Here is a 243793-nt window from a genome sequence, read left to right on the forward strand (position 1 = left end):
CTTACTAGCGGGAAGGTAAACGCCGTTTCCGTGTGCAGCTCTGGCTCGCCAGAGCAGCAATGTCACGCTGGCCACGTGACCCGGAAGTGTCTCCGGACAGCGCTGGCCCCTGGCCTCTTAAGTGAGATGGGCGCACAACCCCAGAGTCTGTCAAGACTGGCCCGTACGGGCAGGGTTACCTTTACCTTTACTCCTTTTTAAACCCTTGGTTTGCTTGATTTCTAATTACCTCTGTCATTTTTGCTAATTCCAAATATCCACACAATTTGATTTGTCATTCTTCCTTCGTTGGTGTCTTATCCCCATTTTTAGCAATCAGCATTCTTGCTGCTGCTGTAGCATATAGGAACACCCTCCTTTTACTCTTTGAGATATCAATTCTCAGAATACCCAGAAGAAAGGTTTCTGGCTTCTTCACAAATATTTGTCTAAGCATATATTTTTTAAATTCCTCATAGACAACGTCCCATAATTTTTTAATTTTATCACAACCTCACCACATATGGTACATTGTTCCTTCCATTCGCTTACACCTCCAGCATACATTTGAGTTTGTTCTATATGTTTTGGCCAATTTGCTGGGAGTCATGTACCACTATACAGCATTTTCATTAAAAAATCCTTTATTGTGTAGCAAGCTGCGAATTTTAAGTCTTTTTGCCATAATTTTCCCCAATCGTCCATCTGGATGGAATAACCAAAGTCCTTTGACCATTTGATCATCAGCTACAAGTTCTCAAGTTCTCTGGAAAGAGAGACTTGACTGCTAAACCATTCTGGGAAGTGTGGCTTCCAGAGGGTAGAAAGGTTGAGCATCTGCCAGGGCTCCAGAGTCAGGAGGGTCCACCACCCTCACATTGCTACCATTTCCACTTTGCATAGATGATCCAAGAAGACCAGCTGCAGCTTAAGAGAATTCTCAGTTTGCTTGCCCTACATCTTCCAAGTTAGGGAGGCCCATTGAGGATTTAATGTCCACTGGAGCAGGACTTGCCCTAACATCTAACTTTCTCATACTCCCATACCCTCCATAATTTCTCCTATGGAAATAAGGACGTCCTATTTAATAATAAAAGGGATGCGGGTGGCGCTGTGGGTTAAATCACAGAGCCTAGGACTTGCCGTTCAGAAGTTTGGCGGTTCGAATCCCTGTGACGGGGTGAGTTCCCGTTGCTCGGTCCCTGCTCCTGCCAACCTAGCAGTTCGAAAGCACGTCAAAGTGCAAGTAGATACATAGGTACCGCTCCGGCGGGAAGGTAAACGGCGTTTCTGTGTGCTGCTCTGGTTTGCCAGAAGCGGCTTAGACATGCTGGCCACATGACCCGGAAGCTGTACGCTGGCTCCCTTGGCCAGTAAAGCGAGATGAGCGCCGCAACCCCAGAGTCGGCCACGACTGGACATAAGGGTCAGGGGTCCCTTTACCTTTACCTATTTAATTATTATTATTATTATTATTATTATTATTATTATTATTATTATTTTATTACTTATACCCTATCCATTTGCCCAAGCCACTCTGGGCAGCTTCCAACATATATAAAAATACAATAAAACATTAAACATTTTTTTTAAACCCCCTTTACGGAGCTACAAATTTCACCCCGCGCCAGGATGGTACCCGGGGAGCCCACGCCCCCCTCCGTACGCCACTGCTACAGATGTCTTCTAAAGGTTGGAGAGTTACTCATCTTGGCTCAAGGCTTGCATAACTCCAAACCCTTCAACATTTCTCCAATGAAAATAGGGGCGTCCTAAGGAAAAGTGGGACATTCCGGGAACAAATCAGAAACCAGGATGGGTTCTGAAATCCGGGATTGTCCCTGGGAAATAGGGACACTTGGAGGGTCTGCACTACCCTTAACACTTTTCTCTAGGCCTACTACTCCAATATCGGCAGTGAGCAGAAAAGTTCCTGAAGCGATGAGGAAGGAATTGTTAGGTTTCTGTTATGCCACTGTGCAGTGCTTGGAGTCACAAGGCTCTGTTTACATTCCAGACTGTGGGAAGTCTCACGGGAGACGGATGTTGATGTTACTGGTTTCCTGTTTCTTTGTTCCAGTTGTTCACTGACTCTCACAGACAGCAGATGTATATTATTTTCTGTCCTGCGTAGTTAGAAATAAAACAGCAATGTAGCACACATTTCCGTCTCCTTCTGCAGCTTGTATACTCTGTGTAATGGGAACGTGCTTGAAGCCTCATTAAAGGCTTAGGTGGTTAATCACCGTCGGAGCAGAGCTTGATGGATTCTGAAGATACGACGGAGGAGGAGAACCATTTCAGCTCGGTTGTACGGAAGCTCCGACAGGAATATGAGGAGATGCATTTGCCTGTGTGCTCTTTGTGACAGTAAATTAGACACACCCCACTTTATAAGTGACAACTAGCCTGTTCTGACTAGCTAGGCCCTAACACTTCAAGAGTGCTTCCTTACTTTCTTGTTACTTCCAATAACCAACTCTCTAGTCACCAAATATCCCAGGTTCATTATGCTTATACTCAGTGCCGGATTTACGTATAAGCTAAACAAGCTATAGCTTAGGGCCCCCAAAAAAATTAAAGGAAAAAACAACCTGGATGTACATTTCCAAAATATAAGATAAAAAACAAATAAAAGAAAACCTACATACAGTAACAGTGTTTTGTGTTGTGTAGGCTCCTATGATATACACATTTTGTTATGTGCAAATGGCTTTAGACACCTATTAGGTCCATAAATTACCATATAGCATATATTCAACACAAAAAAGTGACAATTTGTTGTTGGCAAAGGACAGCTGGACATATAAAGGGCTCCATTACCTTCAGTAACCTAAATCCAGCCCTGCTTATACTCCAATACAAAAGCCTAGCAACACACACCTTTTTACAGCAGTATTATCAGCACAGCAAATTGCTGTAAAATCTGTATCTTTCCAAAAGCACATTAGCCTTAAAAATCACTCAGGTTGTTTTTTTAAAAAATCCCCCTGCTGGAGCGACACGGGATGCGAGAGCTCTTCCCACTTCTGCTGTACGTAATTGCTGTATGCAGCTATGCAATTCACTCGAAAACAGGTCACTCTTTGCAATAAGAATAACCAAGACGACCTGTGATTATTGGAATGGACATAATGCATTTTCTCACCACTCTCTACCCATAGCTCAACTCCACTCCACTTGAAAGAGCTGATGGGAAAGAGTGTATAATAGCTTTCATTCGGCTTCAGCCTTGACGTAGTCTTTCCAGAAATTAAAAATTGCTATTGTTCTCACATCCGCTATAGTAAGCTCAGACCAAGATACCTGGAATAAAAAAGCTACGCTGTACAATCAAGCATTTCATTTATATTTTTCATATTTTCTGAAGTGTTTTGCTTATGCAAAATAAATAAATATGCAGTCACTCTGCCTAGGTAGTAGTACGTAACATTATTTCCACCAGATACAATCCAGTTCAAGTTAAAATGTGGTTGATTTCAATGGGAGCACTGAGAACATGCCCTGCTCCCTCTTCCGCTGAAATCATTGAAGCCCAAAACTCATTAAATCTCGCTGGATCATTTCATTTCATTTCACTTTTACTTTGTATACTGTCTTTCTCTATTAGTATACACAAGGCAATTAATAATAATAATAATAATAATAATAATAATAATAATAATAATAATAATAATTTTTATTAAGTTTCTTACAGACATAACACATATCACAACAAAAGAAAAACAGGAAAAAACAAGAAAAAGAAAAAAGACAAGATCACAAATATAAACAAAAAAGAGAGTAAAAACAAGGTACCAGTAAATACCTAAACAACCTAAACACCTAAACAACACAAATTAATTAATTATTTAGACTTCTAACCTCATAAACATAGTTTTTGGGCATCCTCTGAGCCCTCCCATCTGAATTTTCTTGTAATTAAAATGTAGCAGTTTTCTGATATCATTTTTTAAAAACACAATATTCCAATAAATAAAATAAAATTTCTTAACTTTCCTTAAAGTTCTAAATCTTATTTATTTAATTAACTCTTAAATTAACCCTAGGCCTATTTTGGTACTTTCAAGTAATTTCTATTTTTTAATATCACAGTATTTATTCAAATGGTCCTTAAATTTCTTCCACTCTTCTTGGTATTCCTCTTCTTTTTGGTCGCGGATTCTTCCAGTAAGGTCAGCCAGCTCCATATATTCTATCACTTTCATCTGCCATTCTTCCACAGTTGGTAGTTCTTCCACAAGGTGATTTATAGCAACAAAATATGCAACGTTATGATAATCTGATCCAATTCAAAAAATCATAGCGAAACATAACTTTAGAATGGAATGACTTACATCAAACAAAGTAGTATTCAATAAAATTAACTCTCAGAACACGAGCAAATAATTAAACAGAAATTCACTCTCAACAATTACAATATATAATAACTAAACTATGATCAATAAATATAGCTGCAAGTGACAATGCATAAAATACCGCAATACATACAAGACCATGAAAAAGAATCAAATTGAAAAACAAAGAGACACAACTTATAAAATTATGGATCATGCCCTCTTTTGAACTAACAACACAGGTCTCTATCCACTAACCTAGTGCATAGAAAGCATTTGCTCAACATTTGTACAAGATGTTCTCTCTTGGATCTTCGTGTGTTGCTTCTGTTTCAAGCCTGCATGATCTGAGAGAGTTTTGTCTGTGCTGAGTTCAACCACACAGTTCCCAATCAGGTCCTTGCTGCAAAAAAGTGAACTGGCTCCTCACCTTTGCACTGCCAAGGATTTGTCGCCTTTCTTTGTGCATGTGCTTCCTTCGCGGGGCCAGGTATAAAAAGGGCACCTACTGTGTTGACAACTGCAAGAAAACCCGGCTCTCTCAATCTCCAATCAACATGAAATATTTAAGAACATCATTAAATCTCATCAGCTCTTTCTGACAGCTCTTTCCACCTGACCTCGGAGCAGATGCGGTGTAATCAAATAAAAGAGGCAACAAGAGATAATAATTTAGAGGCAATTAGGGAGTTTAGACGTGGGAAATAATATGAAGGAGGAAACAGTGTGATTGGACTCGAAACTCAGGATGATGTTGTTGTTGTTTAGTTGTTTAGTCGTGTCCGACTCTTCGTGACCCCATGGACCAGAGCACGCCAGGCACTCCTGTCTTCCACTGCCTCCCGCAGTTTGGCCAAACTCATGCTGGTAGCTTCGAGAACACTGTCCAACCATCTCGTCCTCTGTTGTCCCCTTCTCCTTGTGCCCTCCATCTTTCCCAACATCAGGGTCTTTTCCAGGGAGTCTTCTCTTCTCATGAGGTGGCCAAAGTATTGGAGTCTCAGCTTCAGGATTTGTCCTTCCAGTGAGCATTCAGGGCTGATTTCCTTAAGAATGGAGAGGTTTGATCTTCTTGCAGTCCATGGGACTCTCAAGAGTCTCCTCCAGCACCATAATTCAAAAAAGAAACTCAGGATAATAGCAAATAATTCCCAGCACAGCAGTATTAGCTGAAGGGTTTCAGGTATTTGGGGCTGGTTTTGGTGGGGTGAGATCTGTAAGCAGCATCCAAAATTAGCCAAGCACAAGGCACATTTTCAACTAGCATGGGTCCAAGATGCTAGTGTTGTTTCTAAACCTGGGGTGATCCAGCCTGTGTGAGTAATGGCCTCTCACAGCAAGTCTTCCATAGGTTATCTAGATCCACAGGGTCTCTAAAGGGCCGTGGGAACCGGAAGAATGATACATGGCAAACCTGACGTCTATCACATGGCAGTTGTGTCGCTGTTGTTGCAGTGGTATAACAAGGGTTACTAGGGCCCGGGGCCGTATGGAGGAGTATAAATGCACATTCAACTGTCCAATGGCATCCACATCACCTAGGACGTTGCAGCTGTAGAGATAAGAAAAGAAGAGTAATTCTGTTGTCTGGAGAGGTCAATTCCTGGTTTGTATGGAGACGCTGTTTTCAACAGAGCCCAGCAATGCAGACATGCAGCTATACAGTGGTGCCTCAGGTTACGTACTTAATTTGTTCCAGAGGTGCGTTCCTAACCTGAAACTGTTCTTAACCTGAAACACCACTTTAGCTAATGGGGCCTCCTGCTGCTGCCGTGCCGTCGGAGCACAATATCTGTTCTCATCCTGAAGCAAAGTTCTGAAGCCGAGATAATATTTCTGGGTTAGCGGAGTCTGTAACCTGAAGCGTATGTAACCTGAAGCGCATGTAACCCGAGGTACCGCTGTATTGAGGCAGCACCAGGTGTTTAAATTTTGCGCCCCTAATAATTTTGAGCCTGGGGCAACAGCCCCAGTGGCCCCTCCATGTTATACCACTGCATACAGGAGACAACCCTAGATACACGGGAAAAGTGAGGCAGACACATGTATGAGCTTTCAGGAAACTGTGGTGTTATAGTCATATGATAAGGAATGTTCATCCTAGTTTTAGAATATCTTGCCCAGTTGTCTGGAAGAGAATCTCTCTTCCAGAAAAAAAGCTGTCAAAACAGTTGCTCCCTCCAGCTGCACATTCCACTAAGGAAAAGACTTATTTGAACGTGGCATGAAATTCAATAGAGCTCTGTGAAGCATTGTTGGAAGGCCTGCACTAAGGGAAACATGGGATGCAGGGGTGCTAAATATGGCATTTCTAATAAAGTGATTTTTTTAAATCCACATTAGCTTAATTGTAGCACAAATATCCATGCCATCCAAACCTTAGGTCGTGTCCTTTTATTTCCAATATCCTCTCATTTCTCAATGGCAGCCACTCCTTCATCCACATTAAACAACAAGCTGCAAAATACAAATTTAGATTTGGTACACTCAATCCTCCTCTTCCCTTTGCATCTTTTAATAAGTTTAACACATGTTTTTCTCCCTTGCAATAAAAAACCGGGATAAATCTTTTGCCATTGTTTGAACTGTAAGTCGTTAGCTATAACAGGCATTGTTTGGAACAAAAACATCATTCTGGGCAATATATTCATCTTTATCACAGATATTCTACCCAGGGCTGAAGTTCTGCCATTTATTAGAGAGATGAAAATGTGGGTAAGAGTCATTTAATGAAAGCATTAAATCAGCCTGGTTTATTTTTATGCTGACAATTCCACTTATACCAGGATTTACTTTGCAGCCAAACAGGTGCTTTCAAATCTAAAGTTAGCACAATGACCTTTTCCACACAGTAATAAGCTCTTCTCCCTAACTAGCCAATTGCAATCAAACACTGGCAATTGTATCGCCTTTCCCATGGGATGTGAGCTCTATCATTCCCAAAACCTCTTGCTTGAAATTTGCATTTTCCATTAACAGTTGGCAGCTTGAAGACAATAATAGTCTCCAACTTCAGCTGCTACAAAAGAATACAGTAGCTGCAACTTAAGGATAGAATTTTCTCAGGGAGGGGGCTCAGCAAAACAAGATAATAACACGCACATCTACAAGTAATAATGCAGGAACAATTCACAAGTTTATGATTGCAATTAACCAAGCTATGGTTTCCATTTTCTGCCAGCTTCCATGGTGCAGGAAGATGTTCAGATGCTCTGCCCAAGTGAAATCAACATCTTTTATCTCAAGATTTCAGTCGCTATAATTACTTTTGGGCAGCGCTAGAACCCAAATATCTACTTTGGACAGCAACACTTAAACTCAGAACTAGAGAGTATAAAGGTAAAGGGACCCCTGACCATTAGGTCCAGTCGTGACTGACTCTGGGGTTGTGGCGCTCATCTCGCTTTATTGGCCAAGGGAGCCGGCGTCCAGCTTCCGGGTCAAGTGGCCAGCATGACTAAGCTGCTTCTGGCGAACCAGAGCAGCGCACAGAAACGCCGTTGACCTTCCCGCTGGAGCGGTAGCTATTTATCTACTTGCACTTTGACGTGCTTTCGAACTGCTAGGTTGGCAGGAGCAGGGACCAAGCAACAGGAGGTCACCCTGTCGCGGGGATTCAAATCGCCGACCTTCTGATCGGCAAGACTCAGCATATGAAAGCACCAATTTGAGATTTCCCCTTCACTTAAGCCACTTCATTGTCTGCCTCTTACACTTTGAGCACCCCATCACACAGGAAAATGAGGTTGTGTACACACACCTGTTTACTCTGCACCCAGTGTGTTCCCACCACTGGTTTGGCGGGAGAAGGTAAAGGACACCTGGACAGTTAAGTCCAGTCAAAGGGGACTATGGGGTTGCTGTGCTCATCTTGCTTTCAGGCAGAGGGAGCTGGTGTTTGTCCACAGACAGCTTTCCTGGTCATGTGGCCAATAGGACTAAACCGCTTCTGGTGCAAGAGAACACTGTGAGGGAAACCAGAGCGCACAGAAACGCCGTTTACATTCCTGCTACAGAGGTACTTATTTATCTACTTGCACAGGTGTGCTTTCGACCTGCTAGGTTGGCAGTTCTGTCGCGGTGTCCCATTGCATCAGAAGCGGTTTAGTCATACTGGCCACATGACCCGGAAAGCTGTATGTGGACAAACACAGGCTCCCTCAGCCTGAAAGTGAGATGAGCACCACAACCCCATAGTCACCTTTGACTGGACTTAACTCTCCAGGGGCCCTTTACCTCCTTTTTTAACCATTTTTTTGGGGGAGTGGAGAGCATACCACACAACATTAACCGCAACCAACATCTACTCTGTTGTGTGTTTTTAAAAAATGAAATACATTGGAGGGAGGGATCTTCCCAACCAGCTTTGATTCAAACCGGGGTAAAGAAGAGCTACCTAGCTATAGTATAAACCCTACCATCAGGCATCGTGAGGTGGCTGGTCCTGGATGTCAATATGAACAGGCAATATGCTGTAGTGATAAAAATAAATGCAGTAGTATTTTTACTTTTGGGGAGAGGCACTTGTGAGGTTTTCTAGCCTTGGGTCCTGTGGACTCTGACAGGCGTGAGTGGGTGGCTGTCATTTGCTGTTTTACCCCAAGCCGGCTTGCCCTGGGGTGGGGATGGAGGTGCAGTTTTTGACAGTAGCCATGTGTCTGCTGAACCCCATGCTGAGTTCTAGCACCTGTTGTGTGCGTGGTTTGCCGCAGAAAATTCAGCCTGGCCAGGAAACAGACGGAAACCCCCATCCAATTTAATTTCTCTGCTATTTGCTTTTCTCCGTTCTTTTACGCCACCCTGCCATGTGTACTTATCACAGAGAGAAGGTTGAACTTTATTTAGCATGTCTATTCTCCTCTTGAAAAGGTTACTCTACTTTTTATTTTCACTGTGTGTCATGTGCCATGCAGGTGGAAGGACGGGCAAGCCTGCCAGAGAGGTTCTTTGCCACAGTACAGTCATACCTTGGAAGTCGAATGGAATCGGTTCTGGAAGTCTGTTTGACTTCCAAAATGTTCAAAAGCAAATCGTGGTTTTCTGATCGGCTGCAGGAAGTTCCTGCAGCTAATCAGAAGCTGCGGAAGCCCCGTCAGACGTTCAGGTTCCAAAAGAACATTCACAAACCGGAACAATCACTTCCGGGTTTGCGGTGTTCGGGAGCCAAAACATGTCCGAGTTCCAGGGCATTCGGGATCCAAGATATGACTGTATTGCCTCCCCTACATTCTCGGCTCCAACCCAATCTAGATACATATATCTAAACCAAACCCATATTGAGTGCAGCTACCCCACTGCACTGGGTCATAGCTGTCAACTTTCAGATTTGAAAATAAGGGATCAGCAGCCTTGAAATTAAGGGATCAGCAGTCTCACCTGGCCTGGGGACAGTCTATGGGATCTCTAACAATCTGGGATAGCAGCGGGAAACAGCGCTGGAATAAGGGAATTTCCCGCAAAAAAAAATGGGGAGGTTGACAGCTATGCACTAATTATGGCTGGTCGACACGAGTGTATTTTATTTGATCCAGCCATTAAGCCAGAGGTTCAGTAAGTCAGCTATCAACGCGCTGCATTGCGTAATGTCAGTTTGATGCACAGGAAGATCGCAGCCTTCTGAGATGATCTGGCTGGCATGCATCAAGGGCCAGGAGGAAAGAACAGAAAGAGAGATGGGGCAGGAAATGGTCTGTGGGGCAGTCTCAATGGGGAAAAGGCCCCTACACCAGCCAACATTGCACCACTGCTCAGAATGGAAGAGAGGGCAGGTGTCCAATCCTGGCATCCAATGAAATTTGGGCATGTTTGGCAGGGGTGTTTAGTGTAGCAAAATCAGAACCAGGCAGAGGGCCTTCTCGGTAGTGGTGCCCTCCATGCAGAACACCCTCCCTTCAGAGGTCAAGGAAATAAACAACTATCTGACTTTCAGAAGGTATCTGAAGGCAGCCCTGTATCGGGAAGTTTTTAATGGTTGGTGTTTTAGTATGTTCTGATATATACTGTGGCTGGGGAAACCTAGCCAGATGGGCGGGGTATAAATAATAAAACTTGTTGTTGTTGTTGTTCAAACAGTAACAGAGCAAAAGGAGCAAACAGTATTTTATGCATTGTGGATTTTTGAGGGCATATTTACTGAGATCTTTCATAGATGCCATAGGAAATGGTGGCAGGTGCACTGACACCACCAGGTCCCTGGCTGGTGACCCAGTTTCAGCTGAATAAAGTCTCGGTTCTTTAACTGTCCCATTTACCAATACGAACAAAGGGATGAGAAAGGAGGCAGGATTATACCATGTCGCAAAATTCTTTTGTGAAGGAATGTGAGGATTTTTGATGGGGCAAGGGCAAAAGGGAAAGCTAAGAAGCAGAATGATATAAATAAAATAAATAATAATAATGATAATACCTAGCAGGTAGAGCTGTGGTCTAAACCACTGAGCCTCTTGGGCATGCCAATCAGAAGGTCGGCGGTTCGAATCCCCGCGACGGGGTGAGCTCCTGTTGCTTGGTCCCAGTTCCTGCCAACCTAGCAGTTCGAAAGCACGTCAAGTGCAAGTAGATAAATAGGTACCACTCCAGCTGGAAGGTAAACGGCATTTCCGTGTGCTGCTCTGGTTTTGCCAGAAGCGGCTTAGTCATGCTGGCCATATGACCCGGAAAAACTGTCTGCAGACAACTGTCTGCCTGTAAAGCGAGATTAGCACCACAACCCCAGAGTCGTCTGCGACTGGACTTAACTGTCAGGGGTCCCTTTATCTTTACCTTGCCTATCTGACTGGGTTGCCCCAGCCACTCTGGGCAGCTACCAACATATATAAAAACATAATAAAACATTAAAGATCGAAAAGCCTTTTAGTGACTGTTGCCACTAGAATCCAGAAAGGACAAAGCAGATGTAGAAAATCCAACACCAGGATTCTCCCAAAGCCACTCGTACACTTGATATTCTTATTTGTGAGAATTCATATACAGATGCCTCAGGAGACCAGCTGACCTTTTGATCTGCACACTTAGTTACTGAAGATTAGGAAGCCAAAGCTCAAAGCTTAAGAAGCAGAGCGTGTCATGTTTGGAGAGATTTTCCTTTTCCTCCCTCTCCTATGTACGCAGCATTTTCCTATAAACCATTCTTATTATGTGCACTACCATCATCCATGCTCACTCTCAAATCCTTGCCTCTCAAATCCTGCTACCCAGAGTACCACTACGGTCATTCTGCGTCACCTTTCAGAATCCGGAAGTTGCTTGACCTTTTTTCTGTTTACAGACAGATCGCGGATTCTGCACTCCCTGCCCCTGGTGAGGACCAGGGGCAGGAAGCTCACTAGAAATGCCGTTCAAATGTATTAAGGCTAGCAAAGGCAGTTTGTCAGCTATGCATCCTGGTTGGTACAGTTGACTATAAAGACAAAAATGCATGTATCAAAACGCGAATGACAGAGCTCAGCAGTACGACTCAAACTATCAATGAGCACACTCAAAAAAACACACAAAAAAAACACACTGAAGCCACTGTGTTTTGTGATAAAAACAAGTATTGAAACCTGTTAAAGCCTAAATATTCTTTTTTCAGTTTGTGTTCATTTTATTTTTTTCTATTATTTTTGTTAAATTTTCTGTTTTACATTTTAGAATATTCATTTAAACAACCTTAAAATATCAATGACCTCTTTCCATGGTTCATTTTGCATAACATAAACCCCTGCATATTTTACATAAACTTAACCATTCAGTATTCCATTATAACATACATCAAGTCTTATTTACATTGTTGAATTTATCTTAATGCTGCCAATGTTTTCAAGTTTGCACAATTTCCCCTCATATATTCAATAAACATTTTCCAATCTTCTTTAAGCGTATTTTTTTTTTGTTCTCTTATTCTATGTGTTAGGTCCGCAAGCTGCGCATATTCCATCAGTTTAAGTTGCCATTCTTCTTTAGTTGGGACTTCACTCGTTTTCCATTTTTGCGCTAACATAGCACGGGCCGCAGTAGTGGCATACATAAAAGGTAAAGGTAAATGGAACCCTGACCATTACGTCCAGTCGTGACCGACTCGGGGGTTGCGCGCTCATCTCGCTCTAAAGGCCGAGGGAGCCGGCGTTTGTCCACAGACAGCTTCTGGGTCATGTGGCCAGCATGACTAAGCCGCTTCTGGCGAACCAGAGCAGCACACGGAAACGCCGTTTATCTTCCCGCCGGAGCAGTACCTATTTATCTACTTGCACTTTGACATGCTTTTGAACTGCTAGGTTGGCAGGAGCTGGGACCGAGCAACAGGAGCTCACCCCGTCGCAGGGATTCGGACCACCGACCTTCTGATTGGCAAGTCCTAGGCTCTGTGGTTTAACCCACAGCGCCACCCGCATCCCAGTGGCATACATAAAATAACCTTTTTTGACACCCGGGAATTTCCGTCTGAATTATCCCCAACAAAAAGGACTCTGATTTTTCTGGGAAAGTACTTTAAAATATTTTTTTCAATTCATTATGAATTATTTCCCAATACTCTTTTACCCTTTTACAGGTCCACCACATTTGATAGAACGTACCCTGAGCCTATAAATATTCTTCTTTGGTTGAAATCTCTTCCTCTTTCTGTTTCTGTGCATGTAAGATTCTGGCTTCAAGTTGTTGCATACATAAAAAAAATAGTCAGCTTCTCCGGAACCTCCAGCCCAATTTTTTGTTGTTGTTTAGTCGCGTCCGACTCTTCGTGACCCCATGGACCAGAGTACGCCAGGCACTCCTGTCAACAACTGTTGTGTCCAAATTTTCACTTCCTGAACTATGGCAACCCTATTATATATCATTTCCCAGAAGCCCTTGGCCTTTTTACAGGACCATCACATATGAAAAAAGTGACCCTTCCATCTGTTTTCATTTCCAACACATATTTGATACAGTCTTAAGACATTTTGGCTAATTGATATGGTGTAAAGACCACCTATGCGTCATTTTCATATAGTTTCCTTTCAAAGTATAACAGGCAGTAAATTTCATATCCACTTTCCATAACTTCATTCATGCAAGCATATCACTGTTATGCCCACAGTATAATCTTAACCAAATCATCTTTCATTTCCCATTCTAATAATTTATACATTTTAGAAACCAGTTTTTCCTTTACTCTCCAACAATGTCATTTCAAAGTCTGATCTTTATAGGACAGAGAACCTCAAGCCCTTCTCTGATTACCCTTTTAAGAGTGTTGGATCGACTGAAATACTCTTTCTGAACTCATCTGTAGTATTAGACCAGGGCCACAGGGGAGAAAACTGAAATTCTTTCCTATAGGAGTCTCATCCCTTGTCTGAAATTAGAATAGTACCACCACAATAGGCGTACAGGGTTACCTAGACCCTGTGACATTTTTGGAGTGGTATGGGAGGAGTCCACATTGCAAAAATTAGCCTTTGGGGCCTCTAGACAGCCATTTTGTGTTATGCCATGCCCTCCAGGGTAGCCAATGTCTGACTGATACCCACAGCGCTATCAAACTTCCACATTTGTCTCCAGATCTATGCCACTTCATAACCCAGAATCTTGGCATTCCATCCAGAAGCTTTTATCGGAAGCTACAGAAGTACAAGGCATATTCCATTGTCAGCTTACCTGTTCAGTAGGTCTTCTGGATGAAGCAGTTGTGAAGAATAGGGAAGAGGTAGCCTGGAGCCATCTGCTTTGAGGCTGACAAGCGTTCGGTGCAAAAATCTTAGCTCCTATTGTTAGACCATTCTCACAATTTTGAAAAAAAGGAAACTTCATATAAAGGGGGGGGGGGCAGGAAAAACCCAAACTATTTTTTGGGAACTAAGAAGATCCATTTTCATCTCCCTGTACCAGCTGACATCCATTCCTTTCGTAACATGTGATGCAACTTTTGCAGAGCTAAAAGGCAAAAAAGCACATAGTCCTGGCCTCATATTAATAAGTGAGAAAAGTTTTTTTATTAGCATGGAAATTAAATAAAACCAGTGCTTTTTAAAAGTATGTCTAATTCACTTGGCTTTGGATAGCCATGAAGAGCTTACCCTGTGAGCAACGGAGATACTACTCAAAACTTTCAGGCATCTTAAATATTTAGTATCCATTGTCTTCAGTCTAAAACACCTACAACAGGTAGCATGTGATACAAAAGCCCTCTCTCCCTCATACCCTGGATTGATGTGGTCCATGGATGATGGACCATCAATAGTCTGGTGGTCAATAAGGCAGCTTCCTAAGTTACTATCATAAACAGTGAAGGCCGCATTGAACTGCTAGATATAAGCAGAATCCCATTGTTAAAATGTTTGGTAACAAACAGGAAGACGCAGGCTTTCACAACCGTAAAAAAGAAAGAAGTTTGCTTTTGAAACCTGCAGTAGACAGCGCCTGCATGTTTGCAAAGGATCCAGCTGCTGCTATGGGACTGGCAGAAAGTTGCCAAGATCACCCGGTCCAAAGAACAGGTGAAACAAAATAAGGTGTTCTGGAAGTCTTAGAGAGCAACTGTTACCTAGCCTTCGGGAATACAGTGGTACCTCGGGTTTTGAACATAATCTGTTCCGGAAGACTGTTTAAGTTCCGAAACGTTCGAAAACCGAGGCACAAAGGGCAGTCTGCAAATTTAATAGAGAAAATTGAGAAAAACAACATATACACTCAGCGGAAGCTGTTAAGACTTCTGAGGCGTGTTCAAAAACAGAAGCATTTACTTCCGGGTTTATGGCGTTCAAAACCGAAACGTTTGTCAACGGAGACATTCGAAAACCAAGGTACCACTGTACTGCCTTCAAAAAAGGATGCTAGGCCTTGACGCAGAACTGTCAGCCAGCAAATGGGGAGGGAAATCAACAGGCTAAACAGTCTTTTCCGTTCAGAATATGGTGGCAGGAATGATCCAGTATTTATTTTCTATTACGTTTATTACAACACATGAAAAAAGGTTAACAGGACACGCTGTGGACTAGATAAAAACATTTATCTGGTTACTATCGTAGAGCTCCTTGGATCTCCCTAGCCCGTTGCTGCCAGTTCCAACTTTCTAGGTACTCCTCATCTCTCAAAAGGAGCTGGGGAATGAACAACCAAAGGATGGAGGGGATGCAACACTCGGTCCATACCAAGCTCTCCACTGGCCATCTGGGAAAGGATCCCATCCACCTAAATGAAAAGAAAAGGGAAATGGGCAAAAGGTTGCCATTCACAAATGGAACAAATAATACTCTCATTCTGGCTCAAGAAAATCACCATTTTATAGTTCAGATTGGGGGGAAATTAATACAGTGGTACCTCTAGTTGTGAACGGGAACAAAAATACAAAATACAGGGAACAAAAATACTGAATACAAAATACAGGGAACAAAATACGGGAACAAAAATACAAAATACAAAACGATCGGCAAATGCAACCATAAAATATTTTAGCACCTTATGGTTGCAAGTTAAAATTTCTGTAGATTGCATTTTAACACAGAGGTCTTCTGCTGTTGTTGATCAAGGCTGGCAAATTATTTTGTGTGTATAAATCTTTTGCTGAGAGTGGTATACCCAGGCACATCTTTGTTGTTGATGATGCGTATTTGTCTCTTGATTTTCCTCCCAGGAACTCAAGGCCACGGACACTGTCTTCCTCTTCCCCCTTTTATCTTCCCCCAAAGCCTGTGTCTTTTCCTAAGCACCCTCCGCACAGATCACCTTTTTACCACCTTTCCCGCACCTTGGCCTCTCATCCTGCTGCTGCACAACTGCATTTGTCAGATGGATGCCAGCACTGCGGCCGGGGACTCACCCGCTGGGCATAGGCCTGGTCCTCTTGGGGCTGGTACAGCTTTTTTATCTCAAAGGTCCTGCAGAGCCAGGGGAGGGTGGAAGAGAGATGTTAAGCACTAGGTAAGTGGCAGGATGTCACCTCACTGATCTATCCTAAGCTAACTCCCCTCTACTTAACAACAACCATTTCCAAACAAAAAAGGGGTGTGTGTGGAGAAGAGACCGACCATTCTGCACACAAGGTCTCAACTGTCTTGTGAACGGAATAATAATTTAATTTAATAATAATTATAATATTCATTATTTAAACTCTGCCCATCTGGCTGGGCCTCCCCAGCCACTCTGGACGGCTCCCAACAGGATATTAAAAACACAAAAGAAATCAAACATAAAAAACTTCCCTAAACAGGGCTGCCTTCAGATGTCTTCTAAAAGGCAGACAGTTGTTTAGTTCCTTGGCATCTGATGGGAGGGTGTTCCATAGGGCAGGCGCCACTGTCGAGAAGGCCCTCTGCCTGGTTCCCTGTAATCTCACTTCTCACAGAGAGGGAGCCGCCAGAAGGCCCTCGGAGCTGGACCTCAGTGTCCAGGCAGAACGATGGAGGTGGAGATGGTCCTTCAGGTACACTAAGGCGTTATCTGATCACTATTCATTTTATCTGCAGGACGTGTGTGAAAATCCAAGCTTCTCCTGGACAACGCACAGTTCTCAAGTACCAGCCTTTCTCAAACTTCACATAGTTCATGCATCGCCCACTGTCCCATCCATCCCCCAAAACCAAAACCAGAGGCACTTGATCGCTTTACTGAAAGAGTCAGGCTCCGTCATATTTCCCCTACATGCATATAGTCTGGAAAAGGCAGCTCTGTGGATTCTCTATTTACCTCCTTCTGTCTTTAGAGACGTCTCCACCTGCAAGGAATGATGACTGAGACATACTCCCCCGAAGAACGGTCTGACCCTGGGACAAAGTAGCCCGGTTCCTTTTCATTTGTATTTGCAGGCATGTGGGACATCTCTTTGGCTTCTCCCTGTTCCTGTGATGGTGAAACAGGAACGGGTTAAAGGTGGAATGAGGAAGGGGATCCACAGGAAGGAGAGGAGTCAGCGATACCACGCTCCTTACGGGGTCCTTGCTGCAGGATCACATTCATCCACTGCTTTACCAGCTGCACTGGCTCCTGGTGGAGTACAGGGTCAGGTTTAAGGTGCTGGTTTTGACCTTTAAAGCCCTTTGTGGCCTAGGACCCTCGTACCTATGGGACTGCCTCTCCTGCTATGCCCTACGGAGGACCTTAAGGTCCACAAATGACAACACTTTGGAGGTCCCAAGTCACAAGGTGGTTAGATTGGTCCAGGGCTTTTTCAGTACTGGCCCCGACTTTGTGGAATGCTCTGTCACAAGAGATTAGGGCCCTGCAGGACTTATCATCTTTCTGCAGGGCCTGCAAGACAGAGCTGTTCCACCTGGCCTTTGGTTTGGACTCAGTCTGACCCTTATGTTTCCCTCCCCTTATGCTTTTGATCTATGGGCTACTTTTAAAATGAGGCTGCGTTTTAAATTGCATTTTAACCTGTATTTTAAATTGGTTTTTTTTTCCCTATTATGTTTTTATTGTATTTTTACTGGTGTTAGCCACCCTGAGCCCGGCCGTGGCCGGGGAAAGCAGGATATAAATAAAATTTATTATGATTATTACCTGAGCACACAGCTCTCACAGATGTAGTTGTCGGAGAAGCCATCAGGGACAGGGCTCGTGAGCGGGGTCAGGTGAAAGGGGACAATGTTCTCCCCATCCTGGACGCACACAGAACCTCCGCGGAGCAACAGAGGAGCCCAGCTGGACACAGGATGGTACAGCACCATGCCGTGAACCACACACCAACCATGGATAACATCTAAAAAAAGGAAAAGTAGGGCTGCCTTAACCTTGCCGATCTTGGCAGGCCTGCCTTCACCGATATTCTTCAAACCCCATTCTGCACAGCCTCAGAGTCCTCCCACCAGTCTGTTTTTATTTTCAAGAATTAAGTAGAGCCCCTTCCTTAAAATAAAACTAATCACCTGCTTTCTCTGCAGAGGGCTCAGTTTTTACATCCTTGGCCAGGTCCAGAGGAGGGACTGTCAGAGGGGTCTGGAAGGGGGGGTGTTAGTGTTAGTGACAGTTCAGCTTCACCCCTTCACTCTCAACTTTATGCTTTCCCTCATCCCCTAAAACCATGACTACCCCATGACTAAAGTAGGAAATTCCCCCTTTTTCTTTGCGCTATTTTGGATACTTTATATATGGTTACCAGATTTTTTTCAATGAATCCGGGGACACTTTTTTTTTTTTTTTTAAGCTGAGTAGCAACAGGGAGTCAGTAATGGGGATGGTTAGGCAAAGGATCCTGGGCCCAAGGACACATGCATATTGTGTAAAGGTGAGAAGCCCTTCTTTCACACCCTGTGAAACATATATGCACAGAGTTTTTAAAATACTGGGCAACGGCCACCCACCTGCAACTCCCGAGTCTCCCCCGATCAGTCAAAACAAAGGGGGCAGGAGATCTGTACTGCTGGACGTCCCCAGTTCCCCTTCAGCAGTGGCAGCGGCGGCGGCAGTCAGCAGCCTGGAGCCAGCCTAGTAGCGCAGTTGGCTCTGGCTGGCGTCAGGAGCTGCTTGCTGCCGTGGCGCCCGCCAGTTTGCCTCCGGGAAGTCTCCATATCTTGTGCGCAACACATCATATGGCGACTTCTGGCGAGGAAAAATGGCGGGTGCCATTGGCAGCGAGCAGCTCCTGAAGCCAGCCAGAGCCAACTGTGCTACTAGGCTGGCTCTGGGCTGCCGCTGCCACGTTTCCTGGGGACAGATTTGCAAATCCAGGGACTGTCCCTGGGAACCAGGGATGTCTGGTAACCCTACTTTTATCAGTCCCTTTCTACTCTCTTCAGCTTTGTTCCACCTCAGAGGTAGGGAACCTTTGGCTTATGGGCCAATCTGGCCTGCCAGGGGTTCAATTTGGCTTGCAAGGCCATTTCCCCCAAGCCACACCCATCTGTCAGTCAGCTGATGTACGGCAGTTGATGGGCAGGTTCAATTCTGCACATGCGGTCAAAACGAGGCCTGCAATGGCACTCGTTCCGAGGTTAACTCCGCAGACGAGCCTACGGTTCCTTACAATGCACCTTGAAAACCCCACAGAAGGCGTTTTGACAAGCAGGATAACCCACCTGTCAATCATGTAACCCTTCTCTGCATTGCTCCTAGAGGTTTAGGTTGCTGCACACTGCCTTGACCTGATGTTTTGCAAGGGGGTGGTTTATAAATACTTTTCCAGATAAAATAAACAAATAAAGTCACAATGACGTCAGGTGCTTGACTGGTGGGATGTCTCAGCCACCAGTCAAATTTGGCCTGTAGGGAGGAGGAATCAGATAAAGATCTTGCCCTAAGAGCCAAGAAGGTTCCTCAACCCATGTTCTACCTCCACTGTTTGTCTCTGGACACCAGTTTCTTGGAACTGCAGCTTGGGAGAGTGCTGTTGGGCTCAGATCTTGCTTTTGAGTTTCCAATTGACATCTGGTTGGCCATTGAGAACAGAGTGCTGGACAAAATGGGCCTTGAGCTTGATCCAGCAGGGTTCTTCTTATGTTCCATTGCCCTAATTTTCTTATCCCACCCAGAAACCAGGATCTTATTCCTAACATAGACTTGCATTTCCCCACTCCATCCGTGGCTGATCTATGCAGCATATGGATATCTGAGGCCCCACCATCTTTGACCTGGAGCTACTTACCTCAGGATCGTGGAGAGTCACGTCAGTCTTACTTGTTTCTTCCGCTCTCGGCTCAGGGTCTCTGTGAAAGGCTTTCAGCCTTTCCACAAGTTCTGCGTTCTGGGTAGCGGGGTGGGGTCGGGGACGGGTGGAGAAAAGGAAATAAGTATGTATTTAACCCTAGATCTGGGCCAGTCCTGGTTTGAGACATTCCTGGGCAAAGTGGAAGGCTTGCCTGGCAAGAGAGACTGGAAGCTGTTAGCTCCCCACAATGCCACAAATTGGAGGGCGTTGTGGAAAATAAATATGGCAGCTACTGTAGTTGCACCTACTGAGGACACTGAGCTGGGAAAAGAGCATACTGTATGTCAGTGTTGGGCTGTGACAGGGCATTCGGCTCCCAACCCAACCAGGTAAATGATGCCAGTCTATTTATCAGGAATGTTTGGGTTAAGGACTATTTTAAAATATATTATTAACAGCTGCAAAGCACAGGTGATTTTCTAAGTGCTGCACATAAGCTAAAATATAAGACAGACCCTGACCACAGGTTCATAATTTAACAGACAGAATACCAAAGGAAATAAGGAATACGTAAGAGGAAAGCAACCTTTGGAGTAGCTGCTCACTGTTATTATTAATTTACTACTCATCTTCCTCACACACATCTGAAGCTGTTGTACAAGACACAATAAAAACAACTAAAAGGCAGCAGAAATATTTAAGAAAATAATGTAATGGAGATATATAGCCAAAACCCATTCATCCAGCTGGGAAAGCATGTTGGAAATCAAAATGTCTTTAATTATTAGAAGCTAGATATTACCACAAAATGTATTCTGCCTTAGGCTGAGAGAATGGCTGCTGCTGCTTGTGAATAGACAGGGCTTCCTGGACTGAGAAAAGATGATTTCCTTCATTACTGTTCACAATGAGGATATAACTAAACAGAAATTTGGAAATGTGCAGCCTCTGTTCCCACTTAACTTCCAACAGCGGGATGAGGACAGGGCAGGAAGTCCAGTATGAACTGTGGCGGCGTCCCCTCACCTTCCCTGTAGCACGAAGGCCAAACTTCTTACACCATTGTTGCAATTCCGTCCTTTTCAAGGTGCTGTAATCCAAGGAAGGAGAACCACACAAAGAGTCCCCCTTGATCCTCATTTCTGGAGGAGTCTTGGATGCCAATTTGACAACTCTGCGGCTCTTTCGAGACATCCTAAGCCAAGAGAAAGATAGAGAAAGAGAGAGCGAAATAGAGGGAAATAGCATTGCGAGCTTCCATCTCTCATTCATGGTGCTGGAGGAGACTCTTGAGAGTCCCATGGACTGCAAGAAGATCAAACCTCTCCATTCTTAAGGAAATCAGCCCTGAGTGCTGACTGGAAGGACAGATCCTGAAGCTGAGGCTCCAATACTTTGGCCACCTCATGAGAAGAGAAGACTCCCTGGAAAAGACCCTGATGTTGGGTAAGATGGAGGGCACAAGGAGAAGGGGACAACAGAGGACGAGATGGTTGGACAGTGTTCTCAAAGCTACAAACATGAGTCTGACCAAACTGCGGGAGGCAGTGGAAGACAGGAGTGCTTGGCGTGCTCTGGTCCATGGGGTCACGAAGAGTCGGACACGACTAAATGACTAAACAACAACAACAAATCTCTCATCCAAGGTGGTCAGCATAAGGCAGCCTTTCTCAAGCTCAAGTCCTCAGATGTTGTTGGACTACCCAACATCCCTAGTTGCAGAACCAGTGGTCAGGGGCATAGCCAGGAGTTTTGCTTTGGGGGGGGCAGAGCCGAGCTATCTGCAATGTGACTGGTCAGTTAGTTAAGTATTTTTATTTACTGGATCTGTCCCCCCTTCCCCTCTGGCTAGGCCTGTGGTTCTCAACGTTGGGCACACGCCCCACAGGGGGGCAATTTGATTTGGGGGGGGGCAATTTGAGAATGAGTTATTAACAGTGAGTGGCCTTTTAGGCTTCCTCCACGTGAACAGGAGCTCCCGTTTTGAATAATAAGAATTATATGTCACAAGGGTATTAGGATTTTAGAGATGCTTAGGTGGGACATGGCCAAAAAAAAAATGTTGGGAACCACCCATGTTAGCAGTCTGGGATGATGGGAACTGTAGTCTAACGATGCGGGTGGCGCTGTGGGTTAAACCACAGAGCCTAGGACTTGCCGATCAAAAGGTCGGCGGTTCGAATCCCCGCGATGGGGTGAGCTCCCGTTGGTCGGCCCCTGCTCCTGCCAACCTAGCAATTCGAAAGCACGTCAAGTGCAAGTAGATAAATAGGTACCACTTCGGCAGGAAGGTAAACAGCGTTTCCGTGTGCTGCTCTGGTTCGCCAGAAGCGGTTTAGTCATGCTGGCCACATGACCCGGAAGCTGTACGGCTCCCTTGGCCAATAAAGCGAGATGAGCACCGCAACCCCAGAGTTGTTTGCGACTGGACCTGCCTTGCCCCACCCTCTGGCCCTGGGTCTCCTCATAAGGAAGCTGTGCCTGGAGGAAGAACTGTAAGGGGAGAGACTCCATCAGGCAAGGCCTCCTTCCAGCTGCCTTGCTCTACCCTCTACTTCTCAATGTGTATTGTATTGTTTTATGTACTGTGGCTTGCCGTTGTTTAATTGATTATAGTTTAGATATTATTGTAACTGTTGAGTGAATTTCTGTTTAACTTTTATATGTTGATATTATTATTTTATACTATTCTAATGATTGTTGAATATTACTTTTTGGATGGAGGTTGCCTATTTTAAAGTTATGTTTTATTATCACATTTTTGTATTGCTTTAGATTGTTATCAGATGTACATTTTTTGTTTCTTCAGCTTGTAAACCGCCTTGAGTATTGTAAGATAGAAAGGCGGTATACAAATTAAAAATGATGATGATGATGATGATGATGGTCAGGGGTCCCTTTACCTTTAGGTGGGACATGGCCAAAAAAATGGGAATTGTAGTCTAACAACATCTGGGGACCCAAATTTGAGAAAAGTTGGTACCATGGGCACAACCAGGATTTTGTTGTGGGGAGGCGGGCAGAATCTCATATTTGTATTGATTTGTATTGATAGGAAGAAAGGGCAACTGCCCCCTCTTGGCTACTACGCCCTTGGCTGGTATGAGGCGCCGCTGAACTACAATTCTCACTATCTCTGATCAGGGGAAATGCGAGCCCCACAACACACCAAGGAGGAAGAGCACGTATCCTTCCGCCCCACCAGTCAACTCACCTGGCGCGCGGCGCCGCCTCTCCCTGCGAAACGCTCCGCAGCGGCCGGAACCTCCTTTTTCAAGCAGCGCGCGCTGCCCCGCCCCGCCCGTCAGCTGGCTCCCCGCTTGACCACGCCCCCTCGCCGCCGGGTTGCCCGCGCGCCTGCGCACTCGCGAGGAGGGCCAAAGATGGCGGCGCCCTGCCGGTCCGAGGCGTGAGGGACACACACATACACGCGAGCCGCCCCTTGGCTGGAACTCGGGCCCCGAGCCTTCTTTTCTCTTGGGTAAACAAGCACGGGAGGTGGGCGGGGGGGGGTTGTTTCACGGGCACGTCTCTAGGCGGCTTGCAATAGACTTCACCAAGAAATTTATTATTATTATTATTATTATTATTATTATTATTATTAGGGGCGCTTTTAAAGTTGCAGTAACTTCCCCCCCCGACCTTCGTCTGAAACTGGGCTGCGGTAAGGAGGGGGAGGGAAGCGGGGGGTGACAGGATCGTGTGCCCCGTTGTGGTACTGGAAACAAAATTCCTTGCTTGGGATATGCGCTCAAGAGGGGCCCTTTTTTCTTTAAATATATGTATTCCCGCCCCCACTTGCTAAGCTGCTATTTGGAGCTTGAGGGAATTGCTGCTAAACCACCTGAATTACATCTAGCTTATCTACTCCAGGACATTGACTCTTATAGAACATTACAGGTTGCTAGATTCCTGATTTCAGTTCTTTCATATAAAAGACTTCATGGAATGTTGCATGACTATTAAAAATCCAGTAAACTCTATGCACCATCCTTATCTTCAAGGCCATAACACGGTACATCTAGAGATTGTAAGTAATGTGAAGGAGATTATGCGTTGAAATATTTTAGTTGATATTTTAGATTGTAAAATGCTATTTTATCTAATCTTGAGGGAGGGTCGCGGGTGTTTAAAACAAAACGAAGCAGATTCCTCAAAGGTGGAAACCTGCTGTGCATGGGATCATTTTCTCTTCTTTTTTTAAAAAATGTGATTTTTCATTAATAACACTCCAATGTGGGCCACATTATTACAATATCAAATCATAATACAATTTATAAAGGCACTTATACATTCCGAATTAAGCAAATTGTGTTCCTGTATTCTCGTCCTCCGGAGATAATCATTCTTAAGTCCTGCATGTAATTTCATATATGATCCAAATATAGCAATTCTGATCTTAATCCTTTCTTCTCAGCCACTGGTGTATTGGGATCCTTTGCTCTTCACGTGTGGGGCAGATCCTCTGCAATATAATAATTTATAATAATTTATTATTTATACCCCGCCCACCTGGCTGGGTTTCCCCAGTCACTCTGGGCGGCTCCCAACAGAATATTAAAAACATGCTAAAGCATAAAGCATTAAAAATGTCCCTAAACTGATAAGAGTTTTCCTCCTTGGACCTAAATCTTTCATTTGAGCCTAGGCTTAGCTCATAGAACCTATGTTTCAGTGTTGGAGTTCATCAGCTATCCCTGGAGTCAGTGAATAATAATAATAAGAATTTTGTTATTTATACCCCATCCATCTTGGCTGCGTTTCCCCAGCCACTCTGGGTGGCTTCCAGCACATATAAAAACGTAATAAAACAACAAATGTTAAAAACTTCCCTAAACAGGGCTGCCTTCAGGTGTCTTCTAAAAGTTGAGTAGTTATTTATCTGTTTGACATCTGATGGGAGGGCATTCCACAAGGCGATGCCACCACTGAGAAGGCCCTCTGCCTGGTTCCCTGTAACCTCACTTCTTGCAGGGAGGGAATTGCCAGAAGACCCTCGGAGCTGGACCTCAGTGTCCAGGCTGTACAATGGGGGTGGAGATGCTCCTTCAGTTATACTGACCTGAGGCCGTTTAGGGCTTGAAAGGTCAGCACCAACACTTTGAATTATGCTCGGAAACGTACTGGGAGCCAATGTAGGTCTTTCAGGACTGGTGTTATAGGGACCCGGCAGCCACTTCCAATCACCAGTCTAGCTGCCGCATTCTGGAGTAATAATGACTTTAATTCAAGAGAGTCCAGTAGCACAGCGAAGATAATGACACACAGTGGTGCATCTTTGGTTTTTATGGGCTTCACTAGATAGCTAAATTGTAACCCAAAGCTGGTAGCTAAAAATATACATAGGCAAAGAGGGGGGAGATCATAAACAGGCCAAAAGGCATCTAAATCCCAGAATCATAGAATTGGAAGGGATCCCAGGGGTTATCTGGTCCAGTCCCCTGCAGTTCAGGAATCTCAACTACTTCTAATTTTGCTTTTAAATTGTATGCCGCCTTTCTATATTACTATACGCAAGGTGGTTTACAGCGACAAAATAAACAACAAAGAACACACTCCCTATTATAATAATCTGATCCTATACAGAAAATCATAATAAAACATAAGTTTAAAGTGGAGCATGTAAAATAAATATTCAATAACCTATTAGAAAATAATACTACACAATAAAATTCTCAAAATATCAGCAAATAATGAAACAGAAATTCACTCTTAACAATTACAGTAAATAATTACTAAACAATAACTGCAAGTCACAATGCCTAAAATACAGTGGTGCCCCGCAAGACGAACGCCTCGCAAGATGAAAAACCCGCTAAACGAAAGGGTTTTCCGTTTTGGAGGCGCTTCGCAAAACGAATTTCCCTATGGGGTTGCTTCGCAAGACGAAAAAAATCTTGCATCCCCCCCGCAGTTTTTTTCGCTTTTTTCGCCCTTTTCTTAAGCCACTTATCAGCTGTTCCGCTGATAAGCCGCTTAACAGCTGATCGCTGGAAGCCGCTTGACAGCTGTAGCGCTAATCCGCTAAGCTGTCAATGGGCTTGCTTCGCAAGACGAAAAAACTGCTAGACGAAGAGAATCGCGGAACGAATTCTTTTCGTCTAGCGAGGCACCACTGTACCGCAATACATTCAAAACCATTTAAAAGGATCAAATTGAGAAACAAAGACACACAACTTATAATAAAATTATTATTATTTTTTAATCCCTGAACTCCTCCCTTCCCAGCTGCTGCTTCTGTTCTTAAAGTCATGGCCTGAGAGAGGCCGATGGCTCAGCTAGACTTGATTGAGGCTTGGGGCGGCAAGGCTCTTTCTTTGCACTTCCTCGCTGAGGAAGCTGACTTCTGCTGAATTATTTTTGAGTATTTCTGTAGGTTTTCCTTTGCTGGGACTTTTCCAAACAACTTCCAGACAGGAGCACTCTGCTTAAAAACCTCTAAGGAAGGAGAGCTCACAACCTTCCGAGGAAGTCTGTTCCATTGTCAAACAGCTCTTTGCTGTTCGAAAGTTCTTCCTGATGTTTAGTCAGAATCTTCTTTCTTGTAACTTGAATCCATTGGTTGGGGTCCTACCTTCCAGAGCAGGAGAAAATAAGCTTGCTCCATCTTCCATGTGACATTCCTTTAGATATTTGAAGATGGCTGTCATATCTCCTCTTAGTCTCCTGTTATGCAGGCTCCTCTTATCCAGGATTTCACCTGTATTGCTTCATTTTAAAGAATAAAGACACATCAGTTTTCTTTTCAGAGAGGTTTCCCATAATAAAATAGAAATAACACTGGCTACTATGCTGTCATACAGCAGCAAACAATATCACGGTTCCGAACAATAAGACTCAAAATTAATTTTCCTGCCTCTGCAATCTTAGAAAAGTTTTCATGTGCCTCTTAAAAGCACAGAGGAATGCAACCTCATCAGTCTATTGAGCCTACTGTTGTCTTTAAATGCGATTGTTTTCATTCCTAGAAGCCTTAAGAAAGGAAAACACTATTTTGTTAAAATAGAGAACAAGGCTGCTGGTTACCACAATTAAGTTAAGATCATTCCATTTTTTCACAGGGCTTTCAACAAAAGCTGCAAAATGTGGTTCATTTACCAGAGATGTCTCATGTGTCCCAAACACTGGAGAAGACAATTAGATGGATCATTCAACCCAGTTAAGTGGGAGAAAAAGCTAATTCCAAGATTCATTCGGTCCATATTCAGCGAAACCGGGAAGTGGGAAACAAGCTATAAAGTGGAGACTAGGAGGGAAGTTGAAAGCTGGTGGCATTCCAGAATAAAGGAACAGTTCAACCAAACTTCAGAAATAGATGTAAGGATTAAGGCGAAATTGAACATGCGCTCTTGAATTCCTTTTGTCCCCCTGTATTAGGTGCTCTTAGGAAAGTTAATGGCTGTATACTGCGGCACAGCTAAATGGATTTAGGATTTCGCCCATTGCATTAAATATAATAGCATATTACCTGCTTCTCAATGGAGGCGTCTTTCTAGAATATTGAATTAAATTATGAGAACTTGTAATTTAATAAACAAAGACTACTGCTCATAAGAAAGGCGACATCCTTTTTCTTGTTATTTTCTGATTTGCTGGTCAAAAGTGCAGTCCTATTTTTAAGATTTCTTTAAAAATTGGGGGTTAAAGACAAAAGCGTGATTTGTAAAAAAAAAAAATATGTAAAAAAAATATTAAATGTAGTTTAAAATTAAACTCCCCCCACCCCCCAAGTTCTATCTTGCAGACTTCATTTTTGCTTATCATTTTGTCTAGAAATCAAGGCCAAAGTTTTATGTCCTGTCAATGTTTCCATATCCTTCTGGGAAGCTGCATATGGGCCATGTCCGAGTCTACACCATAAGCGACACGATAGCACGGTTTCAGAAAATGAGAGGATTTCAGGTAACTATTGACATTTGTTTGGATAATATTTCAGGTGCTTGGAAATGAGTGGCCTGTTGCTTCTGAGGACAGTCAAAACACACTTAGGAACAGGCCGAGCCTGAAACCTTTATTTAATGACAGCTAATCACAAAGCACAAATTGGGAGGACCTTAACCAGATTATAACGGAATTAGGGGCTGTGTTATAAGTAATTATTCAGCATATCCCTCGCTTCAGATTGCTTGTGTTGTTCTCTGCCTCTCTACTCCACTCCGGCCCTTTCTGCTAAAAGTGGCATACTTGTCCTAATATACATCAACCTGGGCATATAACAAATACTTCTTCATCTTAGGTAATGCCTGATTAAAAACCTGTACAGTTTGCAAACTTGCCGTATTTTACAACTAAGTGGCACAAGAGGGAGAGCAGACAAACCAGGAGAGGCTGGCTTTGCACCATCCCGGTCCCTGCGTGGTCTGCTCTCCCAGGCAGCAAGAGTGTGTGTGTGCACTGCAATAGTTGCTTGACCTGTGTATCATCTGGCTGCAGGTAACAGTGTTGTTATAATTTGTAGTGGGTGTGTGTGTATGTACTAACTGAGTGAATGCAGCTGGGGTTGGGGTGTGGTCCAGGGCCTGCCTTACTATAACAGCAGCCCTGCTGCAGGCAGCAACATCAGCCACTTTGGGGAGATGCAGGGGCAAAGGTGCTTCAGTCAGGCTGGCTATAGAACTGTAGGCTAGGTGCTGCGTGAGACAGTCCTGTGACTCTCAACCGGGGTGAGAGCCTGGCTGATGGAAAACTTGGTTTGCTGGAATACCCCCTGAGTGTGAGAGGTAGGGGGAAGAAATCTTGACTTCTTTGGGAGCATTGAACTGGAACATGAGGTTTGGACTATTGCTTCCTGCAAAGAGAGGAGCAAAGGAGCTGGGTGCAGTAGCACACAGGACATTGTAGTTTATGCAAGACAGGAGCCATAGCTTAGCACAGGGGTCAGCAACCTTTTTCAGCAGGGGGCCAGTCCACTGTCCCTCCGACCTTGTGGGGGGCTCAACTATATTTTTTGGGGGGGAATGAATGAATTCCTATGCCCTATAAATAACCCAGAGATGCATTTTAAATAAAAGCACACATTCTACTCATGTAAAAACCCCAGGCAGGCCCCACAAATAACCCAGAGATGCATTTTAAATAAAAGGACACATTTTACTCATGTAAAAACACGCTGATTCCCGGACCGTCCGAGGGCCGGATTTAGAAGGTGATTGGGCCGGATCTGGCCCCTGGGCCTTAGTTTGCCTACCCATGGCTTAGCATGTGCAAATGTGCCCTTTGTCTATAACAGGAATAGCCCACGTGGCTCCCTCTGGATATGGCTGCACCATCTCTGACCATTGACCACGCTGCCTAGGGCTGATATGAGTTTGAATCCAACAATATCTGGGGATCGCCACTTTGGTTATCCCTGATTCACGCTGGCATTAATTTAGCTAAAGGTTGTAGCCCTAATACAAATTCAGTAGAATATCTTACTTGCAGATCTGTGTTACTGGATGGCGATGCCAGTTCCAGTAGTGAGGAACAGTGATTCAGAAACTGAGGAACTGGTGGGAGCATTCCATATGTTGCCTTCTACCTTTGTATTCCTCTTCCCCTTTGCTGCTTACAAATTAGGAAAAGAACAGTCTCTGTAATTTTGCCCACAATATTTTATTACTTGAAATTGAAGCATTGACACCCTCGGTTCCAGCAACATCCCTGGTCTTATTTGCACTCCCATCTCTTTGAATGCTGGCCTGTCGCAAGTTCAGCAAAGTGCATTTTTATAACACCTTTTAAATCTATTCACAATCTAGAGCTAAAAGACAATGCACTTGGAAATGATGTCTCTCCACCCCCAAATGTATCTTGAAGGCTACATTAGTCTCCATGGTAACAGATAAATACATCTGCTTCTGAGATTAATCTATGGATAATTGAGAGTAGGCTTGAAATGGTTTTTTCCCTAATGTATTTTGTTTCAATACAGTTAGCTCTACAGTAACAGCTAAATACATCTGCTGCAGAGACTAAGGAATGGGCAGTAGTCCTCCTTACACAACGGTCGACAGGATGTATATTTATATAAGATACATAAGTGGCCACAAATTTGGGCTTAGTGTTCTAGGCAGCCATTTTTGTACCTTGTATTTCCATTATCCCTTTCCCAAGTCTTTCTGGCATCTGCAGAGAATTCAGAAGAGGGAGGGGTATATTTTATGCCTTTGTCCTGGAACTTTACAGGGTGTGCTTCACTCCATCTATTAACATGAATATTTATTAAGATGCTAAATGAAAGCTAGGCACCTCTCAGTATACAAGCATTGGCTAAGAATAACCAAATCTGGCATGCAAACTACTGTTGGCACCTACTTGATGTGCAGTGGAGAAAAGCTTATTTGTGAGGCTTACATTGCACTTTGAAATGTTGCTCATTAAACACTCTTCCTCAGTCTCTTGCGTTGTTTCCCTGGAAGTGTGAGATTGACGCATTAGCAGAAAGAAGGCCTACTAGAACAATAACTAATAACTGTATACAGTGCTTAATATAGCAAGATCACACTGCAAATTTGCTAAGATGGGGGTTAAATACAATAGCTAAAGTCTGTTCAGGTTTTTCTTCCCTCGCAAATACAGGCAAAGTACTGTATAAACATTCCATTAAATTTAAATTTAAATTTGGTGGTTTTTTTTAGCATTATCAGTGTAGGCTTGGGCCTCACAGCCTAGTGAACTTTTCAAAGACCTGGAGATGTGATTGCCTACCCTTGATAAATAGTAATTAATTCCTGCTGGTAATTGCTCTAAAAGTTTAATTCTAGTTATCTAATGTGCTGTTGCGCTCTTAAAGCATTCATTGTTGTAACAGCAAAGTCTTCAACAGTAAAGTCTGTAACAGCACCAATGTCACATCATAATAGAAGTGTTAATAAAGGCACTTTGCACTGCTGGATATATTACTTTGATAAATATATCTTTTAATTTCATATAAAACACATATCTATTTTAAGTTATGCTTTGTACCTATTTTAAATCATAGTCGTGATGTGCTCTACCTCTGCTCTTTCCAGCTTAATCAGATCTAATTTAAGTCCAACTCCAACCTATTATTATTAGTTAAATTTGTATACAGTACTACCTTTTTTGGGAGAGGTGTTATGCATGCAGAGTACATGAAGGGCAAGCTTGATTCTTACTAGATAATATTTTTTTAAAGTATCCTGTACATTGTGCTTAAAGCTAAATTGTTTGTGACAGGCACAGTCTGGATGATTCAATGAAACAGCAAAGATGCTGAATTTTGGGAAATGCTTCATTATTTTGAGCCCTGGAGGTGTTGCTAAATCCACTCTGGAAAGTGACAAAGGGTGACATTTCTTATTTTTGTTACAGGTGATAAATCCAATGGGATGGGATGCATTTGGATTACCTGCCGAGAATGCGGCAATTGATCATGGCTTGCATCCAGCAGACTGGACACAAAGGTGCTTGTTTTTCTTGCTGCTTTATGCATGTGTCATTTCTGAAGCAGAATATTGCTGCTCTTGCTCCTTTCCATGTTCTTTTAGCCTCTGCTCTACAGAAAATGCCCCAGGTTAGAGAGATAGGCACCTAGCAATGTCTCTGTCATTAGAATTTGTCTATAACTGTGCCTGGTACCAATACCTAAGATTGTGCATACATTCTCTAGCTCATCAGGTATTAAGCCAAGGATGATACAACTGTGTGAATGCATGAGGAGCATCAGTTACACACTACATATGCAGGAATTTGCAGCTCACTCTTCCCATATTGGACCAGAAATAAGATTTTTTTCTTAAAATTGTGTCACTCATATTAATATTAAAAAAATGATTTGGTTTTAGTTAATCTGTAATCGAAATGGGGTTCAGTAAGGAGCAATCTTGCAAAGGATTTTTATAAAGTGAATGGGGGATGAAACTCTGAGGCCATTTAAGTTGACCCAAAACAAAAAAAATTCCTTCCAGTAGCACCTTAAAGACCAACTAAGTTAGTTCTTGGTATGAGCTTTCGTGTGCATGCACACTTCTTCAGATACCTGAATACTGAAGATACCTGTGTCTGAAGAAGTGTGCATGCACACGAAAGCTCATACCAAGAACTAACTTAGTTGGTCTTTAAGGTGCTACTGGAAGGAATTTTTTTTGTTTTGACTATGGCAGACCAACACGGCTACCTATCTGTAACTGGAACTAAGTTGACCCAGTGCAAGTTGGAGGAGCCTTTTCTTGGGAGCAGTTGTTTCTGAAATATTCTTTTCTGTTTAAATATGGATTTTATTTTGTCTTTCAGTAATATTCGGCACATGCGAAAGCAGCTTGAAGCGTTAGGCTTGTATTTTAGTTGGGATCGGGTAAGCTTTTTTATTTTAAGATGTATACTTCATGAAACTTGCCGTATTTTTTGCTCTATAGGGCGCACCTGACCATAGGCCGCACCTAGTTTTCAGAGGGGGAAATCAAGGAAAAAAATATGATTCCCCCCGCCCCCCAGCTCTGGGAGCAGCGGACAGGCTGCACGCAGCCTGTGCACTTCTCCCAGACCTTCCCCCCTTCAGGTGGGGGAATTCCCCCATCTCCTGCAAAAGCCCACAGGAGCCACACACCCTTTAAAGAGCGTGCGGCTCCTGCGGGCTTTTCGACCGAACTTGTGGGGCTGGCAGTAGGGGGAAGCGCTGCTTTCCCCCACCACCAGCCTCAAAGACCAGACTCTCCTGGCTTCAGCGAAAGCAATGCAAACCCTCCGGAGCGCAGGCTTCGGAAGCTTTGCGTTGCTATCGCTGAAGCCAGGGAGCCTGCATTCGCTCCATAGGACGCACCAACATTTCCCCTAAGTTTTTGGCGGGGGGAAAGTGCGTCCTATAGAGCGAAAAATACGGTAATTGTCTGTGCATTATTGAAGTGTGTGTTATAAGTGTTTCATATCATTAACGTGCATGAATTTGAAGTCAGTTTTAAGAAAGTTCTTCTCTCGGATGTGTTTACTTACTATTGTTGTTTAAACCTATTAGTTTCTTGTCTTCAGGTAACTTACATCGATAAAAATGTACATAATTGCATTATACCATAGACGAGGGCAGGAATTGTGTAACACATTAATATTCCGTACAACATTTTAAAACACACACACAAAGCAACCCCCACATAATAATGGTGGAAAATATTGGCAGCACGCTAACAATAAACAGAACAATACACCCACCCACTCACCAGTGGACAAAAATAGAAACTCAGTGCTGACATCCCCTCGCTAGCCGAGGAGTTATGACATGCTTTATGACTTATGATGTGATTATTTGTTGCACGAAGCACCATCAGTGTGCATGACCCTCTGTAGGGCCCAAATGGACAGGTCCCTGATGCAAGGAGCTTACAGTCTCAACACAGGAGAAGCAGTGGAGGAAGGCGAGAGAGGTGGGGGCAGGGCTAAAATAAAGAGGCAATATGCAGCTGTTTGTTGCTTGTACTGGGGTTGAGTTGCAGAAGGGAATGAGAACTAGGGGGCTGAACCGTAGGGTTAGGAGAAAACGTGGGCATGAGTGATAATGATGACAATATGATTTCTTAACCTACACCAGGGGTCAGCAAACTTTTTCAGCAGAGGGCCGGTCCACTGTCCCTCAGACCTTGTGGGGGGCCGACTATATTTTGAAAAGAAAAGGGGGAAAAAGAATGAATTCCTGTGTCCCACAAATAACCCAGAGATGCATTTTGAATAAAAGCACACGTTCTACTCATGTAAAAACACCAGGCAGCCCCCACAAATAACCCAGAGATGCATTTTAAATAAAAGGACATACAGTGGTACCTCGGGTTACATATGCTTCAGGTTACATATGCTTCAGGTTACAGACTCTGCTAACCCAGAAATAATACCTCAGGTTAAGAACTTTGCTTAAGGATGAGAACAGAAATCGTGTTCCGGCAGCGCGGCAGCAGGAGGCCCCATTAGCTAAAATGGTGCTTCAGGTTAAGAACAGTTTTAGGTTAAGAACGGACCTCCGGAACGAATTAAGTACTTAATCTGAGGTACCACTGTACAGTATTCTACTCATGTAAAAACACGCTGATTCCTGGACCGTCTGCAGGCCGGATTTAGAAGGTGATTGGGCCGGATCCGGCCCCCAGGCCTTAGTTTGCTACACACTGTGTGTTGCACAGTACATGGTATTAAGAAAGGGGGAGCCCTGCCGTCAGGCTTGCAGTCTAAATAAGCGCATGAGGCAAAAGGCAGAGTATAAAAAATGGCCAGAGAATCACTTGGTAGCTGATCCTCTGTGTCACTGGTGAGAAGCTTGACTCATTTCCTCTTCCCTGAACCTAGAAATCTGTGCTGTTACGCTTTGCTCACAAGTGATATCAAGACTCTATCAGAATTGCACTTTAGTAGGCAGTGGTGGCTGGTTCCCCTTGATTCTGGTAGAGCAGAAGGGCACGGAGGCCAACAGTAGTTGGAGCCAGAGTCAATGGAAGGCAGAGCCAACTATTTCCTACCTGCTGAGCTCTGTGATAGTAATACTGAGACTAAGGAAGCTGACAGCCAGTGCTGTATGTACCATATTTTTTGCCCTATAGGGCGCACTGGCCCATAGGGCGCACCTAGGTTTTTTGGGGGGAAATAATAAAAAAAATTATTTCCCCCCCCCCCCCAGCTGCAGGGCTGGGGTGGGGGAAGCCCGAGCTTCCCCCGACCCCAGCCCCCAGAAGCCTTGCGGGCTCGCAAGGCTTGTGGACATCTGCTCGAAGCCTGGGGCGTGCTCCGGAGCGTGCCCCGTGCTTCGGGCTGCAGGCTGCTGCCTGCAAGCCTTGCGGGTCCGCGGGAGTTCCCGCCGGGCTCGCAAGGCTTGTGGATAGCTTCCTGAAGCCTGGAGAGTGAGAGGGGTCGGTGCGCACCAACTCCTCTGGCTCTCCAGGCTTCAGCGAAAGCCTGCATTTGCCCCATAGGACGCACACACATTTCCCCTTCATTTTTGGAGGGGGGAAAAGTGTGTCCTATAGGGCGAAAAATACGGTAAGTAACTGAATGTAAGTAAAGACAGCAGGCAGTTGGAAGCTGTCTAATGACAGGCTGAGGTTGGTGGGCAAGTGCCGCATTCACACCTAATGAAACAGGCTCCTCTGTTAGTGAATGAACCACTTAGAATCATCAAATTGGAGGGAGACGTCTAGACCTTCTTGTCCAATCACCAGCTTGATGCAGGAAATCCAGAGTTGGCGCATTCTCCCAGCAGGTGGCTCACCATTGTCTGGTTCCATTGTCACACTGCTCTTACCTTCAAGAATGTCGAACCAAAGTGTACTCTCTTGTCACTTAAGCCCATTAAGCTTGAGAGGATGTGTCTGTTCTGCCTGCCGTAGCCCTATACATCAAGCCCAGTAATATAAATATGCTGTAAAGGCTTTACTGACTCTGCCAAGAAACTTACATTGCCCCCTGCTCTCAAATTGTGAAGCAACAGTGTATGGGTTTAGGCACACTTAAAACTCTGACAGATTGTGGCCATGGATTCCCCTATCTACTTAAAATGGCTTCCTTGATTTAGTGGGTGACTGCTCTGTATTCATTAGAGTGCACATGGAATATTGAATCAGGTGGTCATCTTTTGAATGAACCACTTATTGTTCTGAGGAACCAATACTGAAATTGCTCTTATTCTGTTTACAGGAAATAACCACTTGTTTGCCGGAGTACTATAAGTGGACACAGTATCTTTTTATTAAGCTTTATGAAGCGGGGTTAGCCTATGAAAATGAAGTAAGTTGAACTGTGTCTTTTTATATTATGGATATGCCTTTAAAAGTCTTGGTTGATTATTGCTTGTATGTTGACTTTCTGACATACAGCTGTAGAAAACGGTGTGTGTGTGTGTGTGTGTGTGTGTGTGTGTGAGAGAGAGAGAGAGAGAGAGAGAGAGAGAGAGTGTGCCTGTGGTGTTCTATGTTGCATAAGATGATGATTATTTCTATAAATTTTTCTACCCCCACTCTTCTGAATTACTATTTCCAAAGCAGCTAATGATGCAATCAATCAAATAAATAAAACACAAACAAAATAATAAGAATAAGAATTAATAATAATCAAATAAAAATAGCACAACAGTAAAATCAAGAATTGAATTTGCCACAGAAAACCAATTTAACCAGAATTTTGAAGGCTAGTGTGTCCAGTAGGCAGGGGCACTGCAATCAATAAAGCTTTCTTCCTGGTTTCTGGTGCCTCAGCTTTGAAGGAAGATGAGCATTTGGAGGAGGGCATTGGCAGACATATAGTGGGAATAGATGGTCCTTCAAGTTCCTGGGTCCCCAAGCCTTTAAATGTGAGCATCTGCAATTTGAATCAGCTTGGAAACAGCCAACCAGCCAGTGAACTTGTTTGAAAGCTAATGAGAGATGATCTGACTAGCCAGTCCTTGAACTAACAGAAACTTTCGAGCCATCTTCAGAGGCAGCCTCATGTATAATGCATTTCAGTAGTCAAACCCAGAGATTAATGGGAAGCCAGCTTGCTGTGCCTGGTTTATTTCTGTGTCGGTAATAGTAACCTATATTAATGTGACTCTTGTGGGCTTTATGGGATAATTTTTTCCCCTGTAGGAGACTTTCTAATTTGGCAAATGAATCCCTTCACTCCATGGTCCCAAAGGAGGTCCTACATTCAAAAAGCAATATTCTTCCATTGCTGAAATCATTGGGGGACTTTTTTGTTGTTGTTAATATAAAGCTATGTTAGTTTTGGAAGCGAAGATATGCCAGATACATGCGGGAAAGAATTGGGTATATTATTTTTTCCACGGCAGGACATGCACATGTAGTCATTCCTGTTATAGGAGTCTGTGGAAGTGACGCTTTGCAACAGGTCAGTCTCATAAGCCCTTGAGCAGTAGTGGGTGCAGAAGCCAAAGGCAGGATTTTTTCAGTCTGCCTAGGAATCTAATTGCGAGGCAACCAAAAAGACTTGTCTTTATCGGATGGCTTCTTTTTATATACACACATCTGTAAAGAGAAGAGTCTGTGAAGGAATGAGTTTTAGAAGCGAGTGTAAAGGATGATGTGGTGAAGCAGAGACTGACTTAATTTGAGTGCGGGATCAGTCGTGCAAGCTCTTTTCAAAGGCAGAGTTCAACTCCGCAGCGTTCAAAAGAGTAGAACAGAAGTAACTTCTTCTGAGAGTATGCGGATTGCGTTTGCTGTCCTCCATTGCAGACTGCCTGCTAGCAAACTCTGTGACTGATCAAATCATACTATGCAATTCGTGACAGATTATTCCACTGTGTAAAAAAAAAGTAATGTTTTAGCCCCACAATGTTTTGCTGGCAAGTTGTCCAGTTCCTAATTTGTCCAATTCCTTTATTTTTTAAGAACAGTAAGATACCTCTTGTCTCAGGATATAACGTATTTTTCCCTCTAAAGACACACCAGACCACAAGACACACCTAGTTTTTGGAGGAGGAAAACAAGAAAAAAATTACTCTGAATCTCAGATGCCAGAACAGCAAGAGGGATCACTACGCAGTGAAAGCAGCAATCCCTCTTGCTGTTCTGGCTTCTGGGATAGCAGCGCAGCCTGCATTCGCTTCATAAGATGCACACACATTTTCCCTTACTTTTTAGGAGGGAAAAAGTGAGTCTTATAGAGCAAAAAATACGGTAATTATAATACCACAGTATTCTGTGTATATGTACATCTGCTGGCACCCTCTGGAACAGCGTAACAGTATGGTTTGCCATGGTGGGGAGAGAATGTCAGTGAGCCACACAAACAAGGCTATGGATCCAAACCAATGCTCTGTTCAATACTGAACAGAGTGGGCTTTTAATAATACGTGTAACCTTTCATTTCCCTTGGAAGGCAAAGGTTAAGATGCTGCTGCTACAGGAGAAATGAAAGGTGCTTCTGTTCTTCTATGATACATTCCCATTCATTTGGAGTTGGTTTAATTTATATTGTTATATTATCCTGCCAGCCATCAGATAATGCACAGAAGGCTGTGCATTGTACAGCAGCACCATGATACCTTCTGCACAGTGGTAATGTGAACAGTGAGGTCATTTGTGTAGGAATAGCTTCCAATATGGCTCTCCCCATTTATCTATTATCAGATATAGCAATAGAAATGCCCTTGAACCACCATGACTTTCTACATGACTTACCTTCTCTTCTTAAAAATGGTTTATTAATTTTATTTCATAAAATTTATATATTTTCTGAATGTAGAAAACCTCAAAGCAGTTTAAAACATGCTGCTATGCAGACTTACCTTCTCTTCTTAAAAATGGTTTATTAATTTTATTTCATAAAATTTATATATTTTCTGAATGTAGAAAACCTCAAAGCAGTTTAAAACATGCTGCTATGCAGTATGTTTGTATACAATAAGCCTGCAACTTATGCTCTGGGGATCGCGCCCAAAGTCAAATTGCGTATAGTGAAAACACATTTGGTGCAGTGGCAGGTGGGATTTCCAAACCTTTCCCCCCTAGATGCTTGCCAACTTTCTACACATTTTTTATTTAATTTATGTTTTTGCCAAGTGTGTAAAAGCTGAATGTGCACGAGTTAAATGTGTGTAAGTTGCAAGCTTACTGTATCTTCATCCAGTGAATAGAAACCAAGACATTTAAAAGAGCATCGGATGCCAAAGGCCTGGTTAAAGAGGAACGTTTCCGCCTGGAGTCTAAAAGTGTGTAATGATACCCAAATGATATGTGTACCCAACAACCCGCTAATAACTCTGCATTTTACTGACATGCTTATTAATGCCAGAATTCCCTCTCAATTTGATTCCTGGCATCTTTTTAGGCAATGGTTAATTGGGACCCTGTGGATCAGACTGTTCTTGCTAATGAACAGGTGGATGAAAATGGCTGTTCGTGGCGTTCGGGAGCAAAAGTGGAAAAGAAATACCTCAAACAGTGGTTCATTAAAACATCTGCCTATGCAAAGGTGTGAGTATAAATTATTTTGCAGAGGAGTATTTTTCAAAGTATTTTTCCAGATCTGTAACAGGCTTGTAGGTTTCGGTGGTGTGTAAGATCATTTTCTCTTCCTGCTGTCGATAAGTGTCTGTCATTATAACTATGGTGCCATTATAACTGCGCTGCTACAAAAATGGATAGAGTTACATCATTATAATCTAACTACAGCACCATTTAGTTTTGGCCTGTTCACCTTTAAAGAACATCTTGTGATGTAAATGTGTTCAGCTAGCAGGTCACGCTAACATAACTTTTAGTATAATCCAACGTTCCCCGCCCCCCCCCTCCAGGTTTGTTCTATTTGGACAAAAACATCTTTCTGAGCGTGAAAAAGAGAAACTGAATATGTGTGATACATGAACCTTTTTAGAACTATTTTTCTTGGCAATATTCCCCCCCCCCCCACTGTGACAAATTGGGAAGATGACTTGTAAAACTGCAAATACAAAATTTAAAATATTTTTGGAGTAAGAATTTCCGAGTGAGTACCATAAGCTCTGTCAACATTTCACAACTTTACTTCCTTCTACAGCCTCTCCAGTGCTTTCTACGGCGATTTTAACAGGATATATGGGTGGTTTAGTCACTGTAAGAGCCGTGGGCCTTTTCTCTGGAACAGCTAGCCTAAGAGACGGCTACAAATCAAAAGTCCCCAGTTTCCAACTCGATTCTGCCATGAACTCACTAGGGAGCCTTAAGGAAACCTTTTCCTGACTTATATTACAGGGTTGTTGTAAAGATTTCAGTGAGATAATGCACGTGAAACTCTTTGAACACTTGAAAATGCTATACAAATCTTGTTAATGGCACGAGACTGCATGAAGTTCAAGGAAATCCTTTAGTACGTTGCTTACAGCCTTTGGTGCTTGCATCGTTTTTATATGTTACCGAGAAATCAGCTCAGTTATTTGTGTATATGTATCTGCTCTGTGTCGCCATAATCTTCTCTTTACTGGTTATTTTATTTTTGCTACCTTTTGCTAAAGCCACATAAGTTATGCCCAAGTAGTTAGGCTAACTATGTGCAATTTTTACTGGATTTGGGTGTTTTTTAATTTTAATTTTCAGGCTTTTTTTTAAAAAAGAGTCTAATATTAATTATGTATTTTAAGACCGTAATTATTTTGTTTCCATAGTTACAAGAATAATGTATGCAGAATCCTTGAAAAGGCTCGTAATTCGGGTTTCTGCTTGGTTATACAGTATTTGTGTTGAAAATACTCCCATTTTGTCGTGAAATCTAAGAGTGGCTTATTTTGTTGCAAACTCTATGGGACAATTTCTTTTATAGTCACACACGCACACACACGGAAAGAGAGAGGGGGTTAATGTGCATATTTCTGTCTAGCCCTCTGTTGTTTAAAGTTGAGGGACACATCCTTCATTATTTCTCACTGCTAGTGGTTCACTTACCAGAAAGTTGCAATCAAGGATTTGAGTGGCTCTGAATTTGAATGAGCAAGTGCTCTCTTCTCTGTTTGTCAGGTGTGGAGAACGTGTTTCACTTGAGAGCTGTATTCTGGGGGGGGGGGTTGGGGGGTGCATGCTAGTGGTGGGCAGGGCCAGAGCCCAAAATCGGTGGATCACCCCATTTTATTTCTCACTCTCTGCCACCATATTTTTCCTCCTTCCCCTTGTCCCCTGCATCATGAAATTAGGCAAGGTATAGGCCATTAATTCAGCCAAATAGGGCCTCAGTAAGAGAAAGGCATGGGACGCAGGTGGCACTGTGAGTTAAACCACAGAGCCTAGGATCAGAAGGTCAGCGGTTTGAATCCCTGCGACGGGGTGAGCTCCTGTTGCTCGGTCCCTGCTCCTGCCAACCTAGCAGTTCCAAACACCTCAAAGTGCAAGTAGATAAATAGGTACCGCTCCAGCGGGAAGGCAAACGGTGTTTCCATGCACTGCTCTGGTTTGCCAGAAGTGGCTTAGTCATGCTGGCCTCATGACCCGGAAGCTGTACGCCGGTTCCCTCGGCCAATAAATCAAGATGAGCGCCGCAACCCCAGAGTCGTCCGCGACTAGACCTAACGGTCAGGGGTCCCTTTACCTTTTAAGAGAAAGGCATATTGTACACATTGAGTACCATTGCCCACTGGAGCCTAGTGCGGGTAGTTTTCTTTCACATAATTTTCATTCATGCCGCTTCTGATTCACTTTAGCGCTGTTGGGGTTAGCAATAAGGAAACCTAAGCACCTACCAGGCTTGGAAAGTACAGTAGATGGTTGAGTTGAAAATCTGCAGCAACTTTGCTCTGTTAATGAGGATCAATATGTGAATGAATGTCCAAGTCTGGGAGACTAATGGAAAAGATCTAATTCCCGAAGAGCTCTTTGGCATGGTGATTTTATAGTACACTAAATGATATAAAAGGTAAAGGTACCCCTGCCCGTTCGGGCCAGTCTTGCCAGACTCTAGGGTTGTGCGCTCATCTCACTCTATAGGCCGGGAGCCAGCGCTGTCCGGGTGACGTGGCCAGCATGACAAGCTGCATCTGGTGAGCCAGCGCAGCACACGGAACGCCGTTTACCTTCCCGCTGGTAAGCGGTCCCTATTTATCTACTTGCACCCGGAGGTGCTTTCAAACTGCTAGGTTGGCAGGCGCTGGGACCGAACGACGGGAGCGCACCCCGCCGCGGGGATTTGAACCGCCGACCATACGATCGGCAAGTCCTAGGCGCTGAGGTTTTACCCACAGCGTCACCCGCGTCCCTTACTAAATGATATAGACATAGGCAAAACTCGGTCCTCCAGATGTTTTGGGACTACAACTCCCATCATCCCTTGCTAACAGGACCAGTGGTCAGGGATGATGGGAATTGTAGTCTCAGGTGTAGCCAAGGTGTGTCCTTGGTAAGGAGAGGCCTTAATCCTAAGTGCTGGTACAGGCAAGACACTAAGGAGAAAAAATGACTAGAGAGGAACAAGGTGACTGTGAGTTCCTCTCCAGGAGCCCCTCTAGGAGTGAGGAATTGGTGCTGCAGTCTTGCTAAGTCAAAGATTGGTGAAATAAGTAGGGCTTATTTCACAGTAAACTTGGGTTTACTATTTAAATTCAGCTTTTCGTCAATTAACTGTCTCCATGATATGGTAGCCCCATCTTGTGGAATGAAACTTATAGTTCACCTCTTCTCTCGCAGTTAAAATCAGACTCATAGCTCTTTCATAGACCATCTGCTACAGGTTGTAGGTCAGGCTGCAGACTGTGATAGAAAAGGTGATAGAAAATAATTTTCTAGGCTATCAGATAGCTTCACTTCATTATTGTCTTACAAAGAAATATTGTATGGCGTTTGGAGTGGTCATTTTTCTGATGTTCGCCTTGTATTAGTTTTTCAATTGACATAAATTGATTTAATGTGATTACTGTTAAGCTTTAAGGCTGTATATATAATGCTATGATAGTGTTCTTGTTTTCAGAACAGGGTTTTAAACTATGATAAAACTTTTTTTCAACCTGGTGCTTAAGGAAAGGGGATCTTTGGTATTCATCTCTCTGATAAATGATACATTTTTCTCTTCCATAGACTTCTACTGCTCATATTGTTTACGTGGGTTCTCATAATGCAAAGATCCTGAATAGAATTTGAGCTATTCACTTCTGGACACAAATCTTTTCTCTTTGCAACATCTCAGATCTGTTTTCAATCTAGGTCATCCTTTTTGCTAGATTTGCCCAGCTCTATAATTCCCTCATCTCTCTGTCTCTTAGCAACTGGTGCTGTTGACTGTCACTTCCAAACAATATCAAAATTTCCTCTTGTGTTTCTGGATTCTCTTTAATGGATGCTCATCTTCATAAATTTAATCATGGCCTGTTCTACTGCTGCCTCTTTTTTGTAACGCTCAGTTGTAAATGCAATTCTCGTTTCTCCACTGTTAATGTAAATATGCTTGTCATATCTGAAAAGTTGGCAAAAAAAATCCCCAACTTTTAAATTGTTTTGTACATGAAGATTTAAAGGCTTTTGCTTTATTTTTCTGTTATGAGTTACTGTTTCCTTTTCCTGAATTGCTTAACATATTTGCATTAGAATCTGTAAGATTGTTGCTTTTATTGTTGGATACATTTGTCGCCATACTATCTACTTTGGCCCCAGAATGCTCATTTCCAGAGCTTTTTTAAAATTCTAATAAGAGGCATCATCTCAGTGCTATGTTGCTAAACGCAAGCTCATTTTTTGACCTGCATTTTGTTAACCTCAACTCAATTGCCTTCTTCACTAGTGCTGCTTCCTTGCTATCCTTCCTTGAGATAGGAGTATTGGTTTGCTATCTAGTTCCGGCCATTCTAAATTTGGGGTATTTTTTCCTGTGGCCCAGTTCAGAGAAAACGATCCCAGTCTAGTGAATCATGAACTATCAGTCCAGTAACCATCCAGTAATGTTCCTATACACTCCTCCTTCACTCCTTAACTCATTGATGTCTTAAGCCACAGTTTTCTGTGACTTCTGAACTGTGGTTTAAGGTCTCCCTCAAAACCAGGATTCTGGTTTAATTGTCTGACTCATAAGGGATCCATGAAACCCAAATTTCCTGGCTTGTATGTCCTGGGAAACTGTGGTTTAAGAAACCAGGCAAACTTTCCCAGAGCTTGGGCACATGAGGACAGGAGACAGTGGAAATGGCAAGGAAGTAGTATATGGACACACTGATTGTTACCAGGCCAAGAAACATGCTTTTTTGGGGGACCAGGACCATTAATGTGGCAAATACATTTTCATTGTGTATAATGTCTATTTTGAAAAAGGACAACCATGTTATTTCTAAATTCTGTCTGATTATAGTTTGGCACTGCAGCAGCTAGTCATGAAATCTGTTCCCAGAGCAATATAAACTCATCTCTTTCCTTATTTATTTATTTTTTAAAATCTGCATGTTTTAAGCCAACTTGTGAACCCATTATTATTTTGAAGCACCATTTTAAAACATGGCTTGTCTTTTTAATGAATGGGTCACTCCTAGCCTCAGAGTAGTCTGTGCAGTGTTCTGACTTCCTGACTCACCTTTTCACATAAAATCTTGGTGTTGGCTGTGGCTTCTGCTTTTACATACCCCTGCCCGATGGTGTGGATTGCTCTGACATTCATTTCTGAGACATTCATTTCTGAGAACAAATTATGACTTGCTGTTTCCTTTGCTCTCTTGGTAGATTATGTGAGTGCTTCTTACCGTTGATTTGCTCTTAATGTCTGCTAAATTCCATTGTAACCTTTAGCTACGTCCTTATTTCTCCGTCAGACTCATTTCCTTATATTGAATCTCTGCTCCTGTCATTTAGCTAGAATTTTATTTAGTGATTTGTGTGGGCTTACTAAGCTCTCACAAAGTACAATTTCTGCTTCTTTTCTTTCCACAAGATTGGATTGCGTGCCCACTCCATTAAATTTACCCCCAGCGGTCAACCAGGTGCAGACTGACTTTAGTGGCCAGTTTGGTGCTAGCATTAAAGAGCAGCCAATTGTCTATTTTTGAGGGGGGGTTTTCATTTTAAATGCTATAGGGCAATGACAGCCTTACAGTTGTTATAGTGGTCATGGGTAATGGGAATTGGTGTCCTCCCAATCTTGAGGGGCTACATGGAGGCCGCCTCTGCTGTAAAGGGATCCCCCAGGCACCAAAAAGTATTGGACCATATATTTTGCTCTTCCTTTGCTTCTTTCATCATGTGTTTAATGTTGAATAGTGTCAGGACATTATTCAAATTCCTTGTGCCTTTGTGCACACCATACATTTAAAGCACAGGCACCTGTTCCCCCAAGGAATCATGGGAATTGCAGTTCACACCACAGAGCAACAAATCCCATCACCCTTAACAAACTGCAGTTCCCATGATTATTGGGGGCTGGGTGCGGTTTAAATATATGATGTGTCTGGGATTATTATTATTTTTGTATTGCTGACTGTATTCATGCAGTTTCTCACTGAAAATGTACAGTGGTACCTCGGGTTACATATGCTTCAGGTTACATATGCTTCAGGTTACAGACTCCGCTAACCCAGAAATGTTACCTCGGGTTATATTGCTTCAGGTTAAAAACTTTGCGGTGCAGCAGCAGCAGGAGGCCCCATGAGCTAAAGTGGTGCTTCAGGTTAAGAACAGTTTCAGGTTAAGAATGGACCTCCAGAACAAATTAAGTACTTAACCCGAGGTACCACTGTACTGCATTTGAGTGACCCAGGACATATCTGTGTTATTTCAATGGTTTCACTGAAGGCTACAGGACTCAACTCATTTACCTGATCCTTGGCTTATTCCTTTCATTTAACGGGCTTGAGTTTGAACTGCTTTGCCTTTTTAAAAACTGCGCAAGGCAGGTGTGTTCCATATTTGTGGAGACTTTTTTGAGCAAGCGCTTAGTCTCTTCAGACATAGGATGGCCATCTATAGAGAAGAGCCAGGGTTGGGCAACCTTTTCTTTCTGTTGAGGGTCACAGATAATCTGTCAGAGGTCACACGTTGACTATGGGTGGCGCCAGATCAAAAAAATACATGGCCCCCTTTTTTCCTGCCACCCTCTATTGTCTCTCCCTCTTTCTCCTCACCCTACAGGCTACTACGGGAGAGACAGATCACTTCTACCACAGGTCTGAACTGATAGTTTGCAGGAGGCTTTTGAAATTAGGCTGAAGGCCATATGAGACCCTAGGACCACAGATTGCTTTGTAGCATACCATGCAAATTCTTGGTGTCATAAGTCAGGGGAAACAAAGCAAACCCCCCTTTAAAAAAAAGGAGTGGGAGAATATTCCTTCCTGTCAGGTGGAGAATGTGTAGAGGAAGAAGCAGGGACAGGATGGGGCAAACATCTTCCACCCACCTTTGAATGCCGACCATTTCCTCTGTTTTTGTTGCAGGCTTTGCTCGATGGTTTGTCAGATCTCCCCAAGTGGTATGGAATAAAGGAAATGCAAGCTCATTGGTTAGGAGACTGTGTTGGATGCTATTTTGAGTTCATGCTAAAGGTGAGCAAGTCCCTTCTTGGTGATGAGATATTCGTGCCCTAATCTGCAGGAGACTGAAAACTGTTAGGAGTAAAACTAGAAATGTTAGCAATTACCTGTGGGGTGTGGGTGCAAATGAAAGCTAGAGATCTTTTAGTCTGCAAGGCTGTTTTGCTCAGAACACATACCCCTGATACCATAAGTGACATTGGCGTGGGGCATGTAGAGACATGGCTGGATTGGCTGTGACCAAATTCCCCATTATATTCTCAGATGTGGACTGTGGCCTTTGGAACTGATTCTGGAAAATGTCTGTACTAATTCATAAATGCAAGCTGAGGCCTGCAAGTGAAAATTGTGCGTGTTGCTCGGGAGGAAATTGCAGTAACCCTTTCCCTGTCTTTTGTCAGACTAATAATAACCCTACAGGAGAGACGATATCAGCCTATGCATGCGCACCGGAAGCCATTTATGGCGCATCCCATTTACATATCTTGCCTAATCATAGACTGCTACATGGAAATAGCTGTTTAAAGGAAATCTTCCGGAAGGAGCTTGTCCCAGGAAAAGGTGAATCTTTCTTTCTTTCTTTCTTTCTTTCTTTCTTTCTTTCTTTCTTTCTTTCTTTCTTTCTTTCTTTCTTTCTTTCTTTCTTTCTTCTGGTAGTGCTTGATTTACTAAGACTAGGCAGTTGCTTGTGGAGCTTGTGCAAAACAATTCACATGTAATATTTTTTAAACATTGCGGCATGCCTTTTAAACATACGGCAGCAGATCTTCTCTGTAAAGACAAGTTGCTTTGACTGAGAAACCAGACTAGAATCCAAGGCCTTTATCGGATTAGTACCTTGTAGCAACTGAAAACTGTTGAACCACCAAACTACAGAATTACCTTACAGGAAAACAATAAAATATTGTGACACCTTGAATATTAAGAAATTGCTGTGGTGTAAGGGTTTTTCTCCCTGTAGAGTCCACTTCAGCATATGTATATTTTCAGTTGACAGGGGTTTCCGTGTGTGTGTCTGTGTGTTATTAGCTTGCGCAAACATGCACACCCACTCATGCATGCATGAGAAAAGCTTTGCAAACAGCAAAATCAGATGGCCGTTACATACAAGACATACAGTTCTGGGCCAATTCAGTATAAAGCTGAAATATATATAAACTGAGCATAATGACCATTTGCAATAGGAGCAAAACAGCAATACAGTCATCCTAGTTTTGCTCTGTTAATTAACACTTGGGACGGGAGAAGAGACCATTGTCTGAATTCAATGGAATCACACTTCTTGACAAATTCTAACGCAGGAATTGTATGCTGGAGTCTCCGTTTGAAGTTTTATTTGTTGAAGAACGTAGCTCCTTCGGTGGTGCCCAAGTACAGCAGATACCGTGCTAGCGGCTTTTTGCCCCCTCTGGCAAATTGGCACGTAGTGTAAGGTCTGACAACCAAGAACCCCTGACTTCAGATTTGCAGCACCCTCCAGTGTACAACGAGGCAGTGTGTGGCAGCAGCGAAAAATGCAAAATGCAAATTTAATGCTTGAAAATAAGATGGCTAGTGTAATAATGCCTTTGTGTGAATTATTGGTGCCCCTGCATTTGAAATGCTGTGCACACTTGCAGTTGCCCCATCGTGAAAAGTACGTTGTAAGGCTAGAAAAGATGAAGAGTAAGCAGCCAGAACAGTTAGGGGGCTGGGTCACTAGCTCTGTGAGGTTTTTGTTCCCCATTTAAAGACTTGCTAAAAGAGAAGACACAGAGAGCCAGTGTGGTGTAGTGGTTAAGAGCGGTGGACTCGTAATCTGGTGAACCGGGTTCGATTCCCCACTCCTCCACATGCAGCTGCTGGGTGACCTTGGGCTAGTCACACTTCTCTGAAGTCTCTCAGCCCCACTCACCTCACAGAGTGTTTGTTGTGGGGGAGGAAGAAGGGAAAGGAGAATGTTAGCCGCTTTGAGACTCCTTCGAGTAGTGATAAAGCAGATATCAAATCCAAACTCTTTTTTCTTCTTCTTATAAGTGTATAAAATTTTGCACTACTGTATTGGAGAAAGAAGAGGGAGGGTGGGCACAGTCTTCTTCGGCCTATGATGATATTAGAACTTTGGACCATGCAGTGAACTTGATTAGGAATAACTAGGGGACACAGGAAAGCAAGTGCTTTTTAACCCATAATTAATCCACTGTCACAGGATGCTGACTATTGGCTTAGATCCCTTTGGGGGGTGCAGACGTTCATGAAAGAAATGTATTGGCAGCTGTTGGCAAAGTAGAGCCTTCATGTGCAGAGGCAGTATACCACCAAATACCACTTGCTGGGGAGCCAAGACTGTTGCCGTCGTGCCCTGCTTGTGGGCTTTGCAGAAGCATCTGGCCAGTCTCTGTTGGGAAATGGGATGCTAGACTAGATTCAGCTTTGGCTATCGTATTGTGGTTCTTGGGCCTTGGCTGAGAGGAGCTGCAACCTTCCTCTCTCTTAGGAAATAGAAAAAAATATAGGAGTAATCAATATTAGAGTGCATGCTTGTCTAAACAAGATGATCAGTAGTAATTGATGAACAAGGGAATCTTACTTCTGAGTTCAGTGGTACCTCGGGTTACATACGCTTCAGGTTACATGCGCTTCAGGTTACAGACGCCGCTAATCCAGAAATAGTACCTTGGGTTAAGAACTTTGCTTCAGGATGAGAACAGAAACCACGCGGCGGCAGCAGGAGGCCCCATTAGCTAAAGTGGTGCTTCAGGTTAAGAACCATTTCAAGTTAAGAACGGACCTCTGGAACGAATTAAGTACTTAACTGAAGGTACCACTGTGTTGTTTTTTTGTCCACTTTATCTCTTGGCAGCAATTTATTAAAGGGAAGGGTGGACTCAGTAAATAATAATAATAATAATAATAATAATAATAATAATAATAATAATAAAAAATTAATTCATTACTTACACCCTGCCCATCTGGCCATGCCTCCTCAGCCACTCTGGGCGGCTCCCAACAGAAAATTAAAATCACAATAAAACAGCAAACACTAAAAATTGCCCTAAGCAGGGCTACCTTCAGATGTCTTCTAAAAGTCAGATAGTTGTTTGTTTCCTTGACATCTGATGGGAGAGCGTTCCACAGGGCGGGCGCCACCACCGAGAAGGCCCTCTGCCTGGTTCCCTGTAACCTCACTTTTCGCAGTGACGGAACCGCCAGAAGGCCCTCGGAGCTGGACCTCTGTGTCCGGGCTGAATGATGGGGGTGGAGACGCTCCTTCAGGTACACCTGGCTGAGGCTTGAAAGGTCAGCACCAACACTTTGAATTGTGCTTGGAGAGAGGTACACCCCCCCAGAGGGCAACTGGATCCAGGAAGACTGGGAGATGACCACCACACTCCTGTTGGCTGGAATAGAGCATTGTACAGTACCCTTTTATCACTTAGAAGTAAAAAGGGCATAGAATAGCAACACCTAGTGAGAGACCACAGAATTGCATTTCCCTGAGAGAGAAATTGCAAATGCCAACTAGTGGTTGAACATAGAATGAGATCTGTTTAAACCAAAGAATGGCAGACAATTCTGCAAAACGAAAAGAGACAATCTTTCAAAAGTGGCATTAGAGGGAAAGCTTTCCAGTATAATGACAAAACATATGCTGCCCTTTACATTTTGTTTTTGGTTTTTATTTTGCTTTTATTTAGATATTCATTTCCTTGCACAAATATTTCATGTATCCTTGGAGAATGGTAATTATTTTTTCCAGGGGGTGGGATAATTGAAGCGTGAGGTTCAGATTGGGAGAGAAATCTTTCAAAAGTGCAAGAAGCTTTGTTTCCATCAGAAACTAATTAAATTCAGAATTATTGCTATTGATTCAAGCAGACTAAGACCGGATCTTCCAAGGGCTGCTTCATTAGGTTTTTAGTAACACAAGAGAGCAGCATGCTCTCTTAGCAGTAAGTGAACACTCTTGGCACAGTGTTCCTATTATTATGATCTTTGCCTTTTTTTGTAGAGTCGCTTACTTCAGTGACAGCTCTGAACTTGCTCACCAGTCAAGAGATTCCTGTGGTCATTTCCGCAAAATCTGAGTTTGAAGGCTCTGTCGATACTAAAATAGGTGAGTACAGGAAACATATTGAAAAAGTAAGGCTTACGCAGCTGAAACTGTAAAAGTGGTTGTCTCTCGGTTCTAGAAGCATCCATGGAAGGGAAAATAAAGGTTGATGTATTAAGCACTACTTAATACAAAGGTCCGTATAGTAAAAGCTATGGTTTTCCCAGTAGTGATGTATGGAAGTGAAAGCTGGACCATAAAGAAGGCTGATCGCCGAAGAATTGATGCTTTTGAATTATGGTGCTGGAGGAGACTCTTGAGAGTCCCATGGACTGCAAGAAGATCAAACCTCTCCATTCTGAAGGAAATCAGCCCTGAGTGCTCACTGGAAGGACAGGTCCTGAAGCTGAGGCTCCAATACTTTGGCCACCTCATGAGAAGAGAAGACTCCCTGGAAAAGACCCTGATGTTGGGAAAGATGGCGGGCACAAGGAGAAGGGGACGACAGAGGATGAGATGGTTGGACAGTGTTCGCGAAGCTACCAGCATGAGTCTGACCAAACTGCGGGAGGCAGTGGAAGACAGGAGGGCCTGGCGTGCTCTGGTCCATGGGGTCATGAAGAGTCGGACACGACTAAACAACAACAACATTAAGCACTGCTAGGGTTGCCAGAGTCAAAGCTGGTAAACAGTCATAGACTTTAAATTTTACATGCAGCTGCTCCTGCCTGTTTCTCTGCTCCTGGTTTGAAGGTTTGCAGCTATAGAATTTGCTACCACAAGATGTAGATTAGCCACCAACTTGGATGACTTGAACAGGGATTAGACCAATGGGAGGTAAGGCTATCATGGGGGAAATGAGTTTTGGCATGCCCCTAAATGTCGCCTGCTGGAGACCAAGAGGGCTATTGTGCTCATGGCTTGCTGGTGGGCTTCCCAGCAGAATCTAGTTGGCCACTGGGAAATGAGACGCTAGACTAGAGAGCCTTTGGTCTGATTGAGCAAGGCTATTGTTCTGACTCTTCTCCAGCTTTCAGTCGGGCAACCCAAGGTACTTGAGACACATGTTTTTGTATCATTCAGAGCAATATTACCCAAACTTGGGCCTCCAGCTGTTTTTGGACTACAGCTCCCATCATCCCTGACTACTGTTCCTGCTGGCAAGGGATCATGGGAGTTGTAGTCCAACAACAATCGGAGAGCTAAGTTTGGGAAACACTGTATGCCGTCCATCTGATATAATTGGTGTCCTGTATAAAAGATTAGCTTGGTATGTGTCTTGAGTTCATTTCATAAACTTCCAAGTTGATTTCTTTTCAGTGAAATGGTAAGACAATGCTTTTCCATTTTTAAACGACAATCATCTAAACTTGTTAACCTTTCCCCTCTATTTATTGTTGTTTTCCAGTTTTTGACATACACAAGAATGTAATTTGAAGCTATGAGCCATTAGTTAAGTGGGGAAACCTGTGATAATCCAGATTTTCTGGACTGCGGTTCATAACATCCTTGACCTTTGGCCGCAATTTCCAAGGCTAATGACAGCAAGAGCCCCCCAACATATGAATTAAAATGTTATATTCAAAATGGAAAGTAATAGAATTAAATTAATCAGTACCCAAACATCAACATTCATTTTGATTTTGATGACTGAGATCCAAAAACTCACAGAAGTGTTTTTGCCCTCGGTGGTGTGGGTTTGGGATTTTATTTCATTTTTAAAAACATCTCACCACCCCCTGCAGTATCACAAATGTCTTTGAAGCTCCCCTCATTTTCCAAAGCATATTTGCCATACAGCATGGGGAGCTTCTGTCAGAAAGATGCATCTAACCCACCTTCCTTCATCTCTCAGAAGTAATGTCACCACACTTCCTTAGATCTAGCCTTTGCTTTGCAGCAAGAGAAAAACTTGCAAATGAACACATTGAGATTGATTTTGCTGCAGGAATTTAAAGTTCCAGTGCTGACTAATATGAAAACCAGGGTGAGAAAAGAGAGGTTGCATATTGGAAAATATAGAGCCAAGATGTCAATGACAAATTCATCTTATCAATATGTATTGAATTGAATCGGCCAAGGGCTTTAGAGTTGAATGCAGAGAATATTGTTCTAATGGAAGAGAAATTGGGAGTCAGTTTAGATACATTTTGATTTGGAAGGTTGATTTGTAGGCTGAAAGGAATAGAGAAACATGGGTTGAAGAGGCTGAAAGTATATGCAAGAAGAATATACCGTATTTTTCATGTATAAGACGCCCCCTATTTTTGCGGCAACAACAAATCGCCAGTCCACCCTTGGCACTATCTGTGTATAAGACGCCCCCTAATTTTTTAGTCTTATACACAGAAAAATATGGTAGTTAGCAATGCTGCCTGAACTCTGAATCAGAAAGCTGCTTGATTGCATTTTCATTTAAAAACCCCAAAGGTGTGAGTCTTATTTGAAATCTGTTTAAGAAACGCTTTCATTTCATTTTCCCTTCCAAGGAATCCCTTGCATTAAACCAGATGATGCTGAAGTTGCCAGGAATTTGGGTCTGTCGTTTGAGGAAGTAATTGAAACGCTGCCGGATGGTTCAGAGAGACTGATCAACTCCAGAGAGGTTAGTGCACTCCTGTGAGTCTCTGCCTTCTCATCCACACTCCTCCACGGAAACGAATGACAACTTTAAAACTCACACACAAACATGTAACCAAATACTTGATTTTTACATGTTAGGCAATTTTTAAAATGAGCATAACAGAAAATGAAAGTGTGAAATTAATATAGATGCAGACATACATGGTTTGGTTTAAATGCTTCAGGCTAATGCACTTCCTCCCCCCTTTTTTTTCTTTATTAAAGATTTTCTTGATTTACAAAGGCTAATGCGCAACCAAACTCTGCAGGGTGTAGGAACATAGGTTCTGGCACTGCATGGATTCTGCTTCCTATAGTTGGCACCAGAGAAAGAACTGAGCCAGATCTGGCAGCTTCCACTGCTGGCTTTTATCGTAGTCATCTGATATGTACTAATAGAAGATAGTGATTAGTATGAAAATGCTAAACTCTGCTTTAGCACTACATGTATGAACTAGAATGAGCCTGAGCAAAGCCTTGGTCTTGCAGACTTTCTCCTGCTGCATAGATGGGACCAGGAATTCTGCCACATGAATCCTAAAATACTTTTCTGAAATCCAGGTTTCTTCTTATGTACAAAAATGTTTTGCTGGGACGTGGGTGGTGCTGTGGGTTAAACCACAGAGCCTAGGGCTTGCCGATCAGAAGGTCGGCGGTTCGAATCCCCGTGACAGAGTGAGCTCCCGTTGCTCGGTCCCTGCTCCTGCCAACCTAGCAGTTCGAAAGCATGTCAAAGTGCAAGTAGATAAATAGGTACCGCTCCGGCGGGAAGGTAAACAGTGTTTCTGTGTGCTGCTCTGGTTCACCAGAAGCGGCTTAGTCGTGCTGGCCACATGACCCGGAAGCTGTATGCCGGCTCCCTCGGCCAGTAAAGAGAGATGAGCGCCGCAACCCCAGAGTCGGCCACGACTGGACCTAATGGTCAGGGGTCCCTTTACCTTTACTTACACACATGTTTAAATCAATCTCTTAAGTTGCAAAGCAATACAGCTTCATAGTATCGCTTCTCAGCCACAGAGACTTACTATACTTTTATTTTTAAAACCTGTTTAGTGCAAGACAAGAAACAAATTGAAACAATTGCTCTAGGGCAGTCATGTCCAGACTGGTCGATCGCGATCTACCGGTCGATCTCTGTGTCTCCCTGGTTGATCCTAGTTGATCATGCCCCCCCCCCAAGCTCAACAGTAGATCGATCACTGCCAGTTTTTTATAGTGGTAGTAGATCGCAGTCTCTTGGGGGTTGGAGATCCCTGCTCTAGGAGATTAAAATAATTGTTTCAGGAAATTCATCTGTAAATTCACGCCAGACATCATGCCCAAATCCAACAGAGCAGTTGCCAGTAGTGGCCTGATCATTAGACTGCCAGGAACTGAGGCTTGAACAGAAGATGAAAATGGAGAAAATTTGAGAGACTATTAGGACTTTGGATAGAATTCCATTTTCTTGACTATGGGTGGTGGGACATATACATAGGAACATTACTGTGACTACCGTTGCAGTGAGAACATTGGAATACACCAACATCTGTCATTCTCAGTTCACAGGTATGAGTAGACAGCAAGCGTTAAATGCCATCACTCAACAAGCCAAAAATAAAGGAGTAGGAGGACACTTAACAAGCAGTAAATTGAAAGATTGGCTGATCTCGCGGCAGCGTTATTGGGGGACGCCTATTCCAATCATCCACTGCCAGAGTTGCGGTCCTCTTCCTGTCCCTTACGAAGACTTACCTGTGCAATTGCCCAGTGTCACATCCTTTACAGGAAAGGGCGGCTCGCTTTTGGCTTCTGCTTCACACTGGGTAAACTGCTTGTGTCCGAGGTGAGTTCACATTTTCTTTACAGCTTCTGGTCCGTGATTTGGCTGGAAGAGGAGTAAATTTTGTTTCATTTTTATTATTATTACGGTTAAACATTTGGTTGATGCTGTGGCTTCTGGTTTTCTTTTTTTTAAAAAAAGAGAGAGAACAGAAAACCAAAGCTTAGTGTCCTACAAATCTGACTATCTCACCCCAGTGTACCTTTGTGCTATTACTTCCCAAAGCATTGCCTTCTGTGAAAGTGGAGAGCAGTCTCAGGTTCTTTCTATTCACCAGTTCTTTTTATGCAGAAAAAAGATCTTAACTGCAAAAGGCTGTGTGTCTGTTTCTTCTTACTGCTGAGCTCAGTCATTAGAGGAACAGGGTTTTTCTTTGGAGGGAAAGCGTTGTCTTCCTCTTTATAGCAAGGTTAGCTGTATTACTATTGGAAACGGAGTTAAAGCAAGCTCTGTGGGCTGTTTTTCCTTGGAAAATGGGGAGATCTTAGTTCACTTCTCTTGCATGAGTCTGGTGCCAGGGCTGCTTCACGTATTTCTTCTTTTAAGTGTGAGGGCAAGGGGGGTATCATTTGTTTTTATTTGCTGCAAGTAAATAAAAGTAAATCTGCTGCTCTGTGTACCAAAAGATTATCTCTGCATTGGAAAATGGTAAAGTGTAAAGTCACCTAGAATTGCGGCTTTTGGTTTAGATCTGAGCTTCTTATTGTTTGTCAGGCAGCTATTTGTATTAGAAAGGAGTTTTATGCAGGCCAGATTTAAGCCTTTTGTTTGCTTGGTTCAACAGAATCTAATTCAGATTTGGAGAATTATATTTTCATTAGGGAAACTAGATCTGTATTCTCCAGGGTCTGGTGGATGGCTAATGCTTGGTGGAAAGGATCTGAATTTAGCCATATCCTTGAGAGACTGTTTCCTCATCATGCGTATAATGGAACATTGCTCTCAGCAGAGTTGACATGATGAATTCTGTATTGTTAGGCTGCCTTGTTGGAGCCGTTAAGTGATCTCAAGTCATTCACACTTCAGAATATAGAAGCAGTAAACCTGTCACTTTCTCTGGACATTTGAGAGCTAGTGAATAGATTATTTTTGGTACTGCGGTACCTCAGTGCTGTGACTCAGAAAGACTCATTCCATTTTGTTGCTGTTGCAAAAGGCATTTGATGTAAAGAACTATGCTCAGGCAAAACTCAGCCAAGAAATTCATCTTAATAAATGTCTCACTTCAGAATGGAGCCAGAAGTACAATCGTACCTTGGAAGTCGAACAACTTAGTTCCTGAACGTTTTAGCTCCCGAATGTCACAAACCCGGAAGTGACGGTTCCAGTTTGCGAACTATTTTTGGAAGCCGAATGTCCGACAGGGATTCCGTGGCTTCCGATTGGCTGCAGGAGCTTCCTGCAGCCAAGCAGAAGCCACGCTTTGGTTTTCGATCGTTTTGGAAGTCGAACGGACACGGATTCCCTTTGACTTCCAAGGTGCAACTGTAATCCCTCTTTTAAAATGTACGAAAAGGTGTCACTTGGTGATTCCTGTGTTCAGCAATGTCTAGGGATTAAGAATTGGAAATTGATTTCAACTTAGGCCACTTTGAGATGATGATAATAATGAACAGTTACTTTGAGCACCTGCCTTTTCTGACCACTCCATGCTTATCTACAAAAGAATCACATGATGTTGACATACTAGTTTTTGTGCACTTCTTGCTTTTTACATGGTGAAGCCTTCAAACTTGTCATTCCCTGCCCTCCATCTTGGTTTCTCTATTTGTGTATGCATGTGCGCACACACATACACATGTAATCTTTTAGCAACCATGTTCAACCCACATGCTTTTGGGAAAGAGGATCGCCCAGAAAAGATTCATACAAATGGAGAGACAAACATATAAGATATACTATGCCCTGGCTACACATCCATCTGAAAGCTACAAGAATCAAATGTTGGCTTTCTTCTCTGCCTACAGGTGGATATCTCACTCACACAGCATTTTATTAATCAATAAAGCCCAAAATTCTGTAACTGTGCGAGTAGTCTCTTGTTTAGTCCAGTGGATCTTGGAATCAAAGAATCATAGAATTGTGGAGTTGAAAGGGACTCCGTGGGTCATATAATCCAACCCACTGATATGTGGGACTCTCAACTGCATCATACATGAAGGAAGGCCATCCAACTTCTGCTTTAAAATTTCCAAGGAAGTAGAGACCACCACTTCTCGTGGGAGTCTATTCCACTGTCAAACACTGTCAGAAGGTTCTTTCTGAAGTTTAGTTGGAATCTCCTTTCTTGGAAGCCATTAATTTGGATCCTAACCTCCAAAGCAGAAGAAAACAAGCTTGCTCAATCCTCCATGTGACAGCCCTTTAGATTTTTGAATATGTCTATCCAATTTACCAGGCTAAACATAAGCTGGGACTTAAAGGAAAAAGAGAGCCATCTTCTCAGTATTTTGAATGAGCTTGAACCAGACTAAGTTTGTTGGTGAGACTTAAAATACTTCATCCGGATCTAAACTAATTATCGGTGTATTGTAAATCTACACACAAGTTTATATCCTTATAAAATGATAGCAAATCTTGAGTAATAGCATTTACTTTCCACATTTTATTGTTGTAAAAGGCTTCAGTGAACACTCAGCTGGGAGCAAGCATCCAATATATGTGTCCATTCTCAGAGGAATAGATTTCTGCTATTCCTTTTGAGTTTTCAGGGATCCTACAGTGTAATGCTAGTAAAAGGCATACAGTACCTTGGTGCTTGGGAAATCTGGAGGGTTGACAGTAGTTTGAAAGAATAAGAGATCACTGAATTGACTCTTGAAAGGTTCGTTCATTTATGACTCATTCGTCATGCAAGTTGTAAGATTTAGGACCAATTTGAATTCCTATCCATTCAGATTAACGGGGGGTTGCTGGATTTGACAGTAGGAATGAATGAATCTACCCATTTTGGTTTTTCATTTTTCCAGTTTTAAGTTCATTTCATCAGATGCAAGAATTGAGAGAGAGAGAGAGAGAGAGAGAGAGAGAGAGAGAGAGAGAGAGAGAGAGAGAAGGTGCTACTGGCTTATTCCCATTTCTGATTTCTCACTTCTAATAAGATTTGCAAAGCAGAGACTTGTAGATCTCGCCTCTGCTGGGATCTGTGAGCTCTGACTTTGCATGCCCACTTAGAAGCTTGGCTTATACAACAAGTGAGCATCGCAGATCTGTAGTTTGCAAATTGGCTGTTAATGCGGCTTCAGTCTCATAAGGGACATCATAAAAAAAAATCGTGCAAACAAAGCTCCCCAGATGGCTCCCTTTTATCTCTGCAGAACCCTAATAATTATGATTTGTGTTCCTCAGGTGCAAGCAGCCTGCAAAAAGGGAAACGGACACCATGGATACATTTGTTGATTCAGCTTGGTATTACTTAAGGTACACTGATCCTCATAATTCTGAGAGGTAAGTAATTTAGGCAGCCTGCATTCAAGCAGGCTGGTATGTAATCTTATAAGCTGGTCCTGTTATTCATAGCTCAACATGAAAGGAGTGGCAGGGCTCTCCTGTAGATAATCCTTAAGTTCATACTTAACACAATAAAAAGATGATTGCTATGAGGGGTCTGTTTTTGTTCTGCCAATGGTGCCCTTTCCCCAGTATACAAAGGAGTTAGCCTGTTGGTTGTTTTTAAATTGCACCACTTTTTTTTCAATAGAATATTTATTAAGGTTTTTAATAATAATACAATAAAGAAAAAAAGAAAAAATAATAATAACAAAAATACAGAAGTAAAAATAATTAAAAATAAAAAAATAAAACATGCAGATTTTCCATTTCTCATTTTCCTTTAACATGTTTCCCGGACCTCCTCATACCTCCCTTTTTTGTATTCCAATTCAAATTGTTAGTTCAGCAAATCCTTGCCATTAAGTTTTAACCTGTTTCTAAGCCTATTTCTCATATTCCCTTAAAACATTACAGCTGGAAACCACTTAATTTCTATCCAACATCATTCTAACATTCATTAATTTTGCAGTATTTCTGTAAGGTAAAGGTAAAGGTACCCCTGCCCGTACGGGCCAGTCTTGACAGACTCTGGGGTTGTGCGCCCATCTCACTTAAGAGGCCAGGGGCCAGCGCTGTCCGGAGACACTTCCGGGTCACGTGGCCAGCGTGACATCGCTGCTCTGGCGAGCCAGAGCCACACACGGAAACGCCGTTTACCTTCCCGCTGGTAAGCGGTCCCTATTTATCTACTTGCACCCGGAGGTGCTTTCGAACTGCTAGGTTGGCAGGCGCTGGGACCGAGCAGCAGGAGCGCACCCCGCCGCAGGGATTCGAACCGCCGACCTTTCGATATTTCGATATATCGGTATTTCTGTAGATAGTCTTTAAATTTCTTCCAATCTTCTTCAGCCGACTAAATTGCACCACTTAGCTCATCTTCTGACATGGTGCAGTCCTCTCACCACCTCAGAATGCAGTGTATTTGAAACCTTCTTCTTGTCAAAACCTCCCAGGATCTAAAGAGCTCATCATCTGTATATTTTTGCAAGTGTTTTTTCTTCCTGTCTGTTTGTTCATAGGTTTGGAATGTCTCTCAAGTTATCATTGCCAAATTTGGCATGAGGGTTCCCAAGGTGGGGCAGCATTTTTCTTCCGTGTTGGGACACCGGCCACCATTTTGAATCAAGATGGTCAACCGAAATATGATTTTGCCAGTTTTTTGCCATAGGTTCAACTGCCTCTTGAGATATCATCACCAAACGTTGTCTATGTTTGGACACTAGGCACCATTTTGAATCAAAATGGCAGACCAGAGTAATCCTAGTTAAACATTGGCTCCCTCTACAGATTGATTTCATCATAGGTCAGTTTGGAGTTGGTGCGCGTGCAGCCCTAAAACTTTCAAATTACACTATCCATTTAAAAATCAACGCCTTGTTTTGGGGATGGCTTTTAGAGTCATAGCTATCTCACTGTACACCTGCAGGAATGTTAAGAACAGGAATCAGAGTCCATTCAGTTAAGTCTAGAGTTAACCTGTTTAGAGGGTTTATCACACGTCTACTGTTTAAACAGTTGTGTTTGTTTCATTCAGAGTAGAACTTTTACATTACAACAGCTTTGTAGTTTTAAGCACATAAAGGTATTCCTACATGACCTCACTGATTGTAAACCTCTTGTTGGTCAGATATGCAAACCTGAATAACCCCAACAGATTGTAAACAGATAAAAACATTAGCAGGATCATTGTAATAACTTGCAGTTTCACAAGAGTATATATTTACAGTAGATAATTAAATGAGCAAGTTAAATGAATCTGGATATGCAGAAGATACTAAAAAAATAATAATTAAGGAGCTGCAGAAAGAGGGGAAAGAAAGTCAAATTTTGAAATGTTAAATTGATTGTAAAAGTAATGAAATGTGTAAACTTGAAAAGTATAAATAAAAACTTAAATTAAAAAAGCAGAGCTATCTGATACCCTTTGCTGTCATTCAGTTGCACCTAAGCAATATGAAGATTTGATTTTATAATGAAGTGTTGTTTGGATTACTACAGCCACTGAATCTTTAGGATGGATTTTGTTTTAATATAATGAAGTCATGTTGCCCCCTGCTGGTAGCATCCAAATGTTTGCTCCTGTAAGCCAGTCAAATCCATTTGTATTGATTTTTTACTAATTGGAATCATTCTAACTTTCTTTGGTCAGCTATGCTTCTTCTCATTACGCATTGGTTGTTTTCTCTATTAGACCTTTTCACAAAGACTTGGCAGATCACTGGATGCCTGTCGACCTGTACATTGGAGGAAAGGAGCATGCAGTTATGCATTTGTACTATGCCAGATTCTTCAGCCATTTTTGCCATAATCAGAAGATGACTAAACACAGGTAAGTGCGAGAACAGTGGCAGGCTTAAGTGTAATAAAAGCTTGCGGGGGAAGCAAGGTCACTTGTATACAACACTTCTCATTGTATTTAGGCTTTGTACACCTGGTAGATTTTCTGAGAACTGATGGTAGTAGTATTACAGAGCTGCCCGTACCCATTTTTCGGTATTGCAGTAGTCTCTAGTCAAACTGGTTTTGCAGATTTCTATAGGGCTTCAGGGGACGCAGATGGCGCTGTGGGTTAAACCACAGAGCCTAGGACTTGTCGAGCAGAAGGCTGGCGGTTCGAATCCCCGCAAAGGGGTGAGCTCCCGTTGCTCGGTCCTTGCTCCTGCCAACCTAGCAGTTCGAAAGCACGTCAAAGTGCAAGTAGATAAATAGGTACCGCTCCGGCGGGAAGGTAAACGGCATTTCTGTGTGCTGCTCTGGTTCGCCAGAAGCGGCTTAGTCATGCTGGCTACATGACCCGGAAGCTGTACGCCGGCTCCCTTGGCCAATAAAGCGAGATGAGCACTGCAACTCCAGAGTCGTCCACTACAGGTCCTAATGTTCAGGGGTACCTTTACCTTTATACGGCTTCAGACAGCACCTGCAAAACAACGGCAACAAAAACCAGTTAGCTCCCAACAGCACTTTCAGGATTACTGGAGAAAAGAAACATGCATCTCAGTGTAACTGTTCCAAGACCCTATAGCTAGTGTCTGTAATTGCCTCCCATCCTCAGATACTGCCACGGAGCAGGTTTTCATCTATTTTAAAGGGTTTCTTGAAAAAAATATGTAAGTACTGGCAGAGAGCACTCACGCAGGGGTCCTGTTCCTGGTCCCCATGTGCATCGGTGGAGCCTTATAGCCTTCCTCACCCCATTATGCCCCTACACCCTCTGTTCTGCCTTCTTCCGGGTCCAAAAGCACCTGCGCATCAGCGATCACATGTCAGTTGTATGCTCCTGAAATCGTTGCCACCTGTAATGCTTTCTTCCTTATTGGAATCATGTTACCAGGTCTGTATCATGTGACTGATTCTGAATTGGGGTGTTTTCTGTTTCTCTTTAAAAAATAATAAGCCGTACTTTTTGGTCCTTCCTTTCCCCCTCCCCGGAGAATTTTTCAATTCATATCCTACAGAATGGTGCGGACTTTGCCTGAGGCCCAGTCATTGTTGCAGTGAGGCTATTTTAATTGAGGTGATTTTGGCAATAGAAGAAGATGAGGCCAGGAGAGTGTGGAGTAGCAGAGCACTATGAACTGGGGAATAGATAGATAGATAGATAGATAGATAGATAGATAGAGGTCCAAGAATGACTGCTTGAAGAAATAACGGAATCGTACATTGCACTACAGTATGGATAATATCTCAGAATAAAACTGGAAGCAAGCTCTTCCCAGTATGTGATCTACAAAAGCAGCTAGTTTGTGCTTCTACATGTGGCCATGAGAGGGTGCTGTTACTGTTGGTGAGTAACTGAGCAATAAATTTAGGAAAGATGTTGTAGAAGGTAGAGTTCATTGTGACTAAGCACTGCTTGCTTTCCAGACTTTTGCAGGCTCTTCTTAAGCACATTTTCCCTTCTGTTTCTCCCTCCCAAATCTCCCATACTTACAAAGATCTGCCTTTTTTTTGTTACTCCCATACATGGTAAAATATTTTGTGCTTCTAACCAGCATCTGCCCCTGCAAACAAACATGAGCCGAAATCTCATCTTGTATCAACAAGGGAACTTTTGTGAATTAACACCATGTCATCAAACATAAACGTTCCCTGAAAAATTACCTCTGACCAGGAGACTTGCCCATCCCCCCCCCCCAATGCTTTTTTTAAGTTGCCTTTCCCATGTATGGTAAAGTGTGGCCGTTTCAGATGAACGTATTTTTAGTGGAGAGGAACCTTTGCAATGGGTGAGCTCCTGTCCTTAAGCAGACCACATCTGGAATGCTGTGTCCAGTTCTGGGCACAAGTCAAGAAGGATATTGAAAAGCTGGAACGTGTGCAGAGGAGGGTAACCAAGATGATCAAGGGTCTGGAAACCAAGCCTTATGAGGAACGGTTGAGGGAGCTGGGCATGTATAGCCTGGAAAAGAGAAGACTGAGAAGGAGATATGATTGTTGTTGTTTAGTCGTTTAGTTGTGTCCAACTCTTCGTGACCCCATGGACCAGAGGATGCCAGACACTCCTGACTTTCACTGCCTCCCGCAGTTTGCTCAAACTCATGCTGGTAGCTTTGAGAACGCTGCCCAACCATCTCGTCCTCTGTCGTCCCCTTCTCCTTGTGCCCTCCATCTTTCCCAGCTTCAGGGTCTTTTCCAGGGAGTCTTCTCTTCTCATGAGGTGGCCAAAGTATTGGAGCCTCAGCTTCAGGATCTGTCCTTCCAGATATGACAGCCATCTTCAAATATCTATAGTGCTGTCACGTGGAAGATGAAGCAAGCTTGTTTTCTCCTGCTCTGGAGGGGAGGACCCAAACCAATGGATTCAAGTTACAAGAAAGGAGATTCCGACTAAACATCAGGAAGAACATTATGACAGAGCTGTTCAAAAGTGGAATGAACTCTCTCGGGAAGTGGTGGCCTCTTCCTTCCTTGGAGGTTTTTTATGCAGAGGTTGAATGTCCATCTGTCCTGGAAGGGGATTCCAACTCTGCATTTTTATGATTCTATGAGTTCCCTGGTAGAAACCAGACTGATTCTTTGGGAATCTGGCTCTTGGATTGCTGTCCCCAGGGCCTTGCAACAGCTCCTACCTTTTTTCATCTAGACAGCTATGTGTTCTCTCATTCGTTTAGAACATGAATTTATACGTATTTACAAACAGGTTGTGAGCTGCTTGGGGAGACTCTTGGAGCAGGTCACAAAAGTTTTCTAAATACGCTGAAACATATTAAAGCAACAGCAATACAAAATCAAATTTAGAACAGAGCTAGTATTACAGTGGTTAAAGGTAAAGGTAAAGGTACCCCTGCCCGTACGGGCCAGTCTTGCCAGACTCTGGGGTTGTGCGCCCATCTCACTTAAGAGGCCAGGGGCCAGCGCTGTCCGGAGACACTTCCGGGTCACGTGGCCAGCGTGACATCGCTGCTCTGGCGAGCCAGAGCCGCACACGGAAACGCCGTTTACCTTCCCGCTGGTAAGCGGTCCCTATTTATCTACTTGCACCCGGAGGTGCTTTCGAACTGCTAGGTTGGCAGGCGCTGGGTCCGAGCAGCGGGAGCGCACCCCACCGCAGGGATTCAAACCGCCGACCTTTCGATCGGCAAGTCCTAGGCGCTGAGGCTTTAACCCACAGCGCCACCTGCGTCCCACAGTGGTTAAAACACAGTACTAAAACATAAGAATAGCCTTGTTTGATCAGACCAAAGACCTGCCTCTAGCTGAGCATTCTGCTTCCACAGTGGACAACCAAATGCCTATGGGAAGGCCGCGATCATGGCAAGAGCTCTCTCCCATTCATAATCTTCAGCAGTTGATATTCAGAGGCAGACAGAAGATGGGAAAGGCTGGGCAAATTAAAAGGCCTTCTCCTTGCCCCAAAAATCATTGTGCTTGGCACCAGGCAGTTTTCCACAGGGAGGATATTCCAAATTTGGGGAGCGACCACCAAGGAAGCTTGATCTTCAGTCACTAACTGACTCTCCTCCAGAGGCAGGGGACCCAAAGGAGGGTCCATGCAGGTTTCCTTTGAGGGGGGGAGGTGGTCCCAAGCCATTTGACTGCCATGCTCCCTTTGGTTGACACAGAGAGAACAAAAATAGTGTGAGGCCAGCTTTTTGAAGGAGATGGGTGCAAATTTCAGGGTGGCTCAAGATCTCTGCTCTTGAAGTATTCAGCCTGATGTTCCATCACCAAAACTTACATGTATACAGTATGTTGAAAGTATGTTTCAACTGTTATTTTCAGCAGAATTATTTTTATTTGTCCTCAGAGAGCCTTTTCATAAACTCTTAGTTCAAGGTATTGTCAAGAATCGGACTTTCAGGCTAGCAACAACTGGGCAGTATTTGAAGAGAGAAGAAATTGATCTTACTGGTAAGTGAGTCTGTTATGGGCATTGCATTCCTTTAGCTATATCCTAAAAAATCAAATGACCAGTTTTGGGAAAGATCATTATTTGGCAGGGTACATAGAACTTGGCAACAATAAGTAGCTGGTTCTGTCAATTATAGTGGTGGTACCATGGCTCAAAAACCAATATTTGATCTTACTGTGCTGGGTTTCCCTTAGTGAGATCACAGGACCCCCCCCCCCCCAGTCCATTAAACCTCTGAACAGTACCCACCATATTTCTGTGGACAAGGCTTTCTAGCTTTCCAAATCTTGCTGTAATCATATTAAGGGAAGAAATAGACTGCACACACTGATGCTAGAACTGAGTTGACTATAACAATACAGTGGTGCCCCGCAAGACGAATGCCTCGCAAGACGAAAAACCCGCAAGACGAAAGGGTTTTTCGGGTTTTGCGACGCTTCGCTAGACGATTTTCCCTATGGGCTTGCATCGCAAGACGAAAGCCCATAGGGAAATCTCGGGGACCTTTTTTTAAATGCTGGCGGTGGGGAGCAAAGCCTTTTTCCCCCCTCCGGACTTCAGAAGAGGTCCAGGAAGGCCGGCAGGGGCGAAAGGCTTTGCTCCCCACCGCCAGCATTTTAAAAGCGGTCCGGGATAGCAGGGAAGCGCTTCCCGCTATCCCGGACGGCTTTTGAAGGCAGGCAGGGGACCTCTTCCCAAGGCGGGCGGGGGGCAAAAGTCTTTGCCCCCCCTGCCTGCCTAACCGGGGGCTTTTAAATCGCCCCGGGACTGTCCGGGGCGATTTAAAAGCCCCCGGACGGCTTTTGAAGCCTCCCCCCGCCGCCCGGCATCGGGGCAGGAACGCCTCCCCCCGCCGCCCGGCTTCGGGGCATCGTCCCGATGCCGGGCGGCGGGGCGAGAAAGCCTCCCCCCGCCGCCTGGCATCGGAACCATGTCCCGAAGCCGGGCGGCGGGGCGGGAAAGCCTCCCCCCGCCGCCTGGCATCGGAACCATGTCCCGAAGCCGGGCGGCGGGGCGGGAAAGCCTCCCCCCGCCGCCTGGCATCGGAACCATGTCCCGATGCCGGGCGGCGGGGCGGGAAAGCCTCCCCCCGCCGCCCGGCTTCGGGGCATCGTCCCGATGCCGGGCAGCGGGGCGAGAAAGCCTCCCCCCGCCGCCTGGCATCGGAACCATGTCCCGAAGCCGGGCGGCGGGGCGGGAAAGCCTCCCCCCGCCGCCCGGCATCGGGGCATCGTCCCGAAGCCCGGTGGCGGGGCGGGAAAGCCTGGGCGCGCTTGCAACTCTCCGCAAGGAGCGCTCCCGCTGCTTGCGGAGAGGTCCGCACCTGTCCTGGACCTTTTCTGAAGGCAGGCGGGGGGGGGCAAAAGTCTTTGTCCCCCCTGCCTGCCTTCCCAGGGGCTTTTAAATCGCCCCGGACAGCGGAGAAGTCCTCCGCTGTCCCGGGCGATTTTAAAATGCCGCCTGCCAGAAGAGGTCGGGGGAAGGCGGTTTCCATAGGAACGCATTAATTGATTTTTAATGCATTCCTATGGGAAACCGTGCATCGCAAGACGAAAAACTCGCAAGACGAAGAGACTTGCGGAACGAATTAATTTCGTCTTGCGAGGGACCACTGTATATGATGCTGTTTTGGTCAGTGGAATAGGCAAGGTTTTCATATATCTCGCAAGGTATTCCCGGTAGATGATTGTGGATAGCGGAATAGCATTTTATATGTTTATCTGGAAAAGGGTACTGCATATTTTGTTCTGATGTCTGTGCAGGATGTCTGTGGATAGCCGAATACAGTGGTGCCTCGCAAGACGAAAATAATTCGTTCCGCAAGTCTTTTCGTCTTGCGATGTTTTTCGTCTTGCGAAGCACGATCCGTCGCAACAGCGCCTCTTCAAGCGGCTTTAGGAAAAAAGAGATCAAACTCGCAAGACGTTTTCGTCTTGCGAAGCAAGCCCATAGGGAAATTCGTCTTGCGAAGCGACGCAAAAACCGAAAAACCCTTTCGTCTTGCACGTTTTTCGTTTTGCGAGGCATTCGTCTTGCGGGGCACCACTGTAGCATTTTAAATGTTTATCTGGAAAAGAGTACTGCATATTTTGGTCTGATGTCTGTTCCTATATTTTATGTATGGATGAAGCAGATGTAAATTATTTGGAGTGTTCATGCATTGAACTGGAAGCTTGATAAGTGGAATTGAAACTCATTTGTTCTTCCACTTCCTGCTACTTCCTTCTAATATCCAAAGCACTGACTTACATAAAAGCGTTGTTTTGTGAAGGACATTCCCCAGGATGTTTAAAAGATGTTGCTCTTCTCAGTCCCTAGAAGACAATTGCTTTGGATCAGGGAGAGCTAACCCTGGGGAGACCATTCCACAAACAGGGAGGCCTGGTGCCTTTGAGAATTAATAGGTCAAAGCCAGCATTTTGAATTGAGCCTGGAAACTAATTGGCAGCCAGTGCGTCCAATGCAGTCGGGCCAGGACTATATCCTCAAATTGTCCTGCCTTTGAGAAGAACCTGGCCACCAAATTCTGTACCACCTGAAGTTTCTAAACTGTCTTCAGAGGCAGTCCCACATACAACATGTTGCAGCAATCCAATTGTGTATTATAATTGTGTGAGAAGGGATTGAAAGCAACCAGTTCTTCTTTAAACATGTAGAGCAAAAGCAGTTGTTGTTTTTCCTGTGTTGTTCTCTGTTTAGGTCCTGAATCTGTTCACATAAAAACCAAAGAGAAGCTACAAGTGATGTGGGAAAAAATGAGTAAATCCAAGCACAATGGTATTGAGCCTGAAGAAATGGTCCAGAAGTATGGAATTGATACAGTCAGACTCTACATCCTGTTTGCTTCCCCTCCAGAGCAGGACATCTTGTGGGATGCAAAGAGTAAGGCACCCTCCCAGCACCCAAATTCTTCTTTTTCCTTGATTTGTCTTTGCACAAAATGCCTTTGAGGACTTGGATCAGGGGTCGGCAAGGCTTACCGGCCATGGGCTGGATCACTCCCGCGGAGATCATCCGTGGGCCGGACTGGCGCAGTGCGACGACGGAAATCGCGTCTGCACATGTCTGCGTTGCCGGAAATCGCGCATGCGCAGAAGCGATTTCCGGTATCTGTGCGTGTGCAGACACGATTTCTGTCGCTGCTTGGTGAGTCCACACACCACGCTGCGCCAGTTTAGCGCAGTGCGTGGGGGACTTGACCAGCTGGCGGCTTGGTTCAGGGGCAGCTGGCGGGCCAGATCTGGCCCACGGGCCGCACGTTGCCAACCCCTGGCTTAGATGGTTGACAAAACCCACAGATGGATCTAGGCAGTGCTTTTCACTTTGGGCAAAATATCTCTTTTAGGGGTTTTTTATAGTTACAGTGGTACCTTGGTCTCAAACTTAATCCATTCTGGAAGTCCATTTCAAAACCAAAGCGTTCCAAAACCACGGCGTGCTTTCCCATAGAAAGTAATGCAAAATGGATTAATCTATTCCAGACTTTTAAAAACAACCCCTAAAACAGCAATTTAACATCAATTTTACTATCTAACAAGACCATGGATCCATAAAATGAAAGCAATAGACAATGTACTGCATCACACAATCAATCAGTCAGTAGCTGAACTGGGTCTACACAGTCACAAAAACAAAGAAAAAAAGCTGCAAAAACAAAAATGCAAAATAAATAGTAAATAGCACCTCAGTGTAACACTCAAAATGGAAGCGTGGCACTCAAATTGGAAGCGTGACGCTCAAAACGGAAGTGTGGCACTCAAAACTGAGCACGTTCAGCTTCCGAATAAAGTTCGCAAACCAGAACCCTTACTTCCAGGTTTGCAGTGTTTGGGTTCCAAGTTGTTTGAGAACCAAGGTACCACTGTACTGCTTTTCCAGTTTTACTACAATACATACTATCTGTGAATTGTCATAGGAACAAGCATAATTTACATCCGGTTTTTTCTAAATTGTGGTGAGTTCGGGGTGACATAGGACATCTGTGATCAGACTGTCCCTGCGGGTTATCCCAATCTAAATTTCCCTCTGAAGCTTCTGTTAGCACCAGTGTGGAAAAAATGTGAACAGAAAAGATACCTGTAATTTCGCCCCTCCTGCTAGCTTAATGACAGCTTGGCGGGGAGTGTTGTTTAGACCACGAAAACTACATGAAGGGAAGGGTTAACTTGCCCACCCTGCCCCCAGCTCCACTTCTGTGATCAACGCCAAAGCTTCCTGCATCTGCTTTAACGTTCATTTTTAATAAGTTGGGAGATCGGATTCCAGATCTCCTATGTTTCAGCCTTTTAGAATCATGTGCTGTTGTGATGTGCTTTGCTTTTTTCCACGGCAGATTTGCAGATTTAAAAACAAAAAGCAGCGATTGTTTGCTTTCTGTTTTGAAGACATTTTGGATACTATATGAAGGATAAGCGTTAAGGATACTTTCAGAGAGGGTTTTTACAATGTCAGATGTGATGACTCAGTGACCCTAGTCCACAGTCTGTGCTGATCCTTACTCATTCTCATAGCAGACAGGGTCAAGCTATATCATCGCTAGTGGGAGACGGTTTTATTCTATTTTTATTTGAAAAGTGGCTGAATTCAAAATGAGCACATGTTGTGCAAACTGTTGTACTATCTCCATTTTTCCTTCCAGTTTAGCACTCCAGAGATACCATCTGGACAATAACACCTGCCTATTGGATTGTCTCTTTCTAACCTAGTCTTTAGATTTCTTCTTTCATTTTGGGCTTTAAATTGAGTCGTTGAAATTGCTGAAGTCAAATTCATATAGCCTTTTGGGGATTGGGGGGAACAGAAGGCTTCCAGAAGCACAGAGCCCACACATGGGAGAGGAGCAGGATTGCACCCATGCTCTGGTGAGCAACCTGGCTGCTGAATTCTGCACCAGCAGCTTTTATCTTTGCTCTTCAAGTTGCACCACTTGAAGTTGTATCTTCTTTGACCTCTCTAGTGAGAAGAGTACTTGTGTTTGTCCTCACTTTATGTCAGTGGTAGAAGGGACCTTCTCTGTTAAGGCATTTCTGTTTCTAGGCGTTCAGCCTAAAAACAAAAAGGAAAGTACTTCTGAATATTTCAAATATAAAGTTTAGCTGCCATAGCAGTAAGGTAGTGAATTTATTTTACTCTGGTTGCAAGTTGTATGTTAAAGTATTGCTAGCTTCAAAACTGTTAAATGCTGACTAATTAAAAGGGGGCAGAACTTTTTGTCTCACTTCTTTTTCTCCCTCTGAAAATGTTATCTTAACTCGTGCTAATGAAAACCTCTCTCTCCTGTCATTTTTCATTCAGCTGATGCAATCCCTGGGGTGGAAAGATGGCAATCTCGCCTCTGGAACTTAGCAACCAAATTTATTGAAGCTAGGAATTCTGGAACTCTGCCAAGTCCACAGCTACTGAATCAGAAAGAGAAAGCTGAAGCCAAGCGTATCTGGGAGCAAAAGAACAGCACTGTCTCTGAGGTTAGAAAGAATTCTGGCTATTCTAAAAACGATGGAGTCGTTTTTGTTTTTAGTAATGTTTTGTCCGTTGTCACACTAAATTTTAACAATATACTGTTATTTTTATTTTAATAGAATATAGAGGGGAGTGTTATAACCCCCCAACTGACTCACCCTCTTACCGTTAATTGGATAGTGGTAATATGTATGTTTGGACCCGTCACACCAAGAAGCAGGGGGAAATCATGCCAAAGTCACAGTTTGGTTTGCCATCTTGATTCAAAATGGCGACCTTCATGCCAGGTTTGGTGACAGTATCTCAAGAGGCAACCAAACCTATACTCCCAAATGGGTAAAGTCACACCAAAGTGATGTGTCAGTCTACCATCTTGATTCAAAATGGCGGGTGGCATCCAAACATCAACAAAAAGTGCTGACCCCACCTCAGAAACCTTTGTGCCGAGTTTGGCAACAATCTCTTAAGAGGCAGCTGAACCCATAGAAAACAAACAAATGGACAGACAGACAATTCACTTTCCAATTTTTAGTAGATTAGCCTTCTGATTACTTTTCTCTACTGCTTTTAAAACTCCCTCTTTTTTAAGCCGGGGAAGGTAAATGTGACTCCATAATGGCGTTTGATAATGATCCCTGCTCCCCAGATGTGATAAAGCTAGAAGTGTTATAAAGCAATATAGAGGAATTGTCTCTCTGTGTTTATAAAGACTAAGTTGTTGCTCTGCAGGTAATATACCAATGTTACGCTCTATAAATTCCATAAGTGCTTCCATTTCTTCTGTTTTGTGTGGCACAGCTTGAGGCACCGATAAAGAAAGCAAGAACAGTTTCAAAAATGCTGCTGGATGGTGATAATCCTTTTCCCGCTGCACAGCCAGGCACACTATAGATCTACCATACATCATCTTTATTTTAAAAGTGGAAGATAAACATCTAGCAGTAACTTCCTTGGAAGCCTACTCAGTGTTAATTATTTGAGACATTTTCCAGAGGGGTTAGTTTTCTTCACCAGAAACAGATTCTTGTGGCACCTTAAAGACCAACAAATTTATTGTGGCATAAACTTTTACAAACTAATGTTGACATAGGCTTTCATAAACTACGGTCCACTTAGATTATGTCATAATGAATTTGTTAGGCCCTAAGGTGCCACAAGAGACTGTTTGAGAAAAGGCACAGCCATTCTGCCTCTTCCAGCACCTACTGGAGAACAAATGATTTAATAAGGCACAGTGTTTTCACATTTACCGTATTTTTCGCCCTATAGGACGCACCGGCCCATAGGACGCACCTAGATTTGGGGGGGGGGAGCTCGGGCTTCCCCCGCCCCAAGCCGCGCAAGCTCCCAGAGCGATGCTGAAGCTGAGCACAGCTTCGGCATCGCTCTGGGAGCTTGCGCAACCTTCGGGAGCACAGGCAGCTCTGCGCAACCTTCGGGAGCCCGGCACGGCTTCGCGCTGGGCTCCCTAGGGCTGCGCAGAGCTTTCTGAAGCCTGGAGAGGGAGAGGGGTCGGTGCGCACCGACCCCTATCGCTCACCAGGCTTCAGCAAAAGCCTGTGTTCGCCCCATAGGACGCACACACATTTCCCCTTCATTTTTGGAGGGGGAAAAGTGCTCCCTATAGGGCGAAAAATACGGTAATACATTCAGCTTTCACTTCTACACCTTCCTCCAATCTGCGCACATTATGCCAGACCCCACTCTAAAGGAAATTCTGGTCTAGATACCTGTGGTTGTGGCATGCTCTCCTACCAGAGTGTGAATAATTAAAGGGTGCCATACAATATAGGTTTTGATAGCATAACATTGGATCTTGGCTGTATGGGCAAGACGAAACCATCAAGTAGAGATCTGATTCTGGAGGATGACAACAGTTCTGAAATACTCTAGAGAGAATTACTGGTTTGATAAACTGTAAGGATTTTTCCAGTGGTGAATCCTGAGGAGATGAATGATGATGATGATGATGATGATGATGATGATGATAATACCCCGCCCAACAGAATATTAAAAACATCAAACACTAAAAACTTCCCTAAGCAGGGCTGCCTTCAGATGTCTTCTAAAAGTCAGATAGTTGTTTATTTCCTTGACACCTGATGGGAGGGCATTCCACAGGGCAGGCGCCACCACCGAGAAGGCCCTCTGCCTAGTTCCCTGTAACCTCACTTCTCGTAGTGAGGGAACCGCCAGAAGGCCCTCGGAGGCTAAACGATGGGGGTAGAGACGCTCCTTCAGGTATACTGGGCCGAGGCGGTTTAGGGCTTTAAAGGTCAACACCAACACTTTGAATTGTGCTCAGAAACGTACTGGGAGCCAATGTAGGTCTTTTAGGACCGGTGTTATATGGTCTTGGCGGCCGCTCCCAGTCACCAGTCTAGCTGCTGCATTCTGGATTAGTTGCAGTTTGCAGGTAACCTTCAAGGGTATCCCCATGTAGAGCGCATTGCAGTAGTCCAAGCGGGAGATAACTAGAGCATGCACCACTCTGGCGAGAGTCTGCGGGCAGGTAGGGTCTCAGCCTGTGTACCAGATGGAGCAGGTAAACAGCTGCCCTGGACACAGAATTGACTTGCCCTTCCATGGACAGCTGTGTGTCCAAAACGACTCCCAGGCTGCGCAACTGGTCCTTCAGGGGCACAGTTACCCCGTTCAGGACCAGGGAGTGCTCCACACCTGCCTGCCCCCTGTCCCTCCAAAATAGTACCTCTGTCTTGTCAGGATTCTACCTATGAAGCCTATCAAAGATGTGTTTTCAGTCAGTTTGTGGTTGAAGCCTCATGATCGTTTATGCCTATGTGCATGTGTACCTATACTTTGTACCTATAATAATATATAATTTATCTACAATAATATATATTTTACACAAAATTGTACTTGAGGCTAGTATGTAATCGGGAATCTTCTTATGATGCAAGTCTTTCCAGAGAGGCACAAGTAGTTGTTTTTGACTGTCCAAATCCATGTTTGTGAATGTTTTGCCAGGATTCAAAGAACTACATATTTCAGGTTTGCCCAGATTTCTTTAGAGAAATTTTCTATAGAAATTTGACGAGAAATATTCAAGCTTAATAAAAATTAAAATGCTATAGCTGAAGCTGCTTTTGAAACCTCCCTCCACTTCAGAATTACCGTATTTTTTGCTCTATAAGACTCACTTTTTCCCTCCTAAAAAGTAAGGGGAAATGTGTGTGTGTCTTATGGAGCAAATGCAGGCTGCGCAGCTATCCCAGAAGCCAGAACATCAAGAGGGATTGCTGCTTTCACTGCGCAGCGATTCCTCTTGCTGTTCTGGCTTCTGAGATTCAGAATAATTTTTTTTCTTGTTTTCCTCCTCCAAAAACTAGATGCATCTTGTGGTCTGGTGCGTCTTATAGCGCGAAAAATATGGTATTTTGCACATTTGCTAGTATGGGACTAATCCTAGTCTTACACTATAGGTATTTTCATAATAGTCGTTCATCTATAGAGATTTTAGGATGAAGGACAGATTATAAATACTTTTAATAAATAAGTATGAATATACTAATGTCTATAACAGTACAATTATGACTTTCATACAGATTGTCTGTTAAGATAGTTTTATACAATTCATGCAGATCCCACTATCAGATTGCTTGCTATCCGAACACAAAGGATTATCCCCAAACCTTGCTCCACAAAGGGTTGACTCAGATATCCAAACAGCTGGGGCTTGCCCATTTCCTTACTTGTTTCTGTTGTGCTGGTCGACAGCAGCTATTTTTAGGCAGAAACCATTGGTAGGAGAGAGATTGGACATAACAATTTTTCTTGTAGGGCTCTTGCAGATTGGCTGCAGCACTTTCAAGCAGAAAGCATGGAGAGACGAAGCATGGATGAGAAATGTTCCCATGGGAAATAATAGAAATCACCAGCTCATTATGTGAATGTTTGCCTAATGACCCATTTCTTGAGAACTCATTGTGTTCTGATAGTGGGACCTGCGTGTATATAGAACCAGTTCTGTAATTAAAAATGGACAGAAGGACTAGTCGGGATTAAAAATGTGTTGGATCAATAAATTTCTGTTTTGACTACCCCATTGCATTTCTACTTCCAGCGTTTATGCAGCACCCTGTTCGTTTCAGTAAAGGGATGCCTAGACATTGTTTAAATAAGCAAGAATTGCAGAGCTGTAGTAAATTGAATTAACCAAAGAGAGAACGTTTTTCTTTTGTGCAATTAGGTAACCGAATTCTTCCAGGATGATTTCTCATTTCATACCGCAATTGCTCGATTGATGGGCCTCAGTAACACGTTGTCAGTGAGTATACCATGTAAATTATCATATTTTAATAACTTCTTTTATGGTACTGATGTGCGCTACAGATCCATGCTTAGCAGCAAGGGTGCAGCTGGTGGTTTAAATGTTCTAAAAGCTTTTAGTTTTTGCATTTCTCTAAGATCATTTTTATCCATAGTGCATTTTTCCCTGTTGATTTGGAATGTTTGAAATTGTCCTTTTTAGAATTGCTTAAATATGGCATTCCCAGTATCATGAAGACCAGTAATAATTAATCTGATATCTAACAAATCTTCACCCTTGTTAATATTGTAAATTAGAAGATATATTACTTTCTGTTTTGTTTCCCCTACCTTGGAAAATAATTCTTTTGTTTTACCTTTTGAAGAAAATTGAAATTTAACTGAGCTAAGACAGCTGTTGACTATATCACCTGGCAAAGATTGTGCATGTTGAAACTGAAACTACAGTTGCCTTGGGTCTAATTTAATAACAAGGCCTTTCTCTATAGGCCATGTGTTCACACTCTTAACAGATTGGTGGGTACAGAATAAAACCTAACAGCATTTAAGTAGTGTGATAGCACAGTTTTTAATCTGCATTTGAGAATAACGACTATCACACCCACCTGAAACCAGGAAGTAGGAAATCTAAGATTAGAACAAGCCCAAGAAGGTTTACTTCATCAGAAAGCAGTGAAATCTGTTCTTATTTCACTTTTGATGATCCTTTTGCAGTAACTGTAGTAGACACACACAGTGTTACTTAAAGGAGTCTGATGATGAATTCTTCTGATAGATCTGTAGGCAGCTGTCAAACAAGCTGTTGGTGTGATAGGATTCCTAGAAGGAATGTCAACCTGCCAACGAGGCTTTTCACAGGATGAGGGCTTGCTGTGTGTTTAGGTGGGAGATTATGTGCATTTAATAAATGGATTTTATTTCTTAATTGTTGCACACAACCTGCATACCTCCTCTGAAGCTAACAAATTGAGAACCTCACATTTTCCATGTACTTGGTCACAGCACCGTATTATGCCCTTGGGGAAAACGTGCGTCTTCAGCCAATCAGAACCTCTTTTGCTATTCTGATTATTGAGTGGAATACTGTTGCAGAGTATCAGAGGCACCTATTGTTTTCATGCTAATTACAAGCAAGACCACTGTCTATTCCAGTCACTCTTTGAACTTTTTAATTGTATTTATTTAGAACTGGAGAGCATAGCACAGCAGGATACATCTAACCACAAACATCTGATTGATTGATTGATTGATTATATACAGCCCTTCATCCAAAGGTCTCAAGATGGTTTACAGCATAAGATGTGAAATAAAACTACAAAGTACATAATAAAAATGAGAACAAAAACAAAACAAACAAACAAACACATAATTGCACCCACAAGTTGCAAGCAAATCTATTGCCCTGCAGCAATGCCTTTTTTCCCTTTCTGTGCATTCTTTAGAGTGGGCTTGTGTATCTTCAAATCCCCACTTGGCCACTCACTGGTTGACCTGGGGCTGCTCAGTGTCTCTTAAGCTATCCTATCTTACAGAATTATTGTAATGACGCGGGTGGCGCTGTGGGTTAAATCACAGAGCCTAGGACTTGCCGATCAGAAGGTTGGTGGTTCGAATCCCCGTGACGGGGTGAGCTCCCGTTGTTCGGCCTCTGCTCCTGTCAACCTAGCAGTTCGAAAGCACGTCAAAATGCAAGTAGATAAATAGGTACCGCTCCGGCGGGAAGTTAAACGGTGTTTCCGTGCGCTGCTCTGGTTCGCCAGAAGCGGGTTAGTCATGCTGGCCACATGACCCGGAAGCTGTACACCGGCTCCCTCAGCCAATAAAGCGAGATGAGCACCACAACCCCAGAGTCGGCCATGACTGGATCTAATGGTCAGGGGTCCCTTTACCTTTAAAAAGGGGGAACCTCAAGCTTCTTTGAGCAAAGGTGAGATATAAATGTAATAAAGAAATAATGCCCAACAACTAACATTTGTTTTCCATTGCAAAAAGAAATGGTGACCCTTGGAAAACTCCCTCTCCTACATCTCTGCATCTGGTTTTTTTTAAGGCTAACCCTGTAGCTTTATCTAGGGGGAAAGAGCTGGAATACTGACAGACCCAGCCAGAGTTATCCATCTTGCCTAGCTTATCTCTCACATTTACAAACGGAATTATGAATTTATTTAGTACTACAGCAGTGAATTCCAGTTTCCAATGTACTTTTTGAAGCTCTAATCCTATAAGCTGATCTTCGTAAGCATTCTCTGGCATCCGTACAGAATCCCAAGGGCTTCCTTTTGCTGAATGCTTAGCAGTGTCCATTAACTTTTCTGAATTTTTTGTATACGTGTGTGTTATGCATATAGCTCTCTTTCTCCATGGTTTTGCTGGCAGAAACATTACGGCTGTCTTTAACATCTTACTGTTAAATACTGTTTTTTAAGGCACAAGTCTTAATTTTTCCCCCTTTTTACTTTCATACTGTCATTTTTCTTCCTGAGTGGCTGCTTTATGAAGTGTTTACATTTTACAATCCATTCTTCTCCCTCCCTTTCTTTTTTTTCCTGCAGCAAGCCTCACAGCCAGTTGTTCTTCACAGTGCAGAATTTGAAGATGCTTTGGCAGCTCTCTTTGTCATGCTTGCCCCGATGGCCCCCCACATAAGTTCAGAGATCTGGAAAGGTAACTTGCCCAGTTGTGGGCTTCTTTGTTTTTTTGTTACCACTGTGATGAAGAAGGAAAAAACTGCAAGGAAAGCTCTGCATTCGTGACTAAACAATTTGATTGTACCTGAATGAAACTTTTTGGGGTTAGAGGCAACTAATATCTGTTAATAATTGTTACAGGGGTCATTTTTAGCCTTTCTGACATAAGGATGCTGTTTATAGTATGAAATTGTTTTAAAATAAAGAAAAGATAGTGTTTGCATATACAGTGGTACCTCAGGTAAAGTACTTAATTCGTTCCGGAGGTCCATTCTTAACCTGAAACTGTTCTTAACCTGAAGCACCACTTTAGCTAGTGGGGCCTGCTGCTGCCGCCGTGCCGCCGAAGCACGATTTCTGTTCTCATCCTGAAGCACTATTTCTGGGTTAGTGGAGTCTGTAACCTGAAGCGTATGTAACCTGATGTACTACTGTTGGGGGGCGCAGGCACTCTCTGCTCAGCTTCTCACAATGCAAAGCAGAGGTGTCTGTCCAGGAAGTCGGGTTGCACAGAGACACTGGGCATTGAAAGGATGCTGAGAGCATTCCAGAGCATAGCAAAGGCAGCTTTCGGGGGCGTTTGCTCTCGGGCGCAGAGGAGGCAAAGAGAAAATGAGGATCATGAGGGGCAGGGGTGCCAACTGGAATAAAATAGGGGTGGAGCCAGGTAAGCCACGCCCCACATAAACGATCACAAGACACGGTGCCCGGGCAACATTTGAATGGCCACACCCATCGACTTGGGGGCGGCTCCTTCAAATATTTCATGGGGGGCCCCAAAAGACCTCATCCCTTAGGAGTTGGTTTCTATGATGAGGGAGGAAGGAGGAAGTGTTAGAGAGAAAAGAGAGTATTTGAGGTGGAGGAAAGTAAAGCAATGGAGCGAAAAGTGGTCTGAGACTGCTTACCACCAGTAGGTGGGCCAGTAAAAGAGGGGAAGGAAAGATCGAATGGGCTAGGATGCTGAATCATAAAAAGCAGGAGGCTGTCCAGAGATGAAAAGGGGAGTAACAAAACCCTTAGTTGGGCCCTCAATAGAAGGTCCTTTACAAAGAAGGGACCACCTAGGGTTCTGGGATCTTAGGTAGGGGAACGTTGACAACCAGATTTCGTATCAATTTGAAGAGCGGTTCTTGAACAAACTGCAACACTGAAGCATCCATAAAATTAATACAGCCGCATAAACCAAACCAACAAATAAACAGGAAATAATAATAATACGAAGAATTTGTATTTATACCCCGCCCATCTGGCTGGGTTTCCCCGGCCACTCTGGGCGGCTTCCAACAGAACACTAAAATACAATAACCTATTAAAAATTAAAAGCTTCACTAGACCTTCAGATGTCTCCTAAAAGTTTAGTAGTTATTTTTCTCTTTGACATCTGGTGGGAGGGCGTTCCACAGGGCGGGTGCCACTACCGAGAAGGCCCTCTGCCTGGTTCCCTGTAACTTGGCTTCTTGTAGCGAGGGAACCACCAGAAGGCCCTCAGCACTGGACCTCAGTGTCCGGGCAGAACGATGGAGGTGGAGACGCTCCTTCAGGTATACTGTACCGAGGCCATTTAGGGCTTTAAAGGTCAGCACAAAGGTTAAACAAAACCCACATAAGAACCAGAACAGAAAAGAGCTAGATTCTGAACCTTTGTCAGTAAGGGTCTTTGTCACAGTAAAAACTGTTGTTGGTGCTTTAAAGACTGGCACACTAACTAGTTTGGCCTCCGCTTTCATTGAATGCTCACTTTATCAGAGTGTGGGTTGTGGTCTGCAGAACTTTGACACAGTAAATGTGTTAGTCTTTAAAGGGCTTTAGATTCTGTTGCTGATGCTGCTACAGACTAACACAGTTATCCCTCTGGGTACTGCAGCTGCAAAAGTTCTTGCAAAACCCACTTTCTCCCCTTCTTTTGGACAGCCCACTCTTCCCCTTCTCCAGTGGCTCTTTCACATCCGTATTGGCTTGGTCTAGTCATTTAATGTATCGTAATGTGAAAGCTCTGTTTTGCTGCCCCTTTGACTTCTCGAAGTCCCTTCAGGGATAGGGAGGTAGACCAAAATAAGTAAAAGAAAATAATGAAGTAGCTGTACAGGAAATCTTGTCCGGGGGGGGGGGGGAGCCTAAGAAAAAAATATCTGCCTCCTTAAAACTCAGTGGCATAAATACTTTGCCTTCCGCATTAGGTAGAGACTTTCTTGCTGCATGTCAAGCACCCTCCTGGTGCACAGCCTCAATTTATTCTGTCTTCCAGGAGTAGATGAAAAAACTGTCTCAGTTCACGTCTTTTACTTTTCTGGGTTGTGAGAACTGCTAGTGTCCCACCCCAGCAGCTCCTTGTCTATGTGATGGGCATGCTGAGCATCTAAAATTCTGCGCTTAAGAGGGGTCCTAAGCACACATGGACCAAAGCAGGCCAGGCACTCCTGTCTTCCACTGCCTCCCACAGTTTGGTCAAACTCATGCTGGTAGCTTCAAGAACACTGTCCAACCATCTCGTCCTCTGTTGTCCCCTTCTCCTTGAGCCCTCCATCTTCCCCAGCATCAGGGTCTTTTCCAGGGAGTCTTCTCTTCTCATGAGGTGGCCAAAGTATTGGAGCCTCAGCTTCAGGATCTGTCCTTCCAGTGAGCACTCAGGGCTGATTTCCTTCAGAATGGAGAGGTTTGATCTTCTTGCAGTCCATGGGACTCTCCAGAGTCTCCTCCAGCACCATAATTCAAAAGCATCAATACTTTGGTGATCAGCCTTTTTTATGGTCCAGCTCTCACTTCCATACATCACTACTGGGAAAACCATAGCTTTTACTATACGGACCTTTGTTGGCAAGGTGATGTCTCTACTTTTGTTGAATGATAGGGTAGTGTTTTTGGGTGTGTTTTTTTTATTTAAAAAATGCTGCTGTGCTGCCTTAAGAAAGAGGGAGCTGCCATATACGGAATCAGCCCATTGGTCCATCTAGCTTAGTATCGCCTATGCTGATTGGCAGCGGCTTTCCAGGGTTTAAGGCAGGGAGTCTCCCTCATCCCTACCTGGACATTCAGGTGATCGATAACCTGGGACCTTCTTCACACAAATCAGATGCTGTTCCACTGAGCTGACCTTTCCTCTGCCATGTGCTTCGAAGTGGTTTGTGCCTTTGAATGACACATGCCAGTCAAGCAGCTTACCAGTTAGGAATACCTATCTTTTAATGCAAGAGGACAGAGGCTTAGGTCTGTCTAGCAGTTCTCATTCCGTAGTAGGAAATACTGATGACTGGATTTATTTATTTATTTGAAAAATCTGCTGGCTGAGAGAAATAGCAAACAGGAAAGCATACACTGGCATTTATCCAATCTCATATTAAGTTCTTTGAACTGCCCTCAAGATAAATGACTTTTTTGTCTTCCCAGGATTTTGTGGCAGGGAAGTGTTTACTGCATAATTCTTACATGCCCAGCACATCAGTAAGGAGGGGGCTATGGGAGTGCAGGCTTGTACATTATGTTTCGTACTTATTTACCCTGTGTTCCCCTTGGCTGAATTATTTCTTAAGTGCTATAATGACCTTTGAGGACTTATTTCATGTTACCTTTGCTCTGTTCTAGTAGCCTCCCTTGAGCTAATAGTTTTTAGTGCCCCTTGTTACCCCTTTGTTACTTGGAGCTTCAAATCATATTTCAAAAAGCAGCCAAGCATAGCTTCTGCATAAAAAAAATACTTTAGTTATCCGTGATCAGCGGGCCTAATATATGGGCAGATTCCCTCCTCCGCTAGGAGGAAAATTCTTCAAGATAAGCCTTTCTTTTCATTTTCTGGTCATGGTATGCATCGGAAGAGCTTATGTAAACCCATTATTGAATTTCCCCAGAGTCCTGCTCTTACCTACCATAATACAGGGTTTAAGGCATTGTTGCTGGCATTTAAAACCCTAAACCACTAAGGGAAAGCATACCTTTCAGACAACCTCTCCCAGTACAATCAAATCTTTCCTGAAATCTTAACTTTTAATTCTCCATTTTGTACATGGCTCACTTTTATTTGTGATAGTTTTGGTTTTAATCTTGTGCTTATCTAATTTTTAGAAATCTTACTGAATGTCACTGTCACATTTTTATTTTTACAGTGGTACCTTGGAAGTCGAACGGAATCTGTTCCGGAAGTCCGTTCGACTTCCAAAACCAAATCACAGCTTCTGATTAGACATCCGAGTTCCAGGGCGTTCGACAACCAAGATATGACTGCATTTCAGTTGTTTAGAGGTTTTGTAATATTAAGCAACATTAAATAAACATGTGGTTTTCAGCTAAAAAAAACTATGCAACAGTTTTCTTAGTGATAGTAAAGCTTTTCAAGGAGGTTGACCATTTTGTTCAAGCCGTAACTGTACCATTGTTCAATTGAGTTGTTGAAAAGTACTTGAAACCCCCACAGCAAAATAGTTGGATTGCTTTCTAGGAATGAAATCCACTTCAACCAGTGAACACTAAGAGAAGTTTAGAGTGTCCTGATATTTCATATTTTGCGGAGTCCAAATGTTCTCTGATAAGCTACCTCAGCAATGTTTTCTCGTTTGCTCTTCGTGTCTCCTTTTAAATTCAAAGTGCTCCACTTGCCCACGTGTTATCCCTTCTGCATATGCACTGCCAAAACATGTCACTCAGCCTTTTACTGCTGGCCAGAGTTCACCAGACTGATAACTTGGCAATTTGCAAATGTGAACAGGATGAGGAAATCGTGTTTCCTTCCTGGAACCTTGCATCTGAGTAACATTCAGACACCACATATAAGATACTTGACTGTTTACGAAATAAAATATTTTTTCTATCCCGATAAGGATGTAAGATTACTGGATCTGGAAGGCTTTATGTTATGCTAGGAGTCCCATCAAGAAAAGTTAATTTTGCAAAAGATACATTAACAAGAGTGAAGTCTTCTTTACTTTAAGATTTTCCTATTTGTTTTGTGTCGGTTGTGTTGCCTGACCAGTTTTCACAGTCCTCCCACATGTGGGCACAACAAATGAAGGGCATTAGAAGTACTCTGCAGAGAATATATGTGTCATGTATATATCCCATATAAGTAATCTACCTGCTTTAAGTTCACACTTATTTTGCAGGGTTGTGGGGCTCTGCTTGTGGTTGTTTAGTCATGTCCGACTCATCGTGACCCCCTGGACCAGAGCATGCCAGGCACTTCTGTCTTCCACTGCCTCCCGCAGTTTGGTCAAACTAATGCTAGTAGCTTTGAGAACCCTATCCAACCATCTCATCCTCTGTCGTCCCCTTCTCCTTATGCCCTCCATCTTTCCCAACATCAGGGTCTTTTCCAGGGAGTCTTCTCTTCTCATGACGTGGCCAAAGTATTGGAGCCTCAGCTTCAGGATCTGTCCTTCCAGTGAGCACTCAGGGCTGATTTCCTTCAGAATGGAGAGGTTTGATCTTCTTGCAGTCCATGGGACTCTCAAGAGTCTCCTCCAGCACCATAAATCAAAAGCATCAATTATTCGGTGATCAGCCTTCTTTATGGTCCAGCTCTCACTTCCATACATCACTACTGGGAAAACCATAGCTTTTACTATATGGACCTTTGTTGGCAAGGTGATGTCTCTACTTTTTAAGATGCTGTCTAGGTTTGTCATTGCTTTTCTCCCAAGAAGCAGGCGTATTTTAATTTTGTGGCTACTGTCATCATCTGCAGTGATCATGGAGCCCAAGAAAGTAAAATCTCTCACTGCCTCCATTTCTTCCCCTTCTGTTTGCCAGGAGGTGATGGGACCAGTGGCCGTGATCTTTGTTTTTTTTTATGTTGAGCTTCAGACCATATTTTGCGTTCTTTGCCTAAATAATAAAGAAAGTTCCTTCTGTGCACACTTTCCTGTTTTGCTGTGTTTGGTGGTCATTCTTGTTCTTTCTAGATGGTGTAAAAGCCCCTCCGTATGATTTTTGGCCTTGGATTAAGTTGGTCAGAACACTAGTTTAATTATTTGAATTCTACCCCATCCCCAAAGAATATATTCTGTTGAGTTCAGTCACTGATGTTGTCCTTCACATTGTGAAGTTATTGAGTTCTTGGAACAGAACCCAACGTTTCAGCTATATCTAGGTATCTGGGAGGAGATTTTGGAATCTGGAAACTTTTAAAATATATTTAAGAAGTTTGACAAGTAATTCCTAATTCTGTAAAATCTTTCTTTCTGATGGTTTCAGCCAGGGTAGACAATCTGTGGCCTTGCAGATCTTGTTAGACTACAAATCCCATCACCCCTCAACTATTGGTCATGCTGGCTGGGATTGAGGGGAAAACAACATCTGGAGGGCTGCATTTTGCCCATCCCTGGTTTAAGCAGATGGAACTGCTTTTGGATCATAAACAATGCTCTCCTGTACAGGTCTACTTCAAAGGAAGCCCTCAAACACTCCCAGATTTGTGTACAGTCAAACCTCAGTTCTCAAACGGCTCCATTTTGGAACATTCATTTCCCAAACGCCAAAAACCCGGAAGTAAATGCTCCGGTTTTCGAAGGTTCCTCAGAACTTGAACATCTGACGCAGCTTCCACTTCGGTGCAAGAAGCTCTTGCAAGCAATCAGAAGCTGTGCATCGGTTGTCTAACGTTTTCGAGGCCGAATGGTCTTCCGGAACGGATTACGTTCAACAACTGAGGTTTGACTGTATAGGATTGTGACTTTTTTATAATGTTTATGAATACAGGAAGTAATGAAAACTCAATTCACCTTGGAGCTACAGACGGTAACGATGGCTTCTATTTGGGTTCCAAAAGTGAGAATTGGCACAGGAAAGCAAATAAGCGAAATAAACAGAAACCTCCAAGTTTTGAAAACAACTTTGTTTTAGCTTTCCTGCCCGAGGAATTCTAAGTGGCATCGTTTCACAATTTTGTATAGTATGCCTTCAGTTAGCAATTTCTCATCAACAAATCTCAAGGTTGCAGTATTGCTGTTGTCCCAGAGTTCTCCTCTGTGAGGTTGTTGTTTTTTAATGTTGTATATCTGGATTCGCCATGTCACTGATCTCTTATTTTTTTCAGAAAGGTGAGGGATGGAGGGTTTGTTATGTTGTGAGGAATCCCAGTTGAACAGAAAAATAAGGAGTGGCCTATAATTGCATGTTTTCTGCTTTCCCATCTAACATGTGATGTCTAGGAAAGAACTGAGCTCATTTACAAACGGAAAAGTCCTAACCAGAAAGGGCCAGCAAGAAAAATGAATCACTGTTCAAGCAGCTTATTACTTTCCTTTACACTTTGAAAGGTTTCGCGCATGTACTTGCGATTGAGACTGCTTAATTTTGCCACCTGACTAAGTACATTGTTGGAAAACTACTCCACACAAAGAAGACCACGTGTTGTGGCTGCACAGAGAACTTGTTTATAATGAATATTATCAAGTTTTTGTTTTGATTTGTTGCACACTGCCTTGGTTGAGTTACAAAAAAAAAGTGGTTTAAAATATTCAAGTGGTTAAAATAAAATTGGCTGCCACAAAAATATATATATATATTGTGTCAGGCTAAGGACTCTGTGTCCAAAACCATTTCTGTGATTTACAAAAAACTGAGTATCTAGCTTTTTATCCAACAGACTGGGGTCATTTCAGCAGGACAGAAGATTAGCATGTCTCTAACTTTGACTGGATAATGCACTATATTTTGAAAGTATTATAGTTTTCTTTTGTTATCATAACAATCTCTTGCAGCGCAGTCCTGTAAATACTTCCTCAGAATACAGTCCCATTATGTTTATGGCTCACTCCCAAAAATATTTGTTATGCAGCCTAAATTAAGCTTTAATAAGTAGATATATTTGTCATGTTCCTTGTGTGCTGTGGCTTCTAGGGGGTTGGTTTTGTTCTGTTTTTATGGCATCATGTACCATAATGTACTGAGACCTGCGGGTATAGGGCATATATAAATTCAATAAATAAGTAAATATATTTGTTTTTAAATGTGGTGTAAGTCGCCTGGAGACAAGCTTCACGTGACAAGCAGCTAACAAGTCTAATAAGATTATTATTAATAATAATAATAATAATAAATCTCCTGTCCCCATCTGTTTTTAAGCCCTTTAAGAATAGCATAGGACTATTTTTTTTTATTTTCCCTTAACCTATTGCTTGAATTTCAGACAGCAGAGCTATTTTGCTTTCTTTGGTTTGTGATGCTCAATCTGGTACACATTCAGCTTACAGGATGTCGGCAGTTCTGTGCTAAAGCAAACTCCCAACGGTTCTGCTCTGGGCAGTGCTTAAACGGAGCAAGCAAACTGCGCAAACAAATTTCGTTTCGTTTTAAGTACAAGCAATCCATTGATGTTGTGTTTCAGGCTTGTCTCACGCTCAAAACAAACTTTGCACTCATCATCTCTGGCACATGGACGTCTTGCAGCAGTCTTGGCCTACGGTGGACCCAAAGTCTGAACAGCTGCCAGAAATAGTGCAAGTCTCCGTTCTGGTAAGAACACATACTCTTCCATTGGTTGTGATTGTAAAATCTTTAAAAGTTCTTGCATCACCTATCAAGGGGAAGGTTGTATGTTGGGGAGGTTAATTTTGCTGCTATTAAGGCCCAGCAGATTGTCTTCGAAATAAACTCAGCAATTTCAGAAGTGTAGATTTCAAATCAACAGAAGCCCTCACCTCAATCCCGCCTCCCCAGTTGGTTCAGTTAGTGATTGCTCTGTGTTTGCTACTTGGAAAGACATCGCTGGCTGCCTTAATAGGGAAGAAAATATTAAAGAAACCAACAAGGGACAGGGATGCGTGCAAATATAAACAGGAACAAGAAAACCTGCAGAGGGGGCATAGAAGGGACTTGAGAGCCTCTGACATTAGAACACCCGATTGATGGATAGAACATAATGATGTAAGGACTGACAGTATCCAAAACCAGGAAGAAGGGACGTTGGATAAAGTTAGAATGAGAATCTCTTTTTTATAAACTATTTTACTTTTGGAATTAGTGTAATACTAATGAAATATTAAAATGTGCTGGAAAGGAATTAATTGGCTTTAGCAGAAAGGTTTGAAGGAGTTAAGTTTAAATATGGTATAAATCCCAAAATTTTAAGGATGAAAATTTGAAGTGATAAATAATCAAGGGTAAAATATAGAGGGTGTGAATTTTCTGAACCAATTTTTAAATGGAATACAAAAAAGGGAGGTGAGAGGAAGTCAGGAAAATAAGTAAATGAATGGTAAGAAATTGAAAAGAGGGATTTTTATTTTTATTTTCCTTTTTCCTTTTTTATGTTAAATTTTGGTTTTTGTATTTTTTTGTGCCTTTTTACTTTTCTGTCTATTGTTTTGTAACCTTTTTTCTGTTAAAATCTAATAAAATATCATTTAAAAAAAAGAGTCAGGAGTAGCTGGCATGGAAGGACTGCAGCATGTAACCACTCCTGGCAGCAGCATTTATGTCACTTATCAGGACCATGTGGGTGTTGGCTATTTGCAGGTTAGTTGCGCTGCAGAAGGCGTGCTGGGGAGACCACACATTACAAGGAACGCAAAAATAACTTTTGCTAGTGTCAGAGCCACCCGTGGTCCCAGCTCACAAGAGACCCAAATCCAATCCAGTTTATTTACAAAAGTCTTTATTGAAGAACATTGCTGCTTTTACATTCCATCTGCGTGGCTCTACGTCTGTGACATCAGACCGCTGAAGTCCCCTCTGAATCAGTGCCGCCCCTGCACCAATTTAAGAGGCTTGTGCTGGACCACCTCTTCCTCTCCTTCCTCTTCCGCAGGGTCTTTCTGCCCCCCTGGGTTCCCTCCCGCCGGGACTCCCCAGAGGCTGAATCCTCTGACGCCTGTTCCCCCCTCCTTCGTGCTTTGGGGCCAGGCTCCTCCCCAGGGCTCTCCTCACTTCCGCGCGCCTCCACATTTGAACTTGGCGCGCGTACGTTGCTTCTGACCTTCCTCTCGACCGCTACACTGCTCCCGGTGCTACTCTCCGCCCCTTCCGGCAGAACGTCTTGCCCCGATCTCCTTCCCCTGTCTGCTTCCTGCTCTGCTCCCTCTGACACACTAGTAACTCCACCCCCTTCACTCCGTTCCGGCGGAGAAACCGGCCCCAATCTCCAACTCCCACTGGGGGCTCTCCCTTCGCTCCCCTGCTCCTGACTGCTTCCCCCTTGGGCTCCCCTTGGTCTGACCAGGGGGGCTTCCTTTTGGGAATCCTCTGACTCACTGGACAGACTCATGGACGACCTTTGGTCATTGTCATCCTCTTCCTCGTCTCTCTGGGATTCTTCCCCCTCGCTGCCTGCCAAGGCCACTTCATCCACCTCTTACGCCAGTCCTCCTCTGGTTGCTCCTCCCACCAATCCGAGGGTAGTGTGTCCACCCCCGAACACGATCCTCTGGGCGGGCTCGATTCTGCCGTTCCCTCCTCGGTGGAAGAGAAGCCCCGGAACGTGCTATCTGAAAATGTGGGCGTAAAGAGCCAGTCATCAAAGTACTCAGCTGGCATGGGTCTATGTGGGAAAAGTGCATGGAACTCGTCTTTCAAAAGGGGTTCGTCTAACGCGTAGCCCGGCACCCAACTATTGGCACTGGCTGGGGTGCCCTCTCTGGCGAGAAAGTATTCAACTCCCTCTGCCCCCCATCTTGAGTCCAGGATCTCTGTGACCTCGTTGAGTGGTTCGGCCCTAGGCGACCCCCCCCCCTCTTGGGTGACTCTTTGCGTGGATCTGGTACTGTTTCTGACTCCTGAAACCTGTGCGGGGCCTTGTAGGGAGTGAGCACCGACCTATGAAAGACCGGGTGCACTCTGGATCCTTCTGGGAGGGCCAGGCAAAACGCTACAGGATTGATCCTAGCCTCAACTTGGTATGGCCCTAGCTGCCTGTGTCCTAGCTTTTTCTTGGCTAACGATTTGGCTGGCATCGCTTGGGCCGCTAACCATACCCAGTCCCCCACCTGGATGTCTTCTCCCGCCCTTCTGTGTTTGTCCGCCTGCACCTTATAGGCTTGTTTGGCTAGCTCCAAATGTCTCCGCAGCTCCTCGTGCACCTCTTGCAACTCTGCTGCGAACTGGTCGGCCTCTTGCGGCACCCCCTCTCCCGTTGCTACGAGCCTCGGAAAGGTTCTGGGATGACGGCCATTGTTCGCGAAGAACGGCGTCACCCCCGTCGATGCGTGCTTCGTGTTGTTGTAGGCAAACTCAGCCATCGGCAGGTAGTCCACCCACGCTGCGGGTCGCTGATTGGCGTAACATCTCAGGTACTGCTGCATGATCGCGTTGACCCTCTCTGCTTGGCCGTTGGTCTGTGGATGTCTCGCCGACGCTAGGTTGATCTTGACGTGCAGGATACCTAGAAGCTTCTGCCAAAAATTGGAAACAAATTGGCGCCCCCTGTCGGACAGGATGGACTGCGGCAGCCCATGCACTCTGAACACGTGGTCGACGAAGAGTTTGGTGGTCTGTTCTGCCGTCGCCACCTTGGCACAAGGAATGAAGTGCGCCATCTTGGTGAACAGGTCCACAACCACCAGTACCGCCGTCTTGCCCCTGGAGCTGGGCAGATCAGTAACAAAGTCCAGGGCTACCCTCTCCCACGGTTGCTGCGGCGTCTCCAGCGGTTCCAGCAATCCCGCTGGCTTCTGGTGTACTGGTTTGGCCCTCTGACAGGTGTCACACCTGGCGACGTAATCCGCCACCTCTCCCCGCATCTGGGGCCACCAAAAGTCCCTGGCCACTAATTCTATTGTCTTCTCCTTGCCGAAGTGGCCCGCACTGGGGGCGTCGTGCAACTGCTGCAGAACCTTTGCGCGGAGCTCGTCGCTTGGTACGTAGAGGGCACCCTTGCGAGTCAAGAGCCCGTCTCGTAACTGGAAGTCATCGTCTCTCTGTGAACCCCTGCGCAGCTCCTCCATCTTGGATTGTGCAAACTGATCCGTTTGCAACGCACGTCGCACCGCGTCCAGGTCGACTGCGATGGCAGCGCACGCCCACGCCTGCGGTGCAAAAATGTGCTTAGCTGCTATTGGTGCCGTCTCCTCAAGATATTGTGGTTTCCTGGAGAGCGCATCGGCTATAACATTGGAATCCCCCGGGATGTATTCTATTCTGAAGTCGAAATCCGCGAAGAATTCTGCCCAGCGCATGTGTCTTTGGCTCTGCAGCTTCGCTGTTCGCCAATACTCTAAGTTCTTGTGATCCGTGCGGACCTGCACTGTGTGCTTGGCTCCTATGAGGAAATGTCGCCACGCTTTGAAAGCTGCGTGAATGGCCAACAGTTCCCTGTCCCATATGGTGTAGTTCTGCTCCGTCTTGCTGAGCTTTCGGGAGTAAAAGGCACCAGGTCTCCAATTCCCTTGCGGATCTTCTTGCAGGAGGACGGCTCCAACCGCTCTGTCGGACGCGTCGGTTTCTACTCGCATGGGCCTGCCCGGATTCACGTGCAGCAGCTGCTCCTCGGAGGCGAAGAGGCTTTTAAGCTTCCGAAAAGAGCGCTCCGCCTGTTCCGTCCAAGCGAACTTCTTCTTCTTGGAACTGAGAGTGTCCGTGATTGCTGCCGTCTCCTTTGCAAAACCTTTGATGAATTTGCGGTAGAAATTGGCAAACCTGATGAATCTCTGGACTTCCTTCCGATTGCGTGGGCTCTTCCAGTCCAACACCGCTCGGACCTTGACGCTGTCCATGGCCAGCCCCTCGTCGGACAGCTTGTAGCCGAGGAAATCCACCTCCGTCACATCAAACTGGCACTTCTCCAACTTGGCGTAGAGCCTGTGCTCCCGCAGTCTCTGCAGGACCTCCTTTACGTCTTTCTCATGAGCTTCCGGCGATTCCGAGAAGATCAGGATGTCGTCGAGAAAACACACACACTTCTTGTAGAGGAGTCCCGCCAGCACGTGATGCATAAAGGCTTGGAAAACGTGGGAGCCATTTTGGAGACCAAACGGCATAACTCTGTATTCATACGTGCCCAGAGGCGTGAACATGGCAGTCTTCCACTCATCGCCCTCCCGGATGCGGATGAGGTTGTACGCTCCACGCAAATCCAACTTGGTGAAGATCTTCCCCTTCCTAACGGTCGCTAGGAGGTCGTCAATCTTGGGCATGGGAAAGGCCTTGGGCTTAGTCATTCTGTTTATGAACCGGTAGTCCACAATGAGTCTTTTTTGGGGCGTGTCTTTCTTCTTCACAAAGAAAACAGGACTGCCCCCCACTGCTTTGGATTCCCGGATGAATCCACGCTTCAAATTATGCTCTATGAACTCTCTGAGCTCTTGCATCTCGTCCTCAGACATGGAATACAGCTTTGCAGTCGGCAGCTGCGCCCCCGGCACCAGGTCGATCGCACAGTCGTAAGGCCTGTGGGGCGGCAACTTGTCAGCTTCCTTCTCGCAGAAAACCTCCAAGAATCCTTCGTACTTGCGAGGCACTGCCTGCACCATGGCAAGTTGCAGCTGCTGCTCAGCCCCCTCCTCCTGGCTGGACTGGATGCAATGTTGAGCACAATACGATGAGCAGAAGGTGATCTGCCGCTGGTACCACGCTACAGCAGGACTGTGTCTCTCCAGCCAACTCATGCCTAATACTATGGGCGTGTCTGACAGGTGGGTGACATTGAAGCTAATGACTTCTCGATGATTTCCAATCTGCATCACCATGGGAGGCGTCTGTTGCACAACTTGCCCTCCTAGCAATTTCCTGCCATCCACCGTAACTACGTTCAGAGGCGTTGTTGCGGGCAGAAGCGCTATGCGATGCTGCTTGACAAATTGCATCCCCACAAAATCCGCATTGCTCCCTGAATCGATCGTGATGGGAACTTCCAGAGTGGTTCCATTCGGCAACTGAAGCGTTGCAGTGAGCTGCACTGCTGGCTTGGGTGGTAAAGGGTCTGTGCGATGCAAAGGCGCTGGGGACTGCTCTACAGATCCGCCTGGCTGAGCCCCAGCAGCTCTGCTTCCAGCCAGGCACTGTCATTTCCCTGAGGTTGCTCTCCTTGCATCACTTCTGCTGCCACTGTTGCTAGAGCTGCAGTGTGTTTCTGGAGCCTCTGGGGGCATTCTTTCGCCATATGCTGTGCACTGTCACAGATGTAACATTTCCTGGTCCCTCTAGGAGGCTTCGCCTTTACTGCACCGGAAACCGGGGCTCTGGCTGGTGTCTGAGCCCTAGCACCACCAATTTCCATCGGCTCTTCTCCCTGCCTCCCCAAGGGCGAGGGGTGCGCCTGGCCGAAGTCCCTGGGGATAAAACGGGGTGTTCTTGCTGGTGCACGCGCCTGGGGTCCTTCCCCATCGTGCCAAGGGCGTCCCTCGTGTCTTACTCCTATCGCAAGAGCCCTTTGCACCACGTCTTCTAGGGTCTGGGGTCTGTCTCCCCTGGCAAGCTCATCCTTGATGGGGCCGCTAAGACCTTCCCAGAACAGATCTCTCACTGGTTTGCTGTCCTTTTCCCAGCCTAACACAGTTAATAATGCGAAGAATCTGGAATGATACTGACGTACTGTGGCTTTGCCTTGCCGCAGTCTATGCATCTCTTTACGCGCAATATCCAGGTCCACAGATGACTGGAAACAGGCATCCATCGCTTTAATAAATTCATCAGAATTGCGGCGGGCAGGGCCATCTTCGCGCCACAAATTGCGCAGCCAAGCTCTAGCCTCCCCATGCAAATGCGACACTATAAATCCCACCTTCTCTTCTTCATCTTTAAAATCATCGCGAAGTAAATGCAGTGCATACAAGACGTCTGCCCTGAAACTAGGATAGTGCTTCAGGTTCCCATCGAAGTGGGTGACTAGGGTGCCCCCCCGCCGTCCAAGTCCAACTCCCTCCGATCTGGATCCCGGGAACCCTGCCCTGCTTGCATGCTCCCACCTTGTTTGCAGGTCCTGGCAGCGCTTCTCCAGTTCGTCATTCTTCTTTTGAGATGCAATGACTGCAGCTGTGAGTTCGGTAACCTGCTTCCCCAGCGCTTGCAGCTGTTCCTCCGCACTCATGGCTGCTACCGTTGGTGAGCTTTGCAAAAAAAAATTTTGCGTTCTTGGAGAGGGGACTTACTGTCAGAGCCACCCGTGGTCCCAGCTCACAAGAGACCCAAATCCAATCCAGTTTATTTACAAAATTCTTTATTGAAGAACATTGCTGCTTTTACATTCCATCTGCGTGGCTCTACGTCTGTGACATCAGACCGCTGAAGTCCCCTCTGAATCAGTGCCGCCCCTGCACCAATTTAAGAGGCTTGTGCTGGACCACCTCTTCCTCTCCTTCCTCTTCCGCAGGGTCTTTCTGCCCCCCTGGGTTCCCTCCCGCCGGGACTCCCCAGAGGCTGAATCCTCTGACGCCTGTTCCCCCCTCCTTCGTGCTTTGGGGCCAGGCTCCTCCCCAGGGCTCTCCTCACTTCCGCGCGCCTCCACATTTGAACTTGGCGCGCGTACGTTGCTTCTGACCTTCCTCTCGACCGCTACACTGCTCCCGGTGCTACTCTCCGCCCCTTCCGGCAGAACGTCTTGCCCCGATCTCCTTCCCCTGTCTGCTTCCTGCTCTGCTCCCTCTGACACACTAGTAACTCCACCCCCTTCACTCCGTTCCGGCGGAGAAACCGGCCCCAATCTCCAACTCCCACTGGGGGCTCTCCCTTCGCTCCCCTGCTCCTGACTGCTTCCCCCTTGGGCTCCCCTTGGTCTGACCAGGGGGGCTTCCTTTTGGGAATCCTCTGACTCACTGGACAGACTCATGGACGACCTTTGGTCATTGTCATCCTCTTCCTCGTCTCTCTGGGATTCTTCCCCCTCGCTCTCTGTCTCCTCCCTCATCTGCTCTTCTCTCCCTGAAACCCTGACAGCTAGGTTTTAATAACAAAAACAAAAACTCCTTTTACACTAAATGTATCAATAAGCATGACCCATCCACCGACCCAACCACCAGGGTACTGGGAGAGTTAGGTGCTGCTCTTTATATACTATTCCCAACAGCTTAATTAACATAACTTAACAGCACCTGCTATACTGCTTCACAACTGTAAAACTAGGTCACATTATTTGCTCTGGCCCTTAAAGAAATACACATCATGTGGAACAATAATGAACCTTCAAATTTAAAGAGACCACTCAACAGTGGGGACTGGGCAGTAGCAAGGACGTACCAGTACAGAATTGGCTCCGCCGGTGTGCTGACATCACCCCAATCTTGCCTGTCCTTGTACCAAACCGTTAACCAGTAGTGATGTCGCTGTCAAAGGACCAACACTCCTCCTTCATGTCAGCCACTCCTACTCAGAACATTGGTCCACCTGGTTTAGTATTTACCTGCCCTCGCTGGCAATGGCTCTCTAGGGTTCCAGGCAGAAATCTCTCCCAGCCATATCTGGAAAGCTATTGCCAGCTTGGTTTGCGTGCAGAGGGTTTGTGTAACACCACTGTGCTCCAGTCCATCCTTTTAGCAGCCCTAGATCTAGTTGATGTGACCTCGGGAGTGGAAGTGGCCCATATCCAGGATGGGATTCAGAGACATGGGGTGGGAGTTGGGCCGTGACAAGAGACTGTGTGGAAACAAAAGGACCTGATTGGGCCTGGGACGTTCCTCCACTGGTACAAAACCCTACAGAGAAGTCTAATCACAGTCTGACATGAAAATATAATTAGAGTAGAACTACATGACACAGAGGGACACAGGTGGCGCTGTGGGTTAAACCACAGAGCCTAGGACTTGCTGATCAGAAGGTTGGCGGTTCGAATCCCCGCAACAGAGTGAGCTCCCATTGCTCAGTCCCTGCCCCTGCCAACCTAGCAGTTCGAAAGCACATCAAAGTACAAGTAGATAAATAGGTACCACTTCGGCGGGAAGGTAAATGGCGTTTCCGTGCACTGCTCTGGTTCGCCAGAAGCGGCTTAGTCATGCTGGCCACATGACCCGGAAGCTGTACGCCGGCTCCCTCGGCCTATAGAGCGAGATGAGCGCGCAACCCCAGAGTCAGTCACGACTGGACCTAATGATCAGGGGTCCCTTTACCCTTTACCTTTATACATGTGATAACATACAGTAACAAAAAGGCAGACTGACGCAAGGTAACAGAAGTCTAATGATTGGATTGAAAGTTCTAAATAATACCTGAATTATTTATCTAGCAAATGGGGCAAATGGACAAGAAACCTGAGGGCCTATTTGTATACATCTCCTTTTGGTTCTCATCTCTGTCTCCTTTTCCCCTTCCAGATCAACAACAAACCCTGTGGAAAAGTTGGTGTACCTCAACAAGTATCCCGAGACGCAGAAGTAGTTCGTGAACTGGTTGTTCAAAGTAAGCTGGGGACTGAATATCTCCAAGGACGCACCATTAAAAAGTTCATATTGTCTCCTAGAACTGCGCTTGTCAACTTCCTTATCCAGGAATAGTTGGTAGCCGTATTTTCTTAAAACTGCCTGTTTATCACTTTCCATTAAAGTGGGGAAAAAGGAACTCGGCCATATTCTCCAACCAAGATGCTGCAGAGGGCAGGAAAATTAAAGTGCTGAGTGATAAAGAAGCAAAAGCTAACTTGTATATAATCAATGAACACGAGCACTTCTGCAAATATTTCTCTGGAAATCATGTACAAAAGCTGGCTTTCGTTTTTATCACTGTTTCTAAATACGAGCGAAAGTGTTGCTGTGACTATTTGGTGCAGGGATAAGCTGTAACGCAGTAAAATGCATCCTTCTTATTCTTGTTTCCCTGTGCAGAAATATTTTGGGAGGGGGTATTCTTATAATAATAATGAGGAAATATATTTTCAGTGTATTGTTACTGAAAGTAATGTACACTGCTGTAACCCATCATCCCTTTCACTGATCCTACTGATAACCATTCAACTTGGTTTATCAGTCTCAGCATTCATAATAAAATGTGTTTTCTACTTTCTTGTTTATTCAAGTACATCTTTGCTATCTTTTCCAACAATTCCCACAGAGTTCACCAGCACAAAACAAGCTAATGAAAATTAATTCTAGGCAAAAAAACACACACAACTCCTCTGTTTAAATTATTGTCTCCATGTTTCAAAGCTGCATGCTGGTAATAGATCACGTCCAAGGATTGCAGTCTTGCCAAGGGACATCCATACATGCCAGTTTTGGTCTTTTGTTCAGCTCTGATTCTCACACAGATTTAGATGTTCGGCTAGAATGGAAGTTGTTATCTTGTCTGTGTACTTTTATAAAGTGGAAATAAAAAACGAGGTGCCTTTCAGATATGGAGAGTCAATGATGTACTTCCATAGCATGTATAGCTGTTCTCTTGAACCAGTTCAGCCACTTGGTTAGTACAGTAAGTCGGTTGTTCTAGACACTGGAAATTTCTGTAACAAAAAGGAACAGGTTTCCTGGCTTCACTTCTTTGCCATCTCAGTTCACAGAGCTTAGTGTGCAATCTTGTTGGCAAACCATGAGTCACAAGTCAGCTCTCTGTCTTGACAATTTGGAAATCAGCCCAATAATGTATGGCCAAAATTTCTAAGCCTTTAATCCATGGAACTCTAAAGGGCAAACACTACAAGTAGATATTGTTTCTTGTGGGGGCGGGTGGCAATTAGAGCTATCAAAACCAGATTCTCACAGTGGCTGAATTTAAACAGCTGTCTACCTTGAACAGCATTTCAGAAGCTTCAGGAAACAGACTAGTGTGTAGCCCAACATTGCCTGGCCGCTGTCGTGCCACAAACTTCAATATATTTACCGACCTGAGCATGTGTAAATAACCTTTTTGCATTTTGTATTATTGTCCGGAGTTACCTCAGCCTTCGAAATCTCTGGTCCAATTCCGTCTTGAGCATGGCTCTTTGGTTTATTGACATTTTCATTTTAATGAAGATTGGCTTACCGTATTTTTCGCTCCATAAGACGCACTTTTTTCCTCCTAAAAAGTAAGGGGAAATGTGTGTGCATCTTATGGAGCGAATGCAGGCTGCGCAGCTATCGCTGAAGCCAGCAGAGCGAGAGCTGCGCAGCGCCTCTTGTTGTGCTGGCTTCCCAGCGAAGCAGGAGGAGGGACGGAAGGGAGCCCTTACAGAGCCCTTCCTTCCCTCATCCTGCTTCACTGGGAAGCCAGCAGACCAAGAGGTGCCACGCAGCTCTCCCTCTTGCTCTGCTGGCTTCAGCAGAGCAGCGCCTCCTCAGCGAAGTGGGAGGAGGAAAGTAAGGGGCTCTGTAAGGGCTCCCTTCCTTTCCTCCTCCCGCTTCGCTGAAGAGTGTCGCTTCGTCTCACCTGCCTCCTTCGATTCCCCCCAGCAGGGACCACGCTGCTAGGTGGCCAGCAGATCCAGCTTCCCAAAAGGGGCAGATGGACCAGTGGCTCCTTAGCCTGATCCTCCTTCCTCCTCCCTCTTCCTCTTCTTTTCCCCAGCTGCCTTAGGCTTCTCTCGAGCCCTCCTGAGAGCCCGGCTGCCCCCTAAGCCAGTGCCTGGCTCTATTCCTCGCAAGCCCCTTGACATGCTGGAAGCAGCAGCGGCAGCCCCTGGCAAGGTTCAAGAGCGCTCAAATGGGGAGGGGCCTCAGATTCAGAATATTTTTTTTCTTAGGTGTGTCTTATGGTCGGGTGCGTCTTATAGAGCGAAAAATACGGTAGTCCTGTCGACCTGGGCATTCAAAAATCTGATCCAAAAGTCTCTGGTGTCAAAGCTGAGTCAATGTTGAAAAGGAGACCATAAGCACAGGTTGTGCCTGTTATGGAGAGTATGGTATACCTTGTTTCATCTAGTGTGGCCATATATTGTACGTCAGAACACAGTCTTCTATTTGAAGGACTACTCAGCCTTTCTGCCTGGCTTAAAGATAAGGAACCATAAGAACGAAGGGCAAGAGAGACCAGTTTCCAGCTGGACAACAGAATGAGCCAGCTGCAGTCTTCCTCACTTTTGGTGAGCTCTGTTTACAGTTTCATAATTCTAAATCTATATCCATACCAGTTGACATATGCAGATGTTATGCAAATCTCCCCTTTTAGCCTTCTTTTTTGACGATGCATAATTTGCCACCCTAATTTTAGCTGGAATTTAAATAATGTGTTATTTCACTGTATGCATTTGCATACAGAAACTCCATTAGCTATCAGGCGTAATGGTTATAAAATAATAAGCCAGTCTTAACCTTTTGATTCATATACACTCTTGAACGGTGGTGATTTAATAAAATATCTTCACTGTTCGGGTGGGGAAGGAAAAGGGATCTTAAGCTGTCAGCCATCCAAGTGTTGAATCAAGTGTGCAATCAGAATTATAGATAGAGAAATGAAACAAGACTCTGCCCTTTACACTATTTAGAAGTAAATTAGAGGATCATTTTTAAGTGTTTTATATCCCCCATTGCAAAGGCTCATTGCAGGCTACAATATAAAAACAATAGAAATAAATACTAAAACATGCAGTATGAATAAAGTGCCAAAATTCCTGAAAGTTAATTATATACCCCATTCTTCTATGCCTTTTTTCCCTGTTGGGGGTTATATTATTGGAGATGGGGAAAGGACTGGCTCTTTGTGCTATGGAGAAAGAATCGTCAACAACATTGGTTGACATTGACTGCTATATATTTGATGACTTTTTCACCCTGTAGATTTGTTACTGGTCCATAGAATGAGAATTGAATTTAGATCTGGCCTAAAAAGATAATTCCTATGCTTCAGAAGTCATAAATTCTTAATGGTGCTAGCTAAAATAACAATGTCCCATTGTTACAATAACTCCCTCCACCCTGAGCTTATCCATGTGCACGGTTGTTTAGGCCTCTATTCGCACAACCAGTTTTCCCCCATCAGAAAATACTTCCCCTTGTGTGTAATCTAACATCTTGTTCACCATTCCAGGGGAGGGGAGGGGAACACTAGACAACATGCTTTGCTTTCTCTGTCTCCGACTTGGAGTGAAAACAACAACACACAAGCTATTTGAAAAGTTAATTTCTTTTTAGTAACCGTAGCAAATAGCTTTGTAAAAACGCATTCCCTTAGGAAGTTGCCTCCTCTGCTATTTCTCCACAAATGGAGAAATGTTGGAGATGGTTGTTGGGACCAAATAAGAGTTTGCTTTCCACTGTAGGGCGTTTCCCTAAACCCGGTCCTTTTTTCCTTTTTGCAAAACCTTTTTCAGTAATCGAAATAAACTTGAAAAATGTGTCACTTTGGCAGTGCTTTGCTGAAAGTTCCAGAATTTCTCGCATGCTGTATTGTTCTGGGGCTTGGACTTGCCTCGTAAGCAGCACGCTTGATTAGAGAGGGCTGAAAGTTCACAAAAGTGCCTTGATGCATTTCTGTTGTTTGCAGAACGGACAAGGAAGAGGGGTTGGGGGAGGGGCTCAACATCCTGGACTTCATACTCCAAATTCATGGAAGATAAAACACGCTCTCTGGAAAGAGGAATTATCATTGGCCAGTTCAACAATACCCCAACATTCCTAGACCAACCTAGGGTCCATATACCGTATTTTTTGCTCTATAGGACGCACTATTTCCCCTCCAAAAATTAAGGGGAAATGTGTGTGCATCCTATGGAGCGAATGCAGGCTCCTTGGCTTCAGTGATATCAACTTGAAGCCTCCAAAGCGCAGAGGGAGCGCTCCCTCTGCGCTCCAGAGGCTAAGCGTTGCTTTCGCCGAAGCGTGGAGAGCGAGAGGGGTCGGTGAGCACCGACCCCTCTTGCTCTCCAGGCTTCAGGGATAGCCGCCTGAAGCCTTTGGAGCACAGCGGGAACTCGCACTGTGGTCCAAAGACTTCGCAACCTTGTTGCCACTACTGGACCTGTTCTGGGGGCTGGGGCCAGGGGAAGCTCAGGCTTCCGCTGCCCCAGCCCCGTAGCTAAAAACGAAGCCAAGACAGTGAGTGGTATCCATCCTGTCAGGGAACTGACATCAGAGCGAGAAGCAGAGGCAGGGCTCCCAAGCGATGCCGGAGAGGGGACCAGCAGGGGGGAAGGAATTCAGGGTAACACCAATAGAGAAGAGAGGGAGATGGAGGAATTGGTGACAGGGCTCCAAGACCCTTCACCCGAAGCTAGTGGAGAGAGCGCTGGCACGCCCCTGCCTTCCCCTCACTTGTGCAGACGCGTTCCACGCAGGGAACATAGGAGGAGACTCGGGGTCAAACAGCTTTTATGCTGGAAGAGGTTCAAGAAACGCCCACTGACAGATTCTGCAAGTGACTAACAGGTCACGGAGGGCGAGCTCTGACCCTAAGCGTGGTTGGGCAAGCAATCTAACTAAACCGAAGGCAATTTACGCACAAGTAACCCCTCACAACCATTACACATCCCGCTCGCTGACTTGGCTTCTGCCAAATCTGCGCGCAGCCTCTCCCGGCTGGAGAGGTTGTGCACGGCTAAAGAGGAAGCCAAGACTTGGCTTCTTTGCTCTTTGGGGCTGGTGGGGGGGGAATAGGATTTTTTTAATTGATTCCCCCCCCTAAAAACTAGGTGCGCCTTGTGGTCCAGTGTGCCTTATGGAGCGAAAAATATGGTAGATAGAAGCCTCCTAGTATACCTGGCTACTCAAGAGTTTCCCACAAGGATCCGATTGGCCACTGTGAGAACAGGATGCTAGACTAGATGGACCACTGGCCTGATCCAGTAGGCCAGTGGTTCTCAACCTGTGGGTCCCCAGATGTTGTTGGACTACAACTCCCATCATCCCTGAGCTCTGGCCTTGCTAGCTAGGGGTGATGGGAGTTCAACAACATCTGGGGACCCACAGGTTGAGAAAGGCTGCAGTAAGCTGTTCTTGTGGGATGCAGGCAGAAGCAAGAGTGCCCAAAGAGGAGCAAAAGCTGGCTTGGAAATGACTGGGTGTACTTCTCTCTTCTGGAGCAGCTACCATCAGTATCCTAAAGAGAGGGCCATGTGTGAAAAGACAATAATGCAATACATACAAGGTAAGCTGGTCAAATGTAATGGTTAGTAGAATGATGGGAGAGACAGGCAATCACCATTTCCGCCTACACATCAACAGCCAACATGCTGGATGGCCTTTCTAGGGTGTGAACACATGTGATATTATTTCGGTAAACAATGCTCTGAACAATCAGGAAAAGTGCTACAGAATACTACGGCTGCAATTTTAAGTGCACTTTCTGGGACATAAGTGAGTACAGTCGTACCTTGGTTTTCAAACAGCTTGGTTCTCGAACGTTTTGGCTCCCGAACGCAGCAAACCCAGAAGTAACTGTTCCGGTTTGCAAACTATTTTTGGAAGCCAAACATCCAACGGGGCTTCTGATTGGCTGCAGGAGCTTCCTGCAGCCAATCAGAAGCCGCGCTTTGGTTTCCAAACATTTTAGAAGCCAAATGGATTTCTGGAACGGATTCTGTTTGACATCCAAGGTACGACTGTGCTGCATTCAGTTTTAAATTAAGGAGATCACAGATGCCCAGAGTTGTAGATTTGGAAGGAACTGCAAAGATAATCCCGTCCAAACTCCTGCATTGCAAGAATCTTTCATCCAACATGGGACTCAAATCCACAACCCTGAGATTAAGAGTCTCATGCTCCATCCCTTGAAGGGCTGTTGATAAACCTGATTTGCCCATTTATTCACTCTTCCAAGACGGGGTGGGAAAATCTGTCAGATCTCAAAATATAATGTATTTTAAAAAACTGATTTTATTTTTTAAAAATCCAGAAACTTCAAGGTCTACTTCCTACTATAGTAGCTTATGAAAAAATAATAATTTGGTTCAACTTATTTTTTTAAAGCCCCAACAACTAGTATTAGCGATAATGTACCAGGTGAGTGACAAAGACATGTTAGCTTGTGGTTAAGGAAAGACAAGTGGCAGTCAATAGAAATTATATTTTACAAGTGGGTCCTGCAACAAATTTCTGCAATGTGGAGTGTTCAGGATTTCAGCCACTCCTGAAATCAGTCTGTCCCTTGTCCTCCTTTCAGTATTCTGTGGCCGTTTGAGCATGTTCAGTTATCATTTGAGCTGTTAAAGTTCCCACTGATTTTTAAAAAAACAGTTTTAGGGATTCTCCCAAGCCTATTGCTCTTGGTCCATGGGTGATACCATTCTGACCATGTAAGCAACAACACCCAAATCTTGAATATCAGAAGTAGAGGGAACAATGCAGCCAAAAATGTTACAGTGACCCAAAAGGGCATCACTGGTCTCTGCAAAGGGTTCAAAACTTTCTACAAAAATAATTAGCAGAATCTACCAGGAAATTTTGTCCATGCTCCATTTAAATAACTACTTTTCTGGGGGATTGTGCTTTTTGTGTGTGGAGACCTATGGGGGTTGTGTGAAAATATGAAGGAAAATGTTAGCTCTAAAAATAACCTTTGTGTGGGAGGCGTGATATCAACAACTGATCGGCACAAATCTTCCCAGGCCCCCAATGTATTAACAATGTCCCTCAAGTCCATGCCGACTGTGTTAAGTTGAATTAACAACAGGATGACAATGTTGCCTGACAGTCCTTTCAGCCAAGGACTGTTGCAACAAAGAAATCATGGCAGTATGTTATTTACAAAATGTAGATAGCGAGGAATGGAATTGGCATGATTTTCTAAAACAACGTACGGTAATTCTGGGAAATGTTTAGCTGAATTCTCCCCTCCCTCAGATCTATTCTAATAATTGGCATTTCCCTGAATGCCACGGATGTCAAGTTCAGCAAGTACAAACTGGGATTGGTGGAGGAAAAGGATCTGCCCTAATGAAGTGATAGGGCTGTTAAGTGAGAGCCCAATTGATCCAGCTGCTATTGTTGGCGGAAAGTTGGAACGGGACCATGGAGAAGCAGAAAGATGATACAGGGCAAGTCTCAAAAGCTGAAGCAGCTTGTTGCTTAGCGTTCAATACACGGTTTCCCTGCTAGGAATGCTACCATCCACAGTTTATACAACTGGGTAAACAGTGAGAGTGATGATGGATTGCATGTCTAAGGTCCCAGTTTTTCAGCTAAATAAGACTGCACAACCACTGCTGGTCCTTGTTACTCATGTGGACCACTCAAAGATCATTTGGGCTGAAGTCCTCCACACCTCTTTGGTCGATAGGAATTAGAATCACGGAATGGGAAAATTTATGGAAGATCAATTGGAAATTCACAAACTGTTACACGATTAGAGAGAACTTTCAAAAAATGCAACATCGATGGTATCTAACACCATGGAAACTTTCAAAAATGTATAAAAATGTGTCAAGTAATTGTTGGAGATGCGGAGACTCAGGAACATTCTACCATATGTGGTGGATATGTAGGAAAATACAGGTATTCTGGGACAGTATACATGCGGAACTGCAAAAAATGCTAAAGATCTCTTTCAATAAAAAAACCAGAACCTACCTCCTGGGAATAACAGATTTGGATATTCCACAAAAGAGGAAGGGTATCTTTTTATATGCGACGGTGGCAGCAAGAGTTTTGATCGCAGCAAAATGGAAGAGTAATGAAATCCCCTCTATACAAGATTGGATCCAAAAGCTGACAGAATATGCCGAATTAGATGGTTTATCAGAAAAAATAAAGAATAAATCAAAACAGGAATTTGTTTCTAAATGGGAGGTTTTCAAAGAACATCTGAAAAATAAATATAGTAGTTTAAATTCTGTTGCAGCATTCGAGGAACTTCAGTAATACTTGCTAGGTAGATAGAAGAAATTAGATTTATTGAGAATAAGTTTAATTATGAAAAAAATGTGTACTGGCAATAAGTAATCTGAATTTGAAATATGGAATAGACGGGAAGTTGGGTCTTTAGTGTTAAGACCAATAGATGTTTTATTGTTTGCCAAGAAAATTATGTGTCTATGGTTATTTTTGTAATTTGTGTGTAATTTGGTATTTGTGTTTTTTTCTTCTTGTATAAATAAATATTAAGAAAAGGGGAAAAAAGGAATTAGAATCATGGAATTGTGGAGTTGGAAGTCATCTGATCCAACCCCCTTCAATGCAGGAATCTTTTGCCCAACGGGCTCAAACCCATGACTGATCTCAAGAGTCTCATGGTGAGCTAGTGGTCAGACTGGCTGAATTCAAACCATCGGAATTTGCTCCTTTAGTGGCGATGACAGCCTCAGAAATTGCAGCTCTGAGAGGAAACAACAAGCAAGGGAGAAATAGGTCCCTGAGTTATTGAAAGCCCAACATGTTTCAGAAATGGGAAGTTCCTTCTCCAGGGGCAATCTAAAACCAATGCTACCACCACTTGTGAAAAACCTACAAATACTCATTATAAAGAAGGTTCTAAAAATGAAATAAAGACCATTTATATATACAAAACCAAACAATTTATCATTCTGCCTCCTTTTTAAACAGTGTTTCTTATAGCATCCATGTTAAATCTCTAAATACAAATGCTACACAAGGGAAATGGGAGAAACTTTTCTGATGTCACTATTAATATAAGAAGCAGCATACCGAAACAGACAAAAACTAAAAAGACTCTGTAAGTAGTAGCTGACTAAACTTACCTTCTTGCTGAAGAGCTTTCAGGCTGATTGTCCAAAGCAGACTCTAAAGGGAAGACTTGTAACTCATCGGAAGAGCACATTGCTTTAGCTGCAGGTTCAATCTCTCACCTCCAATAAAAGGCTGAGGTGGTGGAGATGTTTGACCTCTACCAAAGTCCCTGAAGAGCTGCAGGCATTCAGAAAAGACATTATTTGGCTAGATTAACTTCTAGCCTGACTTGATACAAGGAAATTTCCTCTGCTTTAATAGACTGTAAATTTGTGGTCATGAAGCTCACATCAAAAAAACTAAGATCATGGCCACTGGTCCCATCACCTCCTGGCAAATAGAAGGGGAAGAAATGGAGGCAGTGAGAGATTTTACTCCATGATCACTGCAGATGGTGACAGCAGTCACAAAATTAAAAGACACCTGCTTCTTGGGAGAAAAGCAATGACAAACCTAGACAGCATCTTCAAAAGTAGAGACATCACCTTGCCAACAAAGGTCCATATAGTTAAAGCTATGGTTTTCCCTGTAGTGAGAGCTGGACCATAAAGAAGGCTGATGGCTGAATAATTGATGCTTTTGAATTATGGTGCTGGAGGAGACTCTTGAGAGTCCCATGGACTGCAAGAAGATCAAACCTCTCCATTCTGAAGGAAATCAGCCCTGAGTGCTCACTGGAAGGACAGACCCTGAAGCTGAGGCTCCAATACTTTGGTCACCTCATGAGAAGAGAAGACTCCCTGGAAAAGACCCTGATGCTGGGAAAGATGGAGGGCGCAAGGAGAAGGGGACTACAGAGGACGAGATGGTTGGACAGTGTTCTCAAAGCTACCAGCATGAGTTTACCAAACTGTGGGAGGCAGTGGAAGACAGGAGTGCCTGGCGTGCTCTGATCAATGGGGTCATGAAGAGTTGCACACGACTAAACGACTAAACAATCCTGTGGTCAACAACTGACTTTGGTTTTATTTATATACCGCACCAAGCTACTTTAGGGGCGACAAATCAGAAACATTTCTACTGTTAAGGGACCTTGACTGGGCTCATCAATCAGCATCTGCATTCCTGTCTTAACAAGGAATATTTTTATTCACTTACTTCATTTATTTATATACCACCTTTTCCTCCAAGGAGCTTAAGGTGGTATACATGGTTCTACCCCTCTCCATTTTCATACCCTTCGACATTTCTCCAATGAAAACAGGGATGTCCTATTTAATAATAATAATAATAATAATAATACCCTGTCCACTCTGGGCAGCTTGCAGCATATATAAAAACGTAGTAAAACATGCCTTCAGATGTGTTCTAAATGTTATGTAGTTATTTATCTCCTTGGCTCGGGGGTTGCATAACTCCCTCCAACATTTATTCAATGAAAGTAGGGACATCCTACCATACCCACCGACATTGTTTTGATGAAAATAGGAACATCCTAAGGAAAAGCAGGACATTCCTGGGATTAAATCAGAACCCAGACAGCTTCTAAAAATCTATCAGTCCCTGGAAAATAGGGACACTTGGAGGGTCTGCATTTTATCCTCACAATAACCCTTTGAGGTTAGGTTAGGCTGAGCGATGGTGATTGGCTCAAGATGAGCTTCATGTCTGAGTTGGGGTCTGAATCCTTGCCTCCCAAAGTCATAGTCCAATACTCTAATCATTACACAACACTGGCTGTTTTATTTTGCACTACGGGGGTGATTAAACCCTGGAGAAAACTAGCAGATTATAATGGAAAACGTCTAAATATAGCCCTTTTATTTGGAATAGGCAAAATCACAGTTGTGTTTTTTTTAAAAATAACATTGTCATTGAGAACATTTTGCAATGAGCATCACCCTTCCAAGAAGCAAAAAATTAAATTTTCCTCATCTACAATTAAGTGTTGAGGTGTTAAAAAAGCCTTGTTCCAAGGTAGACTTTTTATGTGGCTCATATGAAAATAATTCTCAATATGATGATTCCAAATTAAACAGCAGTTGTTTGGACAAGTGCTTGGAGTTTAATTTATTCTTATGAATGTTTGAGACTCCCCTGGTTCTACCTCATTTGAACTCCAAATTGCAATCTGCCTGCGCAGATTGACAGCGCTGCAGCTGCAAATGAGTTTACTTTGCAATCAGAGGAGTGTGGCAGAGAATCCTTTTATGCCCAAATAAACAGGTGAAAATTGGTCTAGAAATTGCCCAAGGAGTAATCCGCCCAGTGACTGGAGCCACGGGAACAAGGCCGTAAAGCTGTTTAATGAGTGAGAGAATTGGCACAGTTTCTATAGTAATCTGGTCAGTGTCTAATTTGGCCACTTAATGCACTGGAGAAAGAGAGAGAGATACGGATGGGGGGGGGAGAGTATGTATCATAAAAAAGAGGAAAGATATTTGCATAACATCTACATGTGCTGCTTTATATGCATAGCTTTCCATTTAGAAATAATTGCTATCGTAGATGCTTAAGCAGTGGATACATCTCACCACAGACCCTTTTCCAAGGACAGTCCCGGATTTACAGAAGCCATCCTGGTTTCTAATTTGATCCCAGAATGTCCCACTCTTCCTTAGGGGGTCCCTATTTTCATTGGTGAAATGTTGGAAGGTATGGAAGGTTGTGTTTTTTAAGGTGACCCAGAAACTACAATTAATCCAAAATGCAGCAGCTAGACTGGTGACTAGGAGTGGCCAAAACCACATAGCACCAGTCCTGAAAGACCTACATTGACTCCCAGTACGTTTCTGAGCACAATTCAAAGTGTTGGTACTGGCCTTTAAAGCCCCAAAAGGCCTTGGCCAGGTTTACCTGAAGGTGCGCCTCCACCCCCATCGTTCACTGAGATCTAGCGCTGAGGGCCTTTTGGCAGTTTCCTCCCTGTGAGTTGTGAGGTGACAGGGAACCAAGCAGGGGGCCTTCTTGGTGGTGGCACCTGCCTTGTGGAACGCCCTCCCATCAGATGTCAAGGAAATAAACAACTACCTGACTTCTAGAAGACATCTGAAGCATAGCTGTCAACCTTTCCCTTTTCTTGTGAGGAATCCTATTCAGAATAAGGGAATTACCCTTAAAAAAAGGGAAAAGTTGACTGCTATGATCTGAAGGCAGCCATGTTTAGGGAAGCTTTTAATGTCTGATGTTTTATTGCTTTTTTATTATTATTATCATTAATTCTGTTGGGAGCCACCCAGAGTGGCTGGGGAAAACCAGCCAGATGGGTGGGGTATAAATAATGAAATTGTTGTTGTTGTTTTATTATGTTTTTATATAGGTTGGGAGCACATTCTTGTTATGAACTGGCAGGACGAATGGGAGGAAGAAGATGCGGAAGAGGATCCCAGTGAGGGGTGTAGCTGGGACTGGGACACACCAGGGCAAGCAGGGGACAGGGAAGGAAGTATTCACTGGATAATGGAGAATGGCAAGGGAATGGGGGTCAGTTCACAAGAACCAGAGCAGCAGGACCCATCACCAGAGCCAGAGGAACCCCTGTCTCCACAAACACAGTGTGCTCTGAGGCATAGGGAGCAGCGAGAGGGGCAGTCCAGGAGGCTGAGGCAGCTGTTGTAAACAAAAATTGCCCTTTTCCCTTATGGGGTATCCAAGAGCCCATATAGAGTCCTTACATAGGTTCCCTATTGGTAGGAGAAAATAACAGAGGCCAACCAGAGAATATTGAGAAGCAAAGCAGCTAGTAAGCTTGATCTTTATTGATCTGTTGCAACAGGGTGCTCCCCTCACCCGCAGGAGAGCACCAGAAAAATGGTGCGCAAGGCTTTAAAAAGACTTTTGAAATTGCCACCCTGTAGATCAAGACCACCCCCAGAAACATCATACATACATCACAGAAGGGGTGTAACCTAAGACCACCCCTCAGATACATCATACCTACATCACAGAAAAGGCGGTCTAAAACATAAATTTGAATGTTGTTTTTCTCCTGTCCTTGTTTATCTCCTGTCTGGCAGGTTACTTGATTGGATTGCCTGGGTAGCCTGGCCAGTCTTGTGTAATGATAAATACTTAGTTCCTGGGCCAGGTCACAGGCTCACACCCTATTCATATCTTAAATGTGCCCTTAAGACAGGATTTGTGAGGAAAGAGACAATGGGGAGGTTTCCCACTTTGACCTTGCAGAGAAAACATTTGCTCAGTTCGGGAATCAAAAATGGTTCCAGGTCGGTCTTCCTGTGCTGATCTATGTATGTGCTTGGTTGGTACACTTATGAACATTACCATATATCTAAGACTTCAAAATTCCTATCACACAGCCAAGCCCAGCTTCCTAGCTGACCAGGTGAGGCTCGCTAGATCTAGGAGGAGGTGTGTGATTGCTGAATTAGGCTTGGGACAGGTGAGGGTCACAGGCCTCATCAAGCCCAGATGCTGCAATCAGCAAGCAAGGTGTAAAAGGGAAGCAGAGCTACAAGAGGAACTACTGACCTTGAATGAGTGGAGAATGAAACTTATGGACTACGCAGAACTGCATAAAATGACTGGAAAAATCAGATATCAGAAAGATCACAAATTCATCGAGGACTGGGGAAAGTTTACGGATTATCTGAAAAGTATATGTGACGAACAGACAACGCTAGTGGGTTTTAAGGAGGTTTTGTGATAGTACAAGGTATACTGTAAAAAAAAACAGAGATGGAAGGATAATACTAAACTGGCAATATTATATATAGAAAATGCGTGAAGATAGGAAAAATGGATGATTGATGGAGGTGCTGGCGGAAGTTCAAAAACTGGAAATTTGTAAACATGGCTGTTTGGATTTATTTTGTAAAGGAAAAACTTAATAAAAATTTATTTTAAAAAAGGGGGAAGCAGAGCTGAGGTGCTGTGTCTGCTCTAACACTCTTGTTGGTGGACCTCAGCTTGGATCAGTGCTGGATTAAACCCTATGGAGGCCCCTAAGCGGTCAGGATCTCAGCCCCACCCCCCATCACATTGAACTAAGAAAGCTTGTTTGTAATTTGCTTTCCAGGTCAAATCACTGTTATTTTGATCTTTTGTTACAGGACTCCTAAAAGGCGTGGGTCCTGTAGGCTGCTGCCTATTTAGTAATCTGGCACTGGCTTGAATGCTCCAGGATTTCTGCAAGACTGTGCTTCAGTTTGGACTTTGGACACGTGGGTTGATCCTGGACTGGGAACTTGCACAAGGTAGGCCAGGAATTCATTATTACTATTATTATTATTGAATAAGACACCCCTCTTTTCAGTGTGTTGCCATATTAAGGAAGACTTTGCCCACATGACCTAGGTTCCAGCACTCTCTTCTGTCCAGGAGCTAAACTACTGGTGTTGGCTGGCCGTGTTCCCTAAATTCACAATCAAATCTATTAATTTAGCTATGGCTTTAGCTGTGTTCAAAGCCAGGGTGGGAGACACACAACTATTTAGAGTGGCAGCGTGCATTTTGGAAGTATTTTTTTTAAAATTCCCATTTCAGGCACTTAGCAATGGCAACAGAGTGGCTGGGGAAACCCAGCCAGATAGGCAGGGTATAAGTAATAAATTATTATTATTATTATTATTATTATTATTATTGGGTCTGTGTCACATAAGGAGTTAAACTTGGGCCCCATCTTCACTATACTTCTAAAGCAGTATCATACCGCTTTAAACAGCCATGGCTTCCCCAAAAGGATCCTGGCAACGGTAGTTGAAGGATGCTAAGAGGTCTTAGAAGACCCCTATTCCCCTCAGAGAGCTATGCAATTTCCAGAATGGTTTAACAACCAATCCCTCTTACCAGGGAACTCTGGGAATTGTAGCTCTGTGAGGGGAATAGGGGCCTCCTAACAACTTCACAGCACCCGTAACAAACTACAGTTCACAGGATTATTTGGGAGGGGGAAAGCCACGGTTTTGAAAAGAGAAATTCAGGGTCCCTGGGACAGGTTTCTCCACACATTCCTGTAGATTTTCCGGCAGGTCAGATACACTCTTTCGCAGCCTTGATAAGCAGCAATAAATGGCAAAGAGCCCAGTGGCTTTAATTGGGTCTCACGTCTCGTTTTGCAAACCATCCCTTTGCTTTTTAAAAAAGCCAACATCAATATACAGTGGTTCTCGAGCGCCTTGGTACTCGAACATTTCGGCTCCCGAACACCGAAAACCCAGAAATAAGTGTTCCGGTTTTTGAACGTTTTTCAGAAGCCGAATGTCTGATGTCTGCTATGGTTTCCGGGGCGCCAGAATTACAGATTACGTTTGAGAACCAAGGTACCACTGTATGTTTATTTGTAGGCCGCTCATAACATATCATATGAACAGCAACAAATATAACAATTCCACCACAACACACAAATTAAGAACAATTACGCATGTCAATAAATACAGAATATACACCCATGCAATTGAATAGAAAGCAAGATACATAAGCTAAGAAAATCCTTCCTCATCTCCTGACTTGTCTCCTTAACAAACAGAAGTTAAGCATTTAATGTTTATCCCATGCTATGGAAAACGCTTTCACCAGAGATTTGACAGGCACCCTCACTCTTGGCTTTCAGGCTTCTCTTGAGTCCTCCATAGCTGTTTACCATCTTCTTGAGAAGCCAGGCATTTTATGAGTTATTTCATACTCCTTTTCCCCCCAATGGTTTTTCATGTTTTATTGTCTGCGTATAGCTGTGCAACACCCTGAAGTTTTACGAGATGGCAGTATATAAATGCTTTTTATAGATAAACAAATCCTTTACCCACAGCATAAACGGTGCAACCCCACACTCCATGCCAGGGTGAAGTTTTGGGGTTGTTTGGGTGGAGTTTGTAAGTCGATCCCATGTATTCACGTTGAGTTCTCTGGTATGCCAAGGTACAATTTCACTTTGTCTCAATGGCAACTGGAGCTAAGAAGACAGAGCAATCACTTGGCCTTCAGGAAACCAGATAAATTCTTCAAATTCCTCTCTGGGAAAAGGGTCACATTTGTTCATTCAAGGTTGGAATGAAAATATTGCCCCCTCCACCCACTCACTAAATCCTTCTTTAGGCTATTTTGGGTCCCCCCCCCCTGTTTTTCCCTTCTCTGTGTAGATTTCCACTGTACATGAGCAGATAGATTATTTGCACTAATCAGAAGAGAATTTAAGTTTCAGCTAGTCACTATGGCAATCAGGGGGGAAATGTTTGAGTGAGACAAACAGGAGGAGGACCAGAAATAGCAGGGAGGTAATAGGACGCAGGTGGCACTGTGGTCTAAACCACAGAGCCTAGGACTTGCCGATCAGAAGGTCAGCGGTTCGAATCCCCTCAATGGGGTGAGCTCGGTCCCTGCTCCTGCCAACCTAGCAGTTCGAAAGCACGCAGTGCAAGTAGATAAATAGGTACCACTCTGGCAGGAAGGTAAACGGTGTTTCCATGCGCTGCTCTGGTTCACCAGAAGTGGATTAGTCATGCTGGCCACATGACCTGGAAGCTGTATGCCGGCTCCCTCGGCCAGTAAAGCGAGATGAGCACCACAACCTCAGAGTCATCTGCGTCTGGACCTAATGGTCAGGGGTCCCTTTACTTTTAATAGGGCTTCTGATTGTTGCGTCTTGTGGTGGGAGTGGGATTGTATACTTTCTGCAAACCCGGAAGTGAGTGTTCCAGTTTGCAAACGTTCTTTGGAACCTGAACGTCTGATGGGGCTTCCGTGGCTTCCGTAGCTGCGCCTTGGTTTCTGAACATTTTGGAAGTCGAATGGGCTTCCGGAAAGGATTCTGTTCGATTTCCAAGGTACCACTGTACTTTGGAAACGATCGTGCGCACAATGATAAGGCGTTGTTATAGCATTCAACCTGATCAGTCCCCAATATGCACCTTTAATCCAAGCCTGCAACATTTCGTTTGCTTGTAAGATACTTTGGGTTGCCCTGGGCAAGAAAAAGCAACTAACAGTTTTAATAATTTCAAAACAAGAGATAACACATTATAATTGTGCAAACCAAAATATCCAGTAAGTGCTTGAATCCCTCTTGATATCCCAAAAGACGGAAGACTGGCAAAACTCTAAAACAGACTTCTAGGTCAAATGTGAAGCGATGGAGTGTTTTCTGTATTGTCTGTGCACGTATTGTTTTACCCATTGCTGATCTAATCCTTTGTGAACAGGAAGGAAACGTATTTTACATTGTTAACGAAGGCCAAGGGGGCCAGCAAGAGACAGAAAATAAGATGGCTGTTTCCTCCACACAAGTGATGCAACTTTGCAAAGGTTACTCATTCAAGCTCTGTCTGCATGATATGTCAGATGGAGAGAAGGGGGGGAGGGGGAGATGTGTAAAGTGGAGAATGATTCAAAGCAAACAAAAATAGAGGAAATGATTCTACAAGAAGCCAAGGGGTTTTTTTGTGTGGGTGTGGGTGGCGGTTATTTTTTGCTTTTTTGTTTCGAGGTGGGGCAAATTGTGTAACGTCACCCTTCCAGCAAGCCAAGGCAGTTTGCAATCCAATTAATGCTAGGCATGACCTAACTAAAATGAAACATTTAAAGAGGTCCGCTAATTTCAATGGGGCAGACATACAACCTGGTCCTATGTATGCTTACACAGAATAGATTTTTTAAAGCATGACACTTTTCTTTTAAAGGAATAATAGCCGTGGGGACCTGATCCAGCACCGATCTCACTCAGGTTTCCCACTGACAATTCTGGCTGCAAATGTGCAGGAATGAACAGCAAAGGGGGAGGGGGAGATATTAAACAGGGAACCTATCCAGAACGGGGGGCATGCTGGTTTGGGGCCCCACAGTTACATTTCCTTGAAAACAAACATAGCATTAAGCACCCCTTTTTAAAAAGCGGGATTCATGCAATGTTTAATTTGACCCTTAATGAAAAGCAGAACTTTCCTGTTGATCTAAATGGAATAAAGTCCTCCTCTAAGCATTTATATGTTACGTGCAGAGACATGTAGCAAAAGCTGAGCGGAGATGCTTTAGATGGGAGAAACTTGAGTTAGGGGAAGGGTTAAAGATACACTCCAGATCAGCCTTTCCTGAGGCTGCTTTTGCTTTGGCTGGAATGTGCCACAAATCCTGATTCAAACCTTCAGTTTTAACCAGGTGAATATCGGTCCGTACATGCAACACCGGCCAGCATCTAAAGGAAGCGTGAAGCTTCAGGCTTGTTTTCCTTGATCAACAGCTTGTCATGCTTTGACAACCTGCTTCTGAACAGAGTATCATTTTGAGATACAGCAAGGATGAGCATTAACAGTTCAAAGTTGACAAAGTTAAGCATTCCAAAGAGCCCAAGCTCTTTGCAAGGCGCTACGCAGCTTTCGTTTTGCCCCTTGGGTTGTTGTATCCATGGTGCCTTAGCCTTAGCAGAAAGCACTTCCCCTGAGAGAGGGTGATCTGGAGAGACAAATTCTGGGGACCTGGTTTGCCCCAATCCTTCTTTCTAACCACTGCCCTTTGTCCTCTATCTGGGGAGTTCCCGCAGCCTTTCAGGTGAGATGAAGGGTCTATGTGGTTGGAGGAGAAACTGGGTGCAATAAAGGCAAAGCCACCATTGGATATGACCCATCACAGAATAATAATAATTTATTATTTATACGCCACCCATCTGGCTGGGTTTCCCCAGCCACTCTGGGAGGCTCCCGACAAATAATAAATAGGTACTGCTGTGGCGAGAAGGTAAGCGGCATTTCCATGCACTCTGGTTTCTGTCACGGTGTTCCGTTGAGCCAGAAGCGATCTAGTCATGCTGGCCACATGACCCGGAAAGCTGTCTGTGGACCAACGCCGGCTCCCTCGGCCTGAAAGCGAGATGAGCGCCCCAACCCCATAGTCACCTTTGACTGGACTTAACCATCCAGCGGTCCTTTACCTTTTCCCCTTTACCATGCAGTTTTGCCTTTGGCCCACCGTTTCCACCAAGAAAACCCGATATTTAGTGCTAAAATGGAGCGAACATCAAACCGGAGAAAACCCAGTTGTTTGCTCCAGTTCCGTGGTAAACAGCAAGTTTTCCCAAAGGAAAGTGGCAGGGCAGGCGGAAGTCTGGATGAGCCCTAAGTTTTACTCAAACCCACCTGGATAACTTTTGGCTGCTGATTTTGATAAGTCTAAGGTAAAGGGACCCCTGACCATTAGGTCCAGTCATGACCCACTCTGGGGTTGCGGCGCTCATCTCGCTCTATAGGCCGAGGGAGCTGGTCTACAGCTTCCGGGTCATGTGGCCAGCATGACTAAGCCGCTTCTGGCGAAACAGAGCAGCGCACGGAAACGCCGTTTACCTTCCCGCCGGAGTGGTACCTATTTATCTACTTGCACTTTGATGTGCTTTTGAACTGCTGGGTTGGCAGGAGCAGGGACCGAGCAACGGGAGATCACCCCGTCGTGGGGATTCGAACCGCCAACCTTCTGATCGGCAAGTCTTAGGCTCTGTGGTTTAACCCACAGCGCCACCCGCGTCCCTTGATAAGTCTACTCTGAGTAAAACTTAGTTGGATGTGACCCACCTCTTCCCATCACCTGCTTCTATTTGCCCTATTTGAGCCAGCACCTGTGTAGTGTACCTCTGTATGTTACCAAATTGAGCAGGTACCTATTTGTGGAGCGGCAGCAGAAATTCACCTCAGGAAAAACGACACTGAGAGCATAAGGGTTAGCCCCTCTTCCCTTGATCTATGGTCCCAGCCCCCAGCCCCCCAGTCCTTCCTGCTATTTTATAAAAGGAAGCTCAAGAGACAGGATCTCCATTTTCATCTAATTTGCTTTTCTGTTCCCTGATGGTGGCTATTTTTAAACCATGACATGCCCCTGTTCTCCTCAGAAATGTAAAGATCCTCTGTTCGGGTTTTGTGGCAGGGAAGAAAGAAAAGTGTTTCCTGAGTCTTGTTGGGGGTGGAGGAGAAGGCATTCCGCTTATGGAAGAAGCTTGCTTTCCCTTCCTTATTCTTAGTTGTTTCAGAGTAAGGGGGGAAAAAAAGAATGTGTAATTACTCTACTGCTTGCTTAGTTTTTTTATGTGCATCTTTGAAGAAATCGCTCAGTCTGTGGCATTAGCCCTGCTGCTTTTGTGGAAGAACCAGTTTCTCAATAGAAGCCTTTTATTGCCAAATGCAAATCGCTAAGCCACTCTTGTATTTGAGTGCCTGGCAATATAATCTCTCTGCCCAATGAAGTAAACACATACAAGAGGAAGTCTGTTGGTGGGTCAGCAGCTTCCTGTTGCTCCTGAAGATTTTCCAATAATTTGTGTGGTATGGGGCCTTTGGGACCACCATGAACCACACCCAAAACCTGTAGAAGTCCTGATAGTTTTTATTTTTATTTATTTAAGTCATTTGTATGTCATATGGGGGGGCAAGGTCATGAAAGAAAGAAAAAAATACATCAACAAATCAAAATAACGAAGATAATGATTGAAAGAATGGGCTTAACTGTGGCTGGAACATACATTCCATGTTTGTTCTGCCAATAAATAATAAATTACAATGGTTGCAGCCTTGTACACACTAGCAACATTCGTTAATACTATTACGGGTTTGTGGGTGCCAGGTTTCTAATGCCTATAATCCTAACAAGTGGATCGCCTAGCAGGGTAGACCATTAAGAGAACCAAGGAAAAAGGGGGGCTCTGTGCCAGATGACAAATGAGTGGCACCCCTTCTCTCTCTCAGATAGTTTGAAGGCAGAGTTTGCTGTTTTCTGAGCAAGAAGCTGGGGGGAGTGTTCAAAACTCTCATTGTTCTAGGCGCATTTTGCGACAAGGAATTACAGCGGTACCTCGGGTTAAGTACTTAATTCGTTCCGGAGGTCTGTTCTTAACCTGAAACTGTTCTTAACCTGAAGCACCACTTTAGCTAATGGGGCCTCCTGCTGCCGCCGCGCCGCCGGAGCACGATTTCTGTTCTCATCCTGAAGCAAGGTTCTTAACCTGAAGTACTATTTCTGAGTTAGCGGAGTGTGTAACCTGAAGCATATGTAACCTGAGGTACATTAGCGCGAGCAGTTTCTGAGCTCTGGGCACCCAAGATTTCAGATTAAAACTGCAGAATGGAAGGAAAGGAGGGCCTTTTTCTGCCTTCCCAAGTCCAGCTGAAGACTGGAGAAGAGACCCACTTAAGAATATTAGGGGGGGTTGGCCAGGGAAGGACTGGACCATGTGAAAAACGAACAAAATATTTTAGCTGCAGTTTATTCATTTTCAGCTTTGTTTTATTGTTATAAACAAAAGTGTGCCTAGACATTCCATTGTTGCACCCATAACTTAGGTTTAAAGTGCCGTTTAGCTCCTAGCTTTCATATCTCGGTTTCTAACACTGACCCAGAGGCAGGAGTTGTGGCTGTGCGTGGGCTGGCAGTCAGGTATCGGATCAAGTAAACAGGAATTAGAGCCTAGGGGCAGGAGATGCAGTAATGGGCACGCTGGAGGTAAGAGAACAGGCTGGACAGGTGAAGGGCAAGGCAGGTGCAAGATAAATTCTGTGTTGCGATTTCTTGGAACAAATTTCTCAGACTTGAAGGGCAGGGGTGGCAAGGTGTTAGAAGAAATTGCATGCTTGAAGCTAAAAACAGTAAAGCAGGGAGAGATGTGTTGAGGTTTATAACAGCAGACATTTCTCCTATGTTCGCTGCATTGAACTTTATTAAAACGCCAGGTCTTTTAATGTCAAAATCCATCAGAACTTATGAAAGATGGTCAACCCTTGCAAACTGCTCAATACCTGTGTGCGTGCCTTTGGTACTTTCGGGTAAAACTTCACAAAGCATATATGAAGATTTATGGCAACCTGATTCATCAACCCACTGTAATCCTGAATCTTTCTGCTTCTGACAGCTGCTAGTCACTATTTATGCTCTCATGTTTGGCAAGGATAAACTAGGTTTGGAGCTACCTGGCCTTTCCTTTTGGATTGGAATCCTGGTGGGGTTGTCAGATGAGATGGGGTATCCCTTTCCTATCCTGTCTTCCCTAAGATCACGGGTAGCCAACGTGGCGATTTCCATATGTTGTTGGGACAGAACTCCCATCAACACCAGATAACGGAAACTGTAGTCTTCCAAAATCTAGAGGACTTCTACCCCTGATTTGTCATGCTCGTCACAAGCTGGTTTTCTTCTGTCATATGCTTTGCTGCTACATCTGTGCCCAAAAGTGTTTTGTGTGTGTGATGGAAATTGTCCCAAGAACTTTTCAGAGTTGCTTGCAATTGTTGTGTTCGTCTTTATCAGGAAAGGAAAGCCTGCATATATATTTGAGCAGGATCCCTTGTCTAGTGAGGTTTCATTTTAGTTGTGCAGACATCAGCTTCATTTTTTCCACTGAGACAGATTCACAGAGGGCGCTAAACGTCCTCGTGGTTTTCAAGCACAGTCCTGCAGGCAGCTTTGTTCTCTTGACAAATCGGAGCAGGATTAAACCAGGTGGTTGCTGGGTTTTTTCCTCCTTCCTTCCATTATTTGCAATTCAGTGCATGGGAAATTCATTTGTTCAAAGCCTCAGTCTGATTAATCAGGCAGGTTTCTTAATAACAGCAGTAATGTTTGATTCAAGGGCAGCAATTATTCTGTGAAACAAAATATCGCTGAGTAGTACATAACAGATGGGAAAAATAAACAAGCATGTTTGCACACTGAGCACACTCATAATTTGCTTATATATTGAAGGAGATACTTGCTTTTTTTTCTCACAACACAGTTTTATCATCTGGACATGACAAGATCAATTCAGACATGCGCATATACCACATATGTTATGGATTACAGCTCGGGCTGCAACCCTAACTCAATTTACCTTGGAGTAAGCTCCACTGAATTCAATCGGACTTCTGAGTAGACATGGTTAGGCTGGAGCTGTTAATTTCTTATCCCTTCCTTTCCTTGGCTATCTGATGGTGTGCATATGAGCTGACTCAGTTGGAAATCTGTTAAATAGCGATTGCATTTCTGCAGAATTTGATAAAAATGCATCAATCATAATGAACATGCACATGGAATCAGCCCATTGCAATATATGGCATTGTCAATGCAATATACTCTTAGTGTTGGTCCCAGCACTGGCCCAATACATTTTGGCACCTGAGGCGAACCACAATATGGTGTCTTCCCCAGGGAAGAAGGGATGAGTGAAGATTTGCATCAGGAACAAGGCAAAGCGGGGATCAAGCCAACCTTACTTGATGGTTGAACTGAGAATCAAAGGGTGTCATGGGGGCAAGGAAGGGGCCCGCTCTGAATCGTGTTAGGTATTGATAACCCCCTCCTCCACAAATTTGTCTAATCCTGTTTTAAAGCCATCCAGGTTTGTGGCCATCCACAGTTTGACTATGTTGCCTGAATAAGTACTTTCTTTTATCTATCCTGAATATTCCAACTTTGTTTCATTGGATATCTATGAGTTCTACTATCATGAGACAGAAAAACTGTTCTCTAGCCACTAGGGAATCAAGCATGTAGACAGAATGTGAGGGAAACACAGGGCTTTCTTGCTATAGACAGAATGCATTCAGAACATTTTGTCTGATGCTTTGTACTTGGCAAAATGTCATGTCCATAAAAATAAAAGTACAAGGGAATATGGGAACTAGCCAAAAGAATAACGAGAACATAGGTGACCTAGTCGTTCAAATCTCTGTTCAGCTTTGCACAAGTAACGTTCACAGTTCCCTAGTATGTAAAATGTGGATATTTCAGTACAATCCTGTACCTGTCTACCCGGAAGTAAGTCCCACTGACTTTAAGGGGACTCAAATTCATGTGTGACTATAGAATTGCAGCCGTAATGACCTGCCATACATGTTTCTTTTCAGAAAAACCTATAGAGCACTTTTTCTAATTAAAGTTCCTGTAGAAATATTAGGTAAACAGAAAACAGATTAAGGGCTGTCATACTGAGAGCTTAGTTTGGCATATTCAAGTCTTGTTTGGGCAAATGAAAATTCTCTGTTTTATTTGTGATTTGCGCTTTGTTTTAACCTAGTTTTTAGGGAAAATATTAAATTGTATTTTTGCTGGGCTTACATAAAGCACATGGAGATCTTTTTACTGAACTGAGGATTATAATATTTTTATTATAAATAAAAACATATATTTGTGCTGACAGCAAGCCCTGGTGGGAGCAGCTGTACTGCAGTTCCCATTTTGGGCAGGGAACAATCTATTTGTTCCTTTGCATCCATGTCTCTACCTACCCCACACCTGAAGTCACATATCAATGACATCAGCTGTAGGGCAGGTGAGCAGTTTGGGGGAAATGGCCTCATAGGCCAAATTGGGGCCTGTGCCAGTCCTAACTTGGTCCATAGGCTCGAGGGTCCCTGCTTGTGCTTTAAGGAATGAAAGCTTTACTAATTACTATAAACTGAAGCAGTGTGAATTATAATTTCTGACCTTGGGTCAGGGGGCATGACTCGGGTGGTCTCTGGGCAGCATATGCCCCAGGCACTTCCAAAAGAGACACTAATGTCTCTTCACACTCCTTGAACAATATGTGTTGCTCCTGGTTGGTGTCAGGCAATGGCACTCACCTGAGAGGTGCAGGAGCTGAGCTCCAGCTGGGAAAAAAACACCCTGCCCTTTTGGATTTGGAAGTCAGTACAACTAATTCTGCACCCACAAAAATGCTGTTTATGGATAGGAAAACGCAAGGGAATGAAGCATTACTTGCATGTGCATAAAAGCGGTGCCTTGTTAGTGCAGTGGTTCTCAAACTTTGTTCTCTGGGCAAAACTTTTGGAATATTATTTATTTATGTATTTATTTAATTTAGATACCGTCCTAAACCCTGGGGGGGGTGTCTCAGGGCAGTTCACAGAATAAAATCAAGATATAAGACCACAAAATGCATAATAAAAATAAAAACAACAACCCAACAGCCCCCCCAAAAAAAACACATTTTAAAAGGGCATAGGATGTAAATCAGATCATTATTTATTTATTGAATTTATATAATAAAAATCTGCTTGCGCCACACCAATTTTTTAATTATTATTATTGTTAAGAAATACATTGGAAAACAGGAACAACTCCTGGCATTGTCCTGGGACTGTCTACAGTTATCCCTTGATGCTCTTGCTCTCAATTTGAAAAAAATACCTATCCATATTCGGAGTGACGCCAGACATGTTTACACTACACCGACATGTTTAAACGTTTCTTTGGTTGTCTTTGAATATTCCTGCCACACTTGTCACCCCCTCCCGCCGCACCAGGGTGATTTGCCACCCTTGGAAAACCACTGAGTTAAGTGTCAGCGGCCACTGACAGCGAGCCAGGCACCCGCTATTCAGCCCGGACTACCTCGCAGGGTTGTTTTGAAGGCAGAAGCGCCACCCATGCTGCTGCTACTGATAGTATTTCGGGACGGGCACTGAGAACCGTTTTCCGTGCTGGCTCCCAGTAAATCAACCGAGGCTGGAGGCTGCAAGCAGTGGCGTAGCGTGGGGGGTGCAGGGGGGGCCGGCCGCACAGGGCGCAACATCTGGGGGTTAGGGGGCGCAAATCCACGGGTTAGGGGGCGCAAATTACTTGCCTTGCCCCGGGTGCTGACAACCCACGCTACCCACTGGCTGCAAGCGCTGGGAGGGAGAGCAGGGCGGTTTGAGTCCCGCTCCAGCTCCAGCGCTGACTAACCCGGGTCTCCCTCGCTCTCTCTTTCAACCACGTTGCAAAGACCTGCTCGCAACTCCTCCCCGCCGGCCTGGGCTCCTCCTCCTCCCGCCGCCTCCTCCTCTAGCCTGGCACGGGAAGGCGAGGGGTTGTCGAGCGAGCGAGAAAGGGAAGAGGAGGAGGAGGAGGCCGAAGTGCCTCGGCGGCCCGAAAAGAGCGGCGCCTCGGAAGGGAGGAAGGAAAGCTCGCGGTTGCGCGGAGAGCAAGGGCGAGCGGCGGCGGCGGCGCCACGGCCCTTGGCGAAGGAGAAGCAGCGCGCCGTCCTCCCCGCTAGCGCAGCCGCGAGAACTTTTTCGTCGGTGGCGGGGAAGGAAGGCGAGCAGCTCGTCTCCCCCCACAGAGTCCGCCCTCGGGTGAGTGAGTCAGGCGGAGAAGCGCCGCAGCAAAGGCTTGGCGCTGCCCGCTGCCTGCGCGCAAACTAGCAAGCGAGCAGAACTTCCGTGCGTAAAAAGTTTGCGCGTAAAGTTTGCGCTGCTCCAAGTGGCCTCTTTCCCCCCAGAGGGAGCGGGAAGGAGGGGGACATTCTTGAGGAAGGCGGGGTGGCGAGGAGAGAAATCTCCTTTCCCAAGTTTGGGTGGGCGGCGAAGGAGTGGCGAAGGTTTCCCCTCTGCTTTGGCGGGGCCGGAATCTGGAAAGCGCGCGTTTCCTTCCTTCCTTCCTTCACAGTGGATAGGAACCTGCGCGCCGCTTCCCCGAAGCTGCTCCTGTTTCCTCTGGTTGGAGGGCTTTTCCTGTTTACTCCACGCGCGGCGACCCCGTGGGAACCCCAGAGTCTCGCAAGGTTGGAAAGGACCCCCCGGTCCCACCCCTAGGATCATCTAGTCTAACCCCCTGCAATGCAGGAATCTCAACTAAAAGCATCCACGAGAGATCCTCTGTTTAGAAACTTCCTTGCACCACCCTGACCTGACCCCAAAAAACACATGCTGACCCACAGTTTGTCTGCCCCCAAGGTTAGCCCAAGAGGTCATCTCTGGCGGTAGCAGGGGAGAGAATGCGTGAGTTTTGGTGAGATTTGTGCTAAAACACACCCCTTTGTCCTCTATTTATTATTTCAGTATTTTCCACCAAAGTGAATAAAAGCCGGGGAAGCCTGAAGAAACATTTCTGTCCGATTAAAAGCACAAAGAATTGGATCTTGCCATTTTTTGGGGGGGATACCCTCTGCACTTAAAGTTATCTTTTATAACCTGAGGAAGAGGAAACGTTTTAAGAACAGGTTTGGGGACCTGTGTTATTATTGTTTTTCTACTTTTTCTCATTAAAAAAACATTAATTACGTTTTACATGGGATGTTTTGGATGCCTTAAGTAGCCCCATTGGTTGCTAAGTGGAAATCTTGAGCTGACTTGAGCAGTTAAAATACCATCGCTTTGGTTTTTCCATCCTGCTTGTTTGTAGGCACAAGTGAATCTTTACAAAATGGACAAATACGATGACCTGGGTCTGGAGGCGAGTAAATTCATAGAAGATCTCAATATGTATGAAGCTTCCAAAGATGGGCTCTTTCGAGTAGACAAAGCGGTTGGGAACAACCCAGAATTTGAAGAAACGAGGAGGGTTTTTGCTACCAAAATGGCCAAAATTCACCTTCAGAAACAGCGAGAACAAGAGGAATTGGTGAACTCAGCCACGGGGGCTCCAAATGGCGGGGCTGGTTTTGGCCTTCAGCATCTGCTCCCAGGCCATCCTGTGGCTAGAAGCACTGCAGGAACAAATAAACTGCATTCAGGAGAAAATATAGCAAAGCCCCCTCTGGCTACACCGTCAACCGTGTGTGCAGGCCATCAACTTGCCTTCCCAAACCAGCCCCAAGCGCATGCTGATGGAGAGCGAACAAAGTTATACCAGGATGACAAGAGGTCCAGCGATGATTACAGTGGATACAGTGAAAGTCTCCAGGGTTCTGACGTTTCTGGAGGACATAGTTATCAGAGAGCAGGTCAGCTGAACCCATGTACTCCTAAGACATCTTTTAGTTCTCTTTCTCACGAGGAGCCCAATAACAGTGATAACCGGGCAAGCCTTCAAAGTTGGGGTAGAGATGCTGGCAAGTTTCCTAGCCTGAAATCCAGCATGGGCCCCCATTTATGGTCCAACGTTAATCATGACGAGTTGTTGCAGAGAAGTCCTACGAAACTTCAGGCAGATCTCCATTCATACCAGCAGCCACGGAACTCCTACAGGTCTTCAGAAAGCGGGTATGGAAGTCAGGAAAGCAGTGGCGAAGGCCCGGGGCTTAGCCAAAGCTATGAGCCGAATCCAGGTTGCCCGAGATCATCGTCTTTCTCTAAGGCCTGTACCCCGTTGTCCTCTTCTACTGGGTTTGGTGATGAGTTGCCTGTGGAATATTCACAGCAGAGGTCTCCATCGTTCTCTGGACGCTCTTCCAATCGATCTGATGATTTTAACCCAAACTGTGGCGTGGAATTGTGGGCTTCTGGTACTCCAAACAAAAGCAATGGCAATATTCAGTCGAGGCATAGTGACAGTACTCAGCCTTCAGCTTCCGGCCTCCTTCCTGCTCCCCTACCTCCAAGTGTAGATTATCAACAAACTAACACTCATCCGAAACCGACAGGTCATTTTGTAGTCCACGGTCAAAATCACAGGCTCAATTGTGCTGGGTCTGGCATGAGTCCCGAGCAGAATTCCATCTGCTCAACATCTCATGGGCCAATGATTTCTGATGTTCCGAAATCTCCTTTTAAAGAGGGCACCGCCACTCTGCGGCATGACTCTGGTCACCACGAAACCACCGCTTCTGCAAAAATAAAGCTACCCTGCCAGACACTCCTTCCTCAGCAGGAACAGGGTCCATCCACAGCTGAATTAAAATTAGAAGCTCTTACCCAGCGCCTGGAACAGGAGATGGATGTTTGTCCAAAGGCTGACTACTTTGGTAGGTATATGCGTTTTTACACTTAACAGCGCATTGGATTTTTATTTATACGTTCATTGATAAATGCTACAGTATTTTGCACCTGCAGGCATATTTCCTGTGTTGTTCTTTTCAGTGTCAGGAATCATGGGGAGCAGCTAATACTTTTCAAATTATGTTTACCGAAAGCTACAATTTTAATATAAAAACTTCAGTAGAAAATGATAAGCTAGGGAAAAAGGGAATGGAAAGCGTATTTTAGAAGCAAGTTGATATACCAATTTTAATGTCTCAGTGGCTGCAGTTAATTTATGCTGTGTGTCGGATTATAGCTATTATTATTTTAATCACTGGCTTTAAAATAATCTGATGGGGAAATTGATTAAATAGTGTTTCGTTCTCGCCCCGAAAAGGCTGACTAGGTTTGTCCAAAGCAGTTGCCGGTTTGGGTGACAACCTGGAAAAATGCTGTGTGAAAGAAGCTGGCCAGTTGTAAGTGGCCTTTAGTTCCATGGAAGTGAATTAAGGATCATGACACCAAGGCCACATAAGATTGTATCTTGTACGATACTGTATTGCTTTTAAGCTGTATTCTGTTTAGGCAACCAAGCTCATCACCCAGTGAACCCAAAAGTACTAGGATTTAAGAAGAATTGTTGGGAAATTGTCCCTCGTCGGCAACTAACTTCTGGGTTGATGGGGCGAGGAGTCAAGTCTCATCCCTGCCACTCTGTTACCAAGGAAAGTGGCTACCTCTCATGTGTCCCATTCTCTGGAAGAGGTGGGGTGATATAGAACAATAGAAATGGGTCAGCATGTAAACTGAGAATGCTCCCCAGAGAGGGTGCCCTTTTGAACGAACCCGAGACTTTGTGTATGGGGCAGCCAGCTGGGCCAAAAAGGATTCTGTGGGGCACTTTCACGATGCATGTCCCTTGCCTTGTTCTTTTGCAGCTTCTCACATGCAAGAGGACTTACTTGCTCCCTTGCCAGTAGACCAGCTGAGTGTGCCCAGTTAGATTCAGTGCCCAGGCTGCCACCTGTTGAACCACAGGTTAAAGAAGTAATTGAGCCGTTGGCTCGCCTTACTTAGTCGTCCTTCTTGGTTTTCTTGGTTTTCTACTAGCAGGTGTTCAGCATATTTGGTGTTTTCTCATTAGGGCGCGTTCTTGAGGAGGCTTTAAATCTGTTATCATGGTATGCTCATTATGCAATTCTGACAGTAGTAGCTTATGTGTTTTTCCATTTACTTCTTTGCCAGGTGGGGCACTGACCTTTAGAGAAGCTGAACAGCAGGCCTGTAGCTTAATGAGTAGAGGTTACCCATATGATTGCAAACGGTGCTGGCTTTATTGAAAACGGGAGATAATTTTGCCACCAATTATGCATGCCTCTTTTACTTTTCCAGTGGTAGATGGTAGGGCTAGGTGTCCCAATTATAACAGCATCAGTACAGTGAATCCATCGCTCTTCTATCTTACTTGATTCTTATATTTAAAATGCTTCCAAGAGCGTGCAGATAAGAGAACGTCACATTGCTACTTACATTTTTTTTCTAGCCTTACGGTTGCTGTCACTTAACAGGGATATGGTAGGCCAGGGCAGTGGCATAGCGAGGGCTGCCACTACCCGGGGACCGTGCGGAGGGATGGGTAGGAGGGTGCACATTCAACTGCCTAACGGTGTTTGTGTCACCCAGGAGATTGCAGCCACAGAGGTAAGAAAAGAAGAGTTATTCTATTATCTGCAGAGGTCTCTGACTGCTTTGCATGGAGAAGCCGTTTTCAGTGGAGCCCAGCAATGGAAGCGTACAGCTGTGTTGAGATTTTGTGTTGAAATTTTGCGCCCCAGCAATTTTTGCACCCTGTGCCCTCCACACTACTGGGCCAGGGTAGCCAACATGTCCTCCAGATGTTGGACTACAGGCCCTATCAAGCCCAGCTACCATGGCCAGTGGTCACAGATGATGGAAGATGTAATCCAACAACTCTGGTTTCTGAAAGCATGTAATTCCTGCCCTATAATTGCCAGGAAGGTTCAACAAATCATTTTCTTGAGCATAAGAATAGCCTTCTTGGGTCGGCCCAAGGTTTGTCATCGTCTCTAGTATTCTGTGGCAAGCTGGATGTCTCTAGCAGTTCATAAGAGGACCATGACAGTAGAAGTCTTTCCCTGTGGTCTCCAGCTGTAGACCTGTGTGGTTAACGCCACATGATAGATGCAGAGGCCAATCAGTGAGCTTGAGATTTAAATTTAGGATTTCCCTGCTCATAGGTTAATGTTCATAACCATTATGCTACACCAGCTTTCTTTTGCTGATGGACTTTAAAAAATGTTTTTTAGTATTAAGACAAAATAGTTCTTATCACAGGAAGATGCTAAATTGTAATTGGGAGGTTTGTGGGGCTGCACAGTTTAGCTCTTGTCTAGGTAAAATTGAAACTAGGGCATACCAGATTAGGCAAGGACTGTGATTTAATATTCTTAGTTATTTCCTAGAAATTTCTGCCTTAACCCGAAAGCCTAAATTCACAGAGGACAGCCACATTAATGTTAGGCTAGGCCCCAATTCACACAGTTGCTTTTGGATTTTACTTTTTCATTCAGTTGCTCATCTGTGCTGAGGTTTGGTTGTTTTTTTGGGGGGGCAGCAAGCTGAAAAATTGTCCTGAGCACAAGATGCAGTTGTTTCAGACAGTCTTCTTTCTAATCATGGGCATGATGCAATAATCTGCGCAGAATAAGAATCACCTGGCGTCAAGAAGTGATCATGTGAGCTGTATTTTGGATTTTGCTTTTCTGAGGAGTGAAGCTACACGTTGTGCGAAAACCAGTCAGGCTGAATGACAGTGTATAAATGTGCTCCAGAGAAATAGACGTGTACCAATATAGCGCGTCTAAACTTGGGGAGTGAGTTTTGACTTCTGCCCTTCACTAAATAGCATTGCGCGCGGTATACTTTGATCTCCCTGAAAGCATGTAATGAAACACAATAGTAATTTTGGCAACAGAAGGTCTAGACAGTGGGTGTGTAAGATTATTTTAATTAATGTACTTGTGGGAACGAGGAAAGCTGAGGCTACTTCGAGTCCCCTTGGAATCCAGTAATAGACCCCCACCACCTCAGGAAAAGCCTGAGAAGGATGTAGGGGGCAGCGCCACTGACGAAATATTAGAGAATGTATATAGTTGACTCCAGGCCTCTTCCAACATAAGGCTTTGCTCTATAGGACTATTTTCAGAACGATTCTGCCAAAGGAAAGAGCATGGGAAACATTCTTTTGGAATTGAAATCCTCTTTGTGTTTGTTTTTTTCGGGAGCTGCAAAGAATGCAATATCTTGATCGCACTCTCTCTCTCTCTTTTTTCTTCCCTGGTGCTGGGTGGGGAATCCACATACATTTAATTTCTGGAAGAATATTTTCTGTGGCTAGGTTCCAGACATGAATGGCAGGACTCTTTGCATCCGTAGAAGTCTTTTGATCCAGAGAAGGAATGCCAGTGGCGGAGTAGTCGATGTCCACTCATTTTCCCCACCCCTGTGCCCCCTAAAAATGTGCAACCTCAAAGGCAGTGCTGGAGGCTGCAGGTGGGAGTGGCAAAAATGGCCTTTCTGCTCTGCCCTTCTCGTGCTTTCCTGAGCAGAACTCCACTAAGGGGATGCTACTGCTGGGGACGGGGTCTGGATCCAACCCAATGTGTACTTTTCTGGTCTACTAATTCTAAACGCACACCCATGAAGAAAATGTAACGTATGCATGACATATGCATGGAATACACTGGCAGTGGCGCAGCGTGGGGGGTGCAGGGGGGGCCGGCTGCACCGGGCGCAACATCTGGGGGTTAGGGCTAGGGGCGCAAATCCACGGGTTAGGGGGCGCAAATTACTTGTCTTGCCCCGGGTGCTGACAACCCACGCTATGCCACTGTACACTGGGAAATTCATCACTGTAGAGTATTGTGTCCCCACCCCTTTAATCTCCTGATAGTTAGTTAAGTGTAAGTGGCAGAATTGGTTTTGAACACGATAGGAGCATTGAGTTATCCAGAGCTTTGCTGTATGCCATGTGGGAATTTTCAGAGCAAGCCTAGTCTACTCATTCTACAAGTGCAAGTGTGTGTGCAGCAATTGCATCCTAGTTTGTGAAAATCAGGAAATGGAAACATGAGTGGTTTGAAAGTCGTAGCTGAAATGATTTAACAACAACAACAATTTATTTACAGTGGCAGAGGAAGGGGGTGCGGGGGGTGTGATCCACCCTGGGTGTCAACACTGGGGTGTGTGTGACAAAATGACAAAAATGTGAGTTTAAAAAAATAATGTAAAAAATTGGGCTCACGAAACCTTTTAGTTCAATCAACACGCGTAACTAAACGTGGCTGGCACTGGGCGCCACACCGCGGGGGCTGGCACTTACCGCAGGGCCTGCAGCATGCCTGAGCCACGCATCTCTCCTGGGAGTGACATGGTGGCTTGGGCACCTGCAGGCTCTACGCTGCCTGAAACGGCAGTGTTGGACTTGCGCCTGCCCACCGCCTCTCCCTCAGCCTCCCTACAGCTGAGATGGAGGTAGCAGAGAGGCTCCACGTCCCATGGGCAGCTCACTCCGCCCCCGGCTGCAGGTTGCGCACACCGCAGTCGGGCGCTCAAGCGGCTAGCTACGCCGCTGATTATTTATACCCCGCCCATCTGGCTGGGTTTCCCAAGCTACTTTGGGCAGCTCCCAACAGAACATTAAAAACATGATAAAACATCAAACATTAAAAACTTCCCTAAACAGGGCTGTCTTCAGATGGCTTCTAAAAGTCAGATACAGCGGTACCTCATGTTACAGACACTTCAAGTTACAGATGTTTCAGGTTACAGACTCCACTAATGTTTTTATTTGTTGCATTTCTGTACCAATTCCTATTTTGAAGAATAAAATTCAAAGCGGTTTGCAACACATTAAAGCATTAAAAAATCCCAATCCAGAATAAAACTAATTCAAGCTTCAAAAAAATAAAAAAATAAAAATTCAGATCCTTCTGTAAGTGACATTTTGCCTTCCACAATTGCCAACCAGAGATTGCCATGTGGTTGCAATTGGACTCGCACCAATCACAAAATGTGCCTGCACCTGGCTAATTTCGAACACTGGCCCTGCCTATTCTTAGCCAATCTTAAAGGTAAAGGTACCCCTGCCCGTACGGGCCAGTCGTGTCCGACTCTGGGGTTGTGCGCCCATCTCACTTAAGAGGCCGGGAGCCAGCGCTGTCCCAAGACACTTCCGGGTCACGTGGCCAGCACGACGAAGCTGCTCTGGCGAGCCAGCACCAGCGCAGCGCACGGAAACGCCGTTTACCTTCCCGCTAGAAAGCAGTACCTATTTATCTAGCTAATCTTACCTTTGTTTAAACCAGGGGTGCCCCAACTTTTTTTTCCAAAGAGGGCCAGATTTGATGAAGTGTACATTTGTGAGGGCCGACCAAAGTTGCTGAGCTTTTTTAAGGATTTTACCCCAGGACATATACTGCCACGGGGGCTGAATTAAATCAACTGGTGGGCCGGATTAGGCCCCCCCCAACAGACTTTGGACATGCCTGGTTTACACAGAATGGTACAGCATGAGGTATGTAGAGTATGCTTTTACTTTTGGCTTAAATCTGAGAGCATATAATATGCATTTCTGCATTTTGTGTACATACAACAAAGTAGAAACCAACAATTTGGTTCACTTTAACCCGTTGATGACCTGTGAAGCCTCCAGATGTGTTGGGACTCCAATTCAGCATAATAACCAACGTTCAGGGATGATAAGAGTTGAAGCCCAATAGTGAAAAATCTTACATTAGCAAGAGTTTAATGAGGAGGCTACCACGATTGTCAGACACACCCAAGCAGACATTTCAACCTTGTTAGTAACTCAGAATGACTAGAGTTCGCTTAATTTATTATTATTTTTTAAATGATGGGAGACAGTTCTTTTTGCAAGTTTTCTTGAGCGCTTCAGAAAGCTGAAATAAAGTTGTTGATTTTGTTAGCGTTGTGGCTGGGACTGTTGTCATTTTGAATCATTTCAGAGGATCGAGTTTCCATTACTGACAGCTCCTAAGCTTCTGATGCGTGGGCCTCATGAGGTGGGGTTTTTCCCCGGTGACAACATTTCTTGTGATTTATGATGAAGAAACCAAGTCTGATAAGAGCCGAGGCATATTTTCACAAGGCATGTTTTCAGTCCTGCTCTGCTCCAAAGATTCCTTGTTCAGAAGCTGAGATGCAAGTCAGGCATTTACTTTCCACATGATGCTAAAGGCGAACAGAGGCATCTTTGTGCGGGGACAAATTGCCCTACAACTAGAAAACCAAAGTGAAAATTATGAGTTGCTGCTGTTTTCCTCTTCAGACATTGTGGCCATTCCACCAGGGCTCTGAAGAGCCTGAATGTATGAACTGCCCGTCCATTCAGATGCAGAGGTTGTGTTCTGCCATGTAAACAAGTATTGCGGGTTGCACAGAATACTAGTACAGATGTGCATGTCTTGCTTCCAGCTGCTGTTATGATGCGTTACAGAGTACTATAACCTCGATGCAAGAAGAGACTCATACTGACACACAATATTTTTGCGCACACGTGTGAACTGTCAGAAGTAAGTGTAGGACACAAAGATTCCTAGTTTTTAGAAGCTGTGTGCATTTTGCACCAAATCGTTCTCTGCTGGATTTCCTTGGTCAGGGGTTGCCCTTTTTAAAAGAAATAGCTTGTTTCTTTTATTCACCTTGACCACGACACTATTGTTCATACTACTATTACAGTAGTACCTCGGGTTACATATGCTTCAGATTACAGACTCCGCTAACCCAGAAAATAGTACCTTGAGTTAAGAACTTTGCTTCAGGATGAGAACAGAAATCACGCAGCGGCAGCAGCGGGAGGCCTCATTAGCTAAAGTGGTACCTCAGGATTCATGTGAAGAAAAGACCTCCAGAACGAATTAAGTTCTTAACCCGAGGTACCACTGTAAAAGTATTTAAGAGAAAAACCTCCTCACAACAGCTTCCATTGTTCAGCATACAGTATAAATAATGATAATCTTCAAAAAGCGATGTGGCCCTATTACTCAAAATTAGTATAAGAACCAGCACTAACACTAAAAGCACATCAAGGCTGGCAAGAACACTAAGAGCTGATCAATAATTGTCGCTACAACCATTTCATAAGTTCAACAATCTGAGCAAGCATCCTGTTTAGGAGAATGCAGAAGTTCTTTATTTATTATTAATATTTATTATTATTTATTATTGGTTTGGGACGCGGGTGGCGCTGTGGGTAAAACCTCAATGCCTAGGACTTGCCAGTCGTATGGTCGGTGGTTCGAATCCCCGCGGCAGGGGTGAGCTCCCGTCTTTCGGTCCCAGCTCCTGCCCACCTAGCAGTTTGAAAGCACCCTTAAGTGCAAGTAGATAAATAGGGACCGCTTTCTAGCGGGAAGGTAAATGGCGTTTCCGTGTGCTGCGCTGGTGCTGGCTCGCCAGAGCAGCTTCGTCACGCTGGCCACGTGACCCGGAAATGTCTGCGGACAGCGCTGGCTCCCGGCCTCTTAAGCGAGATGAGCGCACAACCCTAGAGTCGGATACGACTGGCCCGTACGGGCAGGGGTATCTTTACCTTTACCTTTTTATTACAGTGGTGCCCCGCAAGACGAATGCCTCGCAAGACGAAAAACCCGCAAGACGAAAGGGTTTTTCGGTTTTTGAGTCGCTTCGCTAGACGAATTTCCCTATGGGCTGGACCTCTTCTGAAGGCTGGCGGGGGGCAAAAGTCTTTGTCCCCCCCTGCCTGCCTTCCCGGGGGCTTTTAAATCACCCTGGGACAGCGGAGAATGTCCCGGGTTTTTTAAAATGCTGGCGGGCGGCAGCGAAGGCTTCGCTGCCGCCCACCAGCATTTTAAAAAACCTCGGGACAGCGGAGAAGTCCTCTGCTGTCCTGGGGTTTTTTTAAAATACTGGGGGTGGGAAGAAAAGCCCTTGTCCGCCCCCCCCCCCCCAGCCTTCAGAAGAGGTCGGGGGACAGACTGTCTTCGGACCTGGTCTGAAGGCGGTTTCCATAGGAACGCATTGATTGATTTTCAATGCATTCCTATGGGAAACCGTGCTTCGCAAGACGAAAAACTCGCAAGACTAAAGAACTTGCGGAACGAATTAATTTCGTCTTGCGAGGCACCACTGTATTGGTTTTTCACAATTTTATGCATTTTAACTTAACCATTTCAAACATTAAAATAAAAGGTTCTTTTGAACCTTTGGACCTCCTTCCATGGGTTCCATATTTAAGATTAAATTTACTGTATCTTTTACCATTGTCCATCTGTTGTATGGCTATAGTTACCGTAGTTAATTCCACATTACAAGTGTCATTACATCCCTGCCAATGATTTTAACTGTTTACAGTGGTCTTTTAAATAAATTAAGAACTTACTCCAGTCTTTTTAAAATACTTGATTTTCCTGGTTTCAGATCTTCCCCATCAGTTCCGCCATCAGTTCCGCCTGCAATTTATTATTTTGTTGGTACTTCTCCTTCCTTCCATTTCTGGGCTAGCAGCAAAGAATGCAGACGTTCTTAAAGGCTTTCACTGATGGGGCAAAACATCCCCCAAATATAGAGTCATCGCCGAAAATGCCCTCTCCCTAAGCCTGCCAGTCCGGCTGTTTTCACAGATGGGCATGTGAGTAGGGCATTGGATGTATGATGGACAGGAGTTGTTTTTTAATTATTGTAATTTTGTAATACAGAAAATATTTGGAACAGATATGATCTAAGAAGGGAGAGAATTAAATGAAAATTACACAAAACAAAAAAAGGACCATATGAAATAAAAGTTCAGAAAGGTTTATGGAGAACTGGAGAACTACACATGATTACACTATGTATTGTACTTCCTTATACAGCGGTACCTTGGGTTAAGAACTTAATTCGTTCTGGAAGTCTGTTCTTAACCTGAAACTGTTCTTAACCTGAAGCACCACTTAAGCTAATGGGGCCTCCCGCTTCCACCGTGCCGCCGGAGCACGATTTCTGTTCTCATCCTGAAGCAAAGTTCTTAACCCGAGGTAATATTTCTGGGTTAGCGGAGTCTGTAACCTGAAGCACATGTAACCTGAAGCATCTGTAACCCAAGGTACCACTGTAATAGCATGCAAAATAATGATGTCCTCTCAAAACGAATGGGCTCAAAAATTAAATGCCCTTGTATTGTTCATACTTCAGTTTGGAAGGAGGGAGAATACACAGTGTTGGTGATAGAGGTGAGCAATTGAACACAACTTGTTAGCCGTTGTGGAGCATCAGATACTGCTCTGAGCCAGTCTCAAATTTAAACGTGCTCAAGAGCAGGATTTCATTGAACTTGTTTTTATTTTATTTTTTAAAAAAACATATACTCCTGCTGTTGGCAGCTCAACTGTGGTCAGCACAAACTCTGAGGCCTTGTGTTGCTGCAACCCTCTACTAGCAGGGTGCAGTTTATTTTTGGTGCAGATAGGTTGGGAAGTGTGCATTCCTCATGAGAATGAGGTGTGGTCTGTGGATGATGAGAAATCCATGCAAGGGTTAGTTGAAAAGAGCCCATTGTGAGTTCCTGACCAAAGGCATTGATGTAGAGAAACGGTTGCACTGACGCCCTGAAAAGATGAAGAGGTCTGGTGGTGTATGAAAAAAAGTTGTGCTTCGTTGCATTCTGAATTTGTGAGCTCACTGTGTGGCTCATGATGACTATGCTTTAATCCGTTTAGTCGTTTTAGAAATGGTTGCCCTTCAGAAACGAATAGGTTCAGTCTTTAATTTATTTTTTTTAATCTCTGCATTACAGAGGATTATTCCCCTGCCTATATATGATGGGGGTTAATTAAAAAGAAAGATGGCCCACAAACTTAATTTTCATGGTGGGACAACGATTTATAAATAGCCAACTTGTATCAAAAGTAATTTTAACCATAATTACAATTAAGCCTATTGTGTTTTGTTCAACAGAACAGGTGTGAAATGAAAAAGGATTGAGGTTAGGCAGGGTTTGCTGTCAGCTATAGGGATGCAGGGACGTGGGTGGTGATGTGGGTTAAACCACAGAGCCTACGACTTGCCGGTCAGAAGGTCGGCGGTTCGAATCCCCGCGGCGGGGTGACCTCCCGTTGCTCAGTCCCTGCTCCTGCCAACCTAGCAGTTCAAAAGCACGTCAAAGTGCAAGTAGATAAATACCTTCTCCAGCGGGAAGGTAAACGGCGTTTCCGTGCGCTGCTCTGGTTCACCAGAAGTGGCTTAGTCATGCTGGCCACATGACCCGGAAGCTGTACACTGGCTCCCTCGGCCAAGAAAGTGAGATGAGCACCACAACCCCAGAGTTGGTCACGACTGGACCTAATGGTCAGGGGTCCCTTTACCTTTACCTATAGGCACAGAATAGTTGAAAGCAGGGTGTTTATGCTAGATAACTGCTTTAGAAGCTAGCTTGAAGTCATTATGCAGTCTAATAGAGAATACATAATTGCTACTCATGTTGCTGCTCATGTTTAAATAGCCTCACCTACATTTGGCTTCTGAGGTTTAAATAACTCTGACATAGGAGCAGAGGTTCTGGGTTTTTTTTTGAGTTGTGTGAATGGAAACAGCTTGGTGGTAAAGAAGAAGATTTGCTGCTGAATTAATATACCATGCCAACATTCTTTCGGTGCTCAGTCACTTTTGCAGAGATGCTCTGACTATGTGAGGCAGCGAGGAAGGTATGTTCCCTCTCACATGCTTAATGTATGAGGCAGCCTTGCAGTAGTGAAGGCATCTGTGCTGAAGATTCCTCTATTAGGATGGGCCACAGCTGGAGAATTGGCCAGAGAGACAAGACAGCAGACAGTAGATGGGATGGGGAGAGCATGTCTAATATTGCTGACCATATCTGTCTTGTGCAGGAATTTAAATTGGCATGATGTCATTGGCTGCGATTAAAGGCATTTGTGTTATCACTTAAGTAGAGTAAGGGCCAAGATGCAGCTGGTGGACATGCCAACCAATACCTGCCCTGGCTCCCACATGGGAATACAGGGTATTCAACCTCCCAGATCAAGTATTCCCAGTGACTTTAATCACTACTGTGGTACCTCGGGTTACAGATGCTTCAGGTTACAAGCGCTTCAGGTTACAGACTCCGCTAACCCAGAAATAGTACCCAGGGTTAAGAACTTTGCTTCAGGATAAGAACAGAAATTGGGCAGTGGCAGCAGCAGCGGGAGGCCCCATTAGCTAAAGTGGTACCTCAGGTTAAGAACAGTTTCAGGTTAAGAATGGACCTCCAGAATGCATTAAGTTCTTAACCCCGAGGTACCACTGTACACAGTTTAAGGATAGATCAAGTTGCAGATTACATGCTTCGGGAGTTCAAAGCAGAGCTCTAAGGTTAGGCACAAAACAAGACATTGTCTCAAAACCTGACATGGCCCCTTTTGCTGTCATTTTGAAGAGCACTGTCATTTGCTAGTTTTGCTTCCTGGATGATGGGTCTGAAAAAGCCAAGGCTTGTTAGGAGCCCCATATTCCCCTTCACAGGGCTACAGTTTCCAGAGGGGAAGTCTGGGAACTGTAGCTCTGTGAGGGAAATGGGAATCTCTCAGCATCCTTAAACAAAATACACTTCCCAGCATGCTTTGAGGGAAAGCCGTGGCAGTTTAAAACGGTGCAAAACTGCTTTAAATCAAGGAATCGGTTATATAGAACTGTAGAGTTGGATAGGGACCCTGAGGGTCATCTAGTCTAGGCCCCTACAAGGCAGGAATATGCCTGCAACCATGGCGTCATCTGCATCATACTCTAACCAACTGAGCCATCCAGTAAATCCAGTAAATAGTGCAGATGGGGGTTTTCGGTCTCAGGTATTTTCTCTGGAGAATGGTGTGGGTTTTGTTGTTGAAGTTGACGGTATCCCCCGAGGCCTCTGAAGCACTACTTCTGCATTTAAGAAAAATCACTCTAACCTTTCTGGGTAAAATTCCCCGTTTGATGGTTGACTTCATAATCTTGTGACACCAGTTTTAATGACTCCATTATATTGCATTGTTTGGATAAAAGTAGCAGATAGTCGCCCTCCGCCCCCAGTAAAAGGTAAAGGACCCGTGACAGTTAAGTCCAGTTGCAGACGACTCTGGGATCGCGGTGTTCATCTCGCTTTACAGGCCGAGGGAGACGGCGTTTGTCCGCAGACAGTTTTTATGGGTCATGTGGCCAGCATGACTAAGCCGCTTCTGGCGAAACCAGAGCAGTGCACGGAAACGCTGTTTACCTTCCCACCGGAGTGGTACCTATTTATCTACTTGCACTTTGATGTGCTTTTGAACTGCTAGGTTGGCAGGAGCAGGGACCGAGCAACGGGAGCTCACCCCATCGTGGGGATTCAAACTGCCAACCTTCTGATCGGCAAGCCCAAGAGGCTCAGTGGTTTAGACCACAGTGCCACCTGCGTCCCTCCCCCACTGGTAGTGCTATTCAAAACCCTAGCGAGCCTTATTTCTGTTATCAGAATAAATTTGTTTTCAGATAAAACGGGCACACGGTGTTTGGACAAAGCTGTATGCATCTAATGGAATTGCAAAATATGGCATGCACTTTCACTTTGTCGCTGTGGTGGGACAAAACTAGAGATAGATAGATCAGTTTATTTCCAGTCCATGACAATTTTGCATATATTAATTTTATTTCCACATTTATCTGCATTTTAAAAAAGGCTTTCAGATATTTGTATTTAAAGATGTATTTTTGTCCTGAAATGCACATTTAAAAATGCATTTTGGTACTCACTGAGAACTGTATCACAAATTTCTGATGCATACAAAATCTGAAGAATAATTATATTCCAATCTGCATATTAGTCTGGGAGGTATGGATGAGGCCACTGCTTCAAAATGCTCATAAATTAAATTCCTCATGCATCTTTACTCAGAAGCTGGTGTTCATGTTGTTTTATGAAGTGCCTAATCATACTTGGTGCTGTAAGCATCTAAAAATAAATAGTCCTGCCTGTAGGCTTACAGTCTAATCAAGGACAAGGCACGTTGAGAAGTAAAGGAAAGAGAAGGTGGAAGAAGAGTCAGATTTGAAGAAAAGTCAAAATAAACACATGTCAAAGGACACGCTTGATTGTAGGAAAATCAGGTGTTGGGTGAGAGGGTATTCTGATGGCAGGAATCTGCAATGGACAAAGAAATGCAAGCAAGAGTATAAAGTCAGGTTGCTCATCATAAAGCTTAGATTCTGAGAAGAAGCATATAAAAATGGGAAAGAATAGGTTATATAGGAAAATGCTATAGTAGAATTAAGGAGTGCTAGTAGAATTGAGGAGTGCTAGTAGAATTAAGGCCTGTTCTACACAGAGATGCTATTTTTCTTTCCCGTTTGGTTGCAAAGGATGATATATTGCCTACTGTAAAAGGTATAATAATTTGACTCTTACAGTACATAAAAAATAAACGTTGCTCTCAGCTTGAAGTAGTTCTTTCAGGCCATATTCCAAGTTGCATGATTGATCTGCGTATTTCACAAGAGCAGATTTCCTGCACGCTGCTAATCCTGAGATTGCACGGCACGGCTTCCTCCTCAAATCTTGGTCGGCCTTCTTTCACTTGGCTGATGTAAACAATGGTGAGATGGCTGGTTTCCCCCCTACTCTTTATTGGGGAAATTGGGGGGTGGACTCTAGTGTATGACAGAATACACAGCTGTCTTCTGTCTGCCACTTAACTGTTTAATTTGAAAACCCTCGTAACAAGCGATACAGTCGAGTTGCATCACACGCACATTTAACTTTCAGTAATTCAGGTATACACTCTTGGCTGCAGCTGTATCCTAGTCTTCTGCCTATGACTCTCTCTGCCTGCCTCTTTTCTCCTCTGGTCTCTTGATTGCTCGCATATGGAGAGGAGGCGAGGCAGCGGAAACACAGGGGCTTTCCCCTAGCTGCCAGGTAAAAAGAAAGGTAATTTTGGTTATATGCAATTTTTGCATATACGTTCTGTTTCTGGAATGTAACCTGCACATGTGACTAGACTGTAATTGTAGTTGTTCAAGAAAAATATGCAATTAAATATACCACTGCAAAGTGCCCCAGATTTTGGTACTTCTTAGGAACGGATGGGACGCGGGTGGCGCTGTGGGTTAAACCACAGAGCCTAGGACTTGCCGAGCAGAAGGTCGGCAGTTCGAATCCCCGCGACAGGGTGAGCTCCCGTTGCTCGGTCCCTGCTCCTGCCAACCTAGCAGTTCGAAAGCATGTCAAAAGTGCAAGTATATAAATAGGTACCACTCCGGCGGGAAGGTAAACTGCGTTTCCATGCGCTGCTCTGGTTCACCAGAAGCGGCTTAGTGATGCTGGCCACATGACCTGGAAGCTGTACGCCGTCTCCCTCGGCCAATAAAGAGAGATGAACGCTGCAACCCCAGAGTCGGTCACGACTGGACCTAACGGTTAGGGGTACCTTTACCTTTACCTAGGAACGGATTGATGATAAATCTGGCACAGTGGAAATCCTGAACATCCCAAGGGAGCCATGATGACAGCCCAGTGGGATTTGGCATATTTCTTTTCTTCCTTAATGGACTTACAGTGGTACCTCAGGTTAAAGACGCTTCAGGTTACAGACGCTTCAGTTTACAGACTCCGCTAACCCAGAAATAGTACATTGGGTTAAGAACTTTGCTTCAGGATGAGAACAGAAATCACATGGTGGCAGCAGCGGGAGGCCCCATTAGCTAAAGTGGTACCTCAGGTTAAGAACAGTTTCAGGTTAAGAACGGACCTCCAGAACGAATTAAGTTCTTAACCCGAGGTACCACTGTATTTACCTCCAGAATCCTTATCAAACAAAGAACTTATTACTGGTTCCATTAAGTCTGTTTCCAGTGTAACACACAAGAAGGAGAGAAATAACTGCAATGGTAAAGTGAAAGCAGTGTGCAGGCACTTAGCAGAAGAGTGGAATTTGGTGTGTGTCCATTTTTGGGTGGTGGAAGGAAAATAAAGCGAATGCTCTGTCTTGTGACAACATCTTCTGCAGTCACAAGATGCTAAAGGCTCTTGCTGTTCAGCTCAACACATCATATGAATGCTGGGCCTGTGTCCTTTTAGTAAACGGCCCTGAGAATCGGGCCCACCCTAATTCTCTGCATTGCCACCAGCAGAAAACATCTGTTCTTCGATCTGGAAATTACTGCAGGAAACCAATCTGGCATGGGATACTGAGTCATATTGAAACTTCATTTCAAGAAATAGTCTGGGAAAGGGAAGAGCTGTGGACTTGGTACTCTTCCCAGTAGCTGATTTATTGAGAAATATCCAGTGCTGGAGAGAAGTAAATCACGATTTAAATTAGCTGCCTCTCTAGAGGAATCTTATTGCCACTCCCCAGATTATGATTTCAAGTCTTGGGATGTTCTCCCAAGTCACTTGTGAGAAACAGATGAGTAAACAGAGGAGTCCCTGGGTTTTCTTTGATACCCGTATCTGCCTTCCAATAAGTCATTATGCATTATGATTTGGAAAAGAACTTGCAATAAAAAATTAAAGAAACCTTGGAAGCAGCTCTTATTTTGTTTTATTGTTTTGATGAATCAACATGTGTATGATAAAAATCTTGAGTTTTTCATATATCACATAGCAACACACTCTTTGGAAACCACAGCCAATCCCTGCTCTCTGATGAGTGTGACCTGTAAAGATGCACGTTTTCAAAAACCTGTTCCTCGTATTCACACTTCACAGTGTTTTTTTCTGTTTTTAAAAAACATTTTTATTAAACTTTTCTTGGTTTACAAAGGTATGTGCAATGTCTCTTTTTTCAAGTTATATTTTCCATAGGTCAGTTTCATTTGTTGAGACATTAGGGTTACCTTAGGAAGAAAAAGGGGGGAGAGGTGGAGAGGGGAAACGTGAGGGGGGTGGGGTCGGGAGGCAATGTTTCTAATTTGCTTAATGTGCGGGGGGGTAGTGTCAGTGTCGTTTGTGCGGGTTCTCTTTGCTATTCGCTTGTGTTCCTTTGGTGGTGAGAGAAATTGGGGTTGGCCTGGGTTGTGGTTGCTTGTTTGTGATTGGCTGTGGTGAACTTTGTTTTCGTGTGTGAGTGGGGTGGGTGGGTGTTTTTGAATCAGGTTAGCCATATTGATTCGTATGCTGATGGTGGATGCTTGTCATTGTCTTGTTGGGCTGTATATGTGATAAAGGAGAGCCATACCAGGGTGAAGGTATCTTCTTCTATTTGTCCCCGTGTCAGTTTCAGTTTATTGGTTATTTTTTCTAGTAGGGCTGTTTCCCATACTATTTGGTACCATTGGTCCATGGTACTCCTGACAGGTCTCTCCACTGTCTGGTTATGGTGTTTCTGGTTGCTGAGAGAAGGTGAGCTATGAGTTCTTTGTGATGTGAGTGGGCATTATTGTCTTGGAATATGTTTAGTAGATCCAATTCTGGGGTGATTTCTAACACTTGCTTAGTTATTTTACATATTTCTTGTATGACTGTTGTCCAAAATAGTTGGATTTTGGGGCATTCCCACCACATGTGTATGTATGTGCCTGTGGAGGTGCACCCTCTCCAGCATTTTGGTGAGGTTCCTGGGCGTATTAGTGCTAATTTCCTTGGTGTTAGGTACCACCTATAGATGAGTTTCAGAGTGAATTCTCTCCTTGTTGATATGGATTTAAGGGGGGAGGTTTAGACCACATTCTGGTCCACTGAGTGGGGTTTTTCACAGTTGAAGAGGTATAGTTAAAATTCTGTTGATTGCGTTGTGTGTAACAACTCATAGAAAAAGCCATTTTGTAAGTGCCTATATGTTTCCCCATAGCGGTAGCATGAAATAACCATGGGTGAGTTCAGCTTGAATATCTTCTGGAGTTATTTAGCCAAGTTTTACACAGAGTAGACCTGTTGAACTTAATGGCCCTAACATGGTCATGTTTGTTAATTTCATTATAATGTGCATAAAATTGTCCAAATGAGTGTTTTCAGTGGCTCATACGGAGTTCATTGGAACAAAGTAAACAAAGCAGTAGAATTGTAAAGGTGATAGTAACTTCCGCTACAGAGTTTGGATTTGGATTTGATATCCCGCCTTGCACTCCCCTTCAGGAGTCTCAGAGCGGCTAACATTCTCCTTTCCCTTCCTCCCCCACAACAAACACTCTGTGAGGTGAGTGGGGCTGAGAGACTTCAGAGAAGTGTGACTGGCCCAAGGTCACACAGCAGCTGCATGTGGAGGAGCGGAGACGCGAACCTGGTTCACCAGATTACGAGCCCACCGCTCTTAACCACTACACCACACAGGCTCTCAATATTAAGGGTGTTTTCCATAATTGCATTTGCCCCCTTTTCGGCAATTAATGACCAACAATGAAAAAGAAAAATCACAACAATATGTTCTTTTGGAAACAGCCAAACAATAACAAGGGAGTATCAACAACAACACATGTGGATTTCAACAGATCTTGTTCAGAGAAGGAGATTTTATACAACAGCAAAATTAATTAAACAAAGGCAGATGCCCTCCTAGATCTATTGTGTACTGCAATACAGTGTGCGACTGTGATCCTATGCACTTTTACCTGGAAGCAAGCCCCACTGAGCACAGTTGATGCCATGAGCAGCCATGCATAGGACTGTGCTGTTAGTGTTCACGTACACAACCCTTTACAATGTAAAGTTTGCATAACAAGCACAGTATCTGCACTGGAAATGATCTTACCGTTTGGTTATTTTAGCAAGTGCTTGGATACAGAGTAGGGATGCGGGGGGCGCTGTGGTCTAAACCACAGAGCCTAGGACTTGCCGATCAGAAGGTTGGCGATTCGAATCCCCGTGATGGGGTGAGCTCCCGTTGCTCGGTCCCAGCTCCTGCCAACCTAGCAGTTTGAAAGCATGTCAAGTGCAAGTAGATAAATAGGTACCGGTCCAGTGGGAAGGCCAGATGACCTGGGAAAACTGTCTGCAGACAAATGCCGGCTCCCTCAGCCAGTAAAGTGAGATGACGGCCGCAACCCCAGAGTCGTTCGCGACTGGACCTAATGGTCAGGGGTCCCTTTACCTTTGGATACAGAGTAAACTACAGTATTGCAAGTCACAACTGATTGTCAGTTTCTTTGTGGTTGCACAAGCCACTCCAGAAAGGAAGCATCTCTCTTATCACTGTCTAAGCAATATAATCTTGGACATTGATCCCAGTGGGTCCAGAATCACCCTCCCAAGAGCAACAGCACTGCTGAAAAGCAGCAACAAGGATGGAGCTCCGGTGATGCACTGGGGGAGCCCATCTGGTCCTCATGCCGTTGCGTCCATACAGCCCCGATCTTGCTACTAACCTACCCAAGCCCCATCCAGGTAACTCTAGCAATACTGCTGTTGTTAGGACAACTCCACGCATCTGCCCCTCCGCCCACTAACCATCATAATCCGTGAGTTTCTTCCTTCCTTTAGTGACCTTGTTGTGCCGTTATGTGTGCTCTTTGTTGCTGCCTATACAGTCAAACCTTGGTTCCCGAATGGCTTAGTTGACGAACAAATCGACTCGCAAACCCGGAAGTGAGTGTTCCAGTTTGCGGACGTTTTTCGGAAGCTGAACGTCCGACGCGGCTCCCGCTTGAGTGCAAGAAGCTCTTGCAGCCAATCGGAAGCCGCGCCTTGGTTTTCGAACGTTTCAAGAGTCGAACGGACTCCTGGAACAAATTAAGTTCAAGAACCAAGGTACCACTGTGTTTCAAAAAAAATATTTCCTAAATAGAATTCCATGAGATTAGGTGGGAGTGGCCGCCAGCACACAGAGACTAATAATACTTATATTTTGTTGCTAGGCTCAAGCAGTTAAGTCTAAAAAATTAAGAAGGCATGTTAAACATTTTAAAGTGTGCGTTCTTAAGTTTTCTGCTAAAATGATGTTTGCCAAATGCTCATCTGGATAAACATCTGAGTGAGCAAGCAGATGCGACACAGAGAAATCGTTGGTTGGGTCTGTATGTGCCTTAAAGGTTTAATACTAGCTGCCGGTGGGGGGAGAGGGATTGGGGGAATCTGTTGAAGGGAGAAGAGTGCTTAACCCCACCCCCTATTCCAATAATAATAATAATAATATAATTTATTATTTATACTCTCCCCATCTGGCTGGGTTTCCCCAGCCACTCTGGGCGGTTTCCAGCAAAATATTAAAATACAACAATTCATCAAATATTAAAAGCATCCCTAAACAGGGCTGCCTTCAGATGTCTTGTAAATGTCAGATAGTTGTTTATTTCCTTCACATCTGATGGGAGGGTGTTCCACAGGGCGGGTGCCACTACCGAGAAGGCCCTCTGCCTGCTTCCCTGTAACCTCCCTTCTTGCAGGGAGGGAACCACCACAAGGCCTTTGGAGCTGAATGATGGGGGAGACGCTCCTTCAGGTATACTGGGCTGAGGCCGTTTGCTGCTGTTTGCTCCATGAGACAAGAAAATTCAAATACCCATCTGTTATTGTTTTAAGAAGGCAAGATCCTATCCCAAAGATCATAATGTCGTAACTATTCTTTATATATGTAAAATAGCATTCCTGTTGAGATATGACAGGCACACATCATTTGTGCTTTGTGGAAACAGTTGAAGTCCTATTTCCCAGTTGGGTGAATGGGTCTCCGCCATTTTGATTTGTTCATCATATCTGCTGGTTTTTGTGTTGTTTTGAACTGTTTTAAGCTTTTTTTTTTTACTGAACATTACCTTGTGATGCTTGCATGAAAGGTGATGAATGACGATGACGGCTATAAATACGTACATAGCCTTAGAAGCAAAAGACAGTACTTTTATTCAGGGCAAAATACTGCTGGTGCTATTAAGAGGGGTAGCACCTTTCACAGACTTAATTCAAATACCATACTTTCACAACCCCTCCTTCCTCCACACCTTTTAGCTGTAGAATATTCGTTGTAAACTGAGGAGGCAAGTTATGTCGGGTGTTAAAAAAGGTGTTGAATGCAAACCTTTTTTAAAAATCACATGTTTTTCAACACGTGGCACCTGCAGAGGATCTTTGATCAAGAGTAGCAAATTAGCGTAGGGTTCTTATTATTATTGTGCAACACTACAGATTCCCACGGTTTTTGCAAAAGAGATTTGAAAGCTGTTCCCACAACTGCTTCAGCTCTCCACACTGCTGACAAAGCAAACCTCTACAAAGCACCTTAACTGCTTACGTTGTTTTGCATGTTGTTTTGCCCATAGGTGCACAAGCATCTCAACCAGTACTGTTAATTGGAAACTCCGTAGAAGAGCCATTTCTGCCTTTGACCATGTTCTCTCTGCCTTACTCCTGCTGACTTAGTGTTTTGATGTCACAGACGCCCTAGTCTGGCAGATTTGGGCCTACCAGCCTGATGTCAGAGCAGTTAGCTTTGACCAGAAGAGCAATTTGACAGGGCCTTTTGAAACTTGTAAATTCCGAATTTTGAGGTCTGTGATCAAGCTACATTAAAATTAAGCCCTAGAATGCCATGGTTTTTCAAAATACGCCCTTCTGGTTCTATTTGTTTTGGAGCTTCCAGGTCAGTGTTTCCCAAACTCCAGTTTCCTGCTGTTTATCTGACTACAGTTCCTATCATCCCTGACCACTGGTCTTGCTAGCTAGGGATGATGGGATTTGTAGTCCAAAAACAGCTGGAGACCCAAGTCTGGGAAAACACTGTTCCAGATGGAAATGGGTAAGAACATACCATATGTATTTGTGAAAGCAAAAACCAGAATACAGAAACTATCTGTCTGTATGTCTGTCAGTCTGTCATCTATCTACCCGTCTATCTATCTATTTTTATTGAATTTATATACCGTCCTATACCCACAGGGTATATGAAACGCTTCCTAATGTGGCCTTGAAATGAGGATAAACATGTGATTTTGAAGGAAGAAAAATCCCCTTATAGTTGAGCCACTTTGTTCTTTTGGCAATTGGCAAAAAGAAGAAGAAAAAGGGTGCAACTTTCTACTTGTTCACATCAAGCTACCTAAGACAGTAATTTTAAAAAATAAATCTGTGAGCACTATTAGGGTAAACAGATCAGAGAAATGAACAGAATGTGCTTCAGATAAGTGAAACAATTTTACCTCCTAAAAGTATGTTTGCTTGTTCCCAGCTATCTGCCTTTATAAATAAACTAGTACATTGAACACCCTAATGCTTTTTATGTTTGGAACTATGTTTTCCCACCAGCTTGGTTTCTAAACCAAACCATAATATACACCTGCCTCTCGTGGGTCTACTCTATTTCTCCCATGCTTGGTTTACTACTTAAGTGTTACGGAGTCTTCATCTGACCTGTGTTTGTGTCTTCTTTAGGAACCTGCGTGAAGTGCAACAAAGGTGTATATGGCGCAAACCAAGCTTGCCAGGCAATGGGGAATCTCTACCACGACGGATGCTTTACCTGTGGAGCATGTAGTAAGTATCTGTTATATCAAGGGAAAGCTTCTCTGTTTACAGACGAGACAAGATTTGCAGAAAATGTGTGCCTTGCAGCGAAAAAAATGAGCACAAACCTGATGTCAGAGGTCAGCAAAGTCGGGTATCTGCTGATCTCCTAAACTTAGCAGAGGCTCCTAAAATGTTGCCTTAACTCTTCATCATTTTTTTCTTTCACATGTGCACTTCTGCAGATATGCAGGAGTGGGGAGACCTAGGCCCTCAGCACTTTTGCATTTCCTGGCACAATCTCTGCCTCCTTTTAATTAGGAAGGGATTTTTAATTGCATGGTGAACTCCTGGAATATCTATCCAGTCTTTCCACATTTCTTTTTGATTATGACAGCCAACTTCTTCAGTCAAATTCTCCCCAGACAAGCTGTTTTGGGGTCAGAGGCAGTGGTGTAGCGTGGGTTGTCAGCACCCGGGGCAAGGCAAGTAATTTGTGCCCCCTAACCCGTGGATTTGCGCCCCCTAACCCCCAGGTGTTGCGCCCGGTGCGGTCGGCCCCCCCTGACCCCCCACGCTACGCCACTGTCAGAGGCAACACATCGTTGCCCATCTTCAGCAGCTGGACTGAGGAAAATATTCAGCCTGTGGGCTGAAAAATCAGGTGAACAACCTCCTCCTCATACTGGTAGATGGGACTCCAATCAGGAATTGGGAAATAAGCTTCTCTGATGTTAGACTGGTGGTTAGATTTTCTCTTCCCCTGCCCCCCATTTCATAGATGGAAGAGTAACCATTTTACAGAGAGTTAGCAAGTGTTTGGAGTCCTATAATAATACGTTTATGGTTCTGCTGGAAATAGAGAGTGTTCCACTCTCATGGTCTCTCTCTCTTTCCATTGAGACAACTATTTTAGTCATACCTGTTTATATTTAGAGGGATGTTTGTTAGTGTGTATTCAGTGGCAGCAAAGGCCACCTGGCTCTTGAGTATATATACTTAGGACCTTGTACCTCACTTCCCAAAATAGGGATTCCATTCTTTCTTGTACTCATAGTTAGGATAAATGCTTCACTGTTTCCGGGAATGCGTTTTATATAAATCTCTAAGTTTACTTGTGCCTTGCAGGCTAATATAAGCATCTCTTCAATAATAGTTGAAACACAAGCTCTTGTCATCTTACACCGGTTTCGAAGGCTGTTCAGACTTCTACTTTCAGGGAACCTTTTCATAGCAACTTGTCCACTGGAGAACCTCTGAAACTTGCAAAGGGTTCCAGTGTGAGATGTGGGGAGTCGACACCTCATGCAAACCGAATGTGTGCCAAAGAAGACACCTCATGGCTGCCATTTTGGAGGGGAGAGATGTAGCTCAGAGGTATAGAATCAGATTTACAAACCAGAAGCTTCAGGTTCAATCCCTGTGTCAGGCAACAGTGGACCCAACCTCCATGGCAGGTTGCCAGGAACAGATAAGACAAGGAAAAGTACCAACTGCTTTTTATTCAGTATTCACAGAGAGAGGCTTGGGAATGCAACCTCTTGGAATAATGGCGTTGCCCCAAGTGAGTCTCCACCATCTCCCTCCTTCATGTGTCATCACTACGGGTGCTGAGAAGTGCCTTCTGCCTTTGAGCTCTTTGCTCTCCTACTTTCAATGCTCGCTGGGTTCTGGAAGAGGGGGGTCTGGAATGCTTTCTAAAGACATTCTGTGTCCATCAATTGTTCTTCCCCCCTCCTCTGGTGTTTCTTCTTCCTCCTCTCCCATTATTTCCCAGCTTTCCCCCTCATCTGCCTCTGAGCTGTGGTCTCCCACAAACCCCTGTTGTAATTCTGAACTGTCATCTTCTTCTCTGGAAGAGTCAGGCTGGGGAGGCGGTCTCCACCATTCCTCCTCTGTCCGGTCCCTGACACCCTGGCGTCTCCAGCTACGGCTAGGAGAGAGCCCTTCCTCAAACCCTGGAGAGCTGCTAGGCAGTATAGACCAGATGTGGAGAACCTTTGGCCCGCCATAGGTTGCTGAACTACAAACCCCATAATCCCTAACTGTTGGCCAGGCCTTTGGGGCTAATGGGAATTGTAGTTCAGCAACATTTGGAGAGCCCAAAGGTCACACCTGGTGTAGACAGCACTAAGCTAGATGGGGAAAAGGGTTCTGACTCCATATCAGCTTCCCATGTTCCTATGAACACCACTACTGGTGGACAAGCTGTCTTTCCAAGGGGCTTGTCTGCTTTTAGTGACCTTCTCCTTTGGGAAACTGCCATGTCCCAGGCCAGACAACTTGCCCAACGGATCCAAGTTACAAGAAAGATTCGGACTAAACATCAGGAAGAACTTTCTGCATGACAGTGGAGCACGTTGGCATGAATGACGTTATCTGATACCATAGATTCCCTTTTAAACCTAAACTGCTCCCATGTTCTCATCTTGATTAGGCTTCTGTTTAAAAATATTTAAATAAGTGGGCTTAGCTGCCCAGAGCTACAAATGTTCTAAATTCTACACTATAAATAGGTTGTACCCTTGGAAGTAAACCCCATTTATTTCCGTCACACTTGCTTGCAAAAAAAGTATGCTTAGGTTTATATGGGGATTTGTATTTTGGCATTGAGGATAAATGCACTGCATATATAATTAGTATTATTCCGTATCAAATGAATGTCAGAGTTAATCCTCTCTAGGTGAATGGGACTCTGCCATATTTCCTAGCCATTATAAGGCCGTTGCATTGGCATTGCCCTCAGTAAAAATGCAAATGATAGATCTGTGACCTTAAAATGCCCAAGGAGTCAACAATCAAATTGGAGCTCTCAGGCATATTTACATAGGTTTATTGTGAAGGACTCTTGAGAGTCCCATGGACTGCAAGAAGATCAAACCGATCCATTCTGAAGGAGATCAGCCCCGAGTGCTCACTGGAAGGACAGATCGTGAAGCTGAGGCTCCAATACTTTGGCCACCTCATGAGAAGAGAAGACTCCCTGGAAAAGACCCTGATGCTGGGAAAGATGGAGGTCACAAGGAGAAGGGGATGACAGAAGACGAGATGGTTGGATAGTGTTCTCGAAGCTACCAGCAAGAATTTAACCAAACTGTGGGAGGCAGTGGAAGACAGGAGGGCCTGGAGTCACGAAGAGTCGGACAGGACTAAACGACTAAACAACAACATTGTAAAGAACACCTGTCCTTCCTACTTCATATGTTTTCTACAGAAGATTGCATTCTTCAGAATGCAGCTAACTCAGTTGCCACATCAACTTGTGTCACCATCCTGTATACAGGAAGTCGCTTTGTATTCTCTCTTGGACAGGCCTTTATAACTTGGGGGCTGGTTTAGGAGGCAAGAGCTATGGCTGAGGACTCCAGTACTTGGGTTTGCTTCAGGAATTGCTCACGGGACTGGCTGTAACACACGACATCTCACCAGCTTTCCTCTGACGCAAACCCTTTGCACAAGAGAAATGAGGTCACATCCCTTTATGCATGTGGCTGCAGAAGCAGTTTTTGCAGATCAGCAGCTTGGACTTGCTGAAGGATCAGTAAAATCCCTCTTCTGGATGCAGGCCACAATTCATAAGACAGGTACACTTTACTGCTTCACAGAAATAAGCGTTGAAAACCATGTAATATATCATTTCACCTGCCAGAGACCCTTTGATACTTGTTGTCAAGTTTCACACATTTGTTTGGAACGCAAACTCTTCCCAGCGATGTCGTATAAGCCACATAGACTTGGCATTTTCGTGTCGCATGTTTCTCATATTTTGAGCTGTCTTGAACCATGAGGCCATGATAGGAAGGATGAGAGCCAAGGAAAAAAAGTGCAGAGGAAGTACTTTAAATGACTGAAATAAATTAGGGGAGGTAAAAGGCTTAGAAACGAAAAAGAAGACGCGTGACATGCATGGGAACTGATGTTCCAGATGTTAGGTAAATCATAAAATCCACAATTGAAGCCTGAAGTTTTTCACATCTTGGAAAGGGGGTGAGTTATGCCAGCAAATAGAAGTGGTAGAATTTTGTTCTTTTGGTGTTCTGTCCTTAATAACAGAGGTGAGAATGATTGTTGAGGAAAGGGATAGTACCTTCATCAGAGGAGGGTTGGAGTCTTTTTTGTAATATAGTTCTTATTCATTTTCATCTTTAAACATGGTTTAACATGGTTGTATTGATGTATCTTTGTTGACATTAGAGCATTATGCTTCTGTAGCATTATACATGACTTCTGATGTAATGAGTTTCCAGGAAAACATTAGAGAATGTGAGATAACCCTGGTTTTATTTCACTGAACAACCCCCCTCATATACTTCTGAGCTGGAAAAGTGGATGTAAATGCTTTTAATTAATGAAAATCCCCTTCACTCCCCCTCTCCCCCAAGATGTCAACTCAAAGACAAAGCTAAAGCTAGATTCACCATAAAACTCTCATTCCATGGACCTTCACCCAGAATACAGTTGGAATGATTGCCATCAAAATTAATATTTAAAATACTATTTTCAGTTTCCATGAGCTTCAAACTTTTCCCAAACGTATTGAGTACCTAGCTAGTTATGTTAAAATCTTCAGAGATCTAACTGAAATGCTGATGAGAGACATGTTCTTTTGTCTGCCAAGTTGGCTTGGGCTTGTTGTCTTGGTTTCTTTTTGAACTAGGGTAATAAGCAAGGGCAGAACCAGTACAAAAATAGGAAACAGTCAAAAGTGCAAGGGATTGATGCTGACCACAGGGAGGCTGGCGACTGATTTGCTATTTGCCTGATGTGGGTTCAGGAGCATGTTCAGACCGAATAAAACATCTCCTTTGACGTAAATGAAACAGAGTCCCACAGTGTTCAGTGGGGTTAGGTTCTTCCTGGTAATCTGGTAATCTGAATTTTATATTACAGAGGTCCAAAGTCCAAAATTCATTTTGATTATATGGGCCCTGCTGTCCACTGGATAATAAACAGGGGCACCTAGAAGATAAAAACATGCCACTGTTAAGTCTTAAGTATGAGGGAATGAGAACTGTTGCTTAAATGGATCCGCCATGCACAAGCGACAGGCATCAAATCTTTAATTACAAACTGCAAAGGGGAAAACGTGTCCTGTAATTACAGTCAGTAAAAAAAGGACAGTAGAAATACCAACGTGGTTATTTCGTGCATGAACTCTGGCTGGCAGTGAAATAGATGAGTATAGCAGACAGTGGACTTGAAGTATTGCTAGGAACCAAGAGTTCAGGACCCAGCCTCTCTCTAGTAGTAATTAGCTGTCTCTGGAGAAGCCCATAAATTAAGCTGTCTGACATTTCTATGAGAGGACATCATAGTAAGCAGAATTTACCCTCAGTACATGTCTTCAAAGAGGTATGCAGGTGGTCTGATGCAATAAAGCACAACCTCTGTCTCTTGAGAGCCATATTATGTCTCTCAAGTAAGAGAATGTCTTATATTTCAAAATATCACAGCTTCATAAAAATGAAAAGAGCCTTATTTTAGAATCCTGCAGCTCCACACATCACATTGCTTTAGGCTGAAATCCTATAAGCACTTACTTGGGAGTAAGCACTGTTTAACTTAGTGGTGCATATTCTGAGAAGGCTTGCACTGACTTTTTAATTTTATTTTTAACTGTTAATCTGGCCAGCTGCGTTGGCTCCAGTCGTCTGCACTTCAATTTTTTAATTTTTACATTCAGACATATTTATGCGAGACAGCACAGTGAAGCAAAAGACTCTTGGGATTTGGCCCTTATAAAGCTGCAGGCACCTTTCATCCAAGATTTGATATTCTGTTAAGCGGTAACAGAACATAACAAACAGTGCAAATTGCATCGTTTTGTCATAGCCACATCGTTGCTGCCAAGTTTAAAGACAGGCACAATGCAGAATTTCTGTTAAGTGACTTGTGCCTGTCACATAAGTGGTAGCTATCCAAGATATGTCCTTTTTTCCCTAGTGAGAGCTTTCATTGCCCAGAAAAATAATCTGAAGTGGGAGTATTTCATGTGGTTGCAAAGTCCTCCCTTCACTTGCTTTTCCTGCCCTTGTGAAAAGTATTGGCTGTTTAAAAGCCTAAAAGCCTTCAGACAGCTGCTTGTTTTGATAATCGCTTGGGCTTTTTAAACCATTGAATTGAGACCCAACTGGCTTGGGTACCTGAGGCACATTGTCTTTTGTGACTCGCAGGCTAGTCCTTGAGATTTGGACCCAGAGTTTTCAGGGACATCTTGCAACGTTCCAGTAAAACTGCATCCCTGCATAGAGGGATGGAGAAACTCTCTGTAAATGTGGAATTCAGTGCCCAGAACACATGAGCCTTAGCAGAATATGAGCCATACACATTATCAGGGAATAATTTGAGCTATAGTTTCATGAGAGGTGAGCCCCGGAATCAATTATAAAATCAAGTAATATGTAAAGTGATAAAATGGCTATGTGCAGGTCCAGTTTGCTTCTGATAGCTCAGTGAGTTATTTATTTCAAATATCCCAATAACACAGATATTCTGGAAGAGCACTGTTAGTTGTCCCCCATGTTTCAGAGGCCAAATTGGCCTCAAGTGGGGCATTTATTGCTGTGGAACAATAATCCAGCAGAGATTCAGCAGGCATCCTGGCTTTTGACTTTCAAGCTTCTCTTGAAAATATATATATATATATATATATGCTTTCGTAGATTTTCACGGGTACAGGAATGCAGGTTTTGGTGTCCTCGGGTGTCTTCCCGTGTAAAAGTTGGGGTGTCTAGGCGACGTTTCGACGAGGTCTCACTCGTCATCTTCAGGCTGGTGCTTTCGGCTTCTTGTTACTGGAACAGAGCAGGATCTCAGTGTTTGAGTTCCTATAAATACTGTTGAGGGGGTGTGGTGTATAGCCTCCAATGTTCTGGGCAGAGAGGAAGTTCCCAGGCTAGTGTGCCTTTTCTTCTTTTGTTCCTTAATTACTTGAGGGATATCTTGAGTGATTTCTTGAGTGATATCCTGAGTACCACTTAGGTGGGTCATTAGGTGTGGATTAGTTGCTAAAGTCTTTGTGTCTTGACCTCTTGAACTTTGCATATGTCTGTCAGCATATATTATATTTTATATATAATATATATATAATTTATATATATATATATATATATATAAAATATAATATATGCTGACAGACATATGCAGATGTTTAAAATGTCTCTGGAGTAGGAGTAGCCAGTCATTTTAATGATTGTTTTGGCTTGTTTTTAAATGCTTTCATGTTGTTGTACACTGCTCTTGTGTTTTGCAAGGGGACGAGGTATATAAATACTTACATAAACAAACAAGCATGTATCCTTTCCTTCATTGGTCAGGCAGCATTCCTAGGGTTTCTTACGGAAGGATTTTTTTTTTAAATTACAAATGTTGCAAAACAAAACCACAAAATAGCACAACTTGTGATAAAGAATTGAAGCAATAAAAACACACACAACAGCTTCAAACCGTGCAGCTCGAAAAGTTGGCAGTGTATAAAAGCTTAGGAAGATGTTTTTTTAAAAAAATAATAATAATAATTTTGCCCAGTACTGAAATGATAGTTAGGTGTTGAGGCATGTTCTTTGGGGAGCACATTCCCCAAACAGGATGTTACCTACCTGGTTTGGTACCTACCTTAGGCAGCAATCCTAACCCTGGCTCCGGACCAGCAGGGCTACCCCGCTGAGTGTATCCAATGGGGAAGAAGGTATCGAGGGACCAACAGATTGCAGGTCCCGTGACAGCAGTGGGTCCAGCTTGGGTCCAAAGCATCGTGCCCTGGAGCTCTGCCCTGAGAGTGTCATGCTAGCTTCCTTCTGCAGGACGAGACTGGCAGTGATCAGCAGCGATGGGCAGAGGGACAGCTGTGGCCAGTGCAAACCACCCTTCCCTGGGACAAAGGGTCTTTGGAGAGTTCCACCTGTTGCATCCTCTGCTTTTATATATTCAGATCCAACGCTTCTAAGCTCCTTCATTATTCAGAAGGCTTACTATCAGTGGAGCAACACCAGATACAACCTAAACAATTTGGGTTTTGCACTGGGAATATTTAAAATTAAAAGGTGGACATTTACAGAATCATTTTATCCCACAAGGACTGAACATCTATTTTTTCCTGCCTTGACAAGAGGCGCCATCTGGTGTTAATGCGATGAGCCAGGTATAGGGAAATGTTTATCTCCTGCTATCGCCACCTCTGTATCCTTTAACGCATTCTCTTTAATTGGCAAATTGTTACCGACGTAATTGGTCACAGCCCTTGCCTAACATGGATTGGAATAGTAGTGCCACTCCCATTTTATTTTATTTTTTTAACAAGATTTTCACATTTCGAAGATGAGAAAGTTGAGGGTGGGAAGGAAGAAAGAGATGGACAGAAGTATGGGACTCATGTTACAGGTTAGAGTCGAAAGCCAGCACCAGGTTAAATGCTGCTCTAAAGTAGGATCATAGGGATGCGGGTGGCGCTGTGGGTTAAACCACACAGCCTAGGACTTGCTGGTCAGAAGGTCGGCGGTTTGATTCCTCGCGACGGGGTGAGCTCCCGTTGCTCGGTCCCTGCTCCTGCCAACCTAGCAGTTTGAAAGCACGTCAAAGTGCAAGTAGATAAATAGGTACCGCTCCAGCGGGAAGATAAACGGCGTTTCCGTGCGCTGCTCTGGTTCGCCAGAAGCGGCTTAGTCATGCTGGCCACATGACCCGGAAGCTGTACGCCGGCTCCCTCGGCCTATAGAGCGAGATGAGCACCGCAACCCCAGAGTCAGTCACGACTGGACCTAATGGTCAGGGGTCCCTTTACCTTTAAAGTAGGATCATAGAGTTGGAAGGGACGCTGAGGACCATCTAGTCCAACCTCCTGCAATGCAGGAATATGCAGCTTCCCCATACGGGGATCGAACCTGCAGCCTTGGCGTTATCAGTACCCCGGTCTTAGCAACTGAGCTATCAGAGCAAATACTTCCTGTGTGCACCTGTGCAATATAATGACAGCACGGGTCCTAGCTTGGAGTTACGCTATAAATTAAAAAGCCCTGAATGGCATATAGCCTTTGCTTCTTCATGCTACAGTTCTGCAGTAAGGAATTGTGGATGCACACTAAAGCACAGGGCATCTGTTCTAGCATTCAGTTGCATCGAAACTGCATCTTTATTTCTGGCTTCCATTGGTGGCATTCAGATGTTTTATTTATTAGTCTTTGATCATATCCCCACCCCCACCCCTTTTTCCCTTGCAGGTCGGAAGCTGAGAGGAAAAGCCTTTTATTTTGTGAATGGGAAAGTGTTTTGTGAAGAAGACTTCCTGGTGAGTAAGCTGCAGGCTCTTGCATGTTGTTGCTCCTGGAGGGAATGCTAAATGAGGTTGAGGATTGCAGGGTGGAGAACCCACTGGCAATGTGTCAGGTTATGTGTCCGACAAGTTGCTAGAGTGTTGGATTTTTTAATAATAATAATAATTTATTATTGATACTGTGCCCATCTGGCTGGGTTTCCCCAGCCACTCCTGGCAGCTCCCAACAGAATATTAAAAACACAATGAAACATCAAACATTAAAAACTTCCCTTGTCAGAGCTGCCTTCAGATGTCTTCTAATTGTCAGATAGTTGTTTATTTCCTTGACATCTGAAGAGTAAAGTATGAATTAACACCTCTTCTTATCTGTTGTGTCTGCACCTTTGTGAAAGCAGAGAGGATCTTAAATGAGGCAATCAGTACTGATGACTCCCCACCCCCACCCCAAAACATCTAATGTTGCATCCAAACAGTTCCGTAAGACATACGCCAGTCCAAAGCATAGGCTCAGCATTTTATAAATTACGAAATATTCCAAACAGGGGTCTGTCTCTCCTTTCAGCATCCATTTTGCCTGGAGCTGTTTTCCTGGAGAGCTTCATTTGCATTCTCACTCTCCTTGAGTCTGAGAATAAAGACTTTAGCAACCACCCTTTTGAGATAACAAACTTGACATTTGATCACTCTCATGTGTTCTCAGGTTAAAACATCGGGTCAGAGCTACCTGAGAACAACAACAACCCATTAAGGAGCCCAGAGACCACTTCTTGCTCTTGGCCTCAATGGAAACTTACAGTCAAACCCTTTCACCAATTCCCATTTCTGTGTGAATTAAACCAGTTATACTTCACATAGCGTACTGTTTATTCACGTTGCTTTTACTACTAATGATTGGGCAATTACTGAGTGGCAGTAATTGGACAGTCATATATTGGCTACATAATATATAATTACGAGATTATGTCTGAGATATAAAGGAGCCTCATGCGTATGAGCTTGTCCACAAGGGTTGTTTATACACTGTGTTATTGAGCTGACAAGTGGTTTTCAAGGCAGCCCTAGTGTTCACATATGTTATTTCAACAATACTTAATCCAACCTACTGAGGCAAATGAGTGTCTGAGGTCGAGGGCCAGCTAAAATGTTGCTAAACTGAGGTTAGAACTGGGGACTTAGCCTCTTCATTGTCTCTTCATTGTGCTAGCACTTGGGAATATGTATTTTTTTAAAATTGAAGGAAGGAAGCTTTTAAAGAAAGTAATAAAAGCTGTTTTGGGGGGAATCGTGTGCCCAGAGACATTATAGTGGCTATGCAGCCTGGTCAGCTAGCCTTATTCCAGTTAAGAAAGTAGGAAAATGTTGCTCATGCTTTTACTCAAAAGGTTTAAGCATACTTTCTTTTCCCACTACAGTATTCAGGCTTCCAGCAGTCAGCTGACAGGTGTTTCATATGTGGCCATTTGATCATGGACATGGTAAGTGACCTTTGTGTGTGGAAAACACGCTATGGAGGGAAAGTCCCCGTAATTTTAGAATGACGTCCCAAATGGAAAATATAAGAATCAAATGTTGCTGCTCTATGCCATCCACTTCTTATTGTATGAGAAATAAGGAAAATGAGGAAAGCAAACCTAATCCAATTGTGTGCTTTTGTCTTGTTTATAATTTTTGTGTGTGCATTTTTTAAGGTATGCAGATGCTCACATCCTGTAAAACAAAATATGTGGGAGAGTGCTGATTTCATTTTTTTTCTGTAATCTCTTGTGATTGCACATGATTCTTAATGCTTCCACTGTAGCCTCTCTAACAATGGGGAAGGCTTTTGGAATGTAAACGAGGGTTGTCGGCTGATTAACGAAACCCTAGTCAAGGAATCAGGCGGGTTTTAGTCAATCGCTTAACTAAATGGTCCTGCATAAACTTGTATGCCAGAAAAAACAAGCTAAACCCAGGTGCCACATGCAACTTCCAGCCTAACTTGAATCAGCAAACAGCTGGTTGCTGTAATCAAGAGCAGCCCTTCGGGGCATAAAAATAAAGACGTTTTAAATCTTAACCTGAGTTTTCTCGCAATAGCTGTTTGGAAATTCTATTCTCTTTTTTCTGTGTCCTGAATGAATTCACTCTTGCTGCCTGCTCCCTGTCTTTTCAGACTGGGTGCTGTTTCGCTTGCTTCAAATTCCATCAGAATTATGACGACAGAAATTTGCTCTGTCATTTCTGCCTCTTGCCAGTAATTTCCTACCAAAATTGCTCAAATTGATTACAGGATTCCTGATGGCATGGTTGCTGTGAAGCAGAGCACCATTAAGGGAACAATTTACAAACATCCTTATGTTGTTGTAATTGTTATATATTCCTTGCACTCCTTTGCAATTGCTTCTGTATTGCATTTTTTTAAAAAACTCCTGAATGCTCGTTCAGAAGCATTTTCCTGTTTCTTATTGCAGATTTTGCAAGCTCTGGGGAAGTCGTACCATCCTGGCTGCTTTCGTTGTGTGATCTGCAATGAATGTCTGGATGGAGTGCCGTTCACGGTAGACAGCGAGAACAAAATCTACTGTGTCCGAGATTACCACAAGTAAGGGGGGGGGAATCTAAACAGACGTGGCTGTAAGCAAGAGCTGCTGAAATCAGTGTGATTTGCTTGCAAGTAAATATGTATATTCACAGGAAGGCAGTAATGCTTGCTGATCATGAAGCTGCATCAAGTAATGTAAAAATTCTAGCAACCTATATTCTCATCGGGACGCGGGTGGCGCTGTGGGTTAAACCACAGAGCCTAGGACTTGCCGATCAGAAGGTCGGCGGTTCGAATCCCCGCAACAGAGTGAGCTCCCATTGCTCGGTCCCAGCTCCTGCTAACCTAGCAGTTCGAAAGCATGTCAAAGTGCAAGTAGATAAATAGGTACCGTTCCGGCGGGAAGGTAAACGGCGTTTCTGTGTGCTGCTCTGGTTCGCCCGAAGCGGCTTAGTCATGCTGGCCACATGTACACCGGCTCCCTCGGCCAATAAAGCGAGATGAGCGCCACAACCCCAGAATCAGTCAAGACTGGACCTAATAGTCAGGGGTCCCTTTACCTTTACCTATATTCTCTGCTCTTACGAGAGAGATGGGCAGATTTCAGGCTTCTCAGAAATGCTATAATCCCAAGATCAGCAACCAGTCAGATGCAAATGATGCACAGTTAGAATTAAAGAACAGGGTCCAGGAATTGGTTTTGAAAACCAAATCTGCTCATAGTCGTTTCACACAAAATGCCACACCTGGCTAGTTTTCTTCATTTGCGCAGCCTAATTTAGGTGCAACAAGTAGCTTGCTGTTCTCAAAACAATTTGGAGTCGGGAAACCCTTGCCAATCTACTGCAGCAAATCGCTCAAGAGATTCCCAGGAGATTCCAACGTCCCTTTTGCCCCCGTCTGCTCTCAGAGTCCCTCTGCACCAGCCTTTTCCCACGCTCCCATTTTCACTAGAATTGGGAAAATGCGAGGTTGGGACCCCAGTGTGCTTTGGAGAACATGCAAAGTGTTCAATGCCCATTGAAACAATATTTTTAAACGATTCAAATCTGGGTTCTCTTTCATGTTTGTAACTTGCCTTTTTTGTTTTTTAATAAAGGGTTTTGGCACCAAAATGTGCAGCCTGTGGTCTTCCTATTCTGCCAAGTGAGGTAAGTGATTTATATTTTTTGCTTCTACCTTTTCTCAGTAATGCTGCAGCCCCCCAGTTATTCGCAGTAGACTTATTCTAAGCTCTGTGTTGAAGCATGGCTAGATCACCTGCCCTTAGATCACTTAGATCATCTGAAGAACTTCTACTTATGGCACTGCCCCCTGCAGAATAACCTAGGGTGGTGACCTGGAAACTAGCATTTTTTCCCCTTCTCCCTGCTCTGTGGAATGCCCTCCCCTCTGCCATCTGTAACGCAGCAACCATCTGTTGCTTCAGACATCTTTTGAAGACTTACCTTTTTCTCTGGGCTTTCCTTGATCCATAAGATCAGACCCATTTTTATGGATATTGTTAGGTTTCCAAGGGGTTGCTCGACAGCAAGCAGGCAGATGCCTCCCTGCTCGGCTGTGAAGCCTTGCTTTTGATGCCAAAATAAACTTTATCTGTCCAGAGCGCCACTCTCCTGTGGCTGGCTCATTCACTGGCAGAATTCGTGAGTGGGCAGTCCTTAAACCTTCCCCAGCAAGGTAGTTTCTTGACGCCCAGTCTGCGCCTCCCCTCTTGGTGCAAAAGCTTACTGCGCAAGGAGGGCGTGGGTAACGGAGGACCTCTCTCCTCCCCGCTTTGCCCAGGCAAGGTGCCCTGGCACCGCCTCGCCTCCTCCGAGCCCTGCAGCTCCTCTCCACTGGAGGCATGGTTACACTCCTCCGCTGAGGAGGAGCTGCTTCCCACGATCTTTGGGGGCTCTCTGTAATCCACCCGGCTTTTCCCCTTTCCCCCCGGAGCCGATGGCAGTTCCCTGACAGATATGAACCCCCAAGATCTCTTTTATTTGCTTTTTTACTGTTTTCATTAGTTTTAGGTTGCTTTTTTTAAGGGGGGCGTGTTGGGTTTTTATATTGCACAAACTGTGTGCCACTAAAAAACAACAAATCTCTGTGAGTGGAGTATTAGCAAGGCCCCCAGTCTTATGAAAGATGTGAAGAGCTCCTAACTGGAGTCACAGATTTGACAAAGGCTGCTGTGGCACTTGAAAAACTAACAGATTCCTTGAGGTATGAGGTTTTATAGATGGATCTCTGTAGACAAGTCTTTAAGGTGCCATTCCTCTGGGAAGGGGACTTTGCCATAGTTAATGGTTTCCATTGGTTTTGATGGAATTTAGCCAAATCTTAACCTCTACTGGTTTGGATCCTAAGGATACAATCCAACAAAAGTTTACGGCACCTAACCCCCACTTAAATAAATGGAACTGCAGAGCTGAGTTACAATCCTGTAACCACAATCCTAAGGACACTTGCTAGAGAGTAAGGCACATTTTAACTCAGTGGGACTTGCTTCTGAGTAAACATGCTAAGGATCATCCAGCTGTGCTGATTTTAGTGAGACTTAGATGCACCTAACACATCCAAAATCCTCATGCCCTTCCACCTCCAATTTGGAAAGAAAAATCTTCCTCAAAACCAGAATAAGTTATGCACAGCAGTCAAATGCATGTTCAGAGCCTTATTATGTCACACAATAAACTATTTTACATGTGTGTTCCTTTGCACAGAACTTTGAATGCACAGCTCTTTTTTGCTATTTGCTGACCTAAAATATGTGAGCTATGCTTGGAATCATTGTTCCAACAATAACACTTGAGAATGTTTAAGTGCAATGGGGCATCTCCTGTAAAATTTTGCCTTTGCTTAAATCAGTGTGATCAGGGATTTTTCTTTTTAGCGTGTAGACATTTGGTTTGTCTCACTTGGGGAGGCCGCCAGACGTTTGCACACACCTTGTGTTTAGGCATTCACTTCATCCTTCACTTTGCCCTAAGACAGTTTCATGTGGCAAATTCCAGATTAGTTCATTTCAGCCCATCTCTCCTATTTTTTTAAAAAACACACACACCTTTTCTCTTTGTTTTGTGCTTTAATGTTCCCAGGGATCCGATGAGACTATACGTGTTGTGTCGATGCACAAGGATTACCATGTGGAATGTTACTGCTGTGAGGTAGGCCAGCTGTTCATTACAGACACAATATAAAGTAAATACAGGTAGCAAGTATATGTAGTTTTAAGGCAAGTTGTTTCTTAACCGCTAGAGGATATCCTGCACTGACCACTGGTTTGATGGGAGTTGTAGTCCAACATCATCTGGAGAGCGACCAAATTGGACACCCTTGATCTGAAATAACTTGAAAGCAGTAGTTTGTAATTCATTTCCAGATGAGACACCAGTAAATAAGGAGGTGATCCTTCTCACATGAATAGGATGCACGACAGGCAATTCTTACGTATTTTCACAATGGTTTATTTTTTTTGCTTCGTATGGGGTTAATGTCAGGACCTTGAATACCCCCCAAGAGGCTGTTAGTTTTAGCTTGAGTAGCTCAAGTCAAGGCATAATGCTGCCGGTGTCATAAAAACAAGAGATTGTCTTCAATAGTCAGTTTGACATGCCTTTCAATAGGCCACAGAATTTCTTTCTAACCCCAAGCCATGCGAATTGTTAAAATAACACCAAGATTAAAGATTTACCCCCTAGTACATCACTCAATTTTACTCAGACTTAAGTTGGTCCATGAATTTCAATGGGCCTAATCTGAATAGGACTAAATTGGGATACAACCTTCTGTAGTTTTGTCCACGTGTAAAGTCCAAAACTTGCATGTTCACAACCTCCTGAGAGGTTCTCCAGCCTAGGCATCCTTGCGGAGATTAGAATTAAAAAACACACACACCTGTTTCAGCATAGGGTAGTTGTGCAGAATCTCACTTGGAGCGAACTGTTTTAAATCCTCATGCTGTTTTGTTTCATGGGGACAGAATCATGTTTTCCTTAACTGGCAGCTAGGAATTGACTATTAATCTATACTGACACTCTGGGCTGGGGCTGCTGATCAGAAGATTGTACATACACCTCAGAAAGGCCTCGTTTTATGACTGGTGCATGTCCTGAATAGCAGTTCTGTCCCTTTCGTTTCTCACGTAGGACTGCGGCATGGAACTCAACGACGAAGACGGACATCGGTGTTACCCCCTAGATGACCACCTGCTCTGCCATTCCTGCCACCTTAAACATATAGAGAAAGGCACAACAACTCATGCAGATGCTTACGTACACCATTTCTAGCCAGTTCTGCCAAACTTCCCAGAAGCCTGCCAAGGGAAAGGTTTTCGCAGCTGTCGTTTTTGAGGTGCGTATCTACCTCAGCTGGCGATTTGCAGCGAGAAGATGAAGGAAGAGGCTGTCTTTTTTTTTTCTTGCTTTTTGGCCTTGTGCATTGCATGTGTGGCAATTGCACACGGCAAAGGATTTGTTTTCGTTCTGGAAAAAAACTTACAGTATTAGCTGGAGTGATTTGTGGCTCCCTGTGTGCTTCTCCCCCCCTTTTTTTTGCTGGGAGAAAGTGGCGGGAGAGACTGTTCTCTTCTCGAGTCATTTGAGAGGAATCTTTAGCAAGCAAAATCACAACAAATACCCTTTAAAGGACACAAGAAGGTGCCACAAATAAGTGACAGTACACCTGCACGTCTCATCTGAGAGCCAGTGTGGTGTAGTGGTTAAGAGCGGTGGGCTCGTAATCTGGGGAACCGGGTTCGCTCCTCCGCTCCTCCACATGCAGCTGCTGGGTGACCTTGGGCCAGTCACACTTCTCTGAAGTCTCTCAGCCCCACTCACCTCACAGAGTGTTTGTTGTGGGGGAGGAAGGGAAAGGAGAATGCTAGCCGCTTTGAGACTCCTTCGCGTAGTGATAAAGCGGGATATCAAATCCAAACTCTACTTCTTCTTCTTCATCATCCTCTTGTGGCTTGTTCTGATAGTCAATCAGGGAAACACAACCTCCAGCCCGCCAGCAAGTCTACATACTGAGCAGACTCTCGTGATGTTTTTAATTTGTGGTGACTGAGAAGTAATCACCTGCCTTTCCTTACAGTGGTGGAAGTTACCCTGTTGTCCTATCCTATTGCATGCAGGTTGGAGGGCCTGATCTGCCCTCACCATTCGTTTTAGAAACCCAGCTCTACTTTATACCTTTTCATACAGCTCAGCCACCAGTAAGTGTTGTTGTGGAGTAGGGGCAAAACATTGCCACTTAACGTCACAACAGGGATGGTGGTGATGAGATCATCTCCCCGGATGCTGCTATTTGCTAATCCTCCGCAAGTCAGATAAATAAGCTTTTCTGTGAGGAAAAACCCGTCGAACAAGGCAAGCCGAAGAGAGAGGCAGATAATGTCAGCATGCAAAGTGAAGGGTAAAACTGCCACTCTTGTTTTGAAAAACCCCATAGATCCGTTGTTGTGGCCAACTAAAATGTCACAAAATAGGGAGCTGAGAGTTCACTGTAACTCTTCCATCAGGGTGGATAGTAAACAAGGTAGCAGGGGTTGTGGAAAATACTGGCTTGGTATTGAAGCCATAATGTCTGCATTGGTCAAATACTCGTTTTTGTTCTATCGTCTTGGAAGAGGTTGGCTGCGGAGGCTGTCACAAAGAGGGCTGCACTTCAGAGTTTACTACGCCACTGGCATTGCTGTGAAATAAATAGTCACAGTGACTCGAGAGCACAAATTTAAGGTTAGCACAGCTTGCTGCTCTTTAATAGCCTCACTAATTTTGAGCACTTGGAACAATTTGAGGCTGGGTAGAGCTTTAGGGTCTGTTCTACCAGCCACTGCCAAATTATTTGGGCTGCCAAATAATCAGAGATTATTTTCAAGACTAGGATCTTCTATACTGTCTAGGAAGAATAGATTAACACCCGTTTTTGTCTTGGAACTCCTGTGCCTTAAATCTTAACTTTTACAATTAAAGTATGTGTTTAATACATTTGACATGGGCTTTGGAATATGTGAGTGTGTGTACACTTTAGTTACTAATTCTTGGGATAAACTGAAGCGGATGTTAATTTAATTAATGTTAATTTTAAAATGTTTGCCCCAGAAGTCAAGGAGTTGATCACCCTAATGCAATCCAAGCTTACTGAGTGCCAATAAACTAATTCTGCATCAGCGCTTTGATGTGTGCTCAACTTTTGAGAGGCCTTGGTAAATATTTTTTTCCCACTGTGAACTTATAATTGCGGTTATAGCTGATTTTCCTCCAAGCTCTAAGACCTGGTGCTTTTTTAAATACTTGGTTTTCTGGTTAAGATTTGGCACCTGATTGAGTGCCATATGCAAACTTGTGGATCACAGATCTTGAATTCTCTCCCTTAGGTTGCACAGTCACTGTTGTGTTAAAAATAATCAGAGTGATTTCCTGTAGCAAAAGCAGTCGGGCATCATGAAAGCAGGTGGGTCTGGTTTCCTTTATTACTTTCAACACACCAGCTGCTGTATCTGAGAAGCCAACAGATCTGCCCAGATGGTGTTTGGATGCCAACTTGGTGTAGCAGGCCATGTCATGGAAAATGTTCATTACAGTTGTGATGGGACGCTCTTATTTCCACCTTCAATTGCTTGCCATCTTATCCTTTTGGGCTGGGGATTGGCAAGTGGCCTTCTGTATGCTCAGCCATGACCGTAAGTCTCTGGCTTCTGTTCTCAATCCTCACATTGGAGTCCTATGGATACAGTTGCACAGTATAGTTTTATATTGCATCCTAAATTAGCAAAGTAGAACCCACAAGGAAGAAAGGGGTTATTGTGATTTCAGGGGGAACACAAGCAGTTCATACTTTCATTTTCAGATATTTCATAAATCCATGCAACATGAGCTTCTCCTGTTTCGACACGGTGCAGCAGATGAGGTGCTCTTTGTATTTCAACTTTAAAAATGATTTAAAAGGTATGTGTTTTGTTTTATTTCCTTCACATTTCAACTTACCGTATTTTTCGCCCTATAGGACGCACTTTTTTCCCCTCCAAAAATGAAGGGAAAATGTGTGTTGCGTCCTATGGGGCGAATGCATGCTTTCGCTGAAGCCTGGAGAGTGAGAGGGGTCGGTGCGCACCGACCCCTCACTCTCCAGGCTTCAGGAGAGCCCCACCGCCAGCCCCGCAAACTCGGGGGACAGCGGGAGAAGTGCAGCGCGCCTTTCCCGCTGTCCTCCGACTTGGTTAGAAGGCTGGCGGAGGGCTTCCTCCTCCAGCCCCGCAAGCTCCCAGAGCGATGCCAAAGCTGCACGCTGCAGAATCTTCATTCTGCCTTTAACCACACATTTTGTCCTTTAATCAATCAGGATTCAGAGACAGAATTCAGTATTTAGAAAAGATGGAAGTTTTATTATTGTTTGAGTACACTGTGTGGACTTAGAAATGCAACCTCTTTGCAAAGCAATGGAAAACAGACATCCTTCCAAACCTCAAGCCTACAGAAATTTAGTTCTTTTCTAACAATGCTAGCTGCCCAAACTTTCTTCTTTGTTGCAACAAGTTCTTAATGGGAAGTGCATCAGAAGGACAAAAGCAGGAGTCACTTAAAAAATGATCTGCTAATGAACATTAAATCAAACATTTGATGCAAGACCTTTTTTATATTTTCCACGCATTGAAGTGGATGACTTGGATTTTAGTTTTTGAACTCTGCTGACTGTTTTTTCCTCTGCAAACAAAAACTGCATATGTTATTACAAGGACTGTGAGAATAATATTGAAACAAACTCAGAGACCCTCAACATTCAAAGGTTAAAATGAACAGTTGCTGTTTCCGTACGGTACAGTATGTTCAATTGCCATACAATGATAAACTGCACAGCAAGTTGTGTTTTAGCTTGGAATGACCAACTGCATTAACCCCTAGTTGTCTACATGTCCTCCTAATACTTAAATTCATAATTACAATCTTGACTATACAGCTGTAATTACAGGAAGTATAATTAAACAATTCACAGTACCTGAAGCTGATCCATGTCTGGTTCTGAACGCAAGTAATTAGAAAATGGTTGACAAAGTAGTTTAAAATTGGTCCTTGGATTTAGATCATCTAGTTTTTAATATAAAGCTTGGAAGCACTAAAGTTGAGACACACATTTATTGATAATCAGCACAAGGCTATTCTTAGAGCTTAGTAGTTTCCAGAGAAAGTTACAATTGTAGAGAAATATAATTACGGCATGCACAAAAAGCAAGCGGATGTTGATCCCAAGTGCAAATATGGAATTAACTTCCCCTCCCCTCCCCCAAAATGCATCAAATGTATATTGTCTTCCACAGATTACCCCTCCTAAAACCAAGGCAGCATAAAGCAGCAGGTGGTTTGCCAAATTAATAAGAAACGCCTTCTGCATTTGAGACTCTTCGGAAAGAAGCAAATACTTTGGACCTTTAGCGTAAGAGGGTTCAGATAAGTAGCTTTACATTCTTTGATTCCATTTACATCTTCTTAAGAGACAAAACAATCTTTAATCACACTGAAGTTTGTCATCTACGTCTTCTAAGGACTGTAGCCATTAAAGCAGCACAGGACATGTTCCAAACAGAGTCAGTCCTCCCGACAATGATTTAAACAGAATATTGCATCAGCAGTCCCAGAAATGGCAGGAGAGACTTGCCTTTAGATAAGGGAGCAAGAGGAGAAAAATATATTGGGGGGAGACACACACAAATACACACAACCCTGCGCTTGATACATCGACTTTTCTCCTGGCCACAAGGGCACTCAACAGAAGTTTAATTAAGCAGCAATTGTTGATATTGTTAATAAGCAAGGCTTTTTACTAGTATCAGATAATGTAACCTGGTTGTACCCTAGTAGTGGCTAGATCGCTAAGTAACGTCAGGAGAACAGCGTCTTTTTTTTAAAAGGCTGAGACATCTCAAAAGATTTTACAATACTACATTCATGGGTTGTGAAGCTTGGCACACCCTTTTTGTGAATCCAGTTAACACCCTGTGGGACCACGGTGCAAACTGGCTTTCATCTCTTAATCCTTGTGTGCAAGCTCTCCAGTAAATGCAATACTCCTAAGATCATTGTGACTATAGAATCAAAACGGCGAATCCTCTCCACCAAGTAACGAGTTCGATTCAGGTTTTTTTTCACCCTGCACGAAAAAAAACCACGAGCTTGTGTGGAAAGCAGATCAGTAGAGGCTCCAGGTAGTGGTTGAGGAGCCATCTCTACCAAGCTGTTTTCCACACACACAAATTCAGTCCATCTTCTCCTTCTGAACCAGCCTGGGCGCATCTACAAAATCCTTGCCGTTGTAAAGGATGATCGCAAGAGTTCCAAAGCTTGCGCTTCCCCAGAAAACCACGTAGGCCAGGGTCTCTGTCCAGGTGTCACCTGTGGAGCACAATAAACTGCTTTCAGCTGCGTACAAGGACTATCAAGAAACCTTATTAGCGATCAGAAAAAGAGAAGCTTGCTAGAGTTCTGAAGTGCAATTTCAGATCTACAAATCTGAGTGTTCTTCCCCACACGCCGCCAATGTATTTACAGTGGTGCCCCGCAAGACGAACGCCTCGCAAGACGAAAAACCCGCTAGACGTAAGGGTTTTCCGTTTTGGAGGCGCTTCGCAAAACGAATTTCCCTATGGGCTTGCTTCACAAGAAGAAAGCCCATAGGGAAATCTCTGGGGACCTCTTTTAAATGCTGGCGGTGGGGAGCAAAGCCTCCCCCCCCTCCGGCCTTCAGAAGAGGTCCAGGAAGGCCGGCGGGGGCCGAAAGGCTTTGCTCCCCACCACCAGCATTTTAAAAGCAGTCCGGGATAGCAGGGAAGCGCTTCCCGCTATCCCGGATGGCTTTTGAAGGCAGGCGGGGGGGAGTAAAGACTTTTGCCCCCCGCCCGCCTTCAGAAGAGGTCCTGGACCTGGTCTGAAGGCGGTTTCCATAAGAACGCATTGATTGATTTTCAATGCATTCCTATGGGAAACCGTGCTTCGCAAGACGAAAAGACTTGCGGAACGAATTAATTTTGTCTTGCGAGGCACCACTGTATTAGCAGAAGGGGTGAGAATATTTTCATATGTATGAAGGTGACATTTGGGAACCTGAAGGGTGATGGAGAGTGCTAGGAAAACATACAGCGGGTGGTATGTGCCTTTGCAGAAAATGTATTGTGAAAGAGAGCACATGGCACAGCAAAACACTGGAATGCAAGTGGGGTCTCCCACAGGATCAAGGGGTGAGGAAATGGGGGGCTACATGCAAAAGCAGCCAACCCTCTGTGGGCCATTTCAGACAAGCAAGTGGGGTCCTCCTACCTAGCAATCACCTGGCACAAGGTGATCTTAATTTCAGCTTGCAGCTGCAAAGGAAGAATCGGGTGCACGCTAAGGGCACTCCCCATTCTTTTGCAGACACCATTAGGCACTTTGCAGCAGCCATGGTTTGAATTTCCCACTGACTTACGACATCAGGCATAGTAAAGGTGTTTGTCATTTGGACGCACCTGAAATGCTCCAGTCCCTGTAGCTTATGAGGGAGAATATTTGATTCAGCGGGGGATGCCGTTAAGCGGCCCGTAAAGGTAAAGGGACCCTTGACCATTAGGTCCAGTCGTGGCTGACTCTGGGGTTGCGGCGCTCATCTCGCTTTATTGGCCGAGGGAACTGGCGTACAGCGAACCAGAGCAGCGCACGGAAGCACCGTTTACCTTCCCGCCGGAGCGGTACCTATTTATCTACTTGCACTTTGACGTGTTTTCGAACTGCTAGGTTGGCAGGAGCAGGGACCAAGAAATGGGAGCTCACCCCGTCGCGGGGATTCAAACCGCCGACCTTCCTAGCCTCTGTGGTTTAACCCACAGCGCCACCCGCATCCCTAAGTGGCCCGTAAGGCATTGTATATCATCATAATGCATCATCACTGCAATTCCTCCCTTCTATTTTAAAGAAATACTAACTTTCTTTAGGAAACAGGATTTTGGTCTAGGATATAGCACTGATAATACGTTTCTGAAAAGGTAATGGGGCTCTGGTTATTTGGCCACCTATTCATTTTTACTAAGTCATTGCAAATACAGAGGTTAAAATCAGCTCTGCTGTAGTTGAAATTCAGCTCCTAAAACTTGAACAATATGATACCCTTTGTTCTTGCTCTACATTTTCAGCAAATGAGGATTAAAACTATAGGCAATCTCGGTGTGCAAGATTCTGGTTTGGAGCAGAAGACCAGCTTAGGCAGCCTGCTGGTACTATGGTCCAAAGATCCTATGCTGCTTCAAGGGGTTTTTCCTGGAGTACACTGAACTCCTCACAAACATGAGGCTAGCTATCAGATTTTGTGGCTTGTTTGCTATGATGCTTGTAAATTCTCACCCACAAACTGCCCATGTCTAGCTCTGATGATACCTAACTGCAGAAAGAGCTATAAAAACCTCTCGTTTACTTCCAAGAAGCTACTGCCATTGACTTATGTACAATATTACTGTGAATTTCACGCACAGGTCAGATGATCACTTACCAGCCATAAGCAAACAGATAATGCACATTGAGAAAGCCACCACCATAATAATAGGCAACTGAAAAAGAAAATAGGGGGGGGGGACAGAATTAAAAGGCAATATATAATACTGTTTCATAGCTCAGTTATACACAAAGTAGAGAGTATTGTGCTAGCACATCAGTAATCTTAACATGCCAATCTGATCAGAAACAGGAGTTATGCTGAGCCTACCCCATTTTCAGAAATGTTTCATACACCAACAAATTTATTGTGGCATAACTCTCAGGGTTGTTTCGTCAGATACAATCAGCTTCAGCCAACAAAACCTTACGCCACAATTTGGCAGCTTTTAAAATACAGGAGGAAAAGCTAGTCACCGCATCTAACTTGCTGCAATGTATTAAACCCTTTTTGTGCAGCACAAAGGATATTGTATGGGACTTTTGGACATTAAACATGTGCTACAGAAAACAAAGAATGTTCATTTCTGCAAAGTTTGCATGAGTTGCAGGAACAGGGTCGGACAGGTGCGGACAATGGTTCCAGAACAGCTTGGTTGTATTTGGCTCCATGAAAACTTAGTGAAGTTGGACGAGGAACAGGATTTTTGCCCTCTAAAGTTCTGCAAGCCCTTCTGATTCCTGCTCATTTCCTCCCCACCAGAGTCCATCCCACTCCCGCTGTTTCTTGCATTACCTGCTGAGTTCACAGACTGTATTCCAAGCACCAAAGAACAGCTCTGCTGGTGGAGCAGGAGACTGTTGATCTTGGGGTGATGGGTTTGAGCCCCACATTGGGCAAAAGATTCCTCGCATTGGAGGGGGTGGACTAGATGCCCCTCAAGGTCTCTGCCACTCTACAACTCTATGATTCCATAGCGTGGCCACACAGGCATTACTTCCCACACCCCACCTTTCTATGCCTGGCAGGATTGTGAAGAGCCTTAGGCTTGCATGCTTCCTCTCACGCTATGCAGAAATGAATGACTGCCTAGGAACCCTACATATGCCATATCAACTTCTGAAGAAAGGTAACACGTATAACAATCAAAAAACAGTGCATTTTTACTTCCTCCTGCTCTTTAGATGCATAGAAAAGTTTCAGTATTGCAGTTTACTGCCTGGTGCCTGTAAAGGTAAAGGGCCCCTGGATGGCTAAGTCCAGTCAAAGGTGTCTATGGGGTGTGGTGTTCATCTTGCTTCAGGCCAAAGGAGCCAGCGTTTGTCCACAGACAGCTTGTGGCCAGAATGACTTAACCGCTTCTGGTGCAACACAACCAGAAACCAGAGCGCATGGAAACGCCATTTACCTTCCCGCCATAGCAGTACCTATTTATCTACTTGCACTGGCATGCTTTCGAATTTTTAGGTTGGCAGGAGCTGGGGGACAGAGCAATGGGAACTCGCCCCATTGTGAAGATTCGAACCGTCGACCTTCTGATCAGCAAGCCCAAGACGCTCAGTGGTTTAGACCACAGCTCCACCCACATCCCACTGGTGCCTGTAACTGTGCAGCCCATGTCTTTAGCCCATGACAGCAAAAACTAAAGCAGAGCATCCTCCTGCCTCCACTTGCCTGGATTTCCAGGGGGCTACGGAGAGGTCACAGCACTAGGGCTTGCCAAGTGGGCAGAGGCTACAGATGACCAATCACTTCCCTATCTTGTCTTAATTTGGTTGCAAGGGGCCGATAGCCCAGTGCAAAATGTGCCTGGTGAATTTCAAGCACCGCTAATTACAGTCACAGAAATCATGTGGGTCAGGAAAGCACACATCTCAGGCATCACAGACAGGGGTAAAGAGGTGGGTGTTTAGGAGACGTGTGCAGATCATCCCTTGCTAACCTGGCGTCCTCCAGTTGTTTTAGATGACATCTCTGCAAGCACAGCTGTCTGAGAATTGGGAATTGTCCAAAACATCTGGAGGGCACCAGTCTGCTGGAAGCTGATCTCTGTTCTGCCTGCCACACATTCTGCAGTGTTAAGGTTAACAGCAGCTATTGTGAAATTCACACACGCAAAAACTCCTTTCCTTGCTTCTCCGTGCAGAAATCTCTACAGAGAACAGCTGCTGATACTTGCCCACAATTCCAAGCGCACCTGAAGTTTTGCTAATAGCGCTTCTATTTTTAGCCTCCTTATTGATCACGAGCAGAAAACAACAGCTAGCTCCCCGATGCTCACACAAGTATACTGCGACAGCTGTGAAAAGCCGCCTGCGGGAAGCGCTGGGCCCTCAGTAAAGTCACACCTGCAATTCCACTCCTGGACCATCAGAAAACTGCCCAAGTGGCAGGGGAGAGTCTGGAGGTTCAAAGAGGGTCACCGGTAGCTCATTCCCCCCCGCCCTGTACACTTTACATCTCTGAGGCTTATTTGGAGTGCTGCTGAAACAGCACAGGCAGTTACTGCCTTAGATTACGGTACAGGGAGCAGCACCAAAACAACAGGGGAAAGGCGCCTCTTGTGCCAAGAGCCCAGCACTCCATCCTATTCTGCTCAGCTGCAGAGAACAGGATCAGTTCTATTTATCATGGCCACTGCATACTGTAGGATGGTGTCATAGCCAGATTTTACATGCATGAAATCAGAGATCAGATCCCTGCTGGACTGTTTTGCGCCATGTTCTAGTGCTATATGGAAAAGTTCTGGGCTTGCGCCCTCCCCACTCCCAGCCAGCCAGGAGGAGGATTTCTGCCCAGTTAACTTTCAGCTTCAAAGAATGCCAACACTGCATGCAAACCAGAAATCCTTGTTTAAAACCAACAGTGGGTTCCTGCTAAACAAGCCAACATCATTTGTTTAGTAATTAACCGCTGTTTGTTTTTCAACCAGGATTTGGGGTATATGCAAAGCCACGATTCTGTTTCAAAGAAAATAAACTCGGTAAAAATCTTCCCCATTGTTATGCAAGGGGAGGAGGGAACATTAGGTGAGACGCTATCCTCTGGACAGCAAGTAACTATCTCCCAAGTCTGCTTGAGAGCCCAGGAACAGAGGGATACAAATCCAATACTGGACACACAGGTTTTTTTCACTAGCCCCAAATGTAAGCCATGAAAGCTGCTCTACTCTTTGCAAAAGCCAAACCAGGGCTTCAGTTCCAGTAAGTAAAATGTAAAATACACGCAACCACAACACTTTGCTAATCTTAGCCTGATTCAACAAAGTTTAAATAGTGTTATATAAAGATAAGCTCACAAAAATTGAAAAGCCCTTACAGCCAAAAATTTCCAGTCTTTCTGCACATGAAGAGGACTGAGAGAATCTACTTCATCCACCGAATAGTTTCCAAGAAATAGATCTATAGCGTCCTGCAAAGCAATCCAGAGTTAAACGGTTGAGAATCAAGTCCCATATTAACCCACTCAGCATTGCCAAAACCCACCCTCCAGTTACTGTACTCTGCCCATTGGTCATCTAAAAAGTTGCAACTTCTCTGCTCCTTTCCTTCCCCACTTGCAGGCCATCTTTCCAGTAACTTCAAGGTGCCTCTGATGAAAGGTCTCCTCTCCCAGTTCTATACATTACACCTATGCTTTTCCGAATGCCGGGATCCGCTTGCCATTTGCTGGCTTGTCAAATGTCACGTCCCTCTCCTTTGTTGCCTCCCTCCTTCCACTTCTTGGAATCCTTTTCAACATGACAGTAGCCAAGTCCTCACTGCAATTTTTACGACCGCCTGACCTTCTCACCACACGCTGGAATCACCCGCTTCTCCAGAATTAACTGCCTTGTGCTACATGCCCCATAAGCCCTGGGGCAGTGACTACGGCGCTTTTCGTTCCTTTCAACGCACAGCACACTTTTCAAGCTAAATAAAAAGCAACTGGAAAAGCCAAATGCTGGGAAGTTCTTACCTGTCTAAATCCATCAGAGAAGTTGTTTTTGTAGTAGCGAATGAGTGAGTTCCAACCATCCATCAGGAGGCCCCACTGAGTTCTCTTCCCAGTTCTATTAAAAAAAGAAGACGACTTTCAGTATTACAGAAAAATATAATAAAAGCAGACATTTTCAACAGGGAAAATTGAAATCTGTTGCTCATAAGGAACTGGTCTAATATTGGTAGTGGTAGGAACACCAGGGAGAGGGGTGTGTGTCTACCCCCAAATTGACAAGGTAGGCCTCAAATCCTCTAGCCTTTCTTTTATAACCAAAGCACTTTCTCCACTTCAACCTAATTTTCCCCTCCCCACCACCACAAAGAGTTACCAAGGGCTCCACAGTAAGGCCTCGTGATTTCAAAAATAAACCCTTCAGAGAGTTCCTCCCTTTCATGCATTTGCACAAATAGTCCAGATACTAGCATGGACTCTATAGCGATGTTTTATCCTCATTTATTCAGAATCTGGACAAACGATTCTTATCAAGGTTGTATTTAGCCTGAGAAAATATGCAACTGATGGAGGAATTTAGCTGTGGAACAGCTGGCTGTATACACAGCATACGACAAAGATACTATTTTCATTTAAGATTGTAGCAAGGGAAGTTGCCAAGAGCAGTAAAAACGGAAAGTTACAGCCATTCACATTGTAAGCCTAAATCAGGGTGGTCCAACATGCGGCCCCCAAGGCCTTTTGGGTGGCCCTCAGTAGCATTTGACAACCTCACAGCCTTCATGCTGCCTTCCCAAAGCTGGGAAAGCAAGATGCTGGGATTTGGGAAGGTGGCTTGAGGGCTCTGACAGGGTCCTAGAGTCCACCTGCTTCCCAAAGTCTAGTTAGTGCTTTGCCAGCTTTGGGAAGGTGGGAGGGCTCTAGGACCCTGCCAGAGGTATGTGTCAAATTTTGGCCTCTCTACCCCCACAGGACAAGGCAGTGTGCAGCCCTTGGGTTCCATGTTAAAAAACTCTTGTGGCCCATTTGGTATGAAATGTTGCACCGCCCTGGTCTAGATAAATAAAATAGAAGCACTAAGTAACAGAGGTAGCATTTTCTACACAGCATATTTGCTTTGCTGGCTTTATGCTATTTTATAGTTTTATTCTGCTTTTCTTTTAGTGATTAACTGCTGCATACTGCTTTGAGAATCCCAATAGCTTGGTTGAACGAGATACAATTTTTTCAAATTATTTCTAGCTAAGCCTCAGGGTCCCTTCTATGTACCGTATTTTTCGCTCTATAAGATGCACCAGACCACAAGACACACTAGTTTTTGGAGGAGGAAAACAAGAAAAAAAATATTCTGAATCTCAGAAGCCAGAACAGCAAGAGGGATCGCTGCGCAGTGAAAGCGGCACTCCCTCTTGCTGTTCTGGCTTCTGTGATAGCTGCGCAGCCTGCATTCGCTCCATAAGACACACACACATTTCCCCTTTTTAGGAGGGGAAAAGTGAGTCTTATAGAGCAAAAAATATGGTAATACGCAGCAACTATGGAAGCAAGTTCAGAGTGTCTGAACAACAGGTAACTGCTCTTAGTGAAGTTAAAATACATTTTCTCCCAAGAAAGATTGGTTCAAACTTGCCTTGTATAGTCTGTCTTTAAGGCACCCGTTCCGGCGTATTGTTTGGCACATGCATTCGCATTATCGGCCCATGCTATGAACAGAGAACATTTTTTTTTCTTTAAAAAGAGACTCCAAATAAGATGCTCATAAAAGTAAGGTCGACTTGGTGACGAAAACCAAAACCTACCGTTTTTATAAAGCTTCTCAAATTCTGCTTGTTCTTCAATTCTCTGCCCGACATGCAAAACACCTAATCTCTACAACGACAACAGAAACTGTTACTGTATAATAATAATAATAATAAATAAATTTTATTTATACCCCAGCCAAGGCCAGGCTCAGGGCTGCTAACAAGCAATAATAAAAACAAGTTGAATGAAGACAACTTAAAAACAAGATTAAAATATAACATTAAAACATCGAAACATTAAAATGCAGCCTCATCACAGGAGGAGAAAGGGAAAAAGAAACAGGGGGAGGGAATCAAATTGACAAGCCAAAGGTCAGGCAGAACAACTCTGTCTTACAGGCCCTGCGGAAAGAAATCAGAAAACTATGGACCATTTCAATGTGCCAGAAAAAGTACGTTCCAGAAACCTATAAACTTGAAAAAGGAGCTATGCATCTATGTAGACATTTGCACCATGCAAATATAGAATATGTTGTTTTATCAAATTTCTAGAAGGCCAGCAACATCCCTTTACACACAGCTTTTAAAGGGAAACGGAGAGACTAGGAGGCAATCATCACCTGAAGTTGTGCTTGGAGAGAGCGCCGTGCCAGAAGGCTTTGAATCACATTCGTCCGGTCCAGGCAGTCCATACAATTACTGCGGAATGTCCCTTCTTGTTGCATCACCACCTTCCCATCAGAATCAACCAGAAAGTAGCTGAAATACACAAGGGAGCTTGCCTAAGAATTCACAAAATACCACTTTTACGTTTTTTGTTGAAACGCTACTACAGATGTGGAATCAGCAAAGAAAAATACAGCGGTACCTCCGGTTACATACGCTTCAGGTTACAGACTCCGCTAACCAAGAAATAGTGCTTCAGGTTAAAAACTTTGCTACAGGATGAGAACAAAAATTGTGCTCCGGCGGCACAGCAGCAGGAGGAGGCCCCATTAGCTAAAGTGGTACTTCAGGTTAAGAACAGTTTTAGGTTATGAACGGACCTCCAGAACGAATTAAGTACTTAACCTGAGGCACCACTGTATAAAAAATCCTCTAAGGACAGCTTTGCTGGCATCCCAAACGATCTTTAAGTCAGTCTCCTTATTTAAATTGAAATCAAAAAATTCTTTTAAAGTCTTCATTTTATGGCTCAATGGTCTAGTTAGACAGTAAAATTTGTGTTAAATTGCTGTTTTAGGGGGTGTTTTTCATCATCTGGAATGGATCAATCCACTTTCCATTACTTTCAATGGGAAAGTCCGCTTCAGGTTAAGAATGCTTCAAGTTAAGAACGGACTTCCGGAACCAATTAAGTACTTAACCTGAGGTACCACTGTATTTATGATGGTTTTCCAGATTTTTTTTTTAAAAAAGAAAATAATCCCAAAACAATCTCCTTAACTCGAGTTTTCCCACAGACTCTGAAGTATCGCTGCTGGTTAACTGCGCCATGAACAAGTTTTGCTTAGATCACAAAGGTTGCAATCATCTAACTATTTAATCATTCTTCTTTTCATTTCTCTTACTACAAAACCTGCCAAGATGTGCTTTTTAATATCTTTCAAGACCAGATGTCTGAAATTACTGGCAGGATCCCCAGAGAAGGAAAGCTGTTCTACGTGCCCAAGTGATTCTGGACTTGTTTCTTGAAAGCAGCCTCCAGGCCACACGGCAGGCCATGTTCAAAATCAAGGACAGACCCAAAAGCTGCTTGCGATACAGCATAAATGTCTGTGAATTAAAGTAAAAAGATCACATACTCTTGGACTCTAGACCCTGGTTCACTAATACTCAGAGCCTGTTTTAGAGGAGAGACAAACTAGGGCAAGGCAATAGTTGGCTGCTGCCCACAATGCATCTGGAAAATGCATTTTCTCATTCTCATGAGAAAACAAGGTTCTCATTACAGAACCTGGGTTAACGTTTCATCCTTTTCCTTCCGTTGAAATTTATAAGATGTCCTACTAAAAGCTATGTGTATTATTTATTATGACTGATCTTGAACATCCAGACTAAATTCTTATTCAAAGAGCAGTGTTTTAAAAGGAAGTGTTCCGTTAATAATAAACATGTCCCAGGAAATCAAAGGGCTTCCTGTTCCATAGAGAAGTTTTAATCTTGTTAGACATGGAATTCAATTCTGAATTTTCTGCTGGTTAGCCTTTGGAGAGTTATCCACTCTCAGAAATAAAAATGTGCTAGCTTTGTAACCAAGCGCAGTTGTATCTGGTTTAAGATTTTAAATGGAACACATCTTTGCAGTGAACACCAGCTTTATATTTAAAAAATGGCCAACTATGATGATGCCATACTATCAGGATTCTTATACCGTTGTGTAGAAATGTAGAGAGAAGCCACACAAGATCAGAGGAACTAGTTTAGGTAAATCCAAAGGGAAGTTAAGTTTCTATTAAGTCAATGCAGTTAATTTCAGCCCAGATCACTGACTGTTCATATAATCTTCCTTAAGAATCACTACAACCATGCAAATTTCTTTTGGACTAAGGCAGCAGTTTACTTTCACTGTGTACAAATCAAATTATTATGTAACATCCACTAACCACAACTAAATGCCAGCACAGTGCAGGTGCGTATGACATGACATTTGTGGTTGTTGTTGTTGTTTAGTCGTTTATATTACCTCAATTCATCTTGCTGTTCAGCTAGCTGATCCATTAAAATCTGGAGCCGATCCCACCTCATATGACTGCATTCTTTGTGGAAATCGAATGCTACATATCTGGGCAGAGAAAGCACATGAGAGTTAGGAAGCTATTCACCAGTATCTGAATTGGGATTGGGGCAGCGGACAGGGTGGGGGAATGGAAGGAGAGGGGCTGCAGCAGATACAAGGTCAGAAAAATAAAAACTTGCATTATTAAGCAGCATGAGGTTCCCCTGAGAAAGCATTTTCTCAAAAGGTACCAAGCATCATATCTAACTATGAAACAGGATTTCGCTTTTGGGATGGACAAAGGTCTCTGTTAGCAGGGGAGAAAAGTACAGCTCGGAACTGTACAAAAGTTTTTTTAAAGCATGCTCTGCCCACCTAAAAGGGTTAGTTGTTGAAAGATAACTCTTGCCAGCTTCGCATGAAAGTGTAATGTGTTTTTCCAGAGTTAAAGGTTTTTGTTGGTGGGGGTTTTTTTTAGTGCAAACTGTCCAGTGAACTTAGGCCTTTTAGGTTGTGGGGTGTTCAGTTTGCATTTTTCTTTCCAATTGGTAAAACAAACAAACTATTGCCTGCAGTCTTCTCCAGCAACCGGCTTACAATCCTTAATTTCCCCTCCCAGACAAACATTTCCAAATCAAAAGCCACATAATGGCACTCTTGCATCTTGTCTCTCCTACCATTATGACATGACCACCCTTATATCTGACAGTTTGCTTGGAGGGGATCTTCCTCCATCCCAGGACAGCCAACAACCTACCATTTTCATGGATCCCTCCACCCAGCCAACCATGAACTCTCGTAAAAACCATTCTACTTCCATTTCTCCGTCTCTCATCTTTGAACTGGAATGGTACTCTTAATATGGGCATGCTTGGAATTTGCACAGGTTTATTCTTTATTTGTCATGGTCCAGAAGGGGGATTCAAATTTTCTGGAGCAAGCTTTGCCCTAGCACATTGTGTGTGTGTGTGTGTGTGTGTGTGTGTGTGTGTGTTCGCGTGCAAACTCATCTCTTATCCTGTCCTTTGACAACAGACAGGTGTGTTTTTGGGGCCCACACAATTCCTGTGACTGATCTGTTCCAATTGTTTTTAATTTCTGCTTTTAAACTATTGTAACCTGTCCTGGGACCTGTGGTGAAGAATGGGTGATAGACAAATTAAAAAGAGGGACAGTAGCAAGCCATGCGGTTTCATTTAAAGTCCTAAATAAAATCTGTGCAACTACAGAAAGCATGTTATCATTGCATTCACACAGAACTTGACATCTTCACATGCAAGTACAATTTTATGTCTAAACCAGGCAGTTGTTCTGATACTGATGCAAATACTGTTTCGTTTAGCATGTACCTGACCATTCCATTTCCCAAGCTGTTTACCATTTTTGAAAACGTTTGCTCAAGCGGCTTTTCTGAGCCCTTCTGGTTAACCTGCAAAGGAAGAAAAAGGTCACACGCAGCAGCGATAACATTTTCCTGAACTCAAATGTACAATTAAATTCAAATCTTACCAGGTTAACAATTATTTGCTTTCCATAGCTAATAATCTGACTGTCAAAGTGTCTTTGGAAGCCATCCATCTGAAAAAGAACATGGTACACACTTTATTCAAAGTATTGGCCAAAGCGTCATGTTTTTGAGAATTTGTAAAAAGAAAGAAAGGGGGGGGACGTGCTCAATATTCAGTAAACATAGCAAAGGAATATTAAAAAGGTTCAATATGCAGCTCCAGCTGTGCAGAATTAAAAGCAAATGGCAACACATTCCTGACTACTACAGATGTTAGATCATGCATTCATTGTTGTTATATTCTGAAATTAGCCAGAAGACTCATCAACCATCTCTGCCTGCCTACAGCTTTTTATCCACCTCCCTCCACAGTTCTGTGTATACCTGCCCTGCCTCTCTTGATGTTGCTGTGTAACACCTTGAGCCAAACAGAAGCCTGTCGGCCCAGGGGGCTGGGGCAGAAAGACAGACAATAGGGGAAATCTTTTGATTTTGAACTCCTAGCTCTATTGACAGTTTAAGACACTAACTAATGTGCTTTTACACAAAAGAACATTCCAACGGCTCTTTGTTGGAACAGATCACGAGGACTGGGCGATATCTGGTTTTCAACATCAGCATCAGCAGCTAAACATCATGATATACTGATATATCACGATGTCTAAAATAAGGATGGAACTATGTGGAGGCATTTGGCTGGCTTGACAGTTTTCCCCACATTGTGATTTTCCCACATTGTGATTCATGCACACACATGATGATTTGCAATATTGCCAGATCAAATATTATGAAACCAATATGGATTTCAAACCAGTTTGGGACAATACGATGATGTATCTCCCAGCCCTATAGATCACTTTTTGAGCATTTCCCAGAAACTACTTGCTGCTTGCAAAAGATTGTTAGCCTTTCAATGAGCAAACAATTAAGCAGGTGAAGTTCTTGAGTCCACATTAAATGGTCCGGTCAAGTGTTTGGTCTTGGTCTTACCAGGAGTGCCTGGTAATTGGAAAGCATCAAGGTTCAGGCATTCCCAACCAAAGGACCTTGTGAGGCAATGCCAGCCACCCTGTTCTTGACCTATGGACTGGCCCCAAGCTTTCTTGGATTAAAAAAAAAAAAACCTCTTCAGTATAGAGTGGTTCAGGGAAAATTAAGGACTAAAGTCTGTCTTTGAAGATGAGAGGACTGCCGCTTCAAGAGAAAACCTTCAAACCATATTGAGGAATACCTTAGGGAAAAAACACTCTGCGGAAGAGCAGCAACCACCTTAGGGATGTTTGCAAATGCATACAGCCATTAGCACCATATTAATATTAAACCCTCGCTGCAGATGGACAGGAAAAAATAAATAAAACATACATGATTTACTGTTTTGCTGATCTGTGGCTTTGGTTTATATTTGAGGTTTGGTCTCTGCGACCAGAAAAAAGGAATTGATCCACGTGTCTGGAAAACAAATGGAACAGAAAAGTGAAACATACAATGCTGTGTTATCAACACAACCTCCCAAATAACCTCTGCATCACATCTTTGAGCAGACTTGCTTTAAGAGGGTAGAGGCACAGACTAGCTATAAAAACCAAAATATAGGGCCTCCACTTTACTGGGCTTTCTATGCCAGATCAAAATGTTATCTGTCCACCCAGGCTTTTGGTTGAATTTTTCAAGCTGTCTCTTGTGCTCCTTTTAAATTATCATTTGACTATGTTCCCTTAATTGTATTGTTCATCTTGATTCCTTTCTGATGAAGGGCTGGTGAGAAATTTCATAAACGTACCTGAACGAAAGATGCTTTGCTCCCATTGTAATGTACTATCTGTTCCGTTTCTACGAAGTTTGCCGCATGTCCTTCAGAATCAATACCTGCGAGATTAAGCAATTCAGAGTTATCCCTGACTGCCTATAGCTCAAAGCCTTATTATCCACATCCTTCCATTTCATCATTTCTGCATACTTCAAGTACAATGAAACCAAGAACTTCCAATAGAACACCGTGTCCTGCAGAGGATTATTTATGTTGCATTTTTGCGCATTCATAAAATGCTGCATAGGCAGTGTGTTTCTGTTACTGGGTACAGCAGTTCTCCAAGCATTAAAGGACGAGTAGTGGAAGATACTTTGCCACCAATGAATCCACTTTGAGATGATAATCGCAATCCAAGGAAAAAAACATGCCGTTAGCTCTCTGTATCCACTGGGGCTTTTTGTTTCACAAAAACAGTTTGTTAAATAGCAGCAATTGCAGAATTGTGAGGGGTGCTGTTCCAAGGTAGTTGTGGGGAGGTTGTTGCATTGAGTTGCACTTGGCATGGAGGGACAGAGAGAGAATGAACCACCCCTTTCTTCCTTCCCCAAACTGCAACTATACAGACAAACTCCCCATTTCTGTGTGTTCAAGGCACACACGCACATCACCACAAACTGGCAATGAAAAGGGGCAAAAACGGCACAAAAATAGCAACCCCATAAGCCTTTGCACCAACCTTTGAGGCCTGTAGAGAGTTGTGTTTGAACAAGGAGGTTTGGAGGGAGAGACTGTGGGGGATTTTTTGTTTTTCAAAGGGTTTTTCAAGGGTGTTTTTTAGAGGGTGTTTGCAGGCTTTTTTTAAAAAAAATTAAATTAATTTTCACAATTAAACGTTATCATCGCGTAAGTACAAAAGAATAAACCACACACAAAAAATAGAAAATAAAACATTTTCTCACAATATTAAATCCATATTTTAGGATTACTGAGATCCCTCAACAAAATGCAGGCTTTTTCAATGGTGTTCCCAATATATGCATTTTTACTTAAACGGACTGTGCCTTGGAACGTACCCCCAGTGTAAATGGGTATTTGCCTACAGATTGTGTGTGTGTGTGTGTGTGTGTACACACACATATTTGCTGATTTGTTTATTTTTATATGTGCATTTTCCTTCCTCCAAAAAAAAATACCGTATTTTTCGCCCCATAGGACGCACCTAGTTTTTTTGGGGGGGAAATAAAGGAGGGGAAAATATTTTTTCCCCCCAGGTGCGGGGCTGGGGAAGCCCGAGCTTCTCCCGAGCCCAGCCCCCAGAACAGGCTGCTCTCCGCAAGCCGTGGGAGAGCTGCATGAAGTCGCACAGCTCTCCCACGGCTAGCATAGAGCTGCATGAAGCCCGAAGCTTGGGGCGTGCTGAGCTCAGCACGCCCCAAGCTTCTGGGTGCCGGCAAGGTCTCCGCTAGCCATGGGAGTGCTGCGTCTCCCACAGCTAGCGGATAGCTTCCTGAAGCCTGGAGAGCGAGAGGGGTCAGTGCGCACCGACGCCTTTCGCTCTCCAGGCTTCAGTGAAAGCCTGCATTCGCCCCGTAGTACGCACACACATTTCCCCTTCATTTTTGGAGGGGGAAAAGTGTGTCCTATAGGGCGAAAAATATGGGACTTTTATACACAAGCAACTTGAATCTGCATCAACGTGTGGAGATAGCAGAGGCACTTGGAGAACTTTTCAAAACTAAATCTGCATAGTATGTGGTAAAACACAACAACAGTTTCATCCTGTTAACAAGACTGCCTTGGGGGGCCTGTCCCACTCAAGGCAACTTACACAGAAGTGGGAAGGAGTCACTATGCTGGCTTTTCAGCAGGTGGGTCACTGTTACTTACCAGAAGGGGAAAAGAAGCAGGGAGGTCGGTGCACTAGCAGAAGCACTGGATTGGCTCTGCTGGAACATTTGACCCCTACCAACCTCCTTGCCCCTCCCCCTTCTGGGACTCACTTGCCAGGGAACTAGTATAGCAGTCCGTTGCCACTCAGTGGGTCATTTCTGGCCTTAGGCATCATTAATATACACCTTCCCATCACCGAGGTAGCACTACTAACAACCATTCGCGGTGCATGTGTCTTACCTCTTACATAGTAGCGCACGCCTGCTCTGAAACAACTTCTTCGGGAAATAAGAATCCAGTCAAAATATTTTCCATTAATGGAACAAGAGTGCATGATAATAACTGATTGAAGGAGATGTGTTAAGGAATACACGTGTGCACATTGACAACAACAGTAAATCCGAGAAGGGAGCGATATCACCAACCTTTCTCAGAATGGCTGAAATACAGGAATACGGACACAGAGCTGGAACACACACCATTACTTCCTTGACAGTAAAGCTTTCATCAGCTGAACGAGGAGAGAGGCAATGTTCAGGTATTCCCTCTTCTCTGAACTTCCAGATCTGCTCTAGAGGATTGTGGGACTCTCCAGAGCAGATTTAGTGAATCACTAAAAATTGCTTATCTCCCCTTTCCACTGATGGGAGCCTTATCATCAGCTAAGAGTCAATGTTGGATACAATCCATGGAGAACACATTTTCTCTACTTCAAACTTCTTAACACTGAAGTTAAGAGCCAGCAACTTAGTATCTATGAGTGCAGGCATGATTAAAAATACTGGGGGTTTTTTTGGTGCTTTTGTTAGGAATAGAGGGGAAGAGAAATTTGAATTTCCCCTCAATTTCCAACTGGTAGGGAAAAAGAGATCTGTATAAACATTTTTATGAAGAAGCCATTATGTTGGGACTTCAAACCAAACCTGATAAATAGTACTTACTACACTGCGCATACACCCACACACTAACTAAAGTGAACTCCAAGGCCATATTATGTAGCCAAAATACCACAATGCACACAGAAGCAGGTGGTGCAACCATGCTTGGGGGATCCCGCAATACTTGCAAAGTTCAGAAAATCTGCAGAAAAACCCTAAGAGGCATCCCACCCCATTCCAAAACAAAAACAAAAAACCAACCAACCAACCAAGCCAATGGACACTACTAAATGGCCATGTAATGCTGGTGAATTGTTTGGGGGAGAGGAGGGGAAGCCAACTGAAAGCTAGAGTGGGGATTAGAAATGAAAATCAATGGAGTTTTATGGAAGAAGGCTTGGCTCAACACTGAAGAGGAACGCTCCACACGTCAGCATTTTGGTCTCACCGGCTAATATCTTAAACACAAATCATGACCCCTTCTTACATTGGAACTGAACAGCACAATTTTTTTATGTTCTAGCCAAGAAACAGTAAATAGTATTACTCAGCCAGCTCCTTTTCTCCCAGTCCCTGCAGTGCCTGGATGATGTTGTTTTTGGAGGGGGGTAGCTTTTAGGATGAAGTTGGAAGTTTTAGAGGAGGCATTAAAGATTGTATACGCTAAAAAGCTTTGGCATTTCCACCTTCAAGTTGCTCAGGTACCTCATTTTGTAGAACGGGTGTGGAAGCAGCACTCTGCCAAGGCTCTAAATATTAACTGAATTGTGACAGAATCATGAAAAGATACATCCATGCATCACTGGAGTGGCAAACCTATGGATCTGTAAAACAAACATTTCACGGTTGAACCACCATATTTGAGTATTTGAAGACTTGCCCAAGCACTGGACATTGGAATGTTAACCAATACAGAATTTGGACAAACTAGCAATACAGCATTTACAGTAAAATGTTCTGTACTCACACTGTATGTACTTAGTGCCACCTGCTTGTAGCACACAGATCAATAATATACCGTAATTTTATCATGCTTTAGATTTTTGACTCTCGCACATGCATTGTTTCCATATCCTTTCAACCACCTTGCAAGGTAGATGGAACTTACTCCTTATTGCATATGCATGGAAAGAAGGTGGCCACCTGGCATATTCCTACCAAAGCTGAGATTTGGCAGACAAAATGTGGAAGGGCAAAGCAAAGTAACCCCTTCTCACACGCAAGAGAAATAAACTTATACCTACACAGAAGAGGGATGTACAAGGGAAGAGTCTTGTTCAAAGTCCAAAAATAAGCATTCCTTAAAGGAACTTGTTTTCCGGAACTTATGTTATAAGATTTGGGATTTGTAACATGAAACTGTTTGAAAAACACATTAGTTGTTGTAACTACAGTCATACCTTGGCTCCTGAATGCCTTTGTACTCTGATGTTTTGGCTCCCGAATGCTGCAATCCCAAATAATTGTTCCAGTTTACAAACGTTCTTTGGAACCCAAATGTCCGATGGGGCTTCCACGGCTTCTGATTGGCCACAGGAAGCTTCTGCAGCCAATCAGAAGCCACTCTTTGGTTTCCGAACATTTTGGAAGTTGAACGGACTTCCGGAATGGATTCCGTTCAACTACCAAGGTACGACTATATGTACTCCACCTTGAGCACTTTGGAGGAAAAGTGGGATATAAATGGAGTAATAAATAAAATGAGTGGCTTTGATGCTTGCATTTTCTTCTCTCTGAAGTGAAATTTAGACTAAGAGTTTCCCCAATTCTCTGCTCAGGGTCTTAGCTACAATAATGATAATAATAATAATAATAATAATAATAATAATAATAATAATAATAATAATAATAAATTTTATTTATATCCCGCCCTCCCCAGCCAAAGCCGGGCTCAGGGCGGCTAACAAAAATAAAACAGTACAAAAGTACAGTACAAACAACATTCTAAAATCATTCATTATAAAATTGATTCAATGCTACACTAGTTCTTGGTTTAAGAAAAGGTTTCCTATTACCTACCAAACCTATGGCTCAGGCAAAACTTCAACCAGGGACATCGTGACTCTAAGCTATTGGTAAAGAATGCTATCTGCTCCGTGGCTAAATGCCGTTGGCTCAAAGCGTTAATTGTTGGATTGTACCATAAGGCAGCTAATTGCAGAACTAAGCATTTGTATGAACATAAAGAGCACAGGATAGGTGAGGTTTCTCCCCCTCCAACTGATAATAAAGCTGCAGGCGAGAAAGAGACTGTTTTCATCACTAACGGTTTCACGAGCTGCTATTTTGTTAAGTTGGCAGTCTTAATGAATTGTTTGGCTCTCGGCAGCTGCTGTGACATCTCAAGGGAGATTTGTAGTATCTCTTGCAAAGGCAACATTCTGGGAGCCACCTCATCCAGATCCATTGGCAAACACTGTATTAGCAACTTGCTTATTGCCTGTTCACTGCTGAAAGGAATTAGGGTGGTTAGCTGACCTGCGAGGAATTGATACCACGTCTTGGCAAGGAAAAACTGTATCCTTGCATGCATAATTGAGGACTCTTCTTAGTGAGCTGTGCAAGACGTTGATTGAGTGAATTTGCTCTACACACGTCTTAATAGGAGGGTGGCTGACAAATTTAAGTTCTGAACCAGGGATTTGCCAAACACGTTTGGTTGGGAAACATGCCTAGCAACCCCCACTTTATTAAGGTCTTTTTCAACTAGCACAAGCACTAGTGTTTCTGCTCCATTTAAAATAAAAGATACTGGTTTCTGTAACAGTTATTACTATATAGTTTGCTACAACCATAAAAGACTTCGCATTTTATCACCAGCTGTTCCGGTCACATGAACCCAAAAGCAGGCCAGCTTTTATAGCTGTGTTTTCACTATCTTCAACATTATGGAGATTATGCTCAACAAAATGCATATACATTACCTCAGGCTGAGCAGCGAATTCTCTAAGGAGGTGCCCATTCCATACGAACCGAGGATCTGCCTGTAAGGAGGTGCATCATAGGGTAAATTTTAAACACCAAGGGTCTTGTTTGCTTTCAGACAATGCTTTCCTGAAATGTGGCAGTAAGCCAATCCCTTTCCCCTACCATGTAACAATTAAAGAAACACACATGCCTCTCTTCCCCAAAAAGAGCAAAACAAATCAGGTGGTAGATTAGTGGTTCGCAGAATAAATTCCCAAACTATCAATCTAAATTTTAATCAAATGGCTTTTGTTGCAAACAGGATATTACATAATAATACATTGCAACTTTTACAGTTTAAATAAATATTAAAAAGGCAAAGGACCCCTGGAAGGTTAAGTCCAGTCAAAGGCGACTATGGGGTTGTGGCACTCATCTCGCTTTGAGGCCGAGGGAGCAGGCGTTTGTCCACAGACAGCCTTCCAGGTCATGTGGCCAGCATGACTAAATCGCTTCTGGCGCAACACAACACCTTGACGGGAACCACAGCGCACAGAAACGCTGTTTACCTTCCTGTCGCAGTGGTACATATTTATCTACCTGCACTGGAATGCTTTCAAACTGCTAGGCTGGCAGGAGCTGGGACTGAGCAACGGGAGCTCACCCCATCACGGGGATTCGAACTGCTAACCTTCTGATCGGCAAGCCCAAAGAGACTCTGGTTTAGACCACAGTGCCACCCGTGTCCCTACAGTCTCTATTTACAGTTTAAATAAACATGCTATCATTCAGGTACTGAAAGACACATATCTTGTGTGTGCGTATATATATATATATTTAGTTGGCAATAAACTGTATCCTTTCTTACCCTTTCTAGCAAGCTCATTTCTTGGAACTCCGGGCTGGTATTAGCCAACCGTTGTAAAGTGTGCGTTAAGTCGTATGTCGTAGAGAAATAAAATCCGTCCACACTCAATACATGGCTAATCATTGATAAAAAGACTTTATTGTCCTGTAACTGTTAAAGAGGGAAAGCACTGTTATTTGCCACACTTTCTCTAATTTCCCCTCCTGGTGGATACAAGTTTCCTACAATATCTGACAAAGAGCTCACAGAGAAAGTGTTTCAAGGTTCTTCTTTTCAAGACAAAGCATTCTGTTGCTAAAATATAAGCCAATTCCACCATACCAATGCACAGCTGTTTATGAGGAGTTAAGAACTTATGGTCAGGAGTAAAAGAACACTGTGTGCTCCTAACAGCAGCTCTGAGTGCAAGCAAGAAGGAATGGGCATGCATCAATTTTATCCTCTTAACTGCACTAAATTTTGTTCTGGAGGATGTCTTGGCCTTCAGAAGCAGCTCTACAGTGAAAGGAACATGCTGCAATGAGAAGGTATCCTCTGAGAAAAAGTGTCCCTTTAGACCCCAGCCAGTTTTTGAATTCACAAAAATGCTTCATAAAAATAATGCTTGAACAAGTCACATTTTTTAACAAAGAGATCTATGCTCATTTCATCTCAAACATATTTCAAAGTAGCTGAAAGGTGTTTCTTTTACCAAATCTATTCCTACCTGAATATCAGTTAAATGAAGCATGGTCTTTTTGTAAGAGAGGATGTCAAAGTCTGTTGCTTTCCAAACAACATGATTGAAAAATTCACCTACTTTTCTCTTTTTTGTTATTACAATAAGATACGTGCCTGTAAAACAGAAGGACTCTGGTTAGCAATACTGATTTGTCTTCTACGAATATAAGGCAGTTCTAGCAAAAAGGAAGCAGGGAAGTTGGCAGAGACACTGAACTTCATGCCTTGCTTCAAATAGTTTGCAATGTTTGTCATCACCCCTACAATCTTGAGAGCTGGAATTAATTCTCTTCTACCACAAAACATGACAAAGCATGTTTCTGTGGTACTGCTCCATGTACCAGTTTTCAGGAGATTCATGGACATTGTGGTTTTTAAATGATATTCCGGCTGCATGTACTCATCACAAATCGCCATTCCCAAAGATTGTCAAATAGGCAACCACAAATTTGAATGCTCTTTCACTTCAAAAACCATCATTGGCGGGGGGACGGATTGTGGCTGAGCCCTCAACATAATGTGCTGCTTTTATAAGCAAGACTTAAAACACAAAGAGGGAACATTAAAAATATGCAATGCCACACATGCAGTCTAAAATGATGACATTCCAGCAGAGTGGTACCACATAACAATTCTGAATGCGCACCAGGCTCTTATTATAAGATCTCAAAATAACTGTATGACATCATAAATAATACTACTTCATAACTGAAATTCTCATACCTGCCACTAGACGGATTGTCCCCAAAATGCCATATATTTGCCTGGTAACTGCTGAAGGCGGAATATCTTTCTTAACTGCAAAGGAAAAACAGGATACGCTGTCTCAGTATACCAGTATTAGATCTATCACATGCAGCCAAACACAATCCAATAAGATTTAAATGACCCTGTGTTCATAATAAATAGTTTAACATTACTAAGATCAAAACTAAAAACTTGAAAATTTAAACACATGGAGCTAACACTTATGTTTATTAGATGAATTTGGAATCATTGACACATTAGATGAGATTCTTTTCCCCATCCCCCGCCAACACAGACTTGATTTACTGAAGCCTCAAGATCAGAGCTGTACTTGGCAGTTCCTGACCAATACTTTTACCTGTCTCTGCAGGTAAAAGTCTCAGTAGAGGATTTGTGAGTATGGAAAGGTGCATTTATTTTAGAAGAATTACCACCAACACTGGGGGCTACAGAGTCATAAGAACCAAAACACAACCAGGAAAATGATAGGGATGGGCGAGAATTATTTGTTACCATCAACAGAAAGTAGGAAATAAAAAATATGCAGCAATGCCACTGCTTTTAAAGGATGCAGATAGCCGGGGGGGGGGGGGTAGAATGTTAGAACCACCTACACTTTATAGTTTAAGAAGTTTAACTATATTTATTGACTGTTTAATCAAACAGTCAATCCCAGGGAATTACTAGTTCAGCAGTGGGTCTGGGAATCTCTAACTAAATTGTTACCTCCTCATCAGACTGCAATTCCTAAAATTCTTTGGCGGAAGCCACAACAGTTATATGATAGAAATCAATGTAATGTACCAAAGATTTTTGAAATTACTTTTAATTGTTGGAGTAGATTCGGTTGTTCTTAGGTCCCACCTCCCTTTTTAGCGGCTGTGTGTGGAGTGGTAGGATTCCATTGTTTCCGTTCATTGTTTGTTTTGGTTCGTCTTTTTTGCCATTGTTACTATTGTAATGTTGTATATGTTTTTAACTGATTATATCAGATACTGTAAATCACCTTTTTGAATAAACAAATAAATAAAGATGCTCCACAAGAGCAAAATTCGCCTAGCAGGTTTTAAGCTTATTCTACCATGGAGCATCCCTGCCACCATTTGATACGTACAGGAAAAACAGAGAAAAGTTCTGAGTCATCACTGCTTCTTTCCTTCCTTCACCAAATATTGATTTAGTATTGAATTGTTTCTTCGACTAGAGATGTATTGCAACCAGGAAGTGTGGTGTTTATACAGCTAAAGCCAACTGGATTCATATACTGCTACACAATAAACAGAATTTCCTAAAAGTTTCTATTCCAAAGCTCATTGCTTGAATATAAGCTTGAGAAACTTGAATATACATAATAATTTTCACAAACACACACTAAATTTTCAGAATGTACAGGTAAATGAAAATAAATTTGATCGGTCAAGAAATGTATAAACAGATATATTATTACGAAGGAGGAAGGATAACTGATGGGTTTATGAGCCAGATTTGTGATAGTTTTCAGGTTGCTGGCTAATTTACTGTGTAGCTTAAAGGAAAACAATTTAAGGCTAAACTACAGCATTTCCAAAGTGATGATGAAAAATACCTGTAAGAGTGACCTCTGTGGAGACTCTGTCAATGGAAAGTACGTCATTGGCTCCATCATCACAAGCTTCCACATAAAACCTTTCTGGCGTTATGTGCCTAAAATGCAATAAATGTGCAAGATCACCACCAGACAAGCAACATCACTTTAAAATATTAGGGCTCGCTGGAATTCTTATCACGATCACCCATAGGAAGAAAAGCTATATACCCATTATGCAAGACAGTAAACAAAGACGGCAAGTTAAAAAAGCTCCGGTTTGGGGAAGAGCTGTAGTGGTAGAGCATCTTCTTTGAATGCAAAAAGTGCCAGGTTCAAACTCCAATATCTCTAGGTATGGCTGGGAAAGACTCTCTGTTTGAAACCATGAGAGTGTTTCATAAATGTACTACCGAGCTGGTTGGACCAATAGTCCGAGTTCATTTAAGGCAACGTCCTATGTTTAGCATCAATATAGTCAAACATCAAATCTTACTACTTTGAGGAAACTTTGAAAACAAAACTTAAATTTGAAAGGAAGAAGCACTCTTCCTAAAAGAGGAAGATCTCTCACATGCGTAACATTCAATTTCTGATGTAGCTGAATTATCTCTGCACCTTCCAGTCCATCTCCCAATGCTTCATTGTGCTTCTCTTGATTTTTCCTATACCTCCCCACTTTCCCCATGTGTTCTGGGCACTGGGCAGAACATACAAATTACAGGACATACCACAAAACACACAACTAAATGGAGATACCACAGTGGATGAGAAATACGAGTTAAGAAGTCTGTACAGTGGTGCCCCGCAAGACGAATGCCTCGCAAGGCGAAAAACCCGCAAGACGAAAGGGTTTTTCGGTTTTTGCGACGCTTCGCTAGACGATTTTCCCTATGGGCTTGCATCGCAAGACGAAAGCCCATAGGGAAATCTCGGGGACCTTTTTTTAAATGCTGGCGGTGGGGAGCAAAGCCTTTTTCCCCCCTCCGGACTTCAGAAGAGGTCCAGGAAGGCCGGCGGGGGCGAAAGGCTTTGCTCCCCACCGCCAGCATTTTAAAAGCGGTCCGGGATAGCAGGGAAGCGCTTCCCGCTATCCCGGACGGCTTTTGAAGGCAGGCAGGGGGGGCAAAGACTTTTGCCCCCCCCCCCGCCCACCTTGGGAAGAGGTCCTGGACCTCTTCCGAAGGCGGGCGGGGGGCAAAAGTCTTTGCTCCCCCCTGCCTGCCTAACCGGGGGCTTTTAAATCGCCCCAACAGCGGAGAAGTCCTCCGCTGTCCCCGGCGATTTTAAAATGCCGCCTGCCAGAAGAGGTCGGGGGAAGGCGGTTTCCATAGGAACGCATTAATTGATTTTCAATGCATTCCTATGGAAAACCGTGCATCGCAAGACGAAAAACTCGCAAGACGAAGAGACTTGCGGAACGAATTAATTTCGTCTTGCGAGGCACCACTGTAGTTTAAATATCACTTCTGAGTAAGACACAAAGAGTAAAAAATCTACTTTAAGTGTACAGTATTTGCTTTCTAACGCTTTCTTTAAAAGAAAAAAAAAACATTCTGCTCAGAATGGCACGTGCTAATAACCTAACTAAATTACATTATTAGGCACAGACACGCATGACATGCAAATGATGCGAGATCAAACAATGGAATCACATTTCCATATTCACAGCAAATGGCAGCTATCCAGCAAAAGGAAAGAGCAACCAATTCACTTTCATTTTCAGCAAGCAAGGAAAGCATATGGGAGCCCATATTTTTTTATTAGCAAAACAACTTGACAGCTTCAAACAGAGCAATGCAAGATAAGAAGTGGGGGAAAGCTGCCTTTGAGCAGCTGATTTAGGAGAAGGGACAAGATATCTATGCACTGTTAAGCAGTGAGATTGGCAAAACAGGGTGAGAGGAGAGAAAGGGATCACAAGCCTCAGATGCAGTCATCTATTATGCTGGCAGAGGCCAATTACAAGGCACTCAAAACTGAGGACTGACAACAGGGAGGATCTCTGAGCAGGGCGACTAAAGTAGGTAAGCCATTTCCATGCTTATCAGCTGGAAAATGGGTAGGCCCCCTTGCTGCTTGATGTTTCAGCCACCTGACTCCACACACTGTTTTCACAGCAGCAAGGCTTTTCCTCCCAGATAGAAATCTTGGAAGCGCAGAAATGTTAACTTTCCCCTCCCTACTGCCTTTTTCCATTCCTTAGTCTAAGGTAACAGATATTGCTAGAACTTTAGACAGGCTATCAAATAGAGCTACAAAGAAGAATAAGAAAAACCTGCAGAGCATCTTACATTTAAAAAGCACTAAAGAAGGATAAACTAAAATCTGAAACTGGCTGGTGGGTCTAAAGACTGAAACCTCTTCAGCTACTTGAGTATTAAGACTGTTCCATGTTCAGATCCTATTTCTATAGGTGCAGTACAGCTTAGGGCTAATTCCTGCACACATACCTTGCTTACAGTCTAGCACTGGAACTGTTGCAACTGAAAAGACAAGTGCTGCTTATGGTGATATTAGGCATAAGAGCATCTTATCCGACGTTTAGCCATGCCAACCAATTCAGAAATGCACATCATTTAATGCTGGCATCATAAAATAAAATGATTGTGTACGAGCAAACACATGTTCCATCTGCTTTGTTCTTTGATTGCAATACATTATGATTGGATGGATTAATACGGAATTTCTCAGGGACTTTGACATACAAATTGCTTTACACTCCATCTCTCTTATCCTCACCAAAAATATAATAGAGCAACAGAGTCTCATGACTCCTTACTTAGAAGAGAACGTCACATTCCCAGGAATCCTAAAGTTTGGCTCACTGCTCCCTCTCCCAGCCTGATCACCCAAGCTCCAAAACCACATAACCCTCCTAACTAATGATCAATTAGCATAACACAGGGCACTTACAAACTCTCTTTAAAATCTTCATAGTTATTTTCTCAATCAATTCTACTGCAATCACTTTCTGGGTTCATTAATTTGCCACAGGAGTTTAACTCCTGGCATGGCTCATTATAGCATCTGCCTGGAAAACAATATAAGATCAAATTGGTCCACCTTTGTAACTTCCTTTGCATATCAATCTACAGTTGTTGTCAATCTAGATGGCACAGGAGACAACTGAATTCCCCAACTATTCCGTAGTATTTTCTTATTGTTGCCTGTAGGATCATGGTGCTTTGATTCCAAAGCTGTGCATTTCTTTATTTTATTAACAAAGGCAATGAGGGAATGGAGAGGCCTTGTTTCTCATTGCCCTTGAATGCTACTGCTATAAATTTGATTCTGCTTGCATTTAAAGCCAAATGTGCAACTTCTGAAACAATACGAGAATAGAACTATAGCCATCCTTCAACATTTGCACTTATCACAGTTTTGCAATACCAACCAATGTTTATAAAAATGCATCAGCAAAAAAGAGGATATCCTGTCTCCCTAGTGCAACCTTGACTTGGTATTTCTTTGTGCCTTCATGTACTTCATGCCTAGTTCTTCTCTTCCTTCAAACTTCACCAAAATTTCCAGGTTATGGCCCCTTTCTGCCTTTCCACTCTGTCTGTCTAAATGAATCTATCTCCAAAGTTATCCAGCAACAACTAGTAAGTTAAATAAATAAAATTAACAAGATACCAACAAAGGCTTGCTTTAAAAGAAAAACAAAAATCAACATATGTTTCTTTTAGCAATATAACAGGCAAACATGTTCTTTAAAAATGAAAAATAAAAGTTATTCAATCTTGAGTTACCTAGATGAGCCAGTTTATATTTGAGATAAAGATCTTGCAATGAGGTCTTGTTTAGTTTTATGGTTTAGTTTCATAGGCTGCCAAACATATCTGGACGCATTTCAAATCACAAAATCCATGTATTATTTTCTCACTTGCAACCATCTCACAGAACGGGTAGACAATTCAGAGATAGACCTTACTGAATGCTTAATATTAATTTGGGATTTGCAGATGTAAGTCTTCTCTGCAAAAGCACCTTGCTCTTTTTCCAATTAGGGGGAAAGACATTATGCACTCAGTATTTGATGCTCTAATGGCATCTAAAGTTAGCATTGCATTCAGCATCCACTATCATTTCAGAATTCTTTTATACAGTTTCACTGCTCCAACCTTGATTTCAGTAATGTACATATTTCCATCATGAATGCTTAATATTATTCTAATACAGGAAGCTACTCAATGCCAGCAACCACAGATTGTCGAGAGAAGAATTCAAAAAAGGCACCCATACTGTGCTGAGCAGTGCATCGCCCATCCATCTTGACATTATCCTCAAACTAAAACGATAATGAGGGCAGACAGGCCACATTACACTAACATTTATGCAGCACCCTGAACAGAGGTGATTCTGCAAATTGTATAAAATGTTACATTTCAGTTCTACTTACGCTGCTCTGTGCTTCAAGTTGCCTCATGTCCCAATCAAATAATTTTCAATTGCATAACCCTTCTAAGTATCCCTCTTAACATAACTAACCATTTTTTAAAGCAAAGCAGCAACAGCTTTCTTTAAAGAGAAAAAAAAATCATTTCTGCATGTTCTCGCTCGCTATTCATCGGATTTTATTAAAGCTGAGATGCTGCCTGTCAAATATACCGTGATCAAAAGAATGCCTTTTTCTATATGTCAGCCTACATTACTGAATGGCAAAGGCAAAAAGGACAGCTCCCTGTTCCAAGTCATGCAGGATCTGGGTAGACAGCTACTTAGGGAAGACACTGTCTACGCTTCATGAGAACTACGTTTAAAAGTGAACTTTCATCTTCTATAATTGATCTGCTCACATTTAAAACACAAAACCTGCAATTGTTTGGGTTGTCCTTGGGGTTCCAACTAAGAGTCAAAGGTAAAATCTCTTGAATATTGTTCAAAAAGTGAAGGTCATAGGATAAAAATTCCATGTTAAGACAATACCTTTATCACTGACATTCATCCATATGTACATAACATACTTATAATAACTGACTGCAGTACTTTCAAATTTTCATATTACTGGTTTTCCAACAGTTTTTTCTGTTTCTGTAAGTTTCTCTTTATTTGCATGCCTACTATTTAAATACAAAAGACTTTAGTTATTAAACAGTATACAGTATAAATATTTTTAATAAGTAGATCGCTGCTGTTTGGTTTTATTAATGTGTCCTACTGAGCTGTCTAGCAGCTAGGTGGGCACTTGCATATATTTTTGCATGCTCTCATCCTCATTTCTGCTCCACAAAGCAGCCCATCCATTGATTAATCTACATGCTCTCTTGAAATATTTCACAGCAGAATGCAAACATGGCTTGAGAAAATAAAAACAGTAAATATAATTCCTGAGGAACCTGTAGCTGGTCAGGGGTACTGCAACAATGAAACAATCTTTCTACACTTTGCTTTAATGCTGGCACTCTAAAATCAGGGCCGGGGAAGCTGGTGTCCTCCAGATGTCATTGGTCTGGGATGACAGGGGTTGAGGGCACCAGATTTCGCATGCCTGCTCTAAAGGAAAAGCAGGATAGCCAAGGAACAATTGAATTAGCTTGTTGAAATTAAACTAAGGACACATGCAAGAAGAGGCCTGCATGCGCCTACCACTTGATCAGATAATGTCACAACTGAAACATCTATCAGGTTACACAAGAATTAAATGCCAACAGAAAAAGTGACTTTAAATCTAATCCCAGTGGAAGTTGCAGAAATTTTTGCAATCCCCAAAGTACTTGAAAGGCCTATTTGAAAACACAACCACCTATTATTATCTTGAAGTAATACAAATGACGACCCAGGAACAGAGTTCGATTTTGAACGATCCCCATAGTGATTAGGCACTTAATTATTAAACACACAGAAGACTGCGGAAATTAAATGTAACAGCAACGGTATACCTGAGAATTTAAACTCCAACCTTCTAATTGTGCATATTTAGAAGAAAGTTCCACTAATTTCATAGGTCTTCTTTCCATGTAGGTATGTTTTAAGATGAGGATGCTAGATCTCTCTTAACCAACACTAAAGATGTTTACAAAAGAATCTCCCTGGAGTGCCCTGAGTCATCTTTCCGCCCAGAACCATATGTTCCCTTCCCTGGCATTTCTCATTTTGCTAGGCTAACCTTCACTTCAGACATCAGTTATCTTGCTCCTGCAGGCTATAGTGTTAGAAAGAATGCAACTGAGCCCCCTTTTAACTTCATTATGAATAATACTAGAAAGACTGGCAGAGGTTGTTCAACTTTTCAGGAGCCACAGTAAAGGCAGAATCACATTTGCAAACAAACAATGACAGGAGAAAACAAAGAATGGACATGCAGAGTGAAAGTGGAGAGGAAGTTTAGGTAAACCAAGAAGCTGCTTCTATGTAAGAATTTACAGGAACTGTATGCATTGCAACGAGAGGACAGACAATGAAACCCTGAAATTACTATTTCTTACACAATGTAATTTTTTACATGGAAGAGCCTCCATATTTGTAAGGAATTATGTTTGCTTTACTATTTATTTATTTTTTTACTGTCTTACCCACCTCGCTTCTCCTTGGAGAAACAGACAGAATAGGCATTCAAAAAAATAAAATACAGTAAGCAACTCATTTCTACCAGGAAGTAGTTAGTTAGTCCCCCCCAAGATGTTGCAACCTAGTTGTTAATCAGAGTACATATTATTCAGGTGCAGCACCCAGGGTGAGAAGAGCAGGTGTGTGATTAGCAATCTGAGGGTCAGATTAGAGGCCTGGGATGTTTGTTGTTTAGTTGTGTCAGCCATGAAACTCTCTGGGTGACCTTGGGCCAAACACCTTCTCCTCAGCCTCACCTATTCACAGAGTTCTTGGCGAGCATAAAAAAAAGTGGATGAGAGAGACCTTGCACGCAACCTATAGGCTGAGGATAGTTCAGTGGAGTGGAGCATGAGACCCAATATCAGGGTTGTAAAATGGGGGGGGGGGATCCTAAATTGCAAGGGATTGATGACCCTCACACAGTCCCTTCCAACTCTAGGGTTCTATGAACTCTCTGGAGGAAAAACCGCACCAGAAAAAAATGAATAAACGTTGGTGTTGTGGAGGGGGAAATACCCACTGAGAAGAAAAATGTAGGAAAGGCAATGTGACCCTGTGGAAACGCCCTCAATGAGATGAGCAACTAGATAACCTTTAGAAGATGCGCAATGATGTGATGTGCAATGATTTATTAATATACTGTGTGTGTGTGTGTGTGTGTGTGTGTGTGTGTGTGTGTGTGTATATATATATATATATATATATATATATATATATATATATATATATAAAATTTGTGTGTGTGTTGGAAGCTGCCCAGTGTGGCTGGGGCGACCCAGTCGGAGGGGAGAGGTACGAACAATAAAACTGCTGCTGCTGTTGTTATTTAAGCAACATGGGGTGAGAGGGGTCGGAAATAGAAAAATAACCCAAGCTAGTCGCGTCAGAAGAAATTTTTGGCGGGGAAATGAAGCGACAGGGAAGATGAGGCGAGTGGGAGGAACTGTTTTGCCTGTGCAAAGCGGGGGGGGCGGCAATTTGGGGCGGGGGGGGCGTCGTCGAAAGAGGGGCAGCCGAGGAGGGAAGCTCGGAAAATGGCCACGGAAGGGGAGGAGGACGACGACGATAGCGAGGAGAGGCCGGCGGAGGGTGGGCACTGCGGGTCTGCCATTGGGACGGGGTGGTCTGCACTGCAGGGAGGGTTTTCCCCCCGCCCTCTCCCTCCCTCCCTCCGTCCACTCACAGCTTCAAGTTCTCGTAGGCTCCTGCCGCCGCCGCCATGGCCGCCCCCTCAGCCGCTCGCCTCTCAAGCGCCGCCCGGCTCCTCCGCGTCCAGGACTCTCGCCTCACCTCTCACCTGACGCGCCTGGGCCTTTCGGGACGGAGCGCCGCTCGGGACAAAGCTACTCGGAAAGCATTTCGGCGTCGGGCGAAGGCGGCGGCTGATTGGAGGAGGCCGCCGCTCAAGGCCACGCCGGCCTTACGCTCGCGGAGAGGGAGGGGGGAAGAGGGCGGGCGGGAGCTCGGAATTGTGACGCTACTGAGGCGCGAGCTGCGGGCGACGCCGAACGCAGCCCGAGCCCGGATTGGCCGCGAGATTCGCTTGGGCTCCGCCTCCGTATTAAAAAAAAAAAAAGCGCTTCTCGCTGGCTGCTGGCCGAAGCGAAGGCGCCTGGGAGGGTTTTGATTGGCTGGCTACCCCCCCCCCGCCCATCCAATTGAGAGAGGAGTAAGATTCTGCGGCGGATGAATTTAGAATATGGGCAGAGAACTGCTATCTACCAGCGGGGCCAGTGGCGCAATGGATAACGCGTCTGACTACGGATCAGAAGATTCTAGGTTCGACTCCTGGCTGGCTCGGCCGCATTTTTTCCTCCTACTCCGCTAGAGTTTTGAGCAGTGGAATCGCAAAATTCTCAACACTTTCTGATTCAGTTGGCTGCAGATCCACTGTCGCAACTGCAGTCCCAAAACTCCTGGTGCATTTGATTTTATCTGATTTGATATTTCTATGCTGCTTTTCATTCAAATGAATCCCAAAGCGGCTTACAAACAATAAATAACAGTGTCATTATAGCACTTGTATAACATAATAGAAGATCAGAAATACAGCATAGACTAATTAACAAAGAATCAGTCAAACAATTGCAACCTATAAACACTCTTAACAAAGCAACAACAAAAATTAAGCTGAAACATCACATTTAAAGCAAAAGTCATAGGATTAGCAAAGCAATACTGCATTTGTAATCCATAAAACAATATAAACAATGGTAAAATAGCAGCTAAAAGATGAACTAAGCCCTGTTAAGTTCATATGCACACTCTCCACACTCCCATGACTTTTTATTGTACTGTGGTACCTCGGGTTACATACGCTTCAGGTTACAGACTCTGCTAACCCAGAAATAGTGCTTCAGGTTAAGAACTTTGCTTCAAGATGAGAACATAAATTGCACAGCAGTGGCGCAACGCAGTAGGAGGCCCCATTAGCTAAAGTGGTGCTTCAGGTTAAGAACAGTTTCAGGTTAAGTACGGACCTCCGGAACGAATTAAGTACTTACCCCGAGGTACCACTGTATGGGGTAGTTCTTCCACTGTTGGAGGCTTGGCATTGGGGGGGGGACGACGACAATAAAAGTTCCATCAGTTTTCAGCTTCCTAAAGTGCCTCATGTTGGCTGCACACCTGACGTTTCCTGCTGTGCCACCCTTATAACAGCCGGGCAGGAGAAGGAGCCTGGGCGTGCACTTAGACACTGAAGAAGTCAGCAAAGACCCAGATCTTTAAGTAGCACTCTGTGGATTGGTGCAGAACTGTGGGGTAAAATGAGTTTTCTTTGTGTCTTGTTTCGTCTATAACTCTTGGATTTTGAGACAAAATCTGCAAAACTTTTTAGGGCTTAACAGTAGTAAGTGAATGTGGCTTTGCAGGAGATGTATGTTCTTAGCAGGAACCTCAAGACCTCAGACCTGCACTCCAAAGATGGCATCCAGGAGAAGATTGTGGAAGCTGGCAGTGTCGTCTGTGTTATTTTCAGGAGTGCACATGAATCTCTATGCTTGCCCTAAAGGAGTCCTGTCTTTATGGAAGTCCCATGCAGAGCACACCCAAAGGCCTGAAGGTTTTCTGGACACTCCCCACAAAAATCTCTCACAGCACCCATAGCTTTGTGGGTGCCCTTGATCAAATGCTTGCAGAACGCCTGGAGTTCACTGTTAATAAGCAGTAGCTCATAAGAGGTCCTAAGATACACAGTTCAGAAATAGATTGAGAAACACAGATAGAGTTTTATGCAGAGTATACTGCAGAGAAGATCCAAGTGGAAACCACTTGAAGCTGAGCTGGTTTAACTAGGGCAGACAGGAGGCTGGAAGCAGGTCACTGGCTCAGAGGCCATGGTACTACCTCCATACAGATGGAAAACCAACCCTCAGAAAGCTCAAGGGCTTTTTAGCCAAGGCCTGTTTGCACAACAACCATTGCAGTTTTCTTTGCACAATGTTTGCTAGTGGTTGCTGCAATGGGGTGTTTTTGCAAAAGGGTGTTCCCCTTAGCAGAAGTGCACTGTGTGCTAAGCGAAAATGCCATTAGGGCTTGTTTTGAGCAATCTTATTGTATTTGACAGCAATTTATAGACACTGAACCACCCCTCCCCCTCCCACATTGTTGCACCTTTGTACACACAGTACAGGGACCATGAAAATGGTGAGCAGCAGCAACAGTGACAACCACGGAGGAGACCATGTTGTCCCAGGAGAGACTGCAGGATCCTGAAAAGGGACCTTTGGGCATAGGTGGCCAAGGAGCCTCAAAACAGCATCAAGTTGTACTCACCCTACACAGGTCCCCCTTGATGAATGTTAGGACCAACAGTGTGCAGATGCTCCAGGTGACATGAGCGTCTTGTATTTCTGCTTAGGTGTATTGGCGTGCATGTTTATTAGTGTAAACCTACCAGTGAAATCCCCACGCCGGGAATCGTCAGAAGACGTGCAGTGTGTGTACTTTGCATGCCACTGACTACCGCCACAAAGTTACAGTGGACAAAATAATCTCATGAAAGCCATTCCTGTTATAGGTAACTTTCTTTCCACGTAATAGTTCTGTTGACATCTATTTTATGGGTTAGCTCCCACAGCTGAACAGTTTGTGGCCCTCACTGTGGACCTATTATGTCAGCTTTCACTCCTTAGAAGGAGAGTAGTAAGCAAATTTAACTCGTTGAACTGAAGTAGTAGTACTACTACTACAGTGGTACCTCGGGTTGAATACTTAATTTGTTCCGGAGGTCCATACTTACCTTGAAACTGTTCTTAACCTGAAGCACCACTTTAGCTAATGGGGCCTCCTGCAGCTGCCGCTGCACGATTTCTGTTCTCATCCTGAAGCAAAGTTCTTAACCTGAAGCACTATTTCTGGGTTAGTGGAGTCTGTAACCTGAAGCGTATGTAACCTGAAGCGTATGTAACCCGAGGTACCACTGTATTAACAATAATAATGATATGTTATCTACAATGTTCATTAGAAATAATACTTTTTTAAGGCTTGGTTTTATGTTGGCTGTTTGGAAATGCAGTTTGTTTTTAGTTAGTATTTTAATTGTGCGTGTGAGCTTGATTTGGACAAGTGGTTCATATGCTTTAACTCATTTTGCTGTTCATTTATTAGCTGCCTTGTGTTTCTTTGGAAAATTAGGTGGCACAGTTTTTTAAAATCAATAAGTCGAATCTAAAGATTGCTCAAGGTTCAGTACCAAGTTTATTCAAGTGACTGTTTACTCCTTTATTTAATAACGCATCTGTCATGCGGGGGGACATACAGTACCGGTGAGGTTCAAAACTTGCCCTAGTCGTGATGGCAGGCGGCTACTCCGTCTCCCTCTCCTTTTTCTTTAAATTCCTCCTCCGCATCCTTTCCTTCCACTCGCGACGACTCCTCCGAGCCTGAAGGTGGCGCTCGCTCCCCGACAACCTTCCCCTTCCCGCCCACGTGCTTTCCACTTCCGGGGCCTAGAACAGAGCAAGGGGCGGGGCTTCCGGCCATTCACAGCGCGCTCCTGAGGGAAACGCCACTCGGGGTTTCTCTTCGGCAGCGTCGAGAGCGGCCTAGTTTTCGGCTGCCTGCTTGCGGCTGCTCCTCCTCCTCCGCGCTCGGTTCTCATCCGTTCCCCGCTCTCCTTTTCGCCTTCGCCCCCGGGGGAAGCTGCGGCCTCAGGTTCGCGCGCGACGCCTTCGCCGCCATGAAGCTCGTGAGGTAAAAGGGCGAGCGCGTGGCCGGGGAGGGAAGAAGGGGCGGGAAAAGACGTTGGGTAGACGCAGCTCTGGCCTGGGCGCGTCGTCGGAGCTCGCGCGGCCCTCGTCTCCTCCCAGGCGCCCTTGCGCCCCCCTCTGCTGCTGCTACTACTATGCCCGCGCCCCCCCCCCCGCAGCATCACCTCACGCAACGGTCCCCCCCCCGCCTTTTTCCCGTCTCTGACCTTTGTCATATAGCAGGTGTGGACGGTGGGGTGTTGCTTGCTTTGGTTGTTTTAAAGGGGTGAGGTGCTTAGCCTCCAACACTAACCCGATAAACATAGGGATGTCCTATTCCTTTTAAAAAAATTATTATTATTTTTAGTTTTCAATTATAACAGTCCAATACAGTGGTACCTCGGGTTACAGACACTTCAGGTTACAGACACTTCAGGTTACAGACTCCGCTAGCCCAGAAATAGTACCTCGGGTTAAGAACTTTGCTTCAGGATGAGAACAGAAATCCTGCGGCTGCAGCGGGAGGCCCCATTAGCTAAAGTGGTATCTCAGGTTAAGAACAGTTTCAGGTTAAGAACGGACCTCTGGAACGAATTTAAGTACTTAAGCTGAGGTACCACTGTAATAGCCTCCTCATAACAATGCCAAATCATAATACAATTAATAATACCAATCACTGAGATGGCAAATTAAACAATTTAGGTGCCCCCCCACGTGCTGGAATTAACGGTTTGATTATTTTCTTTGTTTCTGCGTTCCAAAGTATTACAAATTTCAAATACGTTCCAGTTCAAATACCAATCTGGGGCGTCCTATTCCGTAATAATAATAGTCATGGTAATACGGTCATACCTCGGGTTACTGACACTTCAGGTCGCGTTTTTTCAGGTTACGTACGGTCCAAAACCCGGAAGTACCAGAACGGGTTACTTCCAGGTTTTGGAGGTTGCGCATGTGCAGAAGTGCTAAATTGCGCTTTGTGCATGTGCAGAAGGACTGAATCGCAACCCGCGCTTGCGCAGACACACCGCTGCGGGTTGCAAACATAGATCACGTTCGCAACCCGAGCATCCACTGTAATATTCTGACTTGCAGTTGCCACAGCCGCTCTGGGAAGCTTCCATTAAAAAAAATAACACCTTGCCTATACAGGGACTGGAGAATCCCTAATTACCATAGTTAGGTCTTATTGGGACTAATATGAGGAGCTGCTTGCATTTTAAGTTATCCATTGGCCTGGTGGGGTGGTCCAGAAATAATTGTGCATTTTTTAAATGTAGCAGACAGAGGTCTTTCTAATTTTAGCACTTAGTACCAGCGTGTTGAGTTGGAAATGTTATTGTTTCATTTATGCATTGCAGGTTTCTAATGAAACTTAGTCATGAAACTGTAACCATAGAACTGAAGAACGGGACCCAAGTACATGGAACTATCACAGGTATGGGATTTGGGATATCTTAAATGTTAGATTCCTTTTGTGAAACATTAGGCAGTTCTAGTCTTTCATTTAAATGTTTGATTAGTCCACCTTTCTCAAGAAATTCCAATATGCTTAGGTACACCATCCCATCTTCTTCCCCAAAATCTGTGAATCAGGTTAGGTTAATGAAGGCTACTCCACTGAGTTTCATAGCACACAGAGGGGAGGTTTTTCCTTATTGAAATCCAGTGCATTGAAAATATATCACACTGGCTCTCAGAGTATGCATTTTTGCTCAGCTATATTGCTTGCATAGCTGGTGTTAAATAGAGCTAAGTGATTGGGGATGAGAGGTGGTTGACTTGTAACTTGCCTAGGTGGAATCTGTCTGTATATACTGACATCTTCATTTATATCATCACCAGAATAAGGGAGAGGGACAATGCTTTGAACTATGAGTGTATGTGTTAGTTATATCTAAGTACTGTTGCAGTAGGCAGAGGTAATAGTGAATTACCTCTGCACTGACTGAATACTAAAAGGGTCCAGTGGTGTAGGCAATGCAGATAAAATGATTTAAATATAATAGCTTTTTATGAATTGTATTTTTCTTCTGGTTTTGAGTAGAAATTTTTCTACAGCTGTGCTATGATGACTACACATGTAGGACATTCATTTTACTTTCCCACTGTAAAGCACTTACCGTATTTTTCGCTCTATAAGATGCACATTTTCCCCTCCAAAAATTAAGGGGAAATGTGTTTGCGTCTTATGGAGCGAATGCGGGCTCCTTGGCTTCAGCGATAGCAACGCGAAGCCTCCAAAGCGCAGTGGGGGCACTCCTGCCACGCTCCGGAGGCTTCGCGTTGCTTTCGCTGAAGCCTGGAGAGTGAGAGGGGTCTGTGCGCACTGACTCCTCTCACTCTCCAGGCTTCAAAGATAGCCGCCTGAAGCCTCTGGAGCACGGTAGGAGCTCCCGCTGTGCTCCGGAGGCTTCAGGTTCCTTTCGCTGAAGGGTAGGTGCCCCTTCAGCTAAGTGGGAGGAGAAATGGAAGGGGCTCTGTTTCTCCTGCCGCTTCGCTGAAGGGGCGCTGCACAGAGAGGGGGAGAATTCTTTTCCTTGTTCTCCCCCTCTAAAACAAGGTGCGTCCTATGGTCTGGTGTGTCCTATAGAGCGAAAAATACGGTGATGTCTTTTAGATGGCATGGCAAATGTAGTACAGTACTTTATGCTACTCTTCATTTAGAAACTCTGTAATTATTAATATAAGTCTCTTTGAAAACAGTGTAGAGGAAGCTTCCTGTTCTTTATGTTTCAGGAGTGGATGTCAGTATGAATACACATCTTAAAGCTGTAAAGATGACTCTGAAGAACAGAGAACCTGTCCAGCTGGAGACGTTAAGTATTCGAGGCAACAATATTAGGTATTTCATTCTGCCAGATAGCTTGCCTCTGGATACCTTGCTGGTGGATGTTGAACCAAAAGTCAAATCCAAGAAAAGGGAAGCAGGTTAGTGATTTGATTTCAAACCACCAAGAATGTATTTGCTGTCTATACATGAGCACTTCAGTTTGCCCTTAATTGCAATATGAATTCTCATGAGGGGCTTTGGGGGGGGGTGTCAGTGGCTTGTTGTGTAGGAGGGAGCCAGGAAAGCCTTGTTAGACAAGCATATGACTAGATCTAACCCTGAACTTTTGTGGCACCAACAAATCCAGATGCTACCCGTTTAATATTGCCAGGTTTAAAATTATTTGGTAGGGAGGGATATGAAAATTTTCATGTTGAACAATAGAGTTGTTCATGTTACACTCAGAAGCCACCAGTTTCCTGTAGGCAAAATTCTTAATTCTGTCGCTCTTTAAACAATGAAATCTACTGGAGGAACTAATCTGTTCTGGAATCTATCCTTGTCCCGAAAAGGAGATGTGGAATTTACAGACTTTATTCCTGCTTAACGTATTTATTTGGGCTTTGACAAAAACTGCAGCAGTAACCTGCCTTCTTGTAATGGCGCTCACAACACGTAACACATATTTCTGACTTCTTTAATGAATTGATTTGTTATCCAAAGTGGGAAACAGAACAGTAGCTGTATACCATTTTGCAACCAAATTACTAAGATTACTTCAATAAAAAGTTAAAACAAAATGTTTAAATGATAGATGTTTTGAGTCCAAAATCTGGCGTGACCTTTATATACTGCGATTCCAAGTTTTTGAAGGAAGTTTTTTGTCTTTGTGTTCAGTTGCAGGGAGAGGACGTGGCAGAGGACGTGGCAGAGGCAGAGCACGTGGCAGGGGGAGAGGAGGTCCAAGACGATAATTTCTTTATAGCCACTAAAAATGTCGGGCAACTTTGGATATTTTTTGTACAGGTTTTGTTTCATTGTCCATTTTTAATAAACAAATGTGGGAAATGTTGTGTCAGTTAAGGTCAAGTATACTTCAATCTTATTGGAATTTTGATTATACATGCCTTTGTAACCTCTAGTACTGTTCAATCCAAACTTTAACTTCCTTAAATTGGAATATACTAAAATTTATTCAAAATTCCCTCAAAGATATGAAATGTGCTCATTGTGGTGTAGTCCTTATTCCCGCCACATATTCTGTTATAACAAAAGACTTTGCATTTTTTGTGTTTTCAACGTTGTTTGAAATTACATACACCTTCAGTTTCAACTAATATTTTGAGTATATTTCTTTTAAGTTTTTGCCTGGAAGAATGGATGTAGGCTGTTAAATATTAAATCAGCATTTACATACATTGGTGAATTTAATTGAAAGGAGTTTGGCAAAAAAAGTGAAACTGTGTTACTGATGGAAAAACCTATTACTTCCGGGAACTTCTAAATTTCACACCAATAGCTTTTTGAATTTGAAGTATTTTTTCATCCTTGTTGATAAATACATAGATGATCTATGCGTAACCTACAAGCTTTTGTTAGAAGCCTTAGAAGCCTGAAAACATCCACTTTCGTTTTAAAAAATGTTCAGCTTTTACTCTTTTAGAGATTAAAACTTTGTCAACACTTGATCATGGTTCAGGAAAGGAAATTCAGTAAAAAGAACAGCTGACTTTTTAAATCTCTTGTGGCTTGTCTGGACTCATGTTTATCCTATGGTTGAAGGTAATGTTAAAAATATTGAATAATGTGGCACTATGTGCTACTGAGAACATTAATGCGCACATTACCTTGCTATAACTAAAATGTCCAGTCTTGAGTTCCCCAGCTCATGAAACAGCTCCAGCGTAGCTCTTCCTTACTTTTAACAGCCCAACCCCACTCTCCTTTAAGGCATCTCTAGAAAAGTGAGGAAATTCAGTTGAGTGATACATCTTGGAAACTGTTCTTTACATTGCATATAAACATTGCTAGCTGATTACTGAGCTTATATCGCTTCTAAAGAAGCCTTCAAGCACCTACTAAAATATAGATCCCATGAATAATACAAATAACATGGTCACACTGCATTATACATGGAAAAATGATTTGTGCACGTTGCAGCTTTCTCACAGTGCAAGCCTTTCTTCCTGTACTTCAGATGGAGTAGGAATACACTTCTACTAAAGTGAAGATTGTTCAGAAGAAGGCAGAGTGAATTGACCAATATATACTGTGCACAGTCCAAGGTGTTTGTAAGCCACCATGTTGCGTTCGTACCCCTCAGAGACAATCTTCCATCTGCTATAGGACAGTTCTCTTGACCATTCATTGGTAAGACAGTAGTAAAATTCTGCGTGCTTGTTAATGGTTGCAGGTTATTGCTGTTGTAGTCTTCAAGGTGGTTTGCAAAGGTTGCAGCTGTTGATGACGTTCTCATAAGTCCAGAACTAAGGATTTGTTCTTTTCATTATAAAAGTTACTAATGCTCCCAGTGGTATGCACAAAGTGGAGGCTGCGACAAGCAGCCCAATAACTGCTAGGGCCCCACTTGGATAATCTTTTGTAACCAGCTGACCCTGCAAGAGAGAGAGGACCAGATGTAAAACAAAAGTCTATTAATGCAGATGTGTGCTACCGTGCAAATTTAGAATTGGTGGGAGGTACTTTTTTCAGAGCTCACCCTGCATTGCTTTCAAAGTGAGCACCTCATCTATGATGCTTCCTAGCAGAAATACTTTAAACTGAAATTCAGACTGCTACAGGTCTATGTACCGCAAGGCCTTTCAGTGAGCAGAGGGCATGTAAAGTTTCATCTGACCACTGCATTTGAAAAACAACTTGATAATGACCACTGTTCTCTAATATGCAACATGCCAACAGATAATGCTTCTGTAACATACGTTTCGTATTTACAGCTGTGTTCTGATTTTTTAAAACTAAAACTTAAAAATTACATTTCTGTAGAGATGTTGCAACAAATTCCATATTAACGTCAAAACCTTGATTTGGTTCATATCTCATGACAAACCTAGTTTGTCTTAAACTATGGTTCGGTCCTGAACATGTCTTCTTGCCCATGCTGTGCAGGTCTTATTGCATCTTCTCTCCTCCCTCCAAGAGACAGCTCAGACAACAAGTGTGGCTTGTTATTTCTTCCTAACCAGTACTGATTTTTCATTGAAAGAAACGAACCCTGATCCAGGTTTGGTTAACTTGACAAGCCATAGCATGGCTTGTTTGAATCACATGGGAGGAAGGAAAGTCGTGCAGAGGATCTCATGTTCATGATTAAGCCAATGACATGCAAACCAGCTCTGTCAAATTATAGCTTTGCTCGTTTTGTAAAACTTCAAATGGAAATTTCAATTGTACTCATTGAACCTGAACATATGTATGCTGTGAATTGTTTCAGCAGGGGGGGGGGGACCTTCAAATTGTATTTTATTCTACATACTAAGCTGCTTTGAAGCTTACTGGGCCTGTTTTTATCAATGCTCAAAGTGGCTGTGGTGTAAGCCATTCCAGAACCCTGGCTGCTAATACCGTATTTTTCGCCCTATAAGGCACACTGGCCCATAGGACGCACCTCATTTTTTTGGGGGGGGGAATGAATTAAAAAAAATATTCCCCCCCAGCCCCCAAAACAGGTTATCCGCAAGCCTTGCGCGTCCGGGGGAACTCCCGCTGGGTGCACAAGGCTTGTGGATAGCTTCCTGAAGCCCGGAGAGCGAGAGGGGCCGGTGCGTACTGACGCCTCTCGCTCTCCAGGCTTCAGCGAAAGCCTGCATTCGCCCCATAGGACGCACACACATTTCCCCTTCATTTTTGGAGGGGGAAAACTGTCCTATAGGGCGAAAAATACGGTATATATTTTCTGCAAGAGGACATGAAAACAGCTGCAGTATGGTCTAAAGATAGCTAAAACAGTGCTTTCTGTAGAAGATTTTGATTATTTAACTTGACAAGTATTCAGCATGTGTCTCATACTCTAGGTCTAATAGAGTGATTAAAACTTAACACGACTAAAGCCTATTGAGACCTATTATAAAGGGTAGTTTTCTAACCTTGTTAATACCGTAAGAAACCATTTTGGAATTCTGATTATTTAACACTTGCCATGAAATTTATAGCCTAAACATAGTTAAATGCAGCAGCTGATTTTTTTTAAGTCACCAATTATAAATGCCTTCCTCCCACCTTCTATCTGTACTTCTAGCTACGAGTGGGTAAAAATTTCAATGAGTAAAATACCTCTGTTGCATCCCAGGCTTGGTATTGCAATGTCCCTGTTCTGATGTAGTCTGTGATGTAAAATATAAAGAGGCTTACAATCAACACAGGACTAACGAAAGCCCACATAATCTTCCAGTACCAACTTGGTTTATGTCCGCTCATCACAGAAAGGTCTTTAGAAAATCTGTCAAAGAAAGAAAAGCACACACCTAATTGGTTAGTTCGTTTTTTTAACAATACATTGTTTTGGATCGAAATTGTAACTGCCAAGGAAAACCAAGTTCTGTGGTGAAGATTGTTGAAATAACGTAGAAGGAATATGGTTCTGGTGTGCACAAAGTGTTGCACAGGTTTGAGATAACAGCTGCTGAGTCTACTGGATAAGTTACGAGAATAAAATGTGATAGGATGTTCCCAAGGTCTTACCTTCTGAGTCCATATACATAACAGACAGCCATGGTTTCCACCAGTACTATAAGTAGCAAGGAGAGAGTAGCTGCATAGTCATTGAAGATATCAAACCAGTAGTTGCCAGCTTCCAGGGTGAATGCTAGGCCAACTAAAAAGTTGATGATGCATACACCTCCTGTAAGAAAAACAAAGTTTGAATTTAGGCTGTAAATTAAACAAGGCATGGATTTGTGCTTTTGAGATCAGCTAATTTTAGGCTGACTTTACTGCAGCTAAGTCGCTTGTTCATAGGCCTAATTTTACATTCCCTCATTAGGACCAAGTGGCCATTTCTGCTACTGAGTCAGGCACATGCTAGTCTTCAGATTCAAGCTGCGTACAGTATGAATTTTAGCATATTTCGCTGCTTTTGAAGGGAATCTGATATACTGTACTTGGGCACTCCCAATCCCTTCTGAAAGCGCAACAGGGAACGGTGCCAAAGGTAAAGCCATAGCTGCAAAGGAACATTGTTCTTTTGCAACTGCAGATTTACCTTTCCATCACCTTGGTTGACTCCCTTGAAGTCCATTGGGTGCACTTAAGTGGTAATCACCTGATATCATCTCTCTAGGCACATGGGAGGTAATGAACTTGCTGTCAGTCAAAGGAGTAAGAATGGCTGCTGTGTTCCCCAGCATGCTGCCTATTCCCAACATCAGCAGCATAAAGAAATACAGCACTGAGTACAGCTGCGAGACTTCCATGTTCTTTATTGCTTCAGAGTACACTATGAATGCCAGTCCGGTACCCTGAACAGCCTGTTGGAGAGAGAAAACAGAAAATAACCAGACTTGCGGGGAATGCATTGCCATGCAGAAAACATATGGCGCACACAAAAAGGGAGCATATAATTGCTGTGTCAACCACTGCTTTCCGTCATTCCCATCAATGGTTTGTACACAAGTTCATCGCAAATCAAGATTTCTGAAGCTCTGGCCATGCGGGTAATAGGTACAGGAGTAGACAGATGGGTATCGCATTGAGAGAGATCTAGCTATCCATCCCAGTTGGGGAGATTTTGTGTCATTTCACCACACTTGTTCCAGTTACAATAGCTTCCAATTCATTTCCAGGTTTGTCATTCGCTCTAAATGCAGAACATCGGCTTGCTTCCATATGTGCAACTCTGACAACGACACATTCCAGTGCAAATTTGGTGGCAAGTTAGCCCCAACTGCAACCAGTCGAACTTAACTACTTAGGCATACAACACATACCTTGTTAATCATTGATTTCTATGGAACTGAGTTGCCACTAAGTGTTGGATAACTCCTATCCAGTCCTATTACATGTGCAGCCCGATAATTTTTTTTGTCATTCAACAGGCCTTTGAACATTATGACATGTAAGCAAAATAGCTGTGTAGGTTGTTGCTAAACAAATATGGCTTGGCACTTCTGCGGTCAGCACTCGCAGCTGTAGGAACATTTGCTGCAGCTAGGTCCCAGGTTGCCATATGTGGAAGAATCTATAGGCAGATTTTTAAGCTATTGCTTCAACGGGCAGCAAAATTAAATGGTGCATGCCATACACAATTTTCACCAGAGGCTCGCTCTGTGTGTGTGTGTGTGTGTGTGTGTGTAATATTTATGTCCTTCATTTCTTCCAGAGAATGAAAGAAGGCATACGTAGATTTCCTAGGTATTCATTTTTATTTGTTACATTTGCATCTTTCCTTTCCTTCAAACGCCTCAAGGTGGCATGTATGTTCCACCTTGTGAAGTAGGCTACCCTGAGAAGTGACAGGCCACCCAATGAACATTTTGCCTAAGTGAGGATTTGAACTCCAGACTCCTGTCCAGACCTGGTGTGGCATTTGCCCGTTCGTTTGAAAATGTGTGTACAGAGGGGAGAGAGGGCTAAAATGTAGACCAATAGGAAAGCCAGAGGCAGAGCCTACTTGTTTATAAAAGGGCTTAGCCGAGGTTTGGGTGTGGGTAGTTGGTTGGTTTTAGTGGGTTGGTTGGTTTGGAAAATCAGTTGGCAGGTAGTAGTTGGAAATAGAGAGACAGTTAGTGCAGTTGGTTCTTGTGTGAGGGGGGGTAGAAGTGTTATAGAGACAGGATAAAATAAGACTAAGAAGGTAAAGAGTAACAACGTTTGGGATGCAGTTAAAGTTTGTGTCTGCAATAAACTACACTCTTCTTTGTTAACTTGAGAACCTGACTGAGATTAAGTGATTTACAGGGCAGGATCTGGTTGGTGGCAGCAGATAAGTGGTGTACAGGTCAATAGTCTGTGAGACAACCGGGGGCTCCATACGAACGTCACACCTGGTTCCACACTAACCACTACACCATTCAAGCACTGACCACAAGGTTCTTTCATTGTGCCCTCGGTTCACAAAATATGTGCCGAGTCAAACTATTTTTTTTTTAAAAAGTTGCAGCTCACCGTGTCTAATTCTGCTTCCAAACTGCAGTTCTTAATCTGCGGCAACAGTTCTGCATATTCACTGGGGTGAGAGGATGCTAGGAAATTCTTCATATCTTCAAGGTTTTCCATTGTTAATGATCCTTCTTCCAGGTCGAAAAAATTTGTCAGCATCAATATCACCCTGCACAATAGAATGAAATACAATTATTTTAAATAAAGCAACAATATTTTCAACAACAACAACACATTAATATTTTCAAGTAGTAATTTCTGACAAATGGGGGAAATAGCCTTTTTTTTAAAAAAGAGTGCATTTTAAGAAACACAAAATTTGAAGGAAGTGTGATACTAGTTGAAACCAGATACTTCCTAAGTTCATTTTAAAGACCAATAAATTGTAAAGCAATTATCAATTGAGTAGTGTCTAAGCAGGCAATTGTTTCTGTTAGCACCATTATTATAACATTTACTAAATGGTGTAACTGAAAGATCTTCTGCATGGGATCCTGAACCATCCGAGGGCACTCCCATCACCCCCAGTCAGACAAAACTCAAAAATCATATGGGATGAACCCATTCAGAAAAAAGATTTCAGATGAATGCCAGTCATGTCTAGTAACAGTTAAAAAGAAAATCCTGGAGTAAAAAAACTAAAAATGTGTTGACTACAATGCATTTTCAGGTACAAATAAAAGAAGGTAATTGAATTAGACTCCACACTTACTTGCTCATGCACTTTTCATAGTTGAAAGTTGCCTTAAAGCCATAAATGGAGAAAGTCACAATACTGGCAAATATCGAGGTGGTGCTGTTTATCAATGAAACGATGATGGCATGTCGTTCACAGTTGTTTTTTGGATCATTGTAGCTGGCAAATGCTATCAAGCTGCCAAAACCAAGTCCAAGGGAGAAAAAGATCTGAGTAGCTGCATTAATCCAGGTTTTGGGATTTGCTAGTTGCTCTAGCTGCAAGTCATAAACCAAGAAAATGAACTGTGTAGCATTTTTAGACTTTTATTCATCTTACTAACACGCCTGCAAGGTGGAACATTATGACACAAGGTGGAATGGAGAAAGATTCCATCCTATCCAGTTATATCCTGTTACTTTTATGTATTATGTATCAGGCAACACCTCTGGTGAATCAGACACGCCTTCCATTTTCTCAGTGTTTCCAGCCAAGACACATAGCCAAACAACCATTAACAAAAGTCCAATTGAAAATGTTTGCTGCAAATAGGCCAAGGAAAATCAATTGCTAAAATGTGTTTAACTCCACCTGAAGTAAAAAGAGAACTATTACAGCCAACGTACAGAAGAAAATGGGGAAGGAATCTAATGAAATGCAAGCTTACAATGCAACAAACTGAATGGGAATGGTTGATCAAATTTGTCCCAGCAGCATTAATTGGTGCTGATCTTTCTTCGTTTTCACACCTTTTCCTATTATTTCTATTTCATAAGCAAATTATAAAAAATACAGTGGTGATGAAACAAACAATGGCATTTGAATTTGCTTTTAAGCAGAAAAGCAGAGATTGTTTGAGCGTAAAAAAAAGAAAGAAATCCAGTTCTTTAAATATAAGGCCTGTTGGTATGCTGGGTTCAATGGGACTTACTGCAAAGTAAAGTTTAGATTGCAGTCATAAAGCCAGTATAATTAGGCTGGTCCCAGATATCTGAGCATGGTGGGCAGTAAACAGTCCAGATCTGTAAACTTTCCTGAGGACCTTTTTGCTTCTGCCATTACCAATCAATAATATTTAATACAAATCAGTTGTCATAGAGCCAATGTTATGTTTTCCAGGTGATGTAGGACTTTAGCTCTCATCAGAGAGGTAGGACTGGAGCAGTTTTAGTCCCAAAACATCTGGAGGACACCCCATTGGATCTCCCTGCTGTATAACCTTTTGTAATTAATGTTACTCTGATTCTAATTTTCATGTCAACAGAGCTGCCTCTGACTTACACCAAGGAGAGGTTATGTGTCGTGCTACCAGCTGCATAAGATTCCCTGTGTACACTTATCTTCCAAGAGAATTATATTTCAAAGTGTAACACAAAGCTAATCTCCAATAGATGTCAAATAGCTGATCTCATGTATCTGGAGTAATGGAATTAATTACTATAATAACAAAATACAATACAATATAGATAAAAGTGGAGTTGCCTATATTACTATCTAGCTTGTGTTCTGTATAGATCAGGGTTTCCCCAAACTTAGGTCTCTAGCTGTTTTTGGACTACAATTCCCATCATCCCTGACCACTTCTGCTAGCTTGGGCGTTGTAGTCCGAAAACAGCTGGAGACCCAAGTTTGAGAAACCCTGTTGTAGATCATATTCACATGTACACTGTTGTATTTGGGCTCTTTGTAGGCCTAAACTTCCATGGTGAAAATACACATTTGTGAAGAACCTGCCTCAGTTTGTATAAGCATTTGTCTATAGCCATTTAGGACATAGTTACCTTGGGTGTAAACATGTAGGTCAGCCCATTCGCAGCTCCATGCAGAGTTAAGCCTCTGATTAAGTATATGATGAGGACTACATAGGGCAGAGTAGCCGTCACGTAAACAACCTGCAAATGAACAAGGAAAGGCTTCATTTAGTAGAGCTGTGAGACACGCTTTAGACTTTAGGGGTGCTCACGTTACATTTGATAAGTGCACAATCTGTGTATCCATGTACTGTACACAAATAGTTGCCCTGTATACTCATACAGGTGGGACGTGGGTGGCGCTGTGGGTTAAACCACAGAGCCTAGGACTTGCCGATCAGAAGGTCGGCGGTTCAAATCCCCACAACGGGGTGTGCTCCCGTTGCTCGGTCCCTGCTCCTGCCAACCTAGAAGTTCAAAAGCACCTCAAAGTGCAAGTAGATAAATAGGTACCGTTCCAGCGGGAAGGTAAACGGTGTTTCCGTGTGCTGCTCTGGTTCGCCAGAAGTGCCTTAGTCATGCTGGCCACATGACCCGGAAGCTGTACGCCGGCTCCCTCAGCCATTAAAGTGAGATGAGCGCCACAACCCCAGAGTCAGACACGACTGGACCTAATGGTCAGGGGTCCCTTTACCTTTACACTCATACAGAGTCACGTCTCACCAGTTGAAAAGCAATGTTTTTTCATCTGAGGAGAATTAAACCCAAAGCTAGTTTGAAAAGTATTTTAGAGATGCTTCCCTTCCGTCACTTTTTACTCAGTAAAGCTTATTTCTTCAAGAATAGCAGCGATAATCCTCTTACCTTGCCTGTGTGTTCTGTTCCTCTTAGAATACACAGGTAGACCACCAGCCAAGCCAGGACCAGGCAGGCTGCTTGCTCCCACTGGATGTTCCCACTCTCCTCGATGGACGGAGAAATGTTGAGGGTTTTTCGGTACCAAAAATACTGCGTGGGTGTTGCCTTCTCGCACTCTTCCACGTAATCCGTGTGATTAAGATTGAGTGGACAGTTTGCCCACGGCAAAGGATCCTTTGGATATGAAGCAGACATTATTTTGCACATTGAATTTCCCAAGTACCATGAGTCAGATTGTGAAAAGGTCAGGTCACTGCTCTCAAGGTGGTGCTGGACTAAAGTTCCCAGCCTGCATGGCCAGCAATCAGGGATTATGGGAACTGTAGTCCAACAACTTCTGAAGGGCAACAGTTTCCCTGTCTGTGGGTTAAGGTGGCATAAAACTGTGTGTGCAATGCTCCACAGCAATGTGAGGTTATTGTGGGGAGTGAAGCATTAAACCATAAATCTCTTTCTCATTGAGCAAACTTCCTGTAGTGCAGTTTTCCAATCTAATTATGAAAGACAGGATGAGCGACATGTTTTGTAATATGTTCTAATAGTGTTTGAACTATAACATGAGTAAGATGCCATTCGATACTAGATCAACTTCTGATGGTGCAGGAAAATGTCAGTTTTTCAGGAAAAATAGCCTTCTTAATGAAATGGAAAGCAAACTAACCTGCAGCTAGTTCAATAGACGGTGGCCTAATCAGCTCTTTGAAATCTTCAGCTCTTTCTGACTCTTACATTCATACAAAACCACATCTTCCAAAAATAACCACTTCCTTTATTTTAAACTCTGGGGTTAAACTCTGACACCCTTGTTATTTATATTAGCGATAGAACCACTCCTTCACAACATCAGAAAGGATGAAAACATAAGGGGGAGAAAAATTGGGGAGAAAGCCTATAAAGTTAGAGCATTTGCTGATAATTTGATAGTAACAACCCAAGACCCGAAGCAAAGTTTACCAGCTGCTGTAGATTTAATTAGAAAAATGGGGAAGTAATGGGGCTGAAAATAAACTACCAGAAAACTAAATTATTGAGGAAAAAACCTCACAATGGAAGAGAAAAAAGAACTTAAGGAAAAATAAACTCTGGGGTCAAGCTGACTGGCAATGTATTCCTATTTCCTATACAGTGGGACCTTGGTTTTAGAACAGGTTAGTTTATGAACAACTTGGAAATAGAACACTGCAAACCCAGAAGTAGGTGTTCCGGTTTGTGAACTTTGCCTTGGAAGCTGAACATGCTCCATTTCCTGTTGTGTGTGCTCCATTTGTAAATTGAGTCCCCCACTGCTAATCAGAGGCTTCATGTTGAGTCTGTCGGCTGTGGAGTCCTGAGCACCCACACAACACAGAGGTGATAATTGGAGCTTTTGTTTTTGCTATTTTTTGCATTTTTGTTTGTGTGGCTTTTTCGCTTTTTCGCCTGTGACTTTTTCTTTGTTTTATGGGACTGACTTGTGACTGTGGCTTGTGACTTCGTTTTTGTGACTTGTTTTTGTGACTGAGTGGAACCCAGTTCAGCTACTGATTGATTGATTGTGTAACTGCAGAAATGCACACAAGAAAAAAAAAAAATTTTAATTTTTATCATCTACAATACTGTCTTTTTTATTTTATAGTACAGTCCATTGATTATTGCTTTCATTTTATGGATCAATGGTTTCGCTAGATAGTAAAATTCATGTCAAATTGCTCTTTTAGGGGTTGTTTTTAAAAGTCTGGAATGGATTAATCCATTTTGCATTACTTTCTATGGGAAAGCACACCTTGGTTTTAGAACACTTTGGTTTTGGAATAGGCTTCTGGAATGGATTAAGTCTGGGAACCAAGGCACCATTGTATTATTGCTATGCATTTCTGGTACACAGAGCAAATTGTAAAAATATAACATCAACTCAGATGTCTTTTAGGTGTCAATAAATGCCTCTGCTGCCCGGGTGACTGAAGCACCAATGTCAAAAGCAAATCGACTGCTGGCTTGGAGACTGCTGTTATACATTATTGTACCATGAAATTTCCAAGTTCAGTGACACTGAGCAACTAGACTGCCTCAGGAACATCATAAAACATGCTCCTTATCATACGAGCAAAATCCAATGTGTGATTCCAGGATAAATAATCTGAGAACACTTTAATTCCATGATTGCCCCCAATTAGAAAAGAAGATGCATCGATATTCTGCCCTGCTGATCATAAAATGGGTTTCGTTTTCAGCCAACATTTTACTAGAGAAGGCTTCTGCAATGACAGCTACCAGACAGATTGGCTGAATTTTCGCAATCCTGGAGGGGAAGGAAACTATTGTGTGCAGCACACTACTGCGGAAATAATTTTCTTACCCACCTGAAATGAATGGAAGAGATACCAAAATGCCCAGGCGTTTATAACGTTGTAGTACATAGAGAGGAAAAATGAAACGATGACACTGGCAATTCCTAAAAATAAAAGGAAAGCAAGAGAGCTATGGAAATGGGCATCAGTTTTGCATCTACCGTATATCTTCCCCCATCAGAACCAACTAATTAACCTAAGGAAGGTCCACACATATCACACTATGTCCTCACATAACCACGTCTAGGTTTAAATGTTACTCTCCAACATTTATCTGATGAAAATAGGGACATCCTATTCTACATCAGGAAGAATGCTCAGGAACATAGCAGAGTTTAAAGCCTATTTAACTCAGTGGGACTTAGTTCTGAGTAAAAATGCTTAGGATTGCAGTGTGAGGCTGCACAGTCTTGACCCAGTTACCTGGGAGTAAGGTCCATTGAATACAGTGGGACTTACTTCTCAGTAGACCGTGTCAGGCTCCATTTACAATAAAGGAATAAACACTCCACGCACATTTCCTAAGAAATGGCTGACTGCTGAAGCATTGCACTTGAAGAATTTGAAGTGGATTGGTGATGTTTTCCTTCAAAATTATAGGGAGAGCTTCGTATGACAGCTTCATTTCCTTCACTGGGTGCAGGTATTTTATTTTCAGTCTAAACAGGACTCTGATTTTGCACCTACACACTCCAAGACAAGGAGGGGAGGAAATAGAAAAACTGGGACATTTCAGGATCCAATAAGAAACTGGGATGGTGTCTGTAATTCTGGGACTGTCCCTGGAAAATAGGGACACTTGGAGGGTATTAAGTTTACTTGAGGTAGGACTATAATAGTGGAGAGTAGAGCTTTTGACCACCTTGGTTTGTTATGATGTTTCTGGCTGTTAAAAGTAGGTGGGTTATGAGTTATTTGTTGTGTAAATGGGCATTATTGTCTTGGAAGATGTTTAGTAGGGCCAATTCTGGGGTGATTTCTAATGCTTGCTTAGTTATTTTACATATTTCTTGTATGGCTGTTGTCCAGAATAGTTGGATTTTGGGGCACTCCCACCACATGTGAAGGTATGTTCCTGTGGAGGTGCACCCTCTCCAGAATTTTGGTGAGGTTCCTGGGCATATTAGCGCTAGTTTTCTTGGTGTTAGGTACCACCTGTAGATGAGTTTCAGAGTGAGTTCTTTTCTTTTTGTTGATACAGATTTAAAAGGGGGTTTAGACCACATTCTGGTCCATTGAGTGGGGTTAATCTCATAGCCTATGTCATCCTCCCATTGTTTCTTGATTGTGTCTAGGGGTTTGTGGGATTTTGGAGTAGTATTTTGTATATTGCAGATACCGTCCCTTTACCGTGTCCCTTTGTTGTTAGGAGGTCTCTCAATATTCTTTAAAAATATCTGATAAGTTGTGTGCATGTCACGAAGAGGTCATCTTTGTAGTGCATCAAATAAGCAATAATAATTTGACAGGGGGATAGGAAAAATAGTTGCATAGATTTAAAAAACAACAACGCACCAACCCCACAAAGGTAAGGACTTATTGCTTTCCATGCCCCAATGCTCCCTTGTCGCATGTGCTGTCCCACTGCCAACTCCAGGTACAATAGGGGCATGCCTTCCACAATTAACATGATCAGGTAGGGGATTAGAAATCCACCTGTAAGAGGAACAAAAGATTATATTTATTAAACAAATAATGCGCTCACAAATATTTTAATTAGCGGTGCTTGCGATACAACCAGCCAGGTCTAATATATTGCACCAATCGTTTTGTACACTTTCACATTTCCACATGTAAAATAAAATAATAATAGTAATAATAGTAATAATAATAATAATAATAATAATAATAATAATAATAATAATAATAATAATAATTTATTTATACCCCGCCCATCTGGCTGGGTTTCCCCAGCCACTCTGGGCGGCTTCCAATTGAGTGTTAAAAACAATACAGCATTAAATATTAAAAACTTCCCTAAACAGGGCTGCCTTCAGATGTCTTTTAAAGAGAAGAAGCTCCCTTACGCGCTTTCACCACCCCCAGAATAAACTGCTTTCTGGTTTAAAACCAGACAAAGGGTCTTACCACACTATCTAGAGAGGAATACAGGAATACTGATCATAAATGGGAGGAAACACAAAGAAGCGGTTTAATCCAAACCATTGCTGCATTAGTAACGTGTGAGGGTACACACACTCCAAATGAACAAAATTCCAATTCCTACTATATTTCAGATCCCATGCAATTATAACACTAAAGTGCCATCTGATACATGGAAACCCTAATAAGTTTCATGGGACTTATTCCCAGGAAAATGACTATAGCCAAAGTTGCGTAAGTTTATGTAAGAATTGGTGCCTGGATTGCTTTTTCTTTTCTTATCTCATTTTTCTTTTGTCTGTTAGATTATAAGTCTATGGATAAGGCTTGTTTCTTAAATGTATTATTATTTTGAACAGTGCCTCAGAAATTTTAGGCGATGATGATATCTCCCACAGCCTGTTTTGGCCGCTAATGCCAGAATCATTTCTTGTAAACAAATTTGTACTCCAGATGTGATTATGGAAAGTCTTTCACACAGTCCATACTAGTAACTGTTAAAGGATAACTAATTGCTTTAAAAAGCATTAAAATTTAACCAAGGGAAGAGAAAAAAGATCAAGAGTACGATGGCACTTAGAAGTCAACTAAATCTTCCAAAGGAAGTTTCTCCTTTAAATCAATGGATCTGACTTGTAGGGATGGGCCAATCTGTCATCTTCAGTTTCCAGTCCTAAAATCATTTAACTAGATTTCCCACATCAGTTTGTGATGTAAATTCACTGGCACTTCAGTGCAAATTTATCCTGGGTGCCCAATATATTGTACAACTTTTTTTTGCAAAGCAATTTCCCTCCAATATAATGCATTATTGTATGTTATTTCAGCTGTAGTTTCACATTACTGGGCTGGAAAACTGCATTGCAAAATTCAGACAGGTGTGAATTTTGAAGACCAGCAGTGTTTTGCTTCTTGTTTTTTCTTCTTCAATTTTTTTTAAATTTTCCAAATTTATAACAAACCAACAAACATTTATCCTGATTATAATAATTCCACTTTTGTTAACATTGTTAGGTGACTTCCTCAAATCCCCCTGGCTGAGTTTCCATATAAATCATTGTAACAGTTTTCGAAAACTATTTTCCCATAAAATTAACATCAGTGTTTCGCTTCCTGTATTGTTCTGGAAAGTATAAATTAGGTGGGTTTGCCTGAAGTGATAGGCAAACTCACCAGGTGTATGCTTTCCTACATTTTACGGGGAGAACTCACCGCAGAGATGCCATTTTGAACAACACTCCCACAGCATAGCTAACATGCAGCATAACCTCTCAGAAAACCTCTAGTCCAAGCTTTCTGTGTTTGACTTGGAGTCACCATGTCTGACCACAAAAAAAATACAGGGTTGTGGTTGTTTTTGCTGGGTGGGAGGTTGTATAAAAAGGTTTCCCCAGTTTTCTTTTCAGCGCAGGCCAAAGTATTTCTGTAAATATCTATTATTTGGTGTTTAATCTCCAGCATTAACATTCCTTGAAGCGGGGGGACTGTTGAGCAGTACAAATGAATGCAATCTGCATAGCAGCCGACGGAGAAAGTGAGGTGAATGCTCAGCCATAATCCGTTTTATTTCAGGGAATTAATATTTGCACTGCTTGTGCCTTTTTATTAACAGCCCCTTTGTTTGAAACTTAGGTAACTTCTTCCTTGCAAAGGGAAATCTCAGGCGTCTAAGAGCCTCGGCATTGTGGCAGAGCCCTTTTATAATTGCAGGAGCCTAAAAGAACGAACTAAGAATTTGGAGAGGGTTATCAGCTTCAAAACTTTGGAGACCAGCGACGGGTTATGCTCAGCCTCTCTTGTTAAAAAGAAATCATGGACCCTCTCCTCATCTGGACTTGGATTACAGAGCTAGGAGAGGAGGCTAACCTTTGCACCATACTGCTGTCCCAATGCAAATTGAAGCTGAAGCTGCTGTTTGCCCCAGTCAGGAAAGCTTTCAGGTAGGAAAGACCAGAAGCTGTTTCAGACCATCTAGTTCAGTCTACACCAGTGTTTCGCAAAGTTGGGTCTCCAGCTGCTTTTGAACTACAATTCCCATCATCCCTGATCACTGGTCTGGCTAGATAGGGATGATGGGAGTTGTAGTCCAAAAGGAGCTGAAGACCCAAGTTTGGGAAACGCTGGTCAACCCCGATTGGCAATGGCTCTCCAGGGTTTCAGGTAGAGGTTTTTCCAACCCTACCTGGGAGTTATGATAAAGGTAAAGGGACCCCTGACCATTAGGTCCAGTCATGGCTGACTCTGGGGTTGCGGCGCTCATCTCGCTTTATTGGCCGAGGGAGCCGGCATACAGCTTCCGGGTCATGTGGCCAGCATGACTAAGCAACTTCTGGCGAACCAGAGCAGGGCACGGAAACGCCGTTTACCTTCCCGCCGGAGCGGTACCTATTTGTCTACTTGCACTTTGATGTGCTTTTGAACTGCTAGGTGGGCAGGAGCAGGGACCGAGCAATGGGAGCTCACCCCGTTGAGGGGATTTGAACCGCCAACCTTCTGATCAGCAAGTCCTAGGCTCAGTGGTTTAACCCACAGCGCCACCTGCGTCCCTTAGGAGTTATGATAGCCACCATCAAATATCTGGAGGGCTGTCAAATAGAAGATGGAACAAGCTTGTTTTCTCCTGCTCCAGAGTCTAGGACCAACAGCTTCAAATTATAAGGAAGGAGATTCCATCTAAACATCAGGAAGAACTTTCTGACAGTAAGAGCTGTTTGAAAGTAGAATGGTCTTCCTCAGAAAGTGGTGGACTCCCCTTCCTTGGAAGTTTTTAATCAGAGGTTGGGTGGCCATCTGTCATGGATGCTTTAGTTGAGATTCCTGCATTGCAGGGGACTGGACTAGATGACCCTTGGGGTCCCTTCCAACGACAATTCTATTATTCTACTTGGTGATCCTAGGGATTAAACCTGGGAGGTTCTGTATCAAGACAGATGCTCTATCACTGAGAAACAACCCCATCTGTAGGCCCTTTTAGCCCAGAGTCATTTAAGGCTTTACATTGGTACCTCTGGATGTGAATGGGATCCATTCCGGAGCCCCGTTCGCATCCTGAAGAGAATGCAACCCGCATCTGCACGTGTGACGACTTGCCACTTCTGCGCATGCACGTGATGTCATTTTGAGCGTCTGTGCATGCGCAAGCAGTGAAACCCAGAAGTTACATGTTCCGTTACTTCCGGGTTGCCGTGGAGCGCAACCCGAAAACGCTCAACCTGAAGAAACTTTAACCCGAGGTATGACTGGATGGGTAAAAACTAGCACTAGGAATTGGGCCCCAGAATTAATTGGTAGCCAGTGCAGCTGGGCCAGAATCGGTGTAATATGTTCAAACCATCTTGCCTTGATGAGCAACCTGGCCTCTGAATTCTGCACCACCTGAAGTTTCTGAACCATCTTCAGAGGCAGCCCCACATATCACCTGTTGCAGTTACCTAACTTTGAGGTTACCAGAGCATAGATGACAGAAGCTAGGCTATCCCTGTACAGATAGAGGAGCACCTGGACCCCCAACTGAAGCTGATGGAAGGCACTCCATGCCACCGAGGCCCCATGAGCCTCAAGCAACAGTAATGGATCCACACTGTGTTCCTGCTCCTTCAGAGGGAATGTAATCCCATCAAGAGCAGGTCACCTCCCAGCCATCCGGTCTAGGGAACCGCCCACTAACAGTGCCCCAGTCTTATCTGGATTGAGCTTCAGTTTGTTGGCCCTCATCCAGTCCATTACTGAGGCAAGACAATGGTCCAGCACACCCACTACCTCACCTGCAGTTATAAAAGAGAAGTCAAGTTGTGTGTCATCAACATATTGCTGACAACATACTCCAAAACTCTGGAATAATAATAAAAAAATATTATTTATACCCCACCCATCTGGCTGGGTTTCCCCAGCCACTCTGGGAGGCTTCCAACAGAATATTAAAATACAATAGTCTATTAAACATTAAGTGCTTCCCTAAACAGGGCTGCCTTCAGATGTCTTCTAAAAGTCCTATAGTTGTTTTTCTCTTTGACATCTGGTGGGAGAGCGTTCCACTACTGAGAAGGCCCTCTGTCTGGTTCCCTGTAACCTCACTTCTCGCAGTGAGGGAACCGCCAGAAGGCCCTCGGCGCTGGATCTGAGAGTCTGGGCTGAACAATGGGGGTGGAGATGCTCCTTCAGGTATACTGGACCTCAGTGGTTTCGTGTAGGTGTTAAATAGCATAGGGGTTAAAATTGAGACCTGAGGAACTCCACATTGAAGGCTTCACGGGGCTGAAAAGTACTTCCCAAGCATCACCCTCTGGGGACGACCGTCTAAGTAGGACAGGAATCACCGCAAAGTGGTGCCACCCACCTGTCACTCGGACAGCTGCTCTAGAAGGATACCATGCTTGATTGTATCGAAAGCCACTGAGAGGTTGCAGAGAATTAAGGGACACATTTTCCTTGTCCATCTCTTGAAAGAGGCCTTTATACAGGATGACCAAAGCAGTTTCTGGGCCAAAACTGGGCCTAAACCCTGAGAGAAATGCATCTAGAAAATAAGTTTCCTCCAAGAGCACCTTGCAATGTACAGCACAAATGGCTGTTATGACACCTCAGTCTGGTGTTGCAGGGCTGCCTTCAAATGGGCAAATCTGTCCTGGTTTATCATTTTTCCAGTTCTCCACATTTCTGCAACAGTTTGCATTAAAAAAAAAAAAAACAAAGTCCTAATGAAAACTCATCAGCAGTTTAGCAAATACTTTTGTATGCAATTTTGCCTGATACACAATTATTTGCAAGCAATTCCCCCCAATGTAATGATTTGCTATGTTATTTTCATGAACATATACAATTTTTGAAATGCACAGTTTAAATGCAAATCATGTAGTTTTGCATTAAAATCCAAAGTGAACTGAATTTCCCCCTCGTCCCTTGGACTTGCACACAGCAGGATGCATCGCATCTCCAACAACATGTTTGGTATTTTTTCTTCCTTGCAGAGTACAAGTTGGATGCCTTTGAAGCTTTGCTTCAGCAGGTCAGGGCTGTGATCTGGTGTGCTTTGAGTAACTGGGCTGGACAGGAGGGCTGTGTTGGCCCAGCAAAGATATAGCTCACCCCCAGCATCAGTGGAAAACAAAGCCTCCTGGTGGGATGTTATAACTTGATGCAATCCAGATCACAAGAGTGGATGAAGCAATCACTCAAAGCTGACACGAGATGTCACAGTCCACCAACAGACACTGCTTAAGGGCAATCTATACTAGTGGGAACGTTGTCCCTGAATGCAGATGGAAGATGCATTGCTCTCCTTGTCATCACATACCCTCCCAACATTTCTCACCCTATTCATTAATAATAATAATAATAATAATAATAATAATAATAATAATAATAATTTTACTGTTTATACCCTGCCCATCTAACTGGGTTGCCCCAGCCACTCTGGGCGGCTTCCAACATATATAAAAACATAAAGGTAAAGGTAAAGAGACCCCTGACCATTAGGTCCAGTTGTGACCAACTCTGGGGTTGCGGCACTCATCTCGCTTTATTGGCCGAGGGAGACGGCGTACAGCTTCCAGGTCATGTGGCCAGCATGACTAAGCCGCTTCTGGCGAACCAGAGCAGTGCACGGAAACGCCGTTTACCTTCCCGCCAGAGCAGTACCTATTTATCTACTTGCACTTTGATGTGCTTTCAAACTGCTAGGTTGGCAGGAGCAGGAACCGAGCAATGGGAGCTCACCCCGTTGTGGGGATTTGAACCGCCAACCTTCTGATCAGCAAGTCCTAGGCTCTGTGGTTTAACCCACAGCGCCACCCGCGTCCCATATATATATATATATATATATATATATATATGCAGGTTTTGGTGTCCTCGGGTGTCTTCCCGTGTAAAAGTTGGGGTGTCTAGGCGACGTTTCGACGAGGTCTCACTCGTCATCTTCAGGCTGGTGCTTTCGGCTTCTTGTTACTGGAACAGAGCAGGATCTCAGTGTTTGAGTTCCTATAAATACTGTTGAGGGGGTGTGGTGTATAGCCTCCAATGTTCTGGGCAGAGAGGAAGTTCCCAGGCTAGTGTGCCTTTTCTTCTTTTGTTCCTTAATTACTTGAGGGATATCTTGAGTGATTTCTTGAGTGATATCCTGAGTACCACTTAGGTGGGTCATTAGGTGTGGATTAGTTGCTAAAGTCTTTGTGTCTTGACCTCTTGAACTTTGTGAAGAGTTTTTCTGAGAAGATGGCTGTACTGCACTTAGCCACGTACATTGGACAAACAAACAGACGAATAAATGCACGTATCGCAGAACACAAGAATGCCGTCAAAAAAGAAGAAAAAACTTCCTCTCTTTTCCAACACATGAAAGAAACAGGACACGAAATTAATTTTGCAGATTCCAAATTGCTCTTTAACATGGAACATCACCACAAGAGAATAATCATGGAAGCCATCGAGATAGAGAAACACCCTCACAACATGAACAAGCGTGACGACACATCCCGCTTGCCAGACATCTGGAAATTAGCCCTCCCCACAAAAACTGACACCAGATCCAGAGGCACACAGAACGCTATCACCAATCAACCACACCAGACCCAAACCCAGACCCTCTCCACAGACAAATTACAGACACCATCCAGTAGCCAAACCATGGTGGCACCTCCGGATGCTGCACCCCCCTGCAATCCCTACACAGATCTGGCTGACACAGGCCACAAAACCACAGCTCGCCCCTATACACGAAGCCAAGCCAGAGCACAACTAAGTGCAGTACAGCCATCTTCTCAGAAAAACTCTTCACAAAGTTCAAGAGGTCAAGACACATATGGGAATGTTTGTTGTGTTTTTTAATTGCTTCTATTTTTCTGTTTTCTTTCTTTTTCTTTGTTTCTTTTTCCTTATTGTGATGTGTTGTCTTGTTTTTGCGTAATTTGGTGTTTTCTCTTTCTTCTTTTTGTAACCCTTAAAACTTTAATAAATTTAAATTTAAACTTTAATAAATATTACTATATAAAAAAAGAAAAACTGTATTTTTGCTTCCCCCCTGCCCCAAGTCGTGTGTGTGAGAGGGAGACACAGAGAGAGATCTTCTGGGAGAGGATAGCTGGGATGGTAAGAGAACTTTATTCCAAGTCTAATTGTCAGGGGAGAAGGGGGCTCCTAGGTGCAACCCCTCAAATTGCCACTCCTCTGATGAAACTAGGCTATTACAGTGGTACCTCGGGTTCTTAACCTGAAACTGTTCTTAACCTGAGGTACCACTTTAGCTAATGGGGCCTCCCGCTGCTGCCATGCCACCGCTGCATGATTTCTGTTCTCATCCTGAAGCAAAGTTCTTAACCTGAGGTACTATTTCTGGGTTAGCGGAGTCTGTAACTTGAAGCGTCTGTAACCTGAAGCGTCTGTAACCCGAGGTACTACTGTATATTGACGTCAACAGATGGGTTTCTGTCAGTCCTAATTTCTGTGGCAAGTATTTGATAGGTACAGGACTTCATAGGTGCTAAGGAAGGCCTCTCTGGGCGCATGTGCCACACTAGGAACCCATGTGATGACATGCATCTGCAAGAAAGCGAAGTGGCTCTCCACTGGCACGTAAAAACCACCCATGACTTTAGGAGCATGCAGCTGTTCAGCTCACCTCAGTTAGGACAAGAGACTCTGTCAGAACTGATAGCATAACGAGAATATACCTCAGGCACCAGGTTAAAGTTTAAAGGAACAAAACCTTGACTACTGACTTACAGTTTTAAGTCCTACTCTGGAACTCAACTGAGGACGGAAAGAGCATGTGGATAGGAGAGCCGGTGGACATCAGAGGATGCTGAGACCTTTGGCTATTGCTCTTGACCCACCTTAAAACACAACATCTTATTTCTTTCTCAACCTGAGGAACCCAGCATCCAACACTATTCTGAAAAAGGCAACCCTTGCAAGTCAAGGTGCTTGAACGCCGATTCTATGCTCAGAGTAAACTCCAGGAACTCACGCTTACCTCCTCCGTGCATCTGGCATAAATAGGGAAAGCGCCATACGTTCCCCAGTCCCACTGCGTAAGAAATGCAGGCAAAGACAAACTGCAAGGGGTTGTCCCATAACGGCCGGGCTTTCTCCATTTCTGCTGTGTGGTGCTGGGTTGCGTACGGCGGAGCGTGCCTTTGTCTTCCCTCCTTCAGGTGCTCCTCAAGCCCTGCTGGAGACACAGGCAAGCGCCTCCAACCAACTCCGAGGAGAACATGCTTGCCAATTGCCAGCCAAGCTTTTTAATTGCTAATCTTATTAACAGGCACTTTGTGAAGTGGGAATGCCAGTTAGGTAAATAGGGAGGCGGAAAGCAAGCTGTAAAAACCAGCAAATAATTGTTTGGTTTTCAACTCAGCATTTCTGGGAAAGATCTGAAATGCGGTTGTTTGGTTTCGCCCCATGCTGGTCTTAATGTCAAAAAACATTTGGGGTTGCACAGGATTACACTGTGACAGGCCCACAGGGCTTTGGGAACTATTTGCACCTGTCAACATCTTGTGTTTAATTATTTGTAGGGGGAAACATACCACACAGTATGGGTTTGGGTTACGGCGCTCGCCGCCTTCAAAACATTCCATTTAATTTGCAAATTACCTCACAGATGCCTGGGGTGGGGCAGGGGGAAAGGTTCTCCTCACATATCGAAAACAACCACGCGGGGCTTTTGCTCAGAAAAAGGATTATAAAATGGAAAACACAGTAGGCTAGATGGGGTAAAATCACAGAAATATTTTTCGCCCATCACATTGTTCAACTTAGGTTAGAAGGAGGACAAGCTGTTTCTGAATCAGCTTGGTTCTCTGAGATACTGAGGTAGATGCCATGTAAATCTCTGTGAAGGGAAAACTACAGTTACCATGATTCTTTGCGGTGGGAACGCTGAAGTTTTTAATGTATGTTGTGGGCACAACCAATGTTTAAAGAAAGGATATTTTCCTTTCTGAGCACAATTCAAAGTGTTGGTGTTGACCTTTAAAGCCCTAAACGGCCTCAGCCCAGTATACCTGAAGGAACGTCTCTACCCCCATCGTTCAGCCTCTGAGGGCCTTCTGGCGGTTCCCTCACTGTGAGAAGCAAAGCTACAGGGAACCAGGCAGAGGGCCTTCTTGGTAGTGGTGCCCACCCTGTGGAACGCCCTCCCATCAGATGTCAAGGAAACAAACAACTACCTGACATTTAGAAGCCATCTGAAGGCAGCCCTGTTTTTAATGTGTGATATTTTAATGTATTTTTAATCTTTGTTGGAAGCCGCCCAGAGAGGCTGAGGAAACCCAGCCAGATGGGTAATTTATATCCCATCTATCACTGTGGTGAATGCTCTGGGACAATGATGGATGCTCGGTGGAGTACGTATCATGAACGTTTTGAGGCAGATTTGTGGCCTATTATCGTTAACATTTACATGCCCTCTTGCTTTGAACCCTGGTCTCCCAGCACCTAGGTCCTAGTACCAGGTCCCAGTCCAGTGTTTCTCAAACTTGGGTCTTCAGCTGTTGTTGGAATACAACCACTGGTCCCGATAGCTAGGGATGATAGGAGTTTTAGCCCAACATCTGGAGACCTAAGTTTGAGAAACACTGTCCTAGTCCAACACTCCAACAACTACACAACACTACACCACATGCAGCAGGCTTGTTGAGAGCAGAATCACATAACCATAAGCACAAATCATCACAAATGCACATGAATGGCGGGCAGTGGGAACTCTACTCTAGTCTTGCTGCTTATAGGCAGCCTGTTTATTGAAGATTAATCCTGATTAGTTAGCACAAGGTTTGCAAGGAGCTTAGAAGACATCACCAATTCATTGAGCATTCATTCCGCTATGCTTGCAGGGAGGTTAGAAGATGTTGCATCCATCAAATGTTGTCCCACACTCTCAGTGCATTCCCCCCCATCTTTCTTATCGCAAAAAGTTAATTTTGGGGTGTGTGCGTGCAAGGCGAGAAGAGCTTGTTTGTTGCACAAGGACTCCAAATCAACTTTAATTGTACAAACTGAATTTGTCAGTATGCAGTTGACTCCCACTGGAAAATAGCGACAGTCTGGAATTGCTCGTAGTCTGGTAAAGCAAATATCTGATATACTATCCTGAAGCAGAATAAACAAATCACCCTAAAAGGGTCTTGCTTCTCCCATAGCCACAGCCATGGATTCCGACAGAAATCAGGCATGGCTCTGTCTTCCAGTGTGGTGTAGTGGTTAAGAGCGGTAGTCTTGTAATCTGGGGAACTGGGTTCGCGTCTCCGCTCCTCCACATGCAGCTGCTGGGTGACCTTGGGCCAGTCACACTTCTCTGAAGTCTCTCAGCCCCACTCACCTCACAGAGTGTTTGTTGTGGGGGAGGAAGGGAAAGGAGAATGTTAGCCACTTTGAGACTCCTTAGGGTAGTGATAAAGTGGGATATCAAATCCGAACTCTTCTTCCAGCTTCCCGGCCTGCAGCCTTGCCAAGTTCCAACTTCTAGTTCACATAACCCAACTCTCGACTCTGACCTCCAAACAGCTGAGAAAGGATGGCCCACCTTTTTGTCCTCTGGCACAGAACCACTGCCTTTGTTAACAACCCATAATTAAGCCATTACCTCACCAGGAAGCTAGCCTGGCTATTGTAGGAATTTGAACCCTTGCTTAGATTTTAACATTTCCTGGATCAAGGAAGGGTCTCGGCTTACAGCCTAACTGCTGCCCCCCCCAAAAAAAAACTCACAAAATTTACTTATTTGGTTTATATTCTGCTTTTTGGCCCTGAGAGGCTCACAAAAGAGTCTCACAGTAGAAATCACGTACAAGTGTGGTATCAGGATCAGAAATAATATAGCCTCTGGAGGTCAAACTGCTGTGTTAGCAGCAAGTGACCTCTTTGGGCAGTGTGTGTGTCCTGAAATCCTGGCCTACCTGGTCACAAGTCTGTAAGTCAAAGTCCAAAGACCAGTGGTCAATCCACGCATCCAAAGTCCAGTCCCTTAGAGGTCCAGGTGCATCCAAGTCGAGGTCCACCAACATGGGTGTTAGAGCAGACACAGCACCTCAGCTCTGCTTCCCTTTTACACTTTGCTTGCTGATTGCATCATCTGGGCTTGATGAGGCCTGTGACCCTCACCTGTCCCAAGCCTAATCCAGCAGAGGAATCACACACCTCCCAGATCTAGTGAGCCTCACCTGGTCAGCCAGGGAGTTGGGCTGTGGGCCCTTGGCTGCCTCAGTCTCCTGGAATGTCCCTCTTACTGCTCCCTACACATGTTTGTGGAGACAGGGGTCCCTCTGGTGATGGGTCCTGCTGCTCTGGTTCTTGTGTTTTTTAGTCATTTAGTCGTGTCCGACTCTTCGTGACCCCATGGACCAGAGCACGCCAGGCACTCCTGTCTTCCACTGCCTCCCGCAGTTTGGTCAAACTCGTGCTGGCCTGTGTTCTCAGTCTTCAAGAACATTGCCCAACCATCTCGTCCCCTTCTCCTTGTGCCTTCAATCTTTCCCAACATCAGGGTCTTTTCCAGAGAGTCTTCTCTTCTCATGAGGTGGCCAAAGTATTGGAGCCTCAGCTTTAGAATTTGTCCTTCCAGTGAGCACTGGTTCTTGTGTACTGACCCCTATTCCCTCGCCATCCTAGATCACCCAGTGAATACTTCCTTCCCTGTCCCCTGCTTGCCCCGGTGTGTCCCAGTCCCAGCTACACCCCTCACTGGGATCCTCTTCCTCTTCCCTGTTGTCCTGCCAGTTCATGACATCATGGGAATCCTGGGCTGCCCAGACAAGACCCCTTCTTTCAGCCTCGCTGATGTGCTCTGAAGGAAAGCAGAACAGTATGTTTGGCACCAGCTTGGCTGCAGGAGTTGCTGGAAGGAGACATAGAAGGTGTCATGCACCCGTCTTAGGGACTCCACTCCAGAGTTGTGTAGGCTTCGCTCCTTAGCCTTTTCTTCTCCCGAAGATATCCCACAAGGCAGTGGAAGTTTAGGATCAGAGCTTTCCTTCCCGTAGATGGACTACCTTCCCAGGTGTATGAGCCCCATCTCTCCTTCACTTCCTGCCACAGTACATACAGAAACTACCTTCTTGACTGTTGGACCCACTACTAGTCTCATCTGCTCAATCTCTGGAGCCTGTCCCTAACTCACCAGCAAGGGCTTGAGACCCATGGGCTACCTTCACCTGGTTTACCCAGTCGAGGCTATTTCCTGGGTGTGGCACTCTCATGCTGTCAGCTTCTAGAAGTCACAGGTGAGAACCGAGTGCAGGATGGGGACCAAAGATAGACAAACTACCCCAGAAGAACATGTCCCCCACCAGAGGTACTACCCCTTCCCTAACACTCCATATAAGAGTGGGTTTGAGTGTTTAGAAACAAGCCTACTATATGAAGGCAACATTCACATTTTTCAATCCGCCCCCCGGCTCTGCACCTAGGGGGAAAGTCCCCTGACTCTGGCAGTGGAAGAGGGGATTCTAAAACTCATATGAGGTTCATGGATAGGCCTGTGTGTTATTAATGCAAAAAAACTCTGTGAACCCAATGGGAATGTATTCATTTTAACAAAATTTATATACCTCCCGATTGTTTACAAGGAACCTGTGTGGGAAGAGCCCTATGATTCCATGATGCGACTGGGAGAAAGTCAGTGATGCCACAGGAGTGGGAGATGCATATATGTAGGGCATTTCCTGTAAGTCTAACTGGGACGCATACACTCCAGAGGAGGGCTAAGGAAGCCTTGCTGTTGACTCCTCTTGGTATCTAACTGATCAGTGATTGACCTACCTTGTAAAAATACGTAATGGCAATTCTGTCAAACATCAGCTTCTTATGACAAGTTAATAAATGATGGGCAATCTGAAAGATAAGTAGAGTGCAAACCTGCTTGCTCATAGCCAGATTTCTGCTTGAATGGAACATCAGATAAAGCTCCGGATAATAATTTGAATGAAACGTTTTCCTTGGCTAAGAATATCACCATGTAATATAGATTAACAGCACTATTTTGGGCATGTCCAGGGAAAATTGTAGAGGATTGCAGTCTTAATTATATGATGAGTTTGGGAGGAGTATCATGGAAAGAATGAGTGAGCTAAAGAGATCTGATAGGATAAAATAAACAAGATATGGTGCATACAAATTATTTAAGGACAAGGGCTCCAGAGTGGCCACTTTATTAAACACCTATGTGTTCATACATGTAACTTAGCTTAGGTCACCTTCCTAATAACCAATTTATGGCATGATAAATGTAATGAATATGATCACAGGGAAAGACTGACTGAAATCATTCAATCTTTGACCCACTTCCACAATATTTTATATTTTAATTTTGACTGTGGCGTTAAATTAACAAAAATTCTCAGTGTTTTTATGTAAGAGACTAAAAGGTAGCACCTTTGCTGCAACATCAGATTAGGGGTACTTCCAGATGGATGTTTAGTACCGTTTATGCATGCAGTGTTTCTGCCTCTCCCCACAGCATCCACACAATATTACTGATATCAGAATGTTAGCTGGTATTCCCTGCTGCTCACCACATTTAATCTGGGGAATGTCAAATAGGTTATACAGTAAATTTGGACCCATTTACAAATGAAGCCCACATATAGAAGTATCCTTAGACTAAGGCTGCAATCCTAACCCGACTGACCTGCGAGTAGGACTTTCCTCTGAGTAGATATGGTTAGGGACTGCATTGTTAGTCATGTAAAGTGTATTAGTCCCAAACCAGAGGTCCTCATGACTTAAACCAAGAACACAGAAAGTAGCCTGCCTTAAAACAAGCAACAAAGTATAGTTGCTTGTTCTGTTATGCTTATTTGCTGTTAGTAGTTCTTTTGAGGGCCAGATGAGACAAGATATTGGGAAATCTGAGCAGCCACACAGTGTGTTTGTGATTTGGATTGAGGCTGCTGTGTTAGGGCTATTTCCTCCAGTCTAAATTATACCCCACATCCAACAATCTACCATTTGCCCCCAAATGTCATGAGAGCTATTTCAGTAAGGACTGTATGACCCTTGTTTTTTCTTTATGACACATCAAAGAAAATGGGTATGTTTTTAAGCATACTGGTTTACACTAATTTTTAGACAAATGCAGTCAAAACATATGAAACATACTGAACAGTTAAAGTATTACCATTTTGAACCACTTCCAAGTCAATTAGTGACCAGCTACTGAATTCAGCCACTTCCCTGCTATGCAAGCTGTTTATTCTGTCATGGCAATGTGAAACAGCTTAAATTTTGACTGACAGAAAACATGCTTCATTTCATAAGCACAAAAGCACATTGAAAAAAAAGGTATTTTTTGCAACCTCCTATTACTGTAAATGCATCCGATTCAAATTTTGAGGTACAGCCAGGGAACAAAATCTATTGTATTAAAAATGAGTGTGGGATTAAAGCTAGTATATGCTGCCTGAGGAAAGGAATCATTCAATTTTATATTTTTGAGGGGTTTTTTTTGGCAATTTATATCCACAAGCATTTACGAGCTTCTTTGGAATCTCGAAGCAGCAGGTATGCAAGACACAAATACACACTATGGTAAAGTATATATTAAAATATGTAATTTATAGGCTCTATCACTAGAACCTGTCACCTTCTTAGAAAAGCCTTTAAAGGTTTTAAAGGAGAAATTCATGGGGCTAGAGCCAAAGGGTTGCTTTCTCTGACAGAGGAAAGGAATCTTCAGACCCAGCAGATACAGAATAGGTCTATCGTCTGTTATCCCTGATAGGTAAATGACTCGTGCACATCAGCAATTGTAGGGTAGTGTGTGTGTGACGTTGTTGCTTGTGGGCTTTCTGGAAGCAATGTTTCTCAACCTTGGGTCCCCAGATGTTGTTGGACTACAACTCCCATCATCCCTGAGCTCTGGCTTTGTTAGCTAGGGATGATGGGAGTTGGAGTTCAACAACATCTGGGGACCCAAGGTTGAGAAAGGCTGCTCCTAGAACCAAGAGGTTAGACTAGATGGACACTTTGTTAGATACAGTTCCTTCCCACCCACACCACAAATACTTCTCCTTCCTCTATTTCTCCCTCTGGTTGTTACTTGCTAAAAAAAATTCTTAGGAAACTCTTGAAAGTTTCTTGAAAGTTCTTTTCAGTCCCTCCTAACAATTAAATAGAATGTTGATTTGTTAATGTATAGAGAGGGGATGTGAAGAATCAAGATTTAAAACTACATTTCATAATAGAAAAAACCAACCACTGCAATTTAAGATTATTGTGCTAGTCCAGTAATACTGGATATTGTGTCTGTAGCTCTTTAGCACAGGCTGTACTTTGGTGAAAGAAAACTTGGTATTTTTAAAAAAATGCACTTAGTTTTGCTGTAATTATTCAGCAGTCATTGATACTCTATAATGAAATGTTTATTTATATTATAGTGCACTGAAGCAAATAAAAGAACCAAGATTTACCATGCCCATAAAGAATAATCCACATAATGATGCTGCAAAGCCTGTTACTATGAAACAGAGCTTGATCAGAGAGTTCCTCTGTCAAATTATTAGTTCACATTCCTTCTCTTGCATTCTATTTTGTTTTCCTACCCAAAGATGAAGCAAAAAAGGGATGGGGTAAATAATAATGTCACCTACTGTATAAAGGCAAGCCACACCCACTGAGCCATCCATTTTTGCCTCTGAGCCACCATGTGGCCTCCAGAAGGTTGTGTATGCAGGAATGCAGCTCTCAGGCTGAAAAAGTTGCTCTACTTCTGCTATACAGCCTTGACCAAAATATTCTGAATTTCATAAAAGGTGAACTATGCAAATATGCATACCTGTGTTTGATTTATATGAGCAGAATTTCCATATAAGTCACTGCAGTATGGGATCTCACTCAAGATATCCACTGGTTGTTTGCTTTTTAAAAGAGAGAATAAGGTCAAGAGATGTAAACTGCTGTGAGATTACATACAAAAATGCCTAACGTGTCCTTCTGTATTTGCTGAAAAACAACCAAACAGGATTTGGGAGGCAAGAAGTTTCATTAGCCTTAATTAGGAATTTAATTAAATTAGGAATTTAATAACATATATAACAAAGACAAAATATATAGCAATATATGGTTGGCAAATACACAGAACCCAAAAGGTTGGAATACTTGCATGATGAAGACTGGTTGACCTGTCACTCCCAAAAGTAACAATAGTTTCATCTAGTCTGTTGCCAACTTAGCATATTTGGGGGAAAAACCTCTACTTTCTGTTCTACTATTGAACATTTACCTCTAGAATGTGATATATATTTCCTGGCATATATGGACAGATTCCAGAAAGGCTGTTTGCTGCATATGCTATTGATTTCAGTGTGGAGTATCCAGAGTTTCTGTGCAAACCATCAGAGAAATGAATGGAAGGTGTATTGGAGATGGGATTCCTTACATTTGTGATATAATAACGAAATTTAAGACAGCGTAAGTTCAATTAGATGTGTAAAACAAAAAATATATTTTTACTAGTTAGTTAACATTTGAGCACCAGCTTTTCCACTTTCTACACATAACAAACAGATTGTTTTTCTCCCTTTAGTGCAGAAGCTCTTTTGAAACTACTGAGCTAATAATTTTTGAAATAAATAGCAGGTATGAATTAACAAGTTACTTAGAGAATCACTGCTCCTAGTACAATTGTAAAAGAAAGGCCATGTTTGAGAAGCATGTAAATTACAGGAATTTAACTCTTTGGGTCTGTACCTTATAGGTATGAAAAGAACTGGAATTTGAACTTTTGGTTTTGTTTAAAATAAATCTTTCTACTTCACAAGAATTAATACCTCCATGTTTGTAGTTTTCCAGGCAATCCACAAGATAGCTATTCCAAAGACATGAAGTACAGAAATAAAGACTATGCCTTTTCTTTGCTCTCAATTCTATTACGGCTTCCTATCAATAAACATTTTTTTCAGAAAAAGAAAACAATAAACTCCTTAGAAAGCATAAATCCCAACATATTGGGGAAAATAGATTTCATATTTTTAAAATCCTATGCATTTTCTTTTTGTGGCAGTTTAACACAGCAAATGCTCTTCAGACCTTAATCGTCTGGTTCGTATCTAAAAGTAAAAGAAATAAGAAAACAGATTAAAATATATTTTTTTAAATAAACAGGCAAGATAGGAAGGTAATGATTAAATAATCACATGAGACGTTGCCAATAATCTAATTTATTTTGAATTACAAAATAATCTGATAATTTACCATCTTAATACATAACCCTAGAATTTATAAACCTTATCCAAGCAGCTCAAAACCCTATGAATTTGAAAGCTCCATTTGAGCCATTCCATTCCAGTTCTGCAGTGCAATTTCAATGAAACAGTACTGAAACAGATGGACACTCTAAATATCTAAGTGACTAGATATCCACTAGGGTTACTTAGCTCTCTATACACATTTGGAGGAAGATGAAAAGTGTATTGCAGCAGTGGATAGTGGGGTGGGGAGACAGCACCCATCTGACCTTTGGTTGCCTCACTGCTGCTACATACCAGGGAAATGAAAGGGAACATGACAGTGAGATATGAACACATTGGCACCATGCTGCCCTCACATAACCGTGTTTCAGTACGCAGCAGCAATACAGGTGACCAGAAGCCAGGCGAGTTTCCACCTCCACTGTCTACTAGTGTATTCTTACTAACTTTTTGAAGTGTAATCTGCCACCATTGTATCTTGTCAACAGAAAGAGCTACTCGTCTCCTTTCTGCAGCACTTCAGTAAGGACCACCTCTTGTGGTATGCATGTTTATGGGTTCTCGCTGCCTAAGTTGTAGAAAGAACATCAGGATATCAGGCTGTGATCCAAAGAACTCTGCAGCTAGATCTGAATGTCCAAGGCAGCTTTACCCTTGTGTTTCAGACACAGCAGTAATTTGTGTTGACTGGCAAACAGGTTTTGAAAATGTGTGGGCTTCTGATGTCATTTGTACTATGGCATGAAGGTCAGCATTTTAAAAAAGGAAGAAATTTTTACTGAGCTCGTCCCAAGTGTTCAAAGTGCATCAGAAGCAAGCTCACTGGACCCCAACCTGTTTTCAGATCATGGAAGTATCTAGCGCTTAAAGGTTTTCCAAAAGCAAAAATTACCATACAAGCCACATGCTGAGAGGACAAATGAAAGAGCACTGCTTACTTTGAAAGCTTCTTTCTTAATTCCTTTATCTGTTCATTCTTCTTGGAGAGAATCTCTTTCATATTGCGGTAGGCAGTTGTTTGTTGGAACTTCTTTTCCAATTCCTGTTAATTTGAAATTACCAATATATTTACTCTGTTATTTTTAAAAGTGAAATAGACACTGTTTATGTATTTAACAACTCTCACTTAAAAACCCCTTAAAGCATTTGTTTGCCTGGCTGAGTGGTGTGTCACATGGGTAGTGACATTTTAGTAGGTGACCTCTATTGCCTCTACTTCTCGTTGCTCCCTACATGAGCAACCTACAAAAAACCTACAAAAACAAAAATAAATGTTTGGGATTGCTCAGTGCTCTGAGTGGAGCATGTACATGTGTGCCAAACATCTGTAAACTAATATAATTCCTCTTTCCCAGCCTTCTCCAATTGATATTTGGCTTCAGCATAAAGCATCCAGGATCTGATTGTGTTGTTGAGGGGTGGGGAAAGGAATCAAATCAACCCTGAGCCTCCTTTCGCTGTATTTTCAAACCGCTCCGACAGTCTTCCTGCTGCATGGAGCTCTCAGAGAGACTGAAAAACAAAACAGCCAGTATTTCCTTTGCAGCAGGAAGGCACCCTGCCGCTCTTGCTCTCAGATATTGCACAAGCACTCAGAGCACCAAGTAGTCCTAGTTTGTTTTTATTTACAGATCTTTTACAATTCTGTAAATCAGAATTGCACAAAAATATGTATTTTAAAAAAGAGCAAGCAAACTGCAGTTTAACCTTGCAAGCAAACTGGGGGAAGAGGGTTGAAAAACTCACATTTGAGGTATTTTCTGTCAAGCTGTGCCCACAGGTGTTGATGGCAAGCAGCAGAACACCAATTAATATTGTGCTAAAAAAACATGTGTGGACCCTCATGTGTCAACTGCATGCACAGAAACACTGGATCCGAGTTACTGCCCCTGTGTATATGTGCCATGACAATATTCCGCTCCAGAAAAAGCTTGTGCACTTTTATCAATGCCTTATGTTACAGGCGTTTAGGAAGGTGGTAATGACTATAACTATTCAACAGAATACTAACCTTTTCAGCCATAGCCAACTGGTCCTGAACCTTAAGAAGGTCATGCTTTGTTGTTACCAAATTCTCTTCCAATGATTTTTGGCTTGCAGTACTGTCTTGCAAAGTCTTTTCAAGCTTGCACTTCAGATCAGCCATAGTATTTTCTAACTCACTAATGTCCTGAGTTGGGTTAAACTGAAAAAAGGAAATATATATTCATGATTTAATTAAATAAATGCATGACCATTGGTTACAAAGTAAACAACTGTTCTCTCTAAAAATCTGAAGTTTCAAATTATAAAAATAAATACAATGAGCTTATTTCTCTATTTCAATTATTAAGCAAAAAGGTTCCCAAAGCATCTTACAAATGTACGAAAGTAACTGCCCTTGAACACAGAAGAAAAAGGGAACAGGAGGAGGAAAAAATGAAAATTAATGGCAGTATTTCTTAATTATAGAGTTCTTCTAATGATCAGCTGGAGGCATTCTAGTTCAGACATCAACTCAGCCTCGTTTTTTCCAGAACAGGAGGATGATAAAGGCAGTAACTTTATGTCATTACTTAAAAATCAAAGATAGAACTCTGAAGTGGAGCTGACATAGTAGGCATAGTACAATCTTAATTCTGGAAAGCAATGTAGAAAATAATGGTATACTTAATATGTACAATGTTGCCTAAAAACAAGTCCCTTCTTGTCAGGGTGACTTAAAAGAATGCCTGGACACTTGATTATATATGAGTACTCTGTTAATTTTAATAACATAGCTCAGGGTGGCCCAACTTTTCATATCAAGTGGGCCACAAGAGTACTTCGACATAGAACCCATGAGTCACACACTGCCTTGTTGCGTGGGGTAGAGGGGGGTGAGATCAAAATTTGATACCCACACCCAGCCCTTGCACTGCCTTCCCATAGAGACACTGGACTTTGGGAAGGCAATGTTCTTCCAAGGAAGCATGCATATAATTTTTCTGAACTTACTGAAAACTTACATAAAGCCTGTCTGAAATCAATGGGTACTTTTGAGTAAACATGGAAAGGACTTTCAGAATTAGAGAATTGATGAAAACACTTTTAAATTGACAGTAGCAGATGCACCACAGTTTAGTATAAGTGTAAACCCTGGAGCAAAGTGCTGAAATGCTTAGAAATGAGAAATCAAATACATACCACAAACCATATTAGAAAGCAAAGCAAAGCAAAACAAAACAGGAAATGTGAATTATAACAATGAAAAAGGTGTATGAAAGAAAATTTAAAGCCTGCCTCAAATTTAGGATGTTACCTTATTCAAAGAGAAATTCTTATTTTGCAATGCCAAACCTGTTTTATTTGTATTATTCTTCAAATTTGGTTTTAGAACAGTGTTACATACGATCGCATCTGGATAAGTAAGATTAACAAGATGATCTCTGAAAATTTACTCAAATAATCTACATGGAGTAATTTTATCAAAACAGCAATATTCAATAGAAATGATGTGAAAACCTTTTGATCTCCCTGGGCAATTTGTAGCTCACGTAGAGCCTTCTCTAACTTTGATTTTTCATCCAGTGCACTTGTAGCCTGGAAAAGATTGAAAACAACATTTAGACCATATTTTTAGAAAAGTAATAGAATTACTACTCTTTTGATACACATATACCAACATCTCAAGCAAACTTACATGCCCTTCTATGGTCTTTAATCTAGTCTTCAATTTTTCATTTTCTTCTTGGAGTCTTGCTATTTCCTGTGAACAATTAAAAAATTAGCTTGCTCTTGACCAAATCCTAAATACATCATGCCTAGCACACATAAGTGTTTTTCAGACTAGAAAAAAATGTATGCCTGTGTGAGACCAAGAATGTTACTAGGATTTGGCATACTGGACTTTGTTCCTGCTTTATTTGAAAAATAGAAGCTGTACAGAAAATTAAACTAGGATGAAAAGTGGGATCCACATCTAACTAACATTCCCTGTTTCCCCAGGCAGCTGTTCAGGCACCTCAGAATGAGGAACGATGAAAGGAACTGAATCTAAAGGAATCATTAAAGGCTGGTGTTGACAGGGAAATGTTCTCACTTTAATTTGGGGTAGAAATGCATTAATCTTGACTGCTCTATGAACATCTTCTAGTTCTCAGCTTCCATTTCTGAAGACATAGCTTCAAGCTCTTTTCTGACAGAAACATCACCTTTAAAGATATTTTCCTGTCCCCTCGCTCACGTTTATTTTGATTACACACACCATTTCACTCCACTGACACATACACCTTATGAAGCTAAGAAGAGGCTATGGGGATTCCGGTAACTTCTAAACAGTTTGAAATAATATAAAACAGGTTCAGTTGAACAAACAATGAACCACAATAAATATCACAAAAACCAAGTTTTACCTTGTTCAATAATTCTGATGCTCCTTCATGCAATGGAGTAAGTTTAGGCTTCACCAACTCTGGATTAGGCTACAGTAGGCACACAAATGTTGCAAAGTACTCAATTAAACATTTTCTTTCTAACAAGTATTGTAATAGCAATGATTGCTCCAGCCTTTCCATACTTTGGCTGGAAGACTAATCATATTGTAGTGAATATGGTGCCCTCCAGATGTTTTAAACTACAACTCCCATCAGCCCCACCCAGTGCAGCCAATGTTCAGGAATGATGGGTGTTGTAGTCCACAACATCTTTATAAATGGCTCATCTGACTGGGTTGCCCCTGACACTCCGGGCGACTCCCAACAAAAATAGTAAAAACACAATACAGCACCAAACACTAAAACCTTCCCTGAACAGGGCTGCCTTCAGATGTCTTTTAAAAATCACATAGTTGCCTTCAAATGTCTTTTTAAAATTGTGGTTGTCACTGAGCCCTTAATCATATACTCTGTGCATGCTAGAGTAATCAGAGAAGAGGGGTGTAGCGATCAAAAAGGGGGTTCCTACACTCCTAAAAAGTCTGCTATCTTGGGCTGACATTGCCTCAGCTGGTCTTCCGGTCATGAAAAGAATGCCTTCCTCTCCATCCCATCCACAACTGGACTGTCACTGCTTTCTCCCTAGCTTGCTGGGTAACTGGGTCAGCCTGTCCACTCTGAAGAGCCCCCTGAAGAGCTGACTGACAGTGACCTCCACAGGACATCAAGCTTTGGAGCAGGCAAAAGCAGTACAAAACTCTCTCAGAGCTGATGCTTGCTCCAAGAACAGCACGGCATAAGAAAATCTTCCTTCCCTGACTGAGAGCAAAGGACTCACATGTTGTGTTCAGCAGGGGTGCTCACTAGTTGCAAGAACTTTCTTTACTGTTACCTTTCCCCTTAGACAAGAACCACACACAAAACCCTCACAGCCTCATTTCACAATAAATCTGGTGAGTTTTAGAAATAGACACATACCTTCTTATTTGAAGATGTAAATTCTGACTTTTCAAACTCTGCAACTTGCTCTAGTAAGTCTCTTGAAAAAGAGTAGAAAATATTTTAGTCAAGCAATTCTACTGAGCACCAGGTTATATTCCATAATTCATAAAGCAATGAAAAGTTAGAAAATGAAAGAATTAGCCCTGAAGTCTTACATGTGAAAACTATGCCAAGACAGAACCTTTAACGAAGACAAAACAATCACTTCTTAGATTTAAAAAAGCCAATCATTTTGAGACTAAGGCTGCAAACTTACCAGGCAGTAACCTCCAAAGAATTCACTGATACTTCTGCATGAACAGTATTATGCTATAAACTGCCATTTATGAAACTACTGTGGTGGGAAAGACCTTATTAGTAAGGATACACTTTAAGTGGATACAAAATTCTCTTTATAGTATTTTACCTATTTTCCAGCTCAGAAATGTCAGTCTGCAGTTTAAGATACCACTTCTCTGCTTGGAAAAAAATCTGGCGCAAAAGTAATACATTGGTATAGGCTGTGTTAATAAGTTCTGACTCCACCTCACTGTGTACCACAGTCTGCAAGCCATCCAGTATATCTGTCACTTCATCAATAGTATATGTGTCTTCCACCAGCCTAAACAGAAAAGCCCACAAAACAGAATTAAAAAAAATAACCATGCTAACAACCCAAAGCATCAGCAGTATTACAAGACCTTGAAAGATTATATGACTATTTATTTTTCTAGTAAGATGACTGGCAAACTGGTCAAATGCTATAGCCCATCACTAGACTGAGCACTTCCAAATTATGCCCATCATCCCAGAAGTGTCTTCATCCTGCTTTCTATAAAAGTATCAGCAAGCAAACATGGCTGTCTGACATCTGAAATATGTCACTTCCCATAGTTTATTAAGGAATGACTCCTAATATTGGTATCATTTGTGTTTACATTTGTATTACAGGTATTCCATTCTCATGGTACCTGCTTTCCTTCAGGTCCTGAAAACAAGAGTCTACTGTCTTAAGACGCTGGCCACGCTTGGAGCGTGCAAATCGCATGTAGTTGATAACTTCATTCTGGTGTTGCTCATTCAGACCCAGCTCTGCCTGCAACGAGAATAAAAACAGCAATGAAGCTCATATCAATAAAGTATCGTATCTGGATTTCCTGCTAATGAATTGATTAAAACTCAGAGCCAGAGCTATTGTACAGGTGACAGTAGAAGGTCCCATATATTGTTGAGAAAGAAACAAGAATAATAATAGAATAATGGGGTTGGATGGGATCCTGAGGGTCCCTACAACACAGGAATCCTGCCCACAGTCATTCCATAGTGCTGGTGGGTATGAACCACCAATCTTCCAGTTAAGAGCCAGACACACTGACCCATTGCACTACAGAGGTTCAGGGGTAGAGATAGATACAACCATACAACCAACCAACCAAGGAAACACCCAAAACACATAGCAATAAGTCATTGGGTCTTGGTCCCCAATTCTCACCCTCATGACCCTACAATCTCTTATGTGCATTTATTTGAAAGCAAGCCCTCATGGGTGGTAGATGGTTGATGGAGGACCCTGGGTTGGAGGCAAGGAAATGTTGGGTTTTCCATGGTGAGAGGACTCTGTATATTATTTATTCTATTTGTATTTTTTGTAGCTGTTTCTGTTTTTTATTTACATTAGTTTTCTATATCGCAGTGTACTATGAAAAGCTTTAATAAAAAAATTACATGCTAAAGCAAGCTCAACTCAGTGGGCCTCTCTCCCACTTAAAAGCTGTGCAGAAATACATTCCTCCCCTATCCATCCTGCAAGGTGGTTGTTATACCAAGGTGGTTGTTGATAACCTGCCCATCTGACTGGGTTGCCCCAGCCACTCTGAGCGGCTCCCAATGTATATTTATTTATTGAATTTATATACCGCCCTATACCCAGAGGTCTCAGGGCGGTTCACAGAAAAGATCACAATATATAAAATCAAAATAAGAATAATAACCCAATAGTAAAGGTAAAGGTACCCCTACTCGTACGGGCCAGTCGTGTCCGACTCTAGGGTTGTGCGCCCATCTCACTTAAAGAGGCTGGGGGCCAGCGCTATCCGGAGACACTTCCGGGTCACGTGGCCAGCGTGACGAAGCTGCTCTGGCGAGCCTGCACCAGTGCAGCACACGGAAACGCCGTTTACCTTCCCACTATAAAGCGGTACCTATTTATCTACTTGCACTTAAGTGTGCTTTCGAACTGCTAGGTGGGCAGGAGCTGGGACCGAAAGACAGGAGCTCACCCCGTCGCGGGGATTCGAACCGCCGACCATACGATCGGCAAGTCCTAGGCACTGAGGTTTTACCCACAGCGCCAGCCGCGTCCCTAACAACCCAATAACACCCCCTAAAAAAGATATATAAAATGATGTATATAAATGTATGATGCATATGATGTATATAAAAACATCAGAAAACTGCACATTAAAAGTAGGCAAGAGGAGCTCTATTTGTGGCAACGAACTATTGGGAGAAGTCGGGCGCGGGCTTGTGCGTGTGTGGATAGGCCAAAACAAACGAGCATAAAAATACATGTCCTAAATTATGTTTAAGTCCCGCCGTCCTACACGAAAGGGGGCGGGGTGAGGAGGCGGCGGCTGAAGGATCAAGGCCGGCGTGGTTTTGGGGACCGCGAAAATCACGGAGGGAGGCTCAGGCTCCCTCAGCCAGGATGAACCCCCAATTTCTAAACCCGGGTGGGTGGGTGCGTTGGGGGGGTGAGGAGCGAGGAGAACCCCAGGCTGGTTAGGCCTCTCTCAGGCGAAGGAGGCGCCACGCTTGAGGGGTGGGGAGACGCCACGGCCTCGTCTCTCCCTTCTCGGGAAGCTTGAGGGTAGCTAAGCGTTGCGTGAGGGGGCAGAAGAAGAAGCGGGGCGAGGCTGAGGTAGCGCGCCGGTTGCTCACCATGACGAACCGGCGGCGGCCCTGAGGCGAAGCGGCGACGGTTTACAGCGCGGCGGTTGCCATAGCGACGGAGCCAGGAGGCTCGCGACCCCCTCCTTCGGAATGCCGTTGGCGGAAGAGGAGGGGGGGGAGGAAACCGTCGCGAGGCCGGAAGTTGAGGCGCGCGGAACGGCCGTTAGGATTTGAACGTCCGGCCGGGGGCGGAGCAGTTGAAAGGCAGCGCGGAACGTTCGAATGACGGCTCTAATGTTAGAGACTGGGCTGCCTTCTTGCTTATTTCTCCCATAGGGCGGGGGAGAAATCCGGGGTTTTAACGTGACTTTTATCTCTGGGCGGCTGTAGCCCCCTTTTAAAAAAAATAAAAACAAGAGGGATGCATGATCTAATTCAGGTTTTATTTAGTGCAAGCATGTCGTTTATTCTCTCTCTCTCTGCGTAAATACTATTATTGTTATTAATTAAATTTGTATTATTATTAATTTTTTAAATCTTATTTTTAAGTTGTATTCATTCAACTTGTTTTTATTATTGGTTGTTAGCCGCCCTGAGCCCGACCTTGGCTGGGGAGGGTGGGGTATAAATAATTTATTATTATTATTATTATTATTATTATTATTATTATTATTATTATTATTCGGCCCTTCATCCGGAGGACGCTGGAGTAAAATTCAGCTGCCACTGTATGTATTTGCGAGAGAGGGA

General features: G+C 43.5%; 7 protein-coding genes and 1 long non-coding RNA gene across 16 annotated transcripts; 3 read left to right on the plus strand and 5 right to left on the minus strand.

The window, feature by feature from the left end:
- Positions 1-15210: 15210 nt before the first annotated feature.
- DPPA2 (developmental pluripotency associated 2) lies at positions 15211-22867 on the minus strand. Its single transcript, XM_081883062.1, has 8 exons — positions 22844-22867; positions 20887-21055; positions 19858-19956; positions 18143-18212; positions 17778-17976; positions 16962-17114; positions 16096-16153; positions 15211-15467 (listed from the first exon to the last, which is right to left on the minus strand). Exons 2-8 carry the CDS (start codon positions 21052-21054, stop codon positions 15360-15362), a joined length of 855 nt encoding a protein of 284 aa, XP_081739188.1. The 5' UTR covers position 21055; positions 22844-22867; the 3' UTR covers positions 15211-15359.
- A 424-nt stretch (positions 22868-23291) lies between these two features.
- On the plus strand, positions 23292-94403 carry LARS2 (leucyl-tRNA synthetase 2, mitochondrial). Its single transcript, XM_081882939.1, has 21 exons — positions 23292-23358; positions 26922-27177; positions 27634-27762; positions 31177-31268; positions 32098-32158; positions 35470-35559; positions 38605-38748; positions 45641-45748; positions 46138-46297; positions 49728-49832; positions 52259-52374; positions 53933-54216; positions 57562-57660; positions 59957-60094; positions 64013-64116; positions 66818-67000; positions 69413-69582; positions 73788-73865; positions 76420-76531; positions 84872-84999; positions 93720-94403. Exons 2-21 carry the CDS (start codon positions 26944-26946, stop codon positions 93897-93899), a joined length of 2715 nt encoding a protein of 904 aa, XP_081739065.1. The 5' UTR covers positions 23292-23358; positions 26922-26943; the 3' UTR covers positions 93900-94403.
- A 25173-nt stretch (positions 94404-119576) lies between these two features.
- On the plus strand, positions 119577-161803 carry LIMD1 (LIM domain containing 1). Of its 3 annotated transcripts, XM_081882966.1 has the most exons (10): positions 119577-119890; positions 120596-120756; positions 120939-122439; positions 143781-143882; positions 153068-153135; positions 154536-154598; positions 155574-155704; positions 156744-156795; positions 158728-158796; positions 159778-161803. In XM_081882966.1, exons 3-10 carry the CDS (start codon positions 120960-120962, stop codon positions 159916-159918), a joined length of 2106 nt encoding a protein of 701 aa, XP_081739092.1. In that variant the 5' UTR covers positions 119577-119890; positions 120596-120756; positions 120939-120959; the 3' UTR covers positions 159919-161803. The 3 variants fall into 3 exon arrangements, with proteins under 3 accessions (XP_081739092.1, XP_081739093.1, XP_081739091.1); XM_081882967.1 differs by lacking the exon at positions 120596-120756; XM_081882965.1 differs by having other exon boundaries at positions 119578-119890; positions 120596-122439.
- Positions 131832-132979, minus strand: LOC309353662. Its single transcript, XR_014161986.1, has 2 exons — positions 132844-132979; positions 131832-132480 (listed from the first exon to the last, which is right to left on the minus strand). It is a non-coding gene; the product is annotated as an uncharacterized lncRNA (long non-coding RNA).
- A 2985-nt stretch (positions 161804-164788) lies between the features above and the next one.
- On the minus strand, positions 164789-196228 carry SACM1L (SAC1 like phosphatidylinositide phosphatase). The gene is given in 21 exon segments (XM_081883103.1): positions 164789-165018; positions 167141-167198; positions 170342-170434; positions 170981-171074; positions 172587-172659; positions 172756-172825; positions 173319-173457; positions 175385-175483; positions 176767-176846; positions 176927-176995; positions 178287-178373; positions 178705-178790; positions 180805-180906; positions 182233-182266; positions 184367-184426; positions 185218-185367; positions 185924-186051; positions 186661-186688; positions 186691-186735; positions 188270-188367; positions 195987-196228. Coding segments are annotated over 20 exon segments (1707 nt in total). The 5' UTR covers positions 188345-188367; positions 195987-196228; the 3' UTR covers positions 164789-164881.
- Positions 196229-199607: 3379 nt separating this feature from the next.
- Positions 199608-203836, plus strand: SNRPD1 (small nuclear ribonucleoprotein D1 polypeptide). Of its 2 annotated transcripts, none has more exons than XM_081883095.1 (4): positions 199608-199999; positions 201357-201433; positions 202735-202926; positions 203666-203836. In XM_081883095.1, the coding sequence occupies exons 1-4, from the start codon at positions 199986-199988 to the stop codon at positions 203740-203742; spliced, it is 360 nt and encodes a 119-aa protein (XP_081739221.1). In that variant the 5' UTR covers positions 199608-199985; the 3' UTR covers positions 203743-203836. The 2 variants fall into 2 exon arrangements, with proteins under 2 accessions (XP_081739221.1, XP_081739222.1); XM_081883096.1 differs by lacking the exon at positions 199608-199999 and adding an exon at positions 200220-200238.
- SLC6A20 (solute carrier family 6 member 20) lies at positions 203701-230747 on the minus strand. Of its 6 annotated transcripts, none has more exons than XM_081882982.1 (11): positions 230446-230747; positions 217009-217149; positions 215506-215597; positions 213113-213340; positions 212339-212449; positions 210594-210835; positions 209888-210050; positions 208047-208251; positions 207467-207626; positions 207059-207224; positions 203701-205383 (listed from the first exon to the last, which is right to left on the minus strand). In XM_081882982.1, the coding sequence occupies exons 1-11, from the start codon at positions 230543-230545 to the stop codon at positions 205255-205257; spliced, it is 1737 nt and encodes a 578-aa protein (XP_081739108.1). In that variant the 5' UTR covers positions 230546-230747; the 3' UTR covers positions 203701-205254. The 6 variants fall into 6 exon arrangements, with proteins under 6 accessions (XP_081739108.1, XP_081739110.1, XP_081739107.1 ...); XM_081882984.1 differs by lacking the exon at positions 230446-230747 and adding an exon at positions 228489-228731; XM_081882981.1 differs by lacking the exon at positions 230446-230747 and adding an exon at positions 225563-226472.
- A 2819-nt stretch (positions 230748-233566) lies between these two features.
- On the minus strand, positions 233567-243251 carry LZTFL1 (leucine zipper transcription factor like 1). Its single transcript, XM_081883055.1, has 10 exons — positions 243092-243251; positions 241123-241247; positions 240579-240773; positions 240149-240209; positions 239150-239218; positions 238438-238503; positions 238260-238337; positions 236788-236961; positions 235715-235818; positions 233567-234635 (listed from the first exon to the last, which is right to left on the minus strand). The coding sequence occupies exons 1-10, from the start codon at positions 243092-243094 to the stop codon at positions 234617-234619; spliced, it is 894 nt and encodes a 297-aa protein (XP_081739181.1). The 5' UTR covers positions 243095-243251; the 3' UTR covers positions 233567-234616.
- Between the last annotated feature and the right edge of the window lie 542 nt (positions 243252-243793).

Source organism: Podarcis melisellensis, assembly GCF_964234715.1.
Source record: "Podarcis melisellensis genome assembly, chromosome: 12".
NCBI lineage: Eukaryota > Metazoa > Chordata > Lepidosauria > Squamata > Lacertidae > Podarcis > Podarcis melisellensis.

Excerpts from the sequence above, each read along its gene's own strand:
- DPPA2 (XM_081883062.1), bottom strand. The coding sequence starts at position 21,054 with ATGTCTCGAAAGAGCCGCAGAGTTGTCAAATTGGCATCCAAGACTCCT. Across the intron at positions 19,957-20,886 it reads GCCTTCGTGCTACAGGGAAG|AACGCAGAACTTGTGGAAAG; the intron begins GTGAGGGGACGC and ends CCCGCTACCCAG. Across the intron at positions 17,977-18,142 it reads GCCCTCTGCAGAGAAAGCAG|ATGTTATCCATGGTTGGTGT; the intron begins GTGATTAGTTTT and ends TCCTTTTTTTAG.
- LZTFL1 (XM_081883055.1), bottom strand. Across the intron at positions 240,210-240,578 it reads ATTTCTGAGCTGGAAAATAG|AGACTTACTAGAGCAAGTTG; the intron begins GTAAAATACTAT and ends CTCTTTTTCAAG. Across the intron at positions 238,338-238,437 it reads TAAAGACCATAGAAGGGCAT|GCTACAAGTGCACTGGATGA; the intron begins GTAAGTTTGCTT and ends AATCTTTTCCAG.
- SLC6A20 (XM_081882981.1), bottom strand. The coding sequence starts at position 225,683 with ATGGAGAAAGCCCGGCCGTTATGGGACAACCCCTTGCAGTTTGTCTTT. Across the intron at positions 217,150-225,562 it reads ATGCCAGATGCACGGAGGAG|GTGGATTTCTAATCCCCTAC; the intron begins GTAAGCGTGAGT and ends TTCCTCTTACAG. Across the intron at positions 207,627-208,046 it reads GCCTAGAGAGATGATATCAG|GAGGTGTATGCATCATCAAC; the intron begins GTGATTACCACT and ends TTTTTCTTACAG.
- SNRPD1 (XM_081883095.1), top strand. Across the intron at positions 201,434-202,734 it reads AGTACATGGAACTATCACAG|GAGTGGATGTCAGTATGAAT; the intron begins GTATGGGATTTG and ends TTTATGTTTCAG. Across the intron at positions 202,927-203,665 it reads ATCCAAGAAAAGGGAAGCAG|TTGCAGGGAGAGGACGTGGC; the intron begins GTTAGTGATTTG and ends CTTTGTGTTCAG.
- LARS2 (XM_081882939.1), top strand. The coding sequence starts at position 26,944 with ATGTGGTTCATTTACCAGAGATGTCTCATGTGTCCCAAACACTGGAGA. Across the intron at positions 27,178-27,633 it reads ACCAAACTTCAGAAATAGAT|AAATCAAGGCCAAAGTTTTA; the intron begins GTAAGGATTAAG and ends CATTTTGTCTAG. Across the intron at positions 54,217-57,561 it reads GTAAACTGCTTGTGTCCGAG|GTGCAAGCAGCCTGCAAAAA; the intron begins GTGAGTTCACAT and ends TGTGTTCCTCAG.
- LIMD1 (XM_081882966.1), top strand. The coding sequence starts at position 120,960 with ATGGACAAATACGATGACCTGGGTCTGGAGGCGAGTAAATTCATAGAA. Across the intron at positions 143,883-153,067 it reads CTTTACCTGTGGAGCATGTA|GTCGGAAGCTGAGAGGAAAA; the intron begins GTAAGTATCTGT and ends TTTCCCTTGCAG. Across the intron at positions 154,599-155,573 it reads GCCATTTGATCATGGACATG|ATTTTGCAAGCTCTGGGGAA; the intron begins GTAAGTGACCTT and ends TTCTTATTGCAG.